The 245950-nt window shown below is 38.6% G+C and overlaps 5 protein-coding genes and 1 pseudogene across 11 annotated transcripts; 2 read left to right on the top strand and 4 right to left on the bottom strand.

The window, feature by feature from the left end:
• Positions 1 to 21609: 21609 nt before the first annotated feature.
• Positions 21610 to 34102, bottom strand: EFHB (EF-hand domain family member B). The gene is made up of 13 exons (XM_056484379.1): positions 33842 to 34102; positions 33640 to 33702; positions 32979 to 33122; positions 32327 to 32507; positions 31631 to 31741; positions 29931 to 30057; positions 29503 to 29586; positions 28515 to 28582; positions 26983 to 27137; positions 25949 to 26156; positions 25375 to 25578; positions 24707 to 24888; positions 21610 to 21873 (listed from the first exon to the last, which is right to left on the bottom strand). The coding sequence occupies exons 1-13, from the start codon at positions 34064 to 34066 to the stop codon at positions 21709 to 21711; spliced, it is 1917 nt and encodes a 638-aa protein (XP_056340354.1). The 5' UTR covers positions 34067 to 34102; the 3' UTR covers positions 21610 to 21708.
• Positions 34103 to 40498: 6396 nt separating this feature from the next.
• On the top strand, positions 40499 to 57728 carry RAB5A (RAB5A, member RAS oncogene family). Of its 4 annotated transcripts, none has more exons than XM_056483542.1 (6): positions 40499 to 40807; positions 46447 to 46699; positions 49861 to 50012; positions 50993 to 51115; positions 52922 to 53015; positions 55364 to 57728. In XM_056483542.1, exons 2-6 carry the CDS (start codon positions 46537 to 46539, stop codon positions 55477 to 55479), a joined length of 648 nt encoding a protein of 215 aa, XP_056339517.1. In that variant the 5' UTR covers positions 40499 to 40807; positions 46447 to 46536; the 3' UTR covers positions 55480 to 57728. The 4 variants fall into 4 exon arrangements, with proteins under 4 accessions (XP_056339517.1, XP_056339515.1, XP_056339518.1 ...); XM_056483540.1 differs by having other exon boundaries at positions 40574 to 40913; XM_056483543.1 differs by lacking the exon at positions 40499 to 40807 and adding an exon at positions 41079 to 41366.
• On the bottom strand, positions 57554 to 60173 carry LOC130249110 (protein phosphatase 2C-like domain-containing protein 1; annotated as a pseudogene).
• A 216-nt stretch (positions 60174 to 60389) lies between these two features.
• PP2D1 (protein phosphatase 2C like domain containing 1) lies at positions 60390 to 68787 on the bottom strand. Its single transcript, XM_056482845.1, is given in 6 exon segments — positions 60390 to 61828; positions 61830 to 61957; positions 61959 to 62162; positions 62165 to 62269; positions 62272 to 62373; positions 68728 to 68787. Coding segments are annotated over 6 exon segments (882 nt in total). The 3' UTR covers positions 60390 to 61545.
• Positions 68788 to 71385: 2598 nt separating this feature from the next.
• On the top strand, positions 71386 to 111139 carry KAT2B (lysine acetyltransferase 2B). 4 transcript variants are annotated; one of them, XM_056484302.1, is made up of 18 exons: positions 71390 to 71763; positions 80128 to 80254; positions 84735 to 84880; positions 85361 to 85450; positions 87123 to 87304; positions 89482 to 89673; positions 92067 to 92173; positions 92746 to 92871; positions 94300 to 94436; positions 95814 to 96022; positions 98318 to 98444; positions 100669 to 100779; positions 101775 to 101918; positions 104583 to 104697; positions 105441 to 105477; positions 105838 to 105901; positions 105999 to 106083; positions 109123 to 111139. In XM_056484302.1, the coding sequence occupies exons 1-18, from the start codon at positions 71569 to 71571 to the stop codon at positions 109314 to 109316; spliced, it is 2388 nt and encodes a 795-aa protein (XP_056340277.1). In that variant the 5' UTR covers positions 71390 to 71568; the 3' UTR covers positions 109317 to 111139. The 4 variants fall into 4 exon arrangements, with proteins under 4 accessions (XP_056340281.1, XP_056340279.1, XP_056340278.1 ...); XM_056484306.1 differs by lacking the exon at positions 105999 to 106083 and having other exon boundaries at positions 71386 to 71763; positions 105842 to 105901; positions 109123 to 109161; XM_056484304.1 differs by lacking the exon at positions 109123 to 111139 and having other exon boundaries at positions 71387 to 71763; positions 105842 to 105901.
• A 1672-nt stretch (positions 111140 to 112811) lies between these two features.
• SGO1 (shugoshin 1) lies at positions 112812 to 117709 on the bottom strand. The gene is made up of 9 exons (XM_056483913.1): positions 117474 to 117709; positions 117009 to 117151; positions 116729 to 116925; positions 116215 to 116319; positions 115689 to 115753; positions 115390 to 115529; positions 113908 to 114789; positions 113542 to 113716; positions 112812 to 113308 (listed from the first exon to the last, which is right to left on the bottom strand). Exons 2-9 carry the CDS (start codon positions 117142 to 117144, stop codon positions 113167 to 113169), a joined length of 1842 nt encoding a protein of 613 aa, XP_056339888.1. The 5' UTR covers positions 117145 to 117151; positions 117474 to 117709; the 3' UTR covers positions 112812 to 113166.
• Between the last annotated feature and the right edge of the window lie 128241 nt (positions 117710 to 245950).

The raw sequence follows: 245950 nt of genomic DNA, 5'->3' as shown, positions 1-245950 counted from the left end.
ATGTCAGCACAGAGAGCCAGGTTTCTTTCCATCTTCCTCTGCATAAAATCAATAAGCTAATTTGAGTGGATTCCCCACCAAGATTCCTCTCATGTCCCTCCAAGCCTTGTAGCATAATATCATGGAGACTACCTGTTTTCTGGCTGGCCTGGATCTCAGTAGAGGTTTAGTGATCTGAACCACAGCAAAATGCAAGGGAAGCAGCATTCTTCAGTAGAATTGAGTATCTCCAGTAGTGATTTCTTAAATCTATGGGGAGCAGTAGCCTGAGAGCCTTAACCTCTGCCACCCCACACTACTACCTTCAAATTGCAGAGAGCAAAAGGCAGACAAAAATCACCCTGGTTATAACTATCAGAAGAACAATTAAAATTATTAATTACTCTTTCAATGCCTAACTACCACATTTTAAACACACAATGTGTCACCTCAGGTGAGGTAGAAGCAGCTTCTAATATGGTAGAAGATAGCCACATTCCCAATGGAAAGAAAAATTGGAAAAGTCTATTATACTGCTAATTTTGCAGCTGTTCATCCACACTCCACTTCAATGAGTTATTAAAATCAGCTAGGCCATTCTAATCCACTGGAAAAGCATGGTTTAAGCTAGGAACAGATGTAATTCCAATGCAGAAGGAATTAAGTTTGAGCAAATGGACTTTCAACAACAACCCTTTTGTTTACAAGCTCCAGAGCCTTTACCCCCATGAGGACATTCCTGAGTTAATATTGTGCAAAAGTGATGGATTTAAAGGTTACCTCTCTTTTTACAGACATGTGAAGCACACGCATAATGTCACACAAAATCCTGAGCAAATGGATGTTTAAAGCCATTCTAATGAAAGAAAATAAGAACAAATGTCAGCCAACAGAAAATATCTATTTTGCCTTTTAGGTGCACTTGATGCTCTGCTTCATCCTCTGCACAAATTCTGAACAAGCCATCAATAGGCAAGGATTATTTTCTTTAATCACCAGCTCTTGCCTGTTGGCAGCAGTTCCAGTCTACAGGATTTCAGAGAATTTCTTTTATGCAGACATGGATTTACTGAGGAATATAGATCTGGCCCTTTCCCTCACCCTTACTCATTGGTCCTGCTTGATGCTGTGCATGGATGCACTTTTCCCAGAATGACTAAGGCTCCCCAGTGCAGGATAACAGGGGGTAACAGAGCTGTACCTTCATACACTCAACAGTTAAATCCATCCTGGATGCTAGAAGGGATAACCAAATAATTGCTGTGGAACTCTCACATTTATCCTTCTAACAAGTTTGACCTTTGCTATTTGTGTAAGACCTGAGCTGCAAGAAATCCTGTAGGTATTTAATCTGCCTCAGAGTCACTTAGATATGAATCACTTCCTCAAAGTCTCCCACTCTTTATGCCACTTTTTAAAATTTTTATTAAAAAAAAAAAAAAGGTGGCAGAAGAAAACCACAAAAGGAAACAATACCTTCATACTAAATGTTGAGGGGGTTTAGAGTGACTGTTTTTGGAAATGCAGTTGATGTTCTGGGGGTTTTCTCAATTTAACATCTAATACTTAGTTGTCTGGAGGAAGATATATGGTCCTGTTCACCAGTTTCTATGAAAGATCCTATTCAGATTAGTACCACATTTCTGTAGTAAAGCATCATTTAGATTTACAGCTAAGTTCAGGAAAAAGGAGAACAGAGGCTTGAAGTGGGCAGGAACAGTAGAAGAAAAGACAATCAGCCTTGTCACAGCAGTTGAAAAAGGCAGAAGTTTGCCTTTAAGTGAGGGTTTGATTTTTGAGGGGTGGGAGTTTTCAGTTTGTTTTGTTTTAGAGACTGATTTTGGAAAAGTGGCATAAGTCCATTTTCTAGGAAGCTTCATATTAGGGTAGCCCTGCCTTCTGCTGCACCCTGCCAATTGTCTCTCCTGCCTAGAGAACCACTGCTCACCTCTGGAGATGCTAATAATAACAATAATCATAAATAACCAAAGATGCATTAAACCAACAACAATTAATACCAGCATTTTCCATATCAGCTTTACTGGGAAAAGATTGTTTTCCCTAAAATCCAGTTTTTAACCTTGAAACTTTGCCATCTACTTAAAGCTGTAACAAAGCAAGGATTTTCAAGCTAGCTTAAATCATGCCCTGTGATGTTCACATTTTTTTGCAAACTGTCTATATTTTAAGCTGACTCTTGTGGCTCACTTTTGTAGCATGGCTCTCCATATCTCAGAAATATATAATTAAGCTTCACTGATCCCTATGAAAGCTTAAAATGTCAATGCTTAGTTGAAGATGTTTATGGACATTATATAATGAATAAATTCAGATCTATAACACAATCTCATTCACCCTTTCTCCACGATCTTTGAAAAAGCTCAGGGATATCTGATCTATTTAGAGCTGCACAAAAGTTTATTTCTGTTGTTTTCAGTTTTCTGTTTTCTACCTCCCTCACAGTACTCTCCAACAGAAGGTATTTATGTAATATATTCCTACATTCACTACATCCATTAAAAAAGTATTTGAAATTCTTCCATATTCAGAGAAAAGAAGAATACTTTAATTTAGTTTTCCTTACTCCAAGGACCTTTCCAGACACACTTACCCCAATGACATTCTGATTTTTTTTTCCCCAAGGGCAATTTCTGCAGCTCTTTTGATCATACATTTTGTTTTCTGCAGCTTCTTTGTGAAATTTTTAATTTTAAAAAAAATCAGAACAAAGTAACTCAAGCTGCTAAAAAAGGGTTTAACCTCTTCATGAACAGTCATGACACCACCTTTGGGGAGGGTTTACTCAGTCCACAGAGAACTGAGGAAGCTGCTCCTACTTGTGGCAGCTACTGTAGAATTTGAAGAGATTTATTTCAGGCAATCCCAATTAGGATGCAACCAACCTTTTCCACATGGCTTTTGATAGATTATCATGGTTTGGAAGTAATAACTGCTAAAAACCCAATTTTGGTATGAGACTGAGAATCTGAAACAAAATTTAAACATTAAAAACCTCCAAACCAACAAACCACAGAATGGAAGGACTGACAGGTAACTTATAACTGAGATGTTTTCCCTTAAAGAATGAGTCAACATTTTCAGGAAGCACATAGCTTTTCTTTCTCTAAGGTTATTTTTGCTCGTCCTCTAAAATGGAAAAATGTCTCTACTTCAATATATCTGAAAGCTTTTGCACCTCCTTGCACAAATGTAACTATATAAATTAGATCTCAAATTTGTCAGTGGTATACATGAATTTTTATTGTTTGGCAAGAATCACAAGAAAACGGTTTTGTTTTTTTTTCTGATAAGCATCAGTTAAGCTTTGGACAGCAGAGGTGTTTTTTTGTTTTCAACTCCTAAACACAATAAAAGTTGTCTTGCAAAGTAGTGTTATATTTTCAGAATGAGATAAAACACACGGTGCAGCTGAAGGCTCTGAAAAACAAATAACTCACATTTCCATGGCTGCTGCAGGAAGGTAGTGTGTGACCATCTCCCAAACAGTGATAAAGCTCCAGAGACTGATGGTCCCATTGAATCTGCAAGGACTGAATAAATCAGGCCACAAGGCTCAGCCCCACCTGTACAAGGCCACCAGCACACACCAGCATCAGCAAGGAGCTGTGCCAACCAGACCAGGTGGAGGTAAAGCCACTGGGATATTTGTGTGCCTGCTGGAAACAAGGTCTCTGGAATCTGGCAGCCTCTGGGCAGCCAGCTTGGGTTAGTTCACAAAGAGTACTAGAGAGAAGGTGTGAGGAGTTAACAGCTACCTACTGATTACTGTCTAATGGTCATAGGCATTCTTAATAATGCTGGTGTTTTGTGAATTTCATGCTCATACAAATGGGGAAAAGAAATTCACATTTCATACAGGAATAATATATTGATGTCTTTATAAGGAGAAACTTTGATCAGATATTTGCCACTGGTGCTTTTATAAATGCATTTATAGGTGTACCTGGAGATTTCTATTTCAGTGTAGCACATGTATTGAGTCTCCAAAAATACTCTCTTAAGTAATTATTATTGCTAATACACTGCATCCCAAAACCTCACTGCTTTCAAGTCCATTTCACTGTCCATTTCAGAAGCACACAGGGCCAGCTTTTGTCATTTTCTCCATTCCCCTTTAAGCCAGAAATGACTTTTTGCTTCCACAACAAAATATCCATTAAAATTAAAGGAACAAGTCCTACTTGAATTCTCCAATTTGAAGAATATCCACATTACTGGATGCTTCCACATCTTACTTTCATTTACATTGATAAAAGTCTAATTTGTTTCATATCTGCTGGCAGCACATATGTCGCTTCAATAAATTCAGATTGCATACAAGCTCCATGTCACACATGAATGTAAGCAAAGACTGTCTCACTTAGCACCTCCAATCTAACTCAACAGAAAATACAACAGGCAGCCTGCTCTCCATAGCACCATGCTGATTGGCATTAGCTGTGCTAGCATTACTGTCTGACTGCATCCCATATCAGTCTCAATCATTTTGTCTAGTGGTGGTGTCCAGGCAACCAGCCCAGTTACCAAGGTTATTTTGTCTATTTTGTTTAAGCACTGATGAGATCTTCCCATTTCCTGGAACTTCTCCAGACTTGCAAGACTTTTATATAAAAGAAAATCACAACCAATATTAGTTTTTGCAGCAGTTCTTGGAAGAATTTCTCTGTGAACATTCAGAAAAGTTTTAATAATAGTAAATGAAAAGTCCTCACAGCCCTGTGAAGATCTCAGTTTGATATACATTAACATGACTCTGCCCTTACCCCTGAATAGGGGGAATATCAATATTACAGATGCAACAGACTGGTAAATATGGCTGTGGTAGTTTGTTGTGTTACTAGCTGCAGCTCTTCATTCTGCATTTTGCTCCTTGCAGTTGCAGCCCTGATAGCAGGAGTTAAAAAAATCCCTCAAAAATCCAGAAGCAGCATCCAGAGCCCAGCTGTCACAGCTCACAGCATATTGTCCCAGCCACCAACCTGCAGCCAGCATCCATTTACACTGAAGTGCAACAGTGGAGTCACAGCTACACAAGTTTCTCATCTTGCACTGGAGAGGGAGTGGGAATTGCTGGAGGAACACAACTACTACAGATGCTTGACTTTGTGAGACATTTGCAAGAGGCCTAATATAAAAATGGTGTTTTGAAACCACTAGCTGCTACATATGGACCAATTTTTGGTCCTCTTGGAAGTTGTTTTAGAAGTTGTTACCTGTTTATATTTGGATATTTTGTTCATTTAGGTTTGTTTTATTGCAAATGTTGCCAGTGAAACACTTTTTTTTCCCCCCTATTATAAAATTTAAAGTCTGTGTTTTGACTTTAGTGGAGCATCAAAGTATTATTACAAAAGAGTCTGGGAATTTAAAAAAAAAATTCTATATCCCATATTGGCCTGAGGAATTAAATTGACAAACTCTTAAAGGAACTTAAATAATTTTATTAATACTACAGGTGAATTGTGTTTTCAAAAACCCAAACACCATTCCTCTGCCTTGAAAAAGTGCATCACTAAGCAAATGCAAATTGCTTGCACATGCTTTAGATACAGCTGCTTTTCTTTTGCTCAAAAAAAAAAAATCCTGGCAAAAATTACATTTGTTTCTGTTTGTACAAGTTATTTATCTGTGACAGATAACATTACATGAATGAAAGGGGAAAATTAATATAAACTAGAGACAGACAATCCCAGTTTCACTCTAATATTTTGTGATTCCTGGTACCTGAGCAGTTAGTCTTCCAGCTGGATTTGATGATCTTAAAAGTCTTTTCCAACTGTAGTGGGCTGACCCTGGCTGAATGCCAGACCCATCAAAGCCTCTCTATCACTGTCCTCCACAGCAGGATGGGAGAGAAAATAAAAGATCCATGACTTAAGGACCAGGAAAAGATCACCCACCAAATAACATCACAGGGAAAACAGACTCTTATTTGGGCTGTTATAAAGATCTAGAAGGATGCAGACAACAGATACCTGCACCTCTGACTCCAGGCTATAAGACAGGTTAAATAACTCAAGAAACGTTAAAAGTTCAGTAGTTCAGAAATATCCAAAACATATCTAGTGGGAAAAAATTTAAAAAGGAGCACAGCTCACAATCCTATTTAAGCAGTGAATTAATCAACACTGCTTCCCTTTCGTACAATCTCCTCTATTTTAGAGTAATGCCTTTTGTTATCTTTTGATTGAGTGAACTTTGCTTAGTTTTCTCAGAGTTAATTTTCTAAGAGACTTAAGTGTAAGTGCTAGGGAAAAATAAAGTAGTCACAGTGTTCTCTTCACATGCTCATTCATGCAGGAAATATTTTTGAAACATAAGGGTCAGCCCCTAGGCATTGAATCGGGTACAAAGTCAGGAGATTCAGGAGCCATTGTGCATAAATAACATCCACAGAACCTGCAAGGAGGATAGAGAGATTTTTCCTTGATGGGCAAGGTGCAGCAGATTGCTTGGCATGAAGCAATGGCTGCCTGCCTTCCCTGTGCACCTTGTGCAATGGAATGGGAATAAGCACTTTCATTCTGTTCTCTTCTGCCTTGTGAGGCACAAAGGAAGAACTGTCAAATCACATGTTTTATCACAGCAGTGTGACATCATTTTCTCTCTGAAGCATCAAAAAACCCATAGCAGTAGCAAAAACCTTGATAACAGAATTAAATTACAAAATAAATTACAAATTAAATTACAGAACAAAACAAAATTACAAAAAAGAACTCCTAATCTTTTTCTTCTGAGAGACAAAAACTATATACAAAAGATATAGCTACAATAGTTCATTTTAGGAAGCTTGTTGTTAGAACAGGTGCAGCACTTCAGATACAGTATTTAGAACCAATTTCCTTCTTTCCAGACCCCTCCTTTAGGAGAAGGAGGCACAAAAAATAATGTCTCTGTAGTATTTTATCAGGAGAAGGCCAATATTCATACCATTTTTTTTCCCTTTAGATAGAAAGATGGAAAAATATTACATAAATGAGGATTTAAAACCTAAGGCCATTAGTGATATTAACTAAAACATTTACCCTTGATGAGAAATACCTGGTGTTACAGGATAAAATTAAAATAATTAGGGAACATTTCAGGAGCATGTCAGCTGGATTTCTGCAACCTCATCTACAGGATGCTCTGCAATCACCTTATTCATGTCTTCACTGATTTCTCATCATTACTAGCTAAAAAAGTCTGAGCACCTTCTGTTCGGTTTACATTTATTCATAACAGATTCACTGTTTTCCTGATTTGTTTTCAGCAGTTTATAAAAAGCCAGGGCAGCCATTCAGTTAAAGAATTATAGTCCCTTTTCTTAAACTGCATAGCCAGTGCTCAAATCTCCTAAACATATGGGGACCAGACACTGAGCTCAGAGGCACTAAATAATGAGTTGTCATGCATCCTCTATCTCCCAGGATCATGCTGAAAATCATAAACTGCCATCATTCTGTACAGCTGAACTCCTTATCCAGGACACCACTGAGGACAGCAGCACTGTCTGGTTTTGCACCAATCAAGACATAATCAGCATTTGCACCACTTTTATCATGCTTTTGGTTTTAGCTAGATTTAAGGATTAGCCCTGCTCTCATACTTTTGACAACTTCCTTAAATTGTTTAGCTTAAAGTAGTTTACAACCCGTTTATAACCAGCATTGCTGGAGGCAGAACCAAATTCTTGACCTGGGCAGCACAGAAGTGCAGAGGATTTGTAACTCAGCAGTTATGAGGGCCCTCTGAAATCCAGATGGCAGCATTTTGTAGTGCCACTTATGGTGTGAGGTTGCAGAGAATAGGGCAGCTAAGAGTTTCAAAAACATTGACAGTAAACAAACAAAACTGCTTAGGAGAATTAAAAGAAATAAACGATGAAGGCAACTTCTTGGGTCCCAGTGGTAAAGCAGAAACAAGGAAATAAGTTGAAGTTCCAGGCCTCAGTTCCAGAAACCCCAGCTTCAAGGGTTGTTTGCCTGATTTTGAGACCCTTCCAACTCACTATTCTGTGATCTTGTGTGTGAATTTCAAACATATCATAGCATATTTTATAAAAACATCATTAATTAGTCTTAGGAAAATAGCTTTATAATACAGTATCCATATAGCATATTGTAGTAACCCTTTCAAATTTATCTTAAAGGCTCTAAGTATTTGAAAAGCTTTTATTTAAAGAAAGTCAGAAGTAAAACTTCCATTTACTTCTAGGACTGCAGCTTGAACAAAAGCAAATAAACCACATAGATACCACAAGGATTAACAAAAAGACCATCACATACCTCTTTTCATTCCATCTAACTTGAAAGCTTTGCAGCATTAGCTGGGATCCCACCACAAAAAGGCAAAATCAGACTAAGGGAAAGCAGAAGCCTAGTTTTGCCATGCCACAGAGAGGGGGAATTCACCCCTTTTCCCCCATCAACAAGACAAGGAGATAAAAGCAACATCAGCTGAATAAGATTCCAGCCACCAACTTGAGGAGAAACAAGGGGTTGTGGGGGGGGAGAAAACCTTTTTTTTCTCATTTTCATCTTCTCATCTGAGTGTTATTTACCTCTAATACAAGGAGCTGTGTCTTCCCATGTGAAAGACATTATCATATTCCCTTTCAGGCTGAGGGCAGGCTGTTCAAACTAAAACACCATCCCAGTGCAATTAAAGCACACATACCTGGCACAAAGAATAAAACAGATTGCAGGGGAATTTGAGGGCTTAGTGAAGACTTAGTAAGACTGGCATAAAACAAAAATAATAAGTGTGCCATAATTTCTATTAATCAAGCTGAAAATTACTGATTTCTCTATGTTGTTAATTTTTGTTCTAAAATTCCATATTTATGAAATTTAGTGATTAGAACATTAACCCATAATACCTTTATATGTTTGAAGCAATAAAACTTCTCTGTTTTCTTTAAAGATATTTTTTACCTCTTAAGCATGCATCAAGTCTAGAAATGTAGATCAATAAACCTATATTTCCTCAGTCTTTAAAGGAATGACATAAAGCTTTGTTTCTCATTTAAAATTGCAAAGATACATAAGAATCACATTTGTCTTTTCTTTAAGAATGCTGAAATCATACTAACACAGGCTTCTTAATGATTTCAACTTATCTAGGGATTTAGTGAATGAGTAATTCAAATACAAAAACATGTTGTTTTTGAATTAAAGCATGTTGTTCTGAAGAACACTGGAAGTAAATAAGGTGAATACCATAAAAAAAGAGATGGCTGGATATAGCATAACTATTGCAACCAGTCCATGAGTTTATTTACTATGGATTTCTAGAAGAAAATTAGGGAAAGTTGATTGTAAGATAACAAATGAAATAGCATTGTAGCAGCTACACGTAAAACACAACTAAGTACTAAGTAATAAAGAAATTAAAATAGAAATAGCGTCTTATTAATCTCAACATTTACAATATTTGTATCTGTGATTTAATACTAATCTTAGTCCACTGCATCTGTTGATGTTGCATGATGTGCTTGGGTAGTTAAAACCTAAAGGAAGGGACATGCAGAGATCTCAACACCCAATGTTGCTTTAAAGCATTTCAATGTAGATTAAACAACCAACCAAAGAAATCCAGCAGTTTCCACTGAGTTTCTGAGGTTTCTTTATATTTTTTGTATTTTTCTTCTTAGGGGAAACTAACCACAAATTATTTTGAAAAATAATAATTTTCTCCCTCATTTTCTTGGGCACAGATACCTGACTTATTCACTTTCTATTGTCTGTCAAAACACAGACAAAATATACATTTAAGTATTAGACAAAGCAGACACATTTTTCAGAAAGCAAGATCAATAAGGGTCTCATATGTCCTACAGTTCACCCTCAAGATGGAGAGGCATTGGTCACTCCAGCAATCTCTACAAAAGCATGAGATTGGCTACTTAATTATTTCATTATAAATAACCATTTAAGCACAAAATTTCAACATATTTTATTCATCTTCATCATGCTTTGTCCAAAAGCCACAGTAAGTAGGGGAAAGAGGCCTTAGGATATTTTCTGAGGACCATATAAAGGACTCTGATGCAAGATGGGCTCAAGGAAGGAAGAAGAAAAGTCCTTGGTAAGTTGGTAAATTTGTGCTTCCAGGAGAGAAAGCAAAGTGAAAGTACAAGAGTAGTTTGAGAGGGAAGACTTGCAAAGACAAGTCTTCATCCTGAGACCATAGCAGGGGCTTTGAGAGAGATGTAAGGAATTAAGAATTTACAGAAAAAGGGAAGAACTAAAATTTAGCATCAGTTTGGGAGTCTAAGATTATGGTCAAAGATGACAGCCTTGACAGCAAATACTTAACAGCAAAAATTAGAGATAGGCACCATTTTTCTAGTTTCAAAATAATAATTTCCATTTAATCAGTTATACTTAGGAAGGCATCTGGATTTTCAGCAACCCTAAGAAAACAGTGGGCAGGTAACCAACCCTTAATTAAACAACTTCACTTCCACATACAAGCCCACACACCAAACAAAGGGTGAAACGTGGCTCGAGTGACTTGTACAGTGGTCTGACCATGAACCATTTGTCCACAGACTAACTCACAGTGTCAGCCTGTCAGCAACTTGTGTGTCACTATCATCACTTTCTGCAGCACTGCCAGCGGCAAGAGCTCCTGCTGACACCGAGACTTCTTTGCAAGGGCCACAATGTTTTGCTGGCAATGTTTTGCTTTTTTGGGTGGCACTGGAGAGGATATGCTTTTGCAAGCAAAGCATGATTCCCATTCAACCCTAAGGGTAGATCCAAACTCAGTCCAAATACACTTACAGCTGTGTTTGCTCTTTCAGCTGAAATGTTAGAATTTTCACCAACTTTAAGAAAAAAAATTAAAATATCAGGCAACCTGACAACATCAGGACTAGGGCTGGATTTTTCCCCTACGTTAATCAGGAAATGTAATACACAAGTAGATAATCACTCAATTCCTCTGTCATTAGACAAGTGCCATAATGGGTTTTGTTATTGCTTTCTATTCACTTCTTTAAAAGCAAAAGTTAAATTCAGGATCCCTTTAACAAAGTTAGAGTATGAATCACTGGGAGCTTATGGAGGAAGTAATATTAAGACATATTGCTTTGCTTGTAATGTCTTCTGCCTCTGAGTGACCACATATCTTGTTACTCTGTGAGGAATTTTAATGGCCTTTAGTTTTACAAAACACTGGTAGCTTATCATTTCAAATACCATACCTCTTAAAAGTAATTCAAGTGGCCCCAGGAAATTAAAAAAATAAAATAAAATAAAATAAAATAAAATAAAATAAAATAAAATAAAATAAAATAAAATAAAATAAAATAAAATAAAATAAAATAATAAAATAAAATAAAATAAAATAAAATAAAATAAAATAAAATATTAGACCAGGTTAAATCTCCAGTACTTAAAACCACCCTTTAAAAAAAAAAAACTCCTGTTAAACTCATCATATAAGACGTCTTTTGGCTTAGAATCTGGGTGTTTGTTGGAAAAAGGAGTGTGAGGTGAGGATTCAAGAGAAAAAAAATTGCACACTCTCAAGATTTGTTTAATACAGAAACAATTTCATTGATTTTCAGCTCAATTTGTTTTGGTTTCATCTTGCTTTCTACAGAGAAAGACCGATAGGTTTTAATATAGTTCCATCAAGAGCTGGAGATGTGGCATTCCCCAGTTCTGATCCCAAGCTCTGCAAAAGTTCCTGGGGCCAGGTGTTTAGAGTTAACCTATTACTGTGCAAATTGGAGTATATTTTACCATGAAGTAAGCTTAGCATTGAGAAAATATGAGAATCAAAAAGAAAACACATTAGCAATGTGTGTGTTCAAGCAACAGAGTGAATGATTCCCTACTGAAAACATCTTGTTTAGCATCACACAGCTAAATGCTTAATTCCAAATATGTTTCTTACCAGTCACATCAATAATAAAATAGAAATATCGTTTTTTAGAAGTACCTTATCCATCACTTTAGTCCAAGAGTATTTTACATTATCAGTGCTTAACAAACAACGACAACAACAACAACAAAGAAGAAACCACCATTTTCTTGTCTTTTGATTGAACAAACCCAGTATATTAACACTGAAGGCATAAGTATTTCCCTAATATATGCACTCACTAATGAATCTTTTTCCATACTTATTAGGTTATTATAAATTGTTATTGCAACAATACCATAAAACCTGCAGTTGCTTTTGAGGAATCTTTTCTGGAGTTTTCCTTTTTCCCGTTTTAACTGCCATTCACTGTGGTTGCTATATATGTCAAATCAAAATCTTACAATTAGAGGAATGATTTTTCACATAACTTACATATTTCATAGATACTATTTATCTACAGATTTTTATATAACTTGCATATACAAGTTATATGACCAAAATGACAAAACGTGATGTTTTCTGAGGAACTCTGAGCTATGAACAAAGTCTGCTGCAGAGGGTAGCTATGCTAACCCTCACAGACAAAAATATTCTGGACATTTGTGTTCTAGTTTAATACTTACTGGGCTTAACTGAAAATCTTCTACCTGCTTAAATCTGAATGTTGAAATCCAGTCATATATATGCTACAAAAAACGCCATGATTATTTACACAGATGTATAGCAGGGGAGGGAGTACGATAAGGTATTTATTTACATATCACAACTCTCCAGGATTATTGAGTCTCACTTCTCCCAGGGGAGGTTGCATAGATCAGAGTGATGCAATTTTAGCATCCCCAAATTGCTGTCCCCGCTTAGAATTCAATGCGGAGCAAGGGGCGACATTGGCTGGGCTCGGACAGAAGGGGGAAAGCCCGAGTGACGGTGCTGGCTCTGTAAAGCCGGAGTTAGGCGATTGCTGCCTTCCATGGGAAGGACAGCAGCCCGGGGAGCGGCGCTCCCGGCCGCGGCTCTGGAAATCCTGGAGCGCCGCCTGCCGCTGGCACGGCCGGGAGCTCGCAGGGACGGGATCGCCTCCCGCCCCTCTCAGCGCCATCGAGAAACAGCTAAAGGTACTTAAACCCCGTGAATCGCTAGAGGACATGCTGAGGCAGCGCCGTGCTACAAGAAAAGGTTCTTTAGTTTTTTTGTTTTTTGGGGTTTTTTTAATAATGTCGTAGATCAAACTCACAGATAATTATAAGGAAAAATACTCTCTTACACATGATAATATAATGTACATGGAAATGGAAGGCACAAATGAAGCCTAGGGATTGAGGAAGGTAAACCAAGCACTGAGTCTGGAAAGATCATAGAAACATGGTTTGGTTTGGAAGGGACCTTAAAGACTGTCCAGCTGCAGCCTCCCTGCCATGGCCAGGAACACTTTCCACTAGACCAGGTTGTTCAAAATCTCATCTAGCCTGGCCTCACTGGGCAACCTGTTCCAGTTCCCCAATACCCTCACAGTAAAGAACTTCCCCCTCCTTCAGTTTATAGCCACCACCCCTTATCCTTTTATTCCATGTGCTTGTAAAAAGTGCCTCTCCAGCTCTTGTAGGCACCCTTGAAGTACTGGGAGGCTGCTCTAAGGTCTCCCTGGAGCCTTCTCTTCTCCACTCTGAACAGCCCCAAACATCCACCAAGCTCATGTGCTTAATTTAAAGAGATTCTAAATCTCCTCTTAGTCTTTGAATAGTGTGCAAAATATTTGAGAAACTCAGCTGTCACTGAACTGCGCATCTTTCCTTCTGTTTAATGTGAAGGAACCTTTAGGAAAGGTGGTGCTTCAATAGATTGCCTGCAGTTAAGGAGAAAGAGGGTGCTTAATATCACCAATTAGTCTATCTCACAAATACATCTCTCAATTACCATAATATTCATGTTTAAAATTAAATATGTTCTTAAATGCTGGGTAAAACCAGTTCGCATGACTCACATTCCAGAATATCATTACTAACTTGGAATCCTGGAATTAAAGATGTGAACGACATCTAGAAATTCAAACAAACGGGTTGCTTGTCAGAAATGCAGTGGTTGCAGTTCTCAATTCTGACAGGAAAATGGATTTGAAGCAATACAACATATCCTCCCACTCGTATGAAACACTACTAAATATTTAGGCAAGTATATTTTCTACATCACCCCAACAGCAGTCACTCAATAAAGTGATAATTATCAATATTCCTACAGTTTCCAAGGAAATTAAAGAGAATAATAAAATACCGTACTTCTACTGTCTGACTAACAACTTAGGGAAGAATGGTGATTTATTATTATATTTATAGTCATTCAAAATAAAGAATCAGGCACACACTGTACTGGCACACTGCTGTCATACAATCCAAAACACGACACTCCTCTCAATGTTTCAAAACACCTTTTAATATTGTAGAACAGCTACCATTCTACAGACAGCTACAATATGTTTTTCTCTCTAACCCCTTGCTATATTTCAAGAAAGGTTCAATGTCTTTTCAGGAATTTCCCTTTAGGGAATCACGGCTTTCTTCCATGTAGGCTCTTAGGCAGAAATGTATGGAGTTGACTGAAAAGTCTTTTCATACTTTTGTTCTTCTTATCAAAGACAACCAAGCAAACTGCTTTTGATGCACATCATCCTTGAAAAGAAAAATGTGCCTTTTCACATGTTACTCATTTCCCATTTCCCAATATTCTCCTATTTTCTTTTTTCTTATTGTGTTTTTTTCTGCTTATTCAGTGGAACAAAATTTAAAAGGAGACACACTTTTCCCCTGGATTCTTATTTGATTGGTTGGTTTGGTTTTGCATTTAAGAAGGAAATAACCCACAAAAACTGTAACAGCATACATAACATTAATTCCTTTTCCTCTCATTCCAGAATCAGTTTTCCCCACCAATTCTGTTAACTGTTAACCAGAGGGAGAATTGGACATGACACTTGACATCTTTCAAGCCCCAGGGCCAGAAAATCTTCAATTCATACAAAGCTCTTTCCAGGATAGCAATCTGCTTCCCTAATTCTCCAGTGAAGCAGCACTGGAAAGGGAAGCACTCATCACTCATCTGAGCCATGCCTAGTTTTACAAACAAATGTTTGTTATGCAGAATTTTATTGAGTAATCTCTCAGTTCTTTTTGTTCTCAAATAATAAGACCAGTAATCATGACACTGGAACATTGTTAGCACATCTCTGACCACCTGCAAACACTATTAGGCTGTGTGTTCCAGCTATGTCAACCTCACAAGCCCAAAGTAAATTGTCTGAAAAGAAAAGCTGACAAACACAATAAATGGTGGGAAATGAAGCAAAAAATGAGTCAGTAACAAAGTACCAGCACTTTCTGTGACAACATACTCAGGCTACTGATATTGTTTCCAGCAATACAAAATAACAAAACAACAACAAACTCAACCCAAACAAACACAAGTTTAAGAACAAGAGCTATTATTCAAACGAATAAATACTTGGCATGATATCTAAGCTTTTGGTCTCAATCTTATCTCTGTTACTGGCTTTAGGTTTCACGTCAAAGCAACTTGAGAGGTGAACTGTGTACTCTCTTAAGCAAAGATGTATTAAACATTGATGACAATGATTTAATAAGGGTTTACTGGTGGTTTAACAAGGCTTGACTTAGCCACCCGTGTGATTAAATTAGAAAAGAAAACCTGGTCTGTGACAGACAATTATATGCCTGCATGTACACAGAGAATGGCTGCACAGCTACAAATGCACTTAGCACTTCTCAAAAAAATGGTAATACGAGTCATTGCTTCCCCACCTGTTAGAATAAGGACAAAAGAAGACTTGGAAAACAAAACAAAACAAACCAAACAAAAACCCCTCCCATCCTACATCCCTATTCATCATGTTACTATTTTAACTGCAATTTAAGCCCAGTTCAAATGAGGCAATTAATCACCAGCTTGTTTTTTCACTCAGAAACCCTTTGTAATGCTTTCCATTCTAAAGTTGGTGCAAATAAGGACTTCAAAAGACATTCTTATTGAAAGATCAGGAGTCTGCAATCCATTTACATTTTGGCTTTCAGCAGGACTGTCCTTTGAGCAAAACATTGTACAAGTGATATTTTGTTACTGATACAAATCCACTGGAATACAACCAATAAATACAGAGACAGCAGTAGTCTACATTCCCACTGCAACTGGACAATAACAGAGTATTTATTAAAGACATACAATTCTAGGTTTCATCCTCCATCCTGCACCTCCAAAACATTTTATGAAAGAAAACACGTAGACTGTCCAGGTGTATTAAGTGAACCAAATTCTGTTCTCCCAGCAACATGCAACCTTTGGAATAAAATCCACTTACCTCGGTACATAAGGGCAAAGCAGGTCATGGAGAACTAAGTTTGCAGTAAGCATACAACAATATATTACATGATTGTTGCCCTCAGCAATGACTTCTGACTCAGTGCAAAATCATTGCACACCTTTGAAACTGCGCCTGCTTCCATGTTTGGAATACAGTAGTTATTCCTAATACTGTTACTGAGGGAAATCAACTGACAGTGCAGAGAAAGCTCCTGTCTGCCACTTTCAAATCCACGTTCACAGTACCTCAGAAAATGTGCTGCAGAATCAGAAACATCTCAGAAAAAGATAACCTGTCAAAAGAACACTTAGGAATAATTTCTATGCAGGTAACAGGTAAACAAGCAGCCCTCAGTCAGGACTTGGGAAGACGTGACAAAGGTCGATGAATGTCTGTATCACTGACATACAAAGGAGGTTTAAAATAAGCAAAGGAGCTCGGTTTTCTGTTCAATGTATTGCTAAAGCTATGGAAATCCATGACAAAAGGTGTTGCAGAAGCTAGAGCATCCCGAAGTTTCAAGGGCTCACTGGGGAAGTTCATGAAGAGAAATGTGTTTAAGATCATTGAATGCTAAGCATGCTTCTCAGAAAAGTTCTTCCTCCCTCCCAACCACTTGAGGCTCAGGTAGTTGAAGCACTGTGGAACTGCATGGAACAAACATTGAAGCATTTGCACTACTTCTCCATAAACATGTTTTTGACCTCTGTCAGTTGGCACACTGTGCTAGATAGAGCCTCTGGGCTGCCCTGTGCAGATGCTCATTACATTCTTATGTTATATTCATTGCTTATAAGCAAAACCCTCTAAATTTTGTCATGTACTGGGGAAGACACTTTTAATAAAGCAGTCGTATGGGATTGTGTATGTCTGCCTTTAAAACCTTTAAAGTTGACAACTACTGCAAAGAAAAAAATCACCCTGTGATTAATTGGTACCATTTGAAAACCCTTCACTGTAATTTCAGTCCTTTGTTCCACCCCAGATTCAAAGAAATTCTTGACAGTTCTAGAATCTGAAGAAAATGTCAAGGCTTGTAGGAAAGCAATTTCTAAAAGTATTTCTAGAGTAAGCTCCTCTGCCTACTTTTTGATCTGATTCTGTGGTAGAACCTTAGCTAGTGAATACACAACACACACAAGATCTTTTTTTTTAGGATACAGAACTTATGATCCTTATTACTAGAGGAAAAGAGCCTTCACAAAAACCATGACTAAAATCTGTCAGAGGTACTCAGGTCCTCTTTTCTTTCAGTTTAAGTCCTAGTTTTGCCATTTTCATCTACGTCTAGGTTGAGGAGTGAGGTTTGAAAACATGCAGAATACAGCAGATTTACTCTTCAGCTTTATTACAGAATTTAACACTTCATCTCTTAGGGTATAATCTCAGAACACAGCTGCGCATACCTGTATCCCCAGGAATCTAAATTTTCACATTTGGAAGTAAGAATGTGGACCCAGGATGCACAAGTTCTTTACATCCTCTAGGCCTCAGAGAAGCCACACCTATCTGGCAGAAATCAAATTTCCTGTCTTAGGAAATCAGAGCATAACTGTTTTAACTACCTTTCCCTTTGCAGATTAGTCCTGATCAAAGATTCCAAAATGTTTTCTACAGGTTTGCATAATCTGTGCTGGCATCTTCAAAATTACTAGGGTACTAAAGAATAGTAAATAAATACAGCATTTAGTGTTTCTCTGGCATGCCTAAACCTGTACCTAGCTGCTAGAAAAGCACTCCGGACATCCAGCAAGGTAAAGCCACACAGGCAGATGGTGCTCCATGACAGACTGTCAAATGCAAATAACTACTGGCCAAAGAAATGCATCCTAATGGCAAATATCAACTAATAAGTCACTCCAAAAATATCACACTTGTTCCTATTTGTTGGCAACACAAAGATTTAATCATCTTTCTAGGCATTTTTCCCCAGTACCTTTTCTGCTTAGACATCCATTTGAAGTACTCTTCTTAGTATAAAATATTATTAGTGTTTCATTCAGCACACAAATAATTATATACGGCTGTTTAGAAACAAAATCAAATAATCAAACAAACTGGCCATTTGCTTCAGAGAATGAGGAAATTTACTTGATCAGATAAATCATTGAAAAATAGTAGTTCTTGATGCACAGAACAAAAACACTAGATCCTTTAAAGACAGATACAATAATGTTACCTAGTAATAATATCAAGGAAAGGCCTATATTTATTTGTACATACATTTCTATGGAAGACAGTGGGCTGGATCTTCCAGCATCTCAAACAAAAGTCATTGCACAGATAGTTTTTTTTCCATTAGAGAACTGAAATAATAACAGTAGTAATAACAGGATAATCGAGTCCAACATCTGCTTTACTTAGCGCAAGTGACTGCCAAATAAGTCATACTTAGCTGTGTACATTCATATTCAGATTCTTATACATACTAATATTCACATTCTAAAGATAAAGAGCCAGAAATACAGAATGAATGAAAAGCAATTTTGCACATTCAAATCTTCAGCCTTATCTTTTACAGGTGTCTTTAGGTATTGAAAGTCAGTTTCCCTGTCGTGGCTTTTGGGGAGTAGCAAGCACTGGCCTCCATCTCCATATATAGGATGAGCTCCCTGCTCTATTCCTGGAAACCAATACATCTGCTCTAAAATGAACTTCTTTAATTTGACAGAACCAATTAAAAATGCATAATTATTAAATACGTTATTCTTTGGAATACTCATCACAGTGAAACAGATTAATGGAGAAATAATGCACAAGTGTCTGAATATTCTGTGTCATTTATCCAGTGACTAAATTTATGAAAATTCCATTAAGAAAATTTGATACAAAATGTCTACAACTCAACAATTTTTAACAAAATATTTACCTTTGCTACAATTTGCTGTTTATTAGTTTTGTCCACGCTCTCAGTCACCATGTGATTTTTAAATATAACTAAACACAATAAATTGCTTCCAGCACTAAATTTATGCATTTACTCTTAGAACACATGACTTTTGAGTTGTTTTCACATCTCTTCCCAAAAGCTTTACCTTGGATACAGCCCTAGGTTTAGTGCAAGGTGTGCTGTCCTGGTTACACCAGCTCCATACCTAGAATCACACTGAAATAAAGAAGAAAGCAAACCTTATGTTTTCTGTCATTTGGAATATATTGATGGACCCACAAAAATTACAGAACTCAACTTGCAGCTTTAAAGCCTAAAAATATGTCATTGAGTTCAAATATTGGGAAGCCAAGCAGACATGAAATACAGAAATCTGCACCAAAGTTCTGTGTACACAAAGCGTTTAACAAAAGGAACCGAAAGAACTGGGGAACTCCTGAGAAGTTGCTGTCTGTGTCACAGTGATTGAATCTTTCAGGGGCTTCCTAATGAGTATCACGATGAAAAACAAGCACCTATGAGCAGAATTTACAGCTCTTTTCAGTAATTTATCTTCTAAGGCTTCAGAGGGGTAATTTCAAACCCAAACCCGAAAGAAAATCTTTAGTCCGTGGTTACAAATATACTCACAAAAAACTAAACCATGATTTATCAGACTTCTTTATCTAGAATTTATTTAGCAGACTGGCCAAGAACATTAATTCCATTTCATTGACAAAGGAAAAGATTCTATGGAAAGTAGAGGAGTGCAAGTATCTATCTGTTAGATTAAAAAAAAATTTCACAGAATTTCAAGCCACTGAACAAACACAAGAGATCTCATATATATACACATACATATACATATATACACACACATACACAGATCCAGCATTTTTTTTCAATTTTCCCCTGAAGTGAGCTTGAATATTTCACCTAAAATCTTCTATTGAAGAGGAAAATAAATCAGTGCTTTTGAAAGTTTGCTGCAACAATGGTAAAAGATTCTTCCCTCCCACATAATATGAACAGAAAAGAAGCTTTAGAGGTTTTCACCGAAGGTGGTAAAATTCTAATATAATAAATTAAATTGTAATCAGCTGTACATTTATCTTTCTGTCATGATTCCACCTGGGACAGTCAGTCTGCCTCCTGCATGCTTCTTAGTGTATGCAGAGAGTTCCAGAAGGATAAGGAGGCAAGGCAGCAAAAGTGCAGAACATTCATTCACAGCAGGAAAGAAGCTGCCTTCATCAAGCAGCATTTCCACCACCTGCTCCTTGGAGATACCAGAAAGCAAATTCTTTCCATTTGATGTAAGAGAGCTACTGTTAATGCTACAAAAATAATGTGCAAGAGGGTCTTGCTTGCAGATGTCATGTAACAAGCTAGTTACATGTAAATGACCAGCCCCTAAAATACAGGCAAAAGAGGAATCTTAAAAAACATGAGAGGAGAAGGTTACAGTAAAATTTTAAGCAGGCATTAAATGGGCATTTAACATAACAGAGCCTTTACTTTCATTGTAAAACTCAGTAAGGCTTTTGGCTGGCAACATTCTACAAATCTTATTAAGGTACTTAAAGCATCAATAAGTAACAAAGTGACATCCTTCTTGAAATCCTGTATGTTAAGATTACATTGGGCAAGGATCTTTCTTTTTGAATTTGAAAGTCTAGAAGTAATACTTCTCACTGCTAATAGTGAACAATTTCCATCTGTTTTCAACCAAAGTTCAGTACTGTAGTAGAAGAGTAAGCATTCCAACTCACAGTTGCATGTTTTAGTATTATTTACTTTTCATTGTTTATTCTCATTGCACTTTATATATATTCATTGAGATGTGCATAATAATCTTTAAGTGTTTTCCATTAATGACTCTCCCTCTTCCCAAGAAACCACACTGGTCACAAATGAATAGCTGGCTCTCTGAAAGCCCTCACAAATTTTTCTCAGCCTGCACTTTAATGTAATGTTTATTACATAAACACCTCTCAATATCCATTCTTTTTTCTTCAGTGTGAAAGCTGAATACTATTAAGTAATAGATGTAAGCTTGCATAAAGTACAGGAGCCCTCTGCCACACAACTGGACATTCCCTTCTTAACCCATAGGTTTTTATGGAGTCTATTTCATGAGAACACTTTAGATCCCACACCTATTGTTATGTACCTTCCTTACTATTTTACTGTAAAGCACTTTCTCACATGAACTTTCAAGCATCTCACATACTTTGTCACAACCGGATCTCTGTTGACAAGAATTATGGAACATGAGAAGAAACGAAAAATGCCATTATATGATAATAATCTTTGAGAGGCCTTGAATATCTGAAAAATTTATCTTTAGTACTGTCAAAAGTGTCTTCCCATTAATGAGCAAAAAAAAAAAAAAAAAAGAAAAAATGCAAAATGGAATATCAGATAAATATTTGTACTACATTTACAAGCATGCATGGCAGTTCCTACCAACTGCAATGATTCATATATATGTGGAGAACCCACTACTCAGAAAGACAATACACATATAAATATTTATTGTTTATTATTTATTAAGCATTAGAATTATGACTGATGTTAAATAAAAGAAGTATCCAGAGACTAGAATCAGAGACTAGAATTTTATGCGTGATTCATGTATCTTATTCAGTATATCCCACATACTTTCTTCACAATCACAAAGCTCTTTTATCTCATGTTTTGTACACACTTGCTTCCATATTTCTTCAAATCTTTCATCTGCAACATTCATGCCCATATTGTGGAGAATTTGTTTAATCTACAAAAATAATACAAAATAATACAATTTGTGTAATTCTATTCAGTGTTTTGTTAAACTATACAGTGTCTGGCTTTTACACATTTAGCAATCTCTATTTGCCAAAGAATATTTTCCCACTCTTAAATTAAAACTACAGACCACATCCTGCATCCTCAACAAAAGAAATTCCTATTTAAGTAAATCTGAATCTTATTGCAATGAAAGCCACACAAAATTGTCTATAATTAATACATTAATGTTGATGCACTACTTCAACACTGGGAAAATATCAAATACAGAAGACTCAGGGAAAAATAAAAGTTTTTTTAAAAGCCCTAAGTAAAGTTCTGTTTATCCACTCTATTTTTGCTGTCTGCAGTTACCAACATAAATCAGATTATATTTTTATCTGCATCTCACAGCAAGAGTACTTTACACAAGGTCATCAGCTGGTGTAGATAAGTGGGTGAAGTGACTAAAATGAAATGGTTCACATCAACTTTGAGCCTTGCTATCATTTTACACCAAAATAATTCAGCAGAAGGGACTTTTTTCATATTTTTCACTTGGGTGCTTCCTGTTGCATGCCTCATTACACTGACCTGTTGACTCATTAGAGGAAAGTAACTTTAGAAGAATATTGATGTACCCTGTGCTTCTGTTAGTATCACCAAACATTTGGTTTCTTCAATTGCATCATCCATGGCTGTGTACATGGATGTTAATATTTATGCTACGGAGACTTTATGCTTGCTTTGATAAAATAAGACCTTTAACACAGTCAAATCAACATTTCTATACTGTCTTTTGTATAAATATAGGCCTGACCTACAGTACAGCAAATTTGCAGCTTAATCTGAGCCAATAAATCTATGACAGTTCTCACAAACCGACACTGCAGAAGGAAAAAAGGGACAGAGTTTTGTTTCTTTAAGCATAGGTGGTATTTCAGTCAAATCAATCATGTTGCCCATGAGTAAAACCAGATCTAATCAAGTGTCCTCAACAAGCTAGTAAAATATAGAAGTTAAACTAAAAGCAATATTCCTTCACAGGACGTCACTGCAGGGAGAATAAAGGAACTACATGCTCTCAAAATTTGGCTTCACCATGTTAAGAGAAAGCTCTGTCCTGACTCATCAACTGCTGTTAAAATCATCACTGACCAAACCACAGACTATCATGTACAGACAGGATAAAAACTCACTCTCACCTATGATCAACAAGATCATGCTGCATACAAATTACACACTATTCCTCAATTATGTAACTTCTATTCTCTTCAACAGACTGGAGAGAAATTCAGTGAAGAGAACAGCAAGCCCAATATCTACTTTGTTCTTTTGCAACAAGATGAGTCACCTCATGAAACTATTTCATAGTCAGAATTTGCATTCATTTTTACCACACTATACAAAAATGGTATTACTCTGAGCTTTCATCTAATAATAATATCATATAATCATATAATAATTTAATTAACCATGAAATTATTAGAAACATTAATTATACACATCAAAACAATAATCATAAAATGCCCGAACAGCCAATTTCATGAACATAAGGTGTTTCAACAGACTCAGAGGTGATTCTGCACTGAATTCCACATAGGTAGTACAGTCTACAATAGAGTATGACATCTCAGGACATGTAATAACTTCAAAGAACAGTTCTATCTAATGCCTGACAGATGTAAATGGCAAATGTAATTGGCTTCTCAATGAAGCATGAATTCCATTTACTCTTAGCTATTTGCTGCATGCATGCATTTCCTGCTTTCAGAGCTAGATTATAAAGTGGTAAATGCTCATGTACACAACATTCTGACAAGGCATTTGATGAGCATGACACACCTTTTCCCTCCAGCCACTAACTAGCAACACTATTTTCTGTAAAATATATATTGAAGTTCCAGATCCACTTTCAAACATGACTGCTGACTATTTAATATAATGAGCTGTAGAGACTAAGAAGTTGCCATGGCTTCTTTTCTCATTTTAGACTTGAATTTCACATTTCACTACAACTGTCTAATAAATTGTATTTCAGGCAACAAAGTTCTCTCTTTTTTCCCTATAAATTGTATACAAATGTAAAAACAAAGTGGTAAACAATACTGACAAAGAAGCAGCAAAATTGTTTCAGTATTTACATGAGAGAAACTCTGGTCTGTGAGAAAACAGAGTGGTTAGAGGGTGCAGATATATCAGAAAAATTGTGAAGTCCCCAAGTAAGCCCCTAGAGTCTCATGTCCCATCTTTATCTTTATGAGACAGCACAGCACTGCTGTGTGACTCCCAATGTCCTTCATGACTGTACAGATCATTTGTAGATCTGAGTCTACAACTGTGACTCAGCAGAGCACTTAAACGTACTTCCAAGTGGTTTGCTGGATTTGTCATTAGCAAAACCTGCCAAGATTTTCTGAGGAGAGATGCTCTTGGTAAAATTTTCCACTAAACACCCCTTTGTGATAGAAATTATTTTTATATACCCGTAAAAATCTTCTTGTGGGGCTTTTTAAGACTTTTAATGGAATCACAGAATAACTTAGATTGGAAGAGATCTCTAGAGATCATTCATCCAATGACACAATCAAAACTATTAAACCATGTTACTTGAGACCTTGCTCAGAAATTTGAATAGGCTGGATCTCAATAAAATTAAAATCTACCATCTTTATGAATAACTTAGAATGTGAAGAGTGCATATTTTTCAGACAGTTGAATGGATGTAAAGCAAGATGGTAACGTTGCACTATGAATTTTACAACCTGTTTACTCGATTATATGACTTCTCACTCCCACATGGCAAGCAGAACAGAAGAATATTCTGAAGAAATTCACTATACCTCTGCTTTTGGTCTCTTTTTTAAAAGATCTTTTTCATACACTCCCTTTTGACTGAAGACAGAAGGGAACAATACTGCAAAACTACTGCCCTGGTCACCATAATTAGTTGTGTCAGCGAGGCGGCGAATTCGAGGAGCAGGAATATCTGAACGAATAGTTGGAACACCACACAATGGATAACCTGTGAAAATCAATTAACAGGCAGCATGGATAAATAGTGCCAGGGAAGATAAAATATTTCGCATTAAATGAGAAAAAACGTGATGCTTGACACAGGTTCAATAGCAAGACATATAATTTTCTTCCCCTTGTATTTTTCCACATTTTTAGAAATCCTGGCTTCAGCTACTTCGTGAAGTGTGAAAACAAGGAATCTTGCAGTAATATGCTAGTTCTTAGTATTCCCATCTGAAAATATTTTAGGTGATTCCAAGGAGATATGGTTCTCCTAAAATTATTAGCATAATTTCTCAAAGACTAGATTAATTTCAATGTGTTGAATAGACTATCCCTTCTAACTTCCAAGTCCCAATCATAAAAAACATTTAGCTTAGATAAATTAATTCACTACTTTACATTAGTAGAACCTTTAGCAATACTTTTTAACTTTGATCCTGATTTTGTCTTAAATAATGCTCAGAAGTGAGCAGCAGTCCATTGTACTTACAGGATGTTGGGATACCACCTACTATAGCATTATACTGAGAAGATGACGTTTGATAATTTGTATATACACTGTCTGTTGATCTTTTAAGTGGTTTAGACATCTTTTCTGAGCTTCCTGATCCTTTTAACTCAAGATCTTCCTGTTCCGGCAGTGGTTCATCCTCTTTCTTTGTGTCTTTGGGAAGACAGGCATCTAATTTTTCCCCTACGTACAAAAGTTATGGTACAGCCAAGATATATTATCAACACACTAGAGACTAAGAAGCAAAAAACTTTGCTGAAGAACTGTAAAGGAGGTAACATAATTCATCTACATTTTTCATAATGCTTCTAGGAGATGTTTTACTTTCTGTTGATCTGTATTATTAACGAAACTTCCCAGTGACAATCTCAGCATGCAACACAGAACTCCAGGATTCTGAAGCACATCTGTACCTGAGACTCTACTGGTAGTTAAATCATTCTCTAAATCCTGCCCTTCTAAAGGAGCACCTAGTTTACAACAGCAATGTCCTTTCAACAGCTATTCTAAGAACAAGATCATCCCCACAATTTCCCAGAATTAAGGCATCTACCTTTTCTAATTATTTTTTCTTCAAACTCTTTAACACCCATTTTATCCTTCCAGTTCAGAAAGTTCGCAAAGTCTCGGTAATTAATCAGACCATCCTTATCCAAATCACAGCAGTCAAATAACAAGTCCAGGAGCTCATCATCTAGATTCATGTTCAGCTGAAAAAAGATCTTTCGTAGGTTGTCTTTGTGTAAGATTCCATCACCATTCTATTACAAAGAAAATAAAACAGTTGTTATATTCTATGATCTTCTAACAGCCATCATAAAGTAACTTCACCAAAAGAAACACACACACGTCTATACAAATATATAGATACATAAATAGATAGATAAATACATAGATAGACACAAATAGCACTGACACACCATTTCAAGAACAGTAATATTGCTGAGTACAAAAAAACCCTAATATTTTAGAAATTAGAAATATGAATAGAAAAGTGTCAAAAATTAATCTTCAGCTTATATAATATAGTGATTTCAGAGTAAAGGTGTGACAAGCTATTATGACAAAATAACAATCTAATCATAAATGTTGAGGAAAAGCCAAGATCTCTTTAAAACTAAGACATCAATCACTCTGTATACATTACAATTACAGTTACATATGAAATGTCAATTACAATTTTTCTTCCAGAGAGAATAAGAGAAAATATCTGAAATTCTGATGCTTGGCAACTCAGTCAAAAAGTACAGCTTGGAAGAAAATATGAACATAACCCCTTCTACTGTTTTCCCTTTAGGAGAAATGCCTGATTCCGACATCCAAAAACTGTTAAGATTACCCCTGCCTGTGTGTTCCTTGGTCCCTCTAACCTGGATATTCCAAGTAATATTACAAAAAGCTCCAAATACTATTGTGTCTAATATCACAGTAGATGAAATAAACAATAACTATGAATTATCTTCACAGCTATAGTCTTCATCCATATTTACCTTGCTATGCTTGTGTTTCTTCATGTCTGTATCTCTACAGCACAAGAGTGCTAGTGTCACACATTCCTTTATATTTATACCTTTTCAGAGAACTAACCTTATCAAAATGTCTTAATGCTTCTAGTAACACATCAAAATTCTCATAGTTAGCTTTCTTCAGACACTGCCGAACTGCAATCAAGATAACTCTTTCTCTGTCCTTCCCACGGAGGAACTCACACGGAACCCGGACATGAAGAAGGCCATTAACATCTATAAAAATGAATAATTCCTCAATGATTCATTATTATTATTATTACACAATTATACAATTACTATTATAGTTATGCATATACAGTAAAGACATTTATTTTTAAAAAAAGCTGATTTTTAGCACTGTTGAACAGCTGATACAGCCATTTCATTACAAGGTCAAATGGTTCATATCACTATTTCTCTACTCACACATAGCTAATATCAAAATCTTTGGAACATCATAATGTAGCTTGACAAATCTATCCACTGCTTCTAAACATTTCTAAAAGCAGTAGTTGTTACTTAATGCCCAGATAGTTGAGCAAAAAAGAACATATATTATGAATCTATCACTTCCAGTTGGTCACGTTCCAGATACTTATGAGAGCAAATTTAGTATTTTGGATAATTATAAATCACTGGTTTCTAGAAAGATAATGCACTATTTTTATGTTACTGTTCCCATGTTTTATGTATCTTAACTTTATTAGCATATATCAACACTTTAGCACATTGAGCTACAATCTTTATCCAAACTCCCAAGATGCCAAGGTGACTTTCTAAAGCGCAGGAAGTTCATTCAGAGTTCAGTAAGAAACATGAGTAGCTCACCTAATCCCCCTCTAACTGCAATGTACAAGCATTATTTTCTACTTGTTAATTATGAATTCTTTTGTTCAGTTCCTTCAACTCTTCCTTATAGCATGAACTTTATTACACGACATAGTAAAACATGTAAAAGCTTATGCACTCTTTGAACAGGCCTTCTCTGGCCCAGATTAACTGGATGACTTTGATCCACTTCATTTTTTTTTCTTCCCAATTACTGACTGTACTCCCTAATTATTAAACATAATGTTAAAATGTCATCAATCCCAACACTGACTATTTGATTTGACTAGCTTTCAAAATTTCGTCATAGTGAAAATTAATAGGTTATTTTTTATTTTTACTCTGCTTTCTATCTCCTTGCAATCTTCAAAAGCTTATTATTCCTATTTATTGCATGTTATTTTTACTCTTTTTAGAGAAGTGTTTGAGAAATCATTTAGAGGGACGATGCATGATTGATTTAAATAGCCATTTTGTCACTTTGATGTCAATAAGGGTTTCTGCCATTTCCCATTTTGTTACATTCAGATACAAAGGCTTTAAAAAAGAAAAAAAAATACCAGCATGATAATCCCAAACCTAAAGCTTCTTTATTTTTAACATTTACTTTTTTCCCATTAGCAAATTCAAAGCCACTCAAATTTTCATCTCAAAAATTTACTGTTGATAAATTTTTGTACCTTGCCTTTTAAAATTTTAGGAAAACTTTATATATAACCAACAGCTATTACTTCAGCAGAGTTTCATCAGCAATATAAGATTTTATTCTGCCCTTGAACTTACCATATTCATCTGGGCGGATCACCATTCCAAATGTATGGTCTGGGGGAACATTCATAGTATCTGCTATACTGTCAATAAGGACATTTTTTTTGTTAATTGTGAAGCAGTTTATTAAAAGCCAAAATAAAACCTCAGCTACTATTAAAAAAAAAAAAAAAGTGATTATATAATGGGTATGATACTCATAGTCCACCTGAAATTTGTTTATCAGGACTTTGTTTCAATGCTACCGTTCCAGAAAAGCATCCCTTTACAAAGCAGATTAGAACATTCAGTTTGTAATGTAACACAGCCAAATGTGAGTATTAACTTTTTGAACATTTATGTTCATTAAAAGGAAAAACATTCTATGCCATTTTCCAAAGAAAATTATAGAAATTTATGAGAAAAGTCCTTGTAATCAAAAAAAAAAAAAAGGAATATTTAGACAAAATCTCTAACTAAAATGTCTGAAATAAACTACTTTTGGATATAGTGGAAAAATTTAGTCCCAGATTGATTCATAAATATCAGTCATTCTAATGATTCAACAGAAACTGGTAGATGCTGCTAGATAATAACACAATTTAGTTCCATGTCCATCTGTAAGATTACAGATGATGTAATGAAGAAGACCAAAATAGTGTCAGAGTAAGCAAAATGGTTGAATCCCAAAACATTAGGTGAGATATTTCAGTCTTTTCAAATCCTCCTAATTGCAGAAGGAAAAAATGTCTTAAAGAGTTCTTGTCAGATACAGACCACTTAAACAGTAAGATCTAACTTCACTACATGGACACAGTACAGCCCTTATTGATAACTTGTGTACTTACCAATATAATTAGGGCAGGTAGAAGGTCCTTTTCTATTAAATGAGTGCTGCATTGGAAGCATTAAGCACACAGTTATATTTTTTATCCAAGACACAAAAAGATATTGGAGAAATGGCAAAAGTGAGTGAATTTTGTGCTTGATCTATTTGTAACAGAAGGTATCTTAGCTTACTTACGGATCATGAACTTTTCCAACCTGAGGCTGGTATTTTTCCTTGAAATCATTACTTTGTGTTGACACAAGGTGTGGTGCTCTTTTCCTACAAATTGCAAAAATAACACCTGCACTTATTTGTTTAAAAATATTCAAGAGTTTTTCAGTAATATTTTAAAATATTGTTCTATAATTAAACAGCAACTCCTCTCAACTTAGTAATTAAAACATCTTGCTAGTAAAAATCAAAGAGCTTTACATAATGCTTAAGACATGCCAAGTGCTGTTATACGGTAAGAGTTCTTTGGATAAACTGTTCTGAAAAATCACATCTTGCATTTTCTATTCAGCTAAGGATAAGATTGTGAGATGTACAATTTTCTTCAAGCATGAAGACCCACTCCTGATAATTCATCCCATTAATTAACTAGTTAACTCATTGCAACTTACGAATCCAGGTCTAAGAACCAATTTAAGGTCTTGGCTGTATTTCGCCCATCTTCATAGTGAGGGGTTTCCATTCCATAAACAAAAGACTTGTTGAAATGTGAGTTATACTTCCTATTGACTGGTTCCCCTGCAGAAAAAGCAGACATTTCAACCTGTGTAAAACACCTCAGGAAGAAAAATGTACCTAGTTTCTTAATTCTTAAGACAAAACAATGAAGAAAAAAAGGCAAATAATTAACAAACCTGTTCAATTAAAGATAAATAACTTGCACTCCTACTGTTTATTGAGTAGTTAGAAACAATCTAATTGTCAAAAGTGAAGATAAAAGGCAAAATAAAAAGCAAAAACTGCTTCATTTGGGTATTCTTTTATGTCTGATTGAAGACAAGCCCAACAGAAGAAATGAAACCATGAAGCCTAAGTGGTGAGCGTCATGCAAACAAATTGCTTTATATCTATACTTCAGCAGAAATGTCTACTATTTTTTGTTTTCAAAAAATGCAAAAAAATATTTTGACGTGCTGCATTTTCAGATATATTCTTGCTATGTCTTTTTTTCACAGAAAAAAATGTCTTTCTTTTCCTTCAAGGTCTTTTCAATCACCTTGTAAAAAGAATGATAATTAGAACTTTCAAAAATATTATTCACTGCATATTTTCTAATAAGGGCTTCATATGGCAGCATGGAATTTTTACACTCTTTCGGGGCACATAGTTGACTTTTTTCTGTAGTCTGCTTCTGACTTGGTCTCTCCATGATCTGGTTGATGGAAGTTACAAAAGAGACAGAAACAGAAAATGAATAATTTCACAAAAGCACCCAAGAAAGGCAGGGAAGAGGGTGGATAAAGTGACAGGTTTGGCCAATTTATACCAATACTGTTTATAGTAGAATGTCCTCAGTGAGGCAACAATATATTATAATTTCACATCTATGTAAGTCTCCACACAAAATTTACATTTACATTAACTGAAAGTCATGGAACTGGGCAAAAAGAGAAGAAAAAGAAAAAAAAAAAAGTACTGCATTTTAGAGTGCTATTTGTCACTCTGCTCCTGCGCAGACATGTGAAATAAAAGCTCCTGAGCAGATCATATCACACAGGTACAGCCTCCAGGGGCTGAAGCAGTGCAGGCACAGCCCACAGACCCATGGGTAAGATGCTGTAGGCTGAGGAACCTACATTCCAGAGAGCCACTCAGCAGCCCGAAAGTCATCACAACCAAAGCTTAATGCTAAGCTCCTCATCAGAAAGTCTGTCTGCTCTGAAATTGTTTGGATCCCAAGGAAAGAAAGGAAGAAGAAAGTCCTGGAATGGGCTCACAGTTCATGACTTCAAACTGATATTGCTTTCAGTGGCATAGATAATGCCAAATTCCATAAGCATCCAGGGCATCTGTGAGTTTCTAGTTTCCTGGAAATATTTTGCTTTACAAGCAGCACCCAAAACAAATCAGGCTTCCAACTCCTTCATGAAGTTCTTCTGCTGTTATAAATGCCCATCCTGATGTGATTGACAGCCCTAGAAACTGAGACCATGCTCTCTCAGTTGCATTTTTCACACATTTTTTTTTAAATATATTGTATTAATACAGTGGTTAAAATTAACAGTTTACATCTCAAGAAACAGCATACAGTATGCATTGAACACACAGAGAGGAACTTTTTACATGTTTTCTTATCAGCTTTTTAACTTACCCGCGTAATAATCCTCGTGTGACAGCAGATACAACTCATGTCCTTCTCTCGCTTCTTTATCCACTTCCTCAAAGGTTTTTGATGGGTTTACAACCTCTCCAGCTGTTAAATCTGAAAACAAATAAAGAATGTATGGTTGGGGGAGCTAAGGGGAGTGGATGTCTTGTTTGGTTCGTTCTTAATTGTACACAGTTCCTAATTAGAGAAGTTGCTAATACTGTGGAAGGATGATACTTTTTAAATTTCTAGTCAATCTATATTCAATCTAGTAACATTAGACATGGGACTATGGAGAGAATCACAGAAACCCAGATGAACAGAACTTTTGCAAGAAAGCTACATGGACAACACAGATGTGATTTCCTCCAGTCCATGGAGGAAAGAGACACACGGCAAGAAGTTTTTACCTGTTAGAGTTGCTGGAAAAAGGAAGGTGAGTTGACAGCTACCTAAAATGCTCTCCCAGGAAATCTGCAAAGACTGATCAGGAAGAGAGCCAAAACCCTGATAGTTACCATATGTTCTCAGTTGCTTCATCATAACTGAAAAAATTGTAGGCCTTTCAGTAATTATTATTTAATAAATAACTCTTCTCTTAAAACTGGAGTTGTTGGAATCATAGAGCATGTGCTAGATGCTAAATTGCAGATTAACTTGTATTTACAGGAAGTATGTTTTAATGGCACATTTTCCTACCTTTAAAGACTTTTATTCCAAATGTAGTATTAATTATATCCAAGCCCTCAGGTAACTTAGAAGATTGATCATGTGATCTACCCAAAGGTGCTTCACGATTACTGGAGTAAATGGCTTCTTTCAGGTCTTGCAGCTTTTCTTGAAATTCACTTTTAGCAACTGGACTTATCAGTGAAGCTACCTGAAGACATCACAAACAACACCAGAGGCAGGAAAAACAACAAACTTTGATCATTCACACATCACTGTGACTACCCACACAAACAAAAGTTTGTTCATAAATGTTCTAATGAGATCTTCCATGGTTACACTAACATAATTTTATCCACTGAGTTGCAAACCAGAACAGTATCTTGAGAAAAGACCACTAATGACCAATGCTATGCTAAATTTCCAGCTAAATAAAATACATATTTATTGACAAGTTCCATCACTGATAATAGTCGCTGAACTTCAAATATTTTCCAGTTTCAATAATGCCAAATAAGTCCTATGATTTGATCCCAGAACTCAGGTAATTCACAGCAGCTGTAAAATGCTGCTGTATAAATCACTCAGCTATACTCCTGACTAAGAGGAAATCAGTTGCTTTTATTAAGAGCCCTCTTAAGAGGTTCATTCTTAAACAAGAGAAAATGAGTCACATTCTTACAGTGGATTTGGAGATTGACTTTATTCCATGTGTCAAATGAGTTGCAACGTCGGGATCATCTGCTGTGCCATAGAATATTATTTTAGCACCAGGAGCTGGATCTGTTGTATTTCGAAACTTTCGTACAACAGTCGGAATAACAAGCTACATGTAAGGCAAAACAAAAACAAGTTTACACCAGAAGCCAATGAAAAGAAAATGTACTGCAGACATTTGTGTCATTCCAGATATAAGAATGAAATATGAGGATGCTTTAGGGCTGTAGTACATGCATATGCTCCTGCAGATGCTGATTGAGCATAAGGTCAAAATAACCCAGACTAAATTTTATCAAACCAGCATTGCTAAGTTTCAATGCTTCCCATTTTTTTAAAAAAAGCTACTTCACGTGTTCTTGATGAAAACTAGAAAACTAGAACCACCTCCATCACAAGTAATAATTCCCAATAGTTACTCTATGCAGAGGGAAAAACTGTCTAAAACAATTACATTTCGTCCCAAATAAGCAAGTGCAGTGACTATGGTAAAACATGTGAAATGAAAATTAACCGCCAGAAGTGTTTTCCAATCATGTGACCAAAACCAACGATGAAATATACGGTAGTTTAAAAAGCGAAGGGATGTAGAAAGAAAACCAGGAGCCCCTACAAAACCAACTTACCGTAGGTAACACCTCTTTGAAACAACTCGCAACCGTGCTGCCCGCGGGACGCAACCTTCCAGCCTAAACAATGCAATCAAAAAATAAATAACGCAGAACGAAACTCGTAATAATACAACCAACCAGTCAAATGGTATCTGACACTATGCAAAGAACGTTTTCCAACTGCCCCCGCCCTGATGGGGGTGGGAAGGAGCCGTACCCGTTTCTGGGAGGGACGGTGCTCGCAGGGAGATGCTCCTTCACGCTGCCCCTCTTCCAGCCCCTTCCCTAGGCGAGACTCCGCCCCAGAAAGGCACGGAGAGGGCCGGTGGGGGCAGCTCCGCGGCACCGGCGGGACCCCTTCGGCGGAGGCGCTCACGGCCGGCGGCTCCGGACACTTGTCGGTGACCGCCGCTTCGGGGCATGGCGCTGGCTGCTCCGCCATGGCCACCGCTTACTCTGCTCGCTCGGTAACGGCGGCGGGGCGCCGGGAGCGCTCGTGGGAGTCGGGCGGTGCGGCCGCCGCTCACAGCGCTCCGCCATCCCCTCTCACCGAGCGCTCCGCGTCCTGCCCTCACAGCGCTCCACCATCACCTCTCACCCAGCGCCCTCCATCCTGCCCCTCACAGCGCTCCGCCATCCCCTCGCACCCAGCGCTCCCTGTCTGCCCCTCACAGCGCTCCGCCATCCCCTCGCACCCAGCGCCCTCCATCCTGCCCCTCACAGCGCTCCGCCATCCCCTTGCACCCAGCGCCCTCCATCCTGCCCCTCACAGCGCTCCGCCATCCCCTCGCACCCAACGCTCCCTGTCTGCCCTTCACAGCGCTCCGCCATCCCCTCGCACCCAGCGCTCCATGTCTGCCCCTCACAGCGCTCCGCCATCCCCTCACACCCAGCGCCCTCCATCCTGCCCCTCACAGCGCTCCGCCATCCCCTCGCAGCAAGGCCCCTGTGTCTCCCCCCTCACAGCGCTCCGCCATCCCCTCGCACCCAGCGCCCTCCATCCTGCCCCTCACAGCGCTCCGCCATCCCCTCGCACCCAGCGCTCCCTGTCTGCCCCTCACAGCGCTCCGCCATCCCCTCGCACCCAGCGCTCCCTGTCTGCCCCTCACAGCGCTCCGCCATCCCCTCGCACCCAGCGCCCCCGTTGTGCCCTCACACCCAGCGCCCTCCATCCTGCCCCTCACAGCGCTCCGCCATCCCCTCGCAGCAAGGCCCCTGTGTCTCCCCCTCACAGCGCTCCGCCATCCCCTCGCACCCATCGCCACCCGTTTTGGCCTCACAGGTCTCCCCCGTCCCCTCGCACCCAGCGCCCTCCATCGTGGCTCCTCACACGGCGCACCCCGTCCTGCCCCTCACAGCGCTCCATCATGTCCCCTCATACCAGCGCTCCCCATTTCTCCCCTCACAGCCCTCCTTCCATCGCCCTCAGCACCTGCCACCCCCCTCGGCGAAAGTCAGGAAATAAATTGCACTGGGTTGTTTTGTAAATGTCATGATCTAGAAAAATAATTAAGGTTCAACCGTAGAGGTCGCACATTCCTTAGACCTATTGTTAAATCTTTGAAAATCTACGAGCTTTCAGACACTCTTGTTGAAACTTGAGGTCAAAATGAGGTCTTACATGGTCAAAAGTTTGATCAAACTTTCAGTCTTTATTACTGTAATAAAAAATACTGCCCCTTTCATAAATATTGTCACATGCTATTAAAATATCGTATGCTGGGGCTGTTCCTCTAGAGAAAGCTGCAGCTCCCACCCACACACAGCATGGAGGTGGCTGAGAGAAGCCTGTCTGCACTACCCCATGTATCAGACACGTGAATGCTATCACTGTTTGTCTTAAATGAGTCAACACCTCGTATATCTAACCCACTGTATTTGCCTTTTATTAACAGATGTGGATTATTTCAGAAAAGCAGCATGGGTAAGACTGAGCAAGTTTCACCACTGTTTAGCAGACCCTCAGTTCTTACAAAGACTTTTATTCTCAGATGACATTTAGCAATCTATCGCCTTCTTTCCAGCCAAACATTGCAGTTTAATCACATTCTGCTCCATTCCCCATAGTCCTTTGATGGCAAAACCAATTTTAGATAAATATACAGACTTTAATCATAATTAATCAACATTACCAGGTGTTACCATTTTATTCTCTGCTCTAACATTTGTTTGGTAAGGACTTTAAATGAATGATGCTAAATCAAAACTAAATTCCTTTTCTAAAATGGAAGGTGGGAGGCTCAGGCAGCCACTGCTGTCTAATGATCTACTCTGGCTGTCCAAGTCACCAACAGTACTTGTCAGTGCCATGATCCATGAACTTCCAGCACATACAAATGTATCTTGGTCTTCTCCAGGCAAGAAGCATCCCGTATAGCATCAACTATGATCTAGCTGGGGCAGTGCTGGTGTCCTTTTTCAAAACAAGTTGCATGTTTTTCTGCTGTAGACATGTCTAGAACATCCATGTCCCACTTGGGTGCTGAAGAAGCTCTTGTAAAATCTTAATGTGTTCATTTATTTTCATATTTCAATCATATTTGTTGTTGCTTGAAGTTTAGAGTGTTCCTGGCAAATAAAGCAATATTTTTTGGTACTTTAATAAATAAAATGATTGGTTATGTCTTGCCTTGTGGTCCTTTGAGGTGTAATTTCTATCTAGTAAAGTTGTCAGGAGGGAGAACTATTTATAGAGAGGAAGAGCAAAGTACAGTAATGTAAAAATTAGATGGTAATAGTAGGGTACAGGAAACTGGGCCTTTTTTATCTCAGGATCAAATTCAGGAAATGGAATTTTTGTCCTTGTGTTTGTTGTATTTCTAGATGGCTCTCCACCTGTGCTCAAGCTGGTATCATTTTTATACATTCTCTGCATTGCCGATTTATTTTTACCTTTTTTTTTTCCCCAGTAGGTGGCTACACTTGCTAATTGAAAGCATCCACTCAGCCCTGATCGTTGTGTCAAAGGCATAAAAATAGGACTTGGACATGTAAAAAGAATGCCTATTGCAGAAACAAGTAGAGCAGAAGTTTGGGTTTTTTGCCTCTCTGTGCTTCTTTTCTCTTTTGCAGAAATGTGGGTCCCCTATAAATCAATTTGAAACTTACTACTGACAGTATACATTCTTTTGTATATTCTTCTCATTCTGGAATTAGTGTCATATCCATTCTTTCTTATGCTGGAAGTTATTTTGGCCACTGAAAGAATACTGGACCTGTAATTTGAAAGATAAGATGATGAATTACCAAAAACCAATTGAACTCAATTTTAGGGGGATAAAAAAATAAAATTTTCTTTACTTCAGCATGAATTTGTCATCTCCTATGTCAAAAGTAGGATCTCTAGAGAAAACTGTTTGGAAAAAATTTTTAAAAATTTTCCATTCTACAGCAGCACTTTTTTTCCCTCAACAGTACTTGACATTTCACTAGTTTCTGACATCCAATTCCCACAACCTAATGCCTTTTTCTGTCTTGTTTAGGCTAAAACAGAGGAATGGAAACTGTCTAAAACCCTGCATTTTACTTTCTTTATGAAGCACAAAACATCCAATGTTCTGCAACACAGCTCTCACTCTGACTATGGTGCTGGCATAGACTGGAGTCAAAGCACTAAGTTTGTAGATTCCTTAAGATTCTCTGAAGGCCAGAGAACACAGTGTAAAATTCTCAAAATGTTTGAAATGTCTGAATGACGTCAGCCACGCTGATGCACTTTGATGTTACTGCCTGGTTGCTTTCATGATTTTTTATTCAATCCATTTATGGATAGGAAATTACTGTTTTCTATGTGCTGCACACTTTCTGTGTGTTATGATACGACCAAGCCAATGTACGTACAGAGAAAATGTACACGAGATAGAAGGCAGAAAAAAAGAACGTTGTAGCAAAAAAGGAAAATTTGGGAAGTACAAACACAATAAAGAGATTCTGCACATCCTCTAAAATCAACTTCCACTAATGATTACACATCTAGCATTAAATACAAAAAGGCTGAGCAGAACATAATATTAAAACTCTGCAGGGAAATGCTAAAATAGATGGAAAGCCACCTGGTGAAACCATAACCCACTAACATAAATTTGTTAATATCACCCAGCACAGTTTCACTTTTGGCATATGATATATGAACCACAATGACATAAAATATGAAAACATGACCACTGATTTGTGTTATCTATGTGATTTCATAGCTTTCCTTCCACATCTTTTTGTGCAGACTACAGAAGAAAACTGTCTTCACCACTAGAACTCACAGAGACCTGTCAAGCCTGAAATACAATAACTGGATCTTGGTAATTTGATTACTGCCACATTCTCTCATGCCTCTATTTCACACATTCACAGTGAACCTTTGGTGTTTGCTGTCCCACTCTGTCAGCATCAACCAGCTGTGAAAAATTTGGGCATTTCACAAAGCAAGAGAGACGTGCTACAGCTCTGTGTTACAGAGTTAAGTTAGCCAGCAGGAACCTCCTGCATGTAAAACAGGCTTCCTAACAGCAACCACATCATGTGAATAGAATTCCTGCATCAAAAATTCCATTCAGCCTCGAACTTCAGATACATCTAATAATTTGAAAGATTATTTCAATTTTATAAAGCATTTATTTATATTAGAAGCATAGGTAAGGATCTTTACATGTGTGTTGTATTTCACTACAGCACATATGGAATAGTAAGGTCCTTTATTTGATAAGAGTAAGTGAAACATGAAATGTCATGTGTGACGTGTTCAATCTCTAAATTGAATTTAGTTCAAGTAATTCTAAAGATTCAGTGTAATATTTTTCCACAAAAACTGTTCATGTATGTATTGTGTCTGGCTGAGACAGAGTTAATTTTCTTCATAGCAGCCTGAATGGTGCTGTGTTGTGGATTTGTGACTAAACTAATGTCGATAACACAGCAATACCTCAGTTACTGCTGTACAGTGCTTGCACAGGGTGAGGACTTTCTCTTTTCCCCCACTTTGTCATCAGCCCCACCCAGGGAGAAATGCTGCTGATGGTCCAGAAATGTCGGAGTGGAATACAGGCAGGACAGCCGACCCAAACTGATCAAAGGGATATTCCACCTCACATAGCACTATACTCAGCAGTAACAAGTGGAGGTAGACAAAGGAGATGCCTTCCAAGTCAGCTGCTGCTCGGAGACTGGCTGATCACTGGTCTGTTTACGGGAAGTAGCCAGCGATTTCGTTTGTACTGCCTTTTCGCTTCCACCTTCCTTCATCTATTACACTGTCTTTATCTTAACCCACAAGTTTTCCTGCTTTTGTTCTTCCTCTTATGTTCTCTGTCTTACTGCAGAGAGGTGAGTGAGTAAATGAGTGAGTGAGTGAGTGAGTGAGTGAGTGAGCAGCTGCCAGGTTGACTGGATGCTATCTGGTGCTCCAATGCAGGCCTATCAGGTATATAGTAAAACACATTGGGTTATCTGGAATCTGCTGTTTGCTCAGCAAATCCTGCAATGCAGTTGAGCATATTGAGACCAGTCAGAGGGTTATGGCAAATAAGCAGTGTATTAGGGCAGGATTACACGATTTAAAGGACAACTCATACACACGTTTAGCAAATTCACAGCTCAAGAAAGCTGGTATACTTTCAAACGTTTCTCTGGAGCTAGTCTGGCATTCTACATCACTGGTGAATGCAAAGAATATTTTACTTTTTTTGAAGATACATATTGGCACTTATATAAATGATTAACTTCAACTTAATAAAGCAGAAAGGAGAAGTTTCTCTGAGACCCAACTGGCACCAACTAAAAAGTATATGGAAAAGAAGAACTGATGAAGATTAAAAGAAAAAGAACAATCTCTTTTCGCTATATTCTCTTCAGTATGTTCAAGTATTGATATGTCATACTAGGAAAGGAGAAAGTAGCATAACACTGATCGCAGGCTTTACATACCTTGATTTTTGACTCATTTAAATATAAGTGGTTGAACTAAAACGTATTTTGAGAATACAACATCAATTTTATTATTTCCTGTGATGGAGGACCTCAACAATCTTGGTTAAATTGTACCAATTACTAAATACCATTATCGATAAACTTACTAAATGTCTCACCAGTTTGTTTGGTTGTTTTATTATTTCTTTCAAATGCCAACTCTTAGACCTTGTTAAAGCTGCTATACTGAAGAAACACTTATCATGATTGTTCTGTTTCCGCTACAACCGACTTACAGCCTGTGGCCAACTGGCCTTTATCCTGCTCTCTCACAAGGTCATGCTTCGTGCTATGAAGCAATCAAGACTTGTTAGCAACCCATTTTTCCCCGTTTTTAGCACTCCGACGATAATGAGCCAACCCGTAAGGCTTTATCAGTGGCTGTTCAGTGTTCAAAACAGGCACATTCCCGATGGCAATTCAGGTTTTCCTATGTAGTTTCTCCTTTCAACTCATTTGACTAATAGCTTTGGAAACTGTTTCTTTGAAAGTTTAAACCCTGACAACTCAGCGGCCTCCTCAGGCTGCAATGCAGTCCCTAGAGGACTGGCAGAGAACCACGGCATAGTTTGGGGTGGGAGGGACCTTAAAGATCACCCAGTCCCAACTGCCCTGCCTTGAGCAGGGACACCTCCTATACAGCAGGTCGGTCAGAGCCCCACCCAGCCTGGCCTTGAGCACTGCCAGGGATGGTGCATCCTGAGCCTCTCTGGGCAACCCATCCCAGTGCCTCGCCACCCCACCGTGCGTGGAAGATGGAAGGCGCGTGTGTCGCTCCCAGGGACTCTTCCCCAGCTGCTGGGGAGACGCGGGAGGCAGGGAACACCCCACTGCCGAGTGCGGTTCGGCTGCCGTGGGAGCGGCCGGCCGGGAGGGAGCGGGAACAAAAGGAGGAGGGGAAAAGGTGGGAAAGAAAGGGAGCCACGTGACTGGCGCGGGCGAACCGGAAGGGCACGGCGCGTGCGGGAGTGACGTGGCGGCGGCGGAAGTGCGTGTTGTGTGTGTGTGAGTGTGTTTTGGTCGGGGCAGAGGCGGCGGCGGAAGTCGGCGGCGGGGCTGGGTGAGGCACGGCTGCGCCCCCGCCCCTCGCCCCCACCGAGGAGCCGCCTCCCCTCCTACCCCTCCTCCGCCCACCCTGCCCCGGCGCGCCCGCCAGCCCCGACCGACGCACGCACCGACGGACGGACATCGCTGCGCCGCCGCCCCGGCTTCCCCCCCCGGCCAGGTGAGGAGGCGGTGGCGGCGCGGGGGGGCCCCGGCGGCAGCCAGACGCGCCTTGTCCGGGCTCTGCCGGCGGCCGCTCCCCCGGCGCTGCGGAGCGTCGTGCCGCGGTACGGGTGGCCGAGATGGGCAGCCCGGCGTGCGGGGAGGGGAGGGGAGGCTGCTCTTCCCGGCTCAAAATGGCGCCCCCGGTTTTCCCACTTCCCCTTATTCCTGTGCCTGGAAGGGAGCGCGGGGGAGGGGAGGTGGCGGCGGGGGCTGGAGGGGCTGGGCCCGGGAGAGCGGGGATCCTCCCCTGCGTGCGGGCGCTCCTGCGGAGAGGGATCGCTGTCCGGGGCCGGCCGCGAGGGCTGCGCCCCTCGAATTGCCCGTGAGACGTGGAAGGGGAGGTTGGGTGCTGGGTCCCTCGCTTTCCCTTTCGCTTGAGTCTGGAAGAAGGACGGTGAACTGGGTGGGAAGTAAAATGCTCCCGACAACGCGTCGCCATCCGGGGGTTCGCGACAGGCCTAGTGTGCTGGATATCTTCTGCATCGCACTGAATTGGAGCTAGACACAAAGCTAGGGTAGGGTGGAGGAGCGAACCTAAGCTTTTTATGTTTTAGAGGAGGGCTGAATTGCATAAGAACTATTCGAATGTTCCAAAAGGGCCATGAAAGGCTGATCTCTCGGCATTTTTAATGTTTTTTTTTTCTACATTACACTGCTTTCAGAGCTTGAGCATGGAAGGAAGAGGCTAAACAGCCAATAAAGCAGCTGAAATTAATCGGTTTCTTTCATGTAACATTCAGGCAAAGTAAAAACTATGGCATTTTAAATTTTTTCCAGTTTTATAGTGACTCCTTAGAGTTACAATCAGGCTTACTTACATATTGCATGCAGGTATTGTTCTTCCATAATGAGAAATGTCAGGAAAAGGTAGATGTTGGCTGAAATGAGGTGGCTAGAGACAATGGTATTATAGTCATCACTTACATTTCCTGTATGATAAACCAGTTTATCTGAAAGCAATTGGTACCATTCATCATTTGAATGAGCTTATGAGGTGGCTATTACCTTTAATTGTAGGGCTATGATTTTTTTGCAGCAACTGTGTTGATTCACTTGTTTAACTTAGTCTCATTATGTTTCAATATAAACTGGCTTACATGTGACAAGCATTTTGCTAGCTGTCACTGTCTTGAACACTGCAGTACGGTGTCACACTAATTCTGCTGAACCTGGAAGGAATAACAGAAAATTTGGTTAGTAGGAGTGGCTAATATATAAGGCTTTGTAGTTACTGTTTTTTGAAACATTCAAGAAAGTCCAGTATAAAGAAATTTGAAGTAGATAGATAATAGTTGTAGCCTCAGCATTGTATGCTTTGTGTCTGTTAATGCAGTGTACAAAAGTTTATTAGTAAGAAACAGTGTTGTTTGCTGTGAGATACAAAAGTGGTGGAATGTTCCAGTTTTAAATTTATCGAGAATTTTTTTGTGTGGCTTTTGTATTTGATAATGCACTTAATCACATTAATTGTAGGAACAGTGCTCACTGTCTTAATCTCTTCAGTAGGCTGGCTTTTGTCACTAGTGTTACTTTGATACTTCTGTATTAGCTGTGTTGTAGTTGAAAATAGGCCAGTGCTTATGCTTACATGACTGAATTATGCCATTAAATTGAGAGTTTGTATTGGCTGGGGCTATTGCTATGTTATGCACAGACTCAAGCATAATAAGGTTTGTGTTTGATCTGTTAAAATACTTAAGACTCTTTCATAAATAAAACTCAAGACTGTCCAACAGCATACAAATGTCTCTTCTGGAGTGAGGAGAATACCCAGGATCCAGTAAATTAGTTTGTGGGATTACCAGGAGTACAATATGCTCTGGGCTTTGTGTTCTGGCATTTCAGCATGCACCTGCTCTGTAATGGTGGGGATATTCAGAAAAGTGAAAATTCCTACTTAGCAGAGTGACCTCAGTATTTGTACTGCCCAAGACTGCAAAATGGAGTTTTTGTGTTAAACTCTATAAATAAAGTAAGAAAATCTCCCTCATTCACATCCATGTGAAGCCATACATCTCAGAAGATGTTTATAGTAGTTTCTTTAGCAGATTTTTATATTAGCAGATCACTTCCACTACTCCCATATGTATCAGTTTAAGAGCTTGTTTCAAGTCAAGCAGTTGTGTCCTTGCTTTTGTGTAGGTGAATTGAAAATGTCTTACCCAGGTTTTCTTTCTTTACATACCAACCATATTGATTACATTGCATATAAAATTTGAAGGGAAGCTATATTAGTGGATTTTTTTTTCCAGGAAATTTTCACCAGACCTGAATTCACAGTATGTGTGTAGGGTACTGAGTGTACTATTCCTCCCAGGTTCTCCAGGTTTGTATTTTACTGATGAATTAAGAAACGGTAGAATTAATGTGACCTGGGACTGGATTGTGCACGGGGGACTGTAGTATTGAAACATACTTCTAAATCTTTGAGGCACTTTGCTCAGTTCACAGATGTGAAAAGAGCAGGCCAAAACCATTCTGTAGTGGCTGTGTCAAACTGCAGTACTGCTTCTGTTTAGATAGCAGGTACTTCCCTTGCTTTTTGTGTAAGTTATGCTACCATGTTGTATTTAACTACAGAGTTTTGGTGTCATCTGAAACTTCAAAAGATGATTTCCATATACCCTTACAGAAGGTATTAGTGACTTTTTTAGTATGTCACAATCATCTGGATGTGCTTATCAGGTTTCAGTCTTGCATTTTCTTTTATCCTGGGCTGTTGAAAAGTGGGTGGTATGACTAGTAGGTTTCATTATTAATTTATTACATGCATTGATGTGACTGTTGGATGGATGAAGTTTGCAATATGTTTCTTAGATGGCCTTCCTGTCGGGCACTGTGGCCTGCTATCAGCTTCAGAGCTGGTTATTTTTGTACATGGTATCTGACTGTCTAGAATGATTTCAGGGGAGGGATGCTGTAAGAATGTAAACTTTGAAGTTCCCTGATAACTACAGCTTCTGTAGCTTAGGCATCTATAAAAATCAAACTAGATATTTTTCTTGACAACCGGTGTCAGCTTTGTGTTCTGAAGTAGTTTAGCAAGGGGTAGTAATTACTGTTTTGTGAGTGGTAAGAATCTGAATAACTACAAGCTGTAAATGCTCAGGTGAAACTGGTAAATATTATGTGAGTTAAATGTTTTTTTTCTCATAGCTCCTTTTGCTCTCAGTATGGGAAACAACAAGCAAAGAAGCAGTCATAGGGAGTAACCTGTGCAGTGGCTTGATTTCTTCACTGTGTGTCATCTAGAAGTCAGTTGCTCCCAGAAGTACTAAGTCACACAGTCATTGGATGTTGTCCTTATGTTTTTATGAATGCTGCAGAGTCTGGAAAAACATGGGATGTATTAAGATTAAAGGGTTTTAAATTATTTCATGGTTGTCCAAACACACTGGAATGCTACAGCAAATGGAGTTTTTTTCATTTTAGAACAGAAAAAAACTTAATTGTCTTCATTACTTTTCCGAGGGAGAAGATAAACAAATGGCTAACAGTATTCTGAACCACCTATATTTTGGTTATGCCTTGCTGCATTCTCTATTGTAGTACAATTAAGGAGAGATTAACTGCTGTCACTGAGCCGTTTTTATCCAAATCACTCCACAATTTCTGAAGCATATTTCCACAGCATGGAGGGGGGAAGAGTGTTGCCTGAGAACCAACACACTGGTAGTGCAAAATTGTTATTCTGTGGTAAGGATGAAAGGTCTGGTATTTTTAAAATAACTGGATCCATTCCTGTATTGTGAAATACTTCACCAAAATTAGTTTAATGAATAGGAATCTTAGTATAAAATTAATGTGATACTTAATAAGAATAGTAGTAGGACTTGCTGTGGCTTTTTTGCTTCATTCTTTCACTGTGGAGCACTTTCACATGTTTCTAAGAATGTGTAGCTAAAATGTGATACTTGATAGATCATGTTGTACAACTTAAATTTAAAAAAATATATATTTTTGATTGAAGTGTGATGTGATAGTCAAATGGAACACAAACTCAGGACAGAATGCAAAATCTTTATATCCTGCCTCAAAGAACATAAATTATTTTGAGAGATATGAGAAAAGGAGGAACATGAACAAATAGAAGTGTCACTAAGATGCTGAAAATATTTTTTAAGACGTGTATTCTGTTTGCAGTGAGAAATGAAATATCTATTTTTCAGCTGTTCCATTATTCAGTAAATGATGCTATGATTTTTTCTTATTTATTCTATGAATATTAGTTTGTAAGGGAGTATCTTACTGAAGGGTAGGGTTCTGCTGGGCTCCTGAAGCACTTTCCAGGACAGAAGGTTCTTCAGGATTTGGGTTGAGGGAAAGGGAGAGTTAGAAAGAAGAAGGAAGGCTTAGCATTTGAGCTAGGCCTGTAGCAAATTGCAATGCTGAAGTGCCTGGTCTGTGTGCTAAGGGGTTTGAGATAGGAAGATGGCTAAAGACTCCTGCTTGGTTTAAAATGTAGTTGCTTTATCACAAGGAATAAAGAACAGGAAGTAGTTTGAAACTATTATGTTTGCTTACTTTTTTGCAACATATGAATTACAGTAATTTTTTGCATTAGGGGTATGTACTCTAACCTAACTTGCATCATAGATGTTAGAAAAGCTGTATCCCCACAAAGTGGGCTCAATTCAAATAAATGATCAGCTGGAGTAGGACAAAGTTATGGGCTAGTTTTGAGAGGTCTTTTGTTTTGTATCTACTGTTATGTGTGTAAAAGCATAAATATTAGAGTCAGAAGTGATACCAGCAGAGTCTAAAAGCTTTCCTTTCCATATGGATAAGTATCATGGATGGGGTTTTTTGAGGCAGCTGGAAAGAAGAGTAGGCAGATTAAGCAATACACTGTTTGTACTTGTTCTTAACAAAGATCTCTGTTGTTAATATTGATTTAGGACACGTGTAAGTATTGGAAATAGAAATTTTTCATTGTATGGTAGTTCTCTGGTAGCTTGTGAAAAGTGGCCTGGAATTCTTACTCCTCAATTGGTTTTCATATGGAAGGCTTCACTTTTGCTTCTCAGTACAGTTATTATTTAGAGAGGGTATCTGTACTTTTATTTAAGGAAACTGTGTTTAATAGATGGGATAAAAGTGAATTGATGAATTACACTTGGGAAGAAGTTACTGGGGTGTTTGAGTTTTCCCAATTTGCTCAGTTTTTTATCATCTTTGAATAGTGCTGACTTTGGAATGTTGGTTAGCAATAGCATAATTATGAAAAGTTATTGCTTCTTGTCGTTTGTTATTTTACTGACAATTTGAAATCTGAATCTGTTGTGTTATACATCAGTCTTGATTTGTTAAGAAATAACAGGAGACTGAGATGTTGCAAGAAGAAGCATAATAGGATTTTAATGTGCTAATTTGAAGCTTTAATGGGAAGACTAGGTGTTGAAGAAGATAAGTTCTTGTTCAGCTATCATAAATTCTGGCTATAGTTGACAACTTAACAATGATAGTACCTATAGTCTGAACTGTTGACTTTGGTAAATTCTAGGTCAAGTTACATATAATATATTGCATTAGTGAATGAGACTTTTCTTACTTGGTTTGTAAATCTAATGCACCCACTGTCTTTTCACAAAATAGGTTGTTACTGGCAGAAGAACCAGGATTCAGATCTCAGTGGAACTTGCTTTCAAAAGCTGTTGAAACAAAGGACTGCTTTCTAATTTGGACATGGCTAATCGAGGAGCAACAAGGCCCAACGGGCCAAATGCTGGAAATAAAATTTGCCAATTCAAACTAGTACTTTTAGGAGAGTCTGCAGTTGGCAAATCAAGTTTGGTGCTTCGTTTTGTAAAAGGACAGTTTCATGAATTTCAAGAAAGTACGATTGGAGGTGAGAAAATTACCCTGTTAATCTGTTTTATGTTTTTATATTGCCCTTGCCCTTGAAAACCTTTAATGGCAATTCTAGAGGAGGTCATTGACATCAAGGATCAAATCTGAGCCCTGTGTCAGTAATTGAGAACTATAACTTTGAGTTAAATGTAAACATCCTTTTCAAGTGGAGGTAGTAAATGTGTTCTTGAAAGGCATAGTTTTCAAACCTGGGCTTAATGTTACATTTTGTTTGTAAGTGGGTGTGTGGCTTTTTTAATTGTGCTGTATGCATGAAATAAATGCCTAGTAAGAACTATGAGCTTAGTTTCTATGAAAAAAAAAAAAAAGCATCTTCCAGAAAGCTTGTGTTTGTCACTTATACTTGCTGACTTTCATTTTGATTTTGGAGAACTTGCTACATTTCTGGATATATTCCTGTGTTAGTAACCACAGAATTTATTGCGTTATTTTTCCACTTTGTGACTTCAAACAAAACAGGTGCTGGCTACCAGAATTTAAAAAAAAATCTGTTTAAACAGATTTTATCATACTCTTCCCCTTGGCAGATTTCTTAAGTTATATTGTATTTTGGAGTTGTTTGTTCTTTGAGCTGTATTCCTCTTTGGATAAATTTAAACATATCCTACAACTACCTAACAGCATACAGACTTTACAAAGTATGGATTTTATGAATTGATAAATACTCTCCAGTAGTAGCTATTGCAGCTTGCATGAGTCAGCCTGTTCCATTGTAATATTTCTGTGAAGGCCTTTCAGTGGTCTGTATGTGTCTTCACACACCAACAGTTGTTGAAATGTATAAATTCTGCAAAGCTTACAAAAATAAACACAAGCTGAATTTTGTTGCATTCTTCTTTTGCCCTATTTTTAACTGTTACATGTATTTATTTTTTTCTATCTGTCAGCATAGAGAACCACATATTTTCTACTTTAGTAGTCTTACTAATGCACATTTTTGGCTTTGTGGGTTTTATCATGGCTTGAGGATAAGTGTTGGGATGAAAGTTTCTGTATACTCTGATAAACAGCTGTGTGGTAATGCAGAGAGCATTCTCAAAGATGTGTTGTGAATTACCTTTCCAATATCAACAAGGTTTTTAGTTTAAAAAAACTATTAAAATTAAGTGAAATTTATTATCCCATTGCAGTGATCCCAAATTCATTTAACCTCTGTTTAGTTTTTGATTGTTTAGATTTTGAACAGCATAAGGGGGTTTTGGTTATCTCAATCACTAAAACAAAGGTTAAAGAGTCCAAGTTCAGATATATAAGGTTTAGTGTAATCTGTATTAACTTGTGCCTCTTCTGTATCAAATAGAAACAAGGAAATGCTATATAATACAGCTGACACCTATTACATTGAGCAATGTTGAGATTCAGACAAGTTTTATATAGAGAAAGCTGTCTAACTGTGTGGCTTGTAGTTGCCTAAGGCATTATTTTCTTTGTATACAGAAGGCCTTTTAACAAAGAGAGGCTTATGTGCATTGTGAATCTGGATAAAAACATCTGAAAGGGAGTGCATTTAAAGGCAGACATGTTGGATGGTGGTGGTGTGGTTTTGCCACTTCGGACTAGTGTAGCAAGACCTATTAGTTGCTTAAGACAAAAGTATGGCTGTTAAAGATGATAGACTTTCAGATAATTAATAGATTATTGTCAATTTACTATGGCCTTGGCAAGGTTGAAGAAAGTTATCTTTTTTGCAGAAAAGTGGTTGAAATGTTACTTTTGACAAAAACAATTCTCTTCTGTTAAGAGCATAATGTATGTGCTTTCTTAACACTTTGTCTCTGTCTTGGAGAAATATAATATTGAGCTGGTTCTGGGGAAGAATCCCTTAGTTTAGTGCAGGATGTATGGTGTTTTTCTACTCTGTTTTGGTTCTGGGCTGCTTAGGGAGCTGCCGGGTGGAGCCTGTTCTACCAGTGTTCAAATATGTAGCATTTAGAGGGATTTATGTTGATTTAACACTGGAACATCAAAGCTTTTACCTTCTCCAGCCTGCCTACTCATCTGTGATGGATGCTAATACCCCTGAAGCAGGAGCACCTGACCACTTAAGGAGTCAGCTTCTGGTCAGGGTTTAACCTCAGCCAGCAGCTAAGTCTCCTGCAGCTGCTGCTCACAGCTGAGACAGGGACACTTCTGTATGCTAGTTACAATGTCCTTTGCAGAGCAAGATTGGCTTCATTTTGTTTCTGTAATGAGTTGAGTTGAAGGTTGCAGCACTGTTGGAGTGATTCATAGGCTGTGATGTCTCAGAGTACATAGGACAGGATGAAATCCCAGGTATGCAAGCGTTATGGGTCAGTGTCTCTTCAGACGTTTGATTTAAATTGGCCGCAATCCGTCAGCGTGCCTAGTGATCAGAGATCCTGCTTCAGCTGGGCAGTGGGCTTTCCTTAGCTTTCAATATTCGTTTCTGTGCTGCTTGGGCACTCACCTCCATGTTTCTGATTGTACCTTAATCTGAATCAAAAAGTTTTCCTAGGAGTAACTATTTGAAGACTTGGAATGAGTTCCTTAGTATTTTCTGTAACTGGAAAACCATTATTTATGATAATGTGTTCAGCATAATATCTGCAAGTTTCCCTAAAACTGCAGGGTGTTGAAATTTTGCTGAAATTAATTATTGAGATCACTTGCAAGGTCAAAAATGTAGCTGTTTTGAGAACAAGAACTTATAAGAAGAGCTTCTTTCTTGCAGACCTGTTAGCTAAGATGAAGTTGTTAGGAGCTGAAAATCAAGATGCTATTCGAGTAATATAAATGCATAGAAGTGAAAATACCTGAAATTTTGGATTATAGAATGATGAGATATTGTTACTGGTACTCTAATGCGCATCCTGCTTTAACAGATTGTATCTAGAAGGTTTAAGAGAAGGCTTATGGTTACTCAGATTCACTGTTATCTGAGTAAAAAGGGAATTCTTTACAATTTTTGCTTTCTTATGTCTAACTTGAGTAGAGTCTGGTTGTTTAAGTAACTCACCTATGTTGATCAGAGTTACAGATTGTCAGCTAATGCTTGCATCAAATCTGTTGTATTTTAATAGTAGGCTTGAATTGTTTTGCATCTCTGTGAACATAACTAGATATGAATATAGAGATATAAGCAAACTTCTGGTTTCAGCACCTCTGTCTCTTTTGTAGCTGCTTTTCTAACCCAGACTGTATGTCTGGATGATACAACGGTAAAATTTGAAATTTGGGATACAGCTGGGCAAGAGCGGTACCACAGTTTAGCACCCATGTACTACAGAGGAGCACAAGCAGCTATCGTGGTATACGACATTACAAACGAGGTAAGTTTGGATTAGGGATGCACAAGGGGGATTTGGAAGTTACTAGTCTTGCACTGATCTTTACTTCTCACTGACTTGTGTAAATCAATTAATCATTTTGTAGAATCATAGAGTGGTTTGGATGGGAAGAAGCCTTTAAAGTTCTTTAGTCCAACACTCCTGCCCTGGGCAGGGATGCCTTCTGCTGGATGAGCTTGCTCATTTCATGCTGCACTGTGTATGGTCAATTTGTGTCTCTAAACTTTTCTGTCTAAAAGACTATTTCTCGAGTTGGGGTTTTTGGTTTTGTCTTTTTTTATTTTATATTAAAAAGAGAGAGAGAAAAATCCTCGTGTAGACATGTTTCTAACTCACCCTTAAATCAGTTCACAGGGTTCGAGCTGTTACTCTCATCACATTGCACTTTTATTTCTGATAGTGAAGACATTATTGTAGTATTGCATTTTTGCAAATTTTGATTTAAGGATTAGAAAGGTAGCACAAGCTATTGAGACCAAAACCTAAGGTTATTAGATTTATTTTTATTTGAACTTAGATCAGATAAGCTTCACTTGTTCCTGATAAAATGAAACTTAAACCCCAGAACTCTCAAAAAACCCTAGAAATCATGCGCCATAATGAGCAGTCCTCAGTAATTAAGTAATTTTGAGGCCTTTTCAATATAGCTGTTCATATACTTGAATCTTCCAGAGAAACTGAAATTCCTGTTTTCTCACTTAACCACTTCTTTCCTTACTCTCTCTACACAAAGATCATTCTACCTACTTACTTCAGAATTATCCCAGCTAAGCACAGTTGAGAGCTAAGGTAGGGATGTTTCATTTTAAAAGCTCAGCTAGCAATTTGGAGTATGCCTTTGGACTAAGGTAGCAGCCTTGCATTGGTTTCCGTGCTTAAAGTGTAAATAACAGAGATGGGGATAAAAGGTGAACACAAAAGGATGATAAAACTCAGTTGCATCATTTTGCAATCATTAACAGGAGTCCTTTGCCAGAGCGAAAAATTGGGTCAAAGAACTTCAGCGACAAGCAAGTCCTAACATTGTAATAGCTTTAGCAGGAAACAAAGCTGATCTAGCTAACAAAAGAGCTGTGGATTTCCAGGTACGTACATAATTTTTGTTAATAGAAATTGTATTTTTGAATAGATAGTAAATAAACCTGGGAGGAGCTTCTATGCATAGCCTAGCTAGTTATTATGGAGGTCGTGCTGTTAAGTATAAATGTCAACTGAGACTAATTAAATTATACGTGTTACCAAAAAACCTATTTCTGTACAAGTAATATGGAGGAATAGACTTTTTGAAGTAATTAATTTTCCTTTGAGGAATAATTAATTTATTTGTGTAACTTCAAGGCTAATTGAATATCTGTTCTTTGATATGACCTTTTTCTGTCTTCTACCCAAAATTACCAGTAACTAGAGGTTCAGTGGATGAGATAGCAGTAACTTAGTGCAAGCTGTTCTGTCTGGCTTGTCAGCCAGAGAATTTTGATTATCGTATGATACAAAGCTGCTTGATGTGCTTAACTTGCTTAGGCTGTACTGTTGAAGCAGTGTTCAAATTTTAATTGAGCTTTTCATGGCATTTCTTCGGGTTTAGTGATTGTCTGTGCTCTCACTGGTGTATTTTATCTTCTAGAAAGTTTAATCATGTCATCAGAAAATAGCCTTTAAACTGGATTACACTAACTGCAGGTGGTTTTGGTCCATTCATGATTGACTGAATCTGAATTAGGATAGTATTTATTAGTCAGTAATTTACAGTTTTTGATCTGTGTTTGGGGTCACTGTGAGATACAGCTGCATATAGTAATGAATCCTTTTGTAACTGTAGAGAGTTGAATTACAAGGTTAGCCCTGGTTTAGGCATTTTTCTGCCAGTTTTCTAATTTTGTACTTGAGTGAGAATTGACAGGAAGCTTTGGTGTTTTATGAAAAATTCGGTATTCAACAAAAATTTCATACATGACAGCTGTCAATAGTGTAATCACATTTAACTACCAAAATAGACCTACCTGTACTATTTTTTTAACTATGACAGTCTTAATGTTTTTCAGATGTTAGGGGGTTTGCTACAGTGGATTTATGGCTCCTTGTGGGCTTGACAGGCCTTTCTCATTGCAAATCACTTATTAGATTTCTAGGTATTTGTTAATGTGTTGCTTCAGATACAAAGATCTTAGCGGGTGTCACTTAATTATAGAGCACTGTAGATTATTCTTATCATCATAGGTGTTCTGTAGTTCAGCTTTTTGCAGATTTCTTATTGAATGCAAAGGCAGTTACATAATCATAAGAAGCTGGAGATTCTCAGCTGAATTGACTAATAAGAAGTGGCAAAAATAGGTTCTTATGAGCAGTGGTGTATCAGATTAAAATTCATACTGAAAAGGGAGGTAACATGGCAGAATACTGAATACTGCTTATTTGCTGTTACTGTGAATTTGTATCAGGGTAATAAAACTGTTCTGATCCATCTGCCTCAATGGTTGAAAGATTCAAGATAGTTCAAAAGACTGCCTTTTTCCAGGGTAATAATGGACTTGCTGACATTTGATGACACTTTCTGAAGCTTATTTGTACTTGGTATCAGAGCTAATATTCTGCACTGGTGTTGTCACTTTCATAAATATTTCCATTTATTATTTAGTTTTGCCTGAGATTTTTCCACCTGGATATATTTAAGTAGGGATCTTTAAAACTTCTAATTGTTTAACTGATTGGTAGAATTGTAACTTCTCCTGGTGTATAACATTGTTAGATGAGTGTTTTCACAAACTATGTGTCTTTCAAAATGCTGTAGAGATTGCTGCTTCATAGCAATTAAAAGTAACAGTGTCTAATGATTGTATGAGGGTTTTTGGTTTTTTTTTAAGGAAGTAATGTATTCTTATTTTAACTTTCAGGAAGCACAGGCTTATGCAGATGACAACAGCCTATTGTTCATGGAGACATCTGCCAAAACATCTATGAACGTAAATGAAATATTCATGGCAATTGGTGAGTTCATGAACAAACTGAGAACTTTGAAGGGAATGATTTTCATGAGATTCAGACCATGACAGTCTTCCTAACCTCTTTTTTTTGTGTAAATTGTTTCTGGTATTGAAGTGTCCTTAGGCACTTTCATTTGTTTAGTTTTGTTTAAGCAGCTATCTGAAGTCCAAAAGCTGTGCCAAAGATGGCAATGTGTTCATAAATTCAGTGTCCAAGTTATAAGTGAAAGACCCTGCATGTGAAAAGTAAATCTACTCATATACTTTTAACTTAACATAATCTTAGGTATTTCTGTAAAGATGCTTAAATGTAGTAGTAAGTATAAACCAAGAATTTTTGTGTGTTCTATTGATACACAAGATTGTGTTTAATTGTTAATAAACTTCTGAAAGTGGAGGAAAAATAATTCATTTTTAGGCTGGCCGCTAATCTATTTAGTAGTATCCTTAATTATAGCAGATACTTTGCTAGTGGCTAATAGTAATGTATAGCATCAAATAACCTCATTCAATCTGTTTTGCCTCTTGCACCTCTCTAACACACTTTTTGTTAAAAATCATCATTGATGTTAAAATTAAATGCTTGTAAAAAGAAGTCTTAATCTTCTGCTTTCCGAGTCAGGGGGGCAGGAGGTAATTTGTGGTGTCCTTCAAACTTCCAGCAGACGCAAATTAAATTATCAGTATAGCAATACTATTTAACAAGTACTTGCTTCATATTAACTATAAGTACTTGAAGAAGGGGGATAGACACAAACACCTAACTGTATGACAGGAAAGTATTTTTTTCTCATAAATGTTCAACATAGGCCTGCATTTAATGATACAGAAATGCTCAACTGTACTGTAATTTCTAAATTATTGTGTTTAATGGTGCAGTTTGCTTCCTGTTTAAAAAGAAATCCCCAAAATCTGATTTTATTTTTTTTACATTTGATGTATCAACAATTGTTCTTGCCTCCGTATTTTAATGAAGCCTACAAAGTAAATTAGAGGGCAAAAAAAAAAGCCCAATTAGTAACTGTGTGTTTTGTTTGCAATGTTTTTTGGCCATGTGAGTATTTTACATCAGTGGAGTGAAATTCAGCTTTGTCAGTGCATCAGAACAAGATCTGTGCAGCAGTAGACTCTGAATGGAAATTTTTTTGAGGTTATAAATTCTGCATGTAATTTGGAATGGCCTGCAAAATGTGGATGCAATCCTCAGGACCAAATGTAAATATGATCTTAAAGCTAAGAGAAAATGAAAAATGGGAACGTTGAAAGAATTGCTGGGTGCAAGCTGCACCTGCTTGTAACTTGACTGCTTTTGCACTCATTCTGAACTTCCATTAAAGAAACCCAATGTTAGTGCAGTTCTAGAATCCAAAACATTGCTCTGAAGGCATTTTTCTGTTGGTGGTTGTCCTTTTGTACTGGCTCAGCAGCTTAGTACCACGTGGATTGTTGGGTTTTATCACAGAAATGTAGAACAGCCCAAGTTGGAGGGGCCCTCAGAGGATCCCTGTGGCCCACCCTTTTGACCTGCACCCTGAGGTTATCTGACACCACATGTTGATGTCTGCTCTGCAGTTTATTTGGCTGGGTTTCATTTTAGAAAAAGTTCTTCTAAAAAATGACAGAAGTAATTATTTTGGAGTGAAACCATTTCAGCCAAACTATAGAACAAGAGTGGTTGTTGGGCCCTGGTAAGATAGGCCCATGGAAGTGCTTTTGTGTAGAACTTAGCAACTTTCTGATGGAGAGAAATCTAGGAGAAGCTACTGTTCAGAAGGGTGACAGCTTTCACCCTTATTTTTTGGTTAAGATGGAGGAGGAATCTTGGAGCTTCAAGGGCAACAAAGAAATTACCAGTCAATTGACTTATAAGAACTGGAGAGAAGAGACAGCTTGAAAAAAATAAGAGTGGGTTGATCTGGTGCTGAGTGCCATTTTATATGTTGTCTGCAAACATTTATTCTGGCTGGATAACTGGGAACTGTTTGACCCATTTCTGTCTGTGTTTTGTACCTTTTCAATGTTTCTGTATCTTTTGCACTAACATCCTGATCTTGAAGCCTGTTCTGGGTGGGTGGATTCCTACAAGAGCTGTCATTTACTAGCACAGCACACCTGTGCAGATACATTGGTAACTTGAGCAGTGAAATGTATTTCACTCCTGGAAATCATAGATAAAGTGGCTAATCATTAAGGAGCTAAGTGTCTTCACTTCTTCTGTTACCAGTGCACTGAATCAAATCAGATTTTACAATGAGTATACTGATATGCCTATAATGTGTTGTTCTGTTTGCTCAGGTAATTTAATCTTGGTAAAATCTCAGGTTTAACTCCTACTTCCTGTTCACTTTCCAGCAAAAAAATTGCCCAAGAATGAACCACAGAGTGCAGGAGCCAGCTCTGCCAGAGGAAGAGGAGTAGACCTTACTGAACCCACACAACCACCCAAGAGTCAATGTTGTAGTAACTAAAAGATCAATTGCTTTAAACTGTTCTGAATATTCTTCTGCTTCCTAACTGTTAATAACCATGGAATTGGAGTGCTTAACCTGGTCCAGTACAGCTTCCAAACAGCGAAGAGACTTACGATAATACTCAAGTTCATGATAAAGAGTTTTATTTTGACCTAAAATTTTAACATGCATGTATCTACCACTGGCTGTAATGTTTCAGCAGTAGAGGAGAGATGGAAGCGGAATAAACTTCCTTCAGTTGAAAGGTTTTAAAAATCAGTTGTTATTATTAGGGGTGTAGAAGAACTACTTTCTGTGGACCTAATTGGCCAGTTCCTGTAGCCTCAATACTGATCACTGTTATAATAAATAGAATTGGGTCTTTTCATAATTCTCAATTGTGCTTTAAAACTTCCGTAGAAACAGGGTCTAAAAATTGCTTAAACTTATTTGCAGTATTGATGCAACCAGTTGTTTCTGCAGGTATCCACTGTTTAGTTATACATTCCATAGGTTAATAATTTTATTACAAATAATACTTGCATTAACAATTTTAAAATCCTATGCTTGCCAGAAAGTGGAGTTTTAGTTGGTACACTGTATGTAAATTATATCAACCCAGTTAGTTATCTTAATGAATTAGTGATGAATCAAGTCTAACTTCATTTCTAATCTGTGCAGAGGGTACAGACCAGTAAATTCAACTCTACAACTTAGGATATGGGGTTTTTTGTCCTCTACAAACTGTAAGAGCTCTTCAAGTAAAACCACAACAAACTCGGTGTCTGTGACTTCTTTCTTGTTTCTGATCATTGCTGGCCATTACAGTTTGTTTTTCCCCTAAGGAAAAAAAATAGTGCACTAATGATTATGTACATCCAACTTAATTTTAAATTTGGATATTAATGTACTGTAAATAGGTACTCTGCATTGTAGTCTACATTTGTTTAATACTTTCTGTAATATTTAAGAGTTGCTTAAAGGTATACAGAATGTACAGTTACTTAAAGCTAACTTTTTTCCTCTCTAATCAAAGGGGGTTCTGAGTTCTTCCTTTATGGCTAGAACAGTAATAAATGATGCTCCTGTATCTGTAACATAAGTACTGCTGTCTGTCAGTAATGAACTTCGCAACTTTGTTTTCCAAAGTACATTTTATTTTGATCAGTCCAGTATATTGCACTAATTCTTTTAGTTATTTTCATTATATGAAATCTACAAAGTGTGTCAGAAGAGATGAATTAGTCTATTTAAATGTTGAACTGATAGAAACTTACTTGTGCAGATTTTAAATTTGCAGTAATCTGGGTTTAGCAAGAAAAATGACAGTTCACCAGTGTTTAGTTTTATATTGAGGTGCTCAGGTTTGAATAAAGTGGTTTAAAAAAATTTTGATTACTGCTTCTTATTGAGAGTTTCAGAAGGCTTTATTGCATTTGTACAGTTCCAGATAAGATGTCTGATTCACTGTATGGGTCAGCATTTAAGATGCTTACAATAAATTCATGGCACAGCTAAATATAAACTTGTCCTATATATACACTTTGGCACTCCAGTCATCCTATGATAAATCTTTAAATATTGAGGTAATTTGGTATCTTATCACATCCATTTAGAAGTATGATCAAAATTGTAATATTGTCTCTTGAACGTGCAGCTAACGCAGCCTTTGCCATCTGTTCTCAAGGTGACTTATTGCATTGCAGTGTCTCTGAGCTGACTGTGTCCTTTCTGCAGCTTGTGATTTGCAATTGAGCAGGTACACTTTTTCAAACTGTAATGCATTTTTCAAACTGTGATGGTGGTTTAGAACCCAGTGGTGATACAGTCTCTAGCAGTTCTTGACCAACATCACCTGCGGTTTGTCACAAAATTATTTGGAGTCCATTTTTTTCTGCCAGCTGTGTATTTGAGTCAGAATTAGATGGTGTGGTTTTGTTTATTGTGGGGGCAATTTCATGGCTTTAGACCCTGATGCCAGCACATTCTCTTGCAGCTGTCATAGCTGTGACTTGGACCTGTTGCACAGTGTTGGTTTCTTCTTCCTCTGAAGTTTCACTGTGGATAAAAACTCTGATAAGATTTTCTATCCTCAAACTGAGTTCTTCAGAGTCACCTTATGTGCTAGAATTGGGAATAGTGTATCTCTATTCTTTGAATTTACTTCCTTGTTACTGAAAAGAGGCAGTTCTGGACTAGGTTGATTCTTGTGGTATATTTTGAAGTATGTACTTTATTGGAATAAAATAGCTGTATTCTATCTTGCAGATGTTTAATAATGTTTGAGTCAGTTAAGTTGTCTCCAGTGAGGGATACCAGATACCAACATGAAGTCCTGTTTTGTTGAACAGCGTTCGTGCATTCTCTAATAATGAGTGAATGTTGAGACTTGGTGCAAGTACTTCAGGTAATCCAAAACCCCTCAAAGCCTGTAAGAAGCCAAAATAAGAAACTGGCAAGTCACATTGATAGGGACAGATGCATTATGAGGTACAGGCATAACAGATGTTCTTTTCACTGGAGCTCTGTGATGTCCAAGAGCCCTTGTAGTTCTCAGGTATCCCTCTACTAATCTTGTTTATTAGTGCTGATATGTCCACCATCCTGAAGTGTTTTCTCTCACATTAGAAGTGCTCTTGAGAGACATTACTCCATTTTTATGTAACACTGCCCATACATCATCTGAAGTTAAAATAATATTTATAGCATACTGGGTTTTTTAAAGATACTGCTATTACAGTATCAAGCTTTTGTTAAGGACTGGAAAAAAACCTGAGATCATTGTTAATAATCTACTTCACAGGCAACAGTATGTCCATCATTGAATCCATTTCTGGTTTTACAGCAAAATTTTCTGTGGTTTTTCCCCTTCCATTCTTAGAAGACTGTTCTGGAATCTTAATCTCCTGACTGCAAATAAACTCTTATGAGGATCTCAGATAACATTTCATTCAGCTTGAAGTGCAGTCTAATATGAAAATATGTACTCTTGTTTAAAAACCAGTCAAGGTGCAACTTCCTCTATTTTTCTCAAATACTTTTGCTTTTTCCTACGAGTGTGTGCTTTCAAGGGTCTGAATGAACTCAGCAAGAAGTTTCAGCTTAGACTGTTTCTAGCAACCTACAATTTCTAGTGCTTGAAAGTAATTTGGACATGATGTAGGATTTACTGTTTACTTATGTGTTGCCTTAAATCTCTTACTTGGTTAAGGCACCCAAGGGAGCAAGAATTCTTAGTCATTGTGCGAAGTTGAGGACTAATTTCTTTGCTTTAGTAAGAAGAGGTATTTTCCCTGTCCCTCAGCATTTCTGAAATCTGAGAATTGAAAGTGTTAGAAATTGCAGCACTGCAGGGGACCGCTCATGTCAGAGTTGAACACAGAGCATAAAGGCAAGAGCTCTGAACTGAAGTGCTATATTGTTTGACATCCTCTGTGGCTGCCTGGGAGACCATTTCTTGTGAAAGGGGAGATGTTTGGTCTGCTCCCATGTGTTGGCATAAGGGTAAAAGTGATGCCAGGCAGAAGGAACTTGCTTGGGGTGTGGTGCCTTTCTGGATATGAAGTTAGCTGCAGTGTGTTCATTTATATTGTGTTTTTAAGATTGTCTGGCTAGACTGGAGCACAGACCTCTGAAAAGGAGTGTATGGGTAAACATTGCTTACACAGTAGTTGTGTTTCTTGGGTAGTACTGGCATCACTGGCTGTAGGAGGCAGCTAAGTGTAGTCTGTGAAGGCAGATTTCTTCTGCTTTAAATCAAAAAATGATTCAAAATACCAAGCTGAAAGGATAAATCTTTTTAATTAATTATAAATTGTAGATGCCTTAAGTTGTGCTCTGTATGTGTCCTTGTGCTTGCTTCTTCCCCCTCCTTCCTCTGATTTCCATGGAGAGCTAGAAGAATGTGTAAAATGTCCTTTGAATCCTTGGAGCAGGACCACCAACTGTAAGCCTAACTAAGGGCATAATGTAACCCGTGTGGAACAATTTGACTGCAAGAGAGAGTAAATTCTAGTCCCTTTTGGATGCAAGTCTCTCTTGTCTGCAAATCAGAGACAGAGCAAAAGAATCAAGAAAACTTAGCTGACCTATCAATATGGTACTAAATGAAGAAGGTGGCCTGTGTCACCATCTCCTGCTCCTTGTATTTGACCATCCTCTTTAGTTGCTTATCTGGAGCTGAAGGAGCATGTCTGTACTTCTGTAAGAACTCATTCCTTGGGGAAAAATGAAGGTTCATGTTGCATGAATTTTTTCCTTTGATGTGGTACATTTGGTGGAAAATTAATTGTCTTAGATTAAATGAATGTGTATTTAGCAGTGGTTCAGAAATGTGGATTTTAATCATAAAAGGTTTAAAGTCCGTCTGATGGACTTGAACCTTGACTTGTTAGCAGAGCTTGAATTTATGGTATCCTTAATTGCAGCCAGCATGAAACCCTCCCTGTAAGGAATGGATGGAGGCAGGTAACAAGACCCAGAAGCAATTAGGTAGAGAATTCACCTAGCCTCAGTTCTTGCCTTCATCAATCTCTTTGGAATAAAATGTGTTTCTGTACCAGTAAGGTGGAAACAAACGCCTCTAAAAACATTGCAGCCTTTTTTGTGAGTTAGTGCTGTATTCCAGAAAAAATGTGACTGCATTTCCTGAAAGAATAGCCAGGCTAATGCTAAACTACCTGTTTTGACACCTGTACCAGTACAGGTCACAGAGGTGCAGGAAGCTTATTTGAGGTGAAGTACAGCTGTAGCAGCAAACACTGAAGAATGGAGGTGGTGAGATACACCACAGTTACCTAGTCCTTGTTCAGTGTCAGTGCATGGTAAAGTTGTTTTACAGTGTTTCTCAGGCTGGCAGATAAGTGCAAGTTATTGTTAAGGAAAAATAGGTTTTTTATATCTGGAATTGTTTTTTCAAATGTGGAACATTATTTTTTTTTTTGTCCTGACAGCAACGAAGCCTCGCAAATGGTTCTCCTTTTTTTCTGCTAATCTTTGACCCTCTTCATAAGTTTTGGTCAAATTTCATATGGAGAAATATGAAGTCTTAAAAGTTGTGTGAATGCACACATCACAGGAAGAAAGAGAGCCTCTGATGTCAGCTGCAGTGTCAGCCCAGTTTACTGATGCCAGGGAGAGGGATGGTGTGAAAGTGGTGTAGTGCTGGGCATGTGCTTCAGGCAGAAGCAGGAAGAGAATGTAACAGTAGACACAAATCCATTTGGAACTCTTCACCCATCTTTTTTTTTTTTTTTGTTTTGTTTTGTTTTGTTTTGTTTTGTTTTGTTTTGTTATATAACTGCTTGTGCATTCCTTTGTGGGAAAGCAAGTATCTTGCTTGTAATCTCACAGCTGTTTCATGTACAGGAGAGGGCTTGACTGGTAACAAAAATCACCAGGTGGGAAGATACAGTGAGTAGAGTTGCTAGTTTGCAAGAGCTTTTTCTAGTATCTCTTGTAGCAGGAGTGGGTGCAGAAGCATTAGGAATGTATCATCGTTTCTTATTGTAATAAATAACTGATTCTGTACTATAGAAAAGCAAGGTTCTACTTCATAAGGAAACAGTTCTGAATAGTTCTTTCATGACAGTAAAATACAACTGGTTCCTATTTCAGAAAATAATAATTCAGATTATTCCCTCAAATCATGTTTTCAGTTTGTTGGTAGCAAAATGTGGTGGCAGTTAGTCCAATGAAACAAATGAAGTCAAAGAATATCTTAAGCATGTTTCATTGACACCAGGACTTTATCAGATCAAAAATCAGAATCCTGTCCTGAAGTGATGATACTTGAAACCTCTTGATTTAAAAAATTAAAAAAATTAAAATTAAAAAATTCATACTATTCTTATAGAGGTCCCTTGTGTATTATGGAATGCTTCTTAACTCTTATATCAGTAAATTGAATTAAATGCTTTAATTCGAATATTGTGCTTAGGCTACTTACCTAATAAGCTGAATCCTATTGTCTGATAGCAGTATCAGTTGTGAGGGAATTTATCATGTCTCCTTCACGTTGTCAAGCTAAAGGAATTGCTGCTTTTTATCTCCAGATACCAACTGCCAGCAGATCTCTAGATTAATTTATGCTTTAAGGTTTTTTTGGTTGTTTTTTGGTTTTTTTTTCATAATTGGATGAAGGGGGAAAAAAATCCTGGCATGGAATATACTTATATACTTACCTATAATAGCAATGTGCAGTAGCCCAGTAACGCCTTTAGCTGTCCTGGCTAATGGACTATGTGTGTTGTTTTCAGGATGTTTTCTTTCCTCCCCAGTGCCATCCATCTCTTCACTAGGAATTATTTTTACCACTGAACTGCAGTGAACTTTGGAAACCTCATTCCTTCCCGGCTGTAAAAATCTGCATTCTTCAAAAGGACTTGGCATACATTTTCATGGTACACTTTCTTGACAAGACTGGTCTTGTTGGTCTCCTCATTGCCTGTTTTTTCTCTTTTTCTCTATAATCTGCCTTGATTACTTGAAGCGGCAAAAAAAAAATCTAGAATTTGCTCTTTGTTTTTGTTTTTGTAGGAGGAATCTATGTGAGAAAGCTGTTCAAGAAATAAAAGTGGAAGCTTTGCTACAATTGTTTCTGTAGCTGTCACACCGTGACAGCCATCAAGAATCTCCAGAAAGCATGTATCTGACCTACTTTCATGGTTGTCCAGCACAATAAACCTGTCTTCCATGTCTCTCTCTGCCATGTGGAATTTTTATCTTAGCAAATCAGTAATGCTTTTATTAAATAATTATTTCCTTTCTTAGAAGTACCAGGATTGTTGATATTGGCAAGATCACAGTGTGGGAGTGTGGATTATCCACAAGGAATTCAAGTGAATAATTAATCTGCCTGTGTGTCTCAGAGAATTTAGCAGTGTAGAATTTAGGTACTGCAAGGACCTGACTCTAGTCAGCACCACCCTCTCTGCCCATCCTCCAGCCAGAGCTCGTATCTTCCCCCTGTCCCTATCTACCTCCAGTTTTTCCACTCCAACCCCTTGCTCCAGTCTCTCCCACCAGCTCAGTCTCACCTCACTCTGCATCCCCCCTGCATTCCCAGGTCTGGCACCTGGTGCTGCAAAGCCAAGAATCAGAGCTGTAGCACCTCCAGGCAAGGTGCTTCCTGACAGCCCTGGTGGCACAGAAGGACTTGTCTGAATTCAGTACCTGCACTTTGGCATGTCTCTACCTGGCATGGGCAAACTGATGCTGCTTTCTAAATATTGTAACTAGCTCTGATTTGGGAAAATTGACAAGAATGACAAAAGATGCACTGCTGATGCCATTTCAGCCAAACTGTAATTTTAAACCTGACCATCTTGGAGCTTCTCTCGAAAAAAATTAGACTTTTGGCTTAATACATTCAAAACAACATATCTTCCAAATCCTCTTCTCAGAAACAGCTAAGCCTTTTTACCTAGAATTTTTTTCCAAGTGATTCTGCTTCAGGCTTGGAAAATTTCAGTATGAGCTGCATCTTGTGTAACATCCAGCACGTGACGTACGTGCACAGACACCATAACACAAAATCCTGACACCATTGAGCAGCTAAGCTTGCCAGCCTGTACTTCATGTATCTACAAAGTATGAAAACATAGTGCTTATATTCAAGTTGATTATGGTTTTTTTTAGTATTTAGCATTTATGTCTGGATGCATGAGAAAAATCAGAAAAAAATGTGTATGCTATTGTATTCTCTGTTATGAGATTTCTGTTTAAGTTAATCTTTGTTAACTGCTGATAATTCATCAGTAGGGCAAAGGGAGGTGGTTTAGCAGCAGTAATACCCCCATAGCCACATTACAAGAACAGGCTTTGGGGATTTCATCCTATTTCAACATCATTCCTTTACTCGGGCTCTTTCTTTGCATTCCAGACAGCCACACCTGAATAAACTAATTTCCACCTGTTTTCCAGGATTTCAGCTATGAAGTACATTTTTTTGGGTCTCACTACTTCTCTCCATCACCTCTGTATTATAAGGATTTCTGCAGTTTGTGTTTCAATGTGTGCCTCTTTTCTGCCATGGCAGTTGTTAGATAAAATTTCATTTAAAGTCAAAGCCCCTAACCCCCTCCAGTTCAAATTAATCCTAATGTATCTTAATGAATCAAGTGCCTCTGATCAACTAAGGTAGATCAATTACAACAGATCTTCTGTAAAGGGTGATGGTATTAAGCAGAGCTACTTAAAAATCCCTGGAAGTGTAGTATAGCTTATTGTTGCAGAGGTGGCTTGCAGCTGGCTACAATTCTCAATCTGCTGTAGGACCAGTTTATAGGAAAGTCTGCCTCTCTACAAGAGGTGAACATCAACCTCCTCTGAAAATGCTGCATCACTTCAGCAGGGCAAGGTAAGGAGGTACATGGATAAAACTGCTTCTGCAGATCCCTTTTCCTTTATTCTGCATGATTTGAATTTGAGACTGAGAGATGGTAAAAGATTTTTCACTTTCACAATTGTCATTACAATGATGCATTCAGGCCTGAGAAAAATTAGGACTAATGTATACAGAACACCTAGTAAGCTATTTTTTGTCAATCTTTTAAATATGAACCCATTTTATATTTAGTGTATAAAAAAGCCCCTTGGATTAGAGACAGGAAATTGAAAATTTCAGCAAAATGTTAATTTAATCTTAGCAAACTGAATTCTTAACACTTACATACATTTTACATGGGTTTGTATGGGCTGTAAGTGCTAACAAATCACATTTTCAAAACACCAAAACAGTCCCAGTTAATTAGTGTGTAAATAACCAGGATAATATACATAACAATTCATTTAGCAAGATAAGCTACAATTCTTTAGTTGCAATAACTTTGCTTATAATTATTAAAAGCAGCCCTGACACTAATTTTTATGGTATGCATAAATCGCTTTGTTAATAGCTAAAAACCTTGTAAAAATTAAAAAAAAAAATTAAATTAAAAGAAACATTTGCTTTGCTGATATCTTATGAAGTAAAATGATAAGTCTGTGTTTCCTTCTCTCCCTGCATTTCTCTCATCAGTAACAAATACAGACTGGGAGGTTTTCTGCTGTCAGGTTAAAGGATAACAGTGAGATACTGACAACACAATACATGAAGCTAAAGCACTCCCAGCCTTACAGGGAAAGATAAAATTCAGCTTTCTAGCTCACACCCTGTGCCTATTTAGGGAGCCAAAACCCAGCACAGTTTAATGTTCTGAGATGAAAATAGAAGCAGATAAAAAGAAATTAGATGTAGAAGAATGGGGAGTGAACCACAGTTTGAGAATGTACATGTTTTCAAAGGAAAAAAAAAACAACAACGTATTTTCTGTATGTGTCATAACAAAGAGCCTCCTGGTCAGTGCTTAGTCTGCCATACACTGGCCTGCCTAAAAGGGACAGAAATGAGGCAGAGCATGAAGCTCATATGGCAGAAGATACCATTGTCTCAGTAAATCTCCTATTTCTGGAAAACTTTCTAGCTATGACACTTGCAGCAGTTTGCTGTTAATAAGGTAAGGCAAGATTAGTTTCTGCAGTTTGGCATAACAATCATCATTTTTTAATTACCAAAGATGGAATATGTTTCTGATCTTTGAGGATTGAGGATCTGATTTGTATCCAAACAGACAAGTCCCATATGCAGTTATCTCCCTTTGACACGTCGTTCCTATCTCCACCCAGAGCGTGCCTCTTCCTCACTTCCCTTTGACACAGAACTTAGCTTGCACAATCTCCAGGCCTGAGCTCCTTCCTCTGTGAGATTTGGGGGTTTTATTATTTGCTACATACTTGTGGTCTTAGAAAATGGAGTCTGTTATTGATGCTGAAACCAGCACTGAAAAGGTGCCTGCCTGCCTGTGGGTGATGGGAAGAGGCAGAGAAGGGCTGTGTGATGTAAAATGGAGGTCATGGTCTTCCTGAGTTTCTCATCAAAATATTATCAACTAATACATATAAACAGGCCTTGCTGCTGCAAATTCTTGCTGAATGAGCACCAACTTCCTTGCCTGTCTTTTCCTGCTTCCCTGATTTACTTGTTGCTCATGCCTCAGTCAGCGCTTCCCTCTCCCCCACTCTTTCCCATGTGCCTGTGACACCAGGACATGGCTTCATTGCCTCCACACCTTCAGCACAGCTCCTGTCCTGGCTGACCTCCCTCCTCCCTGCCCATCACACAGATTGGCAGCAGCACCTCCCCTGGAAAACTGTGAATGCATCACACCCACAGACAGCAACCACGACAGAGACTCTCAGCATGGCCAGGACTGTGTCTCTGAGCTGCAGGGTGCTTGATGCCACCAGCATCTGCCAAGGAGCCACCCTGGGTGGCCAGTGAGCAATGCCTGGTGCAATGTGCCTGTGCAGTGCAGCTCATGTCATGCAGCACAGTTGGAGCCAGCCTCTGCTAGGTGGGTGCTGCCTTAGCAGCATCTTTGGCCAAAGCAGCAAAGAGCAAATATCTTATGTGAAAGCCCTTACTAACCTTTCCTTAAATTCATATAAGACCTCTGAAAAAGTCTTCACCTGAAAAAACAAACCCATTTGCTAACCCAGAAGCCATGCCCTGTACCTTCCATATTTGTTTTTATCAGAGCTGGCCCTCTCATTCTCTAAAACCATCCACAGTGGGAATGGTGCAGAAGGAGCAAGACATCTTCTGCCAAGTGAGTCAACTTAAGTGTGCAGATACAGCCTACTTACTGCATCCCCAGAAGCAATGATACAACTTCAAGAAAGTCTGGTTATGAAAGGTGTGGAAAGAGATAAAGACAAACTTGGTGAGTCACAGGAGCATGCCAGGGGCAGAGCCTGCATTCAGGACTTGGGAACACTCCCACCTTTAAACCTGATAATAGGTAAGAAAGAAGGAAGTGATTAATAATTAAAATAATTATGGAATAAATTAAGACAATTAGTCTCTTTATTTATCTTCTAAAGTGTAGTCCAGAACTGGAATCCCAGGATTCCAGGCCCTCTGGTTTTGTGCCACCCTATAAAATAAGAGTCCCTGTCATAGATCTTCTTGGGCAAGACTTATAATTTGTGACACTGTCCACTCGTGCAGAGGTGCAGCTCCTCAGCTGGGAGGAAGCATTGAACTGGGAAATGGGAGTAATGAAACAATGACAAAATCAGCTCTTTCTACTCTCCAGATATTTTGCAGCTCTTCCTCGTAGATGGGTCAGTGTCAGTGAGGCAGAAGTAGCACTTTGCTACCCCCCAAGGGCCTGTGTGGGGCAGAGAGGCCATGAAACATGGAGTGGGGATGTGAGCCTGCGGGCCTTGGTGCAGGAGGTGAGGAATGTGAGTGAGGGTTTGGGGATCCACAAAGAAAGCTGTGGCAGAAGGGAGAAGATGGGTGGTGATAATGTAACTGTGCCTTCTGCACTCCCGGTGACATCCTGCCTCCCTCACCCCACAAATCCCTATCTGGAATTGGTGCTGTATTCCTGGGGTTCCTCTGCTTTTTTCAGCTGTACACAGCACTATTGCAGTTGGTCCAAATTGAAGTTTTCAGCCTGTTTAGTTTCTGCTGCTTGCCCAAGTGGTTAGCAGTGGTGCCTGCAGTTATGTCTGTAGTTCCTGGAAAATCTAGGATTTCCAGGTGGTCCCCCAGACAGACATGTGGAAGGCCAATTACTGTGTTTTCACAATCAGATGTGCTTAGGCCACTGTAACTTCATCTTACAGAAATAATAGGGATTTTCTATGCAGAGTTTTATTATCTGGGTGTTGTATCAAGGGTGCTGGCTGGGACCTGCAGCTTGTGTGCAGGTAGAAGAAAGGAGGCCCTTTCTCTCCCATCCCTGCCAGCAGTGCCTGTGCCAGTCTCCCAGGGGTATTTCAGGCTTCCAGCACCAAATGATCTGCCCTACGTGGCATAAGCAATCAAAATGCACCAAGTGGAGTCCCAGAGGGTTGCAGGGATCTCTGCCATCAATTGGGGAAGAGAAAGAACAGAAAAATACATCAGAGGAAGGAATAAACAAAAGAATTGTGGGGAGTCAAAGAGAAGGTAGGGGGAAAATAGGTAGTACATCCCAGGTGTGCATGAAGAAATCCAGAGCTCTCACCACCACAAAATAACACAGTGTAAGCCTACACAGTGGCTGCTGATGGCTAAATAACTTTCACAAACATCCTCTGGACTTCACACACACAGCTCAAATTGTGCAAAGGCAGGAGTGACTCCAGCCTTTAATTTTCTTAGTTGGTTTGGGTTAAATCAAAAGTCTGACTGCAGTCAAGAAGAACATCTTCTGGGTAAGAGGCTTATACAAACTGCTAAATGGTCCATCACTAACAAGAAATTTGTGTGACTGGAGCAACCATGACATTTTCTCAATTTACTTTTCTGCATTTTTTCCCTTAGAAACTGAGTAATTGAGGTGTGAGGTTCCCTTCCAAAAACACCTGATGGGAAGGTCTGCCATCTGTGTGGTTAGTCACATGTAAGCACCATGGGAAGATGACGAGATGCTAGAGACAGCCTAATGAGCAAAACTTCTCTATTGTTAATACTTCCAGTGATTCATAAAATATTGATAGCACTCCTGAATGCATGGTGGCCAAGAGGGAGGCCACTTCACCCACAAGGAATGCACTAATGAAAGGATGCAATAGGATTTTAGACTCAGAGAAGTTCCCTGGAAGAGCAAGAGCTATGCTTTTCCTATTCAAATTGAAAGGCAAGAATAAAAACAGGTGGGAGCAACTGGAAGAAAATCTCACTTGAACAAAAGGAGGGAGACAAGGCTGGGTTGGGCAGGCTGGATCTGACTGGGCTGTGAGACAAAGATGAAGTTTAGGGGTAGATTCCCAGAGCTCAGCTCAGGGGTAGGTGGTCCCTGTCAGAGCAGCACCATTCAGCATTAGGCTGCTATTAACTGAGTCATTCTTTAATTTATGGAAGCAAGATAGGCCCCAAAAGCCCTAAATGACAACTAGGTAATAACCAGGAGTCTGGCACATCCTAAACTGTATTTTGATTTCCTCTTTTGTGGCTCAAGAATGCAGCTGCCTCCTTTGCTGGAATAATAGTAACACACACGCTCTTGCATTTAACCCTGCCAGGTGTTCACAGTGAATTCATGCAGGAGCAACAAATGTGAAATGCATGTCTGATCTGCTGGCAGCATGGGCTCTGAGCAGGCATCTCCTTGGGGCTATCAGCAGCCTGAGTGAGCCCTGAAACCCACATGAGCTTGTGTCTCACCTAGCTCCTGCCTTCCCCAATTTGATGCAGATGAGCAGCCTTCCTGAAGTCACCTGGCTACTCACCTGAGCTTGTGAGCTCACCTGCTCCCACTTGTGCTTCCTCAGCTCAGGTTTCAGAGTCATCTTGACTTGTGCAAACACACTGACATGCCCCAAAGGACAGAAACTGAAAAATGTGGTGAGGGTTTTTGCAGACAATACTGTGAGTTTGAATCTAATTTAATATCTTCATGTTTAATGATGAAAAGCAAGCAACAAAGGGGTTACATGGTGCTCAGATTTATGCATGCATTATAATTAGAAAATTAGTATGTACTGTACTTGTTAATTCAGCCAACAGAACCTGGATATATGCAACCGACAATGACATGTATCCACTTGTATGTCAAAGCACAGGGGATTTGTCTTTTGTTTATCTTTTCTCTCCTTAGTCTTGCTAAAATTTTGAATGTAATATTTTACTTTTCACTAGAGCAATTTAAGACAAAGTAAAGCTTTTCTCTTTGTTTTTAACAACGTATTTTCAGGAAGTTAGAATGTGAGCAATCATCAGGCTTAATGTTAAAAAAAAAGAGAAAGACTGTTACCTATTTGCAATTAGAGTGGTTTCTTTCTAAGCTGCTTCTAGCAGACAGCAGTTCTGCAAGTGTAGTGAAATTAGTGTTTATAAATGTTACTATAGTAACTGCATCTGTAGCCACAAGCTGGTGGACTTACATTTCTGGTTATCTGGTGAGCATCAAGATATAATGGAAAAGAAAGACACATGGTATTGTAAGACAGCCATGCTCTCGAGGATTCAAAAAGGAACTGCAATAAAATTATTTGCTTCCTGACAACTTCCATCTTTGATTTTACTTTAATGGAAGTAATAAGTTTTCAGGGTTTTAAGGATCCTAAAGAATAGGTTGTTCACCTAAACTGTGATCCTGTGAGCATTCACCCGTGCAGCTTCACACCCAAATGCCCACCAAGTGGCCTCACCGCACATCAGCAGTTATTCACCTGTGTGAAAGCAGCAAATGTATTTTCAGTATCAAAATTGGAACTCATTACATGCAAGCATGCAAACTTAATACTGGGTTAAATATCATTATCTACCTGGTTAAAGGAGAACCTGGTGACTGAGGAAAAAAAAGACAAGAAAAACATACTGGTGGATGCAAAGGTACATCAGCTCCTAGGAAAACTAGGATTCTGTGTTCAGGAGGGGATATTAAGTGGTCCATTGCAGCCAGCGTGTTGTTCCAGATGTGCTCTTTGCTTGAAACATTTGCTGCCGAGGAGGAGTCGTGGGAAAGCTGAAAGTGAAACTAAGCAAGAACAGTTTCATTTTCAAGTCCGAAAGCAGAAACCTAACCGGCACAAAGAGAATGCAAGCAAAGAGCTCCCTAGGGGCTGCTAACGCACAGCGGCTATTTGCTATTTTTAAACGTGATTCGGACGCTTACAACAAAAATTTAAGAAAATAAAAGACGAAAATAATTCTCTCCTAAATTCCAGAGAAACTGGGTTTTTGCATGACGTTAATCTTGGGGTTGCTACCGCCAAGGGCAGAGCTCCTCCACCTTAAGCAGCCGGTGTTAAAGCGCCGGGGATGGCAGCAGCCATCTTACGGGTCGCTGTCACAGCTGCTGAAGCCCGGCCAGCCCCGGCCTCCGCCGCGAAGCTGCCCCGCTACCCCGGCCGTTTTAAACCCCAGCAAAATAAAAACGTAAATGAGTAAAGAGAGAAAAACAACAGACCCCCCCGTTTAAATACATCACTTTATTCCAGTCTGTTTCCCTGCTGTTTCATGACTATGCGAGCTCGCCGTATAACACCATGCTTGAAAATATCCCCAGGAGCTGAGAAGGGAAGAAGGACACCGCAGGGTTTTGTCGCCCACCCTTTCCCCCAAATATTACTTCGCACAAACCTAGAGTTATTTTTGCTTTCTCCATGCAAGGTGCCGAGGCCCCGTGCTTGCAAGAGCTGGGACTTCCCTCCAAACTCCACTGCTACTTTGATAGTTTAGCTTCACACATCAAAGAACCGTAAACCCCACGTAAACGCCCAGCCTCGCTCCCAACGCTTTAAGCCGTGGTGCCGTAGTACGGAGTTGCCATTTGTGGTTTCTCACGGCTCAACCACGGTTTTACATACGTGCAGCGGGGCAGAACCGCCCCGCTCCCGCTGCACTTGCTGCTGTGCACGGAGCGCGCTCTCTGGGGCAGCACCATTTGCTTAATTTAACTTTCAATTACGGGGTAATCCCTTTAAGCCATAAACTGACCCGCTCTCAGCGTTTGTTTCTGGACACAACAAAAAACCAAGCCGCAGAACCCTGACACGAGGAACTGAGCAGAGTTTTTGACTTGGCCGGTATTTTAAGCAGACCCGTACTTTTACATGCAATTAGAAATCATCTGGGGGAAAAAGACCGAACCCTTCAAATGTGGCCGAAGAGTACACAGTGAGGGAAGGCAATGGTTAAACCAAACAAAGTAGCGGCACCCCGAGCGGCCACAGTGGCTGCGACAGCACCGGGGCTCGGCACCGCTGGACACGGCCAGCGCTGCCTCCCCTTTCTAGGGCAACTTTGGGCGCAGGCTCGCGGCGGCCGGGATGGCGGCACGGCGGCTCCGCACGGTGCCGGTGCCGGTGGGTTCCGCCCGCCCCGCTCCCCGCGCAGGGAGGCGGGCGCGCCCTCGCGGTGCGCAGCGGCGGGAGGCGGGCGCCGGCCCCCCACCCCCGCCGGCGGGGCAGAGCCGCCCGCGGAGCGGCGGGTCCCTCCTCCCGCCCCCCCGGGCGGCAGCCGGCGGCGGCGGAGCGGCGAAGGGGAGGGTCTAAGGCCGGGCGCTCCGCGCCGCGCCGGCGGGCCGGACGGACGGACGGACGGGCGGCTGCCGCCGCGCCGCGGGCATGGCGGAGCCTGGCGGCGGGGCCGGGGCGGCGGGCGGCGGCGGGCCGCAGCAGGGCTCCCCGGCCGCCGCGGGGGTGGCCGCCGAGAGCCCCGGGGGGCCCGGCTCGGCGCGCACCGCGGGCAAGAAGGCGCAGCTGCGCGCCGCGCCGCGGGCCAAGAAGCTGGAGAAGCTGGGCGTCTACTCCGCCTGCAAGGTACCCGGCCGGGCGGCCGCGGCAGCCCCCCCGCCCACGGAGGGTGGGGATTGACGGGAGGGGAGGGAGGAAGGGAGGCAGGCGGTGGGGAAGGGCCGTGCCCTGCCCTGCCCTGCCCTGCGGAGCGCGGGGGCGGACCGGCCCGGCCGCCGCCCGGCGCTGCCCGCGGAAGTGGCGGCTACGGCGGCGCCGGTGGATCCCGTTCCCCCCGGAGCTTCCCGGCCGCTGGCAGCACAAATTAAACCCGCGCGCACCGAGTACGGGACCGCGCGGGCAGCGCCGCCTCCCTCCCGCCCGCCCGGGAGCTCCCGTCCGCCCGGGAGCTCCCGTCCCGGCGCCGCCGCTTCCGCCGCTCCGTCAGCCCCTCCGCGGGAGGCGGCGGCGGCCGGGGCGGCTCCCGGAGCCGGCGCTGAGCCCTGGGTCGGCAGCGCTGCTGCAGCGCTCCCCGCGTAAACATCCCGGGCGGGGAGCATCCCTCCGCTCCGCCCGGAGGTCGCGGCCCCGGTCCGGGCGGGGGCTGCTCCAGCCCGGCCGTGGCCGCGGCCTCGCAGCGCGGAGCTGTTGACATCTCTGAGCCGCTGCCTCGACCTGGAGCTGCTACTGTCGCCAGCAGCTCTGGCAGAGGAGCGAAGGGACGCGGCCTCCCTGCTTGGGAAAGTTGTGTCCCCGGTGGGAGCCGGACCGGTGTCCGGCGTGTGGTGCCCGTGTCCGGCGTGTGGTGCCCGAGCGGACGGCGGGGCTCCCTCTCCACCTGTACCCTTCCCCAGCCGGGCTCTCTGCTCCGTGTCTGCCCGGCGCTCGCATTCAGGAGCGCTGCTCCTGGTTTCCCGTCACAAGCACTTTGTGTCCACCTGCGATTTTCTTCTCGCTGGGAGAAGCAGGACTCGCCTGTTTGTTGTAAAGGGAGGAGCTCGGTCATAGCTGTCGCTCCCGTCTTCAGAGCTCTGACCGCGGGCATTGTCGCCTGTGCTCAGAGCACGGGCCGCTGGCTGCGCTGCTGCTGTCAGGGCAATTTCTGGATGCACAGCGGGGCTGACGTGTTGACAGATTGGTAGCGCTGATGTCAGGTCCTCTAGTAATGCTTTCAGCTTTGAGAGTAGCTGTTTGTGAAAAAAGTGCGTCTTATTTTCTCTGTTCTCCTGCTTCGGCAGATGTTAAGTGAAAGGCCAAGCTGACAAACGAGACGAAGCATCATTGTGTGGCTCTGTAATCCTGCCTGGTGGTGCGAGATTAGCTGTGTGCTGAAGGCATGGTGCAATGCTGCCATGCAGGGCAAATTATAGAAACCACACATTGCAATGTTTTAGCTGTTTCCACATGTGCAGGCACCTGCACTTCGGCTTTGGTGCATGCATGGGACAGTGAGATTACACTGGTGCCAGTAAGGTTAAGGAGCAGCTGGTGTACTTGAACTTTGTAGCACTAACTGTGGGCAGAGTGATATAGTTTGAAGCTTTCCCAGTCCTCTTTTCACCTCCATATTTTAATGTTGCCAAGACTTGCTAAATGAAGCTGGTTGTGAAGTGGGTAAAAATTTCATGGGCTGTTAGGGAAGTGTGTGTGTGTTTGAATTGTTCTTTTCTTCCCTGGTTGGTGCTTTTTTTTCCCCTCCAGATGATGTTTTTGAGGGTGAAAGCCTTCTCCTGTAGCGCTCTGCCCTGTAGAGGTTGCTGTGCTATAGAGAAGCCTTATCTCCTCTGAAACCCTTTGTTTTTTTGGGGGTTCACCAGCCTCTCTCTTGCAGGTGCTTTGTGGTGAGGGGGATGAGCACCATTTGGGAGGGGAGGAGGGCACGCTGTGGCCTGCTGGCAGCTTCTCTCTCCCCCTTGCAGGACTCTGGCCATGGGGTACAGAGCAGGGGCAGCTCCTATTGCTGTGCTCTGCTGGGTGCCCTCGTCTGTGACAGGTCTTGGATGCACGTCCCATTGGTACTGTAGAGGTGATGGAGCAGGACCCATGGCCAGGGGGTCTGCCTCCTGCTGGGATGCAGGCACAGTTCCAGCACTAAACGCTGTGTTCAGATTAAAATTGCTGTTCAACTTCTCTACCATAGTTCTGTGCCAGCCAGCTTGCTTTCAGATCCCGTAACAGAAGCAAATAAGCAGACTGGAAGCTCCTTGTAAGCTTCTCCTGTGGGATAAGGTGGGAAGGATGGCACAGAGTGGAATAATGCTTTATTTTTCTTCCTGAAACCCTGGCAGGTGCTTCAGAATGGCACTTCTTGGCTTGTAACATTAGTGGTTTGCTGGAAACTGTAGCCTGGAGAAGCTGGTTTGTCAACTGTAGCAGTGCAGTATGTAACTTTAATCTTTTTCTTACTTTGGGTTGCAACTTCTCTTCCATTGGTTTTGCATTAGTGTGTGTGTGTGCAAAAGAGTGAGAGAAGGCAAACACTTGCACCATCTCCGAAGGGAACATCTGTTTTCATTCAAGCAGTGACTGTACGTGGATCTTATGTAAATCTACATAGAGCTGTACAAGTTGGAGTGCTAAAATATGTAACGGCATCCTTAACATCAATCACCTTCTCCCACGTAAGTTTCATTGCAAAATTCAGCCTGCAGAATTTATTAGGAGCTTAACCTCAGAGATGTTTGGAGTAACAGCCAGGGAGCATCTGTCTGCTGGGGATGAAGGGTCACATCACAAGAGTTGGAGAGGTCAGTGACTGTGCAGAGGGTGAGCAGCAGCAATGCTGGGCAGAGCAGAGTAAAAGGCACTGCTCTGGGGCAGGGTGCTTGGTCCCCAAGAAGGACCTCCTGGTCCTTCTTTACAGCCTGTAACCCATTCCTTTTTGTCATGGGAAACATGGACAAAGACTGCTGGTAAATATATATTTGGTGTGCATGTATCCTGAGCAGAGTGAGCCTGAAGTTTAGGGAGCTGAGACTAGACAGATGTGGAGTTTGGGGTTTTTTCCGGTAAAAGAACTGGACAGGAGTGTTACAGCTGTTGAGCTCCACTTGAATTGTTTCTCTGTGAGAAAAGTCTGGGAGTCTGGGTGGAAGGTATAGAACAACAGGCTCTTCTGAGTGAAAAACCTTCTTAAAAGCCCAAGTCTGAAGGAGGAGGGGGCATTCTGAACAAGATGTAGAATAGGAGTTGGTACAGTTTTCATGGTATTTGGAGGTTCACAGCAGTGCTGTGAGGGGTTTTATATTTGGCACTTGCTGTATCTGAGCGTGTATGAATGGCTGCATACATCGTTTTGGTTTTGTCCACTGTGAAATTGAGCATTAGGCATGCGAGATGGCAGCACTTTATATAAAAGCAGCACTTTGTGACTTACACACATAAATATATTTAATGAAGATGTAGGAGGAAGTCTCCTCCGTCTTTTTTTTCCTGTATTGGTTTACAGTAAGTGAAAATACAACTCTCCAGTCTCACTGGGAGCTTTTTTTTTTTTTTTTTTTTTTGTAAATAAGATGAAATATGTACTATTTTAGTACACTAAGTTTTCTGTAAACTTGTTTATTTTTCAATATATATATATCACAGTAATGCCTGGGTGTTTACAGATGTAATTAGAACCCAGTAGCCTAAAGCACTTGCACAAAGAATAATACCTTCTTGAAGAAAAGCTTTTTGCTTCAGATAGGCAAAGTAGACAGAGTAAGAAGGGTTGTGATGAGATGACTTGGCCAAGGCCCTGCAGCAGGTGAGCAATGGGCAGATGTGGAATTAAATCCCAGCCCCAGACTCCAGACCAGCTGCTGATCTATTCTTGAAGCACTTCTTCCCACTTGTCATTCTAGAGTGACCTCTGGTTTTCCCACACATTAAAAAAAAAAAGGAGTTCATAAGGTCAACTTGTACCACCTTTTCCGTAATAAAATGTTTTCTTTCCTGATTTTGATAAGGCAGATGAAGATGAGGCTAATTTGGCCATGTTACTACTGTGCTCTGTATAGTGGGAATACAGTTCCTTGAAGTTCAACTTGAAAGATTGTTTCCTGCAGAAGAGTCTAGGAGACAAAGAAGACATCTAAGGCTTTCTTGTCACTTTCATTGTGGGCTGAATCTGTTTTTTAATATCTTACAGGCCCAATTAAAGCATCTTCCTTTAAATAGAAATCTACCATTAACTTCACAAGTTAGGAACTAGGTGCATATTATTAATAAAAGCTTTATATGGTAACCTACTTCTCTTCTGTAAGTGAAACTGGAAAGTACAGGGAATAAAATAATGGGACCAATCAATAAATGAAGAACGTGCCCTTTGAGCTGCCCATTAAACTGCTTATTTTGTATTGTTAAAGATAAAAGGGTTAACTAATTTCCTGATACTTATAAGTGGCTCTTTGAGTAGTGTCCAGCTGTCTGGTTCTTGGGTACTGGACATATGAGTAGGAAAAATATATGATTTAAATTTATCAATGTGTTTTTTATCATTTATGTGATACTCTTTGATAAAGTTGTCATTTTGAGCTTGCTGCCAGCAGGAAAAAGGTTATAGAGTATTTTGCACAGCATTTTGTGTTGGGAGGAAGAAGATGTTTTCTAGAGTAATTATACTTGCTGGAAATAGAGATCTGTAATGTTCTGTGTGTAATCTATTGAGCCTGCTTTGCATCTCAATTACCAAACAGGGTAACCTGTATGATTTTAAGCTGGAAAGAAAAATCCCACACAGCAGCTATTTGAAACTCAAATTTAGAACTGTTGGGGTCTTTTGTCTTATAATTAAGGTAGTTTGAAGTTTACACATTCTGAGGCTTATTTCACTATCCAAAATTGGGGGGGATATTTTAGTCCATAGGTTATTGTAACATTATTCATTTGTTCTTTATTATTTGGACAGCTGAAAGTCACCTAAAAGGGGCTGAGATACGTGCAATGTTGTAATTTTAGGTGCTTTCTTTTTAAATAAAATACTGACAATTTGTGTTAAAATATGCTGTGTTTTTTCTCTATATTTGACCTATCAGTGTATTCAGTATTCTAAAGGAAACTATAACTCTAGTTTGCCTGGAGTTACAGTTTTCTCTACCCAGAACTTCTGGACAGTTTGATTTCTCCCACTGTAACACTCCCCAAACATGAAAGGAGTTAAAAAGAAAATTGAAATTGTGTTGTGCAGTGCAAAATATACACAGTTTATGCAATGTTTTTTTTTTTTTTTTCCCCTCTTTTTTTTGCTTGTTTTGTTGTTGGTTTTTCATGGGTTTTTTTTTGTTTTTGTTTTTGTTTTGTTGTTGTTTTTTTTTTTTTTGTTTTGTTTTTTTTTTGTTTATGAGGAAGGAGGCAGGAAACAGCATGTAGTTGTTGTGTTTTATTTTATTACACTTACCCAGTTTTATTAAAAACCACCAATGAAGGTGAGGGGTACATCATCCCTGGGCCTGCAAAAATGACAGTCAATATTTTGCAGGCCTCATTAGGGCAGAAGTCCCCATTGATCTGCAGTGGATTTATCAAAGCTCTGCAGATGTCCCAGAAAATAAGGATTCAAGGACTGGATGTGCTAGTTCAAATGGATTTCCTTCCTTCCCTCAAAACTGTTTTGATCTCAAATTAAGTTTTTGCAGAGGTGAAGTCATACTTTATTTTCTGATGAAAAGCAGATGAGTGACATTAAAAAGAAAAAGGAAGAAAGTCAAAGAAAGGATTGAATGAGCAAAGTGCTGTGGAAGATTTAAAACAACTCAGCAATTTAAGCCACTGAGCAATGCACGTTGCATATTCACTGCAAAATACTTGCACTGTCAACATCTACAGTGAAAGCTAAGTTTTAAAGAGGACCTTTTTAGGTTCTGCTTTGCCTTGGTTAACAGAACATTTGTGCTGATTCTGGTGTTTTCTAGAGATTAACAAAAAAGCCCCACCCTAGTGGTTGGATGGTTAAGGTCTCTAGAATAATTCTAACATTTCCATTTAGCAGCTGTTGCAAAAAGATCTGGTGAGGAAATACCAAAAAAAAGCAGGAAAAAAATTTGCCACTGAACATGCTGGGTTTATTCTTCTGTGGGTGGGTTGATATTTATTTTTTCAGTTTAACTGAGCTGTTATCACGATTCATACATCTGTTTGCATCTTTGCTGTTAATTATGGTGTGACACTAAAGTTTGCATAGTTACTCACTGTTTATAGTTTTTTGGCTTGGTAGTAAACATTGTTTGGTGAGCTTCTGTGACATACTGCTTCCACTCAGAGGAAAAAAAATCTCAAAAGCCTTGTGCCTATTTTTAGGAGGGAGTTCTGGATATGCTTTTTTATTGTGGCACGGTTTAAGGCAATAAATAATAAGCCTGGTGTTATGTCAGTAATTTACAGCATTGAACATTTGTCAAGACAGCTGCATGAGAAGGGTCAAATCTTATTTCCTGAAAATAGCATTCAATCCTTTTCCATTTGACAACTCCTTCACAATTGTCTCTTGCATTTTCTTTGTCAATAATCTCATTTTCAGGCTTTTTTTTTTGTTGTTGTTGACAGTTTCTCCATCTTCATATTAAATCCAAAAACTCTCATGGCAACATTGCCTTTCTCACAAAACAAATGTGTAGAGTTTATTTGGCATCAGTTTTGCATTGGGAAGCTAATTGAAAATAAGGGGTTTTGTGTCATCTCCCATATGTCCAGAGCCCATGCACAGGAGCAATCTGTGGTTCACAGGTATCCTTCAATCACTGATCTCCCAAGTCCATTTAGTTTTGAGGACTTGCAGGATGGCAAACAACTGGCCCAATGCCTGTGAAACTGTGAGAGACAGCTTCTGCCATAAAATTACACTGTGCTGCCTTCAGTTCTCTGCCAGTCATATTACTCACAGAAAACACAACAGAAAAAAAGTATAAACTTCACCATAAATCTTTTCAGATTGCATTTACGAGACTTAGAAAAAAATCTGTTTGAATCTTCCCCTCATTTCATCCTGAAGCCTCACTGGTTTCACTTTATAAATGTGTGGGTTGGCAGGTGGTCTGCACCCACTGGGTGAGTTTGGAGAGCCAGGAGGTTTAAGCCACGCAGGTTGTCCCTTTCACAAGGGAAATTTGTGGAAATGGTTTTGCTGGGCACTTGCAGGTGAATTTCTGAGTCATCCTGGTGCCTACAGAAAAAGCTGCTCCCAGCCCTCGGTGCCTGCCAGACCCAGGGCCAGGAGCCCAGCTGGATAAATGCTTAAGTCTCAGGGATGGTAAAAACATCATGTGGTGCTCAGCAAAATGCAGGCAGCAGTTTTCTTGGTTCTCAGGTTACTGAATGCTGAAATGAGTTTAAAAGAACAATTTACCAGCCATTTACAAAACTGTCAGGGTTAGGAGCTGTCAGGTTGTGATCCTTTCTGCTTCTCCTGGGTTCTTCTTCCTTAGGTAGGATGGGATTTGGAAACTTAAAAGGAAAATGAAATAGGTTCCTGAAATAGATCACGCTAAATGTATGCAGAATCAGTTTTGAAAAATGATACATTAGTGCTGCATATATTACCATCACAATTTTTCCTACTAAGATTGTTTCAGCCATAAATATTATGCAGCAATTGGCATACTTTCCTCACTGAGGTCTCAGCAGTGGAATTTCATGAGTATCTTTTTGCAACCCAGTGCTCAGATATCTCTGAAGAGTAGAAAAGCAGGCTTTCTTTCCAATTAAATCTTCAAATAGGAGTACAAATGATGTTAGAGTAACCAAGATATTTTGGATATGCAGAAGAAAATCCCCTCCTGTAAAGCTGCTCTTTTGGAATCGATACTTTGAACTTCTGAATGATTTGAGGCACGATTACCAAAGTCACAACCTCTCCCTTCATGGTCTTTCCTTTTAGCTGCATTCCCTTGGTGGTGGTTTCACACAGTGTATATAAACTTTCTAGGGAGAGCAGCAGGTTGCAGTGGAAGTGTCACTGTCTTTGGCATCTGTTGCTTTAGTGGCCAAGCATTCCTTGCCTTAAACAGCCTTCTCTAATAGTGCATTTATTGCTTGGTTATTTCAGCATTGGTTAACCCTGCCTGGCTTGTCATGGGCTTGGTTTCAGCTGTGTGAGTCCTTGGTGCCCGTGTAGCTGATGAGGCAGTGACAAATGTGCTGCCTGTTAGATAACTGTTTACACTTAAATAATTAAATCTGTCTTGGTGCCAGGATCTGTAAGTGTTGATTTACTAGTAAGTATTCAAATAATTTTTTCAGTAGAGTGAGGGCATTCTGTGAAGGAACTAGGTGGAGTTTATTAGGTATTCTGCTTACCAAAGTGAGCAAAGTGAGTTAATCTCTCTGTTTGGGATACTATTCTATTTCTGATAATCTCTGGGGGAGGAGACAGAAAAAAAAAAAAAAAAAAAAAAAAAAAAAAAGAAAAAAAGAAAGAAAAAAAGGTTCCTGTGTGTTCTGTTGCTGATCAATACCCCTTTGCTTTGCTTTCAGGCCGAGGAGTCCTGTAAATGCAACGGCTGGAAGAACCCGAACCCGCCTCCCACGCCGCCGCGGGCCGAGCTGCAGCAGGCAGCGGTCAGCCTGGCCGAGCCCTGCCGCAGCTGCAGCCACCCCCTGGGTGAGCACCCCCTGCCTGTCACTGAAACATGGCTCAGAAATATGTTTAGTGTGGAAATAGCCTGAAATTCCTTTAAAGAAATTCGGCTGAGGTGCAGCTTCTAACTACATCGATATTCGAAGCTGTTAAAATGCAGAAGAGCCACTAGGCTTCCCGTAGCAATTTTAATACTTAGTGTTATTTAAATATATATTTATATAAAAATATACATATGCATATATTTATACATATACACACATGTATAATATATATGTAAATACATTTAATACTTAGTGTTATGTATTCCTTAACCTTAAATAGCTTTATCTGCCAGCTGCCGTTGTTACAAGCCAAATGACTCTCTCCTGCAGGCTCTATTATGTTTTCTTATTTTAGAACAAAGTATAAAATAGCCTTGAACATCCCTAAAGCAGGTATTCTTACCTACAGAAAGAACTGTGCATTTTTTTGAGTCACAGAAAATGAAACTAGGTTGTACATCTTAGCATGGTCTAAGTTATTGTGCAGACAACTTGCATGTCTTGGAAGCAACTGCTCAAAATCCACTGTTAAAGTGGTTTTTGGTTTTGTTTTTCAGACTAACAATTTGTTACCCACATAGCCTGAAAAACAGTGCTGAATCACTGTATTATTATTTTAAGAATTTATACTTATCCAGAATAAAAGCCAATGGCTGTTTCTGTATATATCAGAATCACAGAATAGTTTGAGTTGGAAGGGACCTTTTATAGATCATCTAGTCCAGCCCCCCTACAGTCAGCAGGGATATTTTCTGTTAGATCAGGTTATTCTGAGCCCCAACCAACTTGAACTTGAATGTTTCCAGGGATGGGGCATCCATCACCTCTCTGGGCAACTGTTCCAGTATTCTACCACCCTCAGTGTAAAAAAATCTTTCTCTGATATCTAATCTAAACCAATCTAAATTTGCCACCCCTTGTCCTGTCCTTGAAAAAGGCCCCCTTTGGCTTTCTTGTGGGTCACTTTTGGGTCCTGGAAGGCTGCTCTAAGATCTCCCTGGAGCCTTCCTGAGTCTGAACAACCCCACACTCTCATCCTGACCTCATAGGAGAGGTGCTCCAGCCTTCAAATCACCTTCCTTGCCCTCCTCTAGACTTGCCCCATCATAGATCCACATCCTTCTTAGCAAATACTGAATAAAAATTCAGCTAAATTAAAATTCAGAACTAATTGAAAAGAAGCAGTTACTATTTAATTTCTGTTGCTGCCCAAAACTTAGGAAAATTAAATTAACAAAAAAAAAAAAAAAAAAGGAAATTTAAAACCTTCACAATAGATCATTTATTATTTTACTTTTGAAAAAAATACTGTACTTTGAATGTAATACTTTTTTTTCTTATTTTTTGCATGGGATTTATTTCTATTTCTGCTCTTGTCTTTTTTATGCTCTTATTACATGTGATTTATTTCTAGTCTTTTCAGCATAATTTTTTCCTGATATTCCAAATCTCTGGGTTTGCTTGCAGGAGAAGATTAACAAAGGCATAATATCACAGAAAATTCAGTCACTTTAGCCAAGTTAGTCTCAACTTTTCATCACACAGCTTCTCTGTGCTGCTTCTGTTTATGCAATTAGGGTGGTTTGTGTTACCCATCCTTTTCAATCCTGGCCTTTGAAGAAAGAGATTTTTCTTTTTCTTTTTTTTTTAAATTTGCAAGATGTGCCTGTCAGTTCTCTGTTCTTCAGCAGAATTTGTGGATGCTTTGTATTTTGTAGAAAAACTCAGCTCTTCTAAAATCTGGGCCTGGTTTTGATCTATTAAAAAATATTAAAACATTCTTTAGCTAGAGAACCAGGGAAAACCAGTACTGTAAAACCAGCAAAAGTATTCTAGGAAGGAGATCTATTTTTATTTACTGCTCTTTTTAGAAAAGACTTCTTCTGACTGCAGGTAATGAGGAAGATGTTTCATTTAAAATAACTGAAATAAGTTGCTGTGTGCTTCCTCATACTACTGGAAAAATATGTCTTTCAGCTGTGTTTTTCCAAGATAATTTTCCTATTCATATCCTCTAAATTAGTGTGCTTCTGCTGAATTCCTTTAAAACCAGATTTACCACAAGGTGTGTGGGTTTCACATTAGCTGTGCTCCTTTTTCTTCTCAGAAAACCATTGAAGTAGAAATTCCTGTGCTGGTTAAAGTTGCAGCTGATGTAAAATGGTGGAATTTTTTTTTCCTTTTCTAGATTTTTTTTTTTTCTTTCATTCAGAAGTAATCCTACATCCTGTCTTGCCTGAGATGTCTCTTTTTGGGTGTGTGGTTTGATCCTTAAGCCAGTGCAGCTTTTGGTGCATAAATCCATTTGATTGCGTGTATTATTGTCTATTTATCTACAACTTATATTCATCCTTTTGGTGCTCAGCCCCACAGTTTGGTGCAGCATGGTTGTTTTAATGAATATTTCTGTTATTTGGGTGATATATTTTCTAACACTGTGACTGGATTAGATAATTCATTGTCCACCAGCCACAAGACCAGGTGTTGCATAGTCAGAGACTATTTTCTATTTGATTGTTTCTCCTGTGTTGCAGGGTGCATTTGCATTTTTTAATTGGTAAACATTGTCAGTCTTGGATCACTTTTAAAACTAGTTAATTAGTGTGCTAATACACTGTGTACACATTCAGTCTCTTTTTTCCCCATCACTGTCTTCAGTTCCTGCTGTCACCTTCCCACAGCATTTTTGGGTATTCCTTGGTTTTAGTGTTTTAGAAGGGTGTACCATTTGGGCAGTACATGTGGTTGGGACTTGTAACTCTAGTCAAGAGTGATGCAGTGGTTGATGTCAGTGTACTACAGCTTTAATTTTTCATAAAACACTAATGGCCACAGAGTTTGGGAATGGGCTGTGAACATCTGAAGAAAGATAGTTTGGTGTCTCTTTGGTAAATACATGCTGGTAATACACTTAACTTTTAGATTCACAGTATGGGTAATAATTCTCTAGTTTAATAAAATGTTTAAACACCACTAAGTAGTCAAGGTTCAGTATTGTTATGGAAACTGCATAGAAATAGCTTCTTATGCTGATGTTTTATTCATTTGTTGAAAGCAAGGTTTCTTTGGTATGTTATCAGTTTCTAATGCAAAGCTCCTCCTGGAGGATATTTATTACTTGCAAAAGATCAGGCCAAACTGCTGGGATTATTAACCCTTTGTACCTGTCTTAAGGACAGAAGTTAAATAATTTTATTCTGTCCAAAATACTGAATATTTATCCTCAAAGGAAGCTCATGATGGCCATGTACCCAAGACACTATATTATAAATTTTCATTTAAGTGGAAACAGTTGCTGACATATTTTTAAAGTTCTGCATTACAATGTACTTTTGACTTGAAGTTGAATAAAGGTATTGAATTTAAATGTTTTGGTACCATACTAAACTTCTCAAAACAAACATTCAGCTTTGCTGAATGGCCAATACATGTGATGGTTTTCAAATCAAGTGTTATTTTTCCTCACTAACTCCCCAAGTAAAGAGTCAGATTTCTGTTGAAAAAATATGTTAATCTTAAGAAGTTTATATAGATAAAATTTATTAAAATATTAAAAGCTAGTATGTCCAAATTTAAAAGTATTTTTCTTTGAAAGGATATTTTTTTTTTAAGAGGAAAGGATATGCATACCATCTACATTGGCCTGGAGTCATCTAATATCATTGCTTTTTGTAATGCAAATATCTTCTTTCTGGGAGTTGACTTTTTGTTTTACACTGCCTTCCTTTTTCCCGAGGCCAGTTGTTCAAACCAGCTTGAAATGAATGTCCCCCTTTTCAGGGAGAAGCCTCAGGCTTTTGGAAATTACAGATGTGGAACTATATTTACCTTTGGAGATGATAAAAGAGAGTTTGTCACTTGGAAACTGCGGCGTGTGCAAATTTCTGAACAGAAGAGCATGTCTGCAAAATCTCTGTTAATACAGTGTGCACAAGGCACAGTTTGATCCTACATGATATCAAAGCAAGGGACTTAGCCAATAATGCCCAGCTTAAAACAAAAAGGCATTTTTCAGAACTGGGGTTTTTTCACTCTTTGCAAAATAAGGTGCTGCTTACATCTGGATTACATAATTTATGGAAATTCTGGGTTTATTTTCTTAAGTCAAGTAAATGTCTCAAAGACATAGCTCTGGGACAAAAATGTATGTAGCTGGTTATGTAGTGAAACATATTAATACAAGCAGGACTTGTGCAGTCTGTTTAAGTGTTAACAGATGATGTGATTCCAACCAGCTGCCATTCCTCTGCAGTGGAAGTTGCCACCCCTGTCAACCTTTACAAAGTGCTCTGATGTGACACAGGTTTCAGTTACCTCTGATAAGATGTGTTCTGTTTAGGCAGGTTATGACAGGATCTGTGCCTCTACAGTTAAGGCTTAGTTGGAGATCTCCTGGGCTATAGTTGTGCTATGGGTTCTCTCAGTAGCCTTTTACAAGTTTGGGTTTTTATTTTGTGTAGCTGCTCATGTTTCTCACCTGGAGAATGTGTCTGAAGAAGAAATGAACAGGCTCCTGGGGATTGTATTGGATGTGGAATATCTGTTCACCTGTGTCCATAAAGAAGAAGATGCAGACACCAAGCAAGTTTATTTCTACCTGTTCAAAGTAAGCTGAACTTGTGGAGAATCTTCTCAGATTTTTCACTTTCTCACACATAAGCCAGTTTAATTGCTGTTCAGGTGAGGATTGACTTTACCTGCCAAGGCAGCTCCTCCCTAGGATGATGCTCTACTGGGTAACTGTGAGCTGGACATTCTGATACTTGCAATGCACTGATTCTTATTCCAAAAATCATCCAGGTGATTGAAGAACTGACCCTGAGTCCCATGTACAAACTGCAAACCTTCTTCACTGATATGAATGGTAACTTAGCTGCCTGCATTTCCTCAGAGGAGCCTCTTGTATGCATTTCAGAGAAGATGATTTCACAGAGCAGTTTAGTAATTACAAATTCAGATGATTAAACAAGCAGACATGTAGCCAGGAGAATTCCAGCACTGCTCACAGTGTGTTGTGCCATTGTGACTTTCATTGACTCTGTGTATAAAAATATATTAACTTTTAAAAATGTGTGTATTTTAACAGCTTTTGAGGAAATGCATTTTACAGATGGGAAAACCTGTAGTAGAAGGATCTTTGGAAAGTCCCCCATTTGAGAAACCAAGCATTGAACAGGTAAAGAGTCAAAATGTGGGTTTCATTGGTGTTTGGTGGGTTTTTTGGTTGTTTATTTACGTATTTTTAAATTTTATTTTGGTGGAGGTTTGGACACTCTGTTTGTTTTGTGGTTTGTTTTTCTTTTTCTAAATGTAAGCACTGGATTCAAAAACAGGGCATTTTTCTGGGCACTCTACAGATGTTTCTGTGTTCTCTTAGGGCAAAATAGGGGGCTATAGGAGGTTGCTGTTGGTTCTCCTTTTATTGTTTGTACAATAGTTACATTATTTGACTTCTCCTCATTAATCTTGTACTTTAATGAAACTGACTGTTTTGTGAGTTTAGGGAATTAAATTGAAATGCTACTTTAATGTGGGCAGTTCTAATCTTTCTTTGTTTTAAGTGATGAAAAATGCTGTTGAAGTTTTGAAATCCAATATTAAAATGACACTTGCCTTCTGTATATCAAGAAAAATGTTACAGTCCAATTCAGTGAGATCATAGCCTTCTCTTTCAAAGGGTACACAAGAAAAAAACAAAGCTGAAACCAGAGAATAATTGAGGCTTTTGTGACTCTCAGTAGATAAAGAACATATGACAAATTCAGTTTTTGGTTAAGCAAGCTGCTAAGAATGCACTTTTGGCAGACAAGTGGGCCCATGAACTCCAGTGAGACTATGCAGAGGCTCACACACCTCCCTGAAACAGGAGCTAGATGTTTTCCCATTTGTGGATGAGTGGATGTTTTACTGTTAAACAGGATAATTTAAATGTGGAGACTGTTATGTGTAGTAATCATGTCTTTGCAACTCTCACTTCTTATCATTTAGGAAGATCAAACCACTTTATTGCTGAATTTCTGAGAAGTCTTCACCTTAAGTTCTCCTTTAGTATGAGTATAAACAAAAAATGTGTATGTAATACCCCTAGGCTCCCAATCCTTAAAATACACTATTAAAAAGGTTTTGTGCAATGCAATTTTTTGTCAAATTCTTCATAATGTTCAAGTTGCTTAAGAAAATAAAGCATAGAGATTAAAGGATAATTCTTCTTACAGTGTATTTTGAAATAATTTTTCCTTTAAAAAAGACCAATATTTTCAATTCTGTTTTTAGCAGCTCAGCCGCTCAATCAAACAACATGATTTGCTAAGCTCCAGTATTATAATAGAATTATAAAATATATGTGTTGCAGCACTTTTAGTCACCCATTTTAATCATGTTCAGTAGATTTTTCTTCAAACTGGACACTGTCCAAAGTGCAATGAGGAGACATGATTGCAAAGTATTAAGACTTCTTGATGAAATAATGATTTGTAGACATAAACTTAAGTAGAAGCCCATAAGCCCTAATTTATTATTGAAAAGTAGCTGGAGAGTTTTGAGGGTGATAGTTGATTTATGTATAGATGAAACCCTATCAGAACTTTCTCTGTTCACTGACTTTGAGAAGGAAGGAAAAAAGGAATTTTTTCTTCTCTCCCTTTACAACAGCTGCTGAGAGGAGGTTAAAAATACCTGGATGTACCTCCTATCTGCATGAGTAGCTGAGCAAGGAGTTCATGGTCTCAGATATTTATTTTCTTTCCCACGCAGTGCAAGTTCACAATAAACAAAAGTGAGGAATGTTTGAGGATGCTTCTATAAAAACTATGGCTAAATTACTAAACAGAATTTTCTTACTTTTCAAGGGTGTGAATAATTTTGTGCAGTACAAATTTAGCCACTTACCCTCGAAGGAAAGGCAGACAATAGTGGAACTGGCTAAAATGTTTCTGAACCGCATTAACTACTGGCACCTGGAGACGCCTTCTCAGCGAAGACTGAGATCACCCAATGATGATATTGCAGGGTATAAAGTGAATTATACCAGGTAATGCTTCCTTACAAATTTACAAACTTCAGGAGTACACCAGTATCTTTATGCCTTAGATGGACCTTGTGAATTCTTGCAGCTGTGGGTTTAACATGAAGAACACTAAGGGGTTTAGTGAGACTGTACCAGTTTCACATGCATCCTTGGGTCTTGAGAGATGTGCTTTATCAGCCAAGGATGGGGAGTGGAGGCTGGAACACTTGTATCTAACAATGCTTTTGCAAGGTCTGTGTGAAGTGCTCTTGGCCTTCTTAAGATAAGAGCCTCATGTAAGATCCCTATTTATTGTTCAACTTAAAAAAGGAAAAGAGAGAAGATAATATTTAACACTGTAAAGCATCACTGTTTGAAACCAAGTCACAGAGGAGTTGAAAAATCAAACTCATTTTGCAAGTGCTTGAATGCTAAATGAGGAACAAGTATTACTGGGTTCCTTAAACAATAGTTCTTGTTGTGACCATTTAATGCGTTGTTAAAATTCAGAGGAATAATTTAGGTGCTGGAGGATGAAGAGCTAGCATAAAAAGACATGTCTCTATTTATCTTCTTTTTCTCACAAGAGTAGAGCAGTGCCTTTTCCATTGGGCACAGTGGGAGCAGTTCAGGGTGGTTGAGCTCTGTGAGCCTGCTGTTCTCACAGCACCCGGACATCTCTGCTGGCCGAGGCTGAGCACCACCTCCTGGCTGCTTTCCTGCTGCCCTTTCCTCTCACACACCTCCTCCCCATGAAGGAGAACAGCAGCAGAGCTGTGTGAGTTGAGACTGGCTAGTGACAGGGCAGACTGTGCTGTATGTGACCCAGACGTCCTGTCACCTGGAATAAAGGACACTTATATTTAACCCATGGTGCTCCTAAGACCGTGGTTGGTGGGTGTTTGACCTCCATTTGTTTGTGATAATTAGTGTTGGGCAGGGGTAGCAGAATTTAAATCTTATTAGAAATTGATACCTAGTTGGTTCTGGTTGGTGGCTTTTTGTTGTTAATTATTTTGTAATTTGTGTTTTCTCAAACTCTCCTGCTCACAGTCCCTAATGTCTCCCCCCAGAGCCAAAGTGTTCTTCCCATCAGATCTCACTTGTCATTGTCTGAGCCATTGCTCAGGCTGCTGCTGTGCACCATGGACACACCTGAATTTTTGAGTCACCAATTTCATTTGAGGACCTGAGGATTTGAATGAAACTGCATCAGGGTTTCACATACATTCTTGTGTTTTGAGAGCTGTGCTTTATCAGCCAAGAACAGGGAGTAGAAGGCTGTGAACAGCTCTATCTCACAGCTCTTTTGCAACTCATGTTTGCAAAGATTAAGGCACAAGAGTTTGGGACAACATTTTGAGACAGGCTGTACCTTGGGTCTGGGTGAGGAAATGTGTGCAGGATCCAGCACAGTATGTTTGCATCCAATTCCTTATATTTTCTTTTCATTGCTGGAGCTTTCATAATGGTTGTGGTCTGATTCTGCTTAAACTCCAGATACCAAAGAGTGTTCACTTACAGATATCAAAATCTTGTTTATGAGATTAACAGATGTTGAGATCTACATAGGCAGTGTACTCCAGAGTTATCTTCAGTACCATAATCACTCTTCCTAGAAAAGAAACATGACATGCTGTAATTTTCCTTAGTGCAAAGTTTATGACAGATGGAAATGCTGGTAATGAAAGAGTTACAAGTCATAGTATAATGGGAAGATGCCAGCTGGTGGAAGACCAGGGTGGGAATCCAGTTGGATTGGGATGGAGCTAGTCAAAAGTGTGTCACCTATTTGGCCTCTGTGTGGGGAAAGGCAGAAGTTTAGGGGTAAAACAGGCTGTGCTGAGGGCCTTTGGAATCAGTGGCAGGAGATGTGTGAGGCTGAATGAATGAGCTATGATGAGAATCCCTGATATACCCATAAATTTTCTGCAGTCTATTATTGTCTGGAACAAGAACACTTTGTGTAAACTAGACTGCAGAGAAGAAGAATATATGGAAACTTAAAGTGCTTGGTTGTCATTTCTGGAAAAAACTGGGCAATATAAATGCTGTTTAACTCAGTCCAGCCTTGTAGTGGAACTGATTGATATGGTCATATAGCTCTCAGCTGCATTATAAATGATGTGGGTAGTGGTTTTATTGCACTGAGTCATATGTTAGATGGTGATAATTATCTGCCTTTTTTTTCCCCTTTACAGGTGGCTTTGTTATTGCAATGTCCCTCAGTTTTGTGACAGTCTACCTCGGTATGAAACCACCCAGGTTTTTGGAAGGACATTGCTTCGCTCTGTTTTTACTGTGATGAGGCGACAACTGCTGGAGCAGGCCAGGCAAGAAAAAGACAAACTTCCTCAAGAAAAACGAACACTAATCCTCACTCATTTTCCAAAGTAAGGGCTGTGCCTGCATTCAAAGTCAACCAGCAACTTTGTTGTGGAAATGGAGAAGTTACCTGCAGCTTAAAATAATTTCTTTTTATTCAGTGGCAACTAGATACTGCAGCTTGCTTTACTGCCATAACTTAGATTAGTGTATTTTATGGATACAACTGCTTGCTTTGTTTTGTCCTAGGGTTTACTTTATGAAAAGGATTATTCATATTGCTGGGGGATTGTGCTTTTTGCCTTATTAGCAGGTATTGTAGATCAGTTACTTTATTTTTTTGTAGTCCTTGGAAACAATGTAGGCTCAGACCTCCAAAAACATCCTCGCATATGCTTTGGTGATGAAGCATTAAAAAAATGGGGGTGTGGTACAGAGTTTATAGGAATTTCAGTTTAATTCAACATTGTCATAGTAAACAAAGTAGTTACCCCACCCCTAGAAGAGATGGGTTTATTGGAGAGGAGTCAGTGTAACTGCATAATTGAATCCTAAACTCATAAATTTCATACTGAGTATCTTTTCCAGTACTGGAATATTGATGACAATGTCTCACAATAAAACACCAATAATTACCTATGGGAGTATTGAAACATGCTGAACTTTGACAGTCCTTAATTTTTACTGGTGGTAAAGAGAGGTAGTGATGCTGGCAGGATCATTAATTGTAATGAATTCCTGTTAAAATAGTGTGTCACTTTCAAAATAGCCTTATTTTACAAGGGTAGCTTGCTTCTCCAAGTCATACTTTAAAAGCCTGTCCCTCCTAACAAAAATGAACTGAACCTACAGGAGACCTGGTGGCACTGATGCTATCTGTGCAAGCTACCTGTGTTGGGCCAGAAGATGAATTAGAGCTCAGGGGAATGAGAAAAAACATGAACTTTTCTAAGCTGAGTAGAGCCAGGATTTGTTGCTCCTACTATTATTAATAGTTTATTTTACCACTTTGGGGTAGACTGTTATGGATACAGGAATGTCTGTTCATGTCTGGGAACAGGATCATGATCTGGCACTGAAACAGATATAAAAAAGGATTTAACACCCCACTGATGCAAGGAGCAGATTTGTGGGGGAAGTAGATGTGCATATGCCCCTGTTTTCACTGCCTTTTAAAGCCTTTTGCAGTAATTTGGAAAGCATTATTATTCCCTGCAATTCCTTTTGATATTCTGCTGGGGAAAAAAAGACAAGTACTGTTTGCAGATGATCTGTGGGAAGTATGAATAACGTTTTAAATCTTTCATGAGCTGCACTTATCTGAAGCATTTGTCTTTTCTCTGGCATTGTTCTGTGTCTCAGAGCATGGAGCCTGGCACTGGCACAGGGCTCCCCTCTGTCCTGGGCTCTCCTTTTGGGCAAGGGGAGCACCCAAAGTTGTGTCTGTGCATACCTAGGAAGTAGTTGCTAATGGGGCTGAAGGCAGAGCCTCTGTGCTGCCTGGAAATGGAGCTTTTGGCTGAAGCTGAGTTTGTCCTGCTCTGTCACAGATACTCAAGTCACTGTTAGAAACTTTTCAGCCATTATCAGCTGTGTAGAAAAGCAGCAAACACTGCACATTGCTTAGGTATGGCTGTTCTATGTATACAGCATGAGAGTCTGACTTGATCCTGATAATCCCTATCCTCTTCAAGGAAGTTTTACTCAACAGTCCTGTTGGTTTCAGCTGAGCAGTTTCTATACATATAGATGACTCCAGAGAGTAGAAATGTGCCGTGTCAACTTCTGGCCTGAAAACCCCTTTTGTGCAATGTAGGATAAGCAGCTGTCTTGCTGCTGGGAGGGAATTGGTGTATTAGCCCTAAGAGGGTGAGCATGCTGGAGAGTCTGATCTGTGGAATATAATAATGCCAAGAGAGCTTTAAAATCGTGCTGTTTCTGTAACAAAGTAAGGTTAAAAATACTGTTGTGCAACCACAAGCATGCAATTAAATGTTACAGTAGGACACTTAAAAGAAGGAAAATATCTTCCTAAGAGTATTGTTAGTAACACTGGGATTTTATCTAAAGCAGAAAGCAAATGCATCTGCAAAATACTGGTTTATCAAAACAGACATATTTTGCCATCATTGTATAACATCAATCAACTCATAGCTTTCTCATTAGCAGAGTTTTGTTCTGTAAAAGTAGATTGTAACTGTCTTTTTCTGCACTTGCAAATTAGATAACTATTGCTTGTAGTCTGAGGGAAGGTTTCATAAGTGAAAGCACTCTGCTGAATTGTGATACTTCATGTCTGCTCTGGCTTGTGATTTTTGCATGTATGGTTTTTTTTTAATAGCATTGACCAACAGCATTTCCTTACTGACTCAGTAAATGCTTTTAATTTAATGCTTATTTTGAAAAAGAACCTGTTTGGAATGATCCCATTAGTTGATATTTTGTCTGGTTTTGTGCCTAGGTTTCTGTCTATGCTGGAAGAAGAAGTGTACAGCCAGAATTCTCCCATTTGGGATCAGGATTTCATGGTGTCGAGTTCCCGAACTGGCCAGCTGGGAATCCAGACAGGTAATTTGCATTTAGTGATGGGTAGCACAAATGAAAACTGCATGATTTAGGACTAATGTGGGCCTTTTTTAATATATATATAACAGAGAGAGATGTTAGTCTGTGATCTTATAAAATAATAGTTTCTTTCTCTTAATTGGTGAAACAGCTTCTCCCTTTTTTGGGTTTGACTTGTCCAGCCAGTCTTAGAGCACTGTAAATTGGACAGATGAAGCTGAATGATGAGATTTTGCTTTTCAATTGAGCCATACAAAAAACCTTTTCATGAAGCTAAATGCCTGCAGGCTTGGCAGGTATGTGGAGGAAGTTTGTTTTCTAAGCTTCTGCTCAGCACTGAGAACTAATAAAGCCTGATGTTTGCAATCCCTGTTAGGTAGGATTTAGTTTAGAAAAATACACTGAGATAAAGCTTTAATGTCTCTACCTGTGAACTGGTGGCATTGCTCTGTTGCACAGTATTCACTGTTAATTTTTGGGTGGTGGGTGTCCATCTTTGTGACAGTCTTTCCATCAGCACCAGAAGGAGTTCCATGACCTGATTTTTTTGTGGTTGTTTTTTTGTGTCATTGCAGTTATCAGTCCACCTCCTGTTGCAAGATCTGTTGCATACAGTGCAAGCCCTTCATCTCTGGAGCAATCCAACAGTGGGAACATGAGTCCAGCTTGTAAAGTTTCTTCTGCCCTTGACCCAAACTTAGGTAATGGAGAAGGATCCTTGCCTTTTGGCTCCTGTTGATATTATCAGTAGTTGCAGTATATGGTAACCTTTGCCTTCACCCTAGATTAGCAATCTTGAGGTATTTTTGCTGAAAGATTTGCACAAACATACCTTTTTCTCCACTGTGGAAATGTTTAACTAACAGAAATGGCAACTATATTTGCAAAAAAAACAATTGGTTTGTTTAAATTAAATTAAAATGGGGAAAGGTCTGTTGGTGTCAGAGGTTTTTGAAAAATACTTTTCTTGGCTGTTATAAGCCATGAGGAGAGGTTTCATTTAAATAATGGCAGAGTAGAAGGGGCCATCACAATCAGGTTTTTTAATCTTTCAGGGTACTGAAAATGCACACATTTGAGCATTAAAGAAAAACACAGACATACCAACACAGACATAACACAGACATACCAATTTAAAACCTGAATGAGGTTATGTAAAAAAAAAAACCCAAACAAGCAAACCAAAACCTTGTAAGAAAAATAGTTGGTGGATGCATAAATTCTCCTAATAAATCCTTTTTCAAACACCTCAGGATTAATGAGCCTGTCAAGAGAGGTTGTTAGGTCAGAGGGATGATCCCAAGCTTATGTAAAGTAAGTCCTCAAGGAAAGAGAAAAACCAAAACCAAAGTGAATTTTTAGCCTCAGCATTCATTGCAGAGAAACTTATGGTGGCTCTTTAAGTTTTCCTTAAGGTCATTTCTCAACTTGTCCCTCAGAATTGGGAATGAGTAGGATGATGAGTGGGATAATCCTGAGCTAGCAGCTGGATCTCTGTTACTGTACCCCTGCCAGTCTGTGGTTGACTGTTCTTCTATTAATTTAACTATATAGTACATGTGGCTATGTAAGTTAATAATTGACTTGGTATATTTTGATTTGGAAATTTTATATGGATTTTCAAATATGTATGACACATCAGGCTGTATGTGCTGCTTGGTTTACAGAAGAGGTGGAATAAATACATGATGGATACTTAGTTCCAGTGAATCCTAAAAGGAGGATTTCATGTCATCCAGAAATAGGCACTGCAATTTGTGTTTTGAGCACTGACCTTCCAAGACAGCTGCACAGAAGTTCCATGCAGAGGATTTTGAAGCACAAAGAAAAAGCAAATAGTTTAACTGTGAATTCACAGAGGTGTAGTGGAAGAAGAGGAAGATTTTTCCTGCTTCATGCTAATACCCCAGTGCAAAGCAAAAACTAAGAAATGATAAATATTTTTCAGATTTCACTTATTTATCTTTGTCTATGGGGATTAAAACAACAACAACAAAAAAACAATAAATCACAAAACCCAAACTTAAACTTGTCAAATAAACTACAGGGTATGACAGAAGTGCTAGACTTCATAGTGCTAGTCTGTAACAGTTTGGTTGTTTCTAATTTGTCTGAGTTTTGTTTTATAGGGGAAAAGAGAAAAAATAATGAACCCTATTCTGTGGAGGATTCTAAAAGACCAAGGGTTGTGGGAGATATCCCTATTGAGTTAATCAACGAAGTAATGTCAACAATTACAGATCCTGCAGCAATGCTTGGGCCAGAGGTGAGATATAGGCATGGTGTTGCAAATGGTCTGTTTGTAAATGGTCTGTTTTTAGTAAATGTTCCATGTAGATAGAATGTGATAAGCTAAAAGTTCTGTCAAGAAAAATAGACTTTGAAAGAGTATGATTAGGTGAACAAAAAATACTAATGAAATACATCATTAACATGAAGAATAGTTCTACAATTTTTTTTTTATGTGTTGTGTGCAGTTAGCAAAGAGACTTGTAAACTATTGATAGTAAAAATGTAGATCTCAGGTTATCCTGAAAGGTGCTTTTGTTACAGAACTGTTCCAGAATATGTTTTTTTTATTGCAAATCATAGATACAGCTCATAAGATGAGGTTAAATAGGGTTCAAGAATAGCAGCAGAATGAAAGATTCGAAGTTAAAAGCTCTCTCTAGTGCAGAAACAGATCTAAACAGTTATTTGCTTCCCCAGTTGCTCTTTTTTTTCGGCTGAAAGAGAAAAACAAACAGAATTGCAGAATTGTGCCGTGTACAGAATTGCACTTTTTTTTTCCCCTTGGCTAGGTTTTCCTCCTTCTGTTCTCTCTGCCAGGCTATGTTTTGCCAGCAGCTCATTTGCCAAGATTTAGCTAGGAGCTGCTGAAGATTTGGAACCACCTACATTTCTTATTCAAACTATGCACTGTGACTGATGGCTCTGCATATTACAAATGCTGTGCCAGCCTGGCTGTTGGGGCTGGCAGTGACTAGAAACTCAGCAGCCAAACTTTGCTCAAAAAAATAAACAGTATGTGCATACAGAGATGTTTTGGCATTGTAAAATGATCTTGAAAAAAATAAGTTAAACAAATTTTCTGTATTAATTTAATCTGCATTTAGATATATAGATGCAGATATGTTAACAGCAAATTCTGTAGGAATTAAAAAAATTTTTAGGCTCTTACAGTAGTTCCAGAGATAGTGGAAAGCACTAATAAAGTGAAAAAAAATATGACTTTTCCTGCACCACCATTAAAATGAATGATTTGCAGTATGTGTAGGCGAATCCACAAGTCATGCCCAAGCTGGCTAAGACTAAAGAAAATATGAAAACTTGGTGGCATAGGCTTCAGCTGGGTGAGTGATGTCCTTCAAGAGGTTTTGGAACTTTTTGAGTCATAACCATTGTTGTTGTTATTATCTAATCTGTATCAATATAAATTCAGATAGGCCTTTGTAGACTGTAGTGTAGACTTGCATCTGGCTTGTTGGATGGTGTCTCTTCTGCAAAGGTACATTACAAAGGCAGCCATTGGCAGTTCTGCTGGAAAAAGAGAGTGGGTTTTATTTGTTTGTTCATTAAGGCTGTTCTGTCAGGGGATGTGAAATCCCCAAACTGTGGTTTTGTCCCTCTTTTGTGTGATCAGCCCAACTTCCTCTCGGCACACTCGGCCCGGGACGAGGCAGCGAGGCTGGAGGAGCGCAGGGGGGTGATTGAGTTCCACGTGGTCGGCAACTCCCTGAACCAGAAGCCCAACAAGAAGATCATGATGTGGCTGGTCGGCCTGCAGAACGTGTTCTCCCATCAGCTGCCTCGGATGCCGAAGGAGTACATCACCCGCCTGGTCTTTGATCCGTGGGTATCCCTGGAGAGGGGCTGTGTGAGGCAGGGGCAGCCTGTGCTCTGGCAGCAGAGCTGGGCTGGAGAGCAGCTCTGCCTGTGCTGCTCTTTGGCCATCTTCTCAAGCCCTCACAACTCCTGGTCAATCTGTACCCCAATGCCACCTTGGTGGCTGTATTATTATAATAATGATAATAATAATGATAATAATAATGATAATAATAATGATAATAATAATGATGATGATGATAATAATAATAATAATAATAATAATAATAATAATAATAATAATAATAATAAGTGGCTTCTTGTTGTGGGGCTGTGGTGGGCTGACGTCTGCTGGATGCCAGATTCCCACCAAACCTGCTCTGTTGCTCCCCTCCTCAGCTGGACAGGGAGAGAAAGTACAAAGTTCTTGGATAGAAGGATAGAGTGATAGAGTGGTCACTCACTGGTAACTATCACAGGTGAAATAGACTCAACTTGGGGAAATAAATTTTTTACAAATCAGATCAGAGTAGGATAATGAGAAAATAAAAACTGCATCTTAAAATACCTTTGCCCCGTGTCTCCCTTTTTCCTAAGCTTAGCTTCATTCATGATCCTCTACCTTTTTCTCTACCAAGCAGTGCTGGGGGATGGGGAATGGAGGCTGTGATCAGTTCCCATGTGGTGGATGCTGCTGCTTCCTCCTCAGGGAAGGATTTCACACCCTCTGCTCCAGTATGGGGTCCCTCCCATGACAGACAGGTCTCCATGAACTTCTCCAGCATGGGTCCTTCCCACAGGCTGCAGTTCTTCATGAGCTGCTCCAGCAGTGTGACCTTCCATGGTGAGCACCGAGGGGAGGCTCGTGTCCCTCTGCTGATGGAGGAGCCCTGTGCTGGAGCAGGAGGATGCCTGAAGGAAGTCTATATCCCTGAGGGAAGCCCACCCTGCAGCAGGCTCCTGGCAGATCCTGTGGCCCTGTGAAGAGCTGCCCACACTGCCTGCTGGAGCAGCTTTGCTGGCAGGACCTGTGTCCCTATGAAAGGGACCCGTGGGATGCAGTTCCTCAAGGGCTGGAGCCCATGGAGGGACCCCACACTGGAGCAGGGGAAGAACTCCTCTGCCCAAGGAGGAAACTGTGACATAGACATAGACATTTCCCATCCCCCTGCACTGCTTGGGAGAGGAGGGAGAGAATCAGGAAGGAGGAGGGAAAAGGTAGTTTTAGGATTTGTTTTGCTTTCCGCCATTCTGCTCTGATTTGGATTGGTATTAAATTCAGCTAATTTCCCCGAGTCTGATCTGTTTGGTCTGTGGTGGCAATTGATGAGTTATTTCTCTGCTCTTAATTCATGAGCCTTTCATTACATTTTGTCTCCACTGTCCAGCTGAGGAGTGATAGATCAGCTTAGGTGGGCACCTGGCATCCAGCCAGGACAAAACCACCACAAAAGCTCAAGCTACTGCATTGCTGCTGTCATTCCACAAGTAAAAAGCACTAAAATGAGTACAAAAAAAGAAGAATATATAATATGTACAAAACCATCTTCAATGGTGGCACATACAATATAACTACTCATTGGGCTTTTTGGCCAGACTCACTTTTGGCACCAACTTCTCTCCCCCAAATGCATCATCTGTACCTTAACTGTATCATTTATATGTTTTGTATGATACTGTGTATTGAATAATCTAAAGAAAGGTGCACTGTTTTCACACCTTGAGGACTATACTAAAATTCCCTATCCTTGACATAAGAGTTGAAATTGGACCTTATTATATCTTTCCTGGCAGTCACTATTAGTGCAACAGAAATAGATATTTATTCTGGTCTTGATTCCCAGAGGAGTGGGTGATTAGAAATGAGAAATATCCTCTCTTACTTCATCAGCTGCATTTGAGACTGATAGCTTAACATGGAGAGTGCATGCAAGGAAACAGGAATCCCTCAGAAAGGACTTGCTCTCCTGTAACTCCATTAATTTCTAATTTACTCAGGATAAAATCATCCTGAGAACTGTGCAATGGTGTGACTATCAGCAATAGATGAAATGAAAGCAATACAACTTTTATTTATTGAGTATCTCAGAGTACTTGGCAAGGCCAGGAGCTTGCTTTTCAAAGATGAGCTTTATGGTGTATTGAAAGCATGATATTAAGGTAACAACTCTTCTGTAGATACAAGTGGCTAACTTAGGAGGCATATACAATTGCATTATCATTGTGGAAAGAAGTTATTCTGGTTTCTGAACACAGGAAGGTTAATGGCACTTTATGTACTATGTAAATGAATTAAAGCAATTGTTATTTTTGTCTGCTCAGGAAACACAAAACCCTTGCATTAATAAAAGATGGTCGTGTTATTGGTGGTATCTGCTTCCGGATGTTCCCCTCCCAAGGATTTACAGAGATTGTTTTCTGTGCTGTGACTTCCAATGAGCAAGTCAAGGTACAAAGAATTCTATATTACAAGTGTTTATTAAAAGGATTTGAGTCCCATTCACCTACTGCATGTTTTCCTAATATTTTTAGTCATGTTTTAGTCATTTAGAATATACCGCTGTGTTGAGAGACAGATTTTGAAAGAAGCAGTGATTCTGAATATAATACACAAAAACCAAACTAAAATGTGCAGATTTAGAATCATCATCATAATAGTAGGATTACCTGTAATTAAATAAATAATTGTTTTTTTCAACAGAGCAATAGTGGGCAGTAATCTGCTGTTCTTGGACTTTTCATGCCTCTGTCCCCAGCAGTTGTGTCTCTGGGTAGTGTAACATCTCATGGTTGAGTGAAATATGTATTGCTTGTGTGGGGCAGTAATCTGTGTTCAATCACTTTGTGACACTATGTGACTTCAATCCAAAGGAGATATAGTAAAAAATTAGGTATAGTTTTACATCTCAAAATAAGCACAGGGTCTATTCTGTACACTCTTTTTTGAGTTAATGCCAGAACATTTTCTCAGAATTCTGAGAATTAACATCTGAGTTGAAAGAGTACAGAGCACTCTGGATACATGAGATTCCTCCAGCTTTTCCAGCTACTACAGGTGGATCTAACTCTGACCATTTGGTTCAGTGTTTTGCCTTTAGATGGTGCTGTAGCTTCATGATTTTCAGTTCAAGCTGCAAGAGCTGAGATGTGGGTTAATTCAGAGTGGATGAAGTTAACATGCAAAAATTGTGCACCCTGCTGCAAAAGAATAACACAGTGGGACTGAAAGTCTGTAACAACTGTTAATATTCGGGTTATATTTTATTTTATTCAACTCTGGTGTTAGAGAGGAGCATTTCCCTACATTAAGCAGTGATCTGTCACCATTCAGTGTTTTAGCAAATGCAAACCCTAACAGAATATGCCTAAGTTGTGCTTAACAGCACTACACTGGTGAGGGTGCCAAAGGTGTGTTGTAATTTTTTAGGAATCATCTTTCAAAATAATACAGCAGATAATTCTGACCCATCAGACTGACCCCAGGGTTGCATTACACACTATTTATTGTTTTATCTTCTGGATGCTTTGCACCCAGTTGAGTGTATCTGAAAATCAGTTGAGTGTTTCTGAAAATTTGCCTTCCCACCTTTCTGAGTAAGCTGACCCTGTCAACAGATAACTGAGGAAAAAAAAAAATTCACACATGGGTGACCTCTCTAGTCTTAGGAAAAATAAATTCTTATTTTAATTCAGTTTGAGGCTGGAGCAAACAATATAGGATTTGTTTTCCCATAGAAATTTAATTGTTTTTTAGGTAGTTTGGTCCCCTGTTACAAAGTAATTTTAAGTTTCACTGTATGTGGTTTAGTTTCTTATTTGTCAAATGCCATATTTTGAACAGTTAAATTGCAAATTAAGTCAGAAATATTTTCTAATTTTTTTTTTCTGGCTTTTTCACACAAGTAAAAATTCTCCCTGTTTACAAGAACAGAGTACTCAAAAGGAACCCATGTATATTTCTCTAAATGTCCTGTTAGTTTGCATGATGAGAAAATTGGAACATATTCAGAAACAAAACATTATTATGGGCTTTCCTATCTACTTTATGTTTCTTCATATCACAGCAGAAGGGGATGACTATGACTTGTTTGGCAATGTGAATAAATACAACCTTTAGTTCACTTTGGGGCTAAATTTAAATGGAAATTATGCCTATGTGCAGTCAGAAGGCATAGCTATTTGATTGTTGTCTCAATAATTTTCTGCTCCTTACTATGGTAATTGTTCACTGTTCCTTTCTATGCTTTATGCTAAGTTTAGATAATAAATCCTTTGAGGCAGAGACTGTTTTGCTACAGGTGCACAGAACACTGGAATAATTTCAGTATTGCTACTACTTTGTAGTTCTGAAATTATATGTTATTGGTGAAGTGTGTGATTTTAATGGTTGATATCTAATTCAAAAGAGGAACAAAAAAAAAAAAAAAAAAAGATAAGCACCTTGAATTACAACTTCCATGCTGGGTCACAAAGATGCCCCTACAAGGCTCAGAGGAGTTTTCTCTTGAGTGTGCAACTCAAGTTAATTAAGAGAAAATCTTTAAAACAGGATCTGGAGGGAAGACTGCATTTTGGAAAACAGTGTGTAATAACCCTGGGTCCTCAGGTGCACAGGTCCAGTATGTGCAGTCCCCAAAGGCTTTGTCATGGCTTTTTCCTCACGTTTCACACAGGGTTATGGGACTCACCTGATGAACCATCTGAAGGAGTACCACATCAAACACAACATTCTCAACTTCCTCACCTACGCGGATGAATACGCCATCGGCTACTTCAAAAAACAAGTGAGTTCAATGCAAGAAATTACTTCTTACAGGAAGTTTTATATCTAGCAGTGATGAACTAAATAACTAGGCATGCCAAAGTAATTGGATAAAATGCATAGTGCAATATTATGTGCATATTTTTTTATCTATAAAATGTGCTCTGTGGTCGTCTCGTGTAATGTTTTTGGCTTCTAATTCATTTTACTTTGATAGAATCATCTGAATACAAGTATATGGTATAGTCTATAATTTGTCTAGTCTATAAACTAGTAAAATGTCAGTTTCTTCACTGATTCTATAAGAAGTATAGAGAAGGACTAGGCATACCTGTGACAGAGCAAAACTTACCTGACCTGCACTTACAGCTCCTCCTGATTTGACACATGAGGTTCAAATTCAGGAAAGTTGGCAATGTCTGTTCTGTCAAATAGATTTGATAAACAAGTGTCAAGTATCTGGTCAGCAAAATGGAGTCAGATTTTTCTCAGAGGTGTACAGCATTAGGCAGTGAAGGTGATTTGAACAGTGGGAAATTGCCACTAGGTAGAAGGAAATTTTTTTTCCTTTCCTGTCCTAAGGGTGGTGAAATACTGAAAAATGTTGCCTAGGGAGGTGGTGGAATCTGTCCTTTTACAGTCTTCAAGACTGGTCATGGCCTTGATCAGCCAGAAATTATGAGATCTGTTCTGAGCTGAGATGGGGCTGGATGACCTGAGGATGACCTCATGTTCCTTCCTACCTGTTCTATATAAAACTGATAAAATTTACTCTTCACACATTCAGAATGAATACAATCTCCCCTACTGCCCTTCTTAGCAATTACCTGTTCTTTTATCAAGTGCCTCCCATGAGAAGGTTTATCAACACTGAACCATGGTCTGTAACTCAATGTTATATTTTTTGTATTTTAATTTATGATGAATTTGGTTCTAAACCCTTATTCATTCCAATTAAAACAAATGTAAAAAGAAAATGACATCATGACATTCTAAGATTTTTTTTTTCTTTGTCAGGGTTTCTCCAAAGATATTAAAGTACCAAGAGCAAAATATGTTGGCTACATCAAGGATTACGAGGGTGCCACCTTAATGGGATGTGAATTAAATCCAAGGATCCCCTACACGGAATTTTCTGTCATCATCAAAAAGCAAAAAGAGGTGAAGGTTGAAATGAAATGTTTAATGTTACCCTCTGTTCAGATGTTTAGAAACAGTTCAGTGTGTGCCAGGTTAGCTCTCTTCTTTGCTTTGGTGCTTAAATTTGAGTGCATACTTTTATTAGTTAGAATAATCCCTTCATTCAAGTCCCAGTGCCAAAAGTTTGTAGTTGAAGCATCAAATTCGAACTCATTGACTTAACAAGAACAGTACTGTTAAAGTACTGGTATTTTGAGGTGTAATTCACAGATCAATTTTGTGGTAGTTAACGAAGTAAAATCTTCTGAGATTGATTTTTTTTTTTTTTTTTTTTTGGTGGCTTTGTCAGTTCCTTCCTTCCCATATCAGTAGTGCTCATTAGAGTGACATTTAAATGGAGTCTTTGTGTTGCATGGCCTGTTTTACTTGAAAAAAGAGGATTTTTTTTTCAGCCATTTTTAAAATTCATAAATTAAGGATAGACTGTTTAATTTCCAGTCTGTTCCTCTTTGGATTTTATGTGGGGTGTTCTTTATTTAGTTCTGAATAATATTCTACATAATAAGGTAGTTTATTAGCAAAATAATTATGATGTTTCCACTTTTTAAATTCCTTCCTTGGTTTTTAAAGAAATGCAAATTATAATTTGTTCTTTCAAGATTGTTCAAACCTGACCTTTTATTTTGTTAAAAAGCTGCTTTATGGAACAATCATTTTTCTTCCCATAGAATGATTTGGCCTGTGCTTGGAGAAGGAAAGACACTATCTGATGGTTTTACATTTAATTTACAAGGTTTTTTAACTTATTGGGAAAGTTTTCATATGTCCATACAACAGAGACCATAAGTTTTTCCCCTTTCATTTCTGCTTGGCTGCATTACTCTTCAGATTCCAAGGTCCTGCTGGACATGCCAGCTGCCCCTTAGAGGTGGGATGTTGTCAGTGTGGAGTGTGGATGTGTCTCTTGTAGCCTGTTACATCTCAGGCATGCCTAATTGCAGTAGTACAGTTCTGAGCCCAAACCATCAACATAACATAAAAATAAATTTGTTAGTTTTCAAAATTTTTGCCTCTGGGATTGCTTTATTAGCTTTCTTCACTCTCTTATTTTTTGGGATGTCCACATCATTCTAAAGAGCTTGGAGACACTTCTCTTGTAGATAAAGTGCTTTGGTTCTCCATGTCTCATGTCTAAAATTATCAGGAAGAAAGCTGCTGTTGTGCACTGATCTGTGCTGTTCATCTTCTCTGAGAATAATTACCTACAGCTTTGGAACTGCATCTTAGGATTGCCTGCCTAACACTAAAAACACTTATTAGGCCTTTTATTCTCTCTGTTGCAAGTCTGCACTCTCACAGTCTGCAGCTTCATGAAGAGTGTTTGCTTGTCTGTGCATATCAAAGGCAGTGAAAATGCTACCTGGACATAAAAGGAATTTTGAATGTTGACAGTTTGTATTATGTACTGATTTTCTTGAATGCTGGTATTGGCCAGTACTAGACATCAGGCTTTTCAGGATGTGTCCTTTTAGAAGTGAAATTTTTCATGGGATCTAACCTTTTATTTAAAGAGCTGGAGTATATGCCTATGGCTGCTAAGACCATATCACCTGACATGGCATCAGTAGCTTGTTTACAGTAATTCTAAAAAATATGACAAGTCCCTCTATGCAAAGCTTTGTGGCCTCCTGACTTGTGAGTAATCACTGGTACTGATTGAACAACTTGCTTTAATCAGGAAGAGCCACTAGTTCCTAAATTTTAAAAAGCGCTTAAGTTTGATTTAATAATGAGTTTGAAATTATTTTCGTATTATGTATGAGGGAGTGAAGGTTGCTAAAAATAAGTCAATTTTTATTATTTTCAAAGAAAATATTCTATCAAACTGGTGGTCTGTGTGGCTGTGCATTTGTTTACTCCAAGTTATGAAGTTTTGAAAGTCACATATCCAGGACACACAATGCTTAGATAAGCATCTAATTGGGAATTGAGAGCAGCAAAGTAAATTGCTTAGAATTTGAGGTAGTAAAATTACAAAGTAAAATAGAGTGTACCCAGGAGTGGAAAAAGCCTTTCCCTAGCATTTGCAAAGGGAGTAGAATTTTGGTTCTGAAGAGTGGCATCTTTCTGACATCCTCCAGAGAATATCTTTCATGAGTATCTTTGATTGATTCATAAGCAACTGCTACAGATAGATGTATGGACACTTTGAAGTGGTTGGGAATATGAACATACATGTACATCAGAATTAATTTTGGAAAATGAACATATATGTACATCAAAATACATGCATTCAGTATGTGCCTTGAAATTTTTGACCAGCTGTGCTAAGCTTTTCAGAAGTTCCAGCTGTTAAAACTTTATAGCCAGTACTCTAACCTTCTTCCAGAAAATTTCCTTCTCTTCATCTGCTCCTGTCTTCCCAAGAACTGTGCAGCTTGTGATCAATAGAGCAAGCAATGACTCCTTTTTTCCTAGATTTGTGCCAAAATAACTGAGAGATTTAGTAGCTTCATTTTCAGAATCAGTGTCTGGTCAGGTAGCTCAGCCCCATTACCAGTCTTGGAAAAGGACTGCAGGGCTGGGAAGTGAAAGTGTTTCTGTTCATCACAGTTTTGCATTAATCTTCTGGGTTACTTTAGACCAAATGAATTATCCTTTGTTTTCTCTGCTGCTTTATTACAGATCATTAAAAAGCTCATAGAAAGGAAGCAAGCTCAAATACGGAAAGTTTATCCTGGCCTTTCCTGCTTCAAAGATGGAGTACGGCAGATTCCTATAGAAAGCATTCCTGGAATTAGTATGTATCAATCTCTTTTAATGTAGAACAGAAGCAGAATAGCCCAAGAGAGGTCCAAGACTAGAAACACTAATGTAGTCACATAGTTGTTTTTGATTAGAATGTAATTGTTTTGGTCTGCTGATTTGATTTCTGTGAAGATTGTTGTGCTTCCATTGCAACTGCTATCTTTGAGATTTCCCCCAAGGCTGATCCTCTTTTATGTACGTGTGTATAATTTTACTTATATGTGATCTCTCTTTGATTTGTATCACAGTTTCCCTCTGGCACCATTTTAATGCACTGCACTCCTGAGCAACAGTGATTTCTGTGCTAGGCATGAACTTACAGGACTAAACAGAATTTTAAAAAATTAAGTATCATATTTTGGGGGATGCTTTTTGTCTGTGCTTTTCTGCAATTTATTATTTGTCCCTGGAGAATCAGATTGGATAGCTTTGTCATGATTATTCTTTACAGGGGTGGGTTGCAGTAAAATATGTATTGAATTATTGAAAAGAAATGTGTTTCATATAGAAATATTTTAGAATCTTTTTGGCAGTCTGGAGGAAGAGGCATGTAGGAAATTGAATGGAGCTGTGGGCTAGATGGTTATGTCATTTATTAGGAGTAACTTTTATTAAAACAAACCCATTTCACTGCATTAGTGCTGAAATGGCTTTTCTTCTTTGAGTTGCAATAACTCAGTTAATGTTTTGACCTACTGTAGTTCCCATATAATATCTCATGTTATTGGTGTACAGGAGAGACTGGCTGGAAACCAAGTGGAAAAGAAAGAGGGTAAGTGCTACACAAAGTAAAATGTTGACACAGTTGGGATATTCCTTTGAGAGAAGTCTTTAAACAGTGTCACTTGATACTTCCTTCCATCCACTGGAAATCAAATAATCTGCAAGAGATGAGTCTTTAAGTGGCTTTTTAGTGGTATTTTTTTATTTTATTTTTTATTGTGGGCAGGTGTGGTTTGGGTAGTTGGGTTCTGTTTTGAGGATTTTTGTTTGGGTTTGCTTGCTTGTTTTAAATTTTATTTCTTCCATAAAATACTTGAAATTTTGGAGCTGGTTTTAGGTAAGATGCAAATTGTAGGAACAAAGATAAGGGTCTTAAACTAATTATTTTGTATTCATATTTTCCTTCAAGTAAGGAGGCCAAGGATCCAGATCAACTTTACAGCACATTAAAAACCATCCTGCAGCAAGTGAAGGTGAGTGCTAGTTCTAGTTTAATTTCTGTAAAGATTTTAAAATGATTTCCAATATCTAGTTTCCATATTAGATACCTTACTTTTTTCTTTACCAAAGAGCCATCAAAGCGCTTGGCCCTTCATGGAACCCGTGAAGAGAACAGAAGCTCCTGGATATTATGAAGTTATAAGGTTTCCCATGGGTAATGCCATTAACATTTTTTAAGTAGAGTTTAAAAATCATTATAGCTGCAGACATAGCAGATAAATTTTAATCTGATTGTTTTATGGTAAAAGATATATGTTACTTGCAGCTGAATACCTTGCAGCTCTGAAGTGTCAAGAGTGTGATGGTGTCAATTTGAAACTGATGAGTGCTCTCTGACCTTTGTGAAATGTGTGGTGTGCAGTCTGAGTGTGCTCTAGAGAGCCCTAACAAGCTCTTCAATGGTGCAGTCAGCTAGAAGCTTTCAGGACTGAGCTGGTGTGGGTGAGTTGTAGGGATATGTTCTTGTGTGTGGTAACTGGTCATTGCAGATCCACTGTTAAAAAACCTGAAGGTGAACTTTCAGGAATACTTGAGCATTTGAGTTGCTTTGAAATACAGATTTGAGATTTCTAAATAACACAGAGAAAACACTTTCAAAGGTCACAGGGTTTTCTTACTAAGTCTTAACACTTTGCTCCAATTTAAGTTTAGGAAAATGCTTCATGCAAATGATTGTAAGCTAACTTTTATCTTTGTCTTTTAGAACTGCCACAATTGTCTGAGGTGTTACATTTATTTATATATTTTTATAAATAACACAGCTATTGTTTATGTAAGATTGCTTGCAAAGGGAAGTACACAACTGCTAATAATGTTTTTCTTTTTACTGCTTCTCTTATGACCCAGCTTTTGAGTTCTGGGGCATATAATTTCAATGCTAATTCAGTGATACTCTAAATGGATGCTTGATTTGTACTGCACCAGATTTAAAACTGAATTCTGGCACTGTTTCCTCATTTGTGCAATACTCACCTCTGTTATTCTGATTACAGTTTCTGAACCCTTTAATATTGCTAGAGGATGAAATACAGGTTAATGGCAGGCTACTAGCTATCAGTTTCTCAGAGAATGAAAGTATTTGTTCATGTTGCTTTGCATAGGCTCCAAGCCCATGTATATCAATTTAGTTTAATTATTTTTATATCCAGTTTATCATTCCCAAATAGCAGGTGTACATATACTTTATAAACCAATCACTGGCTTCCTGTATCCCCAACACAAATTTATTTTCTACCAATGAAGAAAAAGAATGTGAATCCCCTTATGTGGCAGAGTTTTCTCTGTCTGCTTTTATGAGCAGATCTGGCTCAAAAATCTGTTTAATCTGAACAGTGGTTACAAGTAATTTACCTGACTCAAAGTAGGAATGTTGTCTGTCCTTTCCTTGTTCAGATGCATTACACTAGAGGTAGGGGCAGCAGTTTACTTTGAGGATTAAGCTGAGGTCTTTAGTTTATTTAGGTTTAGTTTTGCTTTGTTTTTTTTCAGCTAAGGAACCCAGCCTGTGCCTTGATTTGTGATTAACTTCAGGTTTCTTTCTGCTCTCCCTGCCAGCAAGCTGATACTGTAAAAAGTTGCTCAGACAAGATATAACACTTGCCTTTATGTTTGTGTACAGACTAAATTGTACAGTTTTTGAGAGGTATGGCTGTACATTTTTTTTCCTACCTCCTAAGGTCAGTTTTCATGTATAAATGCTTTTTTACCCCTGTTTCAAGTGCTCTTCAGGTGCTCTATCAAGCAATACCCTTTGGGGTTTTTTCCCCTTTTCAAAAACTGTATGGCTGTGACAGATGGAGCCAAACTTTCACTGTGCTTAGAGGAGAACAGCTTAACTCTAGCCAGGCAACATTTGCTTTAGTTGAGCTGAGTGCTATAAGTAATCTATGGATATCTAGTTTAGGTATAGGCATCTGAATTTCAGACTTAATGGAAGCTGAATGAGCCTTTACTTTTGCAAAATAGTGTGCAAAACTAGGGAGTGACAAGTTCTGTACCACTGGAAAAGGTATTTGAGAGCATCCATCAAACTTTCCTTAAATAGTCCCTTCTTGTCAATTTGACAGGGTTTCCTTTCTTTTAATAAATTCAAATCTCCCTTATAAAATCCAAACCCACACCCCAAAGCCCCCCAGACCATTACCAAAACAAAAATACAACCTTATTTTTAAATCTGAAGTTGAAAAGTTTAATTCCTTTGCATTGGAGGTCTTTGGTCTCCAAAGCAAAGGTTGCCCTTGCAATACTCATTGACGTTAATTAACTCATCTTAATTTCAGCTACTTCTGTTTCAGTTTCACAAAGGTGCTGCTGATGCCTGGCTCAAGCTTTGCTAAAAAAAAGTTGTTAGATCATCTGAGGTGAGAAAAGCCAAGGCATCCAGCACACCTCCTACTACTTCTATTCCTATACTCACTCCTAGAACACTTGTAATGTAGACAGAATTTTTAAATGCCTGATGAGAATTACTGGGAAAACAACTATGTGGAAAACACTGAGATGATTTACATATTTTATGGATGACTTATGATTTTAGTATAAAGGAGAACACTTCCTAAGGTTCTGTAAGTAAATGTTTTGAATGATGCTCTGAAGATCAGTGATTCTTAAAAAGGATATACAACTATAAACTGTGAAGAGGCAATAAAAATATATGTAGAGTATAGAACAAATTTAATCTTGTTTTTCAAAGCTGCAAATCCTGCTTGTAGTGTAGACCAGTTTATCTTCTCTGCTGTGTTTGTACAGAGTAAGGATTTTAGGTTAACATACATGTTTTATGATGTTTGGATTCTTTGCCCATATACCCCTAAGGCCTCCTTCACCAGAGCTGAGTGAACAGGTTGTCTCAGAACACTCAGAAGAGCGTTAGAGATATCTACTCTACGACCTCAGAAAACTCAGAACTCCAAGCATGAGAACAGAAAAAAAAAAAAAAAAAAAAGAAGCTTTAATGTTTTAAAGAATTAAAAATAAACACAACAAAAATTCATCCTTACAGTGAAATATTGCTTAGTTCCAGCAGCTCAGTTGCTTTCAAAGCTAAAATATGGACCATGCTTTAGATGAAGGCAATTTCCATTCCAAATCCTACCTTTGCCAGTTCATGTTAAATGGCAAATCAGTCTGAAGGGATATTGCACACAAAACATATTTGAATCCAACGCTGTTAATCTATTTTTCTTCTGTGCAGATCTCAAAACAATGAGTGAGCGACTCAAGAACAGGTACTACGTGTCTAAGAAATTATTCATGGCAGACTTGCAGCGAGTCTTTACAAACTGCAGAGAGTACAACCCCCCTGAGAGTGAATACTACAAATGTGCCAATATACTGGAGAAATTCTTCTACACAAAAATTAAAGAAGCTGGATTAATTGACAAGTGACACTGTTCTTTTTACAACCAAATAGTGTGCCTATGTTATGGACAGGTAAAGCCGTTCTATATGAGTTGTGGGACTTTCAAGAAACTTCTGTTTAATACTTAGCACTTTTAAAAACCCTTTTAGTTTTGCAAACATGTATTATACTGAAGTTACAAAAATTATTTTATTAAAATGCTTTATAGTGTATTTAATTACGGAATATTTCTTTTGTGTGCCGATTACCTTATGTTCCTAATAAGTTTATCAGCTACAGCCTCAGAAACCCCACAAGCATGGGGGAAGTTGCACATGTTTGGGAAAATGAAGAAAATTCCCAGACAACAGATGTTATAGCTTACCTAATGTTATAGCTTACCTAATGCAGTACCTATTTGATAAAGTTTTATTATTTTTTCCAGTAAAAAAGAAAATTGTAAGGGAAAACAACAGGTGTGGGGGGGTTCTGAAACACTTGTTTCTTTGTAGAATCTTTTTATAAGATATTATTTTTTAAAAGAAACACTCAGCTGGTTGAGAAGCTGTGAGAGAAGAGCAGTCAGTTCTGAGAAAGGACTGCCTGTGATCTTTGATAGATGCAAATTTTTCTATTCGTTTTCAGTTTTGATAAATATTTTACCTGCAAATTGTAATCTCATAACCACTCTTAAAAAAAAAAAAAAAAAAGAGAGAGAGAGAAAAAAAAAATCTGGCTAGATGTGTAATGTCATAGTGACTTGGCTTATGCAGGACATAAGTACCCAAAATAACTTTAGAGACTACTTCGCATCTACTAGACAATTTTAATTGGCTTAGTAGAGTTAAGGTTTTATGCACTTCATGATCTACCCTACTTACTACTCCTCACTGCTAAATTCTTTAGATTGTTCAGCAGAAATAAGACTATTGTACACAAAGGAAGACAACATAGGACAGCTTTGAACTTAGATGCCTGGCTCTGTGGTAAACTGGATTTTCTACCAAGCTTTATTGTAAATGCCTATTAACTGTGATTATTTAGACCCAGGAACATATTAACATTTTACAGCTTTTACTATATCTTCAAAAAGAACATACACTCATATATACATATAATATATATACATTTTGCTGCTTACACTACATTTAAGAGGTACACCTAAATCCTTAAGGGAGATCAGTACAGGCCAAAAAGCTGTCCCTTGACATTTTCTAATTAGTTTGTAAATTATAAAGGCTTTTGTGAAAAACAGATTAAACTTTCATTCTTGGTGTTTTATATTTACAGACTTATTTACACTGGTAAAGTACAAGTTATGAGACTGAGAAAACCAATCCTGTGCTGTGTCAAAGAATCTATTCCTGCAAAATGCCTGTGTAATGTTAGATCACAGATAAATTCAGCAAGGAGATGTCAGGAACTATCTAGAAGTAGTAAATGTGGTACCCAAGGTATTCAAAATGTTAATGCTGGACTTGCCATCGTGTTTTGTATGAATTTAGTCTGATCTACATTGAGATCTATAACAAAGGTACAGTGAGTACTTTTTCTTTAATAGCCAGAACAGGATGCTATAAACCTGTTTTGTAGATTTGGCCTACAGATGCACCTGTTAAGCTTGGTAACCTGTGAATTTTTGTTATTTTCAGAGTAGATTTTCTTATTGTCTTTCAATCAGATTGTCTCTTCTATATTGAAACGTGTTTTCTAATTTAAGAATTAATATTTTCATAGATACTGTGCAATAAAGTTATGGTAGGATATGTGGTTTTGCAAATGCTTTAACAGCTGATGAACTTTACATTTGTCAAATTAATATATTGTACTGGTACAGAATAGTTTTAAATTATATATGTACAAAACCCTACTTATTTTGGTCTCTTTTTTTTTCATTACTTGGTACTTGTGATACAAACATACATACTGAAGCAATTTCACAGCCAAGCACAGGAGTGCTGTCATTGCCTCTTCCAGGTAGGATAGAAAATACATGAAATGGCCTCTGAGTTCACCAAGAGCACAATGGGCTGAGTTGAGCTGAGCTGTGGTCAGTCCAAATAGCTCTCCCAGACTTATGGTAACTGAGATACAATGCTGTTGACTTAGTTGTTCCAAACTTTTGGTTTTTTGACTTCAAAGCATGCTTATGCTATTTGCTGGAATTTGCCTTCAAAAGTCCTTTGCTCATAATAGATATGTAGCAGCAAACTACAGTCCAGGTTGAGTTTGTACCATCACCAAATGGTCACATCAACAAAGCCTGCACCTGTCCAATATGTGACAGATAATTAAAAGTAGCAAGAGATTTTTTTTTTTCCCCCATCCACTCAGGTTTGGTCCTGTGAAAATGTAATCAAGAGCTGTTTTACTAAACATTTCCAACAAAAGCAGCTGAGATCAGGAAGGACAGATTTCTTCCTTACACATTTCCATCACTTCAGTTTTTCAAGCTTTCTCAATCCAATAAGAAAGAAACCACCCAGACCCACCACATCTGCCTTGGGCTGCTCTGCAATCACTCTGCTCTTTTTCTCTTCCTGATAAAACAGCTGTTGCAGATTTGTTTCATGAAAGAGCACCTGAGGTTCACAGAATACCCTCAAGGATCATTAAGTGCATCTCTTACACGAATGGCTGATACAGGGATTGGACCCACAACCTTGGTAGTATTAGCACCAGGCTTTAACCACTATAGTTCAACCACTCTTCAACCACTCTGCTCAAGTTCCTCTAGTACTAGAATTCCAGACTGAGATGATGGGGCCTTGTAGCTAGAATTTTAGGATACAAAGGTAAAGTTAAGCTTCTGTTCAAACATCTGAAGACTGTTGTGAACAACTATTTTCAAACACTCAGTAGCTGCAGCTAGTATTATTGACAACCATGGAAGAAGTTACAAGCAAAATAGTTTAACTTAGTTTAATAATTTAATTAAGTTTTATTACAGAAAGGGAGATCTTGCACCTAGTGAAGTGGGACAGGCAACAGAACAAAGGAAGAGCTTCAAGATTTTGTGTTTTCCCTTGAGGGGTTTGGAATGTAGCTTTAATTTGGGTATTCACAAACCCATTAATACTTAAGTGTGTCTCAAGCAAAGTAAAAGTTTGAGTGGTGGACAGTTGGCAACACTGTTGTTCTCATATGCAGCCTACTGTGGCACCAAATAGCACAAGCTCAGATATGGCACCTCTGGGAAAGGCACTGGGCAAAGCAGGGACAAAATTATAAAACTTATGAATATACCACAACAGTTGGGACCCAAGTGGAGCCTTCTTCACCAGCCTTCACAAGAAATTTTCTTTGTTCCTGTCTGGTTGATTCTAACTTGCACTCAATGGAGGACCAACTAAGCCTAAACTGTTGCTTTTGAGAGCTGCAGCTACAGAATCAAATTGCAGCTGCTAAGCTGCTTCTAAACAGTGCTTATGCCACCACATAAGATGGGGACACAGGCCTGTAATGCCCACTGCTGACATTAGTGCCCTCAGAGGAACTATGGAAACTACCAAAAGAACACCAGCCCACTCAGAGCTGTTTCTAACACTAAGATGTTTATTGTAAGATTCGATATGAAACTACAACCATCGCATAAACAAGATCTGTACAAACACTGTTACTAAAACCACATCCTGCCCAAAACATTTTAAGTGCCCAAAGTTCTCCCACATGAAGACATTTGTCATCTTATCCAGCAGATTTCTCATATACTCCCAGATCCACTCAAAAGGGGCTTGAATCACTTTAGTTATAAAAGTAATCAATCCATATCATTAAAAATAAGTCACTAGAATAAATCTAGGCCCCCTTAAACACAATATTTACATATTTATATAACATACTGTGCAACAAAATATTTCATCCAGGAAATTACTTTCTTCATGGCAGAAGAATGTCTCAAAGACAATTAACGAATTTCTCATTGTATTTTTTCATAGAATCTTTCTTATGAGAAAGTCGTTTAATGTCTTTTTTCACCTTGAAAATTGGAGAACACAGGAACTGTGTATCTGTAAATGGATCTCCTCTCCTTAGTTTCCTGTTTGGAAAAAAAAAAAAAAAAAGGCAAAACTGAGTTCTGCTCTGTCATTTAATAACTTTTAGCCAGTAAGTTCCATTTCCCACAAACTAGGCTGTATTACTGACTCTAGACTTCTTTGAATAAGCTTTATTGTTAAGGTCTTGTTTTCAAGATCTAGATAAGCCTTTCAAATCCTCTACTGGATGGAATATCGTGAACTTTATATCAAACTGGAAAGTAAAGACACCTACCCTACAATACTTGGTTCTTTGTAATTCACAGTAACAGTACAGCTTCGTCGCATGCGCTTTGGAGACTGAGGTTCTTTGCCTTCAGGGACAATTTCTACATCCCCAGTGCTGGGGAGCACTGCAGCTGTATTGGTAACATCACAGAGATGTCCACGAGATGGCTCAGAAGGCTGCCCTGTGAAGAAATTAAGCACATTTCAATTCATTCAGGTAAGCAAGCTTAAAAGAAAATCTTAACCATTCTTAAAACATTATTTTTTTTAGTTGCTATTAAAAAAAAACCAACAAAAAACTAAAATTAAAAAGGCCAAGCATCCTAAACAATGTTATCTTTCAAGGAAACAAAGCCAATTACAGAACACTTACTGACAGACTTATCACTTGATTTGTTGTTTTCAGTCTCTTCATGACAGAGCTTCTGCTCACGCTGTGCCAAACATCTTTTAGACCTTGGCCTTGGATAGATTGGTGACGTAGGGTTCTCATCCACTGAGCTTCGCCTTTTCTTTGATTTGCTCTTGTAAGGCTCATAGAGGCTGTCATCTGAGTCACCTGCAGTACTGCTTGACTCAAGGGTGTTGGTTTCAGCAGTGTCTTCTTCGTCCCCCACTTCAGTATCGCTGTCGTTCACCTTGTTTTGTCGAAAAGGTGTAAGGTGGACACTCTCTTCCAATTGAAAGTCATAAGCATCATTGATACCACCCACAAAATTCAGCTTTTCTTTAGAAGCCTCTTTACCTAGTTTTCCTGGTCTTTGTTGGGAAGTAAGTGGCCGTTCCAGTTTTCCTTTCTGGCACTTTGCTTTTTTTCGTTGAGGGTTTTCTCTGCTTTTACACTCTGGTTGTTTGAGATCAGAATTACATTTTATTTTGGACTGTGTAGTTTCAGAATTTTTCTGCCTCAACATCAGCTCTGAATCGACCTTGCTTTCATTCAAGTGAGGAATAACTGCATTTATAGTTTCTGTAGCACAGTGAGGAATAACTGCATTTATAGTTTCTGTAGCACAGTTCTCTAGACTTTCCTCAAGCCTACTTTCATTCTGTTCAGAAAGTTCTTTTACTGAATCAGGCACTTCTAAATGGTCCAAGACACCAGTACATATTCCATCAAGGTTCCTCATCTTTGAAAAGTGACGTCTGGTGGATACACTTTTTGGTAACATGCTACCAAATCCCAACTTTACACTTGAAGAAACGTTTTCCAGCTCTGGTTCTTTGTTGTTCAGGTGAAAATCGGATGCCTCTCCTTGTAATTGAAGGGAAAATGTTATATTAAAGCCAAACAGAAAAAACAGGTTAAGATTTTATGCAAAAATTTTGAACCTGTAAGAAATTCAGACTATTGGCTTTTCTCAACAGATTTTTTATAAACTAGGATTTAGCAATTGAGATAAGCTCTGTTTAATAGAGCTTGCATACAGAAAGCAGTTAAGTAATAAAACAACAGTTTTATTAATAAAACATTTTCCTCTAAAGTGTTCCTTTTGGAAAGGTTATTTACAGGTCATTTATTCTCCTGAGTATTTTGTTTTGTCAACAAGTTTTTATTGATTTCATAAATGCTAATAACTGTCTAAAGGTAATTTTACTTTGTTGAACGGTTTGGTAGACAGTGAAACTGGACTGCAGATATAGAGAAAAGATAAACCAGTTTCAAATTCCTCCCCATTTTGCTGGGCATCTTCATTCAAACCTTTTACCAGTGGACAGCATTAGTATTTCCCCTTTATGACAATAAGCAGAAAATTACTTTGTCAGTTCCTTCAAAAACAGCAGTTTCTTAAACTTGTACTCACACACTGTTTTCCTAATTCAAAATAGAGCAATGTCTGATACTCTTAGTTACCTTCACTTGGAATTATTTTGGTAAAGGAAGTATCACTGTCAGATTCCACGCAGATCTTTGACAAAGAATTTCTGTCACCACCAGCTTCTATCCCACTTGGAAGTATAGGACCATCTTCAGAAACACACTTTAGAGGTACTCTAGAGAAAATTACAAACGTAGTATTTACTGAACAGCAATAAATTTATTACAAGTAACAGTTTCATTATATTGGGTTTCTTCCCTTTTTCCAGTCAGAAAATTAAACTTCCTGTAACAGAGTTTGCAAATATAAACAGGCATTAATCAATAATACTTACATTGACTGTGTTGGCCCTGTGACACTGCAACTGTTTCCAGGACCTGAAGAAAGCACTCTTTGATTCTGCCAACAAAATAAATCTTGCTGTGATTAAATGGCTGAAACAATCTTGGACCATCTACTAATTTCAGACAGCAGCTAAATTACTCAAGGAAGGACCAAAGAGGCCCTTGACTCTTTCTCTCAGTCTGGCTAACACCAAGTGCTGTGGGTGTTAGCCAGCCACCTTCTCAGCCTCTGCACATTCATTACCACCCCAATCCTACAGCAAGCAGACAGGGGAAGGAACTGTGCACAAAACCCCAGAGAATCAGGGTGCCCCAACCACCACCTAGCAGAGCCTCAGTCCCACTTATTAGCTTCTGACATACCCCAGTGTGCACCCCTGGGATACTGGGAGGTGTGGGACCAGTTCTTCCTCTGAACTAGGGCTCAGATCTAAAAATCTATGTTGCATCTCTAATGGAATGAGTAAAGGCAACCAGCAACAAAAGTCCTGCTCCTCAAGAGGAAAAGGCACTTACCATATCTATGGAACACAAATTCTTTGCTGGGCCAAGGAGAGTGACTGAGTCCAGTAAATTCTGAGAGACTTTGGAAATTATCTCGTTCAAGGCTGACAGTCGATCCTAATGGACAAAATAAGGACAGTGACACTATTACTATCACACTCTAGTACAAACTTACCAGCATAATGAGATAACTAAAATCTGAAGACACCACTGTCAGGCGCCTTCACATGTGATAAATCCCCTATAAAATTCACAAAAGATAGATTTTGGTTTTTTTAAAATTAAGACTTTCAAGACTTTGTTTACTCTTTCTTATTTTAAGTAAATGAGGAAGAGTAGTGAGAAAAAAAGTTCATTAGTTCATTCAGGTGTCAAGGTATCCAAACCAACATACCAAGTTAGGTGAAAAAAACCTGTTGAACATACTGAGTTTATGTTTTATGAAACATTTAAGATCATAAATATATCTATGGATTAGTACAGATTCTGATGTTGTTTCACCAGCTCATATAGTTATTAAAAATACCTCCAAAAGTCCTTGTTCTTGCTGGATCCTATGATTTCTTTGTAAGTCAAACATCTGAATCTTCAAAATGTGATAATCTTTCCTTAGCTGAAGAATGGTAGTTTCAGCTTCCCTCAGTTTGAGCTTTTGTTCTTGCAAGGACAGAGCCAAATCTCGGTTGTTTGCTAGAACGATCTTCATTTTGTTGGAGTTTTTGGCTGCAACACAACAGTGAGTGTTTCAAATGGGATTGAAAAGAAAACAAATACATTATAAATTCTAAAATATTTAAGAATCTTACTTTCTCTTTTGGCCTTTACGGTGGAGAACTGGGTAGTTTTACCGAGCTTTGACCATTTCTGAGTTCTTTTCTCTCTCATGCGTTGTTTTATATCACTCAGACTGTCTTTGAAGGACTTCCTCGAGGATTCTGCCATCTTCTACCTTTAAAAGTAGAAAGGGTGAAGAACCCATGAAGCTTGGGTTGCAACGCCAAAAGGAAAGGCACAGACGAGCAAAGCTCGGGGCAGTTTTCAGCGGAGGCACACACACAGCAGGGAAGGACAGGCAGCTCTGGCCATTCTCACCCAGCTGCGGCAGCCTGGCCACTCTCCCGACCCCTGCAAAATGCTCGGTGCTCACAGCAGGCCCGGGGACGGCTTTAAACACCGGGGCCGAGAGCTCGGCTGGGGTCTCCCGGCAGCAGGCCCCGTGCTCCTCTAACCGCAGGCGCAGCGCCCCCGCACCCCGCACCGGCCGGCCCTACCTCCTCGGAAGGGCGAGCGCGGAACCGGAAACCTCCTCGCGACGGCCGCGGCCGCTGAGCCCCCGGCGGAGGCGGGAGGGCCCGGATTTCCCCTCAGGCTCGGCGTTCCCCGGCTCCTCGTCTCCCCGCGGCCCCGCTGGGCCCCGCTGTGCCCGGCAAGCGCAGCAGCGGCCGCTCGGCCCCCTGGGGCGGCTCCACCCGCGCCCTCCGCCGCCGCCGCCACGCGCCGTTCAAACGCCGGCGCCGCCGCCTCCCATTGGTGCGCCCGGAGCTGACGTCACGCCGCAAGCGCCGCGCGCACCCGCGCGTGGCCCCGCCCACCTCCGGCACCGCCTCAGCCGCCGCGGGGCGGGGTGAGGGCAGCGGGTCGGAGAGCAGCGCCGGGAGCTGGAAATCCTCCGTGCGCCGTGCCCGCTTCATCCGCCGTGCTTCATTCGCCGTGCCCGCTTCATTCCCGTGCCCGCTTCATTCCCCGTGCCCGCTTCATTCCCCGTGCCCGCTTCATTCCCCGTGCCCGCTTCATTCCCGTGCCCGCTTCATTCCCCGTGCCCGCTTCATTCCCGTGCCCGCTTCATCCGCCGTGCCCGCTTCATTCCCGTGCCCGCTTCATTCCCGTGCCCGCTTCATTCCCCGTGCCCGCTTCATCCGCCGTGCCCGCTTCATTCCCGTGCCCGCTTCATTCCCGTGCCCGCTTCATCCGCCGTGCCCGCTTCATTCCCCGTGCCCGCTTCATTCCCGTGCCCGCTTCTTGCGGCAGTAGCAGGGTGGGCCTTTCGCACTCTGGAGCTGCGCTCTGAGAGCTACCCACGGCCAGGCCGTGAGGTGTTGGACGAGCGTGAGAGGAAAGCTCGTGTCTTTACAAACAATAGACAGCTTGGGTCTGTCAGACAAGCCTCAGTTTCCGAACTTTGGGGTAAAGTAGTAGGTTTTAGGGGGGAATATGTGGTAGGCGATTTGGGAAGGCTGTACCTTCCTGGTACCTCAGGATAAGAGGAGGCTGCGCCCGCTGGAACCTCCAGGGCGAAAACCCAGCGGTCGTGTGCTCCAATAGATTCTCCCTTTATTCCAATAAAGTCGCAGGACTCCTCTGTCTCCTTTTTGGACATAGGCCTCTCTGGCCGTTGTGGATTTTCCTGACAAGCGTGAGGGAATTTACATCTTCTATGTCTGTCTGCATCTTGACCACTGTGTGCTGAACCTTGATTAACCACTGAAAGAAATGTGAGAAAAAAACATCGGCTAAGCAATGTCTTATTAACAGAATAAATTGTATTCTCGACTCTGTTAAATCAGCATTTCATAGCTCCTACACTTTTTTCCTTACAGCTATTCTCAATTTCCTGGTTTTATTCATTACAGCTTGGATGTGTTGTTGCAATCTGATTTCAAACTTGAAAAATTCTCGTGGATCATGACAGAAACCATGATGTGCATGCTTTTATCCTTTCCTGCTCCTTGCAAGGTCATGTAATTTTTGTTTCTCCAGTTCAGCCTTGAAGGCCTCATCTATGTGGTTTTTACAGTAGTATAAATGAATTTTTAGTTTACTCTCCTACTTCATCAATAGATACTGTTAAAGTTGGTGTTGCATTCCTGTTAGCAGAGAAGCTGTCCTGCAAACCCAGCCCTTGATGCAGTATGACAATCCCCTTTGGAGACATGAGATCATTAAAAAACCCCCATATTTTCTTTAGGGTTCAGAATGAAAAATTATGAGCAATTTACACACATCAGACCCACTTACTTACTAGTAACACATAAAACCACAGCAACCCACAATCTTAGTTTCTCATAATTTTTGCTTTTTTCTTGTCTGCTTGATAAGCCTATGTAGCATCTGCCAAGCCCTCCTTCTGGCCGCAAACAACTATCCCAAAACAAAATCTCCCAGTCTTGGGGAAAAGATAAAATAGAGATTTTTGAAAACCCAACCAAGCAACCAAAAAAACCCCAAACCCACCCCAATTTCCCTTCCTCCTTCCCTACACCCTCAAACCAGAAGAAAAATAGAGGTATACTGGTCATTAAAAATGACATAGTCTGTGGAAATGCTGTTTTTCTGGTATGATTAATTTTGCAACTCCTTCTCTCATTGTTTTAAAGGCAATAATTGAGCACACTCCTCCACTCAACCGCAGCAAACAGTGTCACCTGAAGCCTTGCAAATCTCTCTGTCTCTAGATAAAGATGAAACTATCTTATTGAACTCAGCTTCTGAGGGCTTGGAGGGTTGTTTTTCAGCTTTTAGTTTTGTTTTGTTTTTTATCCCCAGCTAAGCAGAGCTATTCTAACCCAAAGCCATACATTTCCCTACAGACTTTGTCTTGCTTAAAGGCAGCAGATGTTTTGCTTTTGGCCAAGTAGCAATTGATAGTTCCCAGGAATGCTAGTAAGGTCTTTTATTCATTAGTCATTTATTAGCTTGACACAAATACACCAATTGTGATAAAATGTGCCCTGTTTTCATTAAAAAAAAAAAAATGCTTTCCTCATTACTAATACTACTCTTAATTAATTTTTTTTGTCCTGAGTATACTTATGTCAAGATTAAAAATACTCTCTTCACCTTTTTTCATTCTATTGTTTCCATCAATTTTGTTACAGCTCTTTCAGAAACACTTTAGAATCTTTCTGCAGATTATATTTGATTTCCTGTATTTGAATTTCTATATCCTGATAATCACATTTTCACTGTTACTGAGGTGTGCTCATTTTTACATTAGTCTCATCTCTAGACAGTTGTGTTTCTATTAAATTATTTGCAGGTTACACCCTCTGTATCATTTTATTTGTAGTGGAGGATTCCAAGTAGTGAATTTTTCTAGCTCAAGTGAATCTTTGCTGTAAGCAATTTCATGTTTTCCTCTATAAAGATTGATGCTGTCATTGGTGCCAGAGTTGCTGTGGATTATTAGTTTATTTCTAGCGGGTGTGCTCATCTGGCAAAACAGCTGCTGCTGCGACTGGAATTGCAGTATGAAAAGATTTGCTCTCATCTTAGATTTATTGTCTTGCATTTACAAGGCAGGAGTTGCTTCATGTAATGACAGCAGATTACAGAAATTGGAGCAGTGATTCTGGGTATTTCTTATCAGAGTTGCCTGAGTGTGATATTACATGGTGACGTCCAGTACATTCTGTTAGGCTCAAAGTTAGAAAGTTGTTTTTCCCAACTGAGCAAACAATCAGATATTAAATATCCTATGAAATTTTAATTAGTTACTTCTATTGCTACCAACACCAATGTCTTAAAATGAATGGAATTTTAACTTTTTGAGCGAATGCTTCTGAGAGGCATTGATAATCCAGTACTTGATGGAAATATTTTTATAACTTCTACTGATTTCAATAACAGGATGAAGTGTATGGCTCTATAAGAACAGACGTTTAGACTTGTTGTATCTATTTTTTCACTCGTTTTTGGTGATCACCAGTAGGGCACAGAAGCGGAGCCATGATGTGGTGACTGATGGCAAGCTTTTGTTGATGCAGGCAGCTGGATGACCTCCAGATACTCAACTTAAATACCCCACCCATCTTTTCAGCTGCTCCATGTCCGACCCTACATCCAACACATCCGACAACCGCAGTGGTGATGTTTGTATTGTCGGGTGTTAACCATCTGTCTTGGGTTGCAATGCAGGATGTATTATGTCACGTCCCTTGAAACCAGGTGGGGAAGTGATCTTTATCTTTTTCACAACCCATCCTCCCTCCGCGGAGATATCTTCTGTTAATTGGCCATTGAGTCCCACTGCATGACTGATAAAATTACATCATCCCGTTGTGAGATGCTCCAGCCAGGGGGAGGAGCCAAGCATTCCTACCTAAATATGATCTGAGATTTTGAACAGTACAGTCAGCGACTTTTCCACTGGATTCCCAGAGGAAAGACCAGGCCCATCTTCATCACCACTGGACTTTCAGAGGAAAACTACACCCTTCTCCAGGATCATTGCTTCAACAAAGCCACATCTACCGCTCCAGGAGGACTGCAGCCACCATTTAATGGGACTGCTACCAACACCCTGACTGACAGGGTGTCAGGTTGTATGAGGAGTTTGTATTTTCCATTTCAATAGAGGCTCCTGCCTTCCTTAGCAAACACCTGTCTTTCAAACCAGGACACCGTCAGAGAACCTCAGTTAGGGTGGTAGATATGACTCATATTTTACTACCTCTACCACAAAGACCTACAGAGCTGGAAATCACAATGCATGGAACGCAGTTCAGGCTGTGAGGATGAAAGCAAAACAGCGTACAATATATTGTTATGTGTAGTACCAAATTAATTAATGCTGCAAAGTGTTCTGTGTTAGAGGACATCCTTAGAAGTGGCACTTAACACACCAGCAGTACTTCCTTCCTTTATCAGAGACTGAGAGACTGATTAGTGGTTGTAATATATAATATAATGTAATTCGTGTAAAGTTGTAAATTAATGTAAAATAAGCAATGTCTGTATGAGTAAAGTAATAAAAAACTTAAAAACCAAAAGCTGCAAAAGGAGGAACAGGGATTGCTTAATCACAACACTGTAACATCCAACAAAAGCTAAAGAGCTAGGGTTGGCAAGACAATAGACCTAGCCGCGGTGAAGATGGCTCTGTCCAGAGAGCACCCAAAAGATAAGAGCCCGATAAGCACCCACAATTAAGGTAATCAGAGCCATCAAGAAAAATACATCTGAATGCCCGTTTCCAGTAAACCAAAATCTGCAAGTTACATCTCAATTCCATCTTCCTGTAAACCTGAACTTCATCAGAATTCATCATCTCCCAGGATATGGTTTTGTCCAGTTCAACGCAGTGAAAGAAAACTACATGACTATGCTGAACGACAAGAGAAGACAAAGATCTCCGCTCCGGGCAAGGAAAAACTGCATAAAAACTGGACTAACCAAAGCGGGTGTGTGAACATTTGGGGATTCGGAGCGATAGAGTTCGAATCATTGTGTGTTCACCCGATGCCGACCCCGGGCTCGGCATTGTCCTTTTTGATTGTGGCAATCGAGGACCGCAAAATAAATATCGCTCATTTTAATCATATTTAATTCGGCTTGATCTCGTTTTTATCTATAGCAGTGGTGCACAGGACTGTCTTGCTTTCCATTACCTTTGTGGTTTGGGAGGATCATTTATGTCTGTCTGAGTCAGCTCTGTTCTCATTTGCTGTGACATGCACACTGATGCTGCCTTCCAGCGCTTCCCTGCTTGGCCATTGGATGGCTCATTTGTGAGCTGCCTTCAAACTGTGCAGCTCTTATCTGCTTGGAGTAGGATGTTTGTAGCTATCATCATCTTGGAAGTATCATGACAGGAGTCTAAGAATATTTGATGTGTGAGAACTGTGGGGACTGCATGATGCTGATGCACCCTCTTCTCCCCTGGAAACAGAAAAGCAGCAAATGTTTTTTGAGAAAGCTGGCGCAGACATATTTGAGCAAAAAAGATGTACTAGCTTGAGCAAGTTTGGCTGAAAATCTTGTAGAAATAATGACCCAAAAAGATTATGACAACCAGATAATTGATATTTTTCCTTCAGCAAGGTTAAAAAGAAATGTGAGGGTTTTTAATTTTTTTTTTATTTTTATGTATGTCCCTATATTCTATTTCAGAAAGATTTGTCAAATTAGAGCCATAAATTACTAAAGTTCAGACCATTTATATTTTGGAATATGTTATTAGTATTACATTTTCTTATCTAAGTTATCAAAAACCACTTTCTAATTACAATGCTAATATTTTTCTTTCTCAGAAATAACTTTGTTCTACTTACAAGCAAAACTGCAAATGTAAAGAGGAAAAGAAGGCTGAGTTAATTGAAGCATGAGGCAACATGGGTTTCATTAAGCTACAATTAATTGGATATAAATCAGCACCCCTACATTAGTTGTATCGGTGGTTTTTTAATATAAATATGTATTCTAAATTGTTCTAAATGCATATATATGCATAAATCTTTATGTTCTAATTAATTCTAAATTGTTTTCAATTATTAATCAGTTTAATGTAAGTAAAGATGTGAAAGATTAATAGGATTATCTTGATCTTTTCATGAGTGATATCCTAGAGACAAAAATATGTGCAGTGGTTATTATATGGGTCAGATACAGCTGTGACTTCCACTTAGACACTCTAAATTATACATGTCTGAGTTGCCACCAAATCTTTCCTTTCAGTCCCAGGGAAAATCCAGAATCCCAAAAGAGTGTCTTAATCCATAGTAGTGTGCACCAGTATAAGTGCCAGTCTGAAATCTTGAAACTACATGGTCTAATGATCAATAAGGAATAATGTGTCAAAAGTATATATTAAATATTTAACATTTTCTCAACATTTCCCTTGAGTATGTATCTTAATTTATCTTTGTACCACCTGTCAGTAGACCAGAACCTGACTTTCTCCAGTACACAGCAGTTTCACAGCATGCAGTCAGAAGCAACCTCCTCCCCCTCAAATTTTCTATCCCCAAGTCTCCTCCTAACCTCTCTCTCACATTATTGAAGTGAAGCTTAGCACTGATTCCTGGTTACCAGGCAGTAAGCTTTTTTCTTTTCAAGCTTTGAGGGTTTTTTGTTTGTTTTTCTGGTTTGTTTTGTTTGTTTGTTTGTTTTGTTTTTTGTTTTTGGAGTGGGGGGGTTGTGGTTTTTGTTTTTGTGGTTTTGGTTTTGAGTTTTTTTTTTTGTTGTTTTTTTTTTTGTTTGTTTGTTTTTTTTTTTTTTAGCCATTTAATGGAACATTTACTGACAAATGGAACATTACTGACAAAGCTATTTATTTTCTTTCTTTTGTTTGTACAAATATGTGACTTTTCACCAGTTATTACCCAGTTTTTCCTGATCAAGAAATACTCACTAGTAGAATATGCCTCTGGTAGAACTGTGTAACATAAAGAGACAAATGTGAAAATGACCTGCGTAGTGGACCTTGATGATGATGATGATGATGATGATGATGATGATGATGATACTGTCAGGCATAATGGAATGAAACTCATTCATGGATACAAGAATATATTTTAGTGTGGCTTTTCTTAATGCTAGTACATCTAGAGAGGTAATGTGAGAGGTGAATATTAAATCATGATAAGTGCAGAAATCCTGGATCCTGATGGAATGGAGTGCCACCAGCTTCCCACTCTTGCCTACCTTCTCTCTCTGAGTGCTGTGGTGTCAGTGGAGAGGGTAAACCTCTATATGGGTAAACCTGGGGTTAAAGCTGACCTTTTTCTTTAAACACAACTGCTCTTATATGGACACATTACATACAAGTATTTATTTGAGGTCTTGTGTGTGTGCTATCCTTACTGGTTCCTAAAGCCACTGGTAAAACATGATGAAAGACAGAGGACTGAAGAAATAAACAGCAGCATTTGGCATGCTTATTGGCTGGGCACACTGGTACTGGCTACAGATAAAAATGTCTTGACAGCATCTCCTCTAGATCAGAATATTCAGTCAAGGAGGATTTTTATGAACTGTGGAAAAGCAATTTTCGTTCCTGCTGGGGTTGTACTGCTGCAGTCAGCTTTCAAAGGTTTGGGTCATGGGTGAATGACTTTCAAAGAGCTAATCATTGTTCATATGTAGGAGGCAGAGATGTAGATCGACACTTTGTTCTCACAGGAGGTCCTGCACAAACACTTTTTACTGACTTTAGTCCACCACAGAGAACAAGAAGGGTAGACAGGGGAAAATAGGTTATGATATATTATATAACCATTGTAGCCAAAGATAGACATTACCCCATAGTACTTCATTTGGTTCTGCTCTAGGTATGTTGCCCATATTAAAATAAGCAGGACTATTTTATTACTTAAACACTTTGTGGGAAATGCTGTGCGTAATACCAGACAGAAAACAAAGGCAAAAAAAAGAGTGGTCAGTTCCAGAATGAAGCAATACCCTTCAACAGTCATTCTGTGTTTCTGTTGATAACAGATTTACTCACACTGAGGCTGCAGTTTCTTTGGAAGAAACAAGGGATTTGAATGACAAACACTCATGAGGATCAACTGAAATCATAACTGTATTGCCAAAATGGCATTATAACTTTTGACAATAAAATGGCTTCTAAGGTTTGAGGATGTTTTGTTTCTGTAGTGTAGCTTGGCTGCCACTAACATCCTGATGTTTACTTGAACAGTTGAAACAGATCTGTCACCAGCAAAAGCTGTAAGTGTCATGACAATGGTAAAGAGATATGGAAAGACAGCTGAACTGCTGCAGATGTGAACCTCAAACATGACAAGATTTTTGACTGACAGAAAGTGGAACACAGGCAGAATTCTCCAAGGTCTGTTATCTTTTCACTTCTGTCTTGTGTTCCTCTGTATCTTGGTACCTTTTATTATTTTATTACTGTCCTTTGCAACTGTAGTGTCCAGTGTTACAGATTTTCATTCCCACAATTTCATCTGGTTTTCTGTCCTTTCAGAATATTTTCTTACAGAATTATTGGAGAAATCAGAATAAAAAGATACAATATTGTTATTTTATATTTATTGGGTTACAATAGGTATGATAAGAACTAGAGATTGTACAAGAAAGAGGAAGCAAAAAACCAGTATGTTGAAAAAGACTATGTTTTAATGGATGTTCCATGGTTCTTTTAGTTTATTTTGTATAATTCAAATTTAAACATTTAAGAACATTTGAAAAATTAGATACTGTGACCAAATTTCCTTCAATCTGAACTATTTAAATCAATAGAAATAGAGCACAGCATTTGGCATGATAAAATAATTGTAAAATGCTGGAATATTGCTGAAACAAAGTAATTAAACTATTATGCCACAAATTTTAATGTAATCAGTATGTTCCCAGAAAGTTTTTCACTGTAGTTAAGCCAACAATTTCTAAAATAAAAGGTTGGGAGGAGATCTAATAGAAAACTTTCAAAATGATTTAGTTTTTTAGTTTTTAAAAAGAAGTTGTATAGAAATTTCATGAGATAAATTAGATTGAAGTAATTGTTTTCTGAGAAATAAGCACCAATCTGAACAGAGTTTCTCAAGTTACTGTTTTCTGTGCAGATGATGTGGAGAAAACAAAATGCAGACATGGATCCCACTCAACACACACTCACCTTTCTACCATTTCCACCACATTTACCATTTTTGTGTTGGAAGGTAGGTACAGATTGTTGCAGAAAAGTCTCTGGGGTGCTGTTATATGTATTTAGATAAAACTACTTATTTCTGGCTTTCCTAGTTTAATTCCTGCAGGTACTATTGCACCTTCATCAGATACCCTGGCTGGTGCTCCAGTCAGCAAAGGAAATACACAAACAAGTACAGATAATTCCTGGTCAGTTTAGGCCAGCTAAGAAACAATAGCTAACCCTAGACCTCTCCTTTTCCTCCTTTAAAAGTAGGTCTAAAACCACAGAAGTTCTAGAAATAGGAGGAAGATACTAGTATGCATAAAATAGGAGCTCCGTGCTCACCTTATTTTATCTGATTGGATGTAGGCTGAACAACCACGTATTACCCAGCTGCAAACCCATTTTAATTCTGTTACTTTTATGTAATTTGTCAGACTGTGCATTATTTGATAGTAAAGAGGCTTTAGTGCCTCTTTAGGCCTTAGTGCATGGTCTTCTGTAGTCAATTGGAGTACTTACTAGTGAGCAAGGAATGAGGGAGTCTGCAGTTGCCATAATTCTTTTACTAAAAATAATGTTTGTTTTCACGTGTCTGCCTTAGTACTGGCTTATTGTAGTTTATCTGTTGCTTCATGAAAACTCACTTGGGCTTACTTTAAACCTGAAATCTTACACCAAAGTACAATTTAAATGCAGAATTACCAGATATTTCAACCAAGTATTTATTTTCTTCAGTGCAGCCTTCAGCACAGATTTTACTAAGATCTACACTTTCTTCATTTAATTTGAATTGTATTCTAACAGCTTATTGCTCTCTGCCTCCTGATTAAGCTCTGTTTGCTGGACAGTCAGTTTACAGTTTGGGATAACTGTGTGTTAACGGGTGTGTTCTTCTGGGCCAGTGGAATTTGGTGTTGCTAACTTTTGTTAGAGACAATAACACTTAATTGTTCAGGATTCCAAGGATTTAATTTCTCACTAATTGATACTGAAGTCCATAAGTCATAAAAAGTCTGCAGTTTCAAAGAAATAAAGTCCTAGAATGCTAAGGACAGAATCTTGGGGGAAATCTAGGAAAAAACCCCAAGTTTTTTATTTGCCGATCTAGGACACTCGAAGCTTCTATTGGTCTGCAAGGTTGTCTGTTCCTCCTGTGACAAGATGTGGAGTGGAATACAGCTTTGATGTGGAATGGCTCAGGCTTTCATCTTATAATGAGCTCCCCCAGAAGATCCAAAAAATTCTAGGCTTAAAAAATGCTGAACTTTATTTAAATAAAGAGTTGCATTTCTACTTTTTTATTTAAAGAAAACTTAACGCAACTTGAGGTGATGCCGCAGAAAAAAGATTTATGCATTGTTCTCTTCTTGTCCACTATCACTGCAAACAGATCCTAGGTTTGAGCTGCTGGGTGCCCACAATTTCTGTGTAATATTGTTTGCAAGTTCTTTCCAGTCTTTCTAGAGCCAGGCCGTTCTTTCTTGTGAATGTCCTGTCTATTCCTTCTTGGTCCCCTCTGGCTTTCTTTCCCTTGGGCATGCTGAGTTATCTACTGTTATGTGGAGCAGGCTTCCTCTCCAACCAGTCTTTTCAAAGGAGCAGAACTTGTAACTGAGAACACACAAATTAAACAAACACTGCATTATTGTATAGCTAGGGACAATGGCAGAGAGGATGATAATCCAAAGATATTAATATATTAAATTAATTTCTAGTAGTTTGTATGCCCCATATATGAATACATATGTGCAGATCCATGGGCATTGGTTTATGATTCTTTCCAATAGCTCCTGACCTCTTGTATTGGTTCTTCTGTTAAGAATTAGTCAAAGTAAAACTCTGAGGTAACAAAACACAGTTTGCTCAGCCTTTCCATAGTCTTCCTCATCAAAAATAACAACTGCAAATAATAAAGATGATAAAGAAGATTCTGGTGTTTATGGTAAAATTTATAATTGATTAACAGTGATATTTAAAACTTAGAACTGCTACATGGTAGTTTCAAATTTCATCAGAGCTATTTTTTCTTGCCCCTGTGAGCTTGCAAAATCCAAACCCAGGATCTTTGGGTGGGTTCACAAAGTCAATGCAGGCAGCATCCAAAGCATTTCCAGTTTCACTGTCAGGCTTTTCATGGTATCTCTCTGGGCACCTGAAGCACTTTATAAACTTCAGTTTCAGAATGTGCCATTGTTCAGAAATAGTTTTGCAGAATGCATTTTATAATAATCTTCTTTACACCTGTGGTTTTCATCCACTTTGTTTTTAGCTGTCCAGAGCATGTTCTCATAGACCTGACATTAAGGACTGAGTAGCAAGTTAATTCATACACATTCTTGATATTACAGCAGGCTTTGTCTCATTATATATCTGCACATGGAAGATGTAGAATAAATTTCAGGAAGATAATTTATTCTCCTGCCTCCCTCCAACCCTCCTACAGTTATTCTCACAAGTGTTATTGGTGGAGTTACTAATAGTAATTCAATGGGTACTTTTGTAAGACAAAATTTCATCATCATGCAGTGGGACAAATAAGTTCCTTTCGTTGCTTCAGTACTTTCACTTACCATCTACATTGCAAGATAATCTATTTGAGTGTCTGATATAGTGAAGTTCAAAGCTATCCAGAAAAATCCCATGTTACAAAATTAGGTTAATATTTGTGTGTTTTCTTATGTCCAAATGTAGACTAGCAATCACAGCAATCGTCACTTGGTGGAGCCAGATTACTCTGCAAGTGAATGTGCTTTACAAATAGTTTGCAGAAAAGCTATCAAAGATAGGATTTATAAATAGTACTTTGGAGGAAGAGAATAAAAAGATTGTGGGATTTTATTACATCCTTTTAGGAATTAGAAGCTTTATAGCTTTGCTTTTAATTACTCTAGCACAAGAGAAGTATCAAGACTTGCTGGCCAAAGCAAAGGCTATCTCCTTTTGCTGGAATAAAATAGGAATACAACGTTTGTATATTTGATAATGTACATGCAGACCTGCAAGGATGAAGCCATAGCTGTCAATCTTGGTAGAATTTTAAAAAAATCAGCGTGTTAATAGTTATATATGTTTTTACATTATTTTCCCATGGATATTTTAAATTTATGCCGTACTTGTATCTCTCTTCTAAATGTTCTTCATAAATCTGGAAAGACACCTAATTTATTTCTTCTGTAGAGAGTAGATTATACCTGGAGGAAAAAAGGAGAGGATACCACACTGTAGGGGATACCACACTGTAAGCACCTCACCTATACTCTGCTAAGTATGAAAAACTCTCAGTAATTTTTCCTCGCAATTTATTTCTCCTCTATCCATATGAATGGGACACTATTTAAAGAAGTGTCAACAGTAGAAGTACCTACTCATTCTTATTCTGCACTGTATGTACTGTGCACACTGTCACAAAGAACTTGGGGAATTTGTGGCTCTCTCTGCCATTGTGATACTCAGCGATCAGAGGTTACTGCTGGGAGTGTGTGTGTATTTTCTTGTGGTTTAGGTTTTTTTTTCTTTTCTATATTCTCATTTTTTAGTGTTTGTGTCCGTTGAATTCCTCTGAGATGGATAAGGATAGGTATTTTTGAGGAGTTGTTCTGACTACCATGTGAATAAAATCTTACACTTTCAATATATTCCTTAGACTTGTCAGATCTCATTTACCGGGAATAGACTCTGTCATTTGAGCTCAAGCTTCATATTTTATTGCATAACACATTGAGCACATGGCTCTTTCCTGGTTGGTGACCCCCTGTGCCAAAAAGAGCCAGTTCTTCCAATCAGCCATCTGTTGAGAGACATCTGGCAAACCAGGGTTACAGAACAGAAGAGAAGCCACAACGCTGGGGAGAGAAGCTTAAGATTGGCCAGCTAGAGGGGTTTGTGCTCTGAAATCCAAGTTAAAAGTCAAAATTCTCAGTGACATCATGGCATCACAGTCCCACACATTGTATGTCTTCCCTCCCAGCTCCTGTGTGTGTTTTTAGAAGTACATCTGCTTCTGTGACCTGTCGAGTCAGATGACAGTTGAGATTTTCAAGCCTTGGAGATACTGGCAAACCTAGCACAGAGTGTTCTTAAAACTTCTCCTATCCTAGTATAAAAAAAGGGAAAAACTTATTGAAAATCTGGTGTTACAACTTCCTAGACTGTACATACAAAGTCATACTAGGGACATTATTCAGAACCATTAAGATTTTATAAATAATTAGATTTCCTCAATTATTTTTGCATAGAACACATTTATTCTCAGTGAACAAAAATATGCATTATGAAAACAAACCATATTTCTAGAACATCTTAATTTATAACTGTGGGCAGCAACAAAATATATGTTAAGGAGTATTAAAAATTACTGTATTTCTGCCCTGCAAGGGAGGAGGAAAAAAATGGTATATTAAACCTTCATGTAAAGAACAGATCACATTTTATGGAAGGACAGCAATGACATTATTGGTGAAAAAGAGGAAAGATCAAACAGAAGAAAAACTTGAAATACAGAAGTGCCTTTCCCACCTACAAAAGGGCAGGATGTGCTCTATTAATGTTGGAAGATGGAACAGGGGCAGAATAGATGTGGAGTGTTGGTTTTCCACATCCAGAATAGATGGAAAGAACCCTTGTGGATCTTTGTGGATCATCGTCCAGAACTTCTATTCAGGCAAAATGATGACAAATGTTAAATTTTGCAGGGCTTTTCCAGATGATTAAGTCTTTGGAGGTTTGGGGTATTGTATTTGTTTTTGGGTTTTTTTTCTAACTGGATAGTTCTATTTCTCTTTTATACTTTTGGTTACACCCTGGCAATTTGTATTTGGTTTCACTGCCTTTTCTTAGGATAAGCAGTACTTATTACAAGTCACACAGGATCTTTGACATCCTTGAGCAAGGAAGAAAATTTTTGAAATTTCTTTCTTTTTCTGATTTTCTACTTTCCTTCTGTGATACCATTTGAACAGCTGTATCTAGCTCTGCCAACAAGGGAGAGAGGTTCTCAGCTGAAGGATTTTAAAAGTTCATTAATTTAATTTATTCTACGTCTCCAAAGGAGATTTGCATTGTCATTGGAGTAGCAGCTCTTATCTGGTTTTTTTCCCTCTTCCTTCCTCCCCAGTTGAATTAGAGATTTACAAACAAGATCCCTGATTTCATGAATTTTCTAACTGGTATGTCTAGTTTCATTCCTTTTATATAAACTACTTGATTTTATATGCTTTTATTTTCATTCAGTTTAATGCTCTTTTCATTTTTTTCTATTCTCCCTGTGGTTTTGTATCATCAGGAAATCTCACTTCTTCCTGAATGCATCTTCATCCAGGTTAAAAAGGAGAGACAGTCAATCAGTCAGTAAATCCCTACTCTCTGAAAACACAGTCAGCACCAGCTGTAGCTCAATTAAACTCAACACTTGAATAGTTCACAAGAGAACCCACACTTGTATACACACATTAATCAAATAAATCCATTTTAACCTGTAGTCATATTCCAAACTTTCAGTTAATAGCTTGGACAGTAAAGTGTGGGCTGGTGATATGTGATGCAAGTAGCAGATAATTAAACCTTCTCAGCATAATGTTTAAGCTTATGATGTTCTGATATACACACTAAACAAGATATGTAAAGGCACCTAAAATAAATGGAGTTTATTTTATTTATCCTAAAGATTGATGGACACTTCTCCTGAGTAATACAAGCAACTCAGATGTTCAGAACCACTTGACATCTTTCTAGTTTGAAAATAGAGAAAAGGATTTTAATTTTTGCTTTTTTTCTCCCCTAGGATTGTGTATGCAACAGTTTGTAGAAAGAAGACTATTTCCATACATGTTCTTAAGCCAACTTAAAAAACATTGTAAATAAAGTTATGCTTATGTATTGAGACAGAATGTTTGCCTGCATTTCTTAATTCTGCAGATACTAAGAATAATTCCCAAGAATCAATGATTTCATAATCCATATTTAGAACAACTTGTATGTAACAATATGTGCTTAAATCCTCCTGACTCCACATTAATGACCCATACTGCCTTGACCATGGGACTGTACTTTATGGCAAGCAGACCCCTACTAAAGGGCACTCTAGCTGAAAAGCACCCCAGTCTGTGGAGAATACAGGCCATGTCAGACTATTCTAGCTTCCTGCTCTCATTAATGAAATGTCTTCTGAACAGATTTCAGTCAAGGTCAGGCTGCCCATGCTGATTGCTATTTAGAATGTGTTCCAAAAGGACCATTACTGCCACTGGTTGGGAATATTTTACTGAAATTACTTTTGTCATTAAGTGACTGGTTGTCAAACTGAAGTATATTTAGCTTAGTTTGGGACAGCTATCTTGACCCTGTGCTGCAGAGAGATAAAGATGGACAAGCAGTTGTCCCAAACCACAACTATCAAGTTCACAAACTCTACTGGGATCAAGTCCTGGCTGCAGTAAAATGTTTGAGTGTTTATAGATAACGTATATATGCAACAGTTCCACCCCATGACAACCGGGTGCTCATGCTATGTTAGAAAAAGGCTTAAACTTACCTTGTTTAGACCAGGTTGTACAATATGTTGAGCCTGATCTGGAAGTGTCAGGGAAAACATGCTTTCTCTTGGTGAAAAACCTTCAAGAACCTTAGTTTTTAATCATATGGAGTGAAAAATGTTTGAAATGTGGAATTACATGAGAAAGTACTTTTTTTCTACAGCTGCAGTTAAAATCCCTTTTTCTCTGAAGTGATGTGGAACAGTTTTTGGTGATAGACTAGTAGACACAGCTGTGAAAAAGTTTTGTTTGTCACAGGCCATGAGGAGTGATCCTCCCTTGGGCTGACAGCAGTGATACAGGCTGATCACTTCCCACACCCTCTGCAGTAATTGAGTTGGATTGCTTGAAATGAAAGCATGAACTCTTTGGCTGGCTGTTTCACCTTGCACCCAAACATTCCCAGTTCCAAGCAGAAAAAGCCCTAACCTGGAAACCTGGGAAGTTAGTACAGACACTCTGTGAAAATGATACCACCATTTATTCTTCTGTCTCATGGCCTCTGTACTGACACTGAAAGATGCTGAAGTTGGCTTCAGAGTTTGCTTAATTCAGTAGGATCCTTTGGATTGGCTTTAGTGTCTATGGATCAAGTCCCAACAGAATTCTGAAAATAAAACTCTAGCAGTTTACAAAATTTTATTAATTTAATGGTGAAAAGATTTGCTATCTAATTGATAAATAATAGGAAATTTTCCAACCCTGTCTTAAAATCTTTACCTCACTGACACTTCCTGGCTCCAAAATAGTTTTTATAGAGGATTATAGTAGTGCTCTAGGTTCTGAAATCACTGGTGTATTCTTTCAGACACTTCTAGGTATCTGCTTGCATTTGAAAGGCACAGACACTTCTGAACTCTGATTAAGGCATGATTTATGGTATGAAAAACTTGAAATCTTTTGGTAAATGGAAAAAAATACCCTGGCTTCAAAAGCTGCTCCAGTTCTGAAACTTTGATAGGCATAGTACCCATTTTTATTCAGTATAATTTTAAATAGAAGCACTGAAAACAGTGCCATAGGCTACAGGGTGGCACAGCTTTAAGGTGGCAAGTGAAGTAACTTGTGGATATTTAGAAGTGCTCAACAAAGCATAAATTACAAGGATTGGAAGACAGGAAAAACTCACATGCCTACAAATAACTGAATGTTTCCCTAGGGCATAAACATTAATGACTTTAATTAGATTATAATTGCTCATGGAAGCATAGTCTTGCACAAGATAAAAATACCTGACTTTGCATTTGCAACTAGGCAACTGCATGAGAAGTACAAGGAGGTTTAATGTTAAACAGAAGTTATTTACTAAATATAAGGTGGTGTGCAGTATATGCTCTTTTCTCAGGATATACTCATATGTTTTTCAGATGGCAGCACTACTTCATATATTTGGCACTGGGTTGTAGTTGTTGGAGTTAGAGATTGTATTAACTGAAAGAATAATAGATGGCAACAGTGTTTGTTTAACTGAGGGTCTTTATGGCCCAATGTATTTTATTTTCATTGATACACTTGCAAAAGATGCCTCTATGGCAATGCTTGGAATACTCTGTCCTTGTCATGAGTGAAGATCTAGATATTCATCCAATATTTATAGCTCCACAAATTAAAATCCTGATTTAGATCCATGAACTGTATTTCAGCTATAATGGTCCTGTTATATTCCAGGAGGTTTGATAAACCAGGTTATCAGGCATGTGTGCAACATGGCCACATGATGACTAGGTCCTTTTGCCTATTCTGGAAGTCTGCTGGCTGCCAGCCTGTAAAAGTCACAATAGGGAAGTACAGTTGATTAAAAAAGTGACTTTATTCTCAGTATGAGAACTGAGAAGCTTTAACCCTCAGCTACAGTCTTGCTGGAACACTGCCTCTCATGGAATCTTTATTCTCTTGGCTATGCAGTGGCATAACCACACCAAGAAGAGTGCAGAGCATCTCCTGACCCCTTAACTTATAGCCAAATGATTAAGTTTTTTGTCAAAATAAGTTTTAAACTCTTGAGATAAAAGAAAAATGAGTTCTACTCTGTTCCACACTGTTTAAACATACTAAGCAATTACTGATAGAAGAAAAGAGCCATAACAAAAACACTTACACTGAAAAGATGCAGCTGCTGCAGATTGGTTCAAAATCCTGTGCAAATCAGAGAATCCCTGCAGTCTTGGCATGGGGCAGATACATATCAGGTGCCCTACTCCTAGTTTCTCATATGGATGGATCATCTGTCCAGTAATGTCTTCTCTGTTAGAGGTAGAAGGATCCACTGCTACTGGCATCTGTTCACACTATTAACAAAATGAAAGGGTTTTTTTTTGTAATTGGTTTTCACATGAAGTGGTTACACGAGGACTTCATAACTAAATATTATGAGAGAATCAAAATGGTTAAAATATATGAATCTCTCAATTATGTGTTTATATTAGTGTTAAAAACTTTCAGGAAAAGTTTAAGAATGCAATACAAATATATAATACATAAAAAACCCAATGCTGGATCTGACTTTAATCTGAAACATAGCCTGAGGCATCAGGCATTTTCTCACTGAGAGCATTTGATCATCAACTAGCATCAAGGTATTAGCTCTGCAGCACACAGACTCAATTCAGACTGAGATCAACTATTACAGAGATTGTTTCAAAAACATTTGAACACTGTCTGGGGAGAGAGCCTGTGCTCTGATCAGATCCAGCAGAGCTGTGAACTAACCTGTGGACACTGCCTGCAATGTAAACAGTGCACACTTGTTAATGTGGTGCAGTTGAACACATGCAACTCCACTAAAATGAAGTATAAAGGGATAAATGTAGATGAAAAGGCACCCATTATGTTGATTTTACAGCTTAATACTTATTTAAAAGTTATTAGTTATGGTATAATATTCTTGTAGGGTGGGGGGGGAGATTTTTTTTTTTAAGTCCTCATCTTTAAAAACAACAAGATTATTTACCTGACAATATCATTACTTCCATATCATTGCTTCCCAGTTTGGGTTAGTGACATTGACCATTGGGTCTCAGGAATAGCTGCAGGTGTTTGCAACTTGCACAAACACTACTACAATTAATTTACTTCTGCAAGACTTTGACCTTGCTCCTATAGCAAATAAAGTGTTTCAAACAATTGTAAGAACATTAGTTACTCCTAATGAGAACACTATTGACTACGATTATACAGATGCTTTACCTTCCTAACATAAAGCTGTAGCTTGTTAGTGATGATGTGAAAAATAGGTCAGGTGAAAATACTAGAGGCCAGATTCTGAGATCCTTATTTCATTTTTATGCACTCTTTTCTCCTTTTAATTCTAGATGGATCAAACTTTCGACAGAGAGATCAGTTAGGAAATTGGGAGAGAAAAATAGTCTTTAGCTCAATATTCTTCACTGATTTACATTTTAGGTAGTGGTATTTCCTTAAAGGATTGTAGGTCGCTTAATCTTCTTGTATGCACTGCTCTATAGCTCTTTTCACTTGCTTCATCTCAGTACTTTTACCCTACTTTCTTGTTTTATACTTCTCTGACTGTTTTAACCCTATATCTGCCATAATTCCAGACTTTACCTCCATGGCCATCAAATAAAATAAATCCAAGATGACAGTAACTGTCATACTTGTAATGATCCACTGACATAATATCTCACTTTTCCTTGCCCTCAATTATCTTCAAAGCTGAAAGCTCTTAAAGTGGGATTTGTCTGCCTCCATTTGCTCTATGGAGTCCCAAGGAAATTTTGGCTCTTGCATTGTATGACCAAATGCCAATTTAGTGGGGCAGGGTCCAAAAGATCAAAGCTGTGACTCACAAGGTGGGTGTACCCAGCCCCTGAAACATGACCATAATTTTGTTGTTTTAGCCACTGTATTCTTTCTGTATATTGTATGCAAGATCAACAGCTTAAGTAACAGAAAAAAATAGGTCATCAAGATTCATGCAGTAAAGAACAGCCAATACTGAGTGTTTTGAATATGACAGAGTTGATACTGCAGGAATCACATATTTCTGGGAATATCTTAGAATCCTAGATCTTGATTCATGAATGTCATGTCAGTGTTATTTATTGTATTTTTTTTTTGAGAAAAGAATATTTTAAAATGTGATACAGTTACACTTATTTTATACTGAAACAGACTTAAAGCAAGGGACATTATTGTTAACTGATTAGCTTTAAAGGTGAGCAGCATTAACAAATCCCTTATTTCAGGGAAAATTTAAACAAATGTGTGACTTTAAATGCTCGTAAGTTTACAATTACTGAACCATTTTTCATTAGCCATGAATAATCTTTCCTTCCTCTATGAGGATTTATAAAACAACCTGGAATGACGTGTGGAGAATTAGCCATTTTTAAGATTTCCATGCTTGAATATTTCAATCAGCACATATGGCGAAAGCGCAGCTTATTTTTCATGCTGGCTTAACTCAAGTGACTGAATTGATTTTACTCATGCTATCCAAAATAATTCGTCTCTGGGCTGAGAACAGGCACAGACATTTTTGGCTTGACAGAATTTGCATGAGAAAGTTAGGAGCCACTGATGCAAGGGAGGGCTGAGCAGTGGATGGAATTCCTCTTTAATGACAGGGGTCACTACCAGATGGATCCTGAAGAAGCTTGATCTGCACACTCAAGTGAGCAATAATGGAGGATTCCAGCAGAAAATTAATAGACTGACAGATACTTTTTGTGCTTGATGAACTGTAATTGCATAGGAAGGCCAAATGCTAACATAGGCCAAATGGTAAAACATAGCCTAACAAAAAAAGATTTATGCCATGGATATGGGGATCGTTGTTTGACTGTCTTCTCAAAGCAGCAGTTATAATCAGGAGAAAAAAAACCTCAGTCAATCCCTTAAAAAATAACAATTATGAAAAATGTACCACTGCTCATATTCTCTTTTGCCTTGTATCCCAGCATCTAGTAAATTACGAACACAAAATTACAACTAGTAAAAGTAAAGCAAGTAAAACCTTGGGAATTTCATTTCTGGACAGAACTCAGTGGTGCACCTCTACTTTGAAACTGTGCAGTTTAATCATCAGTACCTCAAATGGTAAAAGGTGTCTTGGCTTATCTGTGCTTAATATCTACTCCTGTTCTGTCCATTATACAGTTTCACAAAGATGTGTTGCTTTTCCTGATGGATTGGATAGCCAAATGAGGCTTTTGGCAAGCTATATGGAAATTACATCATACAAAAGAAAAGTAAGGACTTGTTGGCAGATCCCAGAAACATCCAGAGCAAAATGGTCTATCACCAAGAGTGGCCCTGACCCCAAATGCAGTGTCCAATTATATTATCCTGTCTAGGGCAGTATGAGTGTGTTAACTGGGCTAAGAGGTGTTGTTTCTCAGCAGGGCTATTTGCTTCAGCTGTAAAACCACCTTGATGCACTTAGGTTGTTTGTGGAAAGCTCTTGACAAGGTAATGATTTTGGAGAGCCTGGTGTTCTCATTTAGTAAAACAAACGAGGTGGAGACAAAGCTTCTGAGTCCAGATATACTACAGAGGCTAGGGGAAAATAAACCCAAAAAGAATGGTAAGTCCTGACCTTGGTATGAAGGGAAATAAGTAAAATCTGACCATAAGGAAAAATAGGCTTAGTCTTTACAAAGGCTTTTAGCTATTGTTACAAGCAGGTTTTAGAGCAGAGTGCTTATGATAGCAGGGCAAAAAACCTACAGGTGCTGCCTTGAAGTAGATGTCCTTAGATCTAAAAAAACAAGCTTATGATATTGTTTGTGAGTTTGAGCATCTAAACTTTAAGGATACATTTCAGAAAACCTCCCTAGTTCTTTGTAATATTTCTCTAGGAGTAGGTAAGGCAACCAATTGTAATTCAGACAATTTTCTTGCTTGCTATTCCTTACAGCTATTCCCTAGCTGATAACTATTCAGAGCCTTGCTTAGTTCTTCCCTTTCTTCCTGAAGAGCAGTTAATTCAGTTTCATACCTTCTGCTTGTTTGTACAGGAAATAAAGCAAAACTCTTGCTGGTTTGCACTGCAAAAACATCTCCCTGAATTTCAATTAATGAACAGGTTCATTGAAAACTCTTCACTAGCTTGTGAAACATAATTATGCCTGGAATAGTTAGGGCCAGTTCACCTTGCCCCTGAAAAGAGTAATGTGTTTCCCTTCTGAAGCCTTCTGAATTCAGCCCTTAGCTATATCATTGTTACAGGATAGATAAATTAGAGGAGAAATGAGCAATATAGGTGAAGCTTATTGTCATTTTGGGGTTATGGATTCTTCTGTTTCCTGCCTTTTTCTTTCCTAATCCACCATAACTGTACCAAAGTATATGAAATGGTGGTTTTTCCTTTGTCTGAGAACAGTGAAACCTGCTGGAATTAATAAGTGAATCAAGGGTAAATGAACTCTGAAAGCGAATAATGAGAAAAATCTCTGGATAACAAACCTTTTTATATGCTCATCAAGAAGACCTGCAACTTTTAAATGAGTTGCCTTTAAATGCATGCAATGTATCAAAGAAATTTTAATACCTACTTTATGCCTTAAAACATTTTAGTGCCTCATTAATACACTTGATCAGCCAGGTTGTTAAGTGTCCATCACCAAACAGTGATAGAGTGCAAGAAATTGCCTTCTGTACCAATAAAATGTCCCCTGAATCCAGTTTGGAACTGGTATTTTAAGGTTAGCAAGATAGAAATTGCCAAAGAAATTGTGCTTTTATTAAATGCCGTTAATTTTTATTATTTCTGAGCCCTCAAAGTTGTTCAAGTGTTTAATATGATTCAGATTAGATGTCCAAAACAGAGCTTAAAAATTTCTTTTTGTCTTCTGAAAGAAAACCTGGCATTTTTTAGGAGCATTCTTAAAACTTTAATTGGTTCATATTTCCCCTACAGATATAAAACATACAAGTTGTAGTTGGCTTCCAAGTACTGTGACCAGTGTTTTGATCTTGTCTGTGCAAACAGGACCAAAACAAGTTTACTGCCACATGGACAGCCATGCCAACAAGAGTTTCTTCTGAGCTGATGAAAAAGCCTTTTTGGTTAGGCTTGCCAGCTTTGTCTGAACTGCCCAACGAATGGTTTGTGCCAACTCAAAGCAAGAGTTCAATTGAATCAGTGCAAAGGCATGTTTTAGTCCCAGGGCTGCTGACCAAGAGTGTTTTGGCATCATATTAGTAACTGGACCTTAAATATAGGCTGACCTTAGTGTTGGTAGAATTCACCACCTCATAGAAAGAATGTGTTTTATGATAACTTGTAACTTGAAATAATTTCTGTGCTATGTAAATTGTGTTCTAATTGTTGTGAAACAAGATATTTCAGTATTAGAATTGAATGCTGGCAATTTCTCTGTGCTTGAAAGGTCACCCTGGTGATTGTCAAACATCATTCTGTTCTGACTGGTCTCTCCTTTGCTAAATTTACTTTGTGTTTCTTGAATATGATATTCATGGTATAAGGGCACTTCAGTCAAGGAATGGTTGTTTCAGTTCCACTGCCAACAGCTTGACAAGTCAAAATTTGTATGTAGTTTTCATTCTGAGATTTGTTAATAATTTTTTACTTCTGTATGCCTTTATTTATATAAAACTACTTGAATAGGTTTTCAATTTCAAGCATCTTGCATTTACCACTATTAGAAGAACGTATGTTTTAGATGCTTGATTGACAGCTGGGTAGTTGACTTTTTAATGGGAGCTTTTTGATCAGTTTTTACTCATATTAGTAGTCAATTGCTCTGCAAAGTGATTCTAGGATCACTCTCCTCTCTGCTGTTAAGAAACAAGACATAAATTAGAGGCACTGGCACGATGTACATGGCTGATGTTTGAGGGATTGTGGGCAGAGCCTAGTCCATGATTGTTGCAAATGGGTTATATCATCTTCATATAGGTAGGTGCTACCTGTCTTGCTGTAAAGTTGAATATGAGTTGGAACATATGTAAGGAGACCAGGAAAGGGGAAAGGCTCTAATCTGTAGTCTCTGGTGTTTGGTTACTGTGCTTACAAAATCAGCTTCTGAAAACTATTTTATAAATCGTTGCTGTTAAATTACTTTTGTTCTTGTTTTCCTTGAAGACTTGTATTGCTATCCATTTTAATAGACTTGATTAAATATTTAGTATTGATTGCATTGAACTGGGAGGCTTATGATATTTCTGCTGTGCTTCCATTCTGTTTACTGCTAACAGACTGTTGCTCCACTAGGAAAACCCCTTAAAGTAGCAGCCTAAACCCCTATAGTAACAGCTCAGACTCATTACTTATCTTTAATGTCTTCTTTATTTTGTGTCTTCTGCTTCCCTGGTAAAGCATGGAGAACAGAAGTGACTTTCAGAGGCCACTTGCTTCTTCTCCTAGTTACCTCTGTGCTCTTCATAAAAACTATCTGGCCTGAGCTAAAGGTATTCCTTTACATGAGAAGGAAACTGTTGTTTGTTTGTTTGTTTGTTTGTTTGTTTGCATGCTTTTCCTATTATGCCAGGAGTGTATTCATGTTTATACATGGTTGCTACATCAACCCGTGGAATACAAAAACCAGCACAATAGGGATGGAACAAAGACAAGTAAATTAACCATACAGTGGCATTCTGGAGACTGCAGATTTAGCAGGGACAGTTTAATTTATCTAATTATGCTTTATGAAAAGCCTGCTGAAAGAGAAATTTTGTCCTCAGACATTGAACAAGTATCATCAGCATAGTGGTTACTGATGACCATGCATGAAGATGGGTATGTGGTATGTATTAATAATAGCAAAAAAAAATCAGTCTTTCTTGGATCTTCTCACTGTTTTCAAAATCCAGGATAGGGATCTGGGGACTAATGGCCTATTACACACAAATCTCTTAGGAAGACTCTTTTGCTACTTGATGCACTCAGGACTTATATAATTATATATCTTAATTATAAAGTGGTGAACTTGCTCTCATTAAAAGGGAGCAGCTTCCATTCCTCATTTTGTCTAGTTTTAAAGCCAAGTTTGTATTTCTAAAATACCTTCTATGGAGGTTATGTTCCTAAGGACTGGATACCTTAGCAGAACAAGGTGCTGATCACTCTTATGTCTAAATGTTGTGGCAATTTGAGGACTAATTAAAGCCAGAGTGGGAGGTTAAATGGTGCTTTCCCTGTGCCTGATCCAAGCAGGGACAGTGCAATCCAGCAGGAGTCTGGTAGCAGCACAATGCTCTGTGTTCTTGGTCAGCTAACCCCTGTGGTGAGTTTGCCCCAAATGTTGATGGATTGTGAGTGCATTCTGACCAGTTGCTATTCAAATGGATGAGGGTATAAATATATTGGAACTGATAAATTCTTCTCCAGAAGAGCTTCTTCACTGGCTTTTTTCCCTATTTGGACCAGTTGGTATAACTTCACTTGGGTATCCACATGACCCCCCATGTAACCAAGAACTTTTAAAATAAATTAGTGAGTCAGCTTGAAGTATGAAAGCACCATGTAAATTTGTGACAGGATGGGAGAGGGAAGTAGGAACAAAGCAGTAGTCAAAACCTATTTTGATACTTCTGAAAGTCATCCTCTGGCATGACAATTTCTGTCTAGACCTAAGAGAGCATCCTTCACATTGGAGTGATCCAGCCATTGAGGTCACAGGACAGGGAGCAAAAAAATAAGGATCTGTGTGTGTTAACTAGTGGTGTGATTTCATAGCCACATAGGAATTGTAGAGGGCAGCATGGAAGCAAACAAAGCAAGAGCACCCACATTTCCAGCAAGATGGGGGTGCAAGTAGGGGAAACTGCACTCCCAGATGAGAATGGTGAGGGCTCATTGCCCTCGAGCCCTGTGAGAGAGTGGTTTGTGTGTAACAAACACATGATGCTGTAACTCTTGGGATTAGTTATGCTTAGAATAAGTTGTGCTTAAAAATTTATAGGTATTAATTAACATTTCATTCCAATATTGTGGCTTATGTGTTGTGAAACTGATCCTGAATGTACAGATTACTGAATGCCAGCTAGTTACATCATTATTAAATCATTTTTTTTGTTCGTGGTTTGATTTAAAGCATGTGAATTGAGCAGTTTTTCCCTGTAGTGTACCCTAGGAAGACATCCCATGTGCAGCAGCAAGGTTATTGCTCCTCACTCACTGCCTTCAGGTGGCTATCTTCAGCTTTGAGTAGGGAGTGGGCTGTCTTAAAATGATCAGGTTCTGAGAGAGAAGACAAGCCCTCTTGCTGTGTCCCCATGGTAGTTTTCTATTTATGTTCAATGGCATATCTTTAAGTAAACACAAGACATGTCTTGCAAATCGTTGCTTGGGCTCTTTATGCAATCATCTGTTTTGGATTTTAGTTTTCCAGACTAAAAAGGGAGAGACTTCATCTCCCTCAAGCAAAGACTAGCTTAGACTAGCAAAGAAAGCAATTTCAGAAAGTGACAGTCAAGTGGATTTAAAAATCCAAACCAACCAAACAAAAAAGCCCCTAGTACACTTCCCTGTGTAAAATGGTTTCCCCTAAACTATATGAACCAGAAAATTCCAATAATTATGAAATGATAATTAATGAAATGATATTTTATTTTGAACCTTGTTATTGCTTTTATAATTTCTTCAAGGTAATTAAAATTGTGTGGGTTTTAAAATTATTCTTTAACCTCCTACAAAATTCCTTTCTGCAATAAACAAGTGCAGCAAGCTAGTATGGCAGGAGGAGTGTGCTGCAGGTCTGAGTGCAGATGAAGGAAGCCCCAGAATAGGTACAAAAAGGGGTGCAGGGAGAATGATGAGTAATTCTCCTGGTTGGTTTTGTGATTTTCCGGTGGCATGACTCCAGGCTAGTTCCTAGGCTTCAGGATGGTCTGTGGCAGAGCAATCAAAGATGTGGATCATAACTGTAATAGCAGGTGGAGGACATCTAATTAAAATAAGCCAGGCAGGCCGTGTGATACTTGTCTCTATTTCCAGGCCTAATATTAGCATGAGATGAATCGTCTCATATAATTACATACTTCCTAATGTTCTTCCAAAATAGTTTTTCATCCCACACAACACTGCAGTTGCAAGTACCTCCTCTTTAAAAGAGGTAAATGCAAATAATCTTTGTAAAAATGATCTTTGGAGGAATTACTTCTTTGCTATGACAGCTTGGTTGTCAGCTGCTGAAATCCATGTGCCTAAGATGGGTAGGAGGTCTCACAGCAGAGGAGGTGTGTGAATGAAACTCTGATTTCTAATGGTAGCAGCACCTCACGTGATGGAAAGGTAAAGCTTGTAAATATTTACAAGGGAAAACCTGTATCGTGGTGCAGTTTTTGTTCTTAGTTTCAAGCAAGCTACTGATTAATCAACACATACTTAATGTTTACACCTCATTAAGTGTAGCAGTAGTCAGTGCTTTTGTTTTTCTTGTAGACCCTGACATATCATTTGGTGGAAGTCTAATGTAACTCACTTCATGGCTCCTTTCTTTTCCTTTTTAAATTTCCAATGAAATTTCTAGTGAATAAATTAGTAAATTTATCATTTTCTCTATAATAGTGTCACATGGACAGTTTGATGAAATAGCTCATTACAGTCAATGAAGTGAAATATGAGTTCCATCAGCACATTTTCATCAAACGGAGTTACAGAAATTAGCTTGCTGTTATCAAGGACTGTGGAATACAAAAATAAAATTAAGCAAGCTATTAGACGATAGATTTAGGGAGGGTCCCAATTGAGTTGGAATGCAACTGCCACTGTGAAAAACAGAAGACTGCTGTATGCTTAAATGAATTGTGAAGCATTAGTATTAATTGTTAATGATGTACTTTAGGGACAAAATTAAATTCGGAACCACCTGAGTGTACATGAATATCACACACTGTGCAGCCACTCAACCAGGAATGAATGAAAAGTGAGTGCTTGCTGTTCTGCAATCACTGTCAAAGTCTGTAACTGAGCTAACCTGCCTTCACCAGTGTTACTTCTATGACACCAAATAGATGGAAATTCTCTACTGTTAAAGTTATCCTTTCCCCAAGTATTTTCCAAAGTCAGAATAGAGAAAGAATTTGACTCTGAAGAATCTGCTGTGCTCAACCTGGGAGAATTAAGTACTGAAATATACACTCACATAGTGGGGTGCAGTCTCTCCTGCCAAACTGAGAAGCTGTTGACAGACAATGGGTTGATTCTTTAAGCGGTGATTTTTAAGTCAGCAACAGTCAATATTCTGTGATCAAGTATAATGTACTCAAGCCTTTTCATTCTTGGAATACTACTCCCAATATTTAACTTTAACCTCTTCAGCTGACATTTAACATTTTGTTTTAATAAATTATTATTAGACTTTATTTGCTATGTGCAGAGGGAATTATTTCAGCTGTTTCCACTTATTCATGTTATTTTTGTATGTGGTCCCTTTCTAATTTTACTCCTTAACTAGACTGGGAATGAATTCTTAGTGTCTTGATAATGATGTTACACAGACTAAACACTCCAGGCAGCCAAATGCCAGTTTCATGTGACATTTTTTGCAGGTGTCATATGTGGTAAAGTTCTTATATATGCAAGTAGAAGAGGCAGCCTAAATCCTGCCAGGCAGGAACTTGAAGGGATTACCACACTTAAGGAAGCTTGGAGGCTGCCTGACTTCTCGTTGAAATGAGAACTGGCTCACTGTCATACTTATTTTCTCTTGAAGGTTATTGTCCTAAGTAAATTCAGTTTCACAATTATGACTCAGTCTCTAATGAATTCTAATAGACTAAACTGCCCGCTCCATTTAGAAGCATGCATGTGTAACATTCTCTCCTCCACTGAGTCATAGGACTCGCCTAATTTTGGAGACTAAAATTAAGTTTAATTTTGGGATGGCATTTCCCAAAAGGGACATGGAGCTATAAATAATGGAAAGCCGTAACCAGTAAAAAACTGTTTGCATTTTGATTGCCCTGTCATTTCTATTATGCAATAGTTTCAAAGTGTAGAAACTCAGTCAGTTTTGTCATTGGGGAATATTGCATGGACCGCCAAATTTAGTAAAATACCCAATTTATCTGTAAATGTAGTGTCACTTGCTTACAAAAGTAGGATGGTATTTTGTAATTTTCACAGATCTGTTTCAATTATCCACAGAAAGCATTCCCACAGCCATTTCTCACATTTCTTTCCACCCAACTGATAGACCAGAAAAGCAAGAGAGGATTTGGGAGATGTCATGCCAGTTTTGCTCTTTCCTTGCCACCCTGCTCCCACATTAAAGGAAATGTTGCTATCCCTTTCAAAGAGGTCTGATTTCATCCAGGAAGAAGTCAAGATAGAGGAGGATTAAGATATGCAGTCATTAGGCTAATGTATAATACAGTAAGAGATCCATATACTTCCACTTGGAAACTTTTTTCCATCCAATTCATTGCCAAATTTTTAGAATCAGCTGAAGTAGGTGAGACTTAGAAGTTGAGAACAAGATATTACAAGTCTGTTGCAGATATGCAGGCCTAGAAAACAGAGATGTCTAATAGGCCATAGGATTGGGCAAAAGGTGAAGATAGGCTCAGGCAGAAGAAAAATCAGTGGAAAAGTGTGACTGATACTTAGTAGGTATTAATGACTGAGACTGAGACACTGTCATGGTCATTGCCTCTTGAGAGCCCTGTAATGGGAGATGGCAGAGGAGTCTTACACCCCAGCTGCTGCCCTCATGCCTGAAAAAACAATTTTGTATTTGTCACTTTCTCCCACTGACATGTGGCATGAGACAAAGCTAATATCCCCTGTGTAAGGGGATATAAAGAGTGCATAATTGTATGAAGGCAAAATGAAATTTTGAGAATATCTGTCACCATAGAATCCTAGGGTGGTTTGGGCTGGAGGTACCTTAAAGATCATTGAGTTCCAACCCTCCCCACCATGGGCAGAGACACCTTCCACTAGAACATGTTGCTAAAGCCTCATTCGACCTGTCCTTAAACCCTTCAGGTATCATGCATCCACAGCTTCTCTGAGCAACTTGTTCAGTGCCTCACTACCCTAATGGTAAAGAATTTCTTCCTAATATCTGATCTAAACCCACCCACTTTCAGTTTGAAGCCATCATCCCTTGCCTGTCACTGCATGTCCTTGTCAAATGTCCCTTTCCAGTTCTCCTGTAAGCCCCTTTTAGGCACTGGGAGGTGCTCTAAGGTCTCCCTGGAGCTGTCTCTTCTGCAGGCTGAACAACCCAATTCTCTCCATCTGTCTTCATAGGACAGTTGCTCCAGCCCCCTGATCAGCCTTATGGTCCTCTTCTGGACAAATTCACATTTTTGTTCCTATTAAAGCTGCTGATGTCATGGATCTGCATTATAGCTCCCTGAAGGTTATTCTAATGAACAAATCTAGATTCAATTATTCAGAAGTGCTGGAATTCTGCCTGTACAATTTTCACTTCACTAATGGGCTGGGCAGATTCTGATTTTTCTCAAACAGTTCACAAATGAAGCTTAACATCATGTTGTTAACTGCTTTTATTACATTTCCCATAACATGAAGCAAAACATAAATTTTAAATGCAGGAAAATGAAAAAATCGAATGAATGCAAATCTGAGGTTTTGTTCAAAAACATTCTGGTGTCATTATTGGCTTTTTTTTTCATTTCAGTTCACGTCAGCTTGAAACATTTGCATTCTGTCTGTTCATATGACTGACAGCTTAGGAGAATGCAGGGTAGGAGTAAACCTGATTGACTTCCATTTACCTTCAGACAGCTCTGGTAAGTGAGTTGTATGTAATCATGCAGAATTTCTGGTTCCTTTGGTTTTTTTGCTTCCAGTTCATGGGTATCAATATATTTGCAGTTTGGCCCAAGTGGCATGTTCTGTGTGTCACAGCATTCTACACTCTGCTTCATCACCCTTTTGTTTCAGCTGAAACTCTCCAGCAGATGAGGGGGAACTTTAAAGAAGGGTGCCCAAACTTACTTCTCTTCAGTTTGCATAGCCTCAATTTGCAATTTCATTCTCACATATTTCAAGCCAAATGTTCCACTCTTGTCCTCTGTGATGGCGGATCTTTCACAACCTGGAAATCACAGCTGAAATTGTAGCACACCTTCAAGCTTGAGCCTGCAAACACTGCAGCCTGAGACTTGGATTCTGTAAGATCTATTTTAGATAAATCCACTTGCCCTCTGTGGTAATATGTCAGGACCAAAGGCAAGCTTTAGAAGCAGACTGATCTATCGAGTGAGCAAGCCACTAGTAAAACTGAAAAGAAACCTTTTAAGGAGCTGTGGTAAATTGTTTAAATTTCACTGGCTTAATCCCTCAAGTATTAAGCAAACAGTCATGAATTGAGACTTGAGGAGGAATCTGAACAAGACAAGGGTTAGGGTAAATGTTCGTAAAATTAGAGTGGTAAAATTAGAATAATAAAACAAATTCAAACTGTTAAGTGGGCTGATTAAACAGTAAGAGCTCTTTTTCCCCTTCTGCTATTCTAGTAATGTTATGTTCATTTTAATGACATTCCTATATCTTTCAGGGCTGTAAAAAGTTCTGTACATCTTTCTGACAGCAATAAGAAGCTAAGGGCCTGCAGCAGAGGCTAAGTGACCCTATGATAAATTGAAGCAAGTCTGGATCTGCTAGACTGGTAAGGCATGACTTGAAACTGGGATGGGGAGCCAGTGCCACTGCCAGAGAATGACATCTGGGACAGATACCCCACTGCTCATCCTTTCTACTCTCTGCATCTGGAAAAAAGGGTGATCACAGCATTGTACAGAAGGACAATTCAAATTGTGAGTTCATTTTGGATGTTGGGGGTTTCTTCCTTTGTAGGAGCTTTTCTGTCTGCATTGACTTGTAGAAAGCCTATAATATCCATTGATTAAAAGTGGTGCCTAGGACTGATTAATGCAAATGGTTTTGTTGAGTGGCAGAGAACCATAATTCCAGTAGAGAATTTAAAGGTTTGGAGAGCTCAGGCACTATTCTGGCTTATATTTATCTGATTAAAATTTAATAATCATTACACTAACCAACCACATACAGTAAGTTTTATGGAAGGATCCATAATGTGTTTGTATTGTGCAAGTTTAAAGCAAACCATGGGTATTTGGTATTTCTGTCATGAGAAATCTGTAATACTGCCAGAGTCTGGTTTACAACTTTCCTGGGTTTGCATGGGTTTGAGGCACTGCCCTTAAACAGGACTGTCCTTGAACACTTCCAGACATCATGCATCCACAACTTCTCTGGACATCCTATTCCAGTGCCTCACCACCCTCACAGTGAAGAATTTCTTCCTAATATCAGATCTAAACCTACCCACTTTCAGTTTGAAACAATTCCCTATTTTCCTGCCAATGCAGTTTCCTTGTAAAAAGTTCCTCTCCATCTTTCTTGTGGGCTCCCTTTAGGTTTTGGAAGGCTGCAATCAGGCCACCCTGGAGCTTTCTCTTCTCCAGGCTGAACAATCCCAATTTTCTCAGAGTTCTCTTGTAGAAGAGGTGCTTCAGCCCTCTAATAATTTTTGGTGCCCTCCTCTGATCACAACAGGTTCTTCCTGTGCTGGGGACACCAGAGCTGGATGCAGCACTGCAGGAGGGATCTCACCAGAGCAGAGCAGAGCAGAGCAGAGTGGAGCAGAGGGGCAGAACTCCTCCCTTGCCCTGCTGCCTACACTCCTTTTGATGCAGCCCAGGACAAGTTTGGCTTTTGGGCTGTGAGTGCTGGGTCATGTCCAGCCTCTCACCCACCAGCACTCCCAAGTCCTTTTCTCCTGGGCTGCTTTTGATATGTTCATCTCCCAGCCTGTGTTGATACCATGAATTTTTCTGACCCAGATGCAGCACTTGCATTTGGTCTTGTTAAACCTCATGAGATTTCCATGGGTCCACTTCTTGATCTTTTCCAGGCCCCTCTGGATGTCTTCCCAACTTTCAGGTGTTCCAATGGCACCACTCAACTTGGTGTCATCTGGGAACTTGCTGAGGGTGCACTTGATCCTTTCATCATAATATTCTCTTTGCAAGACTCTTAAAGACATTTACTGTGGTGTCCTTAAATCTCAGCTGTTCTTTAAATTATGTGTCTGTTCATCTCATAGAAAGGATAATATGATCCTGATATGAAAATAGATCAATTTTTTTCTCCTGTAACTTCAGGAACTAATTGAAATTTCCTTTCCTTTAAATCCTCCTTGAACACTTGAATTGCTCTATTTATACACATTTGTAACAATATGTTTAATAAATGTAACATGTTAATTAATTCAACAGCATGGTTATTCAGCCTGTTAATTTTGTTCTGCAATTGTTCAAAGAAAGGCTTATGGTCAGGGAAACAGGCAAGGACTAATCCAACATCCTCAATGGGATTCTTACTTATTTCTTGAGTGTTATGGCTGAATCACCTCACCCCTGAAAAAATCTCCATCCATTCCCCCATAACTTTAAGTGGTGTAGTAATGTTTCCTTACAGAAATCTAGGGGTTTTTTCAGAGAATTATCTTTAATATAACAATATAAGAAATATGTGGTAAAAAAGAAGAAAGAGATAAAATCATTCTGTAATGAGACTCTATTGAATAGAGATGGGTAAGAGTGAGCGAGGGGAACCTAAAAGAATATTAAAGGAATGAAAGATACATACATCCTACCTGAAAAACTGTAACAAGCAAAAAGGGTATATTATTTTTTTCCTGAAAGAAAAATAAGTGTTTGAGAAGAATGATGAAAAAAAATCTCCTGGAGAACCTACAGAAAACCTGCTAGATTTCATTAGCAGGCTTGGATCCTATGATCAAACTTCTTCAATATCTTTACAATGAGACATCTTGTAAGAAATTGTTTGAACCAAGGTTGTTGAAGTCAACCAATTTTGCCTTTTAGGAACTACTGATTACTTAAAAAAACCCTTCTTCTTTATACCTTGAGATTATTCTGTCTTGTGGGCCTGGTGTAGACATGCATGCCATTTCAGCAAGGAATGCCCTTGACTTTTTCAAATTTTGACTTTTGTTTTAGTGAAACAGAGGAGCTTTCCTGAAACTGGAAACCAGATAGAAATGGTTGTCTGATCTGCTGTTTCCTTAAGAAAGGTCCTTGAATTTCTCAACAGCCATGTGGGACTTTGACCTAGAGGGAAGACAATTAGGTATTTATCCATAGTCTGCTTGTGGTCTTTCTTACAGGTTAGGAGCTAGTAAATACCAGGTTTCCAACAGAAAAAAAGGTAAAACCGTAGCAGATAATTTGATGTAAATTTGGTCAACAAAAAAATATGCAGATCTTGAACTGGTCTATTTAGGAATAAAATTATATTATGACACTTTTCTGAATCTCCTTCTCTGCATTTAGATGGTCTTACTTTTGAAATACACACAGAAATAAATGAAATATTCACAAAAGAGAGAAAAAAACTGGTTATGTGTGTCACTTGGGATTGATCCTTAAATTTCTTTGGGACATAAATAATTGAGTACTAGCAGTATCAGGGAGGGTGGGGATGATGGGTAGTATAATCTTTCAGTGAGGACAGGAGTACTGCTGTCCCATTTGCATATGATATTAAGTAATATAAAGTGTAAGACAACAGGAGAGAATGGATATCCTGGGATAAACTGTTCTAGTGTTCTGGTAGTTAGGGCACTCCAGTGGTAAGTACAAGTGTCTTGATTTAATTTTTTTTTAACTAAACTGGAAGCATTTACCAGTTTCTAAGCATTTCCATCAATAATGTCAGATCAACAGAACAAGCATTTTGGGGAAATAAATTAATTACTATAAATTCCAGTTATTCTGGTATACAAAACAGTTCAAGATTGCTGACAGCCCTGTCAGTAAACCAGTCCCATTCTATATATATAAAATTTCCTTTCCAGAAAATCTTAAGCAGTTTTATTGCTGCAATCTCATCTGATGTCCCTGATTTCTACTAATTAATTAATTAATTTTTATGACCAGGAAGTACTTTTAAGCTTCTCATTATGTAGATCTACAACTAGGCACCAAGTGTTTTGAATTTTAGCAAAGTGTCAGTAAGCAGATCAGAAAGCATCAGGAAAGGCTGGATTAATTAAATACAAGCTTTGATCTCTTTCTCTTTTCTCTGCTATGTTTTTAAGTAGTCCTTTGGGTTTTGGTTCATTACAAGGTTTTGTTTGTAGATAAGGTTAAGGGCTAATGTGCAAGGTATTTGTGCAAAATGGTTGAGCTTTCACCAAGTGCATTAAGGGCTTTGGAGGATTTACAAAATGTTTAGTTACGGTGCCCATAGCTGCACACATTTGAACAGCAATGTGCAATGCCATACAGACAATTAGTGAATGATAGTTTTTGCCTCAGCTCACAATAAAATGTGACTTTTGAACTTCATCTTTATTTTTAGAGGTGTCTGAAACATGCTAGTATATATTGCTATGCTATATTTGAAAAAATAACACATGAAGGTAATAACACACAGTGATTTTTTTTGTTTGTTTTTAAACAATTTTTTCCCAAAAAACATTTGTTTAGAATCCTGGAGGAATGGATAACCTTTAGGTTGGAAAGGCTCTCTGGAGGTTGTCTGGTACAAGCTCCAGCTGAAAGCAGAGCATTGGACTGGGTTAAACGGGTCCCTGTCCAGCCAAGTCTTATCTTCAGCAAAGGAGATCCCACCCCTTCTCTGGAAACATCTTCCAGTGTTTAACTGTTCTCACAGTAAATAACTTTTATGTAATAGCTCAGGTTCTGCATGTTGCTTTTTGCTCTGTCACTTTCCTTCCTTCCTTTGGGAGACAGTGCTTACATCCTCTCTGTGAGGATAATTTATACTGCTCCAGTCCCATTTCAGCTGTTGGCTTTTTAACATTTTGTTTTAACATCTGGCATAGTTTAGTTTAATCTTAATAGAGCAGATTATTAATGGTTACGATGCTCACTAAAACTGAAACTATTACATGGAGGGAAGAGTCAGTATCCCCTTTGCCATTTACAGGAATAGTTCATTTCCTATGCCAGGGAATAAAACTGCAGGGGATCAGAAAGAGGTTCTCCACTATATCATCTGCTATCTGGAAAGAAAAGGAGAAGTCCATTGTAAGGCACCCTTACTCCATCTCTGCATTTAAGCAAATTCTAGCTCATAGAAATTCTTCTTGCAGACACAACAGTGTGACAGGTGACTCTGACTTAGGGCTGCCCATGTCACTTTGCATTAGAAAATACAGTGTGACTGACATGAGTGATATAAAATGTCAAGTAAGGCACTTGTCAAAGGAGAATGAAATTTGGACCTTTTTATATCTAAATGTAGCAAAAGAAACTGTGTCTTAAAACCAAGTTAGGCAGCCTGGATTTTGTTTGGTTATCATTTTCCCCCCACTAAAGGTGACCTGAGAATATTAACTTCTAAATAGTTACAAAGGTTTTTATAAATTTATACTGACAAGCTCTCTCAGTGATGATCAGGAGCAGTCTTCATCAGGAGGCAGGTAAGGGAACTTTCACTCACATTTCTTGCTCTGTGTACACACTTTCCTGCTCTGAACAATTCCTGCGTTCCTAATGCTGCCCTATAGATTGTGCCCAGCTCATTCCCATATCAAGAGTCATAAGAAAGCAACAGAACTGTGCAGCTGCCTTTATTTCCCACTTTTCTCATCCCTACTGTTCCTATCAGCAGGAAAGCCTCCAGCAGGAAAGCCTCCAACACTTGGATAAGATGCATAACAGGGTTTCTGTGCCTTACACTGTGACTGTCTGTATAAACCCCTGGACCAGTTTCATCTCTGTAAGGAGATAAGGATGCTCAGCAAGTGACAGCACTTGATCTTGCAGTGTTGTAGTCACAGTTTACAGTATCAGATCATGGTCTTGTCAGGTGCACTTTTAGACCTGTGGGAGAAAAATCATGTCCTAGACTTTAGGGTATATTACAAGCAGATGATATAAAATTAAGGTGAAGTTGTAATTATAAAATACAAGTAAAAGAAAGTAAGATTTTTATTATCCGGAAAATATTTAGTGGCTAAACAGCTCTTAGGGGGTTTTATTGTTGACTTTGGGGAAGCTGGACTATGGCAAAGGTGCATGTCTGCAAGGAAGTTTCCATTTAGATATTCTGGAAAGGAGTTTTCCATGGCTGCTCTTGCTGTGCAGGGTGGATTCATTCTTCAGTGCATCCTACAGGTCTGCCCTAATTCGCTCTGAGATTTGGTCCAGACACAAAATTTCCTCCATAAACTCTGGTTTTGATAGATTTGTGGACAGACTTGTTGACTTCCAAATAAGCAGTAGAAAAGGTTACTGTGTATTAGACCACATACACTTGCATGAAAATCTCTTTACATGAAAACACTCTTCGTAATTTTATTTTATGAATAATTTCAATACTACATAAAATGAATTTTTGAAAGGTATATTTTGTTTGTTAGCTGAGTGCAAATAAAAACAGTGATTTAAAACAAAGCCACCTGCTTCTCTATGGTGTTTATGAACATGAATGCATTTAGATTAATTTCTGGGACACTTTCTAGATAGTAATGCCTGTGTGCCATGATATAGCTACATAGATTCAGATATAAAATTTAGTGGGAGGTAAGGTGGTCTGTGACAATAAAGCTTTTATGTGGCACTTAAACTATTCTGGTTGATTCTGCAGCAGATATAAAGTGATGACAAGGAACACACATAGATCTCAACTCTTCCTCTGATTATTTCTTCTGCCTGCTAAGGACTCATCTCAAAAAAATTAGAAAGCCAGATATGTCAAAATCAGTAAAATAAGACATTGTATGAATTATGCTGCCATCCCAAAGCTTATTACTAGGATGGCATAGGCTGGCTCATCATGCTTAAAGATAAAATGTACAAGTACAAATTAGGAGCTGATGTAGCCAAGAGTGGTCCAGGTTAGGAGGCAGAACTCTCTCAGGTATGAAATACAAACTGTGTACTATAAAAGGACTTCTGGCTCAAAAAACCTGACCAAAATTCTTGGGGGAAGGAGAAGATTTTGCAAATACAAACACTGCTACCTCCTTCATTTGGGCTGGAGCTGTTGACTGACACCAGCATCCTGACCCATTTCATATACTAGATGTTGGAGCTTGATTCTTCTTTGCAGCTCCTTTCTTTCTTGTGTTCCTTACCTCTTGAATATTATAATTTTCAGCAAGCATTCGGTTATCTCTTTTTGCTCTTCCCTGCTTCCTCTGTGCAAGGATTCTTTTATAGGTCAAACAACATAATGTATTGTGGTGCTTCAGCAGCCCCAGCTGTGGCTCCATGTGTTCCATACCCTAAATAAAACATGTAAGGCAAGTCCTTAGGTCAGGCAGTTGAATATCTGTGATCAATCCTTACCATGCTGGGGTGTATCAATCACATAAAGTGTTACAGACCATGGTAACAGCCAGTGTCTTTCAGCTAGGATTATGCAGCAAGAATAATAAAATATACAGATACATATTTTTTACACTTCTTGCCACAAACACATACATCTTTTAAGGACATCAATGCATTTCCACAACCTGATATGTAGTAGCTTGTAAAGTATGATATCTGTAGAGGAAAAAACCCACAATTTTTCTCTTAACACATGAATGAATGCTGTTGCTAGCAATTTTAAAGAGATGACAAATCTCAGAACCAGAGCAAAAAGACTCAGTGTTCTGAGCTGCAAAATCTTAATTCTCTGTAGAGGCATTTTATTAGATGAGATTATGGGATGGTAAAGGGGATGGCAATGTAAATATTATTTAGAGAAAGGGGAGTAAAATGTAAGTAATTTACATTATATCATAAAGTAGGCTTTTACAAATAGTTAGCTACAATGGTTCAAGAAATTGCATAGTGCTCATGCAATCAGTTTCATCAGCTCCAAAAAATGTTCACTAACCACGAGTGAAAAAGGGAAAGATACTCAGTTGAAGGAAAATGCCAACACATTTCTCAGTCGTTTCAGATGTTAAATAACTACATGTTTTTGCAGCATATGTTCCCATGACCTTTATAGCATGGAATGAAGGATATTTTCATAGGATGTCAGAGTGTTCCTCATAAAGGAAGAAATGACATATTTCCAACCTGCCCACCTTCTGAATTGTGCAGCAGCATGTCACTGGAGGGCCAAGAGCACAGGCTGTACCCTATAGAACAGAAGTACAAATCCTATTTGTCATGAGCCTCTCCACTATGGAAAATAGGTCATCCTTAAACATTAGGATTAGGACTCTGTAGACCTGCTTTTATCTTTGGTTCTGCACCTGACTTAGTCCTTAATTTGTCAACAAGTCATTTTTATTCCTCTGTGCTCACAAGACTAAAGCCATGGTGTTTCATCACCCCTTAATGCAGTTCAAACCTGAGGCTGTCTGCTGCTGTTTGGAGAGGATCTAGCACAGTGTGTCTGTGGTTCTGCTTGGGTTATGTAAGTGCTACAGGAACCATTATCCCTGCAGTGTTGTTTCTGGATCTGTCTCTGCTGAAAGGACAGGCATCAGCTTAAGGCACACAGGGTAAGCTCCATGCATATAAGAAAGGGAGGAAGTTCTTCTGTTTATGTGAAATTAATTAAGCAATTGCATGTGAAAGATGAGGAAAATACAGGAGAGTGAATATAGAAAGCAGGAGTCTGGAGGCACAGGCATAGGAGTCAATCTTACCCAGTGTCCAAGCACCAGCTGAGTTTCAGTAGCTGGTCACATGTATGCAGTTGGCTCTTGGCCCTGGGTAAATCCTTTTTTTGGCTGCTGGGATTCTCTCTAACAATACAGTGGAGTTACAGCTGATCCCAAACCACCAAACCAATTAAAAAAAAAAGTAGCAATATTTAGATTAATAAAAGTTGATGCAACAAGGAGGTATAGAAATACCTTCCTTTTTCTTAGGCTTTAGAATTCAACTGGAGACTCTAAAACTGAAGCTGTGTTTTAAATTAACAACCATGGGGAAAATTTTGTTAAACTCTAGCTATTGGTGTGTGCAGTCATCACTTGTAAGCATTGGCTATATATTTATACATTGAATAATTTATGCATTTATCTTCTGTATTATGCCAGTAAAGGAAATGAAGAACACATATTCTGTGGCATTATACAAAAAGCAGTTTTGTCCTAGACTAGATGAAAACTTTTTTTGTAATATAAACTTAAAGAAAAATAATACTCTTATGGAAGTAGAAGGGGAAACAGGAGGTATTCAATGGTTTACTTCTGACAATGGCTTCTGCACATCCCACTCAAGGCAATATAAACTTATGTCTTCATTTGTGCTTATGTCTTCATTTCCTGATTTAAACTCTTCTTTTCTTTGAATTACATGACATTTTAATTTAATTTGTAATCATATAAAGATTTTTAGAGATAGGTTCTGGAGTCCAATTGCTTTCCTTTTTAGACTGAGTAGTCTCAGGGATTTGAGACCAGAATAAGTATCTTTTCTGTGTTACTTTGCAAAAAGATATTGCTTCTGATTAAAATACTGTGCATGTTCTCATAATATTTTTCTTGATCCCTCTGAGTTTCCAATGAAAATTGGAAATACTATGCAGTGTTCAATGATTGTAGATAATTCTTAGATTTAGTCAGAGACTACTTACCACTGTACATGAGTTAGCACTTACAGACTGCCCAAAGAAGTGAATTATTTTGTTAGAGGGAGAAACAAGCAAACCAGCAAAATCCCCCCAAACAAACCTCCAGCCTAATTTTAAGCTGGGTGTTTCACAAGATTGCAATATGTTTGGTCTTCTTGCTATTTTTGTGCAAGTCTGGGACGCTGTGAGACAGTTTGTGCCAATATTGAGAGTAGATCTGTGAATGAGAGGGATTTATGCCCAGTGTGGAGTGACAAGTTTCTAGAGTCTTCCCAAGAGTAATTTCACACCCCATAATTTCTTGTGGACATGTTGTCCAGAAAAGGCTGAATCAATGCAGTGAGATAGGCTGGTTGGTTGAATAGGAACTCTGCTCTTCCTCTGGACCAAAATGAACCAACAACTGCTTTGATGTAGTCTTGCTGACTTTTACAGTGGTGTGTGTAACTCCCCATGAAATTAGGTTGGGCTGGAGCTGACCCTTAGAAAATATAAAGGTTTTGCACCTTCCTATATTTAAAAAAAATGGGCAAAAGTTCATTTTCTTAACTCCTGGCATTAACTGCTCAGTCATCATCATATTTTAAAATGAAATGTCAACTAAAAACAGGGTAGTATCTTAATACAGGAAAATGTACTTTCAATGGTAAAAGACATCTCTGCTCCTTCTCTTGCCAGCTGTGACTGTCAGCACTTTGCCCTGGTTTTTACAGCTATTCTAGCTGGCTAGAGAGGTGACTTCTATTAGATCAGTCATGGAGAGAGGTCAGGCCATAGTTGCCAAACACATATGATGCAATTCCTTTGGTGTATCTTGACAACCTTATTCAACTTCCTCCATCAGCAGATGGATTAAAAGGCTACTCCATGTGTGTCTGGATAATAGAGTAGGAGAGCAGTAAGTATCTAGTAGAGAGGACATGTTAAAGGCTGTCAATTTTTAGGATTGATGGAAGACCCTCTCAAGATCAATAATGAAAGATTTTGAACTTCTGCATCAGTTTCTTTGTTCTGTATATTTTTTTTTTCCTTAGTGAGTACTGAGAATAGCTCTTCAAAGCTCAGTGCAGTCATGCTGTGATTCCCAGACTGCACAATCTAGCTTACACCTGAGGCACTATAACTGTATTAAAGCAATGCTCTGCCCCAGCTAATTAACTCTGAGCTAGCTCACACTTCTCAAAATAGTGCTATAAAGCATCTAAATATTTACTTGTGAGGAGGAAGCTGGTGTACTGGAGGGCCATGGCCCTGCTTTCCACTTTTCCCATTAGTACCATTCAATTATTTACATTTGCCTGGGCACCTGACAGGGTTGCAGCTACTTAGCAGTCTTTGTTCACTTGGAAATGGTGAGGAGGAGGTTTTGGGTAAGCACTGTACAAACAGTGAGCTTAGAGATAATTTGCAATGTAGATAGACATGTACCATATGGATAGACAAAACAGATGGTGGGTGAGGGAGGAGGAGAGTTAGGAACAGAAGCACAGAGCAGTGAACAGATTTCCTGCCAGTTGTCCTGGAGTCTATTACAGGGTCAAAATTAGAGCCCAAATTCCTTGGCCTGAAGGCTGGTTTCTTATCAGTGTTGCTTAAGTCAGGGAGCATTCTTTTTTTATTCCCTTAACTCATTTACTCACTTTGAGTATTGCTTTTACCTCCCAGAGAATTTAAACTGGAGTTTGTCTTTATGTCCGAAGAGTTTAGAGATTTTCTGCTCGCAGTGGTTCTCATCAGGAAAGGTCAGAATAAATGACATTTTTCGTAGTCAGTCTAGTTTAAAACCTGGCTGTGGTTCATGCATAACAACAGCAACAATTTGCATTTATATAGCACCTTTCCTCCCTTAGGACCTCACAGTGCTTTAAAAACCATATGTGGGAATAACTTCAGTGAAATATCAGTTGAAAATCCTCCTTGAAGTCCTGCAGCCTGGGGGATAGCTGAGGGGCAGCACAAAGTCCAGCACTGCTACACAACCCATAAAGGAAAGCATTGGGAAAGTGCTGTTTCTCACTTCACAATGCTGCTAGACAAAGGGAAAACAGAGTTAAATTGCATAGGAGAAAATTTGGCTTGAATGCACTTTGAGAGGACATTATCCCCACTGGGAGAATTGTGATAAAATTTCATAATCACTGGTCATCAGGGCTTTGTTTTTCTGCTGTGGCTGTAGGATGATACCTCTAACAGTACAAGACATGATTGTACTGGCTCAGGGTGAACTTATCCATGAATGTCACTGTTCACTCTGTCCTCAGTCAGTGTATGTATTTGGGTTAGAAGATTTCCAGCAAACTATCTTTGGTAATATATACGGTCCTAATATCAGCTGAAACTCTCTCTGCTTCAGTCTGACAATATTAGCATGGATTTTTTTTGGTTACACAGTGCCTTCTCCTCCAAAGCCTCTGCACAACCAAACTTTTATAGTCATACATTTTCTACTTAGAGAGCAATGATGTAGGTACAGAGATGAAAGTGTTATCTACCAGAAGATTTACAATAAACAGAAAAAATTCTGTTAAGTGAGTTTGACTTAATCAGATACAAATGTTCATGGTTCTCATTACTAAATTAATCACTTCAGCTACTGAAAAATAAGTTACATACATCCCCATCCTGTCCTTTGGAAGTGATAAAGCAGTCAGGAGCAAAGGATATGATGACAGAAAGGTTTTCTGTGATGTCATCTTGTCCCAGTGCATTTCAAGGTGATCATGAGGGGACTTTTGTTTTTTTTTTTGTGTTATTTTCACTGAGTCATAGGAAAAATTATTTTAGAGATGAGTATAGCCTACCAAATATGCCATTAAGTTTGCCATTGTCCTAATCACTGGATGTACAATTCCAATTGGGGAGCAGGCAGAGTTTGGTGTATGGCTTGTGCCCTACAGCATGCAGTGAGACCAGCAGTAGCACAGCTCTTTTTTAACATCTCAGTCCTCAAGGACACCTGTGACAGTGCCTGACTGGCTTCAGCAGGATTGGTGGTGCTCACCCTCTACTCCCAGTGCTGCACTGGGATGGGACACCCCAGCAGGGCTGATTCATCACTGCCACCTTGGCCATGGCACTCTGCAGGGACCTATCGAGTTATTAACACCCATAGTGGTGACATAAAGATAATATCCCCCTGAGGACATAATTTGTTTTACATGAGAGGAGGGCTGACAAATACCCCTGAGAAAGCCTGTTATTGTTACTGTTAGAGTGCAAAATGTTGTAATAACAGCCTGAGAGGGAACTGGCTGCTTAAATGACAGGTTATCAAACCTTCCTCCAATCATAAAGTACCTTCTTTTTTTTCCTAGTATTATATATTTTACTACTATGACCTGAGGAACTCTTTGTAATAAGGTGTTTAGTTCTTGTGACTAATTTGCTTAAAGAAAAATAAATGCCTATAACCTATTGTTATTCAGCACAGCTTTACTTAAACCATATTTCACTTAAGAAACACCTGAAAAGCACTTTCCCCCCCAGCCCTGCCTTTAAATAAATATTTTTTAGTAGAAGTGTGAATTTAGGATGCTAAGTTGTGTGGTGTTGTTTCAGTTACTTGGCTGGATGATTGAAAATGAGTAAAGTTAAAAGGAGAAGACTTCAGTATGGAAAGGGAGATAAGGGAGAAGATAGATGTCTTTAAAATTGTAAGAGGCACACAGAAAAATAGAGGATAAAACAATGGAACTCTTTGCCATAGGGCGTTGCATAAAATGAAAAATCCTGTGGGTGCTTAAAGTAAATGTGCAAGCACATGGAGTAAGAAAACAACAAAAGAGGTATCTCCATACACAAGTGTGTTTCATTCTTTTCATGAGGTCCCTGAGCTACAAACACTGGGTGTGAGGGTGCAGTCTGAAGGACTGTCACTTCAAACTTTTAGTGTTCTTGATCTCTTCCCTTGACTTTGCCACTGGTCAGCTGGAGACAGGTTACTGGGCCAGCTGGGTCTTTGGTGTGGCCAAATGTCTTGTTCTTCATTTACTAAATTCCAAGTTTACTCAGACAAATCATTCCTGCCTGTCAAATTTGCAGGTGCATGCTGCATGAAGCATTGCATGGCTTGTGCTTTCTAGAAATGTTAAAAGTAAATGGAAAAAAAAATTGTTGGTATGCTTTACAGGGGGAGACTGAAAGATGGGGGATTCTTGATAGCCTAGTCTAACTTCATCATGGTCCCTTGTGCTGCCTTTAATGCAGGTGAGCTGAATCTATGTGAATTAAGGATGGCACAGGAGTCCTCCCACACTGAACTGACTTGGTGCAAAAGTCACAGTCAGAATGGGAGCAGTGGGTGTCCCCAGGCTGGATTCTGACCTGGAAAACACCTCATCTGCTATTTCTGGCTATGGAATAGAGGCAGAGCCCCAAGATAAACCAGTGCTTTAGAATATGGTCGGGAAGAAAGTTCCCTCCTTCTTCCTTGGTGCCTTCCCAAGGGATCTAAATGGTTTGACTAGCTCAAGGGATGCCTTGGGGCAAAGCATTGTTTCTGGTTCTTGTACTTGGTGGGACAGACTTCTAGATTTCTCTGTGTTTAGAGGTGTTTTGAGTTGCTGTACATAATGGGATTCTCCCTATCAGCCTCTTTCTTTCTCCCTTTTCTCCCTTGCCTCCCTCTGCTTAACAGACTGAGCCAATGGGGACCCTGGAGCTCTCTGTGGCTGTTTTATTCATAGATTTAGCCTCTTTCTTAGTGCAGCAGCTTCATAAAATATTTTTCAAGGACAACTTTTCTCCCTAAAGGTTTGCTTAGCAGCAATGACTGTCTCATCTAGGTAATCTATTCTGATTAATTTGACTTTAGCATTCTTGCTGCTCCAGTGGAGTCCAAATTTGTCAAGGACTTAAATATATATACACGCATGCACACCAGGGAAGTTTAAAAAAAAAAAAAAAAAAAAAAAAAAAGGAGAAAAAAAGAAAAGCAACCAATAAAACCGGAACACAATGAACTGTCTCCTAATTTTATTAAGTCTCACTCTTTGGGAAAGGCACTGCTGTTACCAGCCTGATGGGAGCGGCATGCAGCAAGCATTTAGCAGTTGAAAGCTGCGAAAATTGAGTGGTTTCTGGCATAAAAGCAAGGTGCCCAGGGTCACTCTGTGCGTGCGAGCGTGTTATATTTGAATATTTATTTTACTTTATGCTCAGGTTTGCGCTGCGCGGGACGCGCTGCAGGGCTCTGTGCTGCCGGCAGGGGGCGCTGCAGGGCGGGGTCAGTGCATCCAGTTCTGGGCTCCCAGCACGGGAGGGACACGGAGCTGCTGGAGCGGGTCCAGAGGAGAGCATGGAGCTGGTCACACGGCTGGAGCACCTCTGCTATCCATAGGAGAGTGTGGAGCTGTGGTCACACAGCTGGAACATCTCTCCTGTCCAGAGGAGAGCGTGGAGCTGTGGTCACACGGCTGGAGCATCTCTCCTGTCCAGAGGAGAGCATGGAGCTGGTCACACGGCTGGAGCATCTCTCCTATCCAGAGGAGAGCATGGAGCTGTGGTCACACGGCTGGAGCACCTCTCCTGTCCAGAGGAGAGCATGGAGCTGGTCACACGGCTGGAGCATCTCTCCTGTCCATAGGAGAGCGTGGAGCTGTGGTCACATGGCTGGAGCATCTCTCCTGTCCAGAGGAGAGCATGGAGCTGTGGTCACACGGCTGGAGCACCTCTCCTGTCCAGAGGAGAGCATGGAGCTGGTCACACGGCTGGAGCACCTCTCCTATCCATAGGAGAGCATGGAGCTGTGGTCACACAGCTGGAGCACCTCTCCTGTCCAGAGGAGAGCATGGAACTGTGGTCACACAGCTGGAACATCTCTCCTGTCCAGAGGAGAGCATGGAGCTGGTCACACGGCTGGAGCACCTCTCCAGTGCAGAGGAGAGCATGGAGCTGTGGTCACACAGCTGGAACATCTCTCCTGTCCAGAGGAGAGCGTGGAGCTGTGGTCACACGGCTGGAGCATCTCTCCTATCCAGAGGAGAGCATGGAGCTGTGGTCACACGGCTGGAGCATCTCTCCTATCCATAGGAGAGCGTGGAGCTGTGGTCACACAGCTGGAGCGTCTCTCCAGTGCAGAGGAGAGCATGGAGCTGTGGTCACACAGCTGGAGCATCTCTCCTGTCCAGAGGAGAGCATGGAGCTGTGGTCACACGGCTGGAGCACCTCTGCTATCCAGAGGAGAGCATGGAGCTGTGGTCACACAGCTGGAGCACTTCTCCTATCCAGAGGAGAGCATGGAGCTGTGGTCACACAGCTGCAGCACCTCTGCTATAAGCAAAGGCTGAGGGTTCAGCCTGGAGAAGAGGTGGCTCCAGGGAAGCATTATTTTGGGTACAAAAAAAAGGCTTATAAGAAAGATGATTGCAAACGTGTTAGCTGTTGTGATAGGACAAGGGGTGATGGTTTTAAACCTTTGGAAGAGAGTTTGCTGTAGATTAGATATGAGGAAGAAATTTTTCACAAGGGGGCTGGTAAAACACCAGAACAGGTTTCCCAGAGAAGTGGATGCTCCATTGCTGAAAACATTCAAGTTCAGTTTGTACAGGGTTCTGCATAACCTGATCTTGTTGAAGATGTCCCTGCACCTCAAAGTGAGATTCAGACTTGGTGATCTTTAAAGGTCCTTTCCAACCCACACTATTCTGTTATTCCATGATTCTATGTTCTTGGTATTATCCCACACTCTTCCCTCTCTGTATTTCCTTGTTTTGCTGGGAACCTTGGGATTTCTTGTTATCTATTCTGGAACCTAGTTTTTATAAACCCTCTTACATAGGACTTTCTTAACTGTAGTCCTTGCTCATAAAACACGCTTGACCTTAAACAACATTTGAACATTTGGCCGCTTTGCTGTCTTAGTGTAGCTTATTTAAATGGGAATTGATAATGGAATTCATAAAGAAAGAGTTAAATCTTTTCTTCTATCATAAATCAATAGAAGCATCTCTTTCTTGCAGAACTAAAAGAAAATCTGAGGTAAAATGAAGGAAGAGAGGAGACCAGAGCACCCTTAAAGATGCTGATAGGGTCTTGGATGATTCAGAAACTGAAGATAATGTGACTGGAAAACATGATGAATCTCTAGCATCCCAAGAAAATAAGTCAGTCTTGTATTCAGCTGTGGTTTCTCCACCTCTCCTCCCACAGTGTATGCATGTTTGAATAAGGAAAGGAAACATGACGGGAAGTGAAGGTAAGCCTGGTCTTTTTCATACCTCATGGGGTATTGATACTGGAATGGCTGTGAGTTAACTAGAGCACTTACAGGTGAAGCTCTTGAGCTGGCAGTGAAAACAAATTTCTCTGCCCATGCCTTCAGAGGAAGTGGCTGTGGAGCTCATTGTACAACTTCAGAGAAGGTGGCTATAAATCAGTTTCTGTTCCCTTTCCCCCCATGTTGTCTGTGCCTGACCCACAGTGTACATGCCTCAGCTGGCTCTGTGATTCAGGTCCTGTCTTGTTAGCAGAGAAAGGCAGGTGAATTTCCCAGTGCCCTGATCTACAGAACTTCCCTAATTTACCATTTGGGTTGCTTTCCTCCTTTTGTTCTAGAGTTGTCTCTGCATCTTTGGAAGAGCTCGTCTCCAGGACTCTGTCTCAGTCCCAAGGGCATACCAGAGGTGTGACTGCTGTGTCTTTTAGGTCTCCTTACTGCAGACAAGATGATCATGAGAACTGATTCCAGCTAGAATGGGATAAGCTGACAGGGGCTGTTCAGAGAGGCAGACTCCAGATGTTTGTCTGTGTGGTGCATTACCTTTCTTTACTTGTTCAAGGGCACATGGAAAGGTGAATGCATTTGGACGCATTAGCATTCCTCCACACCTTCTGAATAATTTTACTATTTTATAGGAGTTAATTTTGTTTGAATTTCTTCCTGTTGTTTTCTTTCCCAATCCCCACCATTAGGAGGTCAACAGAAAGCTACAGCTTGCCTCATATTTATTCAGTGACTTATTCAGATCAGCATCTGTCTCTTCAGGCTTCTCACATTTAACCCCTTACTTTGGGTAGACCTTTGCTTCTAGGTTTGGAGATGATTCTCTAAGTGTCCTCTGCAGTCTGATTACGACATTGGAGAGAGATTTTTGCTTCACAGGGTTGAAAATTATTCAAGGGAATGTTGTGTACTTGTTTTCTTTTCTGTTAGGCATCTTGCACTTCCCACAGAAGTATAACTTTAAAAACAATGTTCTGTGTTATGATGTCTAAATAAAGTCATTAAAATATCTACCATAGTGTTGGTAGATTAAACCCAGGTTGTTCCTACAGGAATCAAATACTCAAATCAATACTTCTCTCCAAGCCAACTTTATTACTTTTAAGCAGCTTTTTATTGTTTAAAAAATGTGTATCTGACAGGAGTTGCCAACCAGAGCTATGTCTTAGGTGATAAACTAATGTTCAACAGAAAGTTGACCAACAGTTTTATGTCCTGATTTTTTGGGAAGGGAAGAGGGGTGGGAAGATTTGATTTTATTTCCTGTTTGAATATAGTCTTTTAATAAGACTTTCCTGCTGTTTGCCATATACTTTTGCCTCCACAACATGACTTATGGGAGGGAGGCTTGAGCAGCCTTATTCTGAGGTGCACCTAGCTCTGAATAGCTGCTCTCTGTGCTTAGGCTGTGAGTAAAAACCATTCCCTGTCCTTCTTGTGCACCTTACAGTGGTGCCAAATGAAAGGGAGAGTGGTAGGTCTGCATTTATCAAAGATTTCAGTGAAGGGGTTCTGGTATGTCTTCCACAAGAAAGTGTTATATGAATATTTAATTTTAACATTTGTTCTACAGCCTTTTTCTTTTTTTTTTATTTTATTTTTTTTTTTAATAAACAATGCTTCTGTTGGGAATTTGCTTAATTTTTTAAACACAGCAATCTATAAATATTGGAGTTACATCAAACACTTCTGTTACTCCCAAAAATGTTTCTCTTTTCTTTCTAACAATTTAAAAGGAACTTTGGAAAACAAAAACCTCCCAAACCTAAATTTCTCTAATTTCAAGAATTTATCTACAGTGACTCTTCTAGTACAAAACAAACTTTTAAGTTGGGGAGTCAGCTTTTATTCCTTCTAGTGCTTCTGTAGAGTGATTGTTTACACCTGAGACCAAATTCAAATATTATTTGTAAAGTTATGAATTTGAAAATTTAATTAGGAACTTGAAATTAATACTTACTTGGAAATTTGTTTCCATTTGATTTAAGCCTACCTTATTTTATGAGAGCAAATGCAAAAGCAGACTGTAGAGGGATTCCAAATTTTGATGAAAGAAAATTTTTTGTTTGTTTTAAGGCACAGGGAGAGTCAGGAAGTTTTAAGGCACAGGGAGAGTGAACAATATTTATTAGTACTGTCATTTGCAATTAGAGCAAATGTATAAGTGTGTCATCTAGGTAACTAGATGAATGCTAGATTAAGAGTGGTGGTGAATTAGGGTCTTGACTTTCAGAGCAGTCTCTTGAATGAACAACTTTGTTTATTGTGCTTGTAAACTCAGCCTTTGTTTAACAACAGTAAATATTTTTACAGATGTAAACACACACCCATTGTATGGTGATAGAATTCAGATTAATACCTTCCCTGGACTATGCTCAAGGGTTTGTATTATTTATCATGATAATTTCCTTCCAAGGATGACACAGCATGGAATGTATTTGCTTGCAAACCATTCTGCTTTGGCCAGAGAAACTTCCTTTCACAGTTTCCATCTTCATTTGTAATGGGGTGCATACTTTGATTTAGGACTTATTTATTTATTTATTATTTTTATATTATTTTTTTATTATTTATTGCAATTCAGTGATGGGGATGCAAAAGTTAATGACATCATCACCATGTCCATGACCAAGACAAGATTTTGCTCCTGAGAATGTGACATCTGACATGAAGACATGACCACATTCTTCTGAAGATAATACAATCTCAGGACTACATTCCTGATTCATGACTGGATGTTTTCTCCAAGAAAGAATTGCTCATTTAACTTTGAGAAAAGGAGTTAAAACAGCATTTTCTTGGTTAGGGATGGAGACTGATATTAACTGCTATTATGGCAACATGCAGCCAAAAAGGAGTATGACTGATGGATAATTAGTAGATGGGAAATGGATATATGACCTTATGTTCTGAAGGCAAATTCTTGCCTGTTATCACTTGATCATATGAACTGTCTGCAGAGAAGCATTTGGGGCTCTGAGATTGCTGAAAGCCTCCACTGTGTCATTCTTGTATTTGAGCACCTTCTCTCACTCTGTGTCTTAAGCCCACCATGCAGGACAAAGAGAGGAAAAATTCCTTTTTTGCTACACCTGTCCTCCACTTATGAGTGAGAAAAAACTCCTTCATTCTCCTTGTCAGGGCAAGATTTATCCTGTAGAATGCAAGCTTTATGGATCTTTTTTCTTGTCTGCTTTTTTTTTTTAATTGAATGCTAGGAGTGATTTCTCTAAGAATGCAGAGAGAAACCAGTCTGGAATACAAAAATATGGCACCTTCCTAATTAACCAAGCAATCATCAACTTGATCGAATCTCTTTGAAGTTTTCCAGCACTACGTGCACACCATATGCAAAGAGATCAGTAATGTGGAGTGCCAGTGCTGGCAGTAAGGTCAGCTTCTTGATCAATAATAACTCAGTGTGAGCAGACATTTAATCTGAAAGAAAGAGGTCATCTCCAATCAGGTCCTTTAAAAGATCAGCCAACAAAAGCTAATCACTGATTGCTGAATATTTAGTCATCCAGTGACCTTGGTTACTACTGTTTAATCATACATTATTAGCTAATTCCTTTAAACTCCAGCTTGTGAATTAGATTTTGTCCTAGTTATTATTACAAGTGTTAAAGAAGGAAGACATTACAGTTTATATCACACTGACTTCATAGGCCAGAGTCAGCAAAATCAAATCCAAAATGTTTTTGTGAGGCTGAGTTTTTCTGTCTCCATATCATTCCTAACAAATCTTTCTTCAGCCTTTTCATAAGGACCTCTAATGTTGGACAATCCCCAGCTTCACAACATAGCAGAATGTTATAACATAACTTTATCTCATGCATGGGGAGAAAGTAAGGAATATATCCTTTCATGGGTACATTGAAGCATATCACTATCAAATGTCATCAATGTTAGCAATAAACCAGATGCTAGAAGTTGCTTAAAATCAAAGAATTTGTGTGTCTGCATAGTGTTGATATCACTGATAACCTGGTTAATTGTTAATCATGTTGAAAGGAGACCAGTTCACAGTGGGTAGCAGTAAAAGAGCCAGCAGGCTAAATAAAAGTGAGGGACAATAGTCTTCAGTTCCAGATTGACCTTGCATTGTAAGGTCACTTATCCCTCAGATCTAACTGACCAGGGGTGAACAGGAGATAGGAAATCACTCTGAATTTTGCAAATACTTTATCCAGAAGATACATATATTGAGAATGCCCAGAGTTAATGGAGTCGCAAGTCATGCAGATTGCTTCTGTATTTGAAAAAGAACCAAACAACAAAGCTAACAAACAAAATAAAATAAACCCACACCTGACTTGAGATAACAGTACTCTGCTGGCTCACAGGGAGACAGTATTTTAGCTCTAACACTAACCCTAGGATTATGAAAATAGGATTTTGGTGTGATTGTTGAATCCCCAGCTCTAACGCCCAGAATGTGTTAGGTGATAACCTGCAATAAAACAACATTTTTCTGCTTTTAATTTTTTTTTTTTTTTAAATTTAGGCTAGAATTGTGCTTTGTAGTTTACTTTGTTGTATCCCATGTGTCTCAAACTGCATAAAAGCACGATATGAAGATAAAGGAGTCATAGCTTTGGTTCATCTTGAAGCCTATGAGAAGCTGAAAACCTGGGCTACTCTATTTCTCCCTGAAAGCAGTAAATCCCCACAAATCAGCCCTCCTTGTCTTTTGGCCAGCCCAGCTGCACTCAACAAGTGGCCTGTCCTCCATCAATCACCAAAAAGATAGAAAGATGTTTTTGCTCTCTGGCAGTTTTTGGGGGAGTTACCAGAGCAGAACCGAATCAGTGCTTCCCATGGCTGAGCACGGACAATTGAGAGCAAGTACCAAAATGTGGTGGCATCTCAGCAGGGTGATTCCAGCAGCTCCTGATGTGCTTGTCCTTCCAGAAGAGCCCCTTGGGGAGCTGTAGCTGCTGTGGAGCTCTCTCCAAACTCCTGGTGTGACACAGGCAGGGGACAGCTGTGTGCCAGGTGTGTCCAGAGGCTCCTGTGCCAGGACCAGAGTCAGTGCTGGTCTGAACAGGACAGCCTTTCATGTTCCTGTGGGAGAATCTGCTTATCTGCCAGATCACCTGCACTTGCTTATTTCTTACACACTCTACTAACCCTTGCTTGTGGGATTCTGAGCCCAAAAATGTGTCTGCATTTTTTTTTCCAAGCCACCTAACTCAGTGTGTTTTGCCTCTGTCTCCTTTGACCATAACTCTGTAACACAGACCTCTGTTATGTTACTCTTTCACCATAATTTCAGTAGCAATAGTGCTCTACTGACATCAGCTTCTTCTTAAGGGCAGTTCTGACCCATTTCATGTCTTAAAATTCAGCAGTGATCCATGATAGGCTGCACCAGGCATAAATTAGAATGTTTTTTTCTTTTAAAGGATAAAATGAGAGAGATATTAACTAGACATTGTTCAATTAAAGTTGTTAATTTTAATAAATTGTAATAATTGTAATATGTGTTGTAATAAATAACTATTTTTGTTTGTTTTGAGGTCTTGATATCAGACTGCTTATGCATTTCAGTGTTTTTTATGAGGGGAAATGTTAGTATTATATGCATCTGTTGGTCTCAGAATTTTGGATTTTGAATTGATATTCTCACATAAATTTAAGACAGGGCTCTGATGCCTCCATATCAGAGTCTCACAGTTTGTGATGGAGCTAAGGAAAGTGATTTCAAGTTCTTCTTGGTAATCTTGAGAGATATCACTCTACTACTCTATGCCTCAGCCATCCAACTGGGAAAGCTATGTATAAATCAAGATCACAGGCAAAGCTAAATGATGCCTCAGTGGGTGTATTCTGTGCAAAAACTTATTTTCTGTATTTTATCTTTCCTTCACATGGCTGTCCTAGTAGACAGTCACACTGGGATTTCATTTTACATGAAAAGAGAAAATAACTTTTACTGAAGGACTCATTGTGACTTAGCCTTGCAAATCTGCAAATATTAGACCTCAGATGTACTGAAATCTGGAAGATGTATCTTGCAGAAGCCAATGTTATAACCTCAAACAAATTGATACACTGTTTGCTGTGCCCTCTGGCCCGGGACTAAAATGAGTCACGTGTTTGTTTTAGTGCATCTTTTAAATGTTTTATCTTTTTTATTGAACCAACCTATGATATACTGATTTCATAGCTGATAACTAATTTTAGTGATATTAGTCAGACTTGGTTAAATTTACCCAGGTTTTCAGCCATTTGTCTAAAGTCAAAACTAGGAGGAAAGGGAGGAGTTGAGCCACAGCAAACTTTGTGAAGTTAGTTTTGTTTTATTGCCAGATAAATACCATAAACCTCATATAGTGTCTGATTCCACAAAAAAAAAAAAAATTCTATGGGAGAGGTTTTTTTCTGTCATTTCATACTGTATGTTTTCTTTTTGTTGGGGTAATGTGGTTATTCCCTTATTGCAGGTGGAACTGAATCCTCTGTTCTCAGTATGGTTGAGGGTTGTTGGGGGTGCTCAGAAGGATGGATGCTTTTGAGGTGCAGGACCTATAGGCCTCTGGATACCCTTTCTCCTCTGATTCAGCACAGCTAAATGTTAACAATGCCTCCTGGGAAAGGGGGAAAATAGCCTTTCTGATTAGCTGGTGCTGTTAGAGCTTCTGTTTTCCTTTTATATTTATTGTATATCGTGACACCACAACATAGATATATAAAAAGAGTGGAGGTTACTAGGAACTGTGTATGTGTGTTTGCATGTCCTTGTGTGTGCATTGGATAGGAATTTTTCCCAGAAATAAATTAATTTTTGTTACATTGAAATACTGGCAGGGAAAAGACAGCAGAGGCTTTAACCCTCTGGGGTGCTGTCTGTCCACATATGCAATCTCCTTCTGAAATGCCCTGGGCTAAGCAGAGCACATCATAGCAGGGGAAGCTGGAAAAGGCAGCAGATCTTGCTCCTGTGCACAAAACTGACATTTTATATCCCAGATGGTAGTTTTATGGGCCATTATGATGCTTCAGACTGACTCAATAGGTGAAATGAAAGAACGAAAATAGTCCTATTGCCAAAAATAAGGGAAAAAAAATAAGAAAAAGGAAGAAGAAAGGCTGATTTGGGAGCTCAAGAGCTGGCCCTCAATAGGGCTGAGTAAGTCACAGACCAACTGCTGTGATTTGTGTGATGGTAGAATGTGATTAACTTTCCCCTGGATCATTAGAGAATCTCTGTGGGTGGTGATGTGCCAGTTACTGTTCTCAGCTGGAAGGAGGATCAGCAATAAACAGCCAGATGGGGGGAAAAGAGGAGAAGGAAATTCTTAATCGGAGCTGAATCTGCACAGATTTTAGGTCAGGTAAAAAAGTGCTTACTTTCTTAACCTCAGGAGCTTCAGTTGTCTTTGTAACACGGGACATCTGTCACCCAGCTTTAAGTCCTTGTCTGCAGTTTGCAGAGGTCTTGAGGGAGCTGTAGCAGTGCCAAGTACAGTTGTACCCAGCACACTTCTAGACCCACCATGAGCATGTTTGCAGCAGAGGGTTGGGGGTGTGTGTGTCACAGCTGTTCTGTGGGCTGCTGGAGAAGGTACTCAGAAAGTGTGGGTAGGTCAGCACCTCATTTCTTGGCCTTTTCACTGAGGAAAGTTTAAAATTAAATCAGATGAATTTCACTGTGACAGGGCTGCAACTTGTATTTGACACTAACTCGTGGCATCTGCTACTGGTTTAGTGCTAAACTGGACTTAGAAAACCTTTCACAGTCACTCTGGATGTCCTTAAGCTGTACTCCTTTTTTGTATCGAATATCTCCAAAGACCAAGACTTCAAAACTTCCCTGGGAAACTTGTGCTGATGCTCAGCCATCCTCACAGAGAAGTGTTTCCTGATGCTCAGATTATGTTTCAGCATTTCAGTTTGTGCTGAAACACAGCCTGTTTCAGTTTATGACCTTTTGTCTTGTCATTGGTTACTACTGAGAAGAGCCTGGTCTATCTTATATCCTTTAGGTGTAAAAAAGGTCCTCTTTGCACTCTCCCTTCAGGTATTTTTACACTTTGGTCCTTCTGAACCTTCTCTTCTCCAGGCTGAAAGCCCCATCTGAGAGAGCTCAGCCATTCCATACAGGAGATTGGCCACAGTCCCACCATCACCACTGTGGCCCTTTGATGGACTCTATCCAATATGTCCATGTCTCTCTTGGTTTTGCAAGTGGAGTTATCTTTCAAATCACATTGCAACATTTTACACTGAGGATGTAAATCTTCAGGCTGTATGCAGTAGTGGATGGTAAACTGTGCTGAGCTCTTTTCCTTAAGATCTTCTAATTACTTAACACTATGTTTTATATTTTAATGTTTCTAAGCACAGAGATAATGATTGTTTGAAAAATCATTGTTATAACAGTATATGGCATAATAGCCATTCATATATGTCTTTATGATATCAATGCCATCCAATTAAACTTATAAACCTCTTTGCTAATTGATCTCCTTCAGAGATATATCTCTCTCAAATAGACATCATTGTAATAAATCACAGTTAAAATGCCAGACCACAAAAGAATGTTTCTTGTGCTTGTCTCAGTGTAGAATTTCAGTTTTACGTGGTTTATTCTATAGCATCATTCATAGGGATATCTGCAAGTCCAGTTTTCCCTCCCAAGAGCCCAGAACTGAAAATACTTGCATCTGGATCAGTGACAGGTCTGAGATTTGGTGCCTTGTAAACCATCAGGGATAGACACTGCAGCTTGCTGTCATTCAAAACAGTGACTCCTTGTTTCCCAACAAGAAAAGGTTTTGTTTCAAAGTCCCTATATTCAGCAAATGTGAGTCTACCAGAATTATTGTCTAATAAAAAGCTTTAAAACTTGCTTATTGTTTTTCCCTCCATCAAGGCTTTTATGGTTATCTCTTACTATAGTAATAGTGCTTTGATTGATACACTGAGAATCTAAGGGGCATAAAGACCCTAGCCTTTCTGTAAGGCACACAGCTCTTCTGAATGCTGTCTTGTCCTTAGACTGTGTTTCTCTCTCTGCCACAGATAATCTTATAAATTTTCCATTTCTGGTTATTTTAATCTTTTCTTGTATGGCACATCTTTGTTTTCTTCTGAATTTGATATGCTTCTTAAGTTGTGAGATTGATAAAACTTTAATATTTAGGGTTTGAAGCGACTCAAAAGTCACAAGGTCAAGTGCAGGATATGGAAGAACTGCATGAATATTTCTAGTAGTTTAAAGGGAAAAGCCCATTCATTATAAAGTTGCTTAAATTAGGAGAGAAATAAAGCTCAGGGTGAGTGGTACTGGGGACACTGAATAGTCACTGCTACTCCAATCAGTGTTAAATGACACACATGAAGTAGAACTTAGTAAGAGGGGAGGACCAAGGCTCACTTCCCTTCCTTGCTTCCTTTCCTACGCTGTGCTAACTCATGTTTATATCAGCAGCAACTTTTATTCAAGTATCTTCAGACAGGAGAAAAAAAATGAACCAAATCCTTCTTCACTGTGGGTGGAAAAAAAATAAAACATTGTCTTGCTCTTCCTTTCTAAATATTGGTATGTACTTCCTTTGCCTTTTACAAAGTTAATCCAAATCAGAACATTCAGTTTTGGACCTCTTTGGACTGTTCCATTGGTTAATATACTGGGTATTTTTCTTCTGGATTTCTAATTTTAACAAAGAAAACAAAAACATGAAAGAACCAAATCTGGTGATATACACTAAAGTGTGTTGCTTGATTGTCTCTCTTTTGCAGTTGGACAGTGTTCTGGAAAATTGCTTATTTGCACAGCACTCCCAGTGGCAGACTTATCCTCTCTCCTAAGACAGACCTTGCTGAAGGGTCCTGCATCTCTATGAAATGAAAATTGTCTCTGTTGTCTGAGTGACACTATCACTCAAAATTCTGACCTAAGTCAAGTAAAGTCTTACTTGAATAATGGATCTTATCAGTATTGTTTGCCTTATGCAGAGCAAAGGGTGCATGGCATGAGAGAGAATTAAGATTGTGTTTGTAGATTACTATAAAGCCTGTTAGACAATGTATGCTGAGGACCTGAATTTGAGCTATCAGTAATTTTGCAGAGGGTCCTTACCTGGACAAGAAATGCAGATGATGAGTTTAAAGTGGAGCTGCTTGATCCATGCCCCACTTACAGCTGAGCTATATGCAGTGCTGCTGTTGGTTCTCATGAACCTGAACAATTTGCTTAGATCTGCTTTTTAACAGACCTTGTATCAGTATCCAGACAGTTTTCAACCCCAAGTCTCATCTTCTGTCTTTTAAAAATCATTGTTCTATCTTTATAGAGACAGAGGTCTAGCAGAGAATGGGGACATTGTATCACTTTGCACAGTAATGGGGGAAAGGAAGAGGAATCATCTATAATTTGTTTCTCCATCCAGGCAAGTCAAGCTAAGTTATGATGAGAGCAGTGCAGCAGTCATGATCACCTACCGTTTTATAGCTGATGTGATTGTTTTTATGAAGCCTATAACATTTTTAACAGTGCTGTTGTGCTGATCATCGTTCTTGTCTCAGCAGAACAATATTACTACAGTCAAGTTAATTCAGCTTGCAGGCAGGGCACGCTGCTGACAGAGTGAGAAGAAATCTCACAGAAAACTCTTCTCCTTTTCTCAGATCAGGGGACAAGAGAGTGCAGGGACACTGATCAGTTGGTCAAACCCTTCAATGAATTATTCAAAGTTTTTTTTCTTATCCTTTTGGCAAGGTGACGAACAGTTCTGCCACATTTCAGATAGATAGCAACCTGCCATTTAGCTTGACTCTTCAGCTGTTGTTATTCACACAGTGTCTGGCTGAAGGGCACAAGCATGGATAAAAATAAAGGCTGGAAGTAAAGGTTTGGGGATTTTTTTCCCCATTGATCATTCTGAATTCTTCAGAGTGCTGCTTTGCAGAAGGTCACACAGGGGTCAGCATAGTGCTGGCTGCATCAGCCCCCCAGCAGAAGGAAAAGGCAGGTGGTGGCAAAGGGGGAGGCAGACAGTACATCCCCCATTCTTTCAGCTCCTTAGCACCTGGCCTTTCTTCTTGTGTCCTACTGGCCCTCAGTTAACTGCTTTCTTGGTTATTCCTATTTCTGGTCTGAATTGCAGCAGAACATGACTGTAAACAAATGAGTAACATCATCCTAGCATGTGGTGAGGTCAGGTGCTGTGCTTGCCCCTTTCTGTGTTGGTGGCCCTGCTGAAAAAAACATTCCTGTCTTCTACAAGTTGCCAAACAGCCCAGTGATCTTTATCACTGTGATAAGAGGAAAGATAAACTCAGCCTACTTCTCTGGCCCTTGGATAGTGCTCATGTCATCTGTCTCCCTGCTTATTCTCTCCTGTTGGGAGGAAAGAGGTAAAAGTAGATTCGGTGAGGAGAGAATAGTTCTTGCTCAAAGTGACCTTGCAGTTTAGAATGTTAAAAATATTGGTGTGGGAAAACTCCATTTATTATGCCTAGTGTTGTTCATCCACTGCCTGTCTTTGGAAGTAGAATTCCTGTGTAGGGATAGCACACACTCACAGACATGCCTGAGCCCTTTGTCCCATCAGACCCTGGCCCCTGCTGTCTGCTGGGATGAGCTGAGCCTAACAGAACCTGTGTCCCCAGGTGGTGCCAGCTGGGATGAGCTGAGTGTAACAGAACCTGTGTCTCCATGTGGGTCTGCCAGGTGGCATTGCTGGTGAGGTCATGACATAAATCTACTCTTTGAACTTCAGCCCTGTTTTGGTGGTCATCCTGGTTACCTGTATCCATTGATTTACACACCTCCCATTTACTTTGATGCCAACTTAGAACTTTTGGTTCAAAGTCAGTGAAGTTAGACTGGTTAAAAAAGATTTTTATTTTCCTTATTCCTTTTTCTGCAGTGTGACCTCCACCATTTTTGCTTACCACCATCTGCCTGCTGCTGACTGAAATAGTTCATTGTATGCTTTGACAGTTTTCCTGGTGTTTTGGTCCCAGGAGACATTTTTAATTTTTTTTTTTTTTTTTTTTTTTAATCAGAGTCTTAGTCTAATATAGGATATTAATTCTAAAATAGGGAAAAAATAGACAAGCCATATAAACCTTGACGTAGATGGAATTCTGTGTTCTGGAGGAAGGTGAAGAGGCAGCTACTGTATTTTTCTCTTGCCCTTCATCTTCTGGGAATTATTAATAGGAAAACTTGCCACTTTCTGAATTTCATTTGGGTTTAGCTTTGCTGCTCCTGCTCTCTTTTCTGTAACAGTTGTTTGGAAATGGGTATTTAAAAAAAACCTGAGAACTCTGGCCTACAAATAAAAATATTAGGTTTTCAGGAGATATAGAAAACTATTTAACAAAACAGCCAGAGTCCAGAACTAGTGATACCTGTGGATTTTACTGGGTTTTGCAAATAATTCCTGAAGGCAAAAGTGTTGATGTAAGTATTTCTTAGTCTAGGCTAACACAGAAGGCAGAAGAAGAGTCACCAACCCAAGAAATCACCTAAAGTTTGGTGATTTTTGAATTGAAATGGGATTTTCACTTGCTGCACATGCAGAAAGTTTTAGTGGAGATAGAGTCTTGTAATCTTTTCTTCTATGTGAGGATTATGCTCTTGACAAGCACAGAAAATTGTCTGGTCCTTTAGTGGAAATTGAGGTGGGAAAATGTTTGTTTTTAAACATTTGCATGCACAGAAATGCCTGTGAGCATTTCTGGGCACATGCTTTAAAGGCGTTTTAAAACCAGCAATGAGTAACTGGCAACACAAGGTACCAGGCTGAACTGTTCCACTTGCACTGAGTGAGATCTGAATAGCTAATGGACACTGTGGAAAGAGTGAGGAGGAAACTTCTGGGTTTGGCTGGTACTTTCTTCCTTTTACCAAAATAAGCTCTGACATCTAGGCCTGAGTTTGAGCTACCATCTGCAGCATGACTGCACTACCAGTTTCCAAGTCAATTATTTTAAACTGCTCTAGGATACTTGGAGTATGAAAGGTGTCATAGAAAAGCAGATTTTGTTTTATTCTGTTTGACACTTTGTTTTTGAGTTTACTCTGCAATAATTGTACACAGAGATTTTAAAGTTTACTGAAGGTCTTGCATGTGTTTATGCAAACAAGAACCCTGTGTGGGAAAACTGAAAATAAATGAAATATGAATCTCCAAGCAACAGGTCCTTTCTACTCATTTTTAAGACTCAAAGTTTCCTAGTTCTCATCCCATTAGCTCCCATTAAAGCATAACGACCTGTTTAAACTTGAAGACTGTAAGTGCATTTATGTAATATGTTCCCCTGAAATGGTACTGCTTAATGATTTAATGAATAGAGGCCACATTGGAGGCTAAAATTGCTGCATTCCATTATATGAGAACTTTACTTACATTTTTACATATACACAGTTATATTCTGGAATATACTTTAAATGTGCCTCCATAAAATATTTGTAGATATGTGTTGCACATATATGAACCTAGCTGTTGGACACACAAGAAGTATGCCTTGGACAGAGTGCATTAATGTCACTAGAGATCTCACCCTCACACTTTTATTTTGCCAAGTCATGGAGAGCCTGAAGCTATGGATTTAACATTCAGGCTCATTGTTCTAGGAAACTTCAGCTCTCTCACCTCTGGTTGGTTTTGCTGGCAATCCATATCAGGAACATCTGGCCCCTAATCGACTTTGATGTGGGTCTGCCTGAGCTTTCAACATACAGCTTTAGAAAGGCCATTGTTCTCTTTATTAAAAGAGCCTGGTTGGAGTAAAGACTCATGCCTGCCACAGATTAGGAATGAAGAGAGAGAAAAGTGGTATCCAGCCTGTGAGCCAGATGAGTAAGTGTTTTAGCATGGAGGGTCTGGCACGTCAGGGTTTGCAGAGTCCTGGATTCTGGCTTCTAGCCCAGTGGAGCAATGGGTGCCTTTGTGACCCCAGGCAGCTGGGTAAACCTCCCTGTCCCTTGCCTGGTCCAACAGGAAAACTAGATGAAAGACAAGACCTGGTTAGATACCAGATGCTGTTTCTGAATGGAATTTCCCAAGGAGATGTAAATGCAAACAACTGTGCTTTTACAAAAGGCCTCCTGCACTCTTATCAGAACATTCAAAAGTGATGTGTGAGGCTGACAGCTGCATCTCTTAATTCATTAGTGTGCTGCCATTTGAAAGTCTTCTATGATTTTGGAAGTGTGATGCTAGACAGCATCCTTCATAGTGCTGTGTTTTTCCTGCGAGTGTTTCCAGAGTTCAGTTTAGTGGAAGGGGCAGAATTTATCTGTGAGTCTCATAGAAGAGATTTTGTATCTTTTTCCTACTTTTTTTCTGAAGTGGAAGACATGCTTGAGATCTGTAGAGGGAGAGATATAGGTGATGTAAATATTGTTTTGTCTAAGGTTCTGTTTCTGATGGATGTGTGACAGAAAAGGAGACCAAGAATGGGAAGATTCAGTGACATAATTAAGGTGGTAGAGCACAACTGCTCCCCCAAATGGGGAGGAAAATTTGCAGAGAAACACTTTTTATGTGGCAATGTGACACATTGCTAGCAATTCCACCATTGAAGAGTAACATTTGTTTATCACCTGAGTACTCAAATGTGCATAGCTACAAAAAAGAACTGTTTGTGGGTCTGTGTCCAAAGCACATGTAGCTGTAATGGGTGGCCTAATTGCTTTCCTTGTGTCTAGGATTTTTTTGCAATATGTGGAAAACTATATTAAAGGCAGCTAATAGGTTGATGGTAATTACTGATTGGAAGGAGGTTGGAAATGGAAAATAGGATATGAAATATGTTCCAAGGGATGGGAAAGCAGGGATGGGAAGGGAGGGCTGCTTTTGTGCAGAAGGGGTTTTGATAGTCACATGTGAAGTCATGATTTCACAGTTTGTGTGAATTTTATTTGAAACTTTTGTGGGCCTAATTTCCTCCTCCTCTTTCAGAAGGATTTCCCTATGTGGAATGCTTGACATGGCACAAAGTGAATTGTGGCAAAACCAAGGCTATGCAGTAAAGAATGATCATTCCTAAAGTAAAGGATAAAAAAAAAACCAAAAAATAAAATCTCTTTCCATGCTGAAGCTGACATCCTTCTGACATTTGTGTGAATGAGAAGTGTTCTCCACTCTGGAAATATGAGGGGAAATTCTGGGGTTTTGTAGCAAATAGTTTAGAGAAACCACCAGGAGTCTTCTCCTGACAAAAAGCTTTCCTTTATTTCTGTAAGCATTGTGATTCCTGATGCGGATATTTCACAACACAGTTGAAACAATGCGGGGTTTGATAGTTTTGTTTGTTTGTGGGTTTTGAATTTTTTTCCCCCTTCCAATTTATCTGGATTTACAAGGTGTTTTGCTTTGATATTTTGGCATTATTAGTTTAGGGAAATGCAATTTACAAGAAGTAATTCACAATGTTTTCCATTCTTCCTATCTTTCTTTACTTGCCTCCCAGGGCTCTGCTTAGGTCTCTCAGCTGGCTGTCTTTTCACATTGTTAGTTGGATTGTAGGAAGAGCAGGCATCCATACCTGAAGTGTGAGATTTAGTCACTCTAAGCACACTGCCTTTGCAGTACAAATAGTATATAATGGATTTTATTTTATTTTTATTTATTTTATTTAAACAACAGTGACAGGATATTCTGAGTGAGTCTCCCAGTATAAAACAATCTAAATTTCTACTGAAACACAGCTTCTTTAACTTTCTTCATCACTACAGCTTTTGTTAGGTTGCTTCCTGGTGCTTCAGGTTTCACCGTGCTGCAAGCAAGCATTAAAATTTCTTCTACAGCCACTTTTAAATTCTGGGCAGCAGATCTGCCATCTGCAGTCCATCTGCTGGGTCTAATACCCAAGAAACAGACTTCAACCATGAGCAGCTAACCCCCACAAATTGTCAGTAATGAGGAGTCCATCATAATCACTTTACATGTCAAACACCTGCGTGAGCAAGACAATGAGGGAATGACTTTTGCAGGAGAATGGATATAGGATTAGATGGAGCGTTACTTGGGGCTGGATGGGAATATTTGTTTACAATGGAAAGGGCAGTCACTGTGGCACATTTCCTTGCAGCAAATAATCAACCCTGCAAGTCATGGAAAAGCACACATCCCATTTGGCAGTGGTTTTCCTAAAGAACTGAGGCTGATACTTAAAACCTGGAGGTTTTTTTATGGGCTTGTCCGTGGCCATGCCATAAATATATGCAGAATCACAGAGACATCCTACTTTGATGAATGTCCCCAGTTATTTACAACCTGAACTGGAGGGATGGTGCAGCACAGCTGCTGTTGCACTGCTTATCCCTGATAATCATGACACACTTAAAGCATTGTGGAATTTTTAAAATAACCTGCTGTGTCTTCTGTGCATATTTTCCTTTGTCTGAGCTGCTTGAGAGGCCACAGCACTTCATTGCTCTGCCAGAGAGGGCTCCATTATCTTCTGCAAAGAGAGGGAATGAGCTGAGATCATGAGGTATAATGTCATTGCTGTAAATCCCAAGGACCAGTGTTAAGAGTTGCTGTACCTCCTATTTCTGTGACAGAACTGGAATCCTGTGTTAATAAAACTATTTAAGACTCTGTCATGTGCCATAAAGTGTGTTTCCATGGAGTACTACTTCCAGCTAGCCAGGCCAAAATTGTTCAGAGCCTGTGGTAGTTCCTGCAGCAGATAAAATGTTACTGGAGATACATTGCTGGAAGCTTTAATGATGGTACAGAAAGAAGAAGAAATTAATTGGCACAGAACAATATGAAGATAACCAGGCAAAATTGTACAGAAGAACTGCTTATTTTGTGGAAGGAAAGTAAGGTACACAGAAAGTGGGAATGAGACTTTGGATGTTATCGGATTGTAGCTCGTGCCCTGGGGATGACGTTTGTGAGCCTGATGCAGAAAGTGATGGGAAGTCATAGAAGGGTGATAACAAGAAGAATGACCTGCAGTGAACTTCTGGCTTAGGAAGTGAGACAAAAATGGAGCTTCTTGAAGAAATAGAAGGTGCTATGCCTTTGGGAAAAGATCAAGAAGTTTAGCAGTTTAAGCAGTAATATTACAGAGTTGACATCAAGAAAAAATCCCTTTTCCTTCCCCTTCCCATTATGGCTTTTCCTTTTTCTTGTTGCAGATTTTGTTTGTTCAGAGTTTTTATATTTAAATTGAAAAAGATCCACACACAAATCGTATTTATTGTATTAAAGTATCTCTATAAGATAGCATATATTATGCACACACTTACAAACCTAAATTTTCCCATAGTCTAGATGATATCTGGGTTTGCTGAGAAAAAAGTATATTCTGGTCACTTTTAAAGTGGAGAGTGGTAGTGAAATTGGATATAATGGCAATGTCAATGAGGAGATGCTAAAGCCATCCGTGTCTCTAATTCTGAACAGACCTGATGGAAAATATAGTCCTCTTACCAGGATATCAGAAGTCATTGTTCCATGCAGGAGTTCAGCAGGACACCAAGAATGGTTCCTTAAGAAACATACTGTGGATTCATCAACACCTTGCTAAAACCAGTATATTTCAGATGGATTTTTTTTTTATGATTATTTAGGTTTCTAAACCAACTGGAAACTTAAATAAATTCTCAGCAGAAAGAGATTTATAAATCTGGGAAAACTGGAAATTTAAAGAATGCTTTCATTTTCTTCTCCATCTCTGCAAGGTTGTTGTTGAAAACAAGTTGATTTCAACTGGATGTCAGTTTTGAAAAGAGTCACCAGCTGTGTAGCATTTCAGCAGCAATGGAGATGAGACACCAGTCAAGATTATATATCTGTATTAATATAATTCTAGTGCATTTGTTATCAGTCTGTTTTCACCTGCAGACATTTAGGCATTATTTTGAAGCACTTGTCAGCCCTTAAAAAGAGAATTCATTCCTAGTGACAGTGATTTTCCTTTTCTTGGTTGCCTTTCACTAACTTTGTAAGAGTGGACAGAGGTCCTCAGAGTCTGTGGTTTGTCCACTAAAAGTGACTGATCTAACATAAAATGAATCAGATTTGTGTAGTGTGTCCCAAGAAATTCTTCTATCATCCTTTTATAATGATCACAGATCAGCCTTTGGCCTTGTGATATGTAACAGAAGTCAAATTTCTGAAATTTTACATTAAACTGGTAAATTGAATTATATGACTTGCTGGGGTTTGCCCTGCATATATTTTGGGTAGCCAAAGGTGATGAAAGTAGAATAAAAAAAGTCTACTCTTAGTTGCTAACTTCAACTAAGGCTATTTGTGTGTACTTATCACACAATCAACTTAGCAAATAAGTTGATTTACCAAACAGTATTAGGATGGGTTAGTCAGAATAGTTCCTGTTCTATAGTAGCAGTAGGAGTATCCAGTATCAGTAGTATCCAGTAATATTGCAGTTACAAGCCTGTCAGTGTTTTAGTTGTTAGCTTTGCATCTAAAGGTTTTGAATTGCAGATAAAATATGTATTTTAGACTGGAAATTGGCAGACAAAGATGGATGTCCTCTTTTTAAGGGCTTGATCAGGTTTCTGGGCCTCTGCTCGCTTGTGACCTTGATTTTTTTTTAAATTTTTTTTTCCAGATTGTTAGTCTGGCTAGTTCTGAGTATGTATGTTGTGGTCACCTGTTGACAACAGCAAGTTGGCTACCAATTCAAATTATCTGATCTCTGGAAAATACAAAATGATGGTCCTCCCTTTGTTTTAGTTGAGCACGTGTGAATGATACCAACATCATATACTGGAAGATTTCTTTTTCTCTCTACCTCTGTTCTTCTGTTTTGTCTACTTTTACCTCCAGAGGACCTCCAAATCAAGGGAAAGTTGTCAAATTTTGCATGGGATTGAATGAAAACAATATATCCTTCACTGCTACTTAAGCAAGTTGAATGAAGTTCAGGTTCATTAAATAAGGTGCACAGATGCCTGTCCAGGGTACTTCAGTCTTTACCAAGCTGAGCTGAATTAAAACCAATAATGTAGCAATTTAGAGAGAAAGTGTTCATATAAAAACCAGGAGCATTCATTCCCCTTAAATTTGTTTTTAACAAGTAGAGTTTAAAAACAGAGCCTTTAGAAATTTAAAAAAAATTATTTTTTTCAGTAAGCCATTCATTAGAATTTGTTGTGTTGGAATCTTTTGCTGTTGTTAGTACCTGTATTTTATACATGACTTTTGGTTCAGAGTGGAGGCTTTTACTCTTTTGGCTTTGCCATGCCTTTAAAAGCTAATTCAAGGGTAACCCCTCCCTCCCTTTTCTGTTTTCAAACATTCTCTAAAGAAAATGTCACCCTGTAACATGACTACAGTATGAACTTGCAGCCCAGATTCATTAAGCCTCTGAAAGAATGTGCCAGAGCATAGGGATAAAGGTCTGAGTCTTTACAGCTGGAATGTGTGGATAGATTTTTTATTTTTTTTAAATTTGAGAATAAGTGAAGTAAAGTAAGTACAGGAACTTTTAAAGAGTAAAGTCTATATAAATGGTTGGGACTGAAGAATAATGAAGCATATTTAACAAACTTGGTCTCTTTTTTTATGGCTGGAGCTTGGAACTTCATATTATTTATGTTATCAGATTTTGATCAAGTTTTCTCTAAAGAATACTACTATTCATGGAAATTTTTCAAGTGTAAAAGATGCATACAAAAGTAATCCCTTTTTCTCTAGAATGGGTGGATGGTGAAACAGAGTCTTCTGGGTTAACTTTCTTTTCCTGAAGGCACTAGTAGGATGCTATAGAGTAATTTTTTTTGTCCCCTACTTATCTCTGGGACTATTCCTGACATAAAATCTGTAACATTCCCAGGGGTTGAACAATCCTCAGGTACAGAACAAGAGAAAATGGAGCTTCCTAAACTATCCATCAAAGTGAACTGAAAAAAAATCAACAGCTCCTGCAGTACTCTTCACACAAAGAGAGGTCAAGGTGGTAAAGCCTTGTCATTCAGAGCTCCATCCTGAAGAGTGGAGAAGGAAAGAGAGCACTGTTATTCACAAAATTAGTTACCACTTTTTTGTCAGCAAAGCAGTTACTAATGCTAATACTAATGCTACTAATTTAACCCACCAACTGTGGTTCTGCAAGTTAACAACTCCTGCTCCCTAGAGAAGGAGTCATAGCTGCTGTTTTAGGCTTTCTGCTGCAAGCATTGTATTAGTCACAACTGATTTTGAAGATTTCAGTGGCAGCCTGTGAAATGTAAAGACTTTTTATAGGAAAGAGAAGGCCTTATCTACATATGAACATGGCACTGAATTCACTAAATCAGCTCTCCTGGGTACAACATAGCAGAAAATAGGACATCAGCCTTGCTTCCTGTCACAGGATAATTGAACCCCATCTCCAAGCAGGCTCAGAGATGTATGAAGGAAGGTGATAATCAGTGTTTCATCTAGGATAGAAGCATATTGGATTTTCTACCTTTCCAAGCTTTGTGTATCTGAGTATGTGTATGATATGATCTCTGACTCAATTTGTTTACCTTCCAGCACTGCTCCCATAACATCTGGTACATTTAATACAGAGATCCCTTCATGCCAATGGACTGTACAGTAGGATATAAATATTAACCAGACTAGTAAAATGTATTTTCCACTCCTGTTCTCAGTAATGAAGTTGAATTAAAAAAGACAGCCTTAAGTGACATATCCTTACTAACTTACTGCTGTTCTACTTTGTATTCATAAGTCTTCCTCAATTGCACCTGTTCTGATGCAGTATTGTGTCAAGGAAGCAATATTAACCAACTGCTTCTTCTCTCTGCATATTAAGTAGAGTTAGAAGAGCAATACCATGGTAATGAGATAAGGAATTCCTATTCTGGGAACTGGCAATGTATTTATAAGATGGTGGGCAGAAATAACTGTTTCTGAAAGTACCTATCTATTATAACTCCAGTGCTCTGTTTGTGCTACAAGATTTGGTAGATATAAAACTGTGGAGCTTTAGTGGATTCAAATAAACCATGTCAGTTGTAGGCCAGTGACAACACAGCCACATGGATTAGAATATGCATTATTGTTAAGTCAATAACAAAAATCCCTTCTTCTTTGTAGAGGATTATTGCAGGTATTAAGGAAACTCAAGGCTTGGTGGAGTCTGTCATCAGGCCCATTTGTCTTTGTTAGTCACTTTCACAGCTATGCAAGGGCCTTTCCTCAGCTTTATCATGGTTTCAGCTGTAGGATACATCACTTGAATTGAGTTGTCAAACCTGAGGGGATGCTAGGCTGTCTGTCCTGCTCCAAGCACAGAGATGTCTTCACCTGTGACTCCCTGGAGGTTTATATGCTTTATGTGCTGTCCTGTTATACCTGGCATGGAGGGCAAACAAACAGGAGGAGGATTGGAAAACCATAGTGGCCCTTCCTTTGCTTTGGTGTCATCTGTCTTTTGGCCTTAACTCCCAAAATTCAATAGATTACCAGAAAGGAAAAATAAGTCTATTTTCTCTGATGGGCCTCTCATGTATTTTTAATTGTGTTTCCATGGAAGACACTTTCATTGCTTGTTTGAAAGTATCTTGTGTCAAGAATAAATTTTTGGCATGTGTATAATACTCATTTAAAGGGCAGACCAGTTCATAATGTACAGTTATTTATGGCTATTTTATTTTTTTCTTCAATGAGATAACACAGACAAGACAAAAAAACCTTTGGGGATAGCAGCTCTTTCAGAGCCTAGAAGAATCTGAAATATCTTCCCTATTTATTTGAACCAGATTACTGCATCCAAATTTCCAAAACAGTGGCATCATCTGTTGTTTAAAAGAAACTTCTTATCCTTTGAACTTTCTGACCTCCAAAAGGCAAACAAATCTTTACCAGCAGTATCTCAGCTTCTCTTTTTTTCATTTCCAGACACCACAAAGAATGTCTCACACTATTTCAGCCCCTGGTTTTCTCACTTATACTTGCAGACTTAATCTGTTTTAATAGGGCCATAAGAATGACAAAAATTTATTTCAGATAGGTAATTTCTATTTCCTTATTCAGAATCAGTTTCTTGATGACTGCTTTTTAACACTGATTCTAATTTTCAGGCAAATAATCTCTAAAAAGTAAATGACTCTCAATTACAGACTTTTAAATAAAGCACTAAATATATTGGGCAAACTCTCACTACGTGTTTCTAAATATTTTTCCCCCAGGCTTCTTTCTGTACTTGCAACTTTATTTTTATTACAAAATAAAAATATTTCTGCTTCACCTGAAATGCAAAATAGCTAAACTTCTTCTGATGCTACAAAATAAGTTGCAATCAGTCTCATTAATTGTTTAATTTAAGCCCTTGAACTACCCAGATATTACTTCTATACTTCATTACATTATTGTTTTGGTAGAATTAGAGCCATCAATGTCACTTACAATTTTAAGATTTAAATATAATTCCAGCAATAATTCTGAATATAAACTTACCTTTTTCTTTTTGGTGATGACCAATCAGACACCTGGCCTTTTTGAAAATAGTATTTTATACTTATCTAGAAACATGAATCCAGAATTATCTTGAAGGACCTTTTAAGGTAAATTGTTGCTTTATGCATATTTCCGTACATAAATCAGGGAATAGGGTTATAATATTCATCATTCACTTTTGGGAAGTAATTAGGAAACTTTAGTGATTTCCACAGTATTGCATATGATCAGATTTTGTGTAATAATAAAAAAAATTCCCTTCCTGTGAGAATTTTAATGAATTCAAGTAGATGATAATTATTTTCAGTACCACGATGTCCTTTGCCTCCTGCCCTAATAGCAGTTCAGCTCTGACCTGGTAATGAATCCACACTAAAGCCCTTGATCCCAGCATGCCAAGCTCTTGGAAGTTCTGAAGGACTTTGCTGCAGACCCACCTTAAACAGCAGCTCAGGGGAAGGATCCTGGCTATAGTGGCCTGGTTTTGCATCAAACCAATGACCCAAGCTAACCTCATTTAGCTTGTGAAATCTTGCAAGTTCATAGCCTGAAATAAAGGATTAAGAACACAGGAGAGGTAAGTTGAGAAAGGTAGCTTGTTCTCTTGGGGTCAGCCTCAGTATAAAAGGTTAACTCTCCTGGTCTGCCTGTAGGATTGATAACCTTGAAAGAAGTGCTGATGGAGTGTGGAGAGATCTTTTGTGTTATCCTGCACCTGAGCTGTATTTAAGAGTAATTCCAGCCTGACAGAAGTTATTCTGAAGATTTCATATGAACTGCACTGGCTGGCTGCCACCCACTGTGGTTATTAAGCTGAGCTGTGCCATTTGTTTCTTTATCTTGGGCAGCATGTGCTCGAGCTTTCCCTGAGCTATTGTCAGTTTGCCTGCATTAATATATCACAGCCCCAAGACCACTAATACACAACACCATGATATAAGTTTTTGTCTTGTTGAATACTTCATAATTCACCGGTGCTTGTGTCTAGCTAGTGAATTTCAAAGACAATACATCATGTTATGCTTTCAAAGACTGAATCCTTCCTTTGGGGTTATAAGCAAATACTACTCTTATGTCACACAGACACTGAAATATCTCTTGGGTTCAGGCCTTGTTCATCTCTCTCAATGTTATCTCTGTGCAGCCCTGTACATAGAAAAAACTGGTGTAATTGCACTTGATGCTTACTGCTTGTGAAAGGGCATTCAGGCTTCAGAGGGAAAGGTCTTCCTGCAGAAAATCAGCAGGCTCAGACAAGGGACAGGCACCTCACCTCCAGGCAGAAAGGCTGCAGGGTTTCCTTCTTCCCAGCACTGTTGGGATCCAGGTCTCCTGTCGTCCAGTAGCTGCTGCTAAATGCTGAGTGGTTGGAAGCCAATGGGTGGTTTCTAACATTCTAACATTTCTAACATTCCTTCTGTTGGCTATTTTAGTTTCTGAAGTTAATTCTCCTTTGGACTATCTTTTCAAAGGGCTCTCTTCTGGTCACTAGATCGAAAGGACATTTGCTGACTCACATGTCTATTCTTATTCTCTCTCCTAACTATCAGGTGATGCTACCTTGTCATGATCAAAGGCAAAGAATTGCTGTCAGAAAAAGCTGTAACTTCAAGAAACTGTAACCTCAAGAAACTGTAACCTCAAAGACAAATGCCTGCTGACAGGGATAACTTAGTAGTACCATGATCAGGACAAGCAACCCCTCAGATGAAATAAAAGCCACAGAAATGAAGCTTTTTTTCTTGCTGTCAGTACAATGCCAACAGCACCAGCCTTTCCAGAGCATTGCTCTGCAAAAACATGAAAGGAGAAATCAAACGTCTGTCTTGAAATTCTGCAATATTTTTCAAAAGTGCTTGGGAGAAAGCTAAGACTGAGCAGCTCCAGCTGGATCTTTGCTGCAGTCCAGATGATCTGACAAAGGGATACAGGGTTGGATGAATGGGTACTAGTGAGCATTTCTGAAGGGCTTGGGAATTGTATGGTCTCATTATTGAGGACACAGCTGATTTTTAACATTTTCGTGAGGCAAATTTATCTACTTCAAGGTAACACATAATCTGTGCTAATTAAGCAATATCAGGTCTCCAGATCTGTAGGCAATTGACTGCAACAATTCTGCTGATCTTGCTGTTTGGAGGGAAGATAATAATTTATCCATTAACTGGTACCTAAGAATGACATTGAAACTTTAGAAAACTTTTTTTCTTTAATGCTTTTTTTTTCCCTGCCACTAAGTAAAAATGCACTTTCCAACTCTATTAAAAAAAAAAAAAAAAAAAAGGGCTGGTAGAGATATATATGTGGCAGCAATCCCGGAAATCAGCAAGCAAATAAAAGATTAAAGGTGCTTATTTTGTTTAGAGACATCCCAGATGATGGAGGAAAAAAAGCTTGGGACCTAGTTTTGACAGATGCTAAGTGCATTTCAGCTTTCAGTGAGGGCCAGAGGAGTCAGAGAAGCTGAGCCCCAATAGTCTTGATATCTGGGAATTTTGGCCATTGGCCTCATGCTTAAAGGATTATTATAGGCTTTGCCATCCCACTCCACCACCTTTTCCCATCCCATCCTTAAGCTTCAATTTTATAGCTTGGCTCTTTCAGAAAGCCTGTCCTAGCAGCAAGAAGAAATGGAAATTTTGTTAGCTCTGAGCAGTGGCACCAGGAATTTTATTGAGGGGAATGTGTTAACCCTTGAATGAACAAGCACTTGTCATCTCTTTTGCAGCCAAGGTCACCCATCCTGAACAGCTCCTCTGAGTCGTGCTGCCCTCTTTAAAAGCGTGGGTTGCTAGAAGGATAGTAATAAATTGAACATAAATAGAAAGAACAAATACTACATTGAGAATAAAATGACACCACCTTCTCTCATGTTCTACAAATACCTTACACAGTCTATGAACTACTCAAATAGGATGTTAAAGTAGAAATGCCTAAGTAGTACAAAGAAATTTTAATGGCTTTCTGTGGAAATTTAGTTTCCTATTTCTTAATTTTCTCTTATTAAATACCATTGTAGGAACAGAGAGGATGGTTTACATTTATAGAAGGTGCCAAAGGCAGAGAAGAAATATGGTGTTCAGTATAGTAGAGGAAAAGAAGAGAAAGCAAGAAAAATGGACTCTATTGCTCCAGCTATAAGACACTATGTATTTCAATTCAAGCCTCTGTCGTCTCATGTGCTGAATTCTCCCTCATGGGCTGTTCTGTAATCTTCTCCTCCCTAACAGCCATTTTTCTTATCAATACATCACTGCAGAATGAAGGCAGCAGAGGCTTTAGCTAAAGCTGTAGTTGCACAGAAACGTAAATCTGCCCTTGCAGATCCAGCACTACATGACAAACAGTGTGGTCCTGTGGCACAGAGCCCCCTCCTCTGGTTCAAGTGCATTTAAAAACCACTGGCAGGTGAACCTGGAGGCTTTGTGCCTGATCAGCCTTGCCTGTGCCATTTCTGTCTCCCACCAAACTGGCACCATCTGCTCCCTTCCAAATCCAGTGTGAAGGTCACATAAACTGTACATTGAATGGGCTGGATTATTTGGCAGAATTTGGGGATTATTAGGAATGCCAGTTAGGCAGCCATGCTTAAAGAGGACTAAACGTGTAGTGCTTTGTTAGCACAAAGGTCTGACACAGGTTGGCATGCAGAAAGGAGAAAAAACATGGGACTTGTATGCATTCACAGTGGCCTCTGCTTCTTGCATGCTTATCAAAGCCTTCTTGCTCCCTGTGCAGGACTGCTAGCCATGTAAGGTGCTTGTCTTTTGGTAAATGATTTTTCTTTTGCATTACACACTTTCAATGTCACACATGAGAGACATGAGCTCAACTGTCAGCTCCTTCTGTGAAGCAATTGATTTAAAAGACACCAAAACCATGCTTGTTGGTAAGGCCTGATACATAGTCCTCATGTTTAAATGATATATAGTGAAACATAGGTTTAACAGCTTTAACCTGACATGAAAGATGTATGCGTTATAGTTCAGGAACTTATGCAAATAGATAGATTTTAATTCCTTTTTTCCCATTTTGTGCTTGATATAAGCTATTAAAAAATGCCAGTATGTGCTGGGGACTTCATGTAACAGTGCTGCAAATTTCTGTCCTTTGCTTACCAATGTGTGGGCATCCATTTTTAGTCCAATATTAATTTAATTGCTGTTATATTTGTCAATAACATGTATTTAACAATGCTAATAAAGACATATAAGTGTAATTACAAGAAAGCAAAGTCATAGAGGAGCCATAACTCATGGCTTCCAAATAAGAGTTGTGACAGGAAACCAGAAGCAAGGTCTGAACGTGTTGGTTTTTACTTGGAAGTGATATACTGCCTTATTCACACTTGTGAAGAGTAGTGCCTAAGCTAGAAAGAAGGTTATTAACATTAATAACCCTCTATGAGTTGGCTTTTGTCACTTGCCCATCGGTTTCTTGGGTAAACAAGGAATGAAGCTGATTCTCAGCTACTTATTCTAACCTCTTGCACTCTAATATCTCCCAGTCTGAGATATTGTATTGTACAATTGTATGGCAATTGTACAGTCAGTTCATGAGATCACTGCCAGTTACCCAGCAAGACAGAGGACTTTTCAAAGCACATGTGAAAAGTGCTCCTGGAGGTCATTTAACCTGTTAGTTGTGCTTGAATTTCCTGATCATATGTAAGTCTGTGCCTGTTGCTTCACTGTGTGAGGCAATCTGTAGCACGAGGATTTTTCAGTGGCAGAAGCATGGTAAATCACTTCCTTTCAAATTTGTGAGATGTAAAAAAGCAGCCTGAGCTTCTCACTTTTGATCTCATAGGGGCCAAAGGTTTGTTTTATGGAGCCAGGTGATACCAGTTTTCCTTTGCTGAATAATTTATTTTCTGCAATCTGAATTATATTTTCCAGTTACATTTAGAGAACAACATCACAGGAATGCATTTCATGATTTAAAGCTGCATTTTTTAGTTTAATCTGGTTTTACTGCATAAAGCTTTTATTTCATACCTTTTTGCTCTTCAGTCCTAAAGTCATTATATGAAGATTATTTTATCTTTACTTATACCTGTTTCTCTAGCATTTAAGCATTAAGCATTTAACACATAAGTGAAGAAAAAAGGCAACCACTAGTCCAAACAATCAAATAAACCTTTTAGCTTGAAAGCTTTTAATTTTGTCATGATTTCAGCATAAAACTCAAAACTGATAAATAAATGTTTCAAGATGATTTTCCAGAAAGCTCAGATTCTGGATAGACTACAAATAATTATAAATTACAACTAAGTGAGACCTTATTTTAGTTTTGTACATATTTCACAGAGCTTCTAGAGTTTAATAATGGCTAACTAGTATGCAGTGCAATGCAGACTAGGTCACTGTTTGTATTTTTATTACATTTTAATATTTAATACTCTGCAAAGCTTCCTTCTGTCACATCCTGAGGTGTCTCCTTAGACCTGAGATCACCTCTGGTGGACATGCAGGTGGTTTGGAACCCAGCTCTTTCCAATGCCCGCCGATGAGAGACTGCAGGAGGCTGTTCTTAGAGGTTTTCATGGTTGTTTATTGTTCCTTATCTCAGGAATGCTTTGTCCAGCGAACAGCAGTCTGCTCGCCAGACGTCCATGGCAGAATCCGCCTGGCAGAGGCAGGACTTATCTTTTATAGTCTAAACTACGTACTAGGTATTTACAAATGACCCCCAATACAATACAATCTTGTTACATGGTCCAGATCTGTTCTTGTCCAATCTAAAAGTGCCAGCGTGTCACCCAGCATGGATGACACGGAGAAGAAGGAGGAAGAATATCCCCACCCCCAATTCTCCATGTTGGCCACGTGTCCCTTATCACAAGCATTCTAGAAATCTGCTAATTCTACATTCTAACAGTCCAATTTACACTCCATTTACTTTTGTGGCTTGCATTTCTTCTCTCAATGTTGGCAAACTGCTCCAAGGAGCCAAATCCAGCCCCCGAGACACCTGGGTCTCATTCCAGAGTCCTTGGGGACCCCGCCAGGGGGGTCTTAAACCTTCCAAGGAAGCCAGAGGAATACTCTGGACCCCCACATCTCCCCCCTCTGTTTGCACCAAAAACATCTCTTTTACAGCTTTCTCCATGGCATGACAAATGCACTGAATGATGCATGGCAAAATGACGAGAAGAACTACAAGCCCCACTAATATATAAAATTCTACTTTCAAAATTTCTTTTTACAAAGGTAAAAGATCAAAAATGTCAAACAGACCATCCATCCTTGATCTAGTAACTTTCTCAAGCTTTGCCACACCTTTCTGCAACTGTCTTATGTTCTTCTGAGTTGATTTTGAATGATCAGACAAGTTCATGCAGGCAGGGATAGCAGCCCAAATTTTGTCCCTACAAACAAAAAACGTTCCCAGCAGTAACTGTGCTAAAACTTGGAAGGATGGTTTGTTTGAGACTATAATACAATTATTATATATACATCCTGTTTCAGAGTAACATTCATTGTTTGGTTCTTTGTCACTCCTGAAATATTAAATACAATGCAGAAGTCCATTCTTGTTGAAGCAAAACATTTCTAATTCTTCTGGTTTGAAAAAGGCCACAGGGAGAAATTGAACCCACACATGTCATCCGTCCACAGGAGCTGTCACAACTCGCATCACCCATGAAGGGATGCCCTTTGGAATGGGCCATTCTCTCACTGGCAATCCCACCAGACATATTGAAAATGGCCTTCCTGGCCTGGAATGTCCCAAACAAATTGTGTCCAACCCCGCTGTCTCTGCTAAATTTCTCCAAACCTTCTCCCTTGGCTGCATCACTGATAAATCTGCTTTGTTATCTAACATAGTTGACGAAAAGATAAGATACAACATTTAAACAAACATGTTTCACTGTCAGTCCTTAAATCTTTTATGTCTTGTCTGAAAATGAGTTCACATCCTTTGTCTTCAATTTTGTCTGCGAACTATTTTCCTCACTTCCACGATTGGCTTCTGCTTGCGTTTGGGCCCAATATGGTTTCATGCATTTTGTAGGAATCCATCTCAATCCTTTATCTGTGAAAACACAAGCACAATCTCCTCCCTACATGATTAGTTTGAAAGGCCCTTCAGTTTTTACCTGTTTCTAAATTTCTGATCAAAACCAAAGGATTTTCTTTTAGCTTTGCTCTTGTATCATTTGTAAAATATCTTATAATTGGTGGAGTTCACTCTAAAAAAGAACTATTTAAGAAGTTTAATACATAATAAAACTTTTGTTCAATCACATGTGAGGCATAGCTTCTGTCTCCCCCCCTTTTTTTTTTTCTCTAAAATTGTTCATAAAATGATGTCAACTAGAATATAAATGTTTTTTCAGTTTTCCAAAAAATGAGTATTTTGTCACGTCCGTCTGCTACAGTTGAAGACCTTGCAGTCCCCTAGGGTTGACTGCTCCCATAAAAACTGGCGACTATATCATTTGACAATCCCGACAAGACTAAGTAATTTCTTTTGCTTGGCTTTTTTGAAATGTGAAAAAATTCAATCAATGCTTGTGTATTTTGATGAAAAATACATGGCTTAATTTTACCTGCTTAAAAATATCTGGCAAGGTTTGCAAAACAGACATGTCCATGCATTCCCTCTACCAAAATTCTGGGAATGATGAGCTTTAATATGTGTAATAGAATATTTATGTGTCCTGTTTTTCTGCAATGTTTTCATACATGATAAATATGAATATAGAATGTCATTGCTTGTTTTCTTTAAAAGTGACCCTTCCAATCTTTTAACTATGTTTTTCACATGCACCGAATCTTTGATTAAATCAAGGGGTTGCTAGAACAATTCAAAAACTCTGACCATTGCTGCCAATTTCACAATTTGTGGTGAATCTTGCACTGTTTCCACATCCAATTCCTATTTTCCTATAATTTAATTCTGATATATAATTACTGATTTGTGAGTTTTCCCTGAACCATCAGTGAACATTATGATCTCGTCCAATGGTCCTCACTCATTTTTGATTTTTCTCTGAACTTTAATTTTGCTTTCAACAACCTGTGACTCAGATAGTGAATTGTATAAATACCTGTATAATCTAACAATACAATTGCCAAATCCAGTGATTTTGGTGTGCCAAATCAAAACACTGCTTTTTCATGGGTAAATGCATTATAAAAAATCTCTGCCTGTCATTGTCATCAGCCTTGTTTTTCCCTTTATTATGATCTATTATTTTTAAATCTGTAAAAATTGTCTTCGGGGATTGGTAAGATAGAAAAATCCACTCTATAATCAAAAGTTGGTCCCTTTAAGACTCATCCCATTAAAAAATTAAACCATATGACTGTGTTCCTTCTCCCAACACCACTAAACAAAAAGGCAATGAATCTAAATAACGATGTGCTTATTTCTGCTATAAAATTCCTGCAACCTTTTCCAAAGCTCTTCGTGCTTTTGGTGTGAGAGTTTTAGAAAATTTAATATCGCTGTTCCTTTCAGAAAATTAAATAAAATGAAAGGTCTTCTCTTGTGATTTCTAAAATCGGTCTCATCCAGTCCATCCCTCCAAAAAATTGCTGTAGATCTTGCAAATTGTTGATTTTTGAGCTGATTTCTATTTTCTGAGGCTTTACAGTCTCATTCAGCTTTCTGAGATCATGAAGCAATCTCCATGAACCAGAGGTCTTCTTCAGAGTAACAAACATGAAAAATTCCAGTGTGCAATTTCACAAATCTTGAAGTGCTAATTTCCAATCCAGCCTTTTGCACTTTTGTGATCAGACAGTCATGAGCTTTTTGCAGCTTCTGTTGCATGGATGCCGCAATGAGCAAATCATCATCTTGACTAAATTCTTCAAATCACTCAATTTCTTCTTTTTCAAGGCCCACTGACCCATCTAAAGAGGTTTATTAGTTTTTCAAGTCAGGTGTCTGGAGAGAAGTTCATCATCTTTGTTTCTGATTCAATCTGTGAGCTTGCCCCTTCATTTCCAGGGCTGGCATCTGCCCGCATCTTGGCTGGACATTGCCTCACGTATCTTATTGGCATTCATCTTTGTCCTCTCTCTGTGGAGACACAAGCAGAACCCTTCCCCCAAATACTTATTTTGAAAGCTTTTCAATTTTTCTTTGTTTCTAGATTTTTGATCAAAACTGGAGAATTTTCCTTCAACTATTTTCTAACAAAAAACAAACACAAAGTTTAAATCTTCTGAAGTTAAAACACAATACAGCAATTATCAATACCTTAAACATCAAACATACATTTACAAGATTAGATAATCATCAATTTTTAAAAAACTGTGTCATCACCTCTTAAAAAACTGTGTCTTCACCTCAGGGTCTGCAAACAGCTGACAAACCTCGATTCAATGAGGAATCAGATGGTCATCTCCGGAAAATGAACACCAAATTCACTTCAAGGTTAGCTTCAGCTGTTATACTGATAAGGTCATATTGCCAATCCAAACGACTGGAATATTATTTTGATGCAGAAAACTCCTGGGTTTATACATTTTTCTCTTTCAGTTAGAATCAAGGCTTGGCCAGAGCCTAAACTCTAATTGGAAGAGAACTCCCTGACATCTTCTTATTAAAGAAAAAAAACTCACAACTCTTAACAACAAAACTGCAATACAAAATATTTCAAGGTGAAGAAGAAATCAAATTCCTTTAGCAACTCATTTTCTCTAAAATTCTTCTTTAGGGTAAAATGCTTTGAACATGGCAAGCTGCTGCAATGCTTCTGTGATAGCAACTCAGGAAAACCATAACACTAGAAATTCATTCTGAGAATGGAGCTCAAATAATTTTCTGAAATTCTGCAAAATATTCAAAACTTGCACAGGGTCAGGTCACAAAAGACCTGCCAAAATAAAAGAGAGAATTAATAAAAGAAAGACAAAAAACCATTAAGTTCACAACTTAACTAATTACACATTTGATTCAAGAATATATCTGGAGACTTTCCAAAACTTACTTAAAATGCTGACAGAGTTCAAATTAAACAATGAAACAGAAAATAAAATCATTCTGTGATACAGAATTCATACAATCTTATTACAGTGTTTTTAAAATTAAATACAGAAACTATATTTAAATCTTAAAAATTGAACTGATAGATAAATACTGCTTTTCCAATATATGTGAAAAGAATTTTGATTTAAATTAAGTTTTACAATTCAAATGATGATCCTAGAAGTGGTCTTGATTTGTGTTCACACAACATTTCATTGATAATTTTAAAAATGTAGACTAGAAATCCATTGCAATTTGATTTGAAGGGAAAACTAAAATATTCATAAATCTGCAAGCTTCTTATAAGAATTCGAAATCTATTGATTTATATTGACAGTATTGCAAATACTTAGAAACTGGTTTCTTTGAAACAATTAACTATAGGAAAATTAAAACTCAATGTTGACATTTAAATAAACGTACACTCATATCTGAGAAATAACAAATCACTAAATATAGCTGATATGTATTTAAATAAAATATAAAATACCTTATTATACCTTCAATTATTAAAATACCTAATACTATTAAAATACCTTCATCACTCTTAAAATTTCAGCATCCTTTTAACAATACAAAACAAACCCCTTAGTTTAACATACAAGAACTGAAAATAAAACTAAGTCTCTTATCAATTTCCCTCGTTCTGCTTGTTCTCCACAATATAGATAAAAACAGGTCTTGGTGTCTCTCCATCCCCCATTCCTCCTCCCCTCAGCAGCACTTGACCCGTGCAAGGCAGGGGAGAGCAGCGGGGGTACTGTCGGAGCCCTTTTTTGGGAGCGGGGCAGCGGTGCTCCCCCTCCTCTCTGTGAGCCCTGGGCTGGGGACCTCACGCTGCTGTGCCCGGGTTTTCTTTGAATCAGCTCTGTTCGGGCAGCTGCCTGTAATTGCTTAAAAGTCGTTAAATTTTTCTCTTTTGACTTTACAAAGCATGAGTTTTTCCCCTTTTTGAATCTGTCTTTCCCTGAAACAGTTTTCCCTGCATCGCTGACATTTCTGGGTTTTGTGTTTGCCGCGCGCTTCCTGCTCGGGGCCGGGGCCGGGGCCGCTGCTGCTGCACCCCGTCCACCCTGCCTCCGTCCGGCACGGGCTGGCTCCGCCCTGTGGTGACTCATTTCTGGCCCTTCCACGCTGGAATCACTGCTCTCTGAACTAAATCTTGGCCTTCGTGCCCGCATGCCGTGATGCCTATCTACATTTAAGTGTCCCTGTTCTGTTCCTGTCACTTTCGTGTTCGGGGATGTTGGCATCTCCAGGCGCCACGCCTGCGTGTATTCCCTACGCTTAGGTCGAACCACGCATGCGCCGCTGGCTGCTCCCGGGTCGGGCTGTCCTGCTCTCCCTCCCGGGTGTGACTCGTCCCCCCCGGGCGTGGCTGGCCCCGCCGCCGCTCCTGTGCCGGCAGCCGAGACCCACCCCGTCCCCGGCATGGGCAGCGCCACCCCCGCGAATCTCGCCGCGCCGATCCCGCCCGGAGCCACCTCCCCCCGGCCGCGAGAAATTCCCCCGCCCGCCGCGTCAGGGATCGATCCCGCCGCCCCTGGGGGTCGCTCCGCCTGGGTTCCCCATGAGGCGCCACTGACCAACGGGGTTTTTCCGCGGACAATGAATCGCGCTGCGGTTTCTATACTCATATCTCCACCCCCTGCCACTGCTGCGCGTGTTCCTGTCCCCCCCGCCCCGCTTTCCGAGATCTGTGGCGTCCCTGTCTGCGAAAATGGTGTCAAAGCCGGTAAAGTGTCCCTTGTCTGAAATCCCGATGGCGTTGCAGTTACTCTGTGTATTCCTGCAGCACCACGAATTGTCTGTTCTAGCATTGTAGAAGTATAAGGTATCGTGTGTCCCATTTCATCTCCCTCCCTTGATCCCCCCCCACCGCTCCCTGGGTAGAATGCAATTGCCTCCCTGCTGGTGGTGAGGTCATTTTTGAGGGATTGAAAAAACAAAAGTCTAAATCGTCAAAATTCTTTGGAAAAACCTCCATTCTGAGTTTTCCTGATTTAGGGGTAGGTTCAGGTAATTCTAGGAATTTGGGTGAATCTGAGGAATCTAGGATGTCCGAAGACGAACTGGTCTGCTGCTGGCAGACAGTTTGTGTAGACACCAGCTGCTGGCTGGATGTCCCCTTTTCAAGTCCTGAGAGACCCTCTATGGCCTTCAGAGGACTAGAAACCTTTATTTTTTCAGCAGACAATGCCTGTAACATAACTTGTGCTACCGTTAAAAAATCCTTTGCTGAACCCGCTGCTGCTGGCACGGCAGCCATAAACTTCCCTCCCCCAGCTCATAGCTAGGTGAGAATCCTTCCCCAGTCTCTGAGAGACTTTAATTGCTTTCTGCCAAGGAGAGACTGGATAAAGCTACACTTTTGGGAGTCCTTCACTCCCTTATCTTTCAGAGTTACAGACTTATATCAATCACAATTAACTTTTTGCCAGAATCCTGCTGTAAATAGCACATTTGTTTCTGCCTGTGGGTAATGAAGCTTCACCCACACAAGCAAATCTCAGAATTCCTTCTCTGTGACAGAGACAGGATGAACAAAAGCTAAAACTTTCAAAGTGGATAGTAAAGTGAGCTGTTCCTGGCTGAGAGTTCTGCCTATATTGTTCCTATGATGTATCTGAATCTGAACCGTCTTACCCAAAAGCAATTTGTCCAAAATCGATTTGGAGGTTCCTGAAACTGACCAGCAGTGCACAGGAGCGAGGCTTCCCGGGACACCTCCTCTCCGACTCGCGTCTGGACCGCGGATTTTCTTGGCAGAGGGCCAAAAATCTCCTCCGCAGTCCTTTTCAACGGCGTGCCTCTTCTGAAGCTCGGTCTTCTGGAGGTCTGTACCTGCCTTTGCAGGCTACAAGGACCAGCCAGGTGGTCAAATGTCTCTGCCTGAGGGGGTCTCCTCCAGCTGTGTGCATCTTCTCGAGCTGGGTTTTCAGGGTTCAGGGGTCCGCACCCACCTTTGCAGGCTGCAGCCCACCCAGAGGACGCCAAATGTCACATCCTGAGGTGTCTCCTTAGACCTGAGATCACCTCTGGTGGACATGCAGGTGGTTTGGAACCCAGCTCTTTCCAATGCCCGCCGATGAGAGACTGCAGGAGGCTGTTCTTAGAGGTTTTCATGGTTGTTTATTGTTCCTTATCTCAGGAATGCTTTGTCCAGCGAACAGCAGTCTGCTCGCCAGACGTCCATGGCAGAATCCGCCTGGCAGAGGCAGGACTTATCTTTTATAGTCTAAACTACGTACTAGGTATTTACAAATGACCCCCAATACAATACAATCTTGTTACATGGTCCAGATCTGTTCTTGTCCAATCTAAAAGTGCCAGCGTGTCACCCAGCATGGATGACACGGAGAAGAAGGAGGAAGAATATCCCCACCCCCAATTCTCCATGTTGGCCACGTGTCCCTTATCACAAGCATTCTAGAAATCTGCTAATTCTACATTCTAACAGTCCAATTTACACTCCATTTACTTTTGTGGCTTGCATTTCTTCTCTCAATGTTGGCAAACTGCTCCAAGGAGCCAAATCCAGCCCCCGAGACACCTGGGTCTCATTCCAGAGTCCTTGGGGACCCCGCCAGGGGGGTCTTAAACCTTCCAAGGAAGCCAGAGGAATACTCTGGACCCCCACACCTTCTTCGTGGTCCATGCTCTCTTTTCACACTTGACTAGTCAAGAAATTTGAATAGGATAGATGAAAGGGTAAGGTTTTTGTAGTTTGTGCTATAAATATTTTTAAATCTTCAAAGGTAGCTTCTGTGGTCTGTCTGAAAACTAGACACCCCTTTTTAAACAGTGCTTTAACTCCTCTTTTTATCACTTTATGCTGGGATAGCAATGTATTAATTGTTCTTTTTCCTGACCTCCTGCAACATAATGGGGAGAATATGCATATATGTGGTGTCAACAAGTGAATTAATATTTTCAAATTTTTATTAGTTTCAGATGAAAATAAGGGAACTTCAAATCTTATGTTATTACTTGTAAAGCTCAGCAGGAAATTTACATTTTCCTAAGGAAACTGTAGTGGTTTCATAATATTTAGGGAAAAAAATAAGTATTTTGCACTGAATTTTGACCTCCAGACACTTCCAGGTCTGAAATCTTGAATGACTCACCAAGCCAAAAGTGGGTGTGAGTTTGCCAAGCAGATTAAGGTGGTGAGGTGCAGGAACAGGTTGCTCAGAGAAGTTGTGGATGCTCCATCACTGGAGCTGTTCCAGGCCAGGCTAGATGGAGCTTTGAGAAACCTTGTCTAGTGAAAGATGTCCCTGCCTACAGCAGAGGGTTGGAACTGGATGATCTTTACAGTCTCTTCCATGCTATGATTCTATGAGTGTTACTTTAAAGATTATTCTAACTGGTTCCCTCTAACCCTCAAGTGTCGTTAAATAAACTCCAACAAAGAACAAATGCAATTTTATTCTATTCATTTTCTTTGAATTTTAGAAGTAAAATACAGAAAATGAGTTATGGAAATGAGATAACCTGTAGAAAATCATAGCATGGTGTGGTGAGTGGGAGGTATCCAGCAGAGCTTCACTGATGTGCTGGTTTTTGGAAACAAGAAATACTGTTTTTAAAATCAAGGATGCTAAATAAGATTTGTTGAAGAGAGTAGTCATGTTATGCCCCTATCTAATAGCATAATGTGGACTGTCACTGCTCCAAATTATGTGCAACAGGATCCCAGTTCATGCAGATGCAGGAAATTCTCAATCTCCAGCAGTTGCCTGTTGCCTACAGTTTGCTGTGTTCTGTCCACATGTGTTTTCTATCTGTAATCTTGTATGTGAAAAGATAGTGGGGGAGGCACTGGTGAAGACTAAAGCAGCAAGTTCTGTTAGATGTACATGGTCTCTGTGCAACTTTCCTGCATCCAGGTAACACCCTGAATTTGAAAAAAAAATCAATTATATTTTGACACTGAGAAATATGCAAAGATACTAAACAAAGATAGCAGTTTCCTTTAATATACCCGTTTAATCTGAACATTTGTGCTTTAAATTGTTTCATTTATTTGTATTCAGATATGGAGAAATTCAAGATTACCTGCACCAAAAGTTGTATCCTGATTTCTGCTGTAAACATTTACAGTGCAGTAATCCAATTATTTATCCAAAAATAAAGTAACTGATGCTAAACTAGATTTCTGTTATAACAATGCAATGGAATTTTCCATTCAAAAAATGTTGAATTATTAAAAAGGCACCCAGAATTGGGTATGATGGTGAGCTGTTAAAGTATTATTCTGAAATCTCTCTTTACTCTTCATCCCAGTAATTTACAGAATCATTAATTGCAAGTTGCATAAAGTATTTCCAGTCATAAGTTTTAAGAAGGAATTATGGCTGTTCAGAACACAAGATGTCAATGCTTTTAAAATCAGTACTTTTTTCCATAACTCTAGTATGTGCTAAGAGTCAGAATAAGGTTTCTGGGTCCTGTCAGAAAAGAAGGTGCACATTTTTGGAGGAAATGTGTTTCTTTAGCTATATTATACTCATGCAAAGTAAGCTGGAGTCTCTAAAACTATGAGCCTGGATGGAATTTTATGAACCCATAAAACCTGAAACCTGAGGCTCAGCTTCAGACTGCTTGATGTGCTTCAGACATTCCTGCTTAATTATTTTGGAAGAACACATCAACATTTCTGTTCCTTACCAACCAAAACATCTCAAACCTTTGAACAAATTATTCCCCTATGCATTGAAGATCTGCCAATACTCCTTTTTCTGTTCTGCAGAAAATACATTTTAGGAGGCAAATATGACATTGTTATGAACAGACTGGAAGGTAGCCTGCTGTCTTTATACAACCTGTTCTCAGTCTGCAGAATCACTGGCATGTTTGTAGGCAGGCAGTGCACTGGCATTCACTTTGAACCATTTATTAGGGTCAGAATTGAACCTCTCTGTTCACCTCCCAAAAAAGCACTTTGATAGAGAAGGCAAAATAGTGAAGATCCTGTTCCTACTTTTAGCTCTTTAACTCCTTAGTCAGCCTATTTCCATTGGCACAATAGTCCCTATGCAGAACTTTCTTGTGCAGATAAGCCCTGTGCAGATAAATCCCCTGCCTTTGGAATGTGTGCATTTTCTGCCCATTAAAGTGGCAGGTGTGCTGCTATCTGATGTCACCTCAGACAAATATTCTGTGTCATTGCTGTGCTGCCTGACTTATGCCAGAGATGGATGCTTCTCTGCTCAAAATAAATTGAGGGTCAGGGAAGAAAATGTGATGTGGTTAGGCACATGTTGGCTGGTGTGCAGTTAAGTTAACCAACAGATTACTGTTGTTTAAATAGCTATGAATGTTGCTCCTGACTCAAGCAGGGCTCACTCCTTTATATCCCATACCTTTTCCTTGCTGTTGCTAGCAGCATACAACACAAGTCTTGTTGCTCAGTCTGACTGCTGCAAAGTTCTCAGTACTGTGAAATCCAAAGCATAAATCCCAGAGCCACATGCATTTTTTAATCTCTGTGCAATATCACTTTTAATAGTTTGAATAGTTAATTCAGAGTAATCTTTAGCAAGGTTTCTTACCGTACATTATAGCATGAACATTTTTAGTTTTATATTAATTTGAAATCACGACAATCCTACCAATGTGAAAAAAAGTTGAGGATGAACCAGCTTTTACTTTATTGAAATTTAAATTTTTTCTCAGCAGAGAATTAAGCCTGGATGAGTTCACTTGTATAGGAAACTTTTTATAATCTCTATTTTAGGCATCCAGCCTAGGTGCTCTGAATCACCTTCTCTGGAGATTGCTTACCTCTTTCCCCTGATACAGAAAAGTTAGATTTCCACTATGCCTGAGGTTTCTAGCCTCTTTTGGATATTTGGTTCAGTGAAGAACACACAATACAAAAAATCAGGCTTCCATTGGAAAATTTCATAAGCTTTCAATAAAGGAGATTTGTTAACATATTACTGATAATATTTCAATCAAGCCATAAGTGGATTTGTATTTTTGATATTTTATAGTTACAAGAGAAATGGCCGATGCTGATGTTTTACTCTTGTATTTGATATAATCATTGAAAATAGATTTAATAATATTCAGGTAGGGAAATCACTCTAGATTTAATAATTAACATATCAGTGTAATGCTATTTTTTTTGCTCCCTGTTGAATCTAGTTCACAGATATAGGAGTGGCTAACATTAATAGTATCATTATTGCCTGTTAATATAGCTCATTAACATGTTATAGTAGTCATTAACTTTGTGAAGAAATATTGATTCCTATGGAAACAAAGGCTTCAAGTTAAAAATAAATAAATGAAGAAATGTCTCCAGGAACAATCTGTGCACTGCATATGCATTTAATTCTTATAATCATTGCACTTTCATGCTGTTCACAAGACTGCTTGCTCATAGTACAAGTCCTAATGGCATAATGAAAATGCATTGTATTCCACTCTCATTTGATATTTGTTGCTTTTATAATTGTAATGCCATTATACAAGAAAAAAATTCCTCTGTGCTCAGAATCCTCTTGTAGTAAGATGGGGAAGTGAATTTTGCTCATCTCTGGCATACCTGTAAGTCCTGGGTGTAATTTTTTCCAGTTGTAAGGCCTGAAGAACTGGCTTATGTAGAGGTGTAAATAAGGTTACATAACTTTGTTCTGTAACTGCATTGAGTTAGTATACAGATCAAGTACATCGTGGCTATGCCTTCTTTTCAGTATTCAGGTGAACGTGCCCTGTTGAGTGTCAACAATGTGGGTGTTTTCAGACTCTTCTCAGGGCTTTCATCAAAAGTGAATACAAAATAAATTTCTGCAGACTTGGAGTCTGGCTCTTACCTTCCTTCAGCAGCAAGGTGTGTCTGACTTCTCTCTTCTGGTTTGATTAACACTTACCAGCCATGATGAATTCTGAAATGCTGTGGAAGTTTTTATCTGAGCCATTTTCTTACCACGTGGTTATGATTTGAGGGCATTTAAGCCAGAAAATTTGCTTTTTCATTTCTATAAAATTTTTATTTTCTGGAAATCCTTAAGTCAATGATCTTTATGTGTGTTTTCAGATTTTCCAGGAAAAGTGAGCTGCCACTCAGATGCCTTTCTAGGTGTCTGATGACTTCACATATTATTTCTCCTCACTGCCTTTAACACATGCCTTAATACATTATAGATTGTTAGAAATTACTCTGAAATCTTAAATTTCACTTATATGAAGACGTAATACTAATCTCATGGTTGGTCCAAAATATGTTCTAAAATGCAACAGTAATTTACTCAAGTTAATATGGACTACCTGGGGTGGTCCAAAAAGTTTGATTTGCTCACAAAATCCTGAATGTTTTCTGTGATTTATGACATGATCTTTGTTGTTCTGCCAATGACTTGTTATCCTTACTATTTACAGCTCCCTTAATCTTTGTTTCAGTTTGATTCCTTTCCAAATGATTTATAAAAAATATTGAATAGCTAAGCACCAACAACTCTACTCTGTGGCAATGCCCTTGGAAACACAGCCACAGCCTGGTGCTTTCCCATGAGATCAACAAGACCTATCCTTGACAGGTTTTAATTCTTTTAGTGTATGCAATGCTGATTTTGTGTCCTTGTTTATTAATTAGGATATTGTGCAGTGTGCAGTTAGTTGTGCCTTACAGGAATCGAAGTGTATTGTATAACACTGTTAACCTTTATCAATCAAAAATGTAATCTCATAAAAATATTGAACTATATTGAGATCTATTATCTATAAGGGCATTTAGATTAATGCTTCAATCTATTGCAGTCTTTTAATTGAGTCCCCTATCAGCTATTCCATTATTTTCATTGGAATCAACACAGAATAACAAAGTCTGGAATTACTTCAGGAATTGCCCCACTTACCCTTTCTGTGTCTTGGCAGAAGATTATTTTCTTATCTTGCTGCTCTGAAAATTAGCATTAAGAATTGGAGATGAGTCTTTGGTCTCATCTCCACAACAGTTCAGTCTTCTCCTATACCAGTTCTCCTCTAGCTATTAGTTGAGAGTTATCTGGATGTGCTGAGTTAGAACTGCTTTTGAATTAAATGTATTTAAAATAGCTTCTATTGTAATAACTTGTCTCAGTACTAACAGAATGGGTTCATTATAACCACATAATTTACTTTCTACAAGCAAAGTACATAGTAGAAGTATTTATGGAAAATCTCTCTGTCTGTGCTATTAACACTTGCCCCTTGCTTATTGAACAATATCCCAATACAATTAAGATACTGATCATTATTAGTGTAATAAAAGGTCTCTTTCTTTGGCATTAATTGTAGTGGTCACAGACTCTTATGACTTTCAACTTTCCTCATTAGTGGTTTGCTTTCCAGTGGCTAATTTATATTCATTGCTATTATCATCCCATTTTCTAAATGACATTTTCCAAGAGATTTGTTTGTTTTCCTGTGCTTCATCTGGGTTATAAATTAATTTCTCCTCTTGTTTTGATCATGGCTTTGGAAATTTTGTGGCCTCTAGGGAAATGTTCCAAATCACTATTTCCTTCTTTTTTTATAAGTATTATTTATTTTAAATTATTTTTTCACAGAAGATCTACTGTATGTTTGTTCAATTTCTTTCTTAAAAGCAGTCTTTGAAAGCCCCAAATACTCTGGATATGGACTCCACTGCTTTTGCATGCAATGAGTCCAATGGTGTCATGTACTCAAGCAACTGCTTTTTACTCCTGGAACCAATTCCTGTTTCTGTGTAGACGATGTAAACTTCACTTTTTTTCTTTTTTATTTGGAGGCAATGCTTTTTAACCCAGGAAAAGTGTCTGTAGTTTGTGTATTCTGTGGTGCTGTAATGGTGGCAGTATGTCACTTCCCTTCTGATGTGTCACTGTGTGGCAATTTAGCAGTCTTTGCAGTTAAGGCAGATAGGGAAGGAGCTGAAAACAGTATTCTTGGATGAGCAATTTGAGTATCACCCAGTCCTTGGTGATTCTGTGTGAATGTTCAATACTGATGTCTCCAAAAGTACCTGTTGAACTTTTTGAACAGAGGATGAGTGGGACTTGAGAGGGACCTTGAAGAGGTTAGGAATCTGTCTCACTCTCCTTTAGTGCATACAGATTTAATTTGTTTTAGCTCTTCCGTGTCTCTTAAGAATATTGTGTAAGAGAACTGTGTTTCACTCTAGATTTTGGACATTGTGACCAGAATATTTATATTATGGAATAATAAGAATACTCTGGAAAAACAACTGCTTTAGTATAGGCCATGTTTTTGCAATATTTTCTCTCCTTACTCCCTTCAGTCAGGTCTCTAGTTGATTTTCTAAATAGTTGCTGCAGCCATGAAAAGGAATGTTTTTTTTTTTTTATTTTTTTAGTTAGGCAGGCACAAAAGCAGAATTAAGATATAATCAAATTTTCTCCTTCTACCACTTACCATTTTGCAGTCAGAAAGGTTTCCTGTGTGCTTAAATAAATTGTTCCCCTCCTCTGTGAATTTCAGCTCAATCCCACGTAGTTCAGACTTTTCAGCAGCAGTGGTTGTCACCGTAACTGCTTCTTATGGGAAACGTCCTTGTAAGCTAAACCCTCATATTAGATTAGTGACTTTTTATTGCACTAGGTATGGAAATATTCAATGAATAACCAGTCACTGCAAGAGGCTTTTCAGCAGCAATGCTCCAAAGCAGTGCACTGAAAAGGAGAATGATGTGGTTGGATTAGCAATGGCAATACCAAAAGATGTATTGACCCATTTCCACTAAAAATCCATCAGTTACTACAGGAAGATGAATCTAGCAATATCAGTAATATTTCCAGCTGAAAACCTTTCGTATCAAGCCATGCAGCTTATGTGTTATTGTCTGAGAAATTGTAGCTTTGCATTTCTGTTTGCCAGCAACTGGGTTCTGTACTACAAAAGCACAATTATTCATTTCAGTGCAAGTGACTTCTGATAACACCCTACCCCTGAATTCCCTCTTTTCCTCATTATGTTCTGGCTGAAGCATCTCTTTATCCCTGATTTATTACAGGAAAGAAAAATGTTTTTTATCTCTTTATGATTTTACATTTTATAGTGGTTTTATATATATATATATTTTTTTTTTATTTCTCTTTTTACTTTTTTCTACAGCCTGCATGGCTTTGTTTAAATCTATATTGGGTAAGATCAGTTTAGGTTTTGCTGATCTTGTTAATTGTTCCTTAGATATTGCACGGTTTCAGACCAGAAATAAATTCCACCTGCTGACAGTCACTGTCCCCTCTCAAAGCATGTTGGCAACAAGCCTGAGTGAATGACTGCCCATTTCAGAATCTCTTTTAAATTAAAGGCTATATAGACACTCTGATTTAATAAGTATATTAAAGTGCTTTCCAGAAAGTTGCTTTGGCTCTTAATAAACACTGGTTTTATATTAAAAAAAAGGCAGCTCAAATATTTAAAAGTAAAACAATGAATGATTAAACAGAACAAAAAAAGGATTCTAAAAGTCCCCCATTTTAACCCCTTATGTTTTTCAGTGATTCTGTATTTTCTCTTCTCAGAGGCCATGTGTCTCCTCCCACTTATCCCATATGTTTTGAAAAAACACATATGAAAGAGTAATGTCATACAAATTTGCTTCTTTTTTTGTAGGACAAATATTGAAAGAACAAGTTCTTACTTTGCAGGGCTTTGTAAAAGTATAAAAGTATCTGCTAACAATTTTGAAGGGTAGATATATATATGAGATTCAAAAATGTTGATTCCAACAGTACTGTAGTGCAAATCTAGATCATAAATCTTACCTGTTTTATCTTGATTTGAAATATTTAAACTGCTTTCTGATTTTTAAATCTTATTGTGGGAAGTTTTCTTTCTTGTCAGTGGGAAGCTTGGCAACACAGATTGGAATGTTTGCAGTCTAGTTACATGATGTGTCAGCCTGGCTGATGCATCAACTCCAGACACAGTTGGATCAAACTGCAGATTTATTTGGCAAGTCTAAGACAGAATTTCTACTCACCTACTGCCCCATTCCCTCTATTTAAGATTTTATGTAAAATATTATTTATGCTTTGAAAACCTTAATGGGAACAGATGAATTCTGTCCAGTAGAGATGGCCAATAAACTTTTCACATGCACTGACCAAGGCCCATCATGTCAACTCAATGCTGGTGCATTGCCCATGCAAAAGTGGTTGGATTTATTTTCCTTTGAAGGATAATTAATGTATAATTTGGCAGTCTCAGGCTCTGACCTATAAATACACAATTTTAAAGGATTCTTCTTTGCAAAGATTTTGGGGTTTACTCCTTTTCAGAAATGTATTTCTCCAAGTGAACCCGAATCTGAATTTCGATTCAATTTGAAAATTTCAATTCAATTTGTTTGAAAAAAAAAAATTTACTGCTTATTTAAAATAATTTACTTACACTTACACTTACACTAACCAAATACATGACAAGGACCTTAATCTTCAGAAGAGTGATTGATTATTTCAGGGAAAAAAGTAAAAGGAACAAAAAGGTAAAAGCAAATGGAGAGAAAATTATTAGGAGGAACTGGAGGGGGGAACAGGTGGGAAGAAAAGGAAAAGCAACCAGTTTGGCAGCTAGGAGAGCCTACATCTGGAACTGGTAAAGAATAATTGTTTTAAAAGCTTGTGATATCACATAAAACCAGACAAACTCATTCTAAGGGAATGATGGAAGCTTTTAACTGGAAAAAGGAGAAAAGGAGTAAGAAGAGAGACCTTCTTCCTGACTTGTAGTTTTCCAGCAGACTGATATGACTAATGCAGATGCCTCAAAAGCAAATTACACACACACACACACATGTACACACACATATATAAATATATATATATTCATATATATATATATATATATATATATATGTGTGTGTGTGTGTTCTTTGTAATTTTTTTGGTTGGTTGGTGAAGGATTTTTCTATGCTTATTGAAAGCAAAACAGAGAAAAAATTACCGAGCCAATGATGCAAGATTTACATATCCAGCATGCCAATGAATCTCCTCAGGAGACAACACTTTTTACTTTTTGATTAAATCCAGACTACCAAAGCTAAAACCCAATGTTCCAGGGCCTGTGTAAAAATTCCCATTATCTCAGGAAGAGAAATTATTCTCTGATTTAAGTTACAGTACCGTCTTGGAATGGCAAAAAGGCTAAACTATGATCAAAATGGTATTCTAAACTAATTCAGCTGAGAAGAGACATTAGCAAATAATTACCATAAACAATGTTCAATTATTATATTTGAATAATACTTTTTATTACAGTCTCAAGCAAATACATTTGTTTATCCCAGTAACACATCTCTGTGCTGGGAGATTTCATACTATGCTTCACAAATTTGGAACCATTAAAAAGCATACAAGCTACTGGAGATTGCATGCATATAACTAAAAATATGAATATTCATGACTACAAGTGTGATATTTCACCCTGAATTCTGTTAACAATGGATGATGATATAGAAGAAGAGGTTGATGCTCTTTCTGGATTTTGTCTTTAATTCAAGGTCCATATACCATATTTGGTACTTCAGTTTACCATCCATAATCTAGCAACAGAAATTTTTGGCTTCTCTTTTTAATCAAACCTGTTTTAAGAGACAGGTATATCTCAAAAAAAATAAAAAAATTCACTATTAAAACTGAATTCCAGTAGTAGCATCTTGTTTTATCTGGACTGCTAAAGAGGATCAGTAGAACCCATGCTTTAATGAGAATGAGGTGAAATGCATGTCCAATATGTGTCATACTGAAGCCTGATCAGGGAAGAGAGATTATTCACCTGAATCCAGATTGCATCCTTTGATTTGAGACAGAAATATAATTTAAAATGATTGATTAAACTTTGTAATCTTTTTTTCTTCCTTTGGCTAAAAATAAAATAGCATAGTACAAAATTTGTAATTCCCTGTTGCTTCAGGGAAGATTTTTTTTTCCCCACTGAATAAGATTCTGGGTCTGATCATGCAGCTGAAGGGCTTCACACCAAGTCCTAAAAAAGGCTCTATTTAACTTTTCTCCAGTAAAGGTCTGTATAAATTTAGTTGCTCTCAGCCCAAAAAGATCAGATATCTAGGAGACAGAATCCTATTCTTTAGATGTGTTTGATATAAAGGAACATCTTCTTTATAGGAGTTTTTCAAAAGAAAAACATTTCTGCTACCTGATCATCAGTTGACATTAGGGAAGAGAGGATGAAGCTGAACATAAGATTTTGATGAGTTAATTTAAAAGAACCTCCTTATCTCCTAAATTTGTATCCTTTATACTTTTAATGTAGCAAACTTATTTCTTTCATTAAATTTATAGTCCTACATACAAGATTTCACATTAGTGAATAGAAATGCTTAAGTGAGTGTACTTCTGTGGTGGGAAGAATGAGACAATGATACATTATATGACTGCCTAGAAAAACTTTATACAATTCTCCTGAAGGTCTGATTCAGCTGATGTTATGCCTAGCAAGATGTTGGCTTTAAGGAAAGAATTGTAAGGAAATAAGGTTTTGACTTAATCAGTTTTACAGTGCCCCAAGTTATCAGATATTCTTTACCATTCATTCCTAGGCTGACCTTTCAAGCTGTTTGAAAGGCAAGTTGTCCATGCCATAGACTCAAGGTAACACTTCTAGAGAGCACCAAGAGCATACACAGGAAGTTTTCTATCTAGGTAAGGGGAGGGAGAGCTTGGTTCACCTATTTTTTTACTTTGATTTGGTTGTACATACATCAATGATAATATCCATCATATCTATGATAATATCTACTGCCATTTGAACTATCCCCATTATTTTGCAGAGTTACAGATATATCTTTTTTTAGAAAAAAATGTTATCCAACAGGTTTATGTAACTGATAAGACTTGGCTCAGTCTCCCTTTATTATTTATAGATAAACAAATAAGAAAGGACATAACCAGCCATAGATCTTTTTAAAAAAAAGCTTTATCAATAAATCATAGCCTTGCTATGAAAAGCATGCTATGTAAATGCATTTTCTGCTAGCTACACATTAAAATCTTACAAGGGCATGAGGAATTAAAAGTGTCTTTCTAATGGATCATCCATCTTAGAAATTATTTGAATTCATGGATTAAATGTCAGCTTTGAAAGCTTTTGGTGATTTATTTTGGATCTTAGAAGAAAAAAACATCTCTACTGCAAAATAAAATTATTGCATTTTCATATTCTGCATTAGTTATTTCTGGAAAAAAATATTTTTAGAAAAATAACCTGGGGATGCTTCGTCCTCCCCATTTTGAAAGTTTCTAGCATTCCATGTTGCATTGGTAGAGGAGCTGCTGAGACAGAAGTGGAAAAGGGCTTGGCAGAATGCTTCATGGGAATAGTGTGCACCATGCACTAGGATGTCACTGGCTGAATGTGCTGATATGGTTTCTCAGTTGCCAGTGCACTGATCTTGGACAGAGTTTAGCAAAGAACTTCAAAAAGAATTGCAGTATTGCAGCAAACCCTTAAAATTATTGCAATAGAAGTGAAGGGAAATATCAAAATTATTTATCTATGTGACACAATCATTTAAAAATGGGATAGAGAGGAGGCTCTGTGTCCCTTCCCTCGCCCCAGGCAAAGTGAACAGTATTGACAGAGATGATTGACAGTCAGATAAAGCAATAGAAAGATCCTTTGGCCTTTTCATGGATTTAAATCAGATTTGGAAACACATTAAATAGAATTAACTTCAGACATTTAATTGCAATGCCTGAGCTAAGAGCAGAGTTACTTTAAGCACCTCTGTAATTGAAGAAGATTGATAGACATGTCCAAAGGCAATTCAGCCTCCTTAGTATCTGGACTGTCCCTCTGGTACTATCCCATTTTCTCCTCTGTGATAGTTTCCAGACTGAAATTTTTCAAGTAAGTGGCTAAAATGAGACAGATTGAATCCAGGTTTAAGAAGCCAAAATCATTTTGTACTGATGAAGAGAAGCAGGGACAAAATTATTTATGGAGCTAGCTCTACAGGCACTGAACTCAGTGGAGCTCTGTTTGCCTTAGTTTACCTGTATTTTGATAGCATTTGTTGTTGAAGTGTCCAAGGAATTGTCTCTCAACTGATTTCTTCAAAAAGCAGAGGAGGCTCATCTATTCTTCAAGTGCCTGCAAAAGTATTCTGGCAGAGGAGCTTATAGGTAAAGATGCAGTCTCTCTATTTTAATAATCAGGAAAAGTATCAATAAGGCAAGATGCAGTGTTCCCTTATCTTTTTGAATATGAAAACTAGTGCTCAATCTTACATATTCTTTAAATGTACCTCTGGGAAAGTGCTGAGGAGACTCTAAGATTAAGATTTAATAAGTACAGAGTTAAGAGAGTTAAATCTATGTTGTCAGAAAATGTAGAAGAAAAAATTGAAATCTTTGTTACAAAGAGAAGATAGAGAGAACTTCAAGATCTTCAAGCAACTGAGAAAACAAAGGACTAAATTTTAGTGATTTTAGGCCTGTGAACAGTTTTAGAAAAGGACTGCCAAACAAGCAAGGAAGTCTTTGTTTTAAGTGAATAAAGAACTTTAGATATCAGAACTGCAGATTATCTATTATGAGCTAAGAGAAAGCCTTGATGTTCTACTAACCTTTGCCTAAAGGTTCAGTAAAAGCCTCTTTCAGGGGTACAATAGTGATCATAGGAAAAACAACAACAGACTGTTGGTAGCATGAACACAGTAGGGGAAAAACCCTAAAGATGCTCTAGTGTCATCTTATGCACGCTTCAGAAACAAGTTTGTTTTGAACACTGTGGTCAAGTATGGTTATTTCTCCTATAAAGTGTGATGGAAAGAGAATTGATCTAAATATAGGAGATAAAAGTGATTGAGACATAGGGCAATAAGATTGTATAAAAATAGACTATCAATGTTGGGATTATAATGAAGCAAGAGAATGAAAATGAAAGGACATGAAACTGGAAAATTAAGAAGATAATTTGTGTGTTCCCTTTGAAAGAATTCTATTATACAAGGGAATCCCATTATACAAGATCAAAAGGAATTCATATGTATTGAAAGCAATGCATATAAATAAATATCAGAGAATGTGTCAAGGATGTTGCTGTCCATTTCATCACAATGTTTTCACACTGGTGCTATTCTCTACTGGCAGACATCCTATTCAGCCCTTATAGGACATATTTTGACATGTTCATACTAGAGAACAAAATCTTGATTCCATTTATAACATGAGTGTTAGCTGATGTCTATGGCTTAGATTGTGTCACAGAAGTTAAGCTTTCCAGCCATTTTTCCATTCTACAGAGGACTGCCCCACAGCTCTCACCTTTCTTCATAGTCTCTGGGGAAGGCTGACATTCCTGAGGTGCTAGACTCTCTCTTTCACCTGCAGATGCCATTTCTTTGCAGTTGGAAGAAATCTTCTAGTAGATACTAATTACCAGAGTAGCCACTCAATTAAATTCACGATTACTATATCAAATGGGAGAAAAAATAAAGTTGAAAACCAAGTGAAAATAGAGATATGCTAGCCAGAATATCTGACTCCAATTTTTTTAAACTTTGGTGGAACTTAACCTCCATTTGGTATATTGATGAAGCACTTATATTCTCTTAAAATGCAGTATAGGATGTTAAAAAGGCTGTTATAAACATTCCTGCAACTTGGGGCCATAGGCTATTGCTCTTTAGCAGATATATACTTATGTTTGAGTAGGACATGGCTTTCTTAGGCATACAGGTGAACAGAACCTCTCAACTTTGTGACCAGTAGATGAAAACAGGTTTCATATGTGGACATAAGTGTTTATACATGCTGGTCTTGATGGATAGTTATTGTACCAAACATAGCACTGCTATAGATGATAAATACCTGAAATCAAAACATTATTCATGGCCAGTTTAGAAACAGCAATGAAACATGCTTAAAACAATAATTTTATAGCTACATATTTGCATAACTACCTGGAAAGACACAAACCTTTTTCCCTTGGGAAAAAGGAATTTTTGAAAAATTGATTAAAGTATTTCTGAAGATATAGTTGACCCAGAGATAAATATTCTGAACTCTTGCTGGAATAGCCTATGTGAGTAAAAATGCTTTTTCTTGGGCTAGGATGGATGAGGAAGAAAGAAATAATTTAGTTCTGTGTGAAAAAGAGAGAAAGGAATTTTAGTGACTAACTTTTTAAAAAGCTTTTATGGCTAAAAGACATGATTTCAAGTACAAAAGAAATCTCACCATTTAAGTGAGGTAAGTATTGGTTATAGCTATTTTAGGATGAACTAATGCAGTCCTGAGATTCTGGAATGAGACAAGACTGCTGTTTACATGTTGCTTTTTAAAAAGACAGGAACATGAAAGGAAGCTCCAGTGTCTGCCTCACTGGGGAATGCTTAGGACCATGCTGTGTTTGAACACTCTGTCGTCCTCATTTTTGTCTGGAAGCCAAGTGAATGTTTTAATCTGAATCAGACGACTGCAGGAGGTACAGAAAAGTGTGATTGCCAGTGAGTGATGTTCTTCCTGAGGTGAAAGTCAGCTGTACATGTTTTTCTCTGCCAGTCTGCACCTACCAGAGACTAGTAAATGAACAAGGCATCCACCTCCCATGTCAGCCTACTAGTACAAACAGTTTATCCTAAATGACCTCTCAGTAGTTAATGTGGGATGTTGATGCTGAAAATCCTCTCAAATCAAAATCTGAGGGGAAAATGAAGAGTTTTGTCTTGATTATTTACTCCATTACTTTTTTCATTAGTTTTATTTTTAACTCTCTTTTCTTTGTTTTTGCACTCTCAGGAAAAGAATTATGTTGAACTAAAAAATCAGGAATGGAATATAGCATGGGAAGTAACTGAACTGTGTTATAGGAGTGGATGATCTAATTAAAATCCAAACTTTCATGCATAGTCTGTCTCTTCTATCATCTGATCAGGGTCCCTGACATTTAAAGTGAAGTATGCAACAAAACTACTTCACCTACCAAGTATGTGAGGTATCATGTCTCACCTTTTAAATGTTAACACTGGCACTTTAGACAGCTATTACCCTGCTTCATCTCTGGTAGAATGTGCACTCATGCCACATTTAAAGCTAAGGATCTCTGAAGGAACAAATGCTTTACTGTGGGATTATATCTGATTCTTTGTACAGACTATTAGCCTGGGAAAGGTGGCTAGGAAGGGATGGGATGAACAGCTTGATAACCTGTTTCCACAACTGCATTAAGTATCTTTACCAGTCTGGTTCATTGCAGTCCCTCATTTGTGCTTATATTGACTTTTAAGATAATTAAATACATTATTTTACAAACTCCAGAAGACTTGAAGACAGAATAACAAATGGATCATTGACTAAACTTCAGTCAATAGGCTATTATAATTTCCCTTAATACAGTGATACTGAAAGGTTCTACTTCATTTTGAACATTACAGTTACTGAGCAGTAACTGCAAAAATAAAAAACCTTTCAGAGTATTAGATAATAAGGAGATGACATGAAAATTATGGTTGTGAAAGTAGTTTTCAAATTCAGTTTAAGTTGAAAGGTAGCTGTTTTTCTCATTCAAAAGAAACACTGATTCTGCTGCCGTTTAGTTAGGATGGGTGAACTCCTCTTGCCTAATTTTGGATGCCCTCAAACACTGTGAATGCAGAAGTTTACTTTTGAGACCAGTCAGGACATCACTGTACTAACATTTACATTTACATCCCCTGTGACAAAGAGTAAGAGGTGAGGACACTGTGTGTGACATGGACACCCCTAATGCTAATGAAATGGAACCTGAGGAGCTGCTCTTCTCCAAAATGTCTTTCCAAATGACCCCTCAGAGTCATCATTTGACATATGATGTGGGTTTTTCAGCACATTTGACCAGGTTCTGAGATTCTTGGCAGAAAAAAGGAAAAACTATTATGGCCCACTGGAATGATGCATAAAAACTTGTGTTAGTGCAGCTATTGTAGAATAGATAAAATCTGAACTCATCTTGGAAAGACTCCTTTTGGAAAAACTCATAGTAGTCATGGAAAAATGATACATGAAATAGAGGAAGTTATCCAAGAGCTTTCACATACAGAGGAACTTCTTAAAATAAGGTGATTATTGATTTTGTGATTCATGGGGAGCATTAAGATTAAATTATTCCCGTGAGTGTAGTCAGATAGATTAATGTCTTTATACCATCAGTTATACCTGCCATTAAATGAGTTCACAATTAATGAAAGGCCACTTTTTGAGACCAGTGCTGGGGAGGATTGTGTGAGAACATAAAGGACAGGAACATTATTGTTATTTGATAAAGGAAAAATAAGGTATTTACAAAGTATGTGGTTGTCATGTGTGGGCATATTTCAGTGCTTTATAGAATATTCAAGCTTTTTAATGCTCTTTTCTGGGTAGCTAATAGAGTAGAAGGGAGTTAGTTACAAAGACAGGTATAACTTCTAATAAAAGATAAAATTGATAAATACTGTGAGCAGGTAAGGAAAAAAATAGAAATGATCTAGAAATGGACATAAAATTTACCTGCAGCAGCTAAATAGGGAAGGAAGCCCTGCCATACAGTGGGGCTGCTCCCCAAGCTGGTCTTGGGGGTACTTCAGAGATTTATTCCAGCCAGGAAAGAGCCAGATCCAATGGAAACAGCCAATGGTGGGAGTGCTGTGGGCACACTTGAGAAGATATATGATGTGCTCACTGAGCTGGAAGCAGCAGGCTTTACATTAGTGGGTACATTGCTTCCAGCTTGTGATGGATGACTTCACACTATGCATCAAAATGGTACAGGAAATAAAAAAACCCAAAAACCCAAACTCAGGAAGGATAATTTACAAGATGGTGTTAAGAAAAAGAGCCAAGGGATATGTTAAATTAAGCTGTGTCAGTGAGAAAAGGTATTAAGGCCCAGTAAGCTATTTGGCAATGCTTTTCTCCCCCCATGAGGTAAATGACAAGATAGTGGGAAAAGGGAAAGATGAGATTTATTTCGATGAAGTGTTATTTGAGACAGCCTTAGTACTGAAGATTATGGAATGTAAGGCTGAAGGGCCAAGTTCCTCACCATTTAACCTCACTTTAGGGTAATGTTGAGCAGATATTTCTGATGTAGGATTTAATCAAACTCCTAAAACATTAGATATCAAATGATGACATATAAGTTTTGTGCAGTATTTATACCATTTTAATGCAAGTAATTATAAAATGTGAACTCCTCTGGAAGCAGCTGCAAAAATTGTGTTTCAACAAGCCTGTCAAATTTCCACTTTGAGGGTGCTTTCAGGGTAGGAATAAATATAATTGATATGACTTTGAAGAGGTGACAATATGAGCCTTCAGAGGATAATATTTTCTTCAAATATCAAGATTTTAAGACTGGTTATTATAGAGGGGCTAAAGAATTAGTCTTCCACTTGGTATTGAGTGGGACTCAGGCACTTCATTTCCTCTAAGTGGTTTGCAACTCATAGCATAAAAACATAAAAGAATCACCTTCAGGGGTTTGTGTGTGCCTTAAATGAAATGCAAATGGATGCAGAAAGCATCCTCAGAATAGTTGCTTTTTTATATATAGACCTGGTTTATACTGTTTGAAAAGTAAATGCCTCCAGATGACCCACCTGATATATGTTAGTAAACTCATTATTGCACCAAGAGAGAATATTTTTAATACATGCATTTTGCTGAATCTCTGTGGTTCCTCAGTTGGGTTTTTGCTTCTCTTGCATTTCAGGGAATTTTATCTTTGGCTTATTGGGAGCAAAAATAGCCACATTCCTTTGCTTTGCAATGCTGACTTATTTCTTCTTTACTTTCCTGCTCTTATTATTGTGTTTACATGAAGCCCAAGACACATTTTATACTAGCACTGAATCTTCAAGGTTAAGGTGCATAATTTAGCATTCAACCATATGTGGAAAAGTGTGTAAATAAACATACCTCTCTGTATGTGTGCTACTTGAATACTGTACTTCAGGCACAATTTTGACTCTCCCTTTAATTACATTAAGACATATGCACACATTTACATGCATATATTCCTACAGTTGCATTCATAAAACATTTAGCATCTCACTAGTGAATCTGCACAGCTTCAGCACTAGAATTGTTTTGGCCAGCAGAGCAGAGTAGGAAATTATGAGGGTAATGGTCTGTAACCATATAAGTAGCTACCCTTTAAAAGGACAGTGAATCTACAGTTGAAAAGAGTTTTTTAGTATCTTCCTGTAAAATAATCTTTTGAGTAACCTTTTGAAGTTAAAATTGAGGTAATGGTGGAGGTTTGTTCCTGTATAAGATGCAGAAATCAGCTCTGACTTGACCTATGCCCCATGTGCTTTACTTGTCATCTTGATGTGCATGCAAATCAGATTGGATTTCAAAACCTGAAAAGTTTAGAAGAAAGGAGAAAGAAGAAAGAAGAAAGAAGAAAGAAGAAAGAAGAAAGAAGAAAGAAGAAAGAAGAAAGAAGAAAGAAGAAAGAAGAAAGAAGAAAGAAGAAAGAAGAAAGAAGAAAGAAGAAGAAAGAAGAAGAAGAAAGAAGAAAGAAGAAAGAAGAAAGAAGAAAGAAGAAAGAAGAAAGAAGAAAGAAGAAAGAAGAAAAGAAAGAAGAAAGAAGAAAGAAGAAAGAAGGAGAGAGAGAAGGAGATGGGGAACGAGAAGAAGCAGTCTTGTAGTTCCATGCACTTTTTTACTGCCAAAGCTGAGGGTGTTGTGTGGGCATCAGCTGTGGGGTTCTTTCTGACCCCCAGGTGCTCTATAGGCACCAGACTCTGGAGCTCTATAGGCTCCCACTCTGAGCTCTTAGGCTGTTACTTGTTGGGTGATCTTAAATAAGCAAAGCAGCTAATAGTTAAAAAGGTTATTTATTACAAAGCACATCTTACTACAAAGCACATCAGTCTCAACAGTACACACACAAGCAATAGCAATAAGCAATGGCAAAGCAGCAAGCAATATAAGAAATAAGTGAATGGCTAGAAGCCCTGGCAAAAGCCAATTGCTAAAAGCTGAATGGCTAAAAGCAACATCTCTCCCAATACATAGTCATATAGCATTTTTCCAACAAGCTAAGATGCAAGCTCAGATCACTACTCTTTAAGCTATTAGAATTCTAGTTTCTTGGCACACCAGGTTCAGTATAACACTATGCATAGAATCTATCTTGTTCTATCTAAGAAATGTATGCAATATTCCTGCTATAATTCTATTATATCTAAGCACTCTCTACAACTGTGGGCTTGGAGCCTCTACTGAAGATATCAGTATTTTTGCAACCTTCACTAGAACACAAGCTACTGCTGTGGAATCCAGACATTTTACTCACTAAAAACATCAGAACTCACTCTAAGACTTATTCAATCCCTGCACTTTGATCTCTCCCCGAAGAATTCAGAGAGACCCCAACTCACTGACTCCAACAGTGTTGTTGATGCTGCTCAGGCACATACCCATGGGAAGTAAAGCATGTCTCCTTCAGAGAACAGTTGCATTTGGAGAGTGTTTCTCTTGTTTCTGTCAGCAATAGCTGAGGAAGGCTGGAAGTGCTCAACTTATTTACTAATAACATAATAAATAGGGAGATTGGATAGAGCTTCAGAAACTAATAATTGCTATTAATGAGGTGCCTACAATCCCTTCCATTCCTTTTAACACTGTCTTGAATCATTGAGTAGTTTCTAATCTAAGACATGTGCTGCCTTGAAGAGAATGCTGATTAAAAAGGAAACAAGGTACAAATTTTAAAAGTTTTTTATTTTCTTCCCAAGTCAAATTACTCTTCTTAAAGTGGACTAAGGAACTTAGAAACTTAATATAACTTTTGAGTAATGCAGCATGTTTTTCATTCTCCTTCTTTGTTTTCATTTGTTGCTATTCAGCCATTGAAATTTAATTATCTTTTTATTTTCTTCCTTCTCTTCAGCCCATGGGTCACCTATTTATCATTACTATGTTCAACTATCATGTTAATGGACTACCCATGTGAAATAAGACTGTAACATCATGGTTGTGTCTAACAGCCATGCTTCAGCTGCTCTGTAAACCCAAAGTGCTGCCCAGTCACTTTGAGGCAGGCTTCATCCCTCACTGCAGTGAACAAGGCTGAAGAAACTTGATTGCAGCACTTAAACATTGAGATATCTATAGGACAAAGCTGACTCCTCAATTCTTTCTTTATCTGCTAGAGAAAGGATTAAAAATAAGTATATGGCTAGTATTTAAAGCCAAGCAAGTTCCCAATAGGATTAAGTCACAATATTTTTATAGTGAAGAAAACTAATCACCAGGGAAAAAAATATCCTATGGTGAATTCTTCATGTACTGTCTCCAGTTCAGCTTTGGATCTTTTCTAGAAGATAAGTAAGAAAGTTTTCATCTTAGATGTGTGTTCTAAGCAAAACATAAAATCATGGGGCATAAAAGTGGTTTCAGCAAATGGCTTAATCATGTCATCTGATCCTAAACTCTTTAGTAGCTATTAAAGTCTATGAATTCTGAATTGATCACTAGGGATTTTGTATCTTCATTAGCTTTTGCTGTATCTTAACACATATCTTCCAATGAGCTACATAGCATTTTTCTCTTTTCTTGGAATTCAGTTTTAGCCAATGGCTACATTCACTGTATAAATATTAGGTTCTCTCATCACCTTGCATGAACACCCACACTCTTGCCAATAACCTCCTGACAGGCCATGCAACAGCACAAAGTTTAAGGGAAGATTTTTGTGGCACCATGTTCAATTTCTCCTAATACTGCTGCTGTCATCTGAGGAACCTCTTTGAGGAAACTCAGTTGTTTGATATTGGTGATGGCAGGAGATATCCAAGGTACTCATTCTGTTTCCTTGAGGGATTTTACAACAATGAAATAAAGGAAAATTTGTAAAGATCTTAACAATCAAAATGAGTAGCAGTCAAGAATACTTCAACTTGTTGACAGTTGGCAGGTAAATTATTCTTTTTCATGCTGTTCTGTAAAGGCCCATGTATGCCACACTTCTGCATGGTTTCATTTTCAGATGCTGATTTATTAGGACTTCCTGGATATGACATAGGGGCTCTTTCTCAAGAGCTGGTTCTGGAACACAGCTTGCAAAGAATTTGCCAGCTCATTTGCTGGAAAGAAAAGCAGGCAATGATCAAACAGAAAGACTGGACAGAAAATTGCAATTTCCCCAACTGTTTATCTTTTTTTTTTCCTGTATTTTAGACTGTAAATTTTAAACAGTTTTAAATTTTTTTAGACTGAATTTTAAACTGTAGTGTAAGGAAAACCATAGGGAGAGCCATAGAATGATATAAATAACATGCATGACTAATAAAACAAGCACTCAGAAATCCCTGTGCAGATATTCAGGCATTGGAAGAAGGAAGCTAAAAATATAGATTCATACCTTCACAGTCAAAATAACCTAGTGTAGGTTCCTGCATAAGAATAATAGAAAAGCAAGCTGTAAAGAAGCCAGGGGAAGGATCCCACACTGTGAATGAGGATATTTATGCACAGGCTAAATGTGGTAAAGTACTTGGGGAACAAGGAACTCTATGATGACCTATTTGAAGGGTCACAATAAGGGGTCTTCAGACAGGATGTCCTGAGGTTTGGCTGTCTCTGAATTTTTGTAATGACTGTTGCTATGTATTTTCTAAAGAACATCTATGTTAGAAACAACTATGTGTTTTTAAAGAAAATTCTGCAGCACCTCTTGCCTTTTGTATTTAATATGGTAAGGTTGCAAGGAGACTGTGAACTGTTTCTTTTAGCAAGTCCTGTACCATGCTTATGACAGTAGTGGAAATTACTTCTGAAATGCAGTCAGTGGTGGAGTATAAATGGCTGTGTGAGAATGAGTTAATCTGCTGCCTTTATTAAATGTTTTTCCATATGTGGGAGGCCTTGGTAATTAATGAACTTTCCCCTGATCTGCAGATACTGTCATCATTCCTATATGTGATTTATATCTCTGCCTTCACAGGTTTGGAACCTGACACTGACACTAATAAACAGATTAAAGTCACTGATATTAATTTCAGAAGAGACTGCAGAAATTTTAGATGGAGCTGCCTGTGTTTCACTTTGTGCCATTGCCTCTTGCCTGTCATTGGGCACCCTGGAAAGCAGCCTGGCTCCACGTTCTTTACTCCCTTTAGATCTCCCTGAGATCTGCTGCTGGCTTTTATTTAGTCTGTACAGTAATACCACTACACACTTCACTTGTATGTTCACTCTCATAAGTATATTATAGGCTGTATGTTCCCATACTGTGGCCAAACTAAGTAGTTCAGCAGAGTATGAAGTGAGATGATATTACAATACTGTTGGCATAAATATATACAATCCTGAAAGCTGTTAAAAATTATCTTCACTAGGCAGAAGTTTATCATGTTCTATTATTTTAAAGCCTTTTAATGTTTCTATAGTATGTCTACTAATATACTTGAAGATGTCAATACCTTATTTTAAGAGACAACCAAAAGGTATTTTCCCATGGATTCTGAGCCTTTAAAAGATCACAGTTTTGTTTTTTAAGTAGTTAATATACAGAGCTTTCTCTTGTATATATAAGCATAACCTAGAATTTAACAAGATATCCAGATACCACTGTATCTGGCTATAGCATAAAATGAACTGGCCCAAAACATAAAGGTGAGAATTATTGAAATCAGGATGGAAATTTATCTTTAGAAAACAAAAAATCATCCTGAGCTCAACAAAACCAGAGTTACAATCAATGCCTAGTAAATCAGGCCAATATCTGTGCTTTAATAGAGAATGCAGCATCCTCCTTTACCTTCATTTTGTAAAAATTTGAATATTGACACCAAATGAAGAAAGTACTTGTTTGATTTTGACAAATGATATTTTCTACAGTTTTTGGGCTAAAAGAAAGAATTTTGTTAGCTATGTGTGCTTTTCTTCAGACTGAGCTTGATAAGAACATGATTTAAAAGGGATATGCCACAGCTATTCAGCACATCCCTTCTATGACATAATTTCTAGGTCTTTTAAAACCAAATAGGGTCTATAGCATCTCATATGTTGTTATGAAAGATTTCTTTATACACTGCAGCACCATTCTCAATAGAAAAAAAATTATTATTGAAAAATTATTAAAAAAATTAAGACTCTGTTGCATTATTGTTTTATCTTTAAATAAAAATATGTTGTCACTATTAAGAGCTGTACAGCATACTCCTGTGTGAACTGTTCTTTTGATGCTTTTCTAATACTATATTGATAAACTAATTGCATTTGCTTATCTTGAAACTATCATAATTTGTTATTCATTGAATTTGGAAAATGTTCTCAGCAGTCTATGGGCAAAAATGTGGATTAAAAAATACATAAGTTACTTACTCAATTGCTGAGTAAACTGTTTGAGGGAAAGGTCTTTTTATAAGGCAATTCCATTAAGAGAGAGATGAAGTGATGGCCTCCACCTTTATAATTTTAACAAGTCTATTTCTTGCATTCATTGATAATATATTCTTAGAGATAACCTCTCTTCCTCCCTCTTCCCTCCAAACCAGCAACATTGCATTCAACATATTCCACAAACTTTTCAACACCCACCTCTCTAGGCTGTGATTTTGCATTTTGCAGCATTTAAAGAAGTTTGTAGAGGCAGTTTCTGTGTCCAAAAGCTTGTTCTTACAGTCAGAGTTATGAGAAGAGTTTCCAGGGAGGTCAGACTTCCCTAAGCTGCATCCCTTCAAGTCTGATAAGGTTGTCCAGTAGTGGTTAAATAATATCTGTCAGCAGTGGATGCAGCTGTCAACTGGACATTATCTTCCTTGAACTTGGAAGGATTTTACTGTCTTCAGCCTTCTTCTAGGTAACATAATCATCTTCTGGGGGAAGAGCTCCATGCTGACTGTGGCAAATTGTATCAGTGGATATTTCATCTTCAGTAAGGGAGTAGAGTGAGTGAAGATAAGGTGCATAAGGTCAGGCTTTCCCTTTAAGATGCTTCACAACTTGTGTAGGGCATCAAGTGCTATCAGAAAGGCAAATGGACAGCAGAACTTGGTTGGTGTGTATTGTAATTACATATGTGAATGCAAGATACATATATTTAACTTCTTGGGATATCACTTCATGTACATCTCTCTTTCAACTGACTGAATTTGAATTCTTAAATTAGCACCTATGGATGTCACCTGCTGGGTAGGTATTTCAAGTTATATAAAAAGCTCTGTTGTACTGCTAAATAGTTAAAAGTTCAGTAAATAGCAAAAAAAGGATTCCTCTCCAATAGACAAGTAGTTATTTTGGTTAGCAGAATTATCCACACAATCAGCTTTTCAACCTATCCAGGAGATTTCTTTATGCTAACATCTTTCCATTAGTGCCATGTGAATACTGTCAATACCAAAGGCAAATTGCCTCAACCAATAGGCACAGATATGCCTTATTAGCCATTACAATGGGAAAAGTGACATATGTCTTATTTTATTGTTATAATATCATTAAAAAGTACCTATACTTTCTGACTGAGAACACTTATGTCAGGAGGGCAATAAAACAGGGTTTTTATTCTTCCATTCCAATGTGATTTTGCCAGGAAATATGTGAGAGACTTGAAAAATGGAAACATTTAGTAGAATAGAATTGTCTACATTTTCAAACATTCTATTATATGAATAATTGCTGAGGTTGGGATGAAACTGTGAAGTAATTTAAAAATGTGGGAATCTAGTGGTACAGTCTAACAAAAAAAGTGTTATCACTTAATTTTTTGAAGTGATATGGTTCAGCATTACATTTTCTTCATTGCATCCGTGATGCAATACACCCCCAAGAAGTTTGTATATGCCTAGTGTATTTTTTATGTATGCAATGGTTACAGCAGAGGTAAAATAATATAATTGAGGAAAGTTTTCAATTATGAAGCCAATTTTGAGCTGAGTTAGGTCAGTACAGTTTTGAACTCTAGCAGCAGATAAAAGAAGATAATCTCATTTAAGTCAGTGCAAAGTTTCACTGTACTTTGCTTGGACACCAAGTGCAGTAAAAAGGTCACTTATCTCAATGCAGATTGACTTAAACCAGGTTTTCTCAAGTATTTTACTCCATATTAATTTCAGTTAATTAAGAATCTTTCCATTCCTTGTAATGAAAATTTCCTAGCTGAGTGGAAGGTGGCACTTCCTGACTCATTGGATTGGATTTACTTGTAAGAAGCTATCACTTCTTACTGCTTGAGAAGTACTATATTAACTATTTGATTAGACTTCCAATGAAAATTCTAGAAATACAGTTAATCAGTTTTGAAACTTCCTATTCAAAGTACTTGCAGATATTAGAAATGCCAGTCTTTCTCTGACAGAAGATAAGTTAATGATCTGCATTTTCCATACTGTATCCTTTGTTTTCCTATCTAAATAACCTAAGATTTTACTGCCCTTTCCTCTGTGTTTTTCAGGATAGAGAATGTTAGACTTGTTATACTTCCATATTTTGATGATTTGCGGAGGTTAAAAGAGACCTATAGGCCATTTTTCTCTTTTATTTTTATTACTATTTGTATATGTATCCAAATCTTGACCTGACTCTTAAAAAATGAATCTCTAAGAAATTGTAGGAATTAATAACATTTGCTCATAAAACTGAATTATAAGACTGTTTGGCTTTGGCCATAAAAATGCTCCTTCCATAATTCTCAGCTCATAAATATCAACCCTGACCACTAACACCATCAGTTTTCATTACTTGGGCTCCTCACAAACTGAGGCTGTCAATTAAATTAGGATTTATTAAATTAATCTCATTTGAAACACACACTTTCAATAAAAATAGAAGGATTCAATAACAGTCAGAACAATAATGATGGCATAAACCAAATGCTTTTACTTACATCTGTGCACAGATACTCAGCTCAGTGCAGCTGAGTGAAACTTAATGGAATTACAACAGGGGGTATCTTATTTTCTGTGAGGTAAACTTTTTTGGGGCATGTAGTGTATGCACTGTTAAGTCATCCATAAATTCTTTTTTGCTGTGGTGGCTATGCACCAGTTTAAGCATGCTCTGCATTTTAGCCATTTCTTGAGTCTGGAATTTACAATTTTTTATCTTCTTTCTTCATGATTTTCAAATGTTTACATGATAGACTACAATGCAGTTAACAGGCAAAATGAGATGCTGCAAGAACAACTTTGAAAAGAGTTTCTTTGTTAGACCAAAATCCTATAATTCCTTTTTGATACTTCATGGAATCAACAATCAAACAATATTGCTTTCCCTGATAAAAATCATAAAAATGCAGTCAGTTTATGGTAAGAAAAAGAAAATATGGCTATTTCAGCTTTGGGGAAGAAAATGGATTTTGAGTTCCTTTTACAATTCAAGCTGGTGCTGTTTACATGATTCAGATTGCAGGTAAATTTTAAATTTGAAAGAGTGACACAATTAAGATATAATAAAGAATTTTTGTCTTTGCACAGGCAGAGCCTATTTGTTTGGCCTTTATCAGGCTTGTAGTGCAATCAGTATAATATGATAAAATTGTATAATAAATCATGTAATCTGGCTCCTGATGAGATTTCAGGGGCCACAATAACAGGACCATACATGCACATACGTACACATAATTCAATGTTTCATTGCCAAGGAGCCTATAGCTGTACTCCAGAATAAAAACATTATCTTCTGAATAATTCCTGCTGTAGGCTTAGGCTAAGAAGATTGTAGATACCTTCTTTTATGTGGTTCCTCACACTCCACACATTAGAGTGGATGCTACATGCTAGCATATTTGCTCACACTATTGGAAGTATTGGGAGAAGAGCAAAGATCACTTTTAGGTGTTTTATCTTTGCAAAACCAAGGCAACTACTTATGCTCTAAAGCCCACTATCTGTCCAAAGTGGAAAGGAAAGCTGATATTATTCTAGACAGAGTCCTTTCCATTGCTGGCTTTGCTCCCTTCAGCTGCCCAAGTGTTCAGCCCCTATAATGAACTTACGAAATCCTTGCAGCAGTTACAGAGAACTTTTGGAATACCATTAGTACAAGTCCAGCTGAGTCACTGCTATTTCTTGCAAACAGCTGTATTGCAAATAAACTGATTAGGAATGTGTTGGATCAGTGAGAGGCATGTCTTGCCTCTCTGGACCACAGGCTTAGGGATGAGTGGAGCAGCAGCAAGGATATTGCAACTCTGATCCCAGCAATAGCATCCTTTATCACAGTCCTAGACTGATAAACTTTTCTGACAACCATTGCTTGCCTTTAAAGATTTTTAACTAGATGTTTTGGTGGCATGAGAAGCAAGAATGACAGAAGGTCATTTGGTAATTAATAGGATTTACGCAGATCTCAGCACTTCAATTAACATTGTTATTGTACAAATCAAATGAAGATGAACTGTTCAGCCACACAAACAACCATCATGGAGACAATGCCTGAGATATATACAATGCTGAAATAAGAAGAAGGTGACTCAAAACACTGGAGTCTTTTGAACACATTGTTGGTCAATTCACTAGTCGGATTGTATTCAATCTAGATGAAAGGAATCAATGGTACATTTAATTAGAAGGGTTATTGCTTTTGTAAGAGGACATGCAGAAGGGATTACAATTCTCAAAAGGTGTGTTCAAAGTGTTCTTCATAGGGCACAACAGGCCTCTTTTATACCAAAGTCATACAAATGAAGGCATTTCCTTTAAATGTGTGTAATTGCATATCTATGCAGGTAAGTAAGTGACTTGATTTTCAGAAGTGCTGGGTTCTGACTTATTTTTAAGTTTACAGGGCTTCACTGCCTTTGTAAAGTAGGCCATTTATATGAGTGCCTAAACACAGATTTTTGGTGCTTGACTTTAGGCTGCCAAGCACAACAATTTTGGCTTTGATAAATTAAACAGACTTTCTAAGCTGAAAGTCTAGCAGTAAAGTTGTCTCTAGCTAGACAAAAATTAACTTTATTACATCAACAAAATGTATATCTTTTGTACCCATTCTATGAATTCTAAATGCCATGAAAAAAATCCCAGAAAAAATGGAAGAGTGAATTCTGAAACTAAACTCCAGGCATAAGCAAACCCTGACATTTGTATGCTTCTTTTACTACGTTGACCATTCTACTGAAAAATGTTTTGATGGACTATCAAATAGAAATTTGTTCATATATTTATGTATATGTACCTCAAAAGCATAATAATCAGAGATGGGCATGCAGTCAAATGTATAGCTTTATAAACTATATGCTTGCCAATTTTGTCACTCTTTGTACCTGGTAGGTTACTCAATGTTAAAAATTCAAACAAACAATTCAAGACTAGAGCTACAGCTGATATAAATCCATGTGCCACATGCACTCCAAAGAAGGAAATGTGTTAATATAATCCAGCTGAGCCTTTGGCCTCTAGACATGAGTTTACATTCAGCACAGAGAGTGAGATCTACAGGTGGTATAAGTCAAAGCAGGTCAAATGCTAGTTAGTAGAGCAGCACTGATTTGTGGCAGCTGAGGAGCAAGAAGTAGATTATGATGACAAAGATGTTTCTCATTACCTTTCTTAAGCATTTTCTTATTTTAAACAGGCAAACAAATCCACATAATGAAGTGGAATAGTATAGGTTGGCAATATCTTCTTTAGTGATGGTTTCTTTAGCACTACTGTATGGCAGTGACTTTACAATTGTAGATGAGACATCTGGTTCTGCTAAAGAAAGAGTTTTTGTTATAGTGCAGTGTGGACTATAGGAGCACTGCAAACCTGTTTGATCCTGAAGGGAGGAGAGTGGTGGAATTTCTTCTGGTAATGTAGATACGAGAAGCTTCCAGAGGGTCATTGTTGATGTTTTTCATTGGTGAGGAATTATGGTTTTAAAGTACTGGATTTCTGACTGATGTAAATTAGAGCAAATCTGTTGAAAATGAAAGTGTTCTGTTGATTCAAGTTCACTGTAAAGTTGATTTCAAATATGCTTGTTCTAGTGCTTCATGTAAGACTCATGTAAAAGTGAAGTATATAGTTTTAAAAGGAGTAAGATAACTATAGGGAGATAGGGAAAATCTGAATGCAGTGCTTTTTAGTGTGAGACCAAGGAGCCAAGTGAGATGTGATTCTGTAGTAATTGGTATCTTTATGTATAAAATCCTAAGAGCTGGGACTTGGTTTGCTTGAAAGGCTTTATTACTTCATACTTCAATGCAAACGCTTGGTGTTATGGCTACAAATGTTCTCATATGTACTCTCTGTTTAGGCTGATGCATGCAGCCAAAGTGACTGACTGCCTCTTAATCCCAAATCCATGTGCACATATTTATTCATTCATTAAATGCAGATGAAGAATTTGAGGAAGGGTTTGAGAGATTTTAAAAATCTGGCTTTGGAGTGAGTTAACAGGTTTGATTCTTTCTTAAACATAAAATGTTTTTTCATATACTTGTGCAATTTAGATGGTTTTACTGTTCAAAATCCATTTGCTTCTCTGAGTGGTAGAGCCCATTTAACAGAGAGAAAGCTGGTCATGCCTCCACCACCAGGACATAAAAGCCACAACTGCTCAGCTGTGAAGTTTCACCTAAAGTTTCTTCATTAGCATTAATTTTTTGACTTAGAGAAGAAATTTTCTGCGTGCTTGAGGGGGAAGGAAGCAAAACAGCATCTCTGTTTTCTTTTGCTCTAGGCAGTCATCCTTTCTCACACTTTTGGGGAACATCTTTACGTAATTTGTCTTTTCACTGCCTCTCAGATAGGGAGGCTTTAAATTTAACCTTGTCTGTTTGTTATGGATAAGTGGTTGCTCTTGAATCTGACAGCTAGGAGTAAAGTCTTAGCTCCAATACCTACCCACCTAGTTTTCTTACATAAGTTTTGTCTTCTTTTTTTTTTTTTTTTTTTCTTTCTCCATTAAACTATGTCGATCATTTCTAGAGAAAGGATATGTGCTATTGATTCAGCTATCTATTTATGCTGTGTACAAGTGCCAAATTTGTCTAATCTGGCTATTTTTCTCTCTTTATAAAGTATTTCAGTGTAGATAAGCTGTTTATTGAACTCTTTTTGAATTAACTGTAAAGCTTCAGGCCTACCTATGATTGCTAACTCTTTTTTTTCCCAAAAATGCATCTTCTCCATCTCTTTTGATCTAAACCAATATGACTTGCTTTACAATTAGTTTTCAATAGAACCACAGATGAGGGTAAGCTAGTTTGCCCTTTGTGAGGTGATCCTCTTCTCTGTAATTTTCAGTCTCAAGTAGGATAAATATTCTATTTTTGCTGATCTCTAAAAGGCCTCAAGTTATTTTGTACCAGCAAGGAAAAATAAATGTGGTGGGGACAGGAATAGCAAGAGCTCCTTTCCTGAGTAACAGTCTGAGAAGAAATCATAATTGGATGTATTATCATTCTAGGTCGTAGAAAACCAGAAGAAAGTCTATACTTTGCCATTTGTGTCACTTAATACAAATCTCAACAAAACACAAAATCAAACCCAAAAACCTGCAGCAACAAAAGAGTAATACAGTGTCCATTAAATACTGATATACCTTAAAACAAGCAAAAAACCAGCAGTGCCTTATCACAGATACACAATAATTTGTAATGTAGTAATCCATTTGTATTGGATTTCTACCAAGGGAAAAAATGTTTCAACTAAATGTGCACTGAGTTGATCTGACTTTGGTTACCTTGCTGACAGTGTACCAATATAGATTAAATATTGAATAATTTCTTCTCATTCTGCCTCACCTGTTCTTTTTGGATGTTTGAGAAAACAAAAATTCTGTGATTGGTAAACAATTTAAGTCTTGAAGATTATCTGTCAAGTTAAAGCTATCAACTAATGACATTCTTAGTTGTCACTTATTTGAGAAATAAACCATTCCCCCCCAAATTCTCAAGTTTGTTGAGATTTGTGAAATGAAAAGATGAAGAGCTTCTCTGAGTTCATATAACCCATTTCATGTCTTTACCAAGAGTAGCTTCTCTGGTTTTATGGCAGCTGATGGTGACTTACAGTGGGAAAAGCAAGTATTCTTGGTGAAGTGGTTTAAAATGATTGTAAGGCATTGAGGAGCTGTCTATTAATTCTGGGTCACAGGCCTAGCTGTGCTTGTGTCTTAGTACATGCTGAGTACAAAATAACTTTGTCTTGCTTGTGCCAAACCACTCTACCTTTCATGACCTGGGGGAAAAGATAGGAACAGGTAGGTAGCGATACTCAATTGGTAAAAAGTGATTTAAGATACAAGAACTTGATTCAACAGGTACACAGCAAGGTTCATGTTTTAATACAGAAATGCTGGCTGTTGGGAAGAAGGGGAAGGGATTTCCTCATCATTTAAGGCTAGCACACCACGTGGGGTGAATTTTCTAGGCTGCATTAATGCACAGCAGCTCTGCTCTTCCACTTTTACAGCAGGCAGATTGAGTTGTGCAGAGCAGATAAGGGTGAGGCAAAAGTCCTCCCACCTCCCTTTTCTGAAACCAGAGCTGGAACAACTTTCTGCCTTTTCTTAAATTCTTAGAGCATTTGGACACTTGGGATTTTCACTCACTTTGTCAGACCTGTTTCATAAAAGCTTTCCCCCAGAAGTATAGCTACCACAATTATCTCCCTTAATTTTTGCATTAGTCATGGAACACTAATTAGGAAAATTCTTCCAGGGTCAGCCTCTTGTTCCATGTAAGTCAACAGCCTGGGACAGGGACACAGAGACAGTAGGAGCTGTCACAAGCTGCAACTAATTTGAGTGTGTATAAGTGTTCTCATTACAGATGAGTTAATTGTATTTTCCTAGGGGAGTAGCTGAGAAATTGGCAACCTTTCCCTTAAAAAAAAAAATCTTTCATGTGAGTTCCAACGTTTTTGGTGCTCTCTGGTTCAGCACACTCCAGAGGCAGCAGCAGCTTGTGTATCAAGAGCCAACTTCTCAAAAGTTGGACGTGCTTCCCCCACAAACCTGGCAGCAGTGGCATGGAAAGGTCTATTTCTCTGGAGAAGGAAGGGTTTTTATCTTGAGAAGGCAGAGAGGGGATGGTCCTCTACCTGTTGAAGAATTTTTTTCCTGAAAAAGGTCATGTGGCTATAGGGCTTGCTTTGGTTTCAGAAACATCAAAAGCAGCCTGTAGCACTTTTCCAGTGGTTCTCTGATCTGTGTCAGGTACTGGGTCCAGAGCTGATTTTAATGGAGTTCCAAACAAATGGGGACCAAGTTAAATTTTACAATAAAACAATCTCCATGTCTAGGGTGAGGAAAGGAGGGACCTTAGGCCATGAATTGAAGGCTTTCTTTGGAAAAATAAATTTTGGCATAACATCTTCCTTTTACAGCACACCTTGTTTTATCTTTGTAGGTATCACAGTAGGAGTTTAACCATGCTTTCAAGTAATGGATCAGTGTGGTTGCAGTCAGGTGGAGGATTGTCTCTTTCAACTGACAGAAGGAGGGGACAGAGCCTTAAGCTGCACCAAGGGAAATATAGGTTGGATAGTAGGAAAAATTTTTTTACAGAAAGTGTGATTAAATACTGGAATTGTCTGCCTGGAGAGTGATGGAGTCACCATCCCTGGATGTTTTTAAAAGAAGACTGGATGTGGCACTTGGTGTTGAGGTGTTAGGGCATGGGTCTTGGAGGTCTCTTCCAATCTGGTGATTCCATGATTCTGTGATTCTAATGCCTGTAAGAAATGTATTTCATTCTGGTCCCACCCTTCCCCCAACTGTCATCAAGCAGAATTCAAAATAAACTATTAAGTTAATGAAAATCTTGAGCACTTTTGCTGTAATTTTCTAATTTCAGAAGCAAAAAACCTATAGTTTATCATAATCTGATTTCAGGGATGACATATTCCAGCTTTCTCCAAGTTACACTGAGACACCTGCACAGAGCTAATTGAACAGGGGATGCTCAGGTGGTCCCACAGGAGCACTTGTGGGGCTCCAGGGGTCGAGGTGGGTTGTTGTGGCTCAGCAGTGAGGTCTGAGCCTGCCCTTTGGGGCTGCAGTCCTTGGGGGAAATGTGGAAACTTGTTCTGAAAATGTGCAAATTTCAGAGTAATTCTATGGTGTTACTTATTCACATACTTCAATTAACCAAAGAAAAAAAAAATCAAATATCAAATGAGATTAAAATCCAGTTGCTCAGAATTCATTGAGGGGTCAGTAATTTGTTACTACATGTGATTTTCTAGTCACAAGTCTCGTGTTAATTGCTTAGTCAGACTGTCTGAAAATTCCTACTGCCTGACCTGTTCATCATATCATTCTCTCAAACTGATTCTCACCTGTTTATTGTTCCCAGAGTGCTCATTTATTGCTTCTGTGATGGCACACTCGTTTTGCTGAGACTTATATCTGCTGGGTCTTTTAAAATAGACCCACAGAGAATATGCAGCTCAATTTGTAGTGTAAAAATCTTAAATAGAAGCTCTGAAAATCTGGGGCTTAGTCCAAATTTGGCATTATACAACACATTTTTACTGTACAGGAAGTAATTTGGCTTTATTCTGGATTTAAAGCAGATTTTTTTTTTAGGTGGAAGGATAAATATTTGACTTAGAAGATGGGAAGGGAGATTTATCATTTTTTTTGTTTCAGTCTTTCACTCACTAAGTAATATAATCATTTTTATCTTTTATGATTCTATAGTAGTGATTAATGAAGGCTGCTATGGTAGGATGAAAGGTGATTTTGCTGAAATGTCTTTGAATCCAAAAATATACAAGTCTGATAAAAAAAAGCAAAAAACCCCCAACAAAATACAGAAAACCCCTACATTTTTGAAACTGTCTGCTGATGAGCTGCTTCTGTTTTGAATGAGCCATATTAGATAAACATTTCTAGAATTTTTAGGACACCACCTTTTAAATTACATCTTTCTTCTTCTAAAAGTACCATTGTAAAGTTGGGGGAAAAATTAAATCAATTAAGCTGGGTTAAACAGTGTAATGAGATTGTAACTGGGGCCAAAGTATAAAACCATCCAGGTATTTTCAGTAGAGATTTTGATGTACTCTGTGTATGTGGTTTGTTGTAGTGTGGGTATTTCGTTTGTTTGGGGTTTGTGTTTTCCCTTTTTTCTTAAATCTTCTGATTTAGACCCCAATTTTTCACTCTACCATGGGTGTTCCTATTCATAGAAAATCTCAAATAATATGTTGGCTAAAATGACCTGTACTGGATCTGTCTTTTAAAAGCTTTAATTTATATTCATTTCATGCAATTATTGTGCTGTAAACTCTCCATACAAGACACAATTTTTGATTGCATTCACCTTACACTGGGCAGGATGATAGGAAGTTGTGCATCACACTAGTCATTCAAGGCAAAGCTGCCTGCCAGCCTCTTAATCAAGATTCAGCCTCCTTATAGCTTCATAATTTAAAAGCAGGCACTAAAAGTATTTCATCCCTGTTTTTAGTCATTAAGACTGCTGAACCAGCAAATCCAACTGGCTGAGAAAGTCTGATTGTATTCCTTAAAATATTATGACATGCTATCTGGGCATTGGATGGTCTTACATCATGTTGCATCAACCACTGTACCTTTTGGAGTGTAGTGGCCTCCAGTGAGAGACATTTCCTTTGCAGTTGCTTTTACTAAGTGGCAAATGCCTGCTTTAAATGGTGAATGTTCGTACCACCCATCTCTTAGTCTCATATAGCATGAAAAATTACTGCATTTTGCTTTCTTTTTCTTTCCTTAATTGAAAAGAGTTCTTTTGTAATTGCTTTCCATTGTTGGAGGACCACAGCATCCTTTTCTGAAATACTGATGGTGCTATTTGTGTGTCTCTTCAGCAACACCATGTCAAGTTGCCCAGCCTCTGTGAGCTGCCAGTGCTCTGTGGGATTTGGCAGAGAAGTGAGTGCTTCTGGATAATGGGCTGAGAAGAGGAGATGGCTTTCAGCTCCCCTAGCATCTCCTTGGTTGATCTGCTTCCTTAGTTGTGGTAAAAATACAAGATGAAATGGCATTCCCTGCCCCAAACAGCTTCAGTAATGAATTGTGACATCATATGGGTTTGTAAACTGCTGTTAGCTGAATTTACAGTTGGGGCAAATGGAGGCCTGGATAAACTTGTAATTTTCTGTGGTTACTCATGAAACAAATTACAGAGTCAGGAGGCAAAACCAAGTCTTTTACAGGACTGTATACATACTCTGTAAATGAAGGCTGGTGGCTCATGAAATACCCTAAGGAATTAAAACTGACTAATTTAAGAAATACCTCTGGTAAAAGCAGCATGTTTTTTCCAACATTGTCTGCTTTGATTCAATTAAGTAATTAATGTGTTTCTAGAATCATAATATTGTGCACATTTTGTAGAACATATAATAGCCACTGGTTCTATATAGCTTAACAAGTACAAAATTTACTTATTTAAAATACAGTTACTTGTAATATGTCCTCAGACATCCTGAACTTAGCAAGAAGATCCAGAGACCCTATGAGGGAAGAAACCAACCACCTGTAGATCAGAAATAGAGACTTCGTCTACATACATTTATAACTCACTCTGATATTTGTCCATAGAATTAATCTATTTAATTTTAAGCCATGGGTTATATACATATATACATATATATACATGAATTTCAGAGGAAGCAGCACTACAAAGAGCAGTGCTCAGAATAACAGTCCCAAATTAGGATCCAAATCACGCTGTGCTGGGTGTTCTACAAATGCATAAACACTGTAGCTGGTCCACAGATTTTGCAGTCTACATTATGGAGATCACATTTGCTGGTAATAAACAGCAGGAAGGCGAGAGGGAAGAAAAAAGGAATAAATGAAGAAATTGAGCATCATTGTGTATTTGATGGTGAGGATCATTAACTGAAAACAAATAGCTTGTTTGAACAGTGTGAGTGCCATGCTTGTGAACTTTATAGAGAATGACTCCAAGAGTATTGAAGAGCAGTGAGGAGATGCACTAGGTGTCTGTGAAATATAGCCTGCCCACAGTCATCTTGAGTTTTCATCACAAGCCATAAGCACCCTACCTAAAGCTCAGAGTGCTCAGGAAGACAACTTTCAGGAATCTCAGTGATGTTTGCCTCAAGTTCTGGCACAGAGGAACATCAGGAGCAGTTGGTCTATTTATAGCAGTAGGTCCTATGGGAGTAAAAACAGGAGGATCAGTATGTGTGTCTTGTTATCAAAGCTGTAATGAGTGGTACCATGCAAAGGTGGAAAAATACATATAAGTGTGCACTTAGCATGTGACTTTGGCATCTGTTTCAAATTTCAGCATTTCTGTTACGGTATTTAATTTTTAAAAGGTTTCTCCACATCTTTATGTGATCCATGAACTCAGAAGCCTGCTGGGAGGTTTTAATTTGTTTTTAAAGTGTTTAAAAAAATGAGAGGTTGGATTAAGTATGAGAGTATTACCTGCCATTTTTATTGGTTATTATAAGGTCTGTAAAATCTTAATGGATGTGAAAAGACAGGTGGCACTGCTAATAATGCAAAACTGTAACTATATCACAGTGAGCAGTTGACCATAAGGAAAAAAAGCTCAGTACTCTTAGTGCCAAAGTAGGTGGAATGACTTGTAGTTTACAGCATCTAGACACGTGCAATCACTTGGGACTTGTCTAACTTCATGAATTTTCTCACTCTCTCAGATGAATCGGGAATCCAAATGCAAAAATGTGTCATTCATATCCACCATGTGTGTCTCTGAATGATTCATGCTTCTCTTGTGGTGGTCTGCTTCCAAAATCATTGTGTGGCTGCTGAAGTAGAGAGACCAATTCTTTTTCCAAGGTTGCCTCAGTAGGGAAACTAATATAGCAGAGTTATTATTATATTAATAATAGTAATAATGCTATTTCTACTCATATTGTAACAGCTAGCCATTCCCACTTGTGGAGCATGACACGTCTGCTTCCAGCACAGTTATAACACAGGCATGCAGGTGAAGGACATGTGAAAACTGAGTGACATTGGTCACATGAAAGGGTCTTTGAGGAGGAAATTGAAAGTGCAATCTTTTCAGTTTGTTAGTAGCTGTTGTGACATAATGCACTTCAAGGAATGATGGTAATGGGATACTATTCATATGTTTTCAGAGGACAAATGTTTCACATAGCACAGGAAAAAGGATGTTTCTTTTCATATTTAACAGTTGTTCTTTACCTACTGTAATCATGTTACTCATACCTGTTGCATGCTCATAATCCTCATGAATCCTCCACATAATCTTGATGTTGAAGAGATTGGGACCTTCAGTAAGGGGCTATGCATTTTCACAAGAGTATAGTTCTCAAATGCTCATGTAAAGGCTTAAAACACTATTATTTCATGTTGTACAGCCTGCCTATTCTCTGTCAAAATTTCATCTACTCCTCCTTGGTGTTCTCTTGACACATAAATTTCATCAACTAGTAGCATAAGTAAATCAATATTTCTTACATTCTATACAATCCATTACTGATTCTATATGACAATGTTCTTAAGGGAATTACTTAGGGAAGGGATAATAATACTAATATTTCAGATAGGCCATGGTTAGTGATACTAGCCACTAGACAGTGTCTGTTTGCCAATAATTTTCAGTAGTTCCTTATTAAATGTTCTTTAGTTGCACTGTAATCAGCAGGGACTGGTTTGTATTAAACACCTGGTACCTCTAGTGGTGTCAGCTGCATTTAGTGTAATGTAGTGAACTATGAGTGAATTTGTAGTAATAACTATAAAATTAAAAATTCCCAAGAGGACATCTGATCAGTCAGGCAGGTGCACAGTGAAATTTGGTGAATGTTTGCAATAGAAGCTAAGATAGATGAGGTTTATTTAATTTGTCTTTTACCTCAGAGCCCTACATTTTCTATGGCTGCTTTCTGTGGTGTGAGGTTGAGTACCTAGTTTGGGGCTGATAAAGTAATACAGACTGGAGAGTGGGTGGGGATTAGGGAAGATTAAGGTTGTCTGCAAGCATGGTTACTCTTCCATCACCCAGCCCTGAACAGGGACATACCCTGTGCAGTTTTTTGGCAAACTAGTATTCAGAGATCAAACAGATAAACCTGGTTTTTGAAAGCCAGATATCTCAGACAGCAACATATATCACTGTCCTCTTTTGAACATGTAGGTCACAGGTCTCACTTATGTTTGGTGAGATAAAGTTTCCCTGAGCCCCTTAATTTTTAGCAACATAATTTCATAGGTACACCTTGTTTTCCCATTCCCCCATCCAGCAGCTTGACTGTCTCTATTGTTTTTCCTGCATGAATATTCTTGTCTATTCATTTAAATATTTTCAGAGCTTTTATAGGAACAGAAATCTTAATATAGTTCTGAAAGAATGTTAACAATGCCCAATGGAAACTTGCTCTGCTGCAGAAGCAAGGCTTCCCATTTCTCATTTAGATGCTTTTGGGAAGTAGCTCGGGAAAAATGGAAGAGTGCTGCAGTTCAGCCAGTGGAATGGAAGTCTGCACATGAGCCTCTGAGAATGGCTTCATTGCAAGTTATCTAAAACTCAGAGTGTTGTAAATTCCTAGGAACAAACAATCTAACATGTGGACTTCAAGGAATCTGACTTTCTTGTGCATCAGGTGATATAAAAAACCTGAAACACCAACTCTGGAGATCATGGACTCTTTAAAATCTCTCTGGTACTTAGAGATAGAGGAAGCAAAATGAACAAAAATCCTCCTAAGAAAACCTTCTCAAATGTGAACTTTTCATCAAGTTTAGAAAGGTGAGGCACAAAGTTCAGGAACTAGTTTCTTTTTTATCTATCTCTCTGTATAGCTACCTACCTACCTACCTACCTACCTACCTATCTTTAAGTACAACCTTTCATTTCTACCCTGTAAATTCTGAATAACAGCACTGTCTACCTTGGTGGGGTATAAAAAAGTATTTCCTGCCAGAGGCTGCCATCCCTTAGGGTGTGCTGTATGTGATGCAGAAGCCCTGATCAGCCAGACAGTGGCATAGCTTTTGGATTTAAATTGGAGTCCCATCTGGAAATGACTTTCTGCATTAAGTTAATCAGACACAACTGAATGGAGCTGAATTCTGGCATTACTTAGAGGCTGGGGTTCTATCTGGCCAGAAACAGATGGGGGCCATCTACTTAAAAGATGGACAACATGTTCTGATCATTGTTTTCCTTGATTTTTACAGATTTCTTTTTTTGTGGGAGCTTAGGATTTTAGACTGACTATCTCTGAAAACAGATGAGGACTCCAGTTGAGTTGTGTATTGTTTAAGCTTAGAAAATGTGTGGTTTTTGCTTGGTTGCACAGGCTTTAATTCTGCTGTGACCCCCTCAAAGCCAAATGCATGGCACCTTATCTATAACTTATTTTTATTAACCCAGACATAAAACCCCAGGTCCCCCTCCGAACAAAGAAGCAACATTGCAAAAAGTGAAGTTTCTCAATTTTAAAATAGGTGGTTAAGGGTGTACCCTGAATTTCAGTAGTATCAGACTGAAAATCCAGCTCTCTGACTTAATTTTAAAATTGTGAAGTAGTACAAGGATGAAACCAGAAATGCTCTGAGATGTCCATCAGAATTGAGCAGAGGCTTCTTCACAAATTTCTGGGTTTCACTGCATACACTTATTTTATTTGTTGGTGTTTTTTTGGTTTGTTTTGGTTTGATGTGTTTGTTTTACCCCACCTTTTCTGTGAAAGTGTATTACCTTGTAGGAGATAAGGTTGCATTCTAAGACCAAATCATTAGTCATCCTTACTGGATATATTAAGCTTAGCCTTTACTCCTTACCTGAGCTGCATTATGCTTTCCACAGTGCATGTCATCTTGTCACTGAGACAGTAGTTAAGCTTTTCAAAGTGGCTTGAAGTAATTTTTACTAATACTGCACATAATGGATATTAGATTCTTAATGGAGCAGGGATAGTTCAGACCAGATAAAATTCGACCCAGACACTCAGATAACATCTGACAATCAGTTGTACCTCAAAGAGGGAAAGAAAAATAAGCAAGATCTCTTATGGATACTGTTGAACAAAAAAATACCTCTCTGCCAGTCTCTTGGAAATTTCATCCAAGTTCAAAAGAACTGAAATTTCTATCACACATAGCAAGCAGTGCAAGACTCCTTATCCTTCAGAGTTAGTCACTAATGGATTTCTCAGACAGGACCATTGTTTGAATTCCAGTAGAAAGGCTGTTACCTTAAGAATGCTGAAACAAATACAGCATGGTTTCAGTTTGGCTCTTGCTGATAGCTGCTGCCAGCTGGGGAGCTGTTTCAGCCACATAACATGATTGCATGACAGTAGTGTAGAGAAGGTCCAGTTGTCTTGCTGCAGTCTTGGCAAATGTCTCCCTGACTGTAGCCAAGTTTTCTCTGCCTTGTGAGTTGCTTCATGTTGTTTCTTTCTGTCAAATCCTATTTCCTTCCCATGCTACTTCTCAGGCAAGTTAGGCCCAGATACATGGTTGGAATTTCTTCAACAATAAGTGCAAGATTTGGGAGGCTAATAACTGATTCTGAGATAGTCTCCAAGGACCATCCTGGTCATTTTGTTGACCAACTTTAGAAGCTTCTTGCTGAAGGTAGTGGTGTCACCTGCTGTCTTCCAGCTGGGTCTGTTGACAGTTTGTTGCCTGAAACTTTTGTTCTACTTCAGTCTAGCTGACATCTAGACAGGGTGAGACTGACCTCAGGCTGTACAGTTGCATCTTCTCTGCCTCCAAACAGTCTTGTGTTTTTCACTTGTTCTCTGTGAATCTGGTTCACTCCTCAGAAACAGATTAGAGAACAATCAGTCAGTCAAGCTTAAGGTCAGCTTCTCTCAGTGCAGCAGTGATAAGCAATGGGTATGCTGGAGGCAGTAGCATCTTTGTGTCTCAGAGCCATGCCAAGAAAAGCATAAACAGTCTTGTTCATATGCACAAGGTAGAGGAAAAACTTCACACTCAGTCTGTGCCAAGTCAGAAAAATAGGGCTTTTCAGGTTTGTGTTTCGATGAGAAATCCAACTAATAAAGTGTCTAGCAGTTGTCAGACTTGCAGGGATTTTTTTCAAAATAAATTGAGTTGCCAGGAAGTCTGAATAACTTTTATTTCTCTTTCTTTAGTTTATATCACTTGTGATTTAGATGATTTTCTTTTATAATGTTTTATTATACTTTCAGTACAGTTAAAAGAAAAATTATGAGTATATTACAAGTTGTTAATCAATTAGTCATACTGTCATATCACTGAATAGAATATGCAATAAACCCAAAAATGCTCGTTAAAATATCCAAGATTATATTAATTATTAACTTTGTAAGGCAAACATTTAAGAGTTAGGAAATTTGGAAATTCACCTCATCCATCTTCATTCATGCCTATGTTGTGCTTGTGTTAAATGAAGTCTTCTTTCACTGGGCTTTGTGCTTTCCTCTCCCAAGGACCTGTAACTCATTTGGTGCACAGCACTGACAGAATTTGCCCATTGGCTTCAGTGAATTCAGAGAGAAATAGAGCTTGATTGCCAAAAGCTTAGTTTTCTCTGTATTAAGTGTATTTTTAAAGGTTTTATAAGATTTTTCTTGTGATTTGTATATATTTGTATATTTTAATATATATACACTTGTATATAGGAACAGCATGGGGCTTTTAAGATTGCTGTTGCCTGGCTGTACCTTGTGGATCTGGCAAATGCTGGGTATGCAGGCTTTCAGGTGGGTGACACTTTCTCCCCTCTGCATACTTTTTGTAGAATTTCCTTTTTTTTAGTGGCACATTCTAGTTTAGCATATCAATACATTATAATTGGATAGAATAATTCTCAATTATGTTCACTAAGAGTTTTGTGCACAAACATCAGACTTGTGCACAGTATTATTTTAGAAGAGGAAAAAATGATCCCCAGACACACAAATTTGGAAAAAATATTTTAATTTTTTATTTGTTTGTTTAAATGCATAATCCTTAGAAATGGAAAGAGCTAAATCAAAAATAAGGAATGAGACTGAGTAGAACATTAATTTTAATCATATAGATGGAGGAGGAGGAGAAAGACAATTCGTCTATTAAAAACAATTTTCATTTCATGAAGTATCTTATGCTAATTATTTTTGGATGGAATCCGAGTGCTAAAATGCAAATGAGTGCAAAGAAATTTAAAGCCTTTCCTACTCCACAACTGAATTTTAGTTGAAGCTGACTCCCCTGAGGATCAGAGATTTTTACTGTCTTTATAGGTTCTATTTTTGTTTTTATTTAGAGGCTGTTTTTCCAGGCTACTTCTTGCCAAATTTCTGCTAGGGTTGCATTGTATAGGTTGCAATAGTCTTATATCTTGTAATGTAAAAATAATGGTTTAAAAGACCTTAATGATTTCTTAAGCACTTAGATGGTTTGCCTCAAAAATCTGTCCTCCTCCACTCCTCTGCCCAGATGCTTCTGTCTATTCCATTAGGTGATCTAAACAGGAAGATAATTATGTGGATCTCTGCAGGATCCACTGGACTGAAATCTGAGGAATGAATGCTGGCAACTGTTTCTACTCTCTTCCTTTGAAAAGGAAAGCTCATCCCTGGTTTTACAGCTGTTCCTGGGTTTTAATCCAGGTATTATAAATAGATTTTTCTTACTTATGTATTTTTTGAGAAGAAATCCATATTTCTGGAATGAACAATTTTTTCCTAGCTGATGTGATCTCAGCCTTAGTAAGGAAATAGATCTGTCAAAGCCTTTGAGAGGCATAAGGGGCAGTCCTTGTCAGCATATCCCAACATGCTGTCTCTAGCATTGCTTGCATCTGGGTGCAGGTTATTCAAGGAGTGTGAATAAGGGTTCATACATGACCTACTACAAGGTTTGAGAAGGGATCATGAACTTACATTTTTTTCAGCTAAGAAAAATACATTCTCAAGGGCCCCAGGAAGGATTGATGCACTTGCAGCAGAACTCTCTGAAAATTCTGAACTATGTTGAATTATGCTTCAAAACATTTCCCTTCCAAGGAAGCACACAATCTGGTCATTCTAGGACTGGAGAAGTTAGAAGAATGTACTAAAAACTCTCTGTAGGTTTCACTGAATGCTAGACCTCAGCCTCCATTCAGCTCAACTCTTCATTAATTTGGTAATCTGCTGGGATCATTAGTGGCCATCAGTTCAATGTCTCTTTCTGAATTGTATAATGCCCTCAGCCAAATCCTAGGATACAGACCATATTTTCTAAAATGGAAGTTAGAAAGTTCAGTTGGAGCTGAGCTTTCAGGAAGACTCTGTCAAAGCCTTTTTAGTATTTTAGCTGTTGAAGAATAGTTTCATGTTTTCCAGGCAAAACAGTGATTAATGAGAATTTTATTATGAGCATTAATGGAATAAACTTTTCATTGTACAACTCTTTGAAGGCTGCTCCTGACCTGTGAACAACACAAGCACAGAGATAGTCTTTTACATGGTACTTTTAAAGCTTAATGTGCAACATTTCAAGTACTGTCCTTAAAATATAGCCCAGAAGCCTGAATATTTTCACATTTAAAATTCCATTCGGACCCTTGACTGGGAATATTTTCCATTGTGACAACTTAGAGGCTGTCCTTAAGTCTCCCAGGGTTAGTTTTAAACTAATTGGTTTTGCTTGCAGTTTGCTCACACAGAGCACGATGGAGGAGGAGGATCATCACTTGTTTGTTGGTAAAGCTAGATGGTGATGGCTGCAATATTTGGTAGGGGCATTCTAAACTGAACCTTCAGATGTGCAATTGTCTTTTTCTGATTTTTCACAGCACTTCATTCTCATCGTTTTTCCACCTTTCAGGTAGGTGGAGTTTTAGGCAGCAGGCAAAAGGGCTGTAACATTCAATATAAAAGTCAAGATTAAGCTGTGTAAGGTATGGAGCAGAGTGCACATGTTAGCACAAGCATACAAGACAGGGAGTCTACTTACAGACAGATTGCAGTGCAAAAAACAAGCAGAAAGATAATGTAATTCCATATCACATAGTACCATCCAAATGAAAATAATTTTCTAAATGAGGTAACTGAAGCAAAGACATTCAGGAATTTGGACCCAGGTGCTGAAGCAGACAAGAACTAAGCCAAAGCTTTCACCAAGCTTTTACCTCATTGAGATCTTGTCTAAATTTTAGCCCTGTACTGCTTCATATCCACTCAGAAATTTAGACATCGTTCTAGAAGAAATAAAAATACAGATGGAACTTGAATAATGCCTTATGTTGTCTTGTCATGGGTTGAGTTTAAATCACATTAAGATTCCCAGTCTCTCTCAGGAGATCCTTCTTATCTCTAGAATATCCTTTACTTGCAAATCTGAGCTCAAAACAGCAAGGTTTTAAGAGCTATTCATGAAAGAGTTCAATGCAGGTATTTCAACAAGAACATTGCCTTACTGCTGTCCTGTTGCAGCAACAATTGCATATTGTTCATTGACTGAAATATGGCAGTTGATATTTGCTCTTCTGCTGTATTATTTCTGTTGTTGGTATTGACATTAATTTTCTGCATTAAAATTCTGAGCTGCAGATTTTACTACATATTATTCTCAGAAAGCAAATCTTAACAAGTCTGTCTGCAAGAGATGGGTTTATGATTGAGTTGTAATCTTGTGTTATGAAAGATGTAAATTTAAACCTTTTAACTTCCTTATATTTTTGTTTGCTGTGGTTCAAGGGCTTTGATCTTTGTAGTATCCTTCAGTTGTTGTTCATTTTTGTTTTTCGTTCTGTGTTTGGTTTTGTTTTTGTTTTGTTTTTTGTTTGTTTGTTTTCTGGGAGGGTGGAGAGGGGCTAGACAGGGGGGTGTGTGTGTGTCCATGAGAACCTCAGATATCTTACAAATACCAG

Source organism: Oenanthe melanoleuca, chromosome 2 (assembly GCF_029582105.1).
Source record: "Oenanthe melanoleuca isolate GR-GAL-2019-014 chromosome 2, OMel1.0, whole genome shotgun sequence".
Lineage (NCBI taxonomy): Eukaryota > Metazoa > Chordata > Aves > Passeriformes > Muscicapidae > Oenanthe > Oenanthe melanoleuca.
Note: the sequence above shows the minus strand (reverse complement) of the source record. Positions and strands in the feature narration are given on the sequence as shown.

Coding starts and splice junctions, on each gene's coding strand:
- EFHB (XM_056484379.1), bottom strand. CDS start 34,066: ATGGCGGAGCAGCCAGCGCCATGCCCCGAAGCGGCGGTCACCGACAAG. Junction 27,138..28,514: donor GATCCGCCCAGATGAATATG/GTAAGTTCAAGG, acceptor TCATTTTTATAG/ATGTTAATGGCCTTCTTCAT. Junction 26,157..26,982: donor CATTAAGACATTTTGATAAG/GTTAGTTCTCTG, acceptor TCTTTGTAATAG/AATGGTGATGGAATCTTACA.
- RAB5A (XM_056483542.1), top strand. CDS start 46,537: ATGGCTAATCGAGGAGCAACAAGGCCCAACGGGCCAAATGCTGGAAAT. Junction 46,700..49,860: donor TCAAGAAAGTACGATTGGAG/GTGAGAAAATTA, acceptor TCTCTTTTGTAG/CTGCTTTTCTAACCCAGACT. Junction 50,013..50,992: donor TATACGACATTACAAACGAG/GTAAGTTTGGAT, acceptor AATCATTAACAG/GAGTCCTTTGCCAGAGCGAA.
- KAT2B (XM_056484302.1), top strand. CDS start 71,569: ATGGCGGAGCCTGGCGGCGGGGCCGGGGCGGCGGGCGGCGGCGGGCCG. Junction 80,255..84,734: donor CAGCTGCAGCCACCCCCTGG/GTGAGCACCCCC, acceptor TATTTTGTGTAG/CTGCTCATGTTTCTCACCTG. Junction 94,437..95,813: donor CAGCAATGCTTGGGCCAGAG/GTGAGATATAGG, acceptor TTGTGTGATCAG/CCCAACTTCCTCTCGGCACA.
- SGO1 (XM_056483913.1), bottom strand. CDS start 117,144: ATGGCAGAATCCTCGAGGAAGTCCTTCAAAGACAGTCTGAGTGATATA. Junction 115,754..116,214: donor ATTTGTGTTCCATAGATATG/GTAAGTGCCTTT, acceptor TTTTGTTGGCAG/AATCAAAGAGTGCTTTCTTC. Junction 113,717..113,907: donor ATCAAGTGATAAGTCTGTCA/GTAAGTGTTCTG, acceptor ATTTCTTCACAG/GGCAGCCTTCTGAGCCATCT.